Genomic DNA, 288358 nt, shown 5'->3' with positions numbered 1-288358 from the left:
TTTATTTTTTTTTACATAAAAAACGTTAACCTACCACTGCCTGCACTGATATCATGTGAGTGTCTCTGACTACAGGGGTTAGTGTTTCTGTTTTACCCATTGGTGTTTATGTGTGTGTGTGTGTATGTGACTGTGTGTGTATTTATGCATGTAGTATATGTGTTTGTGTATGTTTATGGAACCAGCAAATTACAGACCTTGTTACTACAGCATGGGGGGGGGGGCGTCACTGACTCACTATATACAGTACTGGTGGGTTAAACAGTGTCACTATATACAGTAATAAGGGGTCAGACCATCTCACAGATTGTGTCACTAACTTACTATATACAGTACTGGTGGGTTAAACAGTGTCACTATATACAGTAATAAGGGGTCAGACCATCTCACAGACTGTGTCACTAACTTACTATATACAGTACTGGTGGGTTAAACAGTGTCACTATATACAGTAATAAGGGGTCAGACCATCTCACAGATTGTGTCACTAACTTACTATATACAGTACTGGTGGGTTAAACAGTGTCACTATATACAGTAATAAGGGGTCAGACCATCTCACAGACTGTGTCACTAACTTACTATATACAGTACTGGTGGGTTAAACAGTGTCACTATATACAGTAATAGGGGGTCAGACCATCTCACAGACTGTGGGCACAGGGTACCTCCTTTTGCAGACATGTAATCTGATTCACATTTTTTTCTGTGTTAAATGTAAAAAAAAAATGTATTAAATTCACCTTTTTTTGGAGGGGGGAGGGGTGGTGGGGGGGCCCTTCTTAGATTCTTGCACCTGGGCCCTGTGGTTTCTAGTTACGCCTCTGGATATGATAGTCAAGACTGAAATGCACATGAGTGCCTTTTAGTTTTGAAAAGAAGCATTATTTGCAATGCATTTGCACAAGCAAACATTTTTCTTTTAAATGCTGTCAGTCATGGGTTTTACTCTGCATATGGACACATATACATATGCTCTATACTCCCAAATTAAAACACACCAGGTGGTGACTTGCAATGTGTTGACGATACAAGTTTCAACTGCTTATTAAAAAAAATAAACACATCTTGGTTTTGTGTAAAAACTGTGCTTCTCTCATAGGTTCTGTTAATCGAAAGTGCTGCAAGGCGGTTAGATATATAAATAAAAAGAAAACCCTATTCTAACAAAATATATCTTAAAAAAGCTCTTTAGCTACCCTAAACCAAGAAAAAAAAAATCCTAACACGATACCCCAAAGTTTATGCTCACCCAACTTGAATCCGGCTCCTACGAGATCAGCTCCGGTGGCGCTCTTCTTCATCCATGCAGTGCTCAGTCAGGGCTTTCCTCTTCCATCCGATGCGTCTTATCTTCTGTCAGTCGTCCTCTTGATGCAGTCACAGCCGTACACTGAAGCTTGAATGCAAGATTCCCCCCTTATATAGGCGTGCCCTTGCATTTCTATTGGCTGATTTTTTAATTCATAGTCCAATCAACCAATAGTCATTTGGCCATACAGTTGCTAGAGTGGCCAAATAGAACATTTCTTTAAAATGTTGCAAATTGCCTGAATTGGTTATTAATTTGAAGCATTTTCAAGAAAACCTAGTTTAAATATATATATATATATATATATATATATATATATATATATATATATATATATATATTATCTTTCAAAACAGTGTGGGACATGTACAATTTTTCTCTTTTACTTATGTGGAGGCTGATTTTATGTAGTTACTGATACTTGGTAGGTGTAACATGGTAAAAATATTGCTTCACAAAACCTTACATACTTTTGAATTACGTTTTATCAGCTTGCAAAAAACTTTGCAGGGGATAAGCGCATGGTGCAAATTATCTTTTAGCAGATCCCACTGATTTCAATAAGAGTCGATAATAAGATATTTACGAAGCACCAAATAGGAATACATGTACTATGTAAACGGCAGATTGAGAGAAGTTACTGCCACAAAGTTCATTTAAAAATAATAGGCAGAACAGAAAGCTCCCTCTGTTGTTATTGAAAGGCACCTGCAGTGATATGGCGCATTTACTCAGAGAGGTGACAGTGGTATTGTATTGCCTTGTTAGCTATGCATTACCCTTGCAGAGTAAAAGCTAAATAAAGTGTAAAAGATATGAAGAAAGGAAGTTTTTAATAAGGATTTGGCTTTCATTGAGAGTCGAGGATGATATAGCAATATAAATCTCAATAGAGTATTGTCATTTTTAATACTGGTCGACTCTGGTACTCCCATGCCTCTTTAGAGTTTTCTTAACCTAAATCCCCTGTCTGGTAACACGGTGTGACTCACACTAAATTACAGGCTTAACATGGGTAAGTTGTCCCCTCTCTCATGGCAACTTGTCTAATAGAGAGGAGGTGTAAGGTTGTGTCTGTGGAGTCAAATTATTAATGTGCGAGCGGAAATGATACGATGTAGCGTATCATGTCCTCTGCACATCGATAAATGCAGACAGCATACGCTGTCGGCATTTATCATTGCACCAGCAGATCTTGTGAACTGCTGGTGCAATACCACCCCCTGCAGATTAGCGGCTAATCGGCCGCTAACAGGGGGTGTCAATCAACCAGATCATATTCGATCGGGTTGATTTCTGTCCGCTGCCTCAGAGCAGGCGGACAGGTTATGGAGCAGCGGTATTTAGACATGGGGCATCAAGTTCCATACAGAGCTTGATAAATATGCCCCTCTGTGTTTATATCAGGTGCACTGTGCACATTCATGTCCCCTAGTTTGCAACAGGCCGTGACCTGCCAGACTTCAGTGTGTTTATGCGGCTGAGAGGGGAGTGCTTCACATGTACTGTTATACAGGACACAGACTAGTAATACTGTCCTAATGTATGGACGCCATAAAACCCAGACACTGTGACACACAAGGGTGTTTGTGATACTGCCGCACTTGAATTCAATACCGGTGCTCCAGTCAGTATGCAGGCACATCCCAAGGGCAATGCCATTTTGTGGGTTATTATCATTACTGCAGTCCATCTATTGATATAGGCCGTAGCGGTGGGCAGCGACATAGATTCCCGCCATAGGCAGCACTTCAGCTCCACTGAGCAACAGACCTGTGGGAGAACGGTAGCAACGTGGCTCAGCTTAATAAAAGGGCATTAAGGGGACAGTTGATTTGTGCATCGGAAGTCTGGGGCACCCGCTGTGAGGCTCATGATTGTTGTCAAATTTGTCACTATACACCACGATACTATGGATGACTCTATACTGATTGAGAGTCTGGAATAATCTTCCTCAGTACATTCCATTAGTAATAATAAATATATGCTTTGCAAATTAAAAACAGTGTGCCCTCCAGCACAATTATGCAATTCTTGCATGTCATTCATCCTGCCCAAGCAGGCAGGCTGGTTCCCAAATTTCAGCTGATGCGGACATCCCTGTCCAACAGCCCATGGATGCCACCACGGTCACCACAGACCGCTCTGAAAATAGCAGTACGACTCCGTCTGGGGTATGCCCTTTTCCAACAATCTCACGGCCCGTATACAGTCTGCTGTGACTGCTGCCCTGAGTGCTATACCCGTAGCAGGGAAAAGAAAGAGAAAATCTAAACATTGTTCTCCAGTACGTAGCCCATATGTTCTGGCGGAGGCCACAACGGACAGTTATGGGCAACCTTCTGATGACGATCCCTAAGTCAGCTCTGAGGGAGAACTCTCTTCCTCTGATACCTCTGAAGGAGAGTCAGAGGGATACTCTGAGAAGGTCACGATCAGGTTCAAGGTGGAGCAGCTCAGGCTCTTGCTTAAGAGGGATCTTTCTACCCTGGGGGTTCCGGTGGCTAAACCGCCTGAGGATCAGGTTTACAGACTTGAGTTAGTGTTTAGGCCTAGACCTAGGGCTCCAGAGGTATTTCCTGTACCCCCTATTATAGCAGAGATCATCTGCAAGGAATGGGAGAAGCCAGGGTTTCCCTTTACCCCTCTGCCTCTTTTAAAAAAATGTTTCCTGTTCCCACTCTACATGCAGAGGTATGGAATAGTGTTCCTGAAGTTGATGGCGTCATATCCACTTTGGATAAACACACTACCATCCTGCTAAAAGATAACACGTCCTTTAAGGACCCTCTAGACAGAAAGCTTGAGGAATTCTTGAGAAGGGTGTTCCTGCAGTCGGGCTCCTTGTTTTAGCTGGTGGTCAAAATAGCTGCCATGATGGGGGGGGGCTAAGTTCTGGTGCACATTTTTATCGGACTTTATTACAGTCATAACTCCCCTAGAGGAGATTAAGGAGCATATTTAATCCCTAAGGTTGGATAACGCCTTCTTCAGGGATGCCATTATCCAAATTATCCGTATCAATGCCAAGAGTTCTAGCTTTGCCCTTCTGGCCAGAAGGGTCTTCTGGCTTAATTATTGGTCAGTGGATATTGTTTTTAAAATCAAGGTTACTCTCCTTGTCTTTTAAGGGTAAATCCCTATTTGGACTGTGTTTGAACTCCATTATAGCTACTGTCACCGGTGGAAAGGGAGCGCTCAAGTTGAGAGCTATCTACTATGCGCTTCTAATATGAACCCAGCTGTGTTCTGTCCATTATATCAGATTCCAATAGGTCAACATCACTACTGTGGCCTACATCAACCATCACGGTAGCACAAGGAGCTCTCTGGCGATACAGGAGGTGACTCAAATCCTTCTGTGGGCGGAGAGACATCAATGTCAAATTACAGCTAACCACATCCCAGGTGTGGAGAACTGGGAAGCAGATTTCCTGAGCAGGCAGACTCTCCGCTCTGGTGGTCCCTAAAGCAGGAGGTGTTTCTGGATATCACTTGCTCATGGCGTGCTGCTGAGATAGATCTGATGGCTTCCCGCTTCAATGCCAAGCTCCCGTGATACAGTTCGAGGTCCAGGGATCCTCAGGTGGAGCTAGTGGACACTCTAGCAATCCCGTGAAACTTCAACCTAGTGTATCTGTTTCCATTGATTGTTCTCCTGCCCCAGCCCCCAAGTGGTCACTCGGATCAAACAGGAGGGAATACCAACTATTGTGATAGCTCATGCGTGGCAATGCAGGACCTGGTACGCAGACCTAGTGAACATGTTGTCTGCTCCTTCTTGGCGGTTGCCTCTTCTACAGGACCTGCTAACTCAGGGTCCGTTCTTTTACCAAAACCTAGATACTCTGAGGCTGGCTGCATGGAGATTGAACAGTTGATCTTGGCTCAAAGAGGCTTCTCTGATAAGGTGATTGATACTTTTATCCAGGCTTGCAAGCCTGTCACCAAACCTTCTACTACAAGGTCTGGAAGACTTATCTTTACTGGTGTGACCAGCATGTTTTATCTTGGCATAGATTGGGCTTGGAGAAGGTCCTGTCGGCCAGTTCTATTAAGGGTCAGATCTCTGCCCTTTCTGTTCTATTTCATAAGAAGTTGGCTCATTTGCCAGACGTTAAAGAGTTTGTTTAGGCTCTGGCCAGAATAAGACCTGTTTTCAAACCTGTTGCTCCTCCATAGAGCCTAAATTTAGTTTTTAAGGTTTGAGCCTCTGCATGCTGTAGATATTAAGTTACTCACTTTGAAAGTGATTTTCTTGTTGGCTATTTCCCCTGCTCACAGAGTGTCAGAGTTATCAGCTTTAATGTGTGATCCTCCGTATCTAGTGATCCACCAAGACAAAGCCGTGTTGAGGCCTCAGTTGAACAGATTTTGAACGCTGCAACACCAAGTTCTATAGATTTGATTTTTTTGCCTCGACAGAGGCATCTTTTGGGAGAAGAGTTCTACAAGTGGTGGTGCCTAGTGACTCTGCTTATAAAAGTGAAGCAGTCATTAGATGAGGGTTCAGTATCAGGAGGAGAACTATCAACAGAATATGGAGATAGAGGTAATGAAAAAACCAATGTGGGAACGGACAGATCTCAGGTGGTCAGACCGAAAGAGGGACCTAATAGATTGGTTTCCATATTGAAGAATCAGTTACCAATGGTACACTCTAAATACAGAGAAGAGAACACAGACAACAACTCGTTACAGAAATGAAATGTGATTATTCTCTCGGACTACCCATTGGATGAGATGGGGATCAGAGTCCTGAGCTTAGGCCTTACTTTTGTACCCTCCACTAACTTCAACTTGTTCCAAACAATATTAGATGTAAATAGATTAATATGGAATCTCACACTTAAGAAATGTATTCTTATCAGCTCCAAGAGGGTAGTAATCAGTATGTAGGAAATTCCCAGGCTAGAGAAATTTGAATTTTCAAGAGATTTGTGATGTAACAACTTTGGAATCTCTACAAGATGAAGCAGAACCAATGGGAACATTGGAACCTAATTTAGAATATATATGCTCTCCAGCACCTGTATCAAACGGGTGACCACGCCATCCAGGACTCCACACCAACAAGTCCCAAATACAATGTAGAAAAAAGAGGCAGATGGCAGCACTCCAGGACAAAAGATGTATATTTATTTACATCTACTCCAAACAAACATAGAACAACAAAGTTTTGGGTGTTATCCCTTAATCATGTTGTATCATCATGATTAAGGGATAACACCCGAAACGTTGTTGTTCTATGTTTGTTTGGAGTAGATGTAAATAAATATACATCTTTTATTCTGGAGTGCTGCCATCTGCCTATTTTTTCAACATTGGAACCTAAGCCACCAACATTGAAATCTAAATCAATATTTTACCGCATTCAGAATAGGGGAACCATCTTGGAGACATTCCAAAAAAGAATTGAAAAGGATTTGACTGAATTGTTGTATACAACTAATCAAGGTCAGGGGAATAACATTTCCAAAAGGGAAAGAAAAGCTCTAGAAAATCTTGGTAAAAATAATAAGTTAACCATACGCGCAGCAGACAAAGGAGGAACCATAGTGGTGATAAATAGGTTAGACTTTGAGGCTGAAGCCTTTAGACAACTTAATAATGAGGAAGATTATATCCAACTCAAAAGGGGATTCCACTGAGAAATTCCAAAGTCAATTGGTCTCCCTGATTGACTATGGGGTGGAAGTAGGATATATAGATGAGAATACCAGGGAGTATCTTTTGGTACAATATCCAGTTACTCCAATTTACAATCATTTACCAAAAGTCCATAAATCCCTGATTGAAGTCAAGGGGAGACCAATTGTCAGTGGAATAGGCTCCTTATTGGAGCATTTGTCTGAATGGTTTAACACAATCTTACAACCTCTAGTCACGAATCTATAAAGTCATATCTCATATATGGAAAGAGGAATATACATGGCTTACGGTGGATGTAAAATCTCTGTACTCAACTATACCTCATGACAAGGGCCTACAAGCAATAGAATACTTTCTGAATAAACTGTATTGTGAAGACCAGGTATACATAGCCTATATAGTCAGGGTCACATAGTTTTGCTAACCCATAACTATTTCAGATTTGGAGGTGATTTCTTTCTACAGAGACGTGGAACAGCAATGGGGGCCAAGTTTGCCCCCACCTTTGCCTACCTATTTATGGGTTGGTGGGAGCAGTTCCACATCTTTGGGGATGAAAATCCCTTCAGAAATGAAATAGTTTGGTATAAACGCGTTATTGATGATCTCTTGTTTTTTTTGGAGAGGAGGTAGATCAGATTTGAATGACTTCATAAAGGGTTTAGACAACAATTCAGTTGGTATTAGCTTCACCTCTGAGCTAAATGGATCAGAAATTATTTTTTTAAATCTAACGCTTAGAGAGTTTCCGGGTAAATTGATAGAGACTGAGGTCTACCACAAACCCATTTCAGGGAACTCTCTCTTGCATGCTAAAAGATGCCATCCAAGGAGAGTGTTCAAGGCAGTAGCAAGGGGCCAATTTATACCCCTCAAACAAAACTGCTCAGAGGAGGATGCATACCAGCAACAAGTTAACAACTTAGCCAAAAAAACTAGATGAGAGAGGATACAGTCAGGGTATAATTCAGAAAGCAAAGAACTCAGTGAACAAAACAAAAAGGGAAGATCTAATGTTCAGTAAGAGTAATAAGAATAAAACTAGGAATTCATCAGAACCCAGAGTTACTTTTATAACACAATATTCCAATCAATATGATGACATCTGTAGGATTATACGTAAGCATTTTGGAATGTTAGTAGCAGATGATGATTTAGTGACTATGACAAGAGGGCTGCTAATTTCCCTTTAAAAGGAATAGGACCATTGTGAATATGATTGCACCAACAGGATTAAAAGAAAAGAAACAAATTAACTCATCCTGGCTACGTTTCAACTGCATATATCATTGTAACTATCCAGCATGTGTGGCTTCTAAAAAAGTAGAGGTGGGAGAGAGGTTTATCTCTACAGTGGCAAGAGAAAGCTTTGTGAAGAAATGTTTTCTAAATTGTCGTTATACGTATGTGGTTTATTTAATAACATGTGTACAATGTGATTTACAGTACGTAGGGCTTACTACCAGGGAGGTAAGGACCAGGATAAAAAAACATTTGTCCGATATAAGGACGGGCACTTTAACTACACCTCTAATTAGACACTTTGTGAACATCCATCAAAAGAGTTTGAATAGCTTTAGATGGACAATTATTGAAAGAGTCCTACAAGATAGAAGAGGAGGTAACAGAGATAGATTATTAGCAGAGAGAGAAACATTTTGGATTTTCAGATTGAAAACTAGGGTCCCCTAAACTCTGAATTTGACCTTATAAATTTCTGGTAAATAAATGTATGAGAATAGGATAGATTATGTGAACATTTAATGATAACCATTAATTAATAATTCAACACAGTACCAAAAAATTTGTGTAGATGATCATGATGCATATTACCTATGGAGTATGGTCAAGAGAGGATATTGCAAGAGATCCTACGAGCATTACTTTTCAATTTTTAGAATTTTGGGTAACTTAAATTAGACTTCTATGGCATGGTCCCTGTAAGTAGGTAAATAGTGAATAGGTTTGAGCAATAGCTCATATTGTTGAAATCTGTACACAATGAGTGCATTAGTAAAATTTTGAAGCAGTTAGCATAGCGAGGAGCATGCGGGGTTAAACATTCTGGCAAGAAAGGATTCTGTCCAATGAAAGAAGAGACAGTTCTTTTTAAATGAGTTACCTATGTATTTTAGTTCACGGCTAGGAGTAGGGCGCTAAGCCAAAACGCGTCAGACAATACTAAGTCTGTTTTCATAATTGTTTTATCCCCTTGGATTTGTTGGTACTTTTAGGGATGAATTAAATACAATAAAAGCTAAGTTTTAAACCGCTATGCTGGTGCTCATTGCAACTATGTTGATTGTGTATCTTTGGACCATAAGGTAAGCACGGAGTTAGTGGCACAGCCTACAAGCAATTGATCTGGAAATAGAGAGCAGCAAAGCATTGTCCAATAAGTACTAAGTCACCATGTGGGGTATTGAAGGCGCAACAGAAGCTGGCAGGAGTAATGTCCGTGACGTTCACCTGAAAGAGGATAACGAGCGAAGTGAGCCAATCCGAGGACCGGGTGTGAATGCTTTCCTAGGGATATGGCAGTGTCACAGAGAACACGGTGAAGTTTACCCGTGACGTCTTTTGCTGTGGTCAAATTACTTTTTGATAAGTTTCTTATTTATATACTTATGCTTAGAATATGGCTCAATCTCGTATAATGGAGATAAGGAAATAAGCAAATTCAGTAAAAAAGCAAAGGTTATTGCATTGCAGGTTTATACTGCACAACCGCAACTCCCTCTTTGTGTATCTACTAGTGATTAGGACTGCCTTCCCTACTTTTGCCTCCCGAACATTCGTGAACTCCACAGATTGGGTATTGGTTTCTCATAGGTTATGAATGTTCTTGTGGACTCTCACTGCCAATAGAAGGAAAATAAAAGGTATGAGAGTCCACGACCCCGCCCAAATGCTAAATGTGTAGTGTCAGCAGTCGTTGGCACCTCTATACCCCTTGTATCTCTCTTCACTTTTCCTTATCCTCAGCTTGAACTACTGAAAGTGGGATGGATATCTATTGCTTTGTTTAGGGTGTCTTTGCCTCCTCCTGGTGGCCAGGTCAAGTAATTTCCATAGGTTATGAATGTTCTCCTGAACTTGAACTGCCAAGAAGGAAATTAATTTATCAGGTAAGCATGATTTTTATTTTTTCTGTCATTACTTCAACCTTCCAAGTGCTCTGCTCAATGTTTTTTCTTTTCTAGGCATTTCCTTTCTTGAGTATGTTCCTGTGTGCACGCATTTCACATACTTCCCATTACTTTAACCTGGAAACCAGTGTAAAGGGACAGGACTAGGACAAAGTCTGGATAAACCAGAATGATCCTGATGTAAAGACTGAGTGATCTAGAAATGAAGTGATTTGGGTGGGATTTAGGTGATCCACCTTAGGTTCTAGTGCCGTGGATGGGATTTAGGATCACCTGGATTTGTTTTAGATGAATCAGGACATATATAGAGGAAGGAAGAACTGCCATCCTGCAAACTGTGGAATGATAGAGAGCTTTGCATTCACCCCATCATGGTATACAGCTTATATTAGTCCATACCTTACAGTGCTAATATATGAAATATGGACACCCCCTATTCAAATTCAAATGCTATAGCAGGGGTAACTGTAGTCACATCTGTGATGCATTGTTGTTTAAAGAAAAAATACCATCTGTTTTGTGTATAATGACTATTCAAAAAAAAGCACTGGACATGTCTCCTCAAACACAAATCTGTGCCAAAACACGTGACAGAAGTTCTCCATCGGGTTGCTGGAGAACGCCTTTGTAAGCAATAGAGCAAATAGACAAGGGCACAGCCATGTGTTTTATGGTACTGATTCTTTAGCAGATAACCCCACAACAATTACATATAACCACAGCATAAAATGTGAATATATGACAACTTTCATGTGGGTTTTGTGCAAACATACAAAGTTTTATATGTTTTATGTGCTATTATATGGTTTTAACATGCAGATGCAAAATTCATATGGTTTCCAATTACAGCTACAAACTTGCATATGAGATGATACAAATTATTATGTCTCTTACGCAATGATACACACTTTTTATATGGTTTTCGCTCTGAGATCCAGACTTGTATATGTCTTTTACACAAAGTTTTTTTAGCTCTTGTTGGCAAATCTGTCCATACACCTGAAATATGTGTTTACTTTTTGCATTTCTTTTTTTGAATAGCCAATATAATGCGCACATGGCATGTGCCGTGTAGACCCGTCATAAAATATGGGTCCATTCACTCAATGAACCTTTTTGGGTATTACTCTTTGCTTTTTTAGGAAAATCCTATGGACCTGTATGAAGTTAAAATTATCCTGGTTTCACCTAAGGACCTAGTTCTGTTCACACTATCATTTCCAGTTGTAATAGCCCATAACCCTCTTAATTGTCAATAGTGCATATCTGGCAGCGCCTGTAATCTACCTGTCAACCATAAACTGCTTACTGAAAGGCTGCAGTAAGCTACTAGCATTGCCCTACTAAAAAGCACTCATTTTCAGACCTGGACAGGCACACTGCAAATGTTTCAAGGCTAACCCTGCTACATATATGTCTCTAATTGGCTTAGCAGATAACAGTTGTGAAACAATGCACTTTATATTAACATAATGACAGTTGCTAGACTTGTTGAGGCCGATTTACCAAATGTCTGTGCGGATCAGGTCTGACAGACATTGCAGAATGAGGAGAGCAATATGCTCTCCGTATTCAGCATTGCACCAGCAGCTCTTGCAACGCCGCCCCCTGCAGACTCGCGGCCAATGGGCCACCAGCAGGGAGGTGTCAATCAACCCGATCGTGCTCGATCGGGTTGAATTGTGGCGATTCCTGTCCGCCTCATCAGAGCAGGCGGACAGGGTTATGGAGCAGCGGTCTTTAGACCGCTGCTCCATAACGTGTGTTTCTGGCGAGTCTGAAGACTCGCCAGAAACACGGGCCCTCAAGCTCCGTTCAGAGCTTGATAAATGGGCCTCTGTGTCTGCAGATTCAAGTCCAGATTGTCTCCTCCAAATAAGGCAGGTAGTGCTGTAGACTGACTATGGAAAAACAACTGCAGCAAACACAATGTTAATTTGTTCTAATTTTTTTTATTTGGCTGATATTTTATATCAAGATAGCAGCAATGTCTTGTAAAAACAGGGTTTTAAATGTAAAAAAAACATTTATAACTGTCATTTTTTAGAAAAATATGCATTGCTGCACAGACCAAGGACTGTGGTCAATAAAGTGCAGATATTACCAAGCTCCTCTATATATCAGCCAGTTACTTTGCAGCATGGAGTGTCAGGGTTCTGTAATCCACAGAATACAAACTTTCGGGGGGAGTGGAAACACTACAGTTTATAGTGGTAAGCTACAGGTAAAATAACTAAATTAATGAATTATTAAACTTTTTATGGGAAATGGCATTTTGAGTTTTATGCTTGGTTGGACTGATATTTTGAATGGGATGATAAAATGATGGTGGAGGAATGCTGTGTTTTTATATTATATATATATATATATATATATATATATATCTATATATCTATATATATATATATATATATCTATATGTATATATATATATATATATATATATATATAAAGATATATATATAAAGATGGATAGATAGATAGATAGATAGATAGATAAATAGATAGATATGTCTGTGTGGGTACATGTATTTGTTTGTGGCTCTTTATGTATAAGCCACAGTCATAAGTTTATGTTTGGGAATCTATATTCAAGTATGAATCCATGCATGTGTTTTGATGTTGAAGTGTGTATGTGTGTTTGGATGTACATTTGAGTTGCTATGTGTATAAAAATGTGTGTGTGTATGCGGCTGTGCATTTATGCTGCTCTGTGTATGCAGATATGCATGAGTGTTATGTGTGTGTATGAATGTGAATTTATGTTGATAACTGTATAGGCATGCATGCGTGTGCATATGTGCACTTTTGTTGCTATGTGTATATTCATGCATGCGTGTGCATTTGTGCACTTTTGTTGCTATGTGTATATGAATACATGTGTGTGCATCTGTGCACTTGTGTTGCTATGTGTATATGTATACATGTGTGTGGAGGTGCACTTGTGTTGCTATGTGTATATGTATACATGTGTGTGTGGATGTGCACTTGTGTTGCTATGTGTATATGTATACATGTATGTGTGGATGTGCACTTGTGTTGCTATGTGTATATGTATACATGTGTGTGTGGAGGTGCACTTGTGTTGCTATGTGTATAGGCATGCATGTGTGTGCATTTGTGCACTTGTGTTGCTATGTGTATATGTATACATGTGTGTGTGGATGTGCACTTGTGTTGCTATGTGTATATGTATACATGTATGTGGATGTGCACTTGTGTTGCTATGTGTATATGCATACATGTGTGTGTGGAGGTGCACTTGTGTTGCTATGTGTATAGGCATGCATGTGTGTGCATTTGTGCACTTGTGTTGCTATGTGTATATGTATACATGTATGTGTGGATGTGCACTTGTGTTGCTATGTGTATATGTATACATGTGTGTGGATGTGCACTTGTGTTGCTATGTGTATATGTATACATGTGTGTGGAGGTGCACTTGTGTTGCTATGTGTATAGGCATGCATGTGTGTGCATTTGTGCACTTGTGTTGCTATGTGTATATGCATACATGTGTGTGTGGATGTGCACTTGTGTTGCTATGTGTATATGTATACATGTGTGTGTGGATGTGCACTTGTGTTGCTATGTGTATATGTATACATGTGTGTGGAGGTGCACTTGTGTTGCTATGTGTATATGCATACATGCATGTGTGTGCATTTGTGCACTTGTGTTGCTATGTGTATATGCATACATGTGTGTGTGGATGTGCATTTGTGTTGCTATGTGTATATGTATACATGTGTGTGGAGGTGCACTTGTGTTGCTATGTGTATAGGCATACATGTGTGTGTGGATGTGCACTTGTGTTGCTATGTGTATATGCATACATGTGTGTGTGGATGTGCACTTGTGTTGCTATATATATATGCATACATGTGTGTGTGGATGTGCACTTGTGTTGCTATGTGTATAGGCATGCATGTGTGTGCATTTGTGCACTTGTGTTGCTATGTGTATATGCATACATGTGTGTGGATGTGCACTTGTGTTGCTATGTGTATATGTATACATGTGTGTGTGGATGTGCACTTGTGTTGCTATGTGTATATGTATACATGTGTGTGGAGGTGCACTTGTGTTGCTATGTGTATATGCATACATGTGTGTGTGGATGCGCACTTGTGTTGCTATGTGTATAGGCATACATGTGTGTGTGGATGTGCACTTGTGTTGCTATGTGTATAGGCATGCATGTGTGTGCATTTGTGCACTTGTGTTGCTATGTGTATATGCATACATGCATGTGTGGATGTGCACTTGTGTTGCTATGTGTATATGTATACATGTGTGTGTGGATGTGCACTTGTGTTGCTATATGTATATGCATACATGTGTGTGTGGATGTGCACTTGTGTTGCTATATGTATATGCATACATGTGTGTGTGGATGTGCACTTGTGTTGCTATATATATATGCATACATGTGTGTGTGGATGTGCACTTGTGTTGCTATATGTATATGCATACATGTGTGTGTGGATGTGCACTTGTGTTGCTATATATATATGCATACATGTGTGTGTGGATGTGCACTTGTGTTGCTATATATATATGCATACATGTGTGTGTGGATGTGCACTTGTGTTGCTATGTGTATAGGCATGCATGTGTGTGCATTTGTATATATGTATACATGTATGTGTGGATGTGCACTTGTGTTGCTATGTGTATATGTATACATGTGTGTGGAGGTGCACTTGTGTTGCTATGTGTATATGCATACATGTGTGTGTGGATGTGCACTTATGTTGCTATATGTATATGCATACATGTGTGTGTGGATGTGCACTTGTGTTGCTATGTGTATAGGCATGCATGTGTGTGCATTTGTGCACTTGTGTTGCTATGTGTATATGCATACATGTGTGTGTGGATGTGCACTTGTGTTGCTATGTGTATATGCATACATGTGTGTGTGGATGTGCACTTGTGTTGCTATATATATATGCATACATGTGTGTGTGGATGTGCACTTGTGTTGCTATATGTATATGCATACATGTGTGTGTGGATGTGCACTTGTGTTGCTATGTGTATAGGCATGCATGTGTGTGCATTTGTGCACTTGTGTTGCTATGTGTATATGCATACATGTGTGTGTGGATGTGCACTTGTGTTGCTATGTGTATAGGCATGCATGTGTGTGCATTTGTGCACTTGTGTTGCTATGTGTATATGCATACATGTGTGTGTGGATGTGCACTTGTGTTGCTATGTGTATATGCATACATGTGTGTGTGGATGTGCACTTGTGTTGCTATGTGTATATGTATACATGTGTGTGGAGGTGCACTTGTGTTGCTATGTGTATATGTATACATGTGTGTGTGGATGTGCACTTGTGTTGCTATGTGTATAGGCATGCATGTGTGTGCATTTGTGCACTTGTGTTGCTATGTGTATATGCATACATGTGTGTGTGGATGTGCACTTGTGTTGCTATGTGTATATGCATACATGTGTGTGTGGATGTGCACTTGTGTTGCTATGTGTATATGTATACATGTGTGTGGAGGTGCACTTGTGTTGCTATGTGTATATGTATACATGTGTGTGGAGGTGCACTTGTGTTGCTATGTGTATATTTATACATGTGTGTGTGGATGTGCACTTGTGTTGCTATGTGTATATGTATACATGTGTGTGTGGATGTGCACTTGTGTTGCTATGTGTATATGCATACATGCGTGTGGAGGTGCACTTGTGTTGCCATGTGTATATGCATACATGTGCGTGAATTTGTGTTGCTATGTGTATAGGTCATGCATGCGTGTGTGGATGTGCACTTGTGTTGCTATGTGTATATGCATATATGCGTGTGGAGGTGCACTTGTGTTGCTATGTGTATGGGCATGCATGCGTGTGCATTTGTGCACATTTGTTGCTATGTGTATGGGTATGCATACATGTATGGATGCATGCACGTGTGGCTATGCATTTGTGCAGATGTGCAATTGTTGTCAAGTGTAGTCATGCGTGTGCAGATGTGCATTATTGACGCTGTGTGTAGGTGTACGTGTGCAGATGTGCATTAGTGACGCTGTGTGTAGGTGTATGTGTGCAGATGTGCATTAGTGACGCTGTGTGTAGGTGTACATGTGCAGATGTGCATTAGTGATGCTGTGTGTAGGTGTATGTGTGCAGATGTGCATTAGTGATACTATGGGGGGTAGTTATCAACGTGTCTATTTTACCTGTCTTCGCCGGCCCAATACGCCCGCCTAAGCTCGCCTCACATCGCCGCCGCGGACCTGCAAAAATTCGCCTAAGTTATCAAAAAAGCTGTCAAAAAGCCGCGCACCAAGTACGGGGCGATGAGCAGCGGACTGTGAGAGTTATCACTCATCCGATCTCGCTGCTCTTCGGCTTTTTTACAGCTTTCTTGCTAGCCTGTCACTAAGCACCCACACTAAACTACACTGTTCTACCCCCTATACCGGCACCCCCGGAGCCTCCCGCAACTAAATAAAGTTACTAACCCCTAAACCGCCACTCCTAGACCCCGCCGCAACTCTTATAAATGTATTAACCCCTAAACCGCCGCTCCTAGACCCCGCCGCAACTCTTATAAATGTATTAACCCCTAAACCGCCGCTCCCGGACACCGCTGCCACCTACATTATACCTAGTAACCCCTATCCTGCCGTATCCTGCGGTGGGCTCCGGGAGCGGCGGTTTAGGGGTTAATACATATATTATAGTTGCGGTGGGCTCCAGGAGCGGCGGTTTAGGGGTTAATACATATATTATAGTTGCGGTGGACTCCGGGAGCGGCGGTTTAGGGGTTAATACATATATTATAGTTGCGGTGGGCTCCGGGAGCGGCGGTTTAGGGGTTAATATGTATAGAGTAGCTTGCGGTGGGCTCCGGGAGCGGCGGTTTAGGGGGTAATAACTTTATTTAGTTGCGGCGGTGTAGGGGGGCAGATTAGGGGTGTTTAGACTCGGGGTACATGTTAGGGTGTTAGGTGTAGACAGCTCCCATAGGAATCAATGGGATGTCTGGCAGCAGCGAACTTGTACTTTCGCTATGGTCAGACTCCCATTGATTCCTATGGGATCCGCCGCCTCCAGGGTGGCGGTTTGAAAACCAGGTACGCTGGGCCGGAAAAGTGCAGAGCGTACCTGCTAGTTTTTTGATAACTAGCAAAAGTAGTCAGATTGTGCCACACTTGTGTGCGGAACATCTGGAGTGACGTAAGAATCGATCTGTGTCGGACTGAGTCCGGCGCATCGAAGTTTACGTCACAAAATTCTACTTTTGCCGGTCTCTAGCCTTTGATAACTAAGGCGAATCAGCCTTGCCACAAATACGCTGCTGAATTCCAGCGTATTTGAGGTTGACGGCTTGATAACTAGGCCCCTTTGTGTAGGTGTACGTGTGCAGATGTGCATTAGTGACGCTGTGTGTAGGTGTATGTGTGCAGATGTGCATTAGTGATACTATGTGTAGGTGTACGTGTGCAGATGTGCATTAGTGACACTATGTGTAGGTGTACGTGTGCAGATGTGCATTAGTGACGCTGTGTGTAGGTGTATGTGTGCAGATGTGCATTAGTGACGCTGTGTGTAGGTGTACATGTGCAGATGTGCATTAGTGATGCTGTGTGTAGATGTATGTGTGCAGATGTGCATTAGTGATACTATGGGGGGTAGTTATCAACGTGTCTATTTTACCTGTCTTCGCCGGCCCAATAGGCCCGTCTAAGCTCGCCTCACATCGCCGCCGCGGACCTGCAAAAATTCGCCTAAGTTATCAAAAAAGCTGTCAAAAAGCCGCGCACCAAGTACGGGGCGATGAGCAGCGGACTGTGAGAGTTATCACTCATCCGATCTCGCTGCTCTTCGGCTTTTTTACAGCTTTCTTGCTAGCCTGTCACTAAGCACCCACACTAAACTACACTGTTCTACCCCCTATACCGGCACCCCCGGAGCCTCCCGCAACTAAATAAAGTTACTAACCCCTAAACCGCCACTCCTAGACCCCGCCGCAACTCTTATAAATGTATTAACCCCTAAACCGCCGCTCCTAGACCCCGCCGCAGCTCTTATAAATGTATTAACCCCTAAACCGCCGCTCCCGGACACCGCTGCCACCTACATTATACCTAGTAACCCCTATCCTGCCGTATCCTGCGGTGGGCTCCGGGAGCGGCGGTTTAGGGGTTAATACATATATTATAGTTGCGGTGGGCTCCAGGAGCGGCGGTTTAGGGGTTAATACATATATTATAGTTGCGGTGGACTCCGGGAGCGGCGGTTTAGGGGTTAATACATATATTATAGTTGCGGTGGGCTCCGGGAGCGGCGGTTTAGGGGTTAATATGTATAGAGTAGCTTGCGGTGGGCTCCGGGAGCGGCGGTTTAGGGGGTAATAACTTTATTTAGTTGCGGCGGTGTAGGGGGGCAGATTAGGGGTGTTTAGACTCGGGGTACATGTTAGGGTGTTAGGTGTAGACAGCTCCCATAGGAATCAATGGGATGTCTGGCAGCAGCGAACTTGTACTTTCGCTATGGTCAGACTCCCATTGATTCCTATGGGATCCGCCGCCTCCAGGGTGGCGGTTTGAAAACCAGGTACGCTGGGCCGGAAAAGTGCAGAGCGTACCTGCTAGTTTTTTGATAACTAGCAAAAGTAGTCAGATTGTGCCACACTTGTGTGCGGAACATCTGGAGTGACGTAAGAATCGATCTGTGTCGGACTGAGTCCGGCGCATCGAAGTTTACGTCACAAAATTCTGCTTTTGCCGGTCTCTAGCCTTTGATAACTAAGGCGAATCAGCCTTGCCACAAATACGCTGCTGAATTCCAGCATATTTGAGGTTGACGGCTTGATAACTAGGCCCCTTTGTGTAGGTGTACGTGTGCAGATGTGCATTAGTGACGCTGTGTGTAGGTGTATGTGTGCAGATGTGCATTAGTGATACTATGTGTAGGTGTACGTGTGCAGATGTGCATTAGTGACACTATGTGTAGGTGTACGTGTGCAGATGTGCATTAATGATGCTATGTGTAGGTGTACGTGTGCAGATGTGCATTAGTGATGCTATGTGTAGATGTACGTGTGCAGATGTGCATTAGTGATGCTGTGTGTAAGTGTACGTGTGAAGATGTGCATTAGTGATGCTATGTGTAGGTGTATGTGTGCAGATGTGCATTAGTGATACTATGTGTAGGTGTATGTATGCAGATGTGCATTAGTGATACTATGTGTAGGTGTACGTGTGCAGATGTGCATTAGTGATACTATGTGTAGGTGTACGTGTGCAGATGTGCATTAGTGACGCTATGTGTAGGTATACTTGTGCAGATGTGCATTAGTGACGCTATGTGTAGGTGTACGCGTGCAGATGTTCATTTGTGACGCTATGTGTAGGTGTACGTGTGCAGATGTGCATTAGTGAACCTATGTGTAGGTGTACGTGTGCAGATGTGCATTAGTGACGCTATGTGTAGGTGTACGTGTGCAGATGTGCATTAGTGACACTACAGGGAGTGCAGAATTATTAGGCAAATTAGTATTTTGACCACATCATCCTCTTTATGCATGTTGTCTTACTCCAAGCTGTGTAGGCTCGAAAGCCTACTACCAATTAAGCATATTAGGTGATGCGCATCTCTGTAATGAGAAGGTGTGTGGTCTAATGACATCAACACCCTATATCAGGTGTGCATAATTATTAGGCAACTTCCTTTCCTTTGGCAAAATGGGTCAAAAGAAGGACTTGACAGGCTCAGAAAAGTCAAAAATAGTGAGATATCTTGCAGAGGGATGCAGCACTCTTAAAATTGCAAAGCTTCTGAAGCGTGATCATCGAACAATCAAGCGTTTCATTCAAAATAGTCAACAGGGTCGCAAGAAGCGTGTGGAAAAACCAAGGCGCAAAATAACTGCCCATGAACTGAGAAAAGTAAAGCGTGCAGCTGCCAAGATGCCACTTGCCACCAGTTTGGCCATATTTCAGAGCTGCAACATCACTGGAGTGCCCAAAAGCACAAGGTGTGCAATACTCAGAGACATGGCCAAGGTAAGAAAGGCTGAAAGACGACCACCACTGAACAAGACACACAAGCTGAAACGTCAAGACTGGGCCAAGAAATATCTCAAGACTGATTTTCTAAGGTTTTATGGACTGATGAAATGAGAGTGAGTCTTGATGGGCCAGATGGATGGGCCCGTGGCTGGATTGGTAAAGGGCAGAGAGCTCCAGTCCGACTCAGACGCCAGCAAGGTGGAGGTGGAGTACTGGTTTGGGCTGGTATCATCAAAGATGAGCTTGTGGGGCCTTTTCGGGTTGAGGATGGAGTCAAGCTCAACTCCCAGTCCTACTGCCAGTTTCTGGAAGACACCTTCTTCAAGCAGTGGTACAGGAAGAAGTCTGCATCCTTCAAGAAAAACATGATTTTCATGCAGGACAATGCTCCATCACACGCGTCCAAGTACTCCACAGCGTGGCTGGCAAGAAAGGGTATAAAAGAAGAAAATCTAATGACATGGCCTCCTTGTTCACCTGATCTGAACCCCATTGAGAACCTGTGGTCCATCATCAAATGTGAGATTTACAAGGAGGGAAAACAGTACACCTCTCTGAACAGTGTCTGGGAGGCTGTGGTTGCTGCTGCACGCAATGTTGATGGTGAACAGATCAAAACACTGACAGAATCCATGGATGGCAGGCTTTTGAGTGTCCTTGCAAAGAAAGGTGGCTATATTGGTCACTGATTTGTTTTTGTTTTGTTTTTGAATGTCAGAAATGTATATTTGTGAATGTTGAGATGTTATATTGGTTTCACTGGTAAAAATAAATAATTGAAATGGGTATATATTTGTTTTTTGTTAAGTTGCCTAATAATTATGCACAGTAATAGTCACCTGCACACACAGATATCCCCCTAAAATAGCTAAAACTAAAAACAAACTAAAATCTACTTCCAAAAATATTCAGCTTTGATATTAATGAGTTTTTTGGATTCATTGAGAACATGGTTGTTGTTCAATAATAAAATTAATCCTCAAAAATACAACTTGCCTAATAATTCTGCACTCCCTGTATGTATAGGTGTAAGTGTGCAGATGTGCATTAGTGACGCTGTGTGTAGGTGTACGTGTGCAGATGTGCATTAGTGACGCTGTGTGTAGGTGTACACGTGCAGATGTGCATTAGTGACACTGTGTGTAGGTGTACGTGTGCAGATGTGCATTAGTGATACTATGTGTAGGTGTACGTGTGCAGATGTGCATTAGTGACGCTATGTGTAGGTGTACGTGTGCAGATGTGCATTAGTGACGCTGTGTGTAGGTGTATGTGTGCAGATGTGCATTAGTGATACTATGTGTAGGTGTACGTGTGCAGATGTGCATTAGTGACACTCTGTGTAGGTGTACGTGTGCAGATGTGCATTAGTGATACTATGTGTAACTGTACGTGTGCAGATGTGCATTAGTGACGCTGTGTGTAGGTGTACGTGTGCAGATGTGCATTAGTGATGCTATGTGTAGGTGTACGTGTGCAGATGTGCATTAGTGATACTATGTGTAGGTGTACGTGTGCAGATGTGAATTAGTGATACTATGTGTAGGTGTACGTGTGCAGATGTGCATTAGTGACGTGTGCAGATGTGCATTAGTGACGCTATGTGTAGGTGTACGTGTGCAGATGTGCATTAGTGACGCTATGTGTAGGTGTACGTGTGCAGATGTGCATTAGGGACACTATGTGTAGGTGTACGTGTGCAGATGTGCATTAGTGATACTATGTGTAGGTGTACGTGTGCAGATGTGCATTAGTGATGCTATGTGTAGGTGTACGTGTGCAGATGTGCATTAGTGACGCTATGTGTAGGTGTACGTGTGCAGATGTGCATTAGTGACGCTATGTGTAGGTGTATGTGTGCAGATGTGCATTAGTAACGCTATGTGTAGGTGTACATGTGCAGATGTGCATTAGTGACACTATGTGTAGGTGTACGTGTGCAGATGTGCATTAGTGATACTATGTGTAGGTGTACGTGTGCAGATGTGCATTAGTGACACTAATGGTCTAATGACATCAACACCCTATATCAGGTGTGCATAATTATTAGGCAACTTCCTTTCCTTTGGCAAAATGGGTCAAAAGAAGGACTTGACAGGCTCAGAAAAGTCAAAAATAGTGAGATATCTTGCAGAGGGATGCAGCACTCTTAAAATTGCAAAGCTTCTGAAGCGTGATCATCGAACAATCAAGCGTTTCATTCAAAATAGTCAACAGGGTCGCAAGAAGCGTGTGGAAAAACCAAGGCGCAAAATAACTGCCCATGAACTGAGAAAAGTCAAGCGTGCAGCTGCCAAGATGCCACTTGCCACCAGTTTGGCCATATTTCAGAGCTGCAACATCACTGGAGTGCCCAAAAGCACAAGGTGTGCAATACTCAGAGACATGGCCAAGGTAAGAAAGGCTGAAAGACGACCACCACTGAACAAGACACACAAGCTGAAACGTCAAGACTGGGCCAAGAAATATCTCAAGACTGATTTTCTAAGGTTTTATGGACTGATGAAATGAGAGTGAGTCTTGATGGGCCAGATGGATGGGCCCGTGGCTGGATTGGTAAAGGGCAGAGAGCTCCAGTCCGACTCAGACGCCAGCAAGGTGGAGGTGGAGTACTGGTTTGGGCTGGTATCATCAAAGATGAGCTTGTGGGGCCTTTTCGGGTTGAGGATGGAGTCAAGCTCAACTCCCAGTCCTACTGCCAGTTTCTGGAAGACACCTTCTTCAAGCAGTGGTACAGGAAGAAGTCTGCATCCTTCAAGAAAAACATGATTTTCATGCAGGACAATGCTCCATCACACGCGTCCAAGTACTCCACAGCGTGGCTGGCAAGAAAGGGTATAAAAGAAGAAAATCTAATGACATGGCCTCCTTGTTCACCTGATCTGAACCCCATTGAGAACCTGTGGTCCATCATCAAATGTGAGATTTACAAGGAGGGAAAACAGTACACCTCTCTGAACAGTGTCTGGGAGGCTGTGGTTGCTGCTGCACGCAATGTTGATGGTGAACAGATCAAAACACTGACAGAATCCATGGATGGCAGGCTTTTGAGTGTCCTTGCAAAGAAAGGTGGCTATATTGGTCACTGATTTGTTTTTGTTTTGTTTTTGAATGTCAGAAATGTATATTTGTGAATGTTGAGATGTTATATTGGTTTCACTGGTAAAAATAAATAATTGAAATGGGTATATATTTGTTTTTTGTTAAGTTGCCTAATAATTATGCACAGTAATAGTCACCTGCACACACAGATATCCCCCTAAAATAGCTAAAACTAAAAACAAACTAAAATCTACTTCCAAAAATATTCAGCTTTGATATTAATGAGTTTTTTGGGTTCATTGAGAACATGGTTGTTGTTCAATAATAAAATTAATCCTCAAAAATACAACTTGCCTAATAATTCTGCACTCCCTGTATGTATAGGTGTAAGTGTGCAGATGTGCATTAGTGACGCTGTGTGTAGGTGTACGTGTGCAGATGTGCATTAGTGACGCTGTGTGTAGGTGTACACGTGCAGATGTGCATTAGTGACACTGTGTGTAGGTGTACGTGTGCAGATGTGCATTAGTGATACTATGTGTAGGTGTACGTGTGCAGATGTGCATTAGTGACGCTATGTGTAGGTGTACGTGTGCAGATGTGCATTAGTGACGCTGTGTGTAGGTGTACGTGTGCAGATGTGCATTAGTGATACTATGTGTAGGTGTACGTGTGCAGATGTGCATTAGTGACACTGTGTGTAGGTGTACTTGTGCAGATGTGCATTAGTGATACTATGTGTAACTGTACGTGTGCAGATGTGCATTAGTGACGCTGTGTGTAGGTGTACGTGTGCAGATGTGCATTAGTGATGCTATGTGTAGGTGTACGTGTGCAGATGTGCATTAGTGATACTATGTGTAGGTGTACGTGTGCAGATGTGAATTAGTGATACTATGTGTAGGTGTACGTGTGCAGATGTGCATTAGTGATACTATGTGTAGGTGTACGTGTGCAGCTGTGCATTAGTAACGCTATGTGTAGGTGTACATGTGCAGATGTGCATTACTGACGCTATGTATAGGTGTACGTGTGCAGATGTGCATTAGTGATGCTATGTGTAGGTGTACGTGTGCAGATGACCATTACTGATACTATGTGTAGGTGTATGTGTGCAGATGTGCATTAGTGACGCTGTGTGTAGGTGTACGTGTGCAGATGACCATTACTGATACTATGTGTAGGTGTACGTGTGCAGATGTGCATTAGTGACGCTGTGTGTAGGTGTACGTGTGCAGATGTGTATTAGTGACGCTGTGTGTAGGTGTACGTGTGCAGATGTGCATTAGTGATTCTATGTGTAGGTGTACGTGTGCAGATGTGCATTTGTGATAATATGTGTAGGTGTACGTGTGCAGATGTGCATTAGTGACGCTATGTGTAGGTGTACGTGTGCAGATGTGCATTAGTGATGCTATGTGTAGGTGTGCATGTGCAGATGTGCATTAGTGACACTATGTGTAGGTGAACGTGTGCAGATGTGCATTAGTGACGCTGTGTGTAGGTGTACGTGTGCAGATGTGTATTAGTGACGCTGTGTGTAGGTGTACGTGTGCAGATGTGAATTAGTGATACTATGTGTAGGTGTACATGTGCAGATGTGCATTAGTGATACTATGTGTAGGTGTACATGTGCAGATGTGCATTAGTGACACTATGTGTAGGTGTACGTGTGCAGATGTGCATTAGTGACGCTATGTGTAGGTGTACGTGTGCAGATGTGCATTAGTGACGCTATGTGTAGGTGTACGTGTGCAGATGTGCATTAGTGACGCTATGTGTAGGTGTACGTGTGCAGATGTGCATTAGGGACACTATGTGTAGGTGTACGTGTGCAGATGTGCATTAGTGATACTATGTGTAGGTGTACGTGTGCAGATGTGCATTAGTGACGCTATGTGTAGGTGTACGTGTGCAGATGTGCATTAGTGACGCTATGTGTAGGTGTATGTGTGCAGATGTGCATTAGTGACGCTATGTGTAGGTGTACGTGTGCAGATGTGCATTAGTGATTCTATGTGTAGGTGTACGTGTGCAGATGTGCATTAGTGACACTATGTGTAGGTGTACGTGGGCAGATGTGCATTAGTGACACTATATGTAGGTGTACGTGTGCAGATGTGCATAAGTGACGCTATGTGTAGGTGTACGTGTGCAGATGTGCATTAGTGACACTATGTGTAGGTGTACGTGTGCAGATGTGCATTAGTGACACTATGTGTAGGTGTACGTGTGCAGATGTGCATTAGTGACGCTATGTGTAGGTGTACGTGTGCAGATGTGCATTAGTGACACTATGTGTAGGTGTACGTGTGCAGATGTGCATTAGTGACACTATGTGTAGGTGTATGTGTGCAGGTGTGCATAAGTGACGCTATGTGTAGGTGTACGTGTGCAGATGTGCATTAGTGACACTATGTGTAGGTGTAGGTGTGCAGATGTGCATTAGTGACGCTATGTGTAGGTGTATGTGTGCAGATGTGCATTAGTGACGCTATGTGTAGGTGTATGTGTTCAGATGTGCATTAGTGACACTGTGTGTAACTGTACGTGTGCAGATGTGTATTAGTGACACTATGGGCTAGATTTATTAACGCCCTACGGCTGCAAGTTCTCACAAGCAGTCATTTACCAGACCGCTGCTTCCCTAACCTCTTCGCCGGGCAGGGGGTGGGATTGCATGCGAGCGCAAAATTGCGCTCGTGTGCAATGCCGAATACCTGCGGGTATTTTCGCCCCGCCACAGGCGAGCTGAGGCGTACAGGGGCGCCCCTGTACGCCTCAGCTTTAATAAATCTAGCCCTATGTGCAGTCATGTTTGTGGATGTGCATTTGTGTTGCTATGGGTAGGCATACATGGGTGGATTGGTGACAGTGAATACCACTGATTGTTTTAGCTAATGATGATGTTGTCCCTAATTTTTTATTTTTGAAATTTAGATATAGTGCTAAATAAAGAAAAGTAAGTCCCTACCTACAGTCCTATCAAACTTGAGGACACCTTTTAAATCAGGGATAATCTCAGTATATATACAGTAACTGCCGACAATGCTCAGAATATTATACATTTCATATTGGGTCTCCATACAAGGATACATTGGGCTTTGATAATGGAGTGAATTTAGCAGCAGAATCATATGCTGTAATATAACTGAGTATGCTTTTTTTAGGGTCACAGATATTATATCTTGCCTAGGTTCACTAGTACTTTATTTTGGCTCCCTATTAATACTAGCCAAGTCTTCAGTGTTTCCAGTTGACAGTGCTTCTTTTGATTGATCGCTATTGGTTCTATTACTTCCTCTCCCTTTATTAAATTCTCTGTGTCATCTCAATCTTTCACAGTACTCCCCTCCTTTTCCTCTAATACAAATGTGCTTCAATAACCATTCACCATTCATCCTCTGTTCTTCAAAGTACACCCTCTGACCCCTCCAGTAGTTCTATGTCTCCCCCTCTAAAGGTCCCCCTTTATAACACTTATTCAAAATCAATCTGTCCAACCTGATATATGTGGTTCGAAAGCTGATGTAGGAATATATACACACTTGCAATATTTTACAGTTTAGGCAGCCATATTGGCTTGGAATGCCATTCAAAAACCAAGCGAGATTACAGACATGCTTGTATTCTTGCTACACATCTTGCTGGAGAGCACAATTGAAAGCAATGGAGGAAACGGAGCCAGACAGCACTGTGGAAAAAAAAGTACTTGTATATATGCACAATACATCATTTTATTATTGGTCCAATTAAAGTTGTCATCTTTTTTATGTTTTTAGGCACAAATGAGATACCTTAAAGGGACACTCAAGTCAAAATTAAACTTTCATTATTCAGATAGAGCAGCAATTTTAAACAACTTTCCAATTTACTTCCATTAACAAAATGTGGTCTTTTTATATTTTACAATTTTTGAGTCACCAGCTCCTACTGCGCATGTGCAAGAATTCCGGGAATAAACGTATATGCATTTGTGATTGGCTGATGGCTGTCACATGGTACGTGTATGCATTTGTGATTGGCTGATGGCTGTCACATAATACAGGACAGGAGGAGTGGAAATAGACACAAGCTCTGCATTTTATACTGGACGCCGCCATCTTGTAGCACGTATATTCTTGCATCCTGTGATAGGAGCAGTGCACTTTCACAGATCTGTGATGTTACCAGCTTTCTGATAGCTGTAACTTTCACTTCAGTTTAGCTCACACAATAGAAAGTGGAAGTGCTACTTTTTTGCAGTATTTTGCACAGTTCAAAAGTGGCATAATGAATATAAGCTCCATGATGGTGGCACTGACCCATTGTGAATATGCAGAGCTGCAAGGGATATGAAACACAACATTTTTCTCCTTTATGATTCAGATAGAGCATGCAATTTTAAACAACTTTCTAATTTACTTCCATTATCAATTTGTCTTTGTTCTCTTCATATCTTTTGATGAAAAGCAGGGAATTATGTGTAGGAGCCTGCCAATTTCTGGAGCACTATATGGCAGCAGTTTTGCAAAAATGTCCTGCTATGTAGTGCTCCAGATGCCTACCTAGGTATCTCTGCAACAAAGAATATAATGGGAACTAAGCAAATTTGATAAAAGAAGTAAATTGGAAAAAAATACAAATAAATGGTATGCGCTGTCTAAGTCACAAAAGAAAAATTCTGGGTTTCATATCCCGTACACTCATTGATAATTGTCAGGGGTGAAAATAAGAGAATGACTGCAGGCACAGGAGGAAACACTATAGAATTATCAGTAGTAACCTGCTAATGTAGTTGTACTCAGCAATTTAAAGGGATATTAATCAGTTCTTCTTTGGTAAAACAAATATGTTAAATCTAAGTATACATAACAATAAACTGATTGTAACATAGTAGATGAGGTTGAAAAAAAGACCAAAGTCCATTGAGTTCAACCTATACAAATCTAATATACTTACAAAAAAGCTCCAGTTGAGCTTTAAGGGACACTGAACCCAAATTTTTTATTTCGTGATTCAGATAGAGCATGCAATTTTAATCAACTTTCTAATTTACTCCTATTATTTTTCTTCGTTCTCTTGCTATCTTTATATGAAAAAGAAGGCATCTAGGCTTTTTTTGTTCAGAACTCTGGACAGCACTTTTTTATTGGTGGATGAATTTATCCACCAATCAGATAGAACAACCCAGGTTGTTCACCAAAAATAGGCCGGTATCTAAACTTACATTCTTGCATTTCAAATAAAGATACCAAGAGAATGAAGAAAATTAGATAATTGGAGTAAATTAGAAAGTTGTTTAAAATTGCATGTTCTATCTGAATCACAAAAGAAAAAATGTGGGTTCAGTGTCCCTTTAAGTTAATCCCATTAAAAAGGTGACCCATTTAACACAATCAATCATATCCATAAATTCTGTTTCTAGCCAGAAATGTATCCAAACCATTTTAAAATGTAGCTAAGGCATTGGCATTCACTTCCTCCTTTGGTAATGAGTTCCACAATTTTATTTTTCTTACAGGGAAAAAAAAGTTTCCATTGCAGATGATTCATTCTCATTTTTTTCCAGCCTTAAATTGTGATTGTGCAAAAAAACATAAGTGCTTTCATGCAAAAGAAGCACTTAGAAATTGCCAGTGTAGCCCCTGCCCTATGTGTGATTAGAGAGCTGACATGTTGGCAACTTAGGTTACATTCTGACTGATCTGAACATGTGCAAATCTGACTCTATGTTATTTAGGGCTAGATTTATTATAGCTGAGGCGTGGCGAAATTACCCGCAGGTATTTGGCATTACACACGAGCGCAATTTTGCGCTCACGTTCAATCCCGCCCCCTGCCCGCGCACAGCCAATCACGCGCGGGCAGGAGCTGTCAATCTCCTCTGTCGGACTCGACCGAGGAGATTGAATTTCGCCAGTTTAGAGGCGTAGAGCGTAGGGAAGCAGCGGTCTCGACTGCTGCTTGATAAATCACGGCAAGCAAGTTCTTATGAGAACTTGCTGCCGTAGGGGCTTCATAAATCTAGCCCTTAGTCTATTCACTTTATAGTAAACCAGCTCATGTTATTCTAGAAGTCTTATAACATCTGGCCAGATAAACCTTCCTGCAAAGGTCCCAGCCTACTTGTAGGGCTGTGACAGAAAGCAATGGACACTGCACAAATTTAGTGTAAAAAAAAATAAAAAGAAAGGAAAGTTAAAATCAATTTAAAATCATGAGTAATTAGTGCAATGATTTCTATTAAGTATAAGCCACTGCTTATTACAACAAAAAAACACTGTTTAACAACATCCCTTCAATGTCCCCTTAAGAAAATATTTGCACTTCATTTTTAAAAATAAGCAGCAGATGCTCCCCTAATACTATTACATTTTCTAGTTAAATTGTTTTATTACTTATTTTTCTATGCAGTTTCTAGAATTGCTTACTTATTATGGTTGAAATAAAACAGTCTGTAGATATAGTGGCAACATAAATTCAATACTTTAATTATGACTGCACATCTGTGCACATAGGAACATTAGTAATCTCTTCTTAGTACTCTCTCTGATCCCCACCTGTCTCTGGGATCGCCCACCAGGTACTCCCCCCCCCCCCATACCCATCTTCACTACCTATAATTGCCCGGGGATTATTGAAAACTATCAATTATTTTACCTCGTTGTGTTTTTTGCTAAATAACTCCGAAGATTTGTCAGTGCCTGTATTTCTCATGCAAGCATATTTTAGTGTACACTTCCTCTAGTGATGCTTCAATGAAATCCGTCTCAAGTCTCACCAGGTATTTCATGCAGCAGATACAAAGTAATGGAGGGACAGATGAGCTGCATAGAAAAACACAGTAACTGGTGAACCATGAGAGGCATTCATTTATTTTACCCAGTGGTCCACTCTCACTTTTTCCTTTTCTCACCATGTCCCAGTCTCCGCGCCGTTCTTTACTATCCCAGCTCGTCTTTCATGCACTCCGGGTGTAAATGCGCCCCCTGGCGGTCAGCGCTGTCCATCTATATATATGAGGCATGGCAGGAGCTTAGACACAGACACAGGAGGGACACAGAGGGGAGAGATCACGAGCTACTGGCAGGGTAAGTAGCGTGCGTGAGACCCTTTCAGTGTTAGTGATAGCCCTGGCACTGAGCGAGAACAGATTATATTGTATCTATAAGTGTGTAGTTTTACTAAGTATAATTGTATTTTTATAAACGTTATTTCATAAGCAACGTTATATGTCTTTAATTCGTTGTTTACGTGCAACACGCCGCTATCAGCCATACACACATTTCTGTGTCACAGTTATCTCACCCAACTGATCTCTCGCTAACGTATTTACTATATAGATCTTTATGTCACTCAGAACTTACAGATATCACCTACTTATATATGGTCTGCTCTTAAACACACAATTTGTCACAAACAGGGAATACTGTTGTTTCTGATCATTTATACACAACTATACCTTTATTGTAAATATAGAATTGTTTCTCTCCAACCTTATTTTTACACAAATGCACATATAACTATAATCTTTATATATAAATAGCTAGTTATTAATATATAGTCAGTTCTATAGTACAAAACAAGGCGTATCACTGCTACATATTCAGCTATCTGACTCAGACAACTTTTTTACACATCTCACCAGTACATGTACAGATAAAGTGTCAAACATAAGCAAAAAAAACTGTTTATGATCCCCACAAGGCTATTTCACTCACATACAAATACTAATCTCTTTCCTCTTCTGCTAAAAGTGATAGTTTTATATATACACTGTTCAGCTATCTCTCACACATAAACAGCAGGTACACAGAGACATCCACGGCTAACATATCAACTATCTAAGTGATGTAGGTGGGCAAAGGTAAGTGCAGAATATTTATTTGTGTGTGTGTATATATATATATATATATATATATATATATATATATATGTGTATATATATATATATGTGTATATATATATATATATATGTGTATATATATATATATATATATATATATATATATATATATATATATATATATATATATATAAAAACACACACGTACATAAATGGAAGCACACAGTTGATATCTGCTGCTTTATTAGTGTTGAGATTATAATAATGAAAAACTCATATTCAAATAAGAAAAATACAGTCTAAAGTACTAATCAAACAAAAAGGATTTTGGATACACTGAGTAAGTAAATTGGTACTAAAATTAATTCAAAAGAATGGAAATTTGCATATTGATTAAATAAGCAGTGAATTATTCTAAATCTGTAATAGGGACCAAACAATTATTTCATGATTTAGAAAGAGCATGCAATTTTAACCCCTTAAGGACCAGCGACGTACCCTGTATGTCGCTGGCCTTTTTTGGGACTTGATTGTTTTATAGCGCGGTCTTGCCACCAGCGTTGAGACTGCTCTATTCCACAAAGCCTGCTGGAGGGAGGGCATTAATAGCGTGTTCTTGCTAGACTTGTGCTATTATGTCCTGAAAAACCCCTAACGATCAATGACATACAGGGTACATTGTGGTCATTAAGGGGTTAAACAACTTTTCAATTTGCTACATTCTCTTGATATCCTTTGTTGAAAAAATATCTAAATAGGCTTAGTAGCTGCCGATTGGTGGCTGCACATAGACACCTTGTGTGATTGGCTCACCCATGTGCATTGCTATTTCTTCTACAAAGGATATCTGAAGAATTAAGCAAATTAAGTGATAGAAGTAAATTGGAATGTTGTTTAAAATTGGATTCTCTTGTCTGAATCATAAAATATTTTTTTTTGGTTTCATGTCCTTTTAAAAGAACATTGAATTAATGGTTTCATTGATGACTCAAAACGGGCATTTTCAAATGCATGACATGTTTTTTCAATTTTTTTTTTTATATATATATATAGATGTTTTTGTACTAAAAATATTTATTATATGGTTTTGGGGCGTGTCCCTGGCCATCAAAATAACTATGGGGAGTTGGCATATCAGCCAGTTAGCAATTTGTCCTTTAAGATGAGCTGCAGAGAGAAGCATTTTGTTTTAAAACAAACACAAAACATCTTTGATTATAATGTTCACTAAAAATGTGCCCTTTCATTTGTAGCATATAGGATTTTGGACTTTAATGTCACTTTAAGGAACTTAAAGTAATTGCCATTTATTTAAACAGATAACTAACTATATGGACAAATATGATGCATTTTACTGGTTTAACACATTTCCTGTTGTTTTATTGCACATGGCTGGCAGTTTGCTGTCTAAACTTTTGTAGATGATTTACAAAGCCAGTTTTGTTTTGTGGACAACCTATCTGGCACTGTGCTCTTACTCACTGCTTTCTGTGCACTTACACAGTTTAAGCTAGAAATAAAGTGCCCTATTTATTTTTCAGCATTTTATTATTAACAAATTCCTCATTCATACTATGTATGTTTAACCCTGAAAAAGTGCACTGAATTTGAAGTTCAGAAAATGTCAGTGTTGTATAGAGATAAACCTGAGACCTATTAGCCACTTTTCACAGTATTATAACTGATTGTTTATATATATATGTATGTGTATATATATATATATATATATATATATATATATATACATACATTGTTTTAATCTGCATCATCACAGAGCTACTATAATTTACTCCCTATTGGACAAATTCCTCAAGCCAAGCTTGTGTGTGCATGAATGTGTCTTCATACATTTAAATGTATCCTGATTTGAACCTAAATGCATGAAAATATCTCCTATAACAGGCACAATGTAATCCATCTTCAGGTTTTTACATACAGCAAGGTCGTTTCCTTTATTTAGGCCAATAACATACCATTTGCACGGGCAGATGTGGCATTTTGTACTGCTATGCCAGGTAGAGCAGGTAGATGTTTTTAGTGCTATTAATCTCAGAGTTCAGGTATAAAGATTAATATCAGAGGTTGTGCAATAAAGCCACATCAGTGTTTTGTAAGTTCTTGTCTCTGTTTATACAAGTGCCTGCTATTGATATAATAATTGTAATAAATTCATACTGTTATAGACTGGTTCAACTTGAAAGGGGCAAGTCTTCAACTCTAAATACATGTTGACTTTTGAAGTAGGCCCATAAGTGCTTAATATTATTGCCTGCCTTAGGAAGTTTCTGTTTTATGCATTTGTCAGTTGCAGGATTGCATCACAGTGCCGCTGCCTTCATAAAACCCTGAAAGTCCCTCCTGCTGAGTCTAAGTGGAGACATAACAGGAGGCATAAAAAATAGGAGAGAAGGAAGCTGGTGAAATAAGTTAGGGGGTAGTATGGAATACAGTAGGAACGAGAAGGGAGAGAAATGTTTGAGAGGTGGGAGTCATGGGAGAGAATACGGGAGCTGAAGCATTGCATAGATGGAGAGCTTGGGGCGGCAAGTGCAGAGAGAGAGAAAACAGGCGAATGAGAGACAGCAGGGGGGAGAAAGAGATTAGCAGCTGGGTTTCTGTGAGAGGCAAATGCAGGTTGTCCCCAGGGTACCTTTATTTTCCCAGTTTCTGGGAGTGGCTTTTGTGTATATGGATGTTATGTGCATTTAAAGGGATATGAAACCCAAAAAAATGTTCTTTTGTGATTCAGACAGAGAATAACATTAAGTTTCCAATTTACTTTTATTATCAAATTTACCTCGTTCCCATTGCATTCTGTGTTGAAGAGATTCTTAGGTAGGCATCTGGTGCACTACATGACAGGAAAAAGTGCTGCAATCTAGTGCTCTTGCAAAACTGCTGCCATATAGTGCTCCAGAAATGGACGTGCTCCTAAGCATAAGTCCATGCTTTGCAACAAACAAAGTAAATTAGAAAGTTGTTTAAAAAATCACATGCTCTGTCTGAATAATGAAATAGAACTTTTGGGTTCCATATCCCTTTATGTGACAGAAGAGATATAATGTATGGGATGCAGTAACGATTGTAGTGTTGTTACATGTGAAGTATATTTCTTACCAGGTAATGTCTAATTCAATTCCAGTTTAGTGTGTAAAACAAATACATAGCAGTGATTGTATTCAGTTTCTAGAGCTTACAGACTGAGGAACACAGGCAGTGTCAGTCCGAGGCATAAGTAGCATATCAGTGGAGTGGTGCAGATCTTATTTAAAACCATTGGCCTGGTAAAGATGCCATCTAATCATCTAGACCTATACCAGTTCTATAGAAAACTTGCCAACCTAGTGTACAAGGACCACAGTACATTTTATTTGTCTTCACTTTCTCTAATAACATGAAGTTTTTTTCCTCTACAAGCATTAAACATGTGCTGGGGGAGATATAGGCATATTGTTGTTATTATTATTATTAGTACTTTTAAAATGTGCTGTCCTCCCTAAGAGTGAAGCAAATCTAATGGAACATATGAAATATTTTTGCACCCCTGTTGTGCTATATGTACAATGTATAGATTCATACTGAATATATATATAAATATACCAGGTGGCCCTCATTTTACAACGGTTCAATTTACACCGTTTCAGAATCACAACCTTTTTTTCCAGTCATGTGGCTGCTATTGAAAAGCATTGAGAAGCAATGCATTTATTAAAATAGCCAGTAGGTGGAGCTGTCCGCTTGTGTTGCAGCAAAGCCAAGCAAGCTGAAATTAATCAGTTTAACCAGACCTGAGCTATCGAGCAGATTCCAAAGGAACAAGATCTTCCTGTCTATAAATCAGTCCAGATTGGAATGCATAGAAAGAACTGTTTGCAGAAAAATGCAAGTGAAGTCTGTGTTGTGAGATTATTGTATTAGGTTTATAATGATGTTTAGCAAATGTTTTTGTTCATTTAACTTCGTTTAATTATATATTCTGTGTTGTGTGATAATTTTATTAGGTTTATAATGCTGTTTAGCATTTAAATTCTTCATTTCAAAGCTTTAAAAATAATGTATTAGGTGTTACTTATGACAATTTTGAGAGGGGCCTGGAACCTATCTCCCTCACTTCCCATTGACTTACATTATAAACTGGGTTTCAATTTACAACGGTTTCGATTTACAACCATTCCTTCTGGAACCTAACCCCGGCGTAAAATGAGGGCTACCTGTATATAAAATACCCAGGAGCCTTTGTGCTGTGTATGTCTGTCATTACCAGGAAGTGTTTAATCTGATGGGTACACTTGGGGCAGCTTTTATTACATTTACTCCCTGCCTAATCTAATTTGGATAAACCAGTTTATCTGCCTCTTTTGAAGGGAGGACACAATTTGATCACACTGCTCAGATCACTTTTCTATTGTTCAAAAAACCTATTACAATCCCTAGATGTATTGTTTGTACGTTCCTTGGAGTTGGATTACTGTGGGTTGTATTGTTGCTGCTGACTAATGGAAGCACGCATATAATACTGAATATAACTGTGTGATATCCAGGTGAGTGGTCATTGCTTTCCTGGTCACATGCATCTGTTGTCATATACAAGGAGTGGACAAGGAACGTAATTTGCATGTAGAACTTAAAATCTAATACCACAGTCTGAGTCACAGGAACAAGGCATCTGGCCCACAGCCTGTAGCATAAAAACATGAGGTAATATTTTATAAATGTGCCTGTTTATAATCGGTTCTCCTGATCTCTAGTTTATTTATGACCTCTGGTCTTGGGCACCAGCTAACTGTGACACCTTCTACTTTGTTATAACCAACTCAGATATGAAAGTGCAGAAAAATGTTTTAATGTGATAAAGCATTTTATTATTGCAAATGCAATATTCAGACATCCCAACCTGCAAAAACTCATTTCAGGGAGGTGGGTTCACCCGCTACTGCGCCGCCATCCCCCCACCACCAGTTATATATTAGACTTCTTGAAACCCTAAATAAGATAGAAACTTATCATTAAAGTAGCTTCCCACTAAAGTCACATTAAAAAAGTAGCTTTATTGCACAACCACTTACAACAAACCTATTTTCCAGTGAACGTACGCTTGTTGAATGCTTAAATATTTTAGAATACAAAGTTTAATTATGTGCAGTAAATAAGGTAGTTTAATTTTATTCGAATAAGTGGGGGCTTTTTGTTTACTGGTGCATGCTTTGAGGGTTCTATAACGTCCCAGCAACTAAAGGCATTCCTTAAAGAAACACTTTTCCGGATTTCGGCCACATTGGATCATGGTACTTGGAGTTTCAGGGAGATTACATTCCATTTGCTGGCACCAGGGAGTCGCTATTACAATCAGGGAGACTCCCTGAATTTCAGGGAGAGTTGGGATGTCTGCAATATTGCTGGCAAATAGCTATAGGGTTTATCAGATCCCTGCTTTTTAACAATATAACAAAGTACATTTGATAAATAAGTCATTTAAAAAGTCTCTTTAAATTGCATGTTCTATCTGAACCACAAAAGTTTAATTTTGATTTATATGTCCCTTTATAGGGACAGTAAACACCTAGTGAGTTTATTATCAAATTTTTAATTATAGATAATGGAACAGCTTTGCAATCTATTTATTGTCATTATTTACATTGCCCCCCTTTTCATGTAATTTAGCTCTGAAAATTGAGCATTTTCTAGTACTCAGAACTTGGAATGCACCTGCTGACTTCCCAGTGTAACTCTGCTACACATCTGTCCCTAATTGACTTTATCCGATAACAACTGCAAAACAATTCACTTTATGCTAACTTTATGACTAGCTTGGTAGTCTGTTGACTAAAGCCCAGATTGGCTCCTCCAAATAAGACAAATAGTGGGTGGAGTTTAGCTATTGGAAATGAACTGCAGTAAAAAAGATGTACAGTATTTCTTTTAAAAACATTAAAGGGACACTCAGGTCAAAATTAAACTTTTATGATTCAGATGGAGAATGCAATTTCTAAACAACTTTCCAATTTACTTCCATTAACGCAATGTGCGCAGTCTTTTTATAATTACCCTTTTTAAATCTTTTCATATTTACCCTTTTTGAGTCACCAGCTCCTACTGAGCATGTGCAAGAATTCAAAGAATATACATATATGCATTTGGGAATGGCTGCTGGATGTCACATGGTACATGAGGATTGGAAATAGACATAACTTTGAAATTTGTCAGAAAAAAAATTCTACTTTTCAATTGAAGTTCAGTTGAAGTGCTATTGCCTTGTCTTTTTATCATACATTTGTTTATTATGTAAATCGACTTTATTTACTGGTCCTTTAAGGCTTGGCCGTTATGTTATTCTATAGCAGCACAACAGAAATGTCTTGTAATTAAGGTGTAAGATGTTCACTTTAAAAGCAGGCAAAAGTCACATTTAAGTTTTTACAACTGAGTGTAATTTACTTATTTGTCTTGGAATGACTTTTTAAAACTTAGCTCCTTTTTGTAAAAACATAAATAAGAAGGCTTAGTAGTGTGCATGTGGTTTGCTCTATACGTGCACTCTCCTGAACAAACCTAGGTATGATCTCATGAAGAGGAGCTACATTTAGGCAAAGCTGTGCATTAGAAAGTTTTTTTTGTGTGTTTTTTTTTTTTAAAGAGGCAGTTTAGTCAAAATGAAACTTTCATGATTCAGATAGGGCATTCATTTTTTTAAACAACTTTCCAATTTACTTTTATAATCAAATTTGCTTTGCTCTCTTGGTACTTTTTGTTGAAAGTTAAAACTTGGTAGGCAAATATGCTTATTTCTAAGCCCTTGAAGGCCACCTCTTATCTCAGTGCATTTGACAGTTTTCACAGCTAGGCACTGCTAATTCTTGTGTGCCATATAGATAACATTGTGCTCACTCCCATGGAGTTATTTATGAGTCAGCACTAATTGGATAAAATGCAAGTCTGTCAAAAGAACTGAAAGAATGGGACAGTCTGCAGAGGCTTTGATACAAGGTAATCACAGAGGTAAAACGTGTATTTATATAACTGTGTTGGTTATGCAAAACTGAGGAATGCGTAATAAAGGGATTATCTATCTATTTAAACAATATAAATTCTGGAGAAGACCGTCCCTTTTAATAATTGTACACGCTACCTCTGCATAATATTTAATTGTTGTATGCTTAAACCTTGCTGTCTCCTCAGAACTGACTTTTCCTCATCGAATGTTGCCTTTACCTTTGAAACATTCTCTGAGTAGTAACTTTAAGACATTTTACTTAAATTTTAGTGATCAGACTACAAATATTTGTTTAAAATCAGACTTACAGGGCTTACACCCTAATGTTATAGCCCAAAAGAGCTGACCTATTTAGCTGCCAATCTCACCATTACATTTAAGCTTGGGGTGCAGTTACTAGCTTGTGTAAGGTTGTTGGATGTTGGCATGCTGTGATTTACAGTCTGTGAAGAACACGCTGGTGTTATACTTCACCTGAGCAGATATCCAGCCTCTCATTCAATATAATCAGCTTGTATGGATAGTGATCTTTAAATCCAGGAGTCATTTTTTGAAATTGCCCTTAATGGACAATTGTCTTTGTTTTTCTGTGGGGGTTCTCTCCTGCCATTGTATGTGAGCACAGGTGATCTAACCCTAATCAGATACTTTCAGAATCCTATAGGCCTGTTGATCTCAACAAATATAACCCTTTTATGTCCTAATCCTCCGGACATACATTTGCTAGGTGAGGGAGGTGGGTGGCTTGGATTAAGGTTCAATAGATGTAGGCCACATGCAGACAGTTTATCCTCCTATAAATAACTGTAAAGTAATAGGCTGTGCCAGGCTGAGCTGCACATTTGTAGTTGACAAATGAAGATTTAGAGTGTAAGCTCTTTGGTGCAATGTACAAATTAATGTACAGCAGATAGTTAGTAAACAGGAGACTTTTTTTTCTTTTTTTTAATTTGGCTATAAACATTAGCTGAAAAGGCAGATCGGATTTAATTGTTACAGATATATGCCAGGTACATTCTTACAGGTTCAAAGTCTTAGCATTTATCTTATTGCTGAGTATCACAATCCACTTTAAATGAATCTGCATTCTGTTTCTAACAGTCTAATCCACGAGTGTAGCCTGTGCCCCTCTCTGGAATAGCAGAGGGATCCTGGTTACCTTTAAACAATGGATACTGTCTTCTCTGCTCCTTTCCCCTCAGTGCCTGAGGTGAAGTAGTCAGGGGCTGCAGGGGAGGTGTGTGCAAGGTAGGGGGTTGTTTTTCTCTCATATTGAGCTCTGTTTGAGAGTGGCAGCCATCAGTCACACATAGTCAATACACCACTATAATTTTACAATGTTAAATTATGTAGAACAGTTATTTGAATAAACAAACGTCTGCACGGATTACTGACAGGATGAAGTAGAGGGAAAACACTAAAAAAACTTGGCGCCAACGAGAGAACAGGAGGGGCCCATATAACAAAATATTTAGGACCGAGAAGTGAATTTGTATATGTCTGAGCTTCAGTATTTTTTTTTCCACCAATGCAAACAGGATTTGCTAAACAGGAATACATATTATGTTAAATAATATCATTTAAATTTCAAATGAAGGTAATTAGGAGCCTTCCATTTAGAATAGTTTATTGGATATGTAAGTTTTGATGTAATGTGTATTTACTTTTGTTGATAAAGAAATCTGGACAAAGACTTTAACCCAAAACAGATCTGTTTCTAGTTAAAGAGAATTAACAATGACCTGTATATTGTATTAGGGTGTTTTTTTTCTGACCTCGCTAATCCTTGAGATGTATAATTGTTTGCTAATTACGGGCAGAAGTGTGATTAGTGTAGAGAAGCAGGCAACCCCAGATAAAATAAGCCTACCCTGCTACATACAAGCAAGCCAGGCCTCAAACTGTAATTCAGTGTGATAGCGAGATAAAAGTATACATCTCAAGTATATAGGATTTTCTTTGTATGGTTTTAGGTGATAATGCAAACTGATACTTGAAACTGAAAGTGACTATGAATCTGCCTTATTTTAGGTTTTTCTTTATTTATATTAGTTAAAGGGACAGTATACACCAATTTCATATAGCTTCATGTAACAGACACTACTATAAAGAAGAATATGTACAAATGCTGATCTAAAAATCCAGAGCAGACCCCCCCTGCCCTGTATATGAAAGACAGGTAACATAAACTACACATTATTACAAAAACACTACCAAAAAGGATCATCTACAAAACATGTATGCAAAGAAAAATCTAATGTACAATGTCCCTTTAAAGGGACATTAAATCATTTTTTTCTTTGGTGCATTTGAAAAAAAAAGAGGGAAATTTAAAAAAATCTATTAATGTAGTAACATTTTTGTGTCTGTGTGGAAAATGGATGTTCCTATATTGAGAAGAAAAACAACTAAAACATGTTATGCTTGTGTGGCAATTCACACCAATAAATTAATGGGAGTTTTTCTTGTCAGACAGTGAGCAGTAAGGTCTTCATGATTGGCTGTGCCATGCACTTCCTTTTAGTTTAGAAATCAACAGCTTTATTGTAACTTTCTTCTTGCAAAAATGTTTTGAACATATTTAAATAGAACTCTTTTGTATGCGTGATGCATGTTTTTTTAATTTAATATGCTATATATTAATTTCTCAATGTTTTACAGTTATTTTATTGCTATTTCTGTGTTGAAAAATATAATTTGCTGCTTTTATGTGTCGCATGGCACTATCCACCAATACAGCGGTGGGAGTTGTCCTGCTCATGAAAAATGAGGTAAAAGTGAAAATAGAGAAACAATATCAACGTTCACAGTTTCTAGGCCAATGTTATGATGTGATTCAGCTGTTTTTGCTTATCAAGTGGCTTCTTATAACTGATTGTTCCTGTTTTATTATTACATATGAATGACTTTATACATTTAGATGATAAAATGAATGCAAGTACATTGATTTGAATAGAAAGCATTAGGAAAACAATGTCTGATTCAGGTCATTGTCACAGACACGGACAAACCAGTCACTGCCTGCTGAGTAACAGTTGCACCACTCCAGTGCAGTCCCCTTCATTCCCCGCCTCATCCCTTGTGTGCCACATGTGGTTTGTGTTAGTGGGATGCAGCCCGTACTGATGCACATGTGGTTAAGAGCAATTTAGTCATCAAAGGGCACACGCACAAAGAAAAGCAAGTCTGGGGTCATTTCAGGCTGGCTTCCTGTCCTGTGTGACACGAGGCTGCAGAAAAGAAGCCCCCAGCCCTGTATACATATTGTCTTGTGCACACAACTGCCAGCCTTATGTAAACGTTGTGTAGAATTCTGTACACACATTCTATCTTTTATAAACATTCCTAACCCTGGGCAGTGCTAATTACTGTACATTTTATAAGCCCTGTGTGAATTCTGGGTGTGTTACTGTACACAGCACTGTGCCATCCATTTCTTAGTGTTGTATAGGGTTCTTGATATATTGCCAACCTTTTGTGTTTGCTGCCTTCAGTATTGTATTTGTTGGCAGCTCTGTACTAAAGTGGCATAAAATGCAGAAAGCAAATACTCACACGCATTAGATCATTTTATCATTGCATATAACTATAAGGGGTTAGTCATGTAGTTAAAGTCAGCTCCAGGACAGCAGTGGCTTACTGGGAGCTAGCTAAACACATCTGGTGATCCAATGACAAGAGGCATATGTGTTTAGCCCCCAATCACTTGGCAGCTCTCAGTAGTGCTCTGCAGGGGTTAAACACATAGTTATATGCAGACAGCACTGTAACAATAAAAACAAGACATTAGTGCATATTCTATTTTGTCCCTTTAATTGTTGTACAAACTACATTATATATTTTTGTAAACTTAAAGGGACATTGTACACTAGATTTTTCTTTGCATAAATGTTTTGTAGATGATGCATTTATAAAGCCCGTCTGGTAGTGTTTTTATAAAAATGTCTAGTTTTGCTTATTTTTTAAGAACATAGTGCTGATTTTCAGACTCCTAACCAAGCCCCACAGTGTCAAATGTATACAGGCGTTTACAGACTCATGCAGGCTCTTGTTTATGTTATCTATCTTTTCATATGCGGGGAAGGGGGAGAGCGTCTGCTCTTCTTGTTTTCCCAGCCCCTTTTAGTGGGTGTCCCAGACTAAACTGGGAGCTTCTAAGTACATTTAAAAAAGTTTTATACTGGATTTTTAGTCCAGCATTTGTGCATATTCTTCTTTATAGTAGTGTCTATTACATGCAGTTATAAGACATTGGTTTATATTGTCCCTTTATAGGGACAGTAAAGTTTAAAAATAATGTTACATAATTCTGCACATATTGCAGAATTATGTAACATTATCTTAGTGACAGCTTGAAATATCAAAAGATTTAAGAGATTTTATCCCCCAAAGTTACTTACCTTGTTTCCTCTCCAGGCTCTTCTCATCAGATCTTCTTTTGAAAGCGGTTCACAGGCTCGCTGTCTAATCACAGCGCACCCAATTGCGCTATTGAACTAAATGTAGCTCGTTTCCGCTACCAAACCAGAGTGGGAGCACACTACATTTACTTCAATAGCGCAAACTGGTTTTCAAAAGAAGACCTGATCAGAAGAGCCTGGAAAGGAAACGAGGTATGTGTAACTTTGGGGGATAAAATATCTTAAATCTTTTTAAGAAGTTTTTTTTAAAAAAAAGTTACATTCTCTAATTTGCTAGAGCATGTTATATGACTATCCACCCTGCACTAATGTGTGTTTAACCCCTGCAAAAGGGTTAAACACATAGTAAATGTACTGCTCAGGACCCGCAGAGCACTGCTGGTCTTAATCTGAAACCAATTCTGATCTAGTCAGCAGCATTAGTTGCACATCTCAGATTTGTAACTAGCGCACTGTTGATTAGATCAGCAGTGGTTTCTGCTTGGGACAGCACTGTTCTGCAGGTCCTGAGACATACTTCTACTGTGTGTTTAGTGCAGGGTAGATAAACTTAGAATTATTTGCATGTTCTAACTAATTTTGTTGTTACTGTACTTTGTCAGCCTTGTGTACATGTTGTTGTGAGCACTGTGTACATTGTCAGCCTTGTGTTCATGTTGTGAGCACTGTGTACTTTGTCAGCCATATGTAAGCATTATATCAAGTACTGTGTACTTTGCCAACCTTGTGTACATGTTGTTGTGAGCACTGTGCACATCGTCAGCCTTGTGTTCATCTTGTGAGCACTGATTACATTGTCAGCCTTGTGTTCATGTTGTTAGCACTGGTTACATTGTCAGCCTTGTGTTCATGTTGTGAGCACTGGTTACATTGTCAGCCTTGTGTTCATGTTGTGAGCACTGGTTACATTGTCAGCCTTGTGTTCATGTTGTGAGCACTGGTTACATTGTCAGCCTTGTGTTCATGTTGTTGTGAGCACTGTGCACATCGTCAGCCTTGTGTTCATCTTGTGAGCACTGATTACATTGTCAGCCTTGTGTTCATCTTGTGAGCACTGGTTACATTGTCAGCCTTGTGTTCATGTTGTGAGCACTGGTTACATTGTCAGCCTTGTGTTCATGTTGTGAGCACTGGTTACATTGTCAGCCTTGTGTTCATGTTGTGAGCACTGGTTACATTGTCAGCCTTCTGTTCATGTTGTTAGCACTGGTTACATTGTCAGCCTTGTGTTCATGTTGTGAGCACTGGTTACATTGTCAGCCTTGTGTTCATGTTGTTGTGAGCACTGTGCATATCGTCAGCCTTGTGTTCATCTTGTGAGCACTGATTACATTGTCAGCCTTGTGTTCATGTTGTGAGCACTGGTTACATTGTCAGCCTTGTGTTCATGTTGTGAGCACTGGTTACATTGTCAGCCTTGTGTTCATGTTGTGAGCACTGATTACATTGTCAGCCTTGTGTTCATGTTGTGAGCACTGATTACATTGTCAGCCTTGTGTTCATGTTGTGAGCACTGGTTACATTGTCAGCCTTGTGTTCATGTTGTGAGCACTGGTTACATTGTCAGCCTTCTGTTCATGTTGTGAGCACTTTGTACTTTGTCAGACATGTTTAAGCATTATATCAAGTACTGTGTATTTTGTCAGCGTTGTGTACATGTTGTTGTGAGCACTGTGCACATTGTCAGCCTTGTGTTCATGTTGTGAGCACTGTGTACATTGTTAGCCTTGTGTTCATGTTGTGAGCACTGTGTACATTGTTAGCTTTGTGTTTTATTGGGCACTGTATGCATTCTCACAAGTGCTATTAGTGCTGATATCTGTTATAAGTGTTGTGCACATTGTCAGCACTGTATACATCTTTAATTGGGCACTGTATGCATTCTCACAAGTGCTATTAGTGCTGATATGTTACAAGTGTTGTGCACATTGTCAGCACTGTATACATCTTTAATTGGGCACTGTATGCATTCTCACAAGTGCTATTAGTGCTGATATGTTACAAGTGTTGTGCACATTGTCAGCACTGTATACATCTTTAATTGGGCACTGTATGCATTCTCACAAGTGCTATTAGTGCTGATATATGTTACAAGTGCTGTGCACATTGTCAGCACTGTGTACATCTTTTATTGGGCACTGTATGCATTCTCACAAGTGCTATTAGTGCTGATATCTGTTATAAGTGCTGTGCACATTGTCAGCACTGTGTACATCTTTTATTGGGCACTGTATGCATTCTCACAAGTGCTATTAGTGCTGATATATGTTACAAGCGCTGTGCACATTGTCAGCACTGTGTACAAATTGTCAGCAGGATTCTGATCCCTGACTAGCACTGACAGTTGTAAATTCCTAGTGGCGAGAAGAGGAGGTACTGGCAGCATCTGCTTTTAACATTGTGTCAGATAGGCTTTGATCTCAGTCTGAGGTGAGTGGTCTGAATCTCTGTGTTGGATTATATTGTACCTTTGTTTAGCTGCCATTATATCCCCTTCAGGCAAAGCATATCTCAGTATTTTGTGTACATTGAAGTAACTGCGTTAGTCCAGTAATTCAGGTGCCTAAATAACAAGAGCACAAAGCAGTAATACTTTTTTTCTTGGATGAACACTGCATTTTTAAAGACAGTTTTGTTGTACTTTTCTTATTTTGCCATCTGTGTAGATGAGAAGTAATGGTATCACATTATCAGAGCAGGAGGAATTTTGTTAGAAAAAACAACAATATATAGCTTAATTTTTCAAAATAGTTACTAAATGAGGACATAAACTTATAGGTGGATAATAGAATTTATAATGTCTTTATGCTGAAAACAACAGAGGGAAATTCAGACAATTGATTTATGATTTGATATTTAATTATAGTTAGTTAGGGAAGTAATATAAGAAACTGGAAGAGCCATTGATTTAAATTCAATACAACCTGCTTGTGAAGCTCACAACTCACTGAGAAAAACAACAACATGGAAAGTCAAAAATTGGGAATTAAGAAGAAAGCATAACAAAACCTGTGAGCGACTCCAGTTGTTACGTGTGTGATGTGTGTGTGTGTGATGTGTGTGGTGTGTGATGTGTGATGTATGTGTGATGTGATGTGTGTGTGATGTGTGTGTGTGTGATGTGTGGTTGTGTGGTGTGTGGTGTGTGTGATGTGTGTGTGTGATGTATGTGTGGTTGTGTGTGTGTGTGATGTGGTTGTATGTGTGATGTGTGTGTGTGTGGTGTGTGTGATGTGTGTGTGTGATGTATGTGTGGTTGTGTGTGTGTGTGTGTGATGTGTGTGATGTGAGGTCTGTATTGTTATCGTATGGAAGATTTAATGTATATTTCATATGTTATTGTAGTCTTCATGCAATGTATGTTTGTGTCTCTATCTCTTATGAGTATTTTTTTTTAATTGTTACTGTATCTTTATAAATATATATTTTTTCAGTAGTTGTGTATACATATTGTTGTATCCTACTCCCCTGTGTCTAACAACCCAAGTTCTGTTACTACAAAAGGGTCAATTCTAATCTGTTAGAAGATATGATCTGTGTGATCTGGTTCTTGGTTTTTACAGCTTTTCCAACGTTTTTCTTGTGAAATCTCATCAAATACTCATCAACAATATTTCAATTCACCAGAAACACCTTTTGCATAGGTTTAAAGGGACATTAAACCGAAAATGATTCAGATAGAGCATATCATAGTTTTCTTGGTATCCTTTGTTCAAGAGTATACATAGGAAGGTGGGAGCTAGCTGCTAATTGGTGACTGCTCATATATGCCTCTTTTCATGGGCCTACCAATGTGTTCAGTTAGCTCCCAGTAATGCATTGCTGCTTCTTCAACAAAGGATACCAAGAGAATGAAGCAAAATTGGCAATATAAGTGAATTGAAAAGTTGTTTCAAAATGTATGTTCTATCTGAATCATTAAAGAAAAGTTTGGGTTTCATGTCCCTTTAAATAATTATTTTTTAAGAATTTTAGATGTTGCAGATGATCTATGTTTCCCTTGTCTGTTATATAGTCTGATGGTTGATTATTGTTTAAATTGGGCCATTTTGTATCTAGTGTTATAAAGAGTGGTAAATACACAGAATTCTTCCATCTAGAAGTCTGCATAAATATTGCATTCAAGTTAGGTGCTGTTAAGACTTAAAAATCATTATTGTTTTCCTGATCATGTGTTTTTGTTTTTTTTCTTGCAGGACACTGTTTTCTGACTTTACTTCCCAATGAGTGCCATCGACTTTGCCGCCATGGATTACATGGAGAGCTTAAACTCCAGTGATCCAAACTCAAACTGCTCCAATGGTGACTGCATTTTCCTGGAGTCCATGTCATGCTCCAGTACCATAAATAAGAGTGCCCTGCTGTACACCCTAGCCATTGCCTACATTTTCATCTTTGTAATGGGAATTTTGGCCAATTCAATGGTTATTTGGCTCAACCTCCAGGCCAAAACAACTGGCTATGAGACTCATTTGTACATCTTTAACTTGGCTGTAGCTGATCTATTTGTCCTCCTTACACTGCCTGTGTGGGTCGTATCCTTGGTTCAGCACAACCAGTGGCCAATGGGTGAGATGACCTGCAAAGTAACACATTTGATATTTTCCATCAACCTGTATAGCAGCATATTCTTCCTCATGTGCATGAGCATTGATCGGTATGTGTGTGTGTCACTACGTGGAGCTTCTGGTCAACGGCGGAGGAAGGTGATACGTCAGTTGGTCTGTATCATAGTCTGGCTTGTGGCATTTGCTGTCTCTCTCCCGGACACATATTACCTGAAAACTGTCTCTTCCCCTAGTACCAATGAAACATACTGCCGTTCCATGTACCCAGAGGATACCTTTAAAGAATGGCTTCTGGGAATGGAAATTCTTTCCATTGTGTTAGGATTCATTATTCCTTTCCCAATTATAGCCATCTTTTACTACCTATTGGCCAGAACTCTCCACTGCTCATCTTCGTCTTCTTCTGCTGGGGATAAGGAGCGGAACATAAGTGGAAAGCTGATTGTCTCCTATGTTGTAGTGTTCATGATTTGCTGGCTGCCATATCATGGCATGGTGTTGCTAGATGTGTTCTCATTCCTTCAGATACTGCCATTTAGCTGCCAGCTGGATAATTTTCTGTATGCTGCCCTCCATATTACACAGTGCTTTTCCCTACTCCATTGTTGTATCAACCCAATCTTGTATAGTTTTATCCACAGAAACTATAGATATGAGATCATGAAAGCCTTTATCTTCCGTTACTCCTCAAAGACTGGGCTTACCAAGTTGATTGACTCTTCTAAGGTGTCCGAGGCAGAATATACAGCTGTGGACCAAATTCCAAAGTGAAGGACCCCAAGTTTAGTAGTCGGCCTTCTCATCCTATCTAATGCCTACTGCAAGCATAGACTGGGGTAATTTGGGACCAATGCGGATCATATTTATTCCTGTCTTTTTCCGCAGGTGAGAGAGGAGCAACCAGAAAAAGAATAGCTTCGCTCAATGTTGGCACTTGATCATATATTGGTGACTAGAACATCTCTAGCAAAAGGTATTGAAGCACAAATACTGGCTGCTGGCTGTTTCATAGTAGGGAATTCCCTTGTCTGTCTCCAAAGAAGTGGCAATAAAATATCCTCTGAAAGGAACAGATGCAACACAACATAGCACTGAAACGTATCTATCTCAACCATGTGTCTATAAAATGGCACTGCACATTTCCTTGGTTTTATGTGGAAAATGGGATATGTAACTCAACACAGCATAGTCTTTATGCAAAAAAAAAAGAATGGCAGCTTCACCAAATGAAGATATGGCTATCTCCAAGTAAAGGAGGTTAAGAAAACCATAGCGGGTACTGAGTGTACCCTACAGCCAAACCTATAAATTGTGTTTGCCACTGCATTTGTATTATATGTAATATAAATTACTTTCTTCAAAGCACATATATATTTTTCTATAGCTTATTGTATTTAAAAGCCATATTATTGGCAGTATTCATATTTGAAATTCAAATAGTCATATCTATATATCTATATATGTTATATCTATATTTTGTGTCTATGTGATACATTACATTACCATGTCATTTGTAACTTGTTTTGTACAATAATATTATGTTTTTGCTAATTTTGAAGATCTTTGTTAGCTATTAAAACTTTGAAAACTGTATATAAATCTGATTTTATTGTTCTGTCAACAATAAACAAACCAAAGAAAAAAACATGACAAGAAACATGTCACAAATACAGACAGTTCTTAACAATAGAAATCAGTGGCAGATGATATTTTCACTGGGGTGACCATAGGCCACTGATTTTTCAAACCTGTCCTCAGGCCTCCCCAACAGGCCAGGTTTTTAGAATTACCTTGGATGAGAGTCTGTAAAATAACCATGTTTATAAATCAGCTGCTTATTTCACTTGTGCACCAGTTCAGATATCCTCAACATCTGGCCTGTTAGAGAGGCCTGAGGACAGGTTTGAAAACCAGTGCCATAGACAAAGGAAATGCCATAGACATAGTGATGTGAAGAGGCAAATAAAAAAACTATTTTTGAGAGGATAACATCAGATTAAACTTTCATTGGGTAACTTCCAACTAGAGGATACATCTATTTGGGTTGGGGAGAGGCAGCAAATATCTTTATGGGGGTGTGGGGAATAAACATGAATTAAACTCTGATTGGTAAAGATGGTAACAAGAAATATTGTTTCAGGACAATGGCAGATAATTGCTTTATAAAGGGAGGTTGCTAAAAAAGAATAAACCTGATGGCACTACCCTTGTTGCTTCCCCTTATTTGTTGATCATTTCCAAAACTAATTCAATAATATGGATCTCAATGTGTTTCGGGGAGAGGGGTGCTGTACACAAATCAAATTCAGAAGAGAACAAGTAAAGAGTACTTGTAAAAAGAGTGTAACTAAAAGCACTCGCAACACAGCTAGAATACTAACAAGTGGATCAAAAAATATAAGACACACGGGCCCCCAAGAAAGGGGAAAGAGTTAAAACGTAACTTTTAATAAAAACTACAAATTATTATAAAAGTGGTTGTTAAAACCACAAACCAGACAGTATAGTGCCTACTGCTTGGGTATTGAACCGCAATATTAGAGTAGTGTGATAGACAAAGGTTACAAGGTCCTGGGACCATCAGGTAGGTCCTACAGTAATGGGGTATCTCAGTATTCAAGGTATTCATGACAATGGGTAGTATGTGTCTCACAAAGGAGGAGGGCGCCCCTTACCTTGTCTCAGTTCGTCCCAAATGTGATAATAAAATGCTAATCCTGTTATTTAAAGTGTCATCTTGTCAAACATATATAGGACAGTAATAGTATACATATTTCTGGTCAGGGAGGGATGAGACCAAAGTGATATCTAGATCATTATCTAGGAGATTAGCTATTGGAGTAGGCGCACATTTTGCAGCCGTGGTCACCAAATATAGGGGGTATTGTGTAGCAATATCACCCAGCCAACATACCTCCGTGGGACTGGCTGTCACATAGAGTAAAAAGCAGGCAGCTTTCACTAACCAGAGTGGAAAGAACACTGTAAACTAGTTGGCTATATGAAAAAGAACAAATAAAGCGATAATGCTGAAAAAGATATACAGTTCTAATACATACATTGGTCTTAATGTATACTTAGGGAGCACATCGCGTTACCCTTATTAGGTTCCATAAGCACTATTTCAATGAGTTAAAAATTATCTATATATTATATGGGCTCACAATTAGCAGCCACCATTGGTTAACTAATATTAACAGTGCTATATGGAACAGGCTAAACGTATTTATTGTGTTCCCGTACCATATATTACACAGTGTTGCTGGTATATCTCAATATTAAAATATAGCAGGTTTGCAGCACGCTGCGTCTGTTGAACCATAATCATAAAGACGATACGATTTGTCAGGGGGTGATATTGTATCGTTGGACTTCAATTGAGTTACCCCACTAGTGTACCCAAAAATGAGTGGAGATTAACTATTAGACTTAGCGCACATTTTGCAGCCAAAGTCGCAGAATATAAAACGTATCTTATAATAATATCACCCAGCCGGCGTATCTCAGTGGGACTAGCTGTCACATAAAGAGTTCAAAACGAGCAGCTGTAACTCACCAGTGTGAAAGAAACACTGTTAATTGGTTGGCTTTATGAGAGTGAACAAATAGGGCGATAATAAAGAAACAGATTTTCGGTTCTAATACATATTTGTATTTGGAGAGCACATAGCATTACCCTTGTTTAGCCCCATAAATACTATTTCAGTAAAGTTAAAGTATATATATTTTTATTAGGTGCACAATTTGCAGCCAAAAATTATTAACCAAATTAACACTGCTATATGGAACAAACTCAACGCATTTATAGTGGTCCTGTACCATATATTACATTATTATGCTAATATATCTCGGTATTGAAAGTAACTAAAAAGACCTTGCTAGTTTGCAGCGGGCTGCGTCTATAAACCCCTAATCATAAGGACAAAGTGATACGTCAGAGTGTAGGATACCATTGACTGTTAGTTAACGGTTGCCAATGCTAAATATAGTGGCGGTTAGACATTTACATCTAAGTGAGGCAACAAAGTGGAACTGTCTGGATTGCTGATTAAAAACTAGAGTCAGAGTTCTAACATCCCTGACATGTTTCGCCCTAAGGCTTTTTTAAAGGTGGAGGCGCGGCCTATCTTCTCTCTTTTTATAGGCTGCAGGAAAGATGACATATACAATTATCAGGTAGCTAATAGGTCTAAACAGGGGGAGTGTAGATGATGGAAATTGCATCATCAGAGAATATTTGAATATAGACAAGGACACGTCATGATCAAATTTAGAAATGGAATGTAGGGAATAAACATGAATTAAACTCTGATTGGTAAAGATGGTAACAAGAAATATTGTTTCAGGACAATGGCAGATAATTACTTTATAAAGGGAGGTTAGACAGAGAGAAGAACTTGCTGGGTAACTTAGCACAAGAGGAAATTATCAATAGGAAATGAAAAAGACTTTACCATTTTTGAAGGATGACAAGGACAAAAGAGTCTGTCACTGGGGGATGACAGTGTTAAGTAAAACCTTGTTGGGTAGGATACAAATAGTGGGCACTCACAGCTAGGAAAAGAAGTGACAGAGAGGACCCTGATTGAGGAAGGGCATCCTTTCTGAAGAGAAGGGATTAAATACTCTTTGACCAGCATCATCAAATACATCTGTGGTCCCCAAAGTAAAATACAGATAGCTACAGTATCCTATTAAACGTTGCACATTTCTGCCTTTGATCCCTGGAAACTTAGATATCGTAGAATATAAAGACAAAGAAACTTCTGCCAACAATTACAAAGCCATCTCCTTACTGTGAACTATAACTTACTTTATAGTTTATTTTGGCCTATCAATAGTTTAGTTGATGTAAGTGCTATTATTATGCAATCATAGAGAATTTTTCTGTCAAAAGTGTAAATATCTATAGTATTTATAAAAATATTCTACACATGCTCTCACACATAAAAAAGGATGTAACCACTGTATCAGGTGGCAAATATAAACACATAAGTAAAAATGTTGTTCCCATGCCTTGGACAGAAGATGGCTTGGGACCGTATCATTTCCTCGGGTAAAAAGAATAAAACGGCCTTCAGACCTTTATCCTGCTGTAATGGGCCCAATTCTCTAAAGCTCTGTGGTCTGGAAAGATTCTCATCAGCACCATGAGGCACATCAGAAAATGCTCTAAGGAAATATTTATCTTGAGAACTTTGAATTTCATTAAAGGGACAGTTTACCTAAATTTTTTCTCCCCTTTAATTTGTTCCCAAAGATCCATTTTACCTGCTGGAGTGTATTAACTTGTTTACAAGCATTTAATTTACCCTTATTTTGGGATTTGAAATAGTTTATTCAGCCTGTTGTATCCCTCCACCTAAACTGAAAGTTTCTATACTTAAAGGGACATAAAACCCCAAAATTATCTTTCATAATTCAGAGCGTGTGATTTTAAACAACTTTCCAATTGACTTTAATTACCTAGATAGGCTCAAGAGCAGCAATGCATTACTGTGAGCTAGCAGCTGATTGGTGGCTGCACACAAAAATCTCTATTGGTTATCCACATGTGCTCCTTAAACAAAGGATACCAAGAGGATGAAGCAAATTTGATAATAGAAGTAAATTGGAAACATGCTTAATATAATTTATAACATTCAAACCTCAAAATTTCTACCAGTTCCTAAGCCACTATAGGCAGCCTCTTAATCACATGCTTTTTATTTGCTTTTCACAACAAGAGACTGCTAGTTCAAAAAAAAAAAGCTCAAATCCAGCTTAGCACCCAGGCAGCCAAAGGGTTAATATAACCATGTTGGCTTGCAAAACTGGGGAATGTGTAATAAAGGGATTATCTATATTTTTAAACAATACATTCTTTTGAGTTGACTGTCCCTTTAATGTAACAATGTTGGTTGTGCAAAGCTGAGGGATGGGTAGTAAAGGCATTATCTAACTTTTAAAAAAATAACAATTTTAGTGTTGACTGTCCCTTTAAGTCCAGGCTATTGACAAGCGATGTAAACACAGCCAGCAGAAGAAATTACACTCCCGGTGGGGTTTAGAAGAGATAACTAATAAAAGGATTATTTTCCATTGTTCTCTGTAAGGGCCTGCTATTAAAAACCTCGCCAGCGGGGAGAGAAATCACATACAATTTTTGTGATTTTTTTCTTAGACCTTGTATTGTAATGTAGGAATCTGTGTTTCACATAAAGAACACTACATAGCAACATAAACACTTCTCAAGATAAAATTTGTGTTTCTAAAATTTTTTGAAGGGCCTCACCATACCATCTCGCCTGAGTGAAGAGGTTTTGAATATCAGGCTCTAAGTATTGAGTTTGGTTTACAGACAAATATAGGATAAGGAAGTATGTATGTGTACACAAAGTGATAACATAATGAGATCTGATTTTACCTGCAAGCTCACTCCATTATAATAGGCTGTGTTTTCAAAACAAGCTATTTCATATACACAAATAAACCTGAAAATGCAATTTCTTATACATTTTATAATCTACAGCTGGTATAACAAGTCAATTGAAATACATTAAGATGATAACAATTTTACAGTATACTGTACCTTTAAGGAGAGTTTCTTAATTTTCTGTATGTGAAGAAAATACACTTAAATTACAAATTTTGCTCAATAAAACAAGCTTACAATTTCTCTCACTTTAGAAAACAGTCACATCCATAATTGTAAATAGAGATCAATAGATCGATGACTTCTGTTTGGGGTGGAGCCTGTGGGAGAAGCACGAGCCGGCGTCCTCGTGTTGGAGGCTCTACAGTTTCACCGTGCCCCATATCCACTAGCCTGTTGGCTCTCAAGTGTTTTGGCGAGCTGGTTGGTGGGCACCTGACCTATTAAGATCCAAATAGCTCACAGAGGAAGTCTATACCCTGCTGAGAGGCGTAGTGGCACACGCCACATCGGGAGATTTGTATATGGAACCCGCTCAGAAGACAGTGACCAGAAAAGGATCCCGGTTCAAGTGAGCAAGAGCGGACCCTGACTGTGTTCTGGAAGCTAAGAGGAGAGAGCAGCCAAAGCGGCACATTACTCAGTGCTCCAGGAGGTCAGGTTAGAACAACAAGGCGCCGATTGAGTCAGGTGGGCTGGATACCAGAAGGATTCAAGCTCCCCTGGAGTAAAGGTATTGTTACACTCCTCTCCTGTTACAGGTGGTCCCTTTGGTTGACAAGCGTTCAATTATACCGGGTATCAAAAGAATTAAAAAGGGAAAAGTACAAGTATTGGCAAGTTTTTATGAAAACCTTTTTATCTTTGATGTTTTGACTCTTCTGGAAATTCTGTTATAAGGACCAGATAGCAGTTTGAAGCCTAAAAACAGAGACGCTATCCTGATTCATCAGCTATATGCTTTTTTTCTCTCTGGCAAGTGGTGTATACATCTACATACATTCTACAGCTAAACCTAACCTTTGTGGATGTAAACCCTACTTTATGTTTTGGCTCATTGGCAAGCCCGATCTATAGCTCTATAGGTGATTAAGTTAACCCTTTGTATTGGCAAACAGTATCCGGGTTTTTATGAGAATTTGATCTAAATAAGAAGAAACACTAGGGGACACCCTATTGAACTGAGCTAAAAATCTATATATGCAGCAAAAGTTTGAACTGTTAGTAATAGTTGTATGAGTACGCTGTGAAGACACTCTACATATAGACCTTATTCTTTAACGGGACAATCTTTTTAATTGCTGGTTCCCCCAAAAATATGCTTATAACATCCAGCTTCATGTTTTTTTTTTCTCATCCAGTTCTCTTATACAGAACTGTGCATAATTACCTACTTTAACATTAAGGTGGACATTCTTTTGACATGCTAAGACTACTAATTTTTGTTAATTATCTTTGACCGTCTCTATAGATAAGTTCTGAGTGAAATATTATTTAAGATATATTGGGTGCGGTAAAGGTATGCAATATAGCTTGCTGATTGTACCTAAATGTACCTACCGTAAATGTGTTAAGATAGTCATTGCAAAAGTTCTGTAAAAACCACTGTAAAGGGAAAAAAAAATTCCCTTTTGCACTAATAGAAGTTGGGTTTCTTACATGGTTTATTGTCAACACATAGGATATGTACTAAGTTTTATTATAGGGGTACTTTAGTATTGTTGTGGTCATAAGCAATCCTTGTCAATTTGACTAATCTTTATCCTCATCAGTTAGCTGGGACAGAGGAAAAGAAGGGGAAAAGGGAAGGAGGGAGAAAAGAGGGGAAGGGGAAGGAAGAAAAAAAAGGGGGAGGAAGGAAAAGGGAAAAATAAAATAAAACTCTCTATTAGATTTATTTTTGTAATTCCACCATTTTGGTATTAAACACACATTGAATGGCTTTCCTCACTAGCACTCATAAGTATATACTCTCACGTTATATTCTTATATAACAATAATAATAAAAAAAAATGTATACACCTATCAGGTGACATATATATACTTCACGTTACCAAGCTTCTTTGATCTTTTTCTTTTTTTTTTCTTTTTCACAGTTTGTATGTTTTTATTTTTGTTTTTTTTCTCCCGTGATTTTTTATATCACTACGCTCACTTTGTACACACACCTGTGTACTAGAGATCACATATATTTACACCTATCCCTATATGGAAAGATTTATCACTCAAACAAATATTCGATCACCAATAATGCCACCAAAAGCAAAAGATAAGAAACCCAAAATGATGGATAATAGTATTGAGAATATCCCTGAACCACAAAGTACCCACCCAGACAATTCTTCTTTAATGATGCAATTGTCAGAGTTTTTTTCCCCTCAGCTCGATAGTATTAGAAAAGAACTGGGTGGTATAACAACAGAAATAGCAGCTATAGCTTCTGATTTAAAACAGTTTGCGTCTAGGCTAGCGGAAGCGGAAGGTAGGATCTGCAATATAGAAAATCAGTTCAATATTCAAGAATATATAGTAAATAAACATGATAACAAAATTCTAATATTAACAGCTACAATGGAGGATATTGAGGACAGCGCCAGGCGCAACAATATCAGACTGGTGGGCCTTCCCGAGACCCTGGTCTATGCTGACTTATTACATTTTACCTCCCAGCTCCTTCCACAAATATTAGATTTCCCAAAAGAAAAACTACCCATAGCCATAGAAAGAGTACATAGAGTAGGACCAAAAAGATTTAATCAAGATTAAAGTTTTAATTTTCCAAGATAAGCTAGAATATTTCCAATATTATCGTAAAAATCTACCCTTAATTATTGAAACCATAAAATTTCACTTTTTCAAGACTTTTCAAGCGAAACGCAAATTAAAAGGAATTTTTCCTCAATTGATAGACAAAGCCTATAAAGTGAGGATGATATATCCGGCTAAATTATTAGTGGAGAACAATGGTAATACATGTACACTCAACAATAGTAAAGAAGCTAGAGATTTTCTCACCAAAGAGAAACTGTAAACTATTAATCCTACGAGTTTGGCTCTAATTGCAATGTCTACAATGTGTGATTTATAATTGGTTATTTCTTATTTTTGTTGTCCAGGTTTCGATTTGAAATATTTGTGCGATATATTTGACTACCCAATGTTACTTGTTAGATGTATGTTCTACCCAGGTTTTTTTAAATTAGGTTTTCTTTCTTTTTAAAAAAAATGTATTTATTTATATTCTCTCTCTCTCTCTCGGCTTTCCACGTCCTGGTTTTCCTCTTTATTAGGACCAAATATTGTTTGCTGAGCAAGGTAGTATGACAGGACTACTTAAGATTCTATCGTGGAATGTGGGCGGAATAACGTCTCCTATAAAGCGTAAACAGATTATAGCTCAGTTAGGTAAACATCAATATCAAGTTATTGAAAATGAATGTGACCCTAATAATAGGTTCATAATAATAAATATTTCCATCAGAGGTCTTGAGTACACTTTATGTAACGTCTATGGACCAAATAATTTTTGCTTTTCTGGGACACAATTAAAAAGAAATTATATCCATATTGTAGTTTTAGACTGATATTGGGAGGCGATTTTATCATGGTACTCTGCCCCAGAATTGATAGAATGTTTCCTAATAAAGGACAAGATAATAAAGCAACCAAATACTTAAACATTTTTTGTTTATCCCTTAAACTTAATGATATTTGGAGGATCAAATTTCCAGATACCTCCTCTTTTTCATGCAAGTCCAAATCTCACTCTACGTTTTCTAGAATCAATTATATTTTAATATCAGAACAGCTCCTTTTGTCCAACTCAAGTCTTATGATCCATGACATCATTATCTCAGACCATGCGATAATTTCACTAGACATATACTCAGGTCAAAGAGAGAACACCCAAAATTTTAGTTTCATATTCCCCCGGTATCTAATTAACAATAGTAAATTCATTTATTGGTTAAAATGCAATGGCAGGAATACTATCTAAATAATTCTTCTAATTTTAATAAAAGTGAAGTATTTTGGGAAGCCTTTAAGGCTGTTCTCAGAGGCCAAATTAAGGCATATATGTGCCACTATAAGAAGAAATGTTTAATGAAAGAAAAACAACTATCTAACCAGGTTAAAAATTCTTTTAACTGCTATAAGCTCCACCCTACTCAGAGCAATTGGTTACAGTACTCCCATAGTAGAACCCAAAGAGATATATTTACTAAACAACAATGTTTAGAGGCAGAGTCAAAACTTATGAATTGCTTTAAAGGCCACTATGGTAACTCTGCCAAATATTTGGCACGAGTTACCAAGAATAACAAAAGTAGAAACTTTATATCTGCTATCAAGATATACTGACAACAAAGAGATTAGAGCATTTTTTTTCAACTACTTTCAGAAATTATATGCTGCACAAGAAACAGATACTATTAACAGAGATTTGTTTTGGGCTAAGTTAATAACCCCGCAACTCTCTTCATTAGAACTAGAAACTCTTAATGCCCTAATTTCTAAGGAAGAAATTTTGCTGACGATTAAAAATGCTAGATTGAATAAGGCAGCTGGACCTGATGGGATCCCAATAGAACTTTACAAAATACTCTCTGAAGAGATTAGTAATTTCCTGCAGGTCCTCTTTAATAACTATTATATAACTGCCACTAATATTTCTAATTATTTCTCTGCAGCGATTACGTTAATCCCAAAAAAGGGGAAAGATTCTGAACAGCCTGCCTCTTACAGACCTATATCGATTCTAAATGCGGATTACAAAATACTTCTCTCCATTATTGCTAACAGATTTAAGGGTTCCTTACATAAAATAATCCACATAGACCAAACAGGTTTTATGAACAGTCGCAATGTATCCTCTACCCTTCGAAAAGTTGAAATTTTATTAGATTAGTTTTGGAACCAGGACCCAACTCAGAAAGAGAAGAATGAGAAATTAGGTAAGGATAGAGCCATTTTATCCGTAGATGCAGAAAAGGCTTTTGATTCAATATCTTGGGATCACTTGCTGTATTCATTAGATCATTTTGGTATCAACGGACACTGCTTCAAATTCATCTCTAAGATCTACAAAAACCCTTATTCTTCACTTCTTATAAACTATAATCTTTCTGATAAAAAATGTTTAGGATGCGGCACGCAACAAGGATGCCCACTGTCCCCTTTGCTATTCAACATCTCAATTGAATCGTTGACCATATGGCTACATCAAGAACTTGTTGGAATAAGAGTTGGCACAATGGCTTTTAAAATCTCGCTCTATGCGGATGATCTGCTTATCTTCTTAGAAGACTCAAATAAATCTATCCCAAGAATCCTATATATCCTAGCGTTCTTTAGTTCCTTTTCGGGATTTAAGATTAATCTTCAAAAAAGTGAACTTCTGTGGATTCAAAAACTTAAGAAGAGCTACTCTGATCATCCTTTTAAAAATATCTCCCTTTTCCCTAAAAGCTATACTTCACTGCTCATTTAAAAAACTTCCTATAAATATATCCAATCTATTATCATTCAAAAATATTATTATTGCCTGGCAAAAAAGCTGTAATATACTGGATATAGACAGGGCCGGTGCTAGACTATTTTGTGCCCTAGGCAAGACCAGCTACTTGCGCCCCCTCCAAAAAAAAACTCCCCCCCCCCTGCATATGACCCATTATACAAACAGAAGCAGTCCGAAGTCTGTATACAGTATATTGGTATACAACTAAAACTTTGGGGCTTAGTTAGGAGTCTGAAAATCAGCATAATGTTATTTAAAAATAAGCAAAACTATACATTTTTACAAAAACACACCCAGATGGGCAATATAAATGGATCATCTACAAAACATTTATGCAAAGAAAAATCTAGTGTATAATGTCCCTTTAACATAATGATTAATCATGTGGAGTAAATAAATATTTGTATACATGGTTTTGTTCAGGCTGTATTGGACAATAACAATATATACTGTACATAAAGAGGCAAATATATAGAGAGGGATCTATACATAACCTTATATATAAGCCACCATTGCCTGCCTAATTACACAATGTTATACAGTCACCATAATTACACATAGTTATACAAAGGGGGAAGAGAGACAGAGAAGGGGAGAGACAGAGAGGGGGAGAGAGAGACAGAGAGAGGGAGAGAGAGACAGAGAGGGGGGAGAGAGAGAGAGACGGGAGAGAGAGAGACAGAGAGGGGGTAGAGAGAAAGACAGAGAGTGGGGAGAGAGACAGAGAGAGGGGAAGAGAGAGAGAGACACAGAGAGAGGGGGGAGAGAGAGACAGAGAGGGGGGAGAGAGACAGAGAGGGGTGGGAGAGAGACAGAGAGGGGGAGAGAGAGACAGAGAGGGGAAGAGAGAGACAGAGGGGGAGAGAGAGAGAGACAGAGGGGGAGAGATAGACAGAGGGGGGGGGGGGAGAGAGACAGAGGGGGGAGAGAGACAGAGAGGGGAGAGAGACAGAGGGGGGGAGAGAAAGACAGAGGGGGGAGAGAGAGACAAATCAGGGAGAGAGACAGAGGGGGTAGAGAGAGACAGAGAGGGGAATGAGAGACAAAGAGGGGAATGAGAGACAGAGGGGAGAGAGAGCGACAGAGGGGAGAGAGAGAGACAAAGGGGAGAGAGAGAGACAGAGGGGAGAGAGAGAGACATGGGGGGAGAGAGAGGCAGAGAGGGGAGAGATAGAGACAGAGAGGGGTAGAGAGAGAGACAGAGAGGGGGAGAGAGAGAGACAGAGATGAGAGAGAGACAGGGGGGGAGAGAAAGAGATACAGAGAGGGGAGAAGAGAGTGAGAGACAGAGAGGGGAAGAGAGTAAGAGGCAGAGAGGGGGGAAGAGAGAGAGAGGCAAATAAATATTTGTATACATGGTTTTGTTCAGGCTGTATTGGACAATAACAATCTATATACTGTACATAAAGAGGCAAATATGTAGAGAGGGATCTATACATAACCTTATATATAAGCCACCATTGCCTGCCTAATTACACAATGTTATACAGTCACCATAATTACACATAGTCATACAAAGGGGGAAGAGAGACAGAGAAGGGGAGAGAGAGACAGAGAGGGGAAGAGAGAGACAGAGAGGGGGGGAGAGGGGAAGAGAGATAGAGACAGAGAGAGGGAGAGAAGGGGGAGAGAGAGAAAGACAGAGAGGTGGGAGAGAGAGACAGAAGGGGGACGAGAAAGAGAGAGAGAGACAGACAGAGGGGGAGAGAGAGAGAGACAGGGGGAGAGAGAGAGAGAGAGAGACAGAGGGGGAGAGAAAGACAGAGGGGGGAGAGAGACAGAGGGGGAGAGAAAGACAGAGGGGGGAGAGAGACAGAGGGGGGAGAGAGAGACAGAGGGGGGAGAGAGAGACAAATGAGGGAGAGAGACAAAGGGGGTAGAGAGAGACAGAGAGGGGAATGAGAGACAAAGAGGGGAATGAGAGACAGAGGGGAGAGAGAGCGACAGAGGGGAGAGAGACAGAGGGGAAGAGAGTAAGAGGCAGAGAGGGGGGAAGAGAGAGAGAGAGGCAAATACATATTTGTATACATGGTTTTGTTCAGGCTGTATTGGACAATAACAATCTATATACTGTACATAAATAGGCAAATATATAGAGAGGGATCTATACATAACCTTATATATAAGCCACCATTGCCTGCCTAATTACACAATGTTATACAGTCACCATAATTACACATAGTCATACAAAGGGGGAAGAGAGACAGAGAAGGGGAGATAGAGAGGGGGAGAGAGAGACAGAGAGAGGGGGAGAGAGAGAGAGAGGGAGAGAGGGGGGAGAGAGAGACAGAAGGGGGACGAGAGAGACAGAGGGGGAGAGAGAGAGAGGGGGGAAAGAGAGACAGAGGGGGGAGAGAGAGACAAATGAGGGAGAGAGACAAAGGGGGTAGAGAGAGACAGAGAGGGGAATGAGAGACAAAGAGGGGAATGAGAGACAGAGGGGAGAGAGAGCAACAGAGAGGAGAGAGAGAGAGACATGGGGGGAGAGAGGCAGAGAGGGGACAGATAGGGGAGAGGGGGAGAGAGAGGGGAGAGAGAGAGGGGGAGAGGAGAGAGACAGAGGGGGGGGGAGAGAAAGAGATACAGAGAGGGGGAAGAGAGAGAGACAGAGAAGGGGAAGAGAGAGAGATAGAGAGGGGGAAGAGAGAGAGACAGAGAGAGGGAAGAGAGACAGGGAGAGAGTGAGAGAGAGAGTGGGGAGAGAGAGACAGAGAGGGAGAGAGAGAGTCAGGGGAGAGGGAAAGAGAGAGGGGAGGGGGAGAGAGAGGGAGGGGAGAGACAGAGGGGGGAAAGAAAGACAGCAATTTTGATGTTATAGAGTCTCTCCATACTACTTTGCACTTATACAGCTCTGTCCGTGTCTTACCTTGTGTGTCTTGAATTAAACTTACCACTACTAAGTCCCTCTATTGAAGTCCCACTTCTCCCCTTTCCCCACTCTTTGATAACAATGAAACTCAGTAATTACAGGGAGTGCAGAATTATTAGGCAAATGAGTATTTTGACCACATCATCCTCTTTATGCATGTTGTCTTACTCCAAGCTGTATAGGCTTGAAAGCCTACTACCAATTAAGCATATTAGGTGATGTGCATCTCTGTAATGAGAAGGGGTGTGGTCTAATGACATCAACACCCTATATCAGGTGTGCATAATTATTAGGCAACTTCCTTTCCTTTGGCAAAATGGGTCAAAAGAAGGACTTGACAGGCTCAGAAAAGTCAAAAATAGTGAGATATCTTGCAGAGGGATGCAGCACTCTTAAAATTGCAAAGCTTCTGAAGCGTGATCATCGAACAATCAAGCGTTTCATTCAAAATAGTCAACAGGGTCGCAAGAAGCGTGTGGAAAAAACCAAGGCGCAAAATAACTGCCCATGAACTGAGAAAAGTCAAGCGTGCAGCTGCCAAGATGCCACTTGCCACCAGTTTGGCCATATTTCAGAGCTGCAACATCACTGGAGTGCCCAAAAGCACAAGGTGTGCAATACTCAGAGACATGGCCAAGGTAAGAAAGGCTGAAAGACGACCACCACTGAACAAGACACACAAGCTGAAATGTCAAGACTGGGCCAAGAAATATCTCAAGACTGATTTTTCTAAGGTTTTATGGACTGATGAAATGAGAGTGAGTCTTGATGGGCCAGATGGATGGGCCCGTGGCTGGATTGGTAAAGGGCAGAGAGCTCCAGTCCGACTCAGACGCCAGCAAGGTGGAGGTGGAGTACTGGTTTGGGCTGGTATCATCAAAGATGAGCTTGTGGGGCCTTTTCGGGTTGAGGATGGAGTCAAGCTCAACTCCCAGTCCTACTGCCAGTTTCTGGAAGACACCTTCTTCAAGCAGTGGTACAGGAAGAAGTCTGCATCCTTTAAGAAAAACATGATTTTCATGCAGGACAATGCTCCATCACACGCGTCCAAGTACTCCACAGCGTGGCTGGCAAGAAAGGGTATAAAAGAAGAAAATCTAATGACATGGCCTCCTTGTTCACCTGATCTGAACCCCATTGAGAACCTGTGGTCCATCATCAAATGTGAGATTTACAAGGAGGGAAAACAGTACACCTCTCTGAACAGTGTCTGGGAGGCTGTGGTTGCTGCTGCACGCAATGTTGATGGTGAACAGATCAAAACACTGACAGAATCCATGGATGGCAGGCTTTTGAGTGTCCTTGCAAAGAAAGGTGGCTATATTGGTCACTGATTTGTTTTTGTTTTGTTTTTGAATGTCAGAAATGTATATTTGTGAATGTTGAGATGTTATATTGGTTTCACTGGTAAAAATAAATAATTGAAATGGGTATATATTTGTTTTTTGTTAAGTTGCCTAATAATTATGCACAGTAATAGTCACCTGCACACACAGATATCCCCCTAAAATAGCTAAAACTAAAAACAAACTAAAAACTACTTCCAAAAATATTCAGCTTTGATATTAATGAGTTTTTTGGGTTCATTGAGAACATGGTTGTTGTTCAATAATAAAATTAATCCTCAAAAATACAACTTGCCTAATAATTCTGCACTCCCTGTATAGCAGGAGAAGCTTAGCTTGTGTCACCTGATGATGATCAGATCAGGGATTCCACCTCCTCAGGTCCCCGCTGTCAATTCCATGTAATGTGATACTTGGTAATTCCCAGGACATCGTCGCTGTGAATGATGTTACTTAGGAGGAGGAGCTGCGGACAGTGCACAATCTGATGGCTTTTGCACAGGGAGCGAGGGCTCTAACCTAACCATGCATCCTGCGTCTTGACAGCACACAGCATCTCTGCGCAGGGGCCCTCAAAGCACGCAAACACCTCCGCTCCCTCCACTTCCTATTTGCAGGCCATTGCTGCACGGTATTGTGGAACTTGAAGTTCCAGCCGTGTGGCCTATAAAAGGGCCGAGCTGCACCACCGCACTAAATTTTCAGAGTAGCACTCAGAGGCTGACCCCACAGAAACCCCAAACCAAGATGCCTAGGCTTTGCCAGTACCCCGTCAAGGCCCGGGCCCCTCTACTCACCGGCATAACTTATAGGACTGGGACTGGCTGCGCCCTAGGCGGCTGCCTAGAAGCCTAGTGGGAGTGCCGGCCCTGGATATAGACTATAGATCCTCTGTTTTTCTACTGATCCAAGGGAACCCAGAGTTTACACCTGGAATGCATTGTTCAGTATATCGGATCTGGGCCCAAAAAAGACTTAAATATATTCAACAACTATTTTCTTCCTCTGGACAAATTCTTCCTTTTAACAACTTAATAAATATGTTTGAACTTCCTAGACATAGTTTATATGCGTACTTCCAAGTACGTCATTACATTAAATCCTAAGACTGTGGCTATGATGGTGGTTATCAATGGTCTGAGATCAATGAGTGTATCAAAAAGTTTGCTGCAGGCAAGTTTACAATTTCTCTTTTATATAATAGTATGCTAGATAAACAGGGACAAATGCTTTTTCACAAATTGGTCATTTTTTGGTTACAGTTTTTTCCCGGTTTTGAGTCCGCCTATATTAATTACAGTTTTGCTGCACTAGAAAAATTAAATATTTCAGTTAGTTGGAAAGAATCACATACTAAGCTATTACAGAACGCATATCTAACCCCTTTTAGATTATCTAAATTTTCTTTAGCAATTAAACAGTGCTGCCCTAAATGTCGCTTGGCAAACGCAGATATTTTACATATGGTATCACTGGTATGGAAAGCTCTATCAAGATAGTTTCAAAATTCAAGCCTATCATGTAATTTTTTTTATTCACCCTAACCTAGTAATGGTTAAACCAAATAATATTAGATACTATAATTATGGTGACTAAACTTTTGATTTCCAACTTCCGTAATTTGCTTCTTCAACAATTAGTTTTTGAATCATATAATACTCTCTTTTATTTTAAGGACAGGGCTGAGGAACTCTTTAAAATCTGGAGCCCTATAATTATTGTATATCCTTGTAAAATACAGGGACAAATCCTGGCTCCTCTGGGTTATTCAGAAGCCTATCGTAAGTTTTTTGGGAGTAGTTTATGTCAAATTTTTGATTTTACAAGGGGCATGTTCAGGTTTTAAACAACTACCAAGGTGAGAGGTGGGGAGTAGAGAGAGGAGCATTTTTTTTTTTTTTTTTTTTTATTTAGTTGTTTGTTGATTTAGTATAAAAAGCTTCCAACAAGTGTACTGTTATTTCTTTTTTTTATCTCAAGGTGTACTATGATGTTCGTTATCGACCTACGATTTTTATTATAGTTTTTGTTCTATTTCTCAGTGAGATATTGTCTCAGTATATGATATACCCTGCAAGGTGCAATGGTAAAGCAAATGTGCTTAATTTATTTTGTGTACTTTGTTGGATAATAAATATATTTAAAAAAAAAAGAAGAGATCAATAGATCATGTGCTCTCTCTCTCTCTCTCTCTCTCTCTCTCTATATATATATATATATATATATATATATATATATATATATCCCTACAAGAAAAACAAGGTTGTGTATAATACAATAAAAACCTTTTAAATATACGTTATTATTTTGTCCACTTTTCCTTTAATTTATCTAAATATTGTGGATTTTCAAAGACGATTGGGGATTACTTAACAATTCACAAACCCCACAACATTTCTTGGTTCTAGTATGAGACTGGGAAGCTTAGTCTGAGACAGGGAGACCTGTTGTTGGAGTACTTGTTGTTCAGTGGGCAGTCATGAAAGTGGGTGGAGTCATGGGAGATCTGTAGGTGGTGTGGTAGTCAGGGTTGACATAATGTGGGCGAATAAGGTGCTTAGCAAAGCTGGACCTTATTTCCCTTACAGTGCAATACATGATTTAGAAACCGGGGATCACACATGTAAATACAGTATGTATTAAATGCAATAGAAATAATACTAGCAGTTTATATATGCAGCTTATCTTGGGAATGTTAAAGGGACAGTAAAGACAGGAACTTTCATGATTAAGTATGCAATTTTAAAAATCTTTCCATTTTACTTCTATTATCTAATTTTGCTTCATTCTCTTGGTAGGCTTTGTTGAAAAGCATACTTAGGTAGGCTCAAGCAGCAATGCACAACTGGGAGCTAGCTGCTGACTGGTGGCTGCACATATACCTCTCACAGAATGTGTTCAGCTAGCTCCCTGTAGTGGATTGTAGCTCCTTCAACAAAGAATACAGTGAGAATGAAGCAAATGTAATAATAGTAAGTAAATTGGAAAGTTGTTTAAAATTGTATTGTCTATCCTTAGTGTTTCATATCACTTACATTTATTTGTAATCACCATAATAAATACTCTAGTTTTCACAAGAGGGGGCTACCGGCACTTTTTTTTTTCTTCTTAAAAAAAGCACTGCATACATCTATCAATACAATTGAATATAAGTTAGATCGTAAGATGACAATTTATTATTTAACAAAATATAATGCTATAGTAATGAAATCATTTAACACATTGACATTTTTAAATATTTCCTTAATCGACTTGAGCTCTTTTGGAGCCTCCTATTCAAAACCTCGCTGCTTAGGTGAGATGATCTAAGAAGTCTTGGTAAAAAAATTTAGAAGCACAAATTTTATCTTTAGAAATGTTAATGTTGCTGTGTAGTGCTCTTTATGTAAAACACAGACTCCCACATTACAATACAAGGTCTAAAAATAATCCCCAAATGTTGTGTGATTTTTCTCCATGCCGACGACTCAGCGAGGTTTGAATATCAGGCCCTTGAAGTGATCACATAGTTAGAGAGGTTTAGAGTGTCCCACCTTTTTTTAAAAAAAAACTTTTTTGCTGGTGGCAATTGATCTTTTTTCATTAAATTAAATGTTAACAGGTTTTGCTGTATATACTACGAAAGGCCACATAATCATACCCCTGGGAAAATTAACTTCATTTTACACTCCATTATAAGTTAGTTTACATTATCATAGTTTATTATGTTAACATTTCAATTTCTTTTCCACATTCATTTTAATGATAAATAATGTTCATGTCTCCATCGCTAACTTGTTAAGCTGCTTGCACACTTTAGAAAATAACAGCACTGTAGGAGTTTTGGAATCTAATGAAATGTACCATCTAATGCTGACAGTGTGTAAAAAGGAAGAGACAGGGAATACTATTTTTAACCCTGCTAAGTAATACAATGATAAAAATGTAAAATACATTGAATTAAAATATATTTTTCCTTCAAGATTCTGATAAAGTATACAATTTTTACAACTTTTTAATTTACGTCTATCAAATTTGTTTAATTCCCTTGGAATCCTTTAATGAAGAATCAGCAATGCACTACTGAGAGCTAGCTGAACACATCAGGTACGCCACTGATAGGAGGCATATATGTGCAGCCACCTGAGCCTACTTAGGTATGAGTTTCAACAAAGGATATCAAGAGAAAGAAGCATAATTGAATGGTCTATCTGAATCATGAAAGATTAATTATGATTTTACAGCCCCTTTAAGAAGTATAAATGTAGGCATTTTTACACAATCGATTACGAGTTTTGCATTATACTGAAAAAGCAGCATTAGGTTATAACGCTGTTTTTTCACTACTGCTGGTATTGCAGATTTAGGGGCACCGCACACTTTTTTGGCCTTACCGCAAATCAACTTACGCAATTTGCGTATAGTCTTTTTTCAATGGAACTCATATAGCGATGGTATTATGAGTTTGTCCTTTGGAGGCAAAAAAGTGAGCGGTACACCCTATCCCGTCAAGATTCGTACCTCATTCTAAAGTCAGTAGTTATCAGTTTTACACTACAAAGCTGTAGCATAAAACTCATAACTAAAGTGTTAAAAAGTAAACTAACACCCATAAACTACCTATTAACCCCTCCCGCATCGGAAACACTAAAATAAAAATATTAACCCCTAATCCGCCTCTCCGGACATCACCGCCATACTCCCGCCTCGCAAACACTAGTTAAATATTATTAACCCCTAATCTGCTGTCCCTAACATCGTCGCCACCTACCTACATTTATTAACCCCTAATCTGCCGCCCCCAACGTCGCCGCCACTATATTAAATTTATTAACTCTAAATCTAAGTCTAACCCTAACACCCCCTAACTTAAGTATAATTTAAATAAATCTAAATAAAACCTACTATTATCACCTAAATTATTCCTATTTAAAACTAAATACCTATAAAAAAAAAACTAAATACCTATAAAAAAAAACTAAATACCTATAAAAAAAAAACTAAACTAGCTACGATATAACTAATAGTTACATTGTATCTAGCTTAGGTTTTATTTTTATTTTACAGGCAAGTTTGTATTTATTTTAGCTAGGTAGAATAGTTATTACTGTTGTTTTTTTTTTGGGTCATACTATCCATTCTATGTGAGCGATCCAGGGGATATTGTGTAATTAGATTTAAATCACCTGCTATAATCAAACCTTCATCTAAATAGTTTGTTAGTCTCCTTGTTAGGTTCTTCCAAAATTCTTTATCACTGGTGTTTGGAGCATAGATATTACATAGCGTATATTTATGATTGGCTATAACTACCTGTATTATAATCAGTCTACCTTCTTCGTCAATAAATTTATGTGTTATTTTGTAGTCTAAATTTTTATGGAACAATATTGCTACTCCCCTCTTTCTTTTAGTGCCCGAAGTCGCCACTACTTCACCGACCCAGCCTGACTTAAGTTTAAGAGCTTCATTAGCTACCACATATGTTTCTTGTAAAAAAGCAATTTGCGCCCTGCACCCCTTTAGGTGTTTCAAAATGGCTTTTCGCTTAATAGGTGTTGTTATTCCGCGAACGTTCCATGAAACCAGGTTAATCACTGTCTCACTCATATTTTATTGCTGGACCAAACACAACAAATTGGACAGCGGCTTTTCAAGAAAGGTGTGAGGAGGGCCAGGGAGAGGAAAAAAAAAAAAAAAAAAAAAAAAAAAAAAAGGGAGAGAGGAAAGAAATAAAAAGAAAAAAAAAAAAAAAAAAAAAAAAAAAAAAAGGGGGAAGAAAAAAAAAAGAAAAATGAAAAAGGGGGATGAACCCTCTTTTGGAATAAATGACCCTTCCATTGTGACTTTTCGATGATGCCATTACTTACAACAAAGGATTTATCTACGAACAGTTATATTTAACTCTTATTCGGTTATCTCTAGTTGTTCCTAAATATTATCCAGAAAGGAATTAGCTTCCGATTTGTTAGACAAAACATGCCATTCTCCAGACTTCAGCACTTTGATCCTAGCTGGATATAAAAGAAAAGCATTGAAACCTTTTTCTATGAGTTTAGAACAAAACGGAGCCATTTCCTTTCTGCGATTAGAGGTCTCAGTAGAATAATCTTGAAAAAGAAAGATTTTTTTGTCATTTACAAGAACTGTGGCTTTCTTTTTCCTATAATAACTCATGATGGCAACTTTATCTTGAAAATGCGAAAATTTCACAATTATGGGTCTATTTAGTACAGTACCGTCTGGTCTTTTTTTTCGGGACCTATTCTATGAATTCTTTCAATCAATATTTTAGTTCGGCTAGTAGGCATCTCTAATAAATTTGGTAGTATTACATCCATAAAATTTTTAAGATCAGCATATTCTTGGGTTTCAGGAACACCTACTATTCTTAGATTATTGCGTCTGGAACGATCTTCTAGATCGTCCAGTCTATCCTGTAATTTTTTGATTGTATAATCATAATGCTTAGAGTCTTGCTCTCGTGAGTTCAACCTATCCTCAATTTCGGAGATTCTAGCCTCTGCTTCATCTAACCTGTTGTTGAACTGCCTTACTTCCAATGATAATGCTGCTACATCCTGTCTGATCAACTCTAGGTGGGGTAACATTGATAGTGAAAACTGTTCTACCAATTGTTGAACATCTAGATTTGTCTGAAAAGTAGCAGGTTCCTCTGTTATACTATCTTGGGATAACGAGGTCTGAGATTTAGCTTTGTGTTTGTCTTTTCTTGGTGGCATCGTGGGTGATTTATTTTTAGCTATATGTACAAATTTCTCCATATAGAGTGCAGAAAAAGTGCTAAAAAGGTGAAGAATGTGGTGAGGTGAAAAAGAAAAGAGGGAGAGAAAAAAAAAAAAAAAAAAGGTGGTATGTGAAGTGAAGTATAGGCTGTGTCTTACTTAAAAGTGAGAGAAAAAAAAGAAAAGAAAAAAAAGGGTGAAAATAAGAGGTGTGAATATGAAGTGCAATATAAGAGGACGATCCTCAAATGAGAATTAGTGCTTTTATGAGAATGTGTATAAAATGTGAGAAAAGAAAAATCTGTAGACTAAACTAGACGGAAAAAAAAAAAAAAAAAGAATAAGAAAATTCTGCTTTAATTAATTTCCTTGCTCCTTTATTGTTTCCTTCTTCCTCTCTTGCCTCAATAATCTATAGTTTAAACCAGAGTGTTTATGTAGAAGATTAGCAGTTCATTTTAGATGTCAGCCAGAGAACACACAAAAAAAAAAAAAAAAAAAAGGTAGTCTCTTTAACTCAAGGAATTCTTAGATATTACAATTACCCGACTAAAGAACTAGTAGACAGAGGGACACAATTTTAACTGGCTCCTAAGCATCAAGAAAAGAAAGTTAGCTCTGGGTATGCCCACCAGAGTGAGTGACACGAGTCTGTCTTTATCTAACCAGTAGCAGTATTCTCTGAATAACTGTCGACCCTTAGTTCACACAAATTACTTTACAGTTAATTGGGCTGAAATAATATACTATAATGTAGAACATCACAGTTTTAAAAAACATTCAGTTCCAACTGGCAGATATTACATTATGGTCATTGCTGCAAAAACAGAACATACAGGCAAAAAAAAAAAAAAAAAAAGGGAGAAAACAAAATGAAATTAGATACATTGGCTAGTACATTGCTCTGCGCAACCGTTTGTCCAATACAAAATCCTTCCTTCCCCCTTTCTTCTTTTATCCAAAAGCACTCCTGCAAGATTAAGGCTAGCTTCACTGGGATGCCATTTACCCTGAGGGGGGACTTAAGTCCATAAGTTCATGCCGCTTCCTGTCTTCCTGAACCAGGTCAGGGGCCTTTGATTCGCGGATGATTTATATCTAAATACAGAAATGTTCATTAACCTTCACCCGCCTTCTCTAGGGCCCAGACTAGATTAGCCTTTTATATCGTGTGAGGGGGGGAGACATAAGTGCCCACTTCTACTACTACGAAATGCCAGGTGTTAGAGGGAATGTGAGCTTTATTGGGTTGCTATTAGAGCACAGTCCAGCAAAATCCTGAATAACCTGACTGACTTCACTGGGATGTGTAGATTTTGGGGGTAGGGCTTTGTAATAGCACAGTTAATCTATTCCCAGATTGTAAAAGTTTATATTGCAAATTTTTATCCTTCCCTTATTTACTCTCTCCTTTTTCTTTTCCTTGTTCTTTGCCAGCTCTTTTAAGGGAGTGCACACTGACTTCACCTACCCTCTTACACACCCAGACTTACACTCCAGGGGGACATAAATTGTTGAATATTACGTCTGATAAAGAAAAAAGTACTCCCCAGATTACACTTTTACTGGTATGGAAAAGTCCTCCAAAAATGCTGTTTGACCCAAATCCTGTACTACAACATACTGACAGGCACTAGTTAGAAGAGGGCCAATACTATGTTTAAAAAACAGGGATCCTGTTTAGCAGTCAGCAACAAACAGTCCTTGGCCAGGGGACTTATTCAGGGCCAATTTAGGGTTACCGGATCAAGCACACGGCAGCGTGCTTTGAACGACTTCCTCGCCGCTTCTCCACTCCTTACTCCCGCGGCCTCACTCAGGCGGGACCAGGCCGCCACGAGCTGTGTCGCCTTCGCGGGACTGAGGTGCAGGGGTGAGCCGGCCAGTGATGCTTGAATCGTGTCAGCGCTGAACTTCCGCCCGACTGGGTACTCCTCCTGCCGTATAGTAGCTAACCCGGCGGGCTGCTGGCACTGGCAAGCTACACTGCGATGAACTCCTGGAGGCTCGTGGGCCTACACACCGCACTCACTGCTCACGCACGTCAGGCGCGCACGTCAGGACTGCTGACGTCAGATCCGGACCGCCACAGGGGGTCTCTGCTGCTAGATCCCTGTTACTAGCACCAGGTACATGGTAGAATAGTTATTAAATAGTTATTAACTATTTAATAACTACCTAGCTAAAATAAATACAATCCAAAAAAGGTAGGAAATCAGCACCACTGTAAGTGCACGGTATAGGGGGGTAACTGCAATGCCCCAAATCAATATCAAGTGAACGTAGATACCAGCACTATATGGTAAAAAAGTATAATCTTTATTTTAGACCCATGTTTTAAAAGTACCAACGTTTCGGGGTTAACCCCTTAGTCATGCCATCATGATCATGATGGCATGACTAAGGGGTTAACCCTGAAACTTTGCTACTTTTAAAACATGGGTCTAAAATAAAGATTATACTTTTTTACCATATAGTGCTGGTAACTATGTTCACTAGCTAAAATAAATACAAATTTACCTGTAAAATAAAACCTAACCTAAGTTACACTAACACCTAACCTAACCCTACAATTAAATAAATTACCTAAATTAAATACAATTAAATAAATTAAATAAAATTAGCTCAATTACAAACCCCCCCCACTAAATTACAGAAAATAAAAAACAATTTACAATATCTTTAAATTAATTACACCTAATGTAAGAGCCTTATCAAAATAAAAAAGCCCACCCAAAAAACAAAACAAAAAACCTAGCCTAAACTAAACTATCAATAGTCCTTAAAAAGTAAAACCCACCACCCACACAACCACCCACACAACCAACCCCCCAAATAAAAGCTTAACTAAAAGAAAACTAAGCTCCCCATTGCCCTGAAAAGGGCATTTGGATGGGCATTGCCCTTAAAAGGGCATTTAGCTCTATTGCTGCTCTGACCTAAAAATAAAACCCACCCATTACACCCTTAAAAAATCCTAACACTAACCCCCGAAGATTCACTTACCGGGAGAAGTCTTCATCCAAGCGGCAAGATGTCCTCAACGAAGCCGGCAGAAGTGGTCCTACAGACGGGCAGAAGTGGTCCTCCAGATGGGCATAAGTCTTCATCCAGACGGCATCTTCTATCTTTATCCATCTGGTGCGGAGGGGGTCCATCTTCAAGACATCCGACGCGGAGCATCCTCTTCTCCCGACGGACTAACGACGAATGAAGGTTCCTTTAAATGACGTCATCCAAGATGGCGTCCCTTAGATTCCGATTGGCTGATAGAATTCTATCAGCCAATCGGAATTAGAGCTGAAAAAATCCTATTGGCTGATTGGCTAGGTTTTTTTTTTAGCTAATTGTATTTAATTTATTTAATTGTATTTAATTTAGGTAATTTATTTAATTTTAGGGTTAGGTTAGGTGCTAGTGTAATTTAGGTTAGGTTTTATTTTACAAGTATATTTGTATTTAGCTAGGTAGTTATTAAATAGTTAATAACTATTTATTAACTATTCTACCAAGTTAAAATAAATACAAACTTGCTTGTAAAATAAAAATAAAACCTAAGCTAGATACAATGTAACTATTAGTTATATTGTAGCTAGCTAACGCCTAGATTTAGAGTTCTGCGGCCAAAGGGGTGCGTTAGCTACGCGTGCTTTTTTTCCCCCGCACCTTTTAAATACCGCTGGTATTTAGAGTTCACAGAATGGCTGGGTTTTCAGTGCGTTAGGCTCCAAAAAGGGAGCGTAGAGCATAATTTAATGCCACTGCAACTCTAGATACCAGCGGTGCTTATGGACGCGGCCAGCTTCAAAAACGTGCTCGTGCACGATTCCCCCATAGAAAACAATGGGGCCATTTGAGCTGAAAAAAACCCTAACACCTGCAAAAAAGCCGCGTTCAGCTCCTAACGCAGCCCCATTGTTTTCTATGGGGAAACACTTCCTACGTCTGCACCTAACACTCTAACATGTACCCCGAGTCTAAACACCCCTAACCTTACACTTATTAACCCCTATTCTGCCGCCCCGCTATCGCTGACACCTGCATATTATTATTAACCCCTAATCTGCCGCTCCGTACACCACCGCCACCTACATTATAGCTATGTACCCCTAATCTGCTGCCCCTAACACCGCCGACCCCTATATTATATTTATTAACCCCTAATCTGCCCCCCTCAACGTCGCCTCCACCTGCCTACACTTATTAACCCCTAATCTGCCGAGCGGACTGCACCGCTACTATAATAAAGTTATTAACCCCTAATCCGCCTCACTCCCGCCTCAATAACCCTATAATAAATAGTATTTACTATAATAAAGTTATTAACCCCTAATCCGCCTCACTCCCGCCTCAATAACCCTATAATAAATAGTATTAACCCCTAATCTGCCCTCCCTAACATCGCCAACACCTAACTTCAATTATTAACCCCTAATCTGCCGACCGAATCTCGCCGCTACTGTAATAAATGGATTAACCCCTAAAGCTAAGTCTAACCCTAACACTAACACCCCCCTAAGTTAAATATAATTTAAATCTAACAAAATAAATTAACTCTTATTAAATAAATTATTCCTATTTAAAGCTAAATACTTACCTGTAAAATAAACCCTAATATAGCTACAATATAAATTATAATTATATTATAGCTATTTTAGGATTTATATTTATTTTACAGGTAACTTTGTATTTATTTTAACCAGGTACAATAGCTATTAAATAGTTAAGAACTATTTAATAGCTAAAATAGTTAAAATAATTACAAAATTACCTGTAAAATAAATCCTAACCTAAGTTACAATTAAACCTAACACTGCACTATCAATAAATTAATTAAATAAAATACCTACAATTACCTACAATTAATCCTAACACTACACTATCAATAAATTAATTAAATACAATATCTACACATAAATACAATGAAATAAACTAACTAAAGTGCAAAAAATAAAAAAGAACTAAGTTACAAACATCATAAAAATATTACAACAATTTAAACTAATTACACCTACTCTAAGCCCCCTAATAAAATAACAAAGCCCCCCAAAATAAAAAAATGCCCTACCCTATTCTAAATTAAAAAAGTTCAAAGCTCTTTTACCTTACCAGCCCTGAACAGGGCCCTTTGCGGGGCATGCCCCAAAGAATTCAGCTCTTTTGCCTGTAAAAAAAACACATACAATACCCCCCCCCCCCAACATTACAACCCACCACCCACATACCCCTAATCTAACCCAAACCCCCCTTAAATAAACCTAACACTAAGCCCCTGAAGATCTTCCTACCTTATCTTCACCATACCAGGTTCACTGATCCGTCCTCGGAAGTCTTGATCCAAGCCTCGGAAGTGTTGATCCAAGCCCAAGCGGGGGGCTGAAGAGTGACGTCCATCCTCGGGCTGAAGTCTGGATCCAAGCGGCGACTGAAGAAATCCATCATTGGGCTGAAGTCGGAAGTCCATCATCGGGATGAAGTCTTCTATCAAGCAGCATCTTCAATCTTCTTTCTTCCGGAGCGGAGCAGAGCGGAGCCATCTTGTTCCCAGCCGACGCGGATCCATCCTCTTCTAACGACGCCTACTAGCCGAATGACGGTTCCTTTAAATGACGTCATCCAAGATGGCGTCCGTCAAATTCCGATTGGCTGATAGGATTCTATCAGCCAATCGGAATTAAGGTAGGAAAATTCTGATTGGCTGATGGAATCAGCCAATCAGATTGAGCTCGCATTCTATTGGCTGATCGGAACAGCCAATAGAATGCGAGCTCAATCTGATTGGCTGATCAGATCAGCCAATCGGATTGAACTTGAATCTGATTGGCTGATTCCATCAGCCAATCAGAATTTTCCTACCTTAATTCCGATTGGCTGATAGAATCCTATCAGCCAATCGGAATTCGACGGACGCCATCTTGGATGACGTCATTTAAAGGAACTGTCATTCGGCTAGTAGGCGTCGTTAGAAGAGGATGGATCCGCGTCGGCTGGGAACAAGATGGCTCCGCTCTGCTCCGCTCCGGAAGAAAGAAGATTGAAGATGCTGCTTGATAGAAGACTTCATCCCGATGATGGACTTCCGACTTCAGCCCGATGATGGATTTCTTCAGTCGCCGCTTGGATCCAGACTTCAGCCTGAGGATGGACGTCACTCTTCAGCCCCCCGCTTGGGCTTGGATCAACACTTCCGAGGCTTGGATCAAGACTTCCGAGGACGGATCGGTGAACCTGGTATGGTGAAGATAAGGTAGGAAGATCTTCAGGGGCTTAGTGTTAGGTTTATTTAAGGGGGGTTTGGGTTAGATTAGGGGTATGTGGGTGGTGGGTTGTAATGTTGGGGGGTGGTATTGTATGTGTTTTTTTTACAGGCAAAAGAGCTGAATTCTTTGGGGCATGCCCCGCAAAGGGCCCTGTTCAGGGCTGGTAAGGTAAAAAAGCTTTGAACTTTTTTAATTTAGAATAGGGTAGGGCATTTTTTTATTTTGGGGGGCTTTGTTATTTTATTAGGGGGCTTAGAGTAGGTGTAATTAGTTTAAAATTGTTGTAATATTTTTCTAATGCTTGTAAATATTTTTTTATTTTTTGTAACTTAGTTGTTTTTTATTTTTTGTACTTTAGTTAGTTTATTTCATTGTATTTATTTGTAGGAATTGTATTTAATTTATTTATTGATAGTGTAGTGTTAGGTTTAATTGTAGATAATTGTAGGTATTTTATTTAATTAATTTATTGATAGTGTAGTGTTAGGTTTAATTGTAACTTAGGTTAGGATTTATTTTACAGGTAATTTTGTAATTATTTTAACTATTTTAGCTATTAAATATTTCTTAACTATTTAATAGCTATTGTACCTGGTTAAAATAAATACAAAGTTACCTGTAAAATAAATATAAATCCTAAAATAGCTATAATATAATTATAATTTATATTGTAGCTATATTAGGGTTTATTTTACAGGTAAGTATTTAGCTTTAAATAGGAATAATTTATTTAATAAGAGTTAATTTATTTTGTTAGATTTAAATTATATTGTTAGTGTTAGGGTTAGACTAAGCTTTAGGGGTTAATCCATTTATTACAGTAGCGGCGAGATTCGGTCGGCAGATTAGGGGTTAATAATTGAAGTTAGGTGTCGGCGATGTTAGGGAGGGCAGATTAGGGGTTAATACTATTTATTATAGGGTTATTGAGGCGGGAGTGAGGCGGATTAGGGGTTAATAACTTTATTATAGTAGCGGTGCGGTCCGCTCGGCAGATTAAGGGTTAATAAGTGTAGGCAGGTGGAGGCGACGTTGAGGGGGGCAGATTAGGGGTTAATAAATATAATATAGGGGTCGTCGGTGTTAGGGGCAGCAGATTAGGGGTACATAGCTATAATGTAGGTGGCGGTGGTGTACGGAGCGGCAGATTAGGGGTTAATAATAATATGCAGGGGTCAGCGATAGCGGGGACGGCAGATTAGGGTTTAATAAATATAATATAGGGGTCGGCGGTGTTAGGGGCAGCAGATTAGGGGTTCATAGGGATAATGTAGGTGGCAGCGGTGTGCGGTCGGCATATTAGGGGTTAAAAAATTTTAATAGAGTGGCGGCGATGTGGGGGGACCTCGGTTTAGGGGTACATAGGTAGTTTATGGGTGTTAGTGTACTTTAGAGCACAGTAGTTAAGAGCTTTATAAACCGGCGTTAGCCCAGAAAGCTCTTAACTACTAACTTTTTTCTGCGCCTGGAGTTTTGTCGTTAGATTTCTAACGCTCACTTCAGCCAAGACTCTAAATACCGGCGTTAGAAAGATCCCATTGAAAAGATAGGATACGCAATTGACGTAAGGGGATCTGCGGTATGGAAAAGTCGCGGCTGGAAAGTTAGCGTTAGACCCTTTAATGACTGGCTCCAAATACCAGAGGGCGGTAAAAACCAGCGTTAGGAGCCTCTAACGCTGGTTTTCACGGCTACCGCCCAACTCTAAATCTAGCCGTTAGGGTTTATTTTATAGGTAAGTATTTAGTTTTAAATAGGAATAATTTAGGTGATAATAGTAGGTTTTATTTAGATTTATTTAAATTATATTTAAGTTAGGGGGTGTTAGGTTTAGGGGTTAATACATTTAGTGGCAGCGACGTTGGGGGCGGCAGATTAGGGTTTAAAAAAATGTAGATAGGTTGCGGCGATGTTAGGGATAGCAGATTAGGGGTTAATAATATTTGACTAATGTTTGCGAGGCGGGAGTGCGGTGGATTTGGGGTTAATAAGTGTAAGATTAGGGGTGTTTGGACTCGGGGTTCATGTTAGGGTGTTAGGTGTAAACATAAATGTAGTTTCCCCATAGGAATACCAGCGCTGCAGGTAAGTGAGCGGTGAGAATAACGTGCAAGTTAGCAACGCATCCCTGTTACCGCAAAACTCGTAATCTGGCCGAATGTTTGTCACTAATGGAAATATGAAACCTAACCTCTGCCCTGTTTTCCTATACATGCACATATATTCATACCTGATACACAGCTGGTAGAGAGATATCACTATAGTTTGGGACTGGGACAATCAATGGAGGTGGAGTCTTGGCAGTCTGGGGGCCCATAGGCAGAATCAGGGAGTACTTTGCATACAGCTGAGCTGAGGTGGTCAAAGGCATGAGTGAGCAGTTAGGAGTGTTTAGATGGTCCTCGGGTTCCCTATTTATAGGGAAGGGAAGAGCAGTGAGAGGGAGCTCCCAACCCTAGTTTATGGGACATTATTTCTAGTAAGTGTGTTACAGATTTATAGTTTGTTTTTAATGTGTTTTTTTTTACTAGTGAGGCATGTGTGTTATAGATTTATATAGTTTTTTCCCTAGTTTAAGGGACATTTATTTCTAGTTAGTCTGTTACTGATTGATATAGTTTGTTTTTAATGTTTTTTTTTTTTTTACTAGTGAGGCATGTTTCTGTCCACCAGTACAGCTACTAAGTCATTTCTGCAAACATTATCACCCCCTTAAAGGGACAGTCTACGCCAGAATTGTTATTGTTTAAAAAGATAGATATTCCCTTTATTACCCATTTCCCAGTTTTGCATAACCAACACGGTTATATAAATATACTTTTTACCTCTGTGATTACATTGTATATTAGCCTCTGCAGACTGCCCCTTTATTTCAGTTCTTTTGACAGACTTCCATTTTTGCCACTCCACTCGCGTGAGCACAATGTTATCTATATTACACATGAACTATGCCCTGTAGCTGTGAGAAACTGTCAAATGCATTCAGATAAGAGGCAGCCTTCAAGAGATAAGGAATTAGCATATGAGCCTACTTAGGTTTAGCTTTTAACTAAGAATAACAAGAGAACAAAGCAAATTTGATGATAAAAGTAAATTGGAAAGTTGTTTAAATTACATGCCCTATCTGAATCATAAAAGTTTAATTTTGACTAGACTGTCTCTTTAACCCCTTCGTGACCAGAGCACGTTTCCGTTTGTTGACCGTCTGAGACCAAGGCTATTTTTGCATTTCTGCGGTGTTTGTGTTTAGCTGTCATTTTCCTCTTACTCATTTACTGTACCCACACATATTATATACCATTTTCCTCACCTTTAAATTGAATTTCTAAAGATACCATTATTTTCTTCATATCTTATAATTACTATAATATTTTTTATAAAATATGAGGAAAAAATGGAAAAAAACACACTTTTTCTAACTTTGACCCCCAAAATCTGTTCCACATCTACAACCACCAAAAAAAAACAACTCCTATGCTAAATAGTTTCTAAACTTTGTCCTGAGTTTAGAAATACCCAATGTTTACATGTTCTTTGCTTTTTTTGCAAGTTATAGGGCCATAAATACAAGTAGCACTTTGCTATTTCCAAACCATTTTTTTTTCAAAATTAGCGCTAGTTACATTAGAACACTGATATCTTTCAGGAATCTCTGAATATCCATCGACATGTATATATATTTTTTTAGTAGACAACCCAAAGTATTGATCTAGACCCATTTTGGTATATTTCATGCCACCATTTCACCGCCAAATGTGATCAAATAAAAAAAAAAACTTTCACTTTTTCACAAACTTTTCCACAAACTTTAGGTTTCTCACTGAAATTATTTACAAACAGCTTGTGTAATTATGGCATAAATGGTTATAAATGCTTCTCTGGGATCCCCTTTGTTCAGAAATAGCAGACATATATGGCTTTGGTGTTGCTTTTTGGTAATTAGAAGGCCGCTAAATGCCGCTGCGCATCACACGTGTATTATGGCTAGCAGTGAAGGGGTTAATCAGGGAGCATGTAGGGAGCTTTTAGGGTTAATTTTAGCTGTAGAGTAGTGTAGTAGACACCCCCAAGTATTGATCTTGGCCCATTTTGGTATATTGCATGCCACCATTTCATCGCCAAATGCGATCAAATAAACAAAAATCGTTAAATTTTTCACAATTTTAGGTTTCTCACTGAAATGATTTAAAAACAGTTTGTGGAATTTTGGCACAAATGGTTGTAAATGCTTCTCTGGAATCCCCTTTATTCAAAAATAGCAGACATATATGGCTTTAGTTTTACTTTTTGGTAATTAGAAGGCCGCTAAATGCCACTGCACACCACACGAGTATTATGCCCAGCAGTGAAGGGGTTAATTAGGGAGCTTGTAGGGCGCTTGTGGGGATAATTTTAGCTTTAGTGTAGTGTAGTAGAAAACCCAAAGTATTGATCTAGGCCCATTTTGGTATTTCATGCCACCATTTCTCACTGAAATAGTTTACAAACAGTTTGTGCAGTTATGGCACAAATGGTTGTAAATGCTTCTCTGGGGTCCCCTTTGCTCAGAAATAGCAGACATATATGGCTTTGGCGTTGCTTTTTGGTAATTAGAAGGCCGCTAAATGATGCTGCGCACCACACGTGAATTATGCCCAGCAGTGAAGGGGTTAATTAGGCAGCTTGTAAGGAGCTTGCTGGGTTAATTTTTGCTTTAGTGTAGAGATCAGCCTCCCACCTGACACATCCCACCCCTAATCCCTCCCAAACAGGTCTCTTCCCTCCCCCACTCCACAATTGTCCCCGCCATCTTAAGTAGTGGTAGAAAGTCTGACAGTCCTAAAATAAAAGGTATCTTTTTTTTTTTTTTTTTTGTGTGTGCATATTTACATATTCTGCTGTGTAGGATCCCCCCTTAGCCCCCAACCTCCCTAATCCCCCCATACAGCTCTCTAACCCTCCCCCCTATACCTATTTGCTGCCATCTTGGGTACTGGCAGCTGTCTGCCAGTACCCAATTTGTCCCAAAAAATGTGTTTATTTATTTTTAAAATTAAAAAATTATATTTTCTGTGGTGTAGCTGCCCCCCCCTCAATACCCTACCCACCCTCCCAGATCCCTTCCCCAGCACGTTTGATCGTACCCTCCCTCTCCCTCCTTTCTATTACTTAAAATGTTATGGCCGGTAAATGCGCACGGCGCCCCCCCCCTCCACTGCAACCTCGTGAGTTACGTAACCGGTTCGGAGACATCATGGACGGATGTCATCATCGATGGGACGCCCACCCGCCTCCCGACTGCAGCTCTCACCCACCAACGATAGGCCCCATTGTTGGCCGATGCAAAGAGGGCCACAGAGTGGCTCTCTCTGCATCAGTGGGGTAAAAATGGTATTGCAGTGATGTCTGACTATCGAGGCATCACTACAATACCCTGGAAGCTGTGGAAGCAATCAGGATCGCTTCCAGAGCTTCAAACCGCAGAGGACGTGCCAGGAACGTCCTTGGTCGTTAAGGGTGTTTTTTGTAGGACGTTCCTGGCACGTCCTTGGTCGTTAAGGGGTTAACTTAAATTATTTAAACATGTTTTGTTTTTTTTAGCTAGTGCACTTTTATATAGACATTTTTTTTCAGTTTTATATTTGTTAAATATAGGTAAATTCTTACTTGTCCAAGCAGTGGCATATTTATGTTTTGTGCTGCCCTAGGCATTTAAAATTTTGCACCCCCCCCGAAAGGTTTTAGGCCTTCTTTTCCATTAATATTTTTTTGGGTCAGTGTGTAAAATGAAGGGGAGGGGAAAAAGGGAGGGAAAGAAAAGTAGGAAGGGAGGAAAAGAGAGAGAGAAGAGAAAAGTGGCGAGGGAAAAAAAGGAGTGAAAGAAGGGAGGGAGTTGAGAGAAAGAAGAAAGGGAGGGAAAGAAGGGAGTGAGTTGAGGGAGGAAGGGAGGGAGAAAGGGAAAGAAGGTAGAGAGAAAAGCAGGGAAAGAAGAATACACTTTGAAACAATCACTGCCCTTTACATGCAACAACATACAGTAATTACCATCATTCAAGTAATAAAACTTTTTAAGTGTCCATTTACTATTTACTCTGTGGGTTCCTGAATGCATAGAAAGCTATTAGTAGCTAACATACATTAGTACTGAGAGTTTATGATTGGACATCACAAGCTGATCTAAGCAGTGCACAGACGCATCCAGTCTGTTAGTTACTAAGACCTGCAATAAGCACTGTGCTCGCACACCCACTACAGCTGATAAGGGGAGGCAGCATATCGGCACAAGGTCTTCTCCTGCAGCCTCACCTTGTAAGCATATCCCCAGTCAAGTTTCTTACCAAGAACGCTTCCACTGCAAAAATGTCGGCGGCTCTAAGTGAAACAACGGTTTAAAGGAGCTCTGCCTGTAAAGAGCGACCTTAATCAGCGCACGTGCCTTGTCTTCTCTGTAAAAGCCTGCACTTTATCGCTCACTGTACTGTGTGCTGGTTTTTAGAGAGAGGATAGGACAGATGTGCTGCCCCTCCCAAATCTGCTGCCCTAGGCACTGGCCTTGTTGGTCTAGGCCATAATATGCCCTGTGTCAAAGGCATTACTTTACCAGTCACAAACAAGTGGAAATTATTATAGATATATTTACTTTGTATGTTTTGGCATTTTGAGTATAATAAACATTTGCAGTAACATAAGTTATAACTTGATATAGTGATTAGTACAAGATGCTGATCCATGTGAGAAATATTTGTGTGTTGGCGCATTATAGTGTTACTGAATGTATGTAAAATAAATGTACTGAGCTTTTTATTGCAAGACTTAATGGAAATATCACATTAGTAGAGGGAACTATCCCATTAGTAAATAGTTTTTTTAAAGCTCCTAAGTGCAGAAGTTCTGTTTTCTGTTGGAGGATAGCCTGAGCGCAGTAATTACTCACAAACAGAAACTAAAAGCAGTGTGGAATAATTTCAGGGAGTGTGTCTTATTTATGTTTCTGACAAGACATGTATCAGATTAAATAAAACCACCTTAACTAAATGAATCCATCCCTCTGACCTCTGGGACTCCTCACCCCTTGCATGTGGTGACTGATACACACAAACACATGCACACACACACTCACAGACACAAACATAACACATGCAGACACACACATACAAACACTCACATAAACATACACACACAGATATACATAAGGGATTAAATGCCCTAGCAATCTTAACTAACTTAAAGGGACAGTCTAGTCAAAATTAAACTTTCATGATTCAGATAAAGTGTAAATTTGCTTTGTTCTCTTGGTATTCTTAGTTGAAAATTAAACCTTGGTAGGCTCATATGCTAATGTTTAAGCTCTTGAAGGCCGCCTCTTATCTGATTGCATTTGACAGTTTTTCACAGATAGAGGGTGGTTTTTCATGTGTTCCATATAGATAACATTGTGCTCACACCCGTCAAATTATTTATGAGAGGGCACTGATTGGCTAAAATATAAGTCTGTAAAAATAACTTAAATAAGGGGGCAGTCTGTAGAGGCTTAGATACATGATAATTAAAGAGGTAAAAAGTATATTAATATAACCTTGTTGGTTTTGTAAAACTGGTGAATGGGTAATAAAGGGATTATCTATCTTTTCAAACAATAGACTGTCCCCTTAACACCTGTGAAACAACATAACATATTAAAGACCCAGAGACAGAATGTGGTATAAAACCTGTAGGTCGCATTTATTGAGGAACACAAGAAAGTGGCAGAAAATATAACTATAACCAAGAAACCAGTGATTGCAATTGGGTCCCAAGTAAAAGAACCCCTGACAGAGAATGGTCATGGACCCAAGCAGCTCACAAACGGAGCTCGGCTCGATGCGTCAGGTAACAATAGAGAGGTGTTTCGTCCCACTGCAACCCAGTAAGAACACCCTGAAGCTCGAGCCTCCAGAAGTCACCTTTACTGCAATGCCCGTCACTTGACCTCGCAGCCAGCTGTCATAGACAGGACCAACCACCAGAAGAGGGCAGACTCTTGCCGCCACCACACTACAAACTTAGCAGTAGAGCATTCTTCAGATTGTTAAGAAATAAATCAACGCGATAAAATCTCTTATCCAATGGTCTGTTCTTGTGCTCCACAACAAAACAATCGAGTTACTGAACTATCTTTCTCCTATCCCTGTTAATCTTTTTTCGCACCTGAAAGGCTGCATATGTCTCCAATGGATAAAATTCGACCACCCGATTCTCACTCCAGGAAACCAAACCCTGATCTTGTGCAGATCTTCCTGCATAATAGGGATCAGGGCTAAAGTGGATATGGCTACCACATCATGGCTGCCCATATGAATGATCAAAATATGAAGCTTCTCCCACCTCCTGGCAGCGTCATGTAATAGTGCAGGCAGATTGGCCCAACAGAGGACCCTATGATCTAACCACCAAATAACTGCCTGGGTTCTGGAAAACCCCAGCTGACTTCCCCCTGGCACAGCTAAAGCCCAAATGGCCAATCAATGCACGAAGGAGTGACCAACCACCTAGACAAGGACTGGACCTAGCTGAGGCCCTGAAAGAAAAATAATACAATTACCAGCTGGCTTAAAACAAGCAACATATAACCAAACAAGTGCGCATTAAGGTTCAACTAAACTGATGCAGAGGACGGACGTACAATCAATATCTCTGCGGGCGCCAGTGACCAAGAGCCCAAATCCGTTCAGTTGACCAGCCCAGTTCGGCCGCCGCTGTAGCTGCCCGACCCTAAAGGAATGGGGGGCTATGTGCAATGAATTAAGACCTGCATACACCACAGCTCGACTTAGTACTGTATGGAACTAAAAACACGTCAGTGGAGAACCATCTGTGTGAATCAAAAGACTTGAGGATGCAGCAGGATGCATCCCCAGATAAATTGACACTAACCCAATGGGACACGAACGAGCCTCATGATTAGGGGGAAGAAAAAGCCAAACCCCCCGAACCTCTTGGTCTGTCTTGAAATGAGCAACATGCACAGCATCTCCGGTCAGACACACATGGTCCCACATAACCCCACCAGATTGAGCCACCCGCAATGGAGGAGGCAACTCCACCCGCAATGCTCCGTGAAAGGCTAAGCCAAAGGCTGCTCCAAACAATACCATTTTGAGATCTCACGGGCAAACCATTGGAAAAACTTGCAATAAGGAAAGTAGCCGGTCCACCGTAATAGGTTCACGAGAATCCCGCCGTCTTACTTCAGTGCAACCCCAACCCCACACAATTTGACAAACTAAAAAAGTTCAGGATGGCTCCCGAAGGTCGAAAACCTTACAAAAGAAAGAAACTGCAGCCAAACTTGATGTGATGGCATATTTCCTTACTTGCTTACTCCTCAGGTCCTCCAACCAGTCCAACAGGACAGATTGTTCACCTGCTAATGAAGGGTCCCTCTAGTATCACAGGGTTAGTCATGCAGTGTGAACTGGGAGCAGCAGCCCTAAACAGGTCCCACTGGAAGCGAGACGACGCACCTGCCACTACATTCTGAACCCCAGTCACATGATGGGCTCTGAAATCGATGTTTAGCTGTAGGCATCTCAACACCAAGTGTCTCAAGTAGTTAACCACAGGACAAACAGGACAAACTGTTAATTGCAAAAACCACACTGAGATTATCCATCCAGAATATCCCAGCACGGTCGAGTATCTGTTGACTCCAAAGCTCTACGGCAAATACTATTGGTAACAACTCAAGCAAACACAAATAATAAGCCCCATAACTATGGAACCCTGCAGCATTGGTAAACAGATGCAACACAAGGTTTGACACAGACTCCTGCCGCAAAACACAGACACCATTGAAATGCAGTAAAATCTGTTCCCAGACCCAAAGATCTGTCACAATTTCAGACGGTATCTAAGGGGAGGTCAAGCCACACAGCTGACGCTCCCATTTCTTTTAGAAAATCCTGCCTAAAGGAATGACCTGGCCTGCAAAATTCAGCAGACCTAGCAGAGACTGCACATGCTTCCAGAAGCACAACAGAGCTGAAGCAGCCGCTCAAACCACCTCTAGCATCCTGCTTACCTCAGCCTAGGGTCTTGTCATCAGCCAGCCCGACCCCAAATAGCGGCATCACCGCCCTCATCACGGTCATCAAACTTAAGCATTTATCCATAGCCGGACTACCTACTAACAGGAAATGGTACAGATAATGAGCTGTCATCCCCCACCTCTGAGGCAACAGCCCAATGCGAAAAGGTATTGAAAGCCTCAAAGCATGCACAGGATATAGAACAGCCAACATAATAGGAATCTGCAAACCAACACCCCATAAGCCGAAAAGATGAGGAGTGAATGGGGAGTAGCCGAAAACCTTACTCCATGTCCAGCTTAGCTTTCAGAGCACCGTTACCTACCGTCCACACCAATCGAAGGACTTCATCAAAGGATTGGTAATGCACTGTGCTAAGCACAGGGTCAATGGCATTATTGACAGAATGACCTTTTGGAAAAGAAAGATGTTGGATCAAACCAACCTTATCTGGTTCCTTTTTTGGAACCACCCCCAATGGGGATATTACCAACCACAGAATCAACATTTCTCTGAAGGGGCTCTGAAAAAATGAGCAATTTCTAATACCCAAAACCCTGAAATGCACCCTTCTGACTTTTAAAAATGCACTCTGCTGACTGTCCCTATTTGGCTTTAACTGAAAACAACTGCAAATAAATGCATTTATTGAAAAATAATTGCAGATAAAAAGGATGTTCATTTGTTTTAAAAATGTTAAGACTGATATGCTATTCTATAGCAGCAAACAGAAATGGCCTTGTAATTACGGTGTTTACTGTCTCTTTAACCCGCTGATTGTCCTGTGTGTGGTGATCAAGGGGTTAATTAACATTTATAAGCATATCTATCAGGGCTGCTATCAGGGGGTGACAGGGGTGACTATGGTCAGGGGCCCGGTGGGCCGGGGGAGTGCTTTGGCCCTGACTTACAGAGAGCTCTTGCTTGCAATTAGGAGCCGGAGGTCACAAGTCAGTGACTAACTTAAGGAAATGTGCTGGGGTGGGTCATCATGCACTCTGATCCACTTGGCCCAACCCACTCTCCCACTTCTGCAGTACAGACTCATTCACTCAAAGTTTGTTTTTTACTGTACAGCAGTAAAAATCAATCTTTGCTATATCTAACACACAAGACTGCCCAGGCTGTTGACTAAGAAAGTCTAACAGAGGCAACTCAATTTTGATTGGTGAGGGGGCGGGGAGGTGGGTGGGACAATATAGTGCACAGGAAGTGACTGGCCCTATTATTGAGGGCATGATGGAATTAGCAGTTGCACACTGGACTGGAGAATGGAGGGATGTCTGCTGCTACTGCCTGCTTCCATAAGGATAAATGTAGGCCAAGACCCCACTTTAAGAAAAACATAAGATAGTTTATTTGAGTACAGGAACATACATAAAAGGCATTCTAGTATTTTTTCTCCTAGCATCTGGATGTATACTTTGTTCCCTAAATCTAATTTTGGATAATTAATGGTAACTATAATATCACTGGGTTGCCTTAACCAATCAGAATCTGGAGATAAAGTAACATTATACAATTTTTTTATTTTTTTTTAACATTGATAGCCATAAACATTTTTTATAAAAATGCAGCTGAATTTACAGACACATGGCTATCTGAAAGGTAAATTATTGACATAGCAGAAAAACCATAAACTTTCTAATGTCCAGCTTGCTTTCATTTGATGCTATTTTATCTTCTCAGTATCAATTCTTATTTATAACTACATGGTTTTGTTTGAGTGTATGTGTTTCTGTGGGTGTTTGTGTGTGGGTGTTTTCTGTGAGTGTGTGTGAATGTTTCTTTGGTTCTCTGTTTGAGTGTGTGTGTCTGAGTGCCTGTGTGTGTATATCCAGTGTCTGTTTCTTTTTAGGCAGTTTGACCTTATTGCTAAATAGAAATAATTGCACATAATTTGAGACTAATGAGACCTTTATGGACATCACCAACCCATTACTCAACCACTTACCCTTAAAATTAGTGTTTATGCAGTTCTGGTGCCTCACATTCAGCCACTGCATACTGTTGGCATCATATAATTGCAAATATTCTTGCTATAAAGCTAATGACTCCATATTTTTTTGTTAAAAATGTAGTCTAACTCATAATCGATGTTTAGCTGTAGGCATCTCAACACCAAGTGTCTCAAGTAGTTAACCACAGGACAAACAGGACAAACTGTTAATTGCAAAAACCACACTGAGATTATCCATCCAGAATATCCCAGCACGGTCGAGTATCTGTTGACTCCAAAGCTCTACGGCAAATACTATTGGTAACAACTCAAGCAAACACAAATAATAAGCCCCATAACTATGGAACCCTGCAGCATTGGTAAACAGATGCAACACAAGGTTTGACACAGATTCCTGCCGCAAAACACAGACACCATTGAAATGCAGTAAGATCTGTTCCCAGACCCAAAGATCTGTCTCAATTTCAGACGGTATCTAAGGGGAGGTCAAGCCACACAGCTGACGCTCCCATTTATTTTAGAAAATCCTGCCTAAAGGAATGACCTGGCCTGCAAAATTCAGCAGACCTAGCAGAGACTGCACATGCTTCCGGAAGCACAACAGAGCTGAAGCAGCCGCTCAAACCACCTCTAGCATCCTGCTTACCTCAGCCTAGGGTCTTGTCCTCAGCCAGCCCGACCCCAAATAGCGGCATCACCGCCCTCATCACGGTCATCAAATATGTAACAGAGGAAATCCCTATACTCAGAAACTCCATACAAGACAACTCTACATACATCTGCATACTCGAAGAACAGATTGAAGATCTGGAAAACAGATCTCGCAGATCTAACTTGAGAATTCGAAATCTCCCAGAGACTTTTAAAAATCTAGAAGAAACCGTTACTGATCTATTTACACAACTAATCCCAGACATTGAACCGAATATGTTATTGATGGATAGGGTCCACAGGGCTCTCACAAGACCACAACCAAATTCTGCTAGAGACATTATTCTAAAACTACACTACTACCATGTTAAAGAAAGAATACTGAAAGCAGCCAGAGACAAAAAATGCATAGAATATGAAGGACATAATCTGCAAATCTACTCAGATCTCGCTCCAATAACACTCCGGAAAAGGAGGGATATGAAACCCATTACCACAGCTCTTACAAAAGAGCATATAAAATATAGATGGAACTTCCCCTTCAAACGGAATTACACCTGTGCTACTCTGGAAGAAGGAAAGGCTATACTAGATTGTCTACAAGTTCAAATGGACGCTCCTATTACACCTGCAAGCTCATCGTCTACTAGGAAAACTTTTCAGAAAGAATGGATCCCGATTGGGAGAAATGGAAAGGCAAAGAAACAGAGGACCAACCCCAGCAAGGATACTGATGGAGAAGATTCTGATGACACAGTAGATCCCCCATCTTGAGAACAAGGCTAATCTAGAGTCTTCAACTACTCCAGGACTAATTCAAAAGCTGGGAGGACTGACCCAACTTGATGGGACAAGGCCTGTATAGTGACATTCTATTGTTTGAGGTTCAATTTTAATGTGTCCTTGTTTTATGGTTATTTTTAGGTTGCAATGTTTACAAGTTAAAGCCCTTAGGCATTGCTCACTTCGGAGAGGTATAGCTCCCGCTTAGACAACATGTCACCTTCAGCTGAGTAATAGCCTATGCTGGCTCTTCAACTAACAGATAGCATAAGAGATATTGTTAGCCCCTACCGCCTCTATGTACTTAACTACCCTATTTAAGGCTTTGGGGACACATAGTCTGCAATTCTCAGTAAAAATTATACTCAAAATGTTTGTTAGTAGTTTATAAAAGAGTAATAAATATTCCCAGGATCTCTCCCACCCCCTCCCCTCCCCACCCTCCCATTTTCTCCTCCCCTCACCCTCTATCTCTAACCCGTGTTCATGCTAAATTTTTGATCAGGTAAATGTGATGTAAACACTATGTTCCACATCACACATTTATTATCATTTCTAGAATTTATTTGTATTTCATTTTTACTTAACTTTTGGTCACTAATTTTTAGGTCATTCCACACATTCACTGCGACAGTTCATATGGTTATCATTGTTTATGTACTGCCTATTGCAATATTATATGTTGTGCTAATCCTTTCCTCCATTCATTATGAAGGCTTGATCATAACTTTCCTGCAGAAGCCAAGCTTGGCCTGGTCCATGGAGCCCCCCCTCCATAACAGAGAGACCGCGATCCATTCATCAGAGGCTCTAAGGTACCTTACTATAGTCATTCTTTCTAAAGACATATCATGTCAATAAAGATAATATCACACAATGTTAGGGGTTTAAACTCTGATATCAAGCGGAAAAAGGCAATATCAGAATACAAGGCGCTAAAGGCCAAGATAGTAATGTTACAAGAAACACATTTCACATCAGCATATACACCCACATACTGGGATAAGGCGCTCTCCACACAATATCATGCTATAGGCCCGAAAAAGAAATGCGGGGTCTCAGTGCTAATCCACTCATCCCTAAATTTCCATGAGGAATCTGTTACAAGAGACAGAGAGGGTAGATATTTAATAATACAAGGTTCAATACAAAACACCCCAATCCTATTAGTCAACGTGAATGCACCTAATGAGCTACAAGCCAATTTTATTTCTAAACTTAGTAAGCACCTAACGATGTGGAAAAGATATAAAACTATAGTGGGAGGGGACTTCAACCTTGCTATGAATAACAGAATTGATAGATCCTCACAAGCAAAGCCACTTGTTAATACACTCACCAAACCAAGCAGGATCTTGCTTGACTTCTCACTAGATCATAACCTGATAGACGGCTGGCGAGCTCTAAACCACGGTACTAGAGATTACACATATTATTCCCCTATGCATTCATCTCAATCTAGAATAGATTATATTTTTGTGAGTCAAATTCTAGTACCTTTACTCTCCATAGCATCAATCACAAACTGCTCCTGGTCAGACCACTCCATAGTGGAAATTACTCTGACAGGACTGATTAACCCAAACAGGACTAAATCCTGGACTCTAAATGCATCACTACTTAGAGAAGGCCCGGAACTAACGCAACTAAAACAGCAAATTACTGAATTCATTAACATTAGCAATAACTCCACACAGAACCCTATCCTAGAATGGGGAGCACTAAAGGCTTACACGCGAGGTTTACTTATGGCTGAATCCGGTAGACAAAATAAACTCAGGGAAACTAAATTAATAAACCTAAAAGCAGAGACAAACAGACTTCGATCACAAATAGGGCTTAACCCTTCACGTAATTTAACTAACCAACTCAAGGCCAAAAATGCAGAATTAGACTCACTCCTAAATAAGGAAGCAGCAAGATCAATAAAAATAGTGGACACTCAGTACTATATCTATGGCAATAAGCCGGACCGAATGTTAGCTAATAAACTGAAAGAAATAGTGAAAACCACAACAGTCCCTCAGGTACAATCCCCAAATAACAAGGTCACCAATGACCCCCAGGACATTGCCAACCTATTTGCAGACTACTATGATAAACTGTACAACATATCATTAGCAAATAAAGGTAGAGACAAAGCCCCAGATCTATCCAACTATAACAACAGAGGAGCTAGAATCCCTAAATAGTCCCATAACCCAAGAGGAAATAAAATTGAATATTAAAAATCTTAAACGATCTAAAGCCCCATAACCTGATGGCTACCCTGCCATCTTTTATAAAATACTACATCCTATTCTGATACCTCAATTAGTCAAAGTATTTAACGCCATGATGCAGGGTAAAGACGTACCTAGAGAAATGCTGACGGCCAGAATTACAGTGATCCCAAAACCAGGGAAAAATAAACAACATTGCCACAACTATCGACCCATATCCTTAATCAATCAGGACATTAAATTATTTACTAAAATTTTAGCGAACCGCCTAAACCCACTCCTTATTAAACTAATTCACCCAGACCAAGTAGGATTTATATCACAAAGAGAGGCCCCAGACAACACGAGAAAAAATATTGATCTGATTAATGTAGCCACGGTGGGAAGAATGCCTTCTCTGTTCCTCTCTCTGGACGCAGAGAAGGCATTCGATAGAATTAACTGGGACTTTATGTTTGCGGTTCTGGAGAGGGTGGGTATTTCAGGGTCATTTTATGACGCCATCAAATCACTATATTCATTCCCAACAGCTTTTGTTAAATTGGCAGGATACCAGTCTAAAACCATACATATCAACAATGGAACTAGACAGGGATGCCCACTATCCCCGCTGCTATTTGCTTTGAGCATAGAACCATTGGCTATTAAAATTAGAGAAAATCGAGACATCTCTGGAATTCAGGTAGGCCAAACAGAACATAAGATATCCCTGTTCGCAGACGATGTGATCTTAACATTAACTAAACCCTTACTATCCCTCCCCCCGTTATACAAGCTAATACAACACTTTGGGTTCCTATCGGGTTATAAAATAAATGAGGAGAAATGTGAAGCCCTGGGAATCGGGATGCCAAATCATACTAAAAAACTTATGGAACTTAATTTCGCATTTAAATGGCCAAAGAAGTCCATTAAATATCTAGGAATTAATCTATCTAATAATATACACTCCCTATATCAATTAAACTACCTTCCCATGTTTAAAAATATTAGAGCCTTAATAACAAAATGGACGAAACTCAAAATCTCTCTATATGGACGAATTATCTCTACCAAGATGTCCCTGTTACCCAAGTTGCTATATTTATTCCGCTCCCTGCCTATATCTCTTCCCCTATCAGACCTGCATAAACTCCAAAAAGATATCTCAAAGTTTGTATGGCAGGGAAAAAGAGCAAGAATCAATAAAAATCTCATGTGTACTTCAAAAAGAGAGGGAGGGGTGGGTCTTCCAAACCTTATCCCATATTATTACTCAGCCCGTATGGCCCAGACCTTACATTGGTTCAAACCTCATGATAACTCGCAATGGGTAAAAATTGAATCTAACATTATGAACACCTCACCACTATCTAATCTCTTATGGACCCCTAACACCGGTATCACTCATAAAAAATGTGAATTTATTGCAATTCAGCACACCCTACACATTTGGAAAACTTTGAACTCCAAATTCCCCCTACTCAATAGGAGGTCGATGATCACACCCTTGACACCCAATAACACCCCACTTGATAAAATCACACAACAGAAATGGCACAATAAAGGGCTTTATAGAATAGCAGACATATACAAAGAAGGCAAGTTGATTTCATACGAACAGTATCAAGCCTTAGATAGCGAAGACAGAAATATTTGGTATCATTACCTTCAATTAAAATCCAGAGCACAACAAATTATGGGGGGGGGGAGAGGGTTCCTATAAGTACCACATTAGAAAGGCTTTGCCTTTCTGATCAGCATACTAGAGGTGGGATTTCTACCTTATATGCATTATTCAACAGTACTCCTCAAGATAGCAAACCACCCATAATGCTAAAATGGGAAAATGACACAGGGAAAACCTGGTCTATAGAGACGTGGAGGGAGACTTTAGCCAGCGGGTTATCTTTCTCACAAAATGCGGCTCTTAAGGAAAATTTCATTAAGGTAGCCTTCAGATGGTATTTATTCCCAACTAGGTCGGGAGGAGGGGGAGACCCACTTACCAAACTTTGCTATAGAAGGTGTGGCGAACCTGGGACATACTCACACATGTGGTGGGACTGTAGTTTCGTTAAGGAAATTTGGAATCATGCCTCCTCCCTTGTGAGTGAGATTTTCCAAAAAACAATAACGTTGACAATGGAGCAGGCTCTCCTACACTTCCCGATCCCAGGAATCTCTAAACATAATAATAAGTTAGCTAGATGGATTTGCACTATTGTCAGACTGTGCATAGCCCAATTTTGGAAGGGAACCCCCCCTAGTTTTGATATGATAAAACAAAAGATGATATATCATTTTGATATGGCAAGCGCCACAGCAGAATATTTAGATGATAAAAAGACATTTCTTCAACAGTGGGAACCCTTCATACATTACTATGAAGCCTCAAGGAGGAGTGGGGGGGGGCAGGAATGGACTAGGCCAAGCAAAACCTATATAGAATAGCACCACGAAACATCTTAGGAGAGTGGAGACACATATGAATCCGTATGTCAAAATGTATTTCTTTGTAGTGAATTTGATTTGTACCGAGTGACCTGCGAATGTTGGAACTTATGACCATTGTTTATTGTATTTGTAAAAACGTATGAATAAAAAATATTTTCACCATAAATGCAGATTTAAAATTAAGTATACCTAATGTTCACACATCTTTAGACACAGCATATATAAATGATAAAGTTTCACTATTTAATACAAATAACAGACGCTAAAACTTTTTAAATTTTTTTGGAAACCAGTTCCTTCATTCTCATTAGGTATTTATGTGTAGTGTGATAGGAGCGCTTAAAGGTGGATTCCTGCTGCTAAAAAAGTTCTTCCCTCAAAGAGAACTAAATGGTGGATAAGAAGAAAAAATGGGGTTTATTTAGCAGCGCTAAAAAAAGCTAGGAAATGATGATACCAATCTAATTTGTGTTTTATACAATCTAGTTTATTTAAAAATTCTTATAACACATAAAAACAACAGCAAATGCTTTTCCTAATTAATAAAGGGACGTCTCCCTTATACAACACTTATAAAAACAGACTAGAACCATATATTGATAAACCCTAGAATTCCAGGTATAAAGGAATTAATTCTATAGATAACATATGGCAAGCAACAAATTTCTAAGATAAATGGTGAATTGAATGTTTAAAAGGCACAAATGTATCAATCCTAACAGCACCAGCACCATCAGAAGCACCAGGAACAAACAGTCTGTGAATCCCTCACAGTGAAGAATATCAGCGGTTGCAACCAGGACAGATTAAGGTACCTCTACACTAATTTGCACTACGTTTTTTAAAACACGCAAAATGAACTTTAAAGACATCAAGGTATTCATCTGTTAAATTAACCATTTCCATTAACCACGATTGCTTTGGCACCTAAATCAGAATAACGGCTGTTTTTTGCCTTTTTAACTACCCAGCACACCTGAGCCAATTATATGTCCAAGGAAAGTAACTGTGTAACTTTATAACTGTATTTGTTACTGAAGAATAGTGATGTCCCGAACTGTTCGCCCGCGAACAGTTCACATCGAACATAGGTTGTTCGCGTTCGCGTTTGTGGGCGAACACATCGATCCGCCCCTATGTTTCATCATTGTGGAAACTTTGACCCTTTATGTCACAGCCGCCTGACACATTAGAGCCAATCAACATCAGACACTCCCTCACAGACACTCCCAGCTACTCGGAATCTGCCATTTTAGACTCATAACGACCTTGCTTTTTTAATGAGAGGACGTGTTGTGTTTTTGCTCCTGACATTAATAGGAAAAACATAGCTAGGCTAGTGTATTTACAGTCCAGAAGGACTCCACTCATCTCTGCTGCAAGCACAGCACCCCAAAAAGCCCTTTTTAGGGCTATATTTCGTGCCGTTTTTTTTTTTTTTTCGTTTTTTTTTTATTAGCATTTGTAATTTTTTTTCATTTTCTATCAGGCCAGTGTCACACAGCATATACTCTGGTTCATTGCTCTGTGCCAGCCAGCAGCCACCAGTGTTAATATCCGTTTATAACATTATTTTTAATTTAAAAAAAAAACACAAAAAAATATTTTTCTAGTGTAATCTAATTACATTTACTATCATGCCTGTGTCTGTCAGGCTCACTCAGCATTAATATACCTCTTTTTTTTCAGTCTTTTGGTTAATTGGTCTGTGCCAGGCAGCCACCCAGCACTCATATCTATTTTTCTTTCACCTTAATTTTAATATAAAAAAAAAAAAGTTTAAATTTGTTTGCTAGTGTAATGTAATATAATTTTCTATCCGGTCTGTGTGTTTTGCTGACATAGGCCTAGATTTGGAGTTTGGCGTTAGCCGTGAAAACCAGCGTTAGAGGCTCCTAACGCTGGTTTTAGGCTACCTCCGGTATTTGGAGTCACTCAAAATAGGGTCTAACGCTCACTTTTCAGCCGCGACTTTTCCATACCACAGATCCCCTTACGTCAATTGCGTATCCTATCTTTTCAATGGGATCTTTATAACTCTGGTATTTAGTGTCATGTCTGAAGTGAGCGTTAGACATCTAACGACAAAACTCCAGCAGCAGGAAAAAAGTCAGTAGTTAAGAGCTTTCTGGGCTAACGCCGGTTTATAAAGCTCTTAACTACTGTACTCTAAAGTACACTAACACCCATAAACTACCTATGTACCCCTAAACCGAGGTCCCCCCACATCGCCGACACTCGATTAATTTTTTTTAACCCCTAATCTGCCGACCGCCACCTACGTTATACTTATGTACCCCTAATCTGCTGCTCCTAACACCGCCAACCCCTATATTATATTTATTAACCCCTAACCTGCCCCCCACAACGTCGCAGCCAGCTACCTACAATAATTAACCCCTAATCTGCCAACCGCAAAGCGCCGCCACCTACGTTATACTTATGTACCCCTAATCTGCTGCCCCTAACACCGCCGACCCCTATATTATATTTATTAACCCCTAATCTGCCCCCCTCAACGTCGCCTCCACCTGCCTACACTTATTAACCCCTAATCTGCCGACCGGACCTGAGCGCTACTATAATAAAGTTATTAACCCCTAATCCGCCTCACTAACCCTATAATAAATAGTATTAACCCCTAATCTGCCCTCCCTAACATCGCCGACACCTAACTTCAATTATTAACCCCTAATCTGCCGACTGGAGCTCACCGCTATTCTAATAAATGTATTAACCCCTAAAGCTAAGTCTAACCCTAACACTAACACCCCCCTAAGTTAAATATAATTTAAATCTAACGAAATTAATTAACTCTTATTAAATAACTTATTCCTATTTAAAGCTAAATACTTACCTGTAAAATAAATCCTAATATAGCTACAATATAAATTATAATTATATTATAGCTATTTTAGGATTAATATTTATTTTACAGGTAACTTTGTATTTATTTTAACCAGGTACAATAGCTATTAAATAGTTAAGAACTATTTAATAGCTAAAATAGCTAAAATAATTACAAAATTACCTGTAAAATAAATCCTAACCTAAGTTACAATTAAACCTAACACTACACTATCAATAAATTAATTAGATAAAATACCTACAATTACCTACAATTAACGTAACACTACACTATCAATAAATTAATTAAATACAATTCCTACAAATAAATACAATTAAATAAACTAGCTAAAGTACAAAAAATAAAAAAGAACTAAGTTACAAAAAATAAAAAAATATTTACAAACATAAGAAAAAAAATACAACAATTTTAAACTAATTACACCTACTCTAAGCCCCCTAATAAAATAACAAAGCCCCCCAAAATAAAAAAATGCCCTACCCTATTCTAAATTACTAAAGTTCAAAGCTCTTTTACCTTACCAGCCCTGAACAGGGCCCTTTGCGGGGCATGCCCCAAGAAATTCAGCTCTTTTGCCTGTAAAAAAAAACATACAATACCCCCCCAACATTACAACCCACCACCCACATACCCCTAATCTAACCCAAACCCCCTTAAATAAACCTAACACTAAGCCCCTGAAGATCATCCTACCTTGTCTTCACCTCACCGGGTATCACACCGATCCGTCCAGAAGAGCTCCTCCGATGTCCTGATCCAAGCCTAAGCGGGGTGCTTAAGAGGTCCATGATCCGGCTGAAGTCTTCATCCAAGCGGGGCAGAAGAGGTCTTCCATCCGATTGAAGTCTTCATCCAAGCGGCATCCATCCGGAGCGAAGCGGCAGCATCCTGAAGACCTCCGACGTGGAACATCCATCCTGGCCGACGACTGAATGACGAATGACGGTTCCTTTAAATGACGTCATCCAAGATGGCGTCCCTCGAATTCCGATTGGCTGATAGGATTCTATCAGCCAATCGGAATTAAGGTAGGAATATTCTGATTGGCTGATGGAGTCAGCCAATCAGAAACAAGTTCAATCCGATTGGCTGATCCGATCAGCCAATCAGATTGAGCTCGCATTCTATTGGCTGATTGGCTTTTTTGGAGCCTAACGCAGCCTTTATGTGGACTCTCAATACCAGAGTTATTTTTATGGTGCGGCCAGAAAAAAGCCGGCGTTAGATTTTCGGGTCGTTACCGACAAAACTCCAAATCTAGCCGCAAGAGAGCCTACTGTGTTTACTTGCTGCCCTCCCTAGTCTATGAGCCACGACTCATATGTGTTTAACCTTTTTTTAATTCCCCCCCAAAAAAAATAATTTCAATCATTTTTCTAGTGTAATCTAATAGTATTTTCTATCAGGCGTGTGTGTATCCGACATACAGAGCCTACTGTTTTTAATAGCTGCCCTTCCAAGGCTATCAGCCACGATTCATATGTATGTGCTTAACCTTTTTCTTAAAATTTCCAAAAAAAGTCTTTAAATCATTATGCTAGTGTAATCTAATTGTATTTTCTATCAGGCCTGTGTCTAACTGTCTATCTGACTTACACAGCATACTGTTGTTATAATTGCTGCCCTACGTAGCAGCCAGCCAGTGCGACCACTCATAGAGTCATATGTGCATTGCACTTCTTAACATAATTTTAATATTAAAATCTAAAATTTTAAAATATTTTGCTAGTGTAATGTAACTTAATTTTCTATCAGTCCTGTGTTTTTGTCACTTACACAGCATACTGTGTTAAATTGCTGCCCTACCTACCATCCACGACTCATATCTGCCAGCCTGTCTGCCAGGCCCAAGTAGCCAATTAGTGGCACCAATCACAATTCTTGTAACGTAATAAAAAAAAAATAATAATAATTTTTTGGACTGCAAATATTCAGTCTCCTAGTGCCATTGAATTTCATTTACCTCCTGCCTGCCACTGCCAGCCTTTTGTGCCAGGCCGTATAGCCAACTATTTACACCAATCATAATTGTTGTCACAGTCAGACAGTATAGTTATTAATTTAAATAAAAAAAATTTTTAGTGTTGATCTTAATCCTCAGTTTGCTCGTGCCATTGAATTGCACTTTTCTACAGCCTTCCAAGCCTGTGTGCCAGGCCTACTTAAAAAATATTTACACCAATCATATTTGTTGTGACAGTATTCTAATAATTAAAAATTAAAATTTTTGGTAATAGTTGCTGTGATTTGAATCCTCAGTTTGCTGGTGCCATTGAATAGCACTTTCCTCCTGCCTTGCAGCCTGCTGTGAGCCAGGCCCCCACCTAGCCAATTGTTGTCAGCAATCATATTTCTGTTAACAGTATTGCAAAAATTGTCGATCATCACTGTTTAGACTGTCAGTAATCAGTCTCCTAGTTTCCTTGAATTGCATCTCCCTCCTGCCTTCCATCCTTTTGTGCCAGGCCGTCTTGCCAACTATTTACACCAATCCAAATTTTTTGTCACAGTATAGTTACTAATTAAAATTAAAAAAATCTTTATTGTTGATGATCTTAACCCTCAGTTTGCTCGTGCCTTTGAATTTCACTTTTCTACAGCCTTCCAAGCCTGTGTGCCAGGCCTACTTAAAAAATATTTACACCAATCATATTTGTTGTGACAGTATTCTAATAATTAAAAATTAAATTTTTTGGTAATAGTTGCTGTGATTTGAATCCTCAGTTTGCTGGTGCCATTGAATAGCACTTTCCTCCTGCCTTGCAGCCTGCTGTGAGCCAGGCCCCCACCTAGCCAATTGTTGTCAGCAATCATATTTCTGTTAACAGTATTTCAAAAATAAGTGTCACGGCTGTGTAATCAATGTTTTTTTCTAATTTCACGGTTGCAAATAATGATCTGTGGGTTTCTAAAATCAATGCCTTTACTGTAATCTTTTATTCAAAAGGATGACAGTACTACCAAAATACAGCCAATGAAGGGCCTTAGGAAGACTGAGCCAAGGTTGGATTGTAGTATTTGGTTAGGCTAATCATGATGGCCATGTAGACCACCACCACCGAGAGTCCTGGAAGTAACAGGGATGATGAGATGAAAGAGCTAAGAATAGTAGAACTTGAAACAACAGAGTTAGCCATGGGTGTTAGTGCAAAACCGCTTGGGTTTTTTTTGGCTTTGGGTGCGGCTATTCATGCAGGCCATATAGAGCTGAAAACATTCGGTGTCGTATCAGCTATTAAACTAATAAGAACAGTACTACCAAAATACAGCCAATGAAGGGCCTTAGGAAGACTGGGCCAAGGTTGGATTGTAGTATTTGGTTAGGCTAATCTTGATGGCCATGTAGACCACCACCACCGAGAGTCCTGGAAGTAACAGGGATGATGAGATGAAAGAGCTAAGAATAGTAGAACTTGAAATAACAGAGTTAGCCATGGGTGTTAGTGCAAAACCGCTTGGGTTTTTTTTGGCTTTGGGTGCGGCTATTCATGCAGGCCATATAGAGCTGACAACATTCGGTGTCGTATCAGCTATTAAACTAATAAGAACAGTACTACCAAAATACAGCCAATGAAGGGCCTTAGGAAGACTGGGCCAAGGTTGGATTGTAGTATTTGGTTAGGCTAATCCTGATGGCCATGTAGACCACCACCACCGAGAGTCCTGGAAGTAACAGGGATGATGAGATGAAAGAGCTAAGAATAGTAGAACTTGAAACAACAGAGTTAGCCATGGGTGTTAGTGCAAAACCGCTTGGCTTTTTTTTGGCTTTGGGTGCGGCTATTCATGCAGGCCATATAGAGCTGAAAACATTCGGTGTCGTATCAGCTATTAAACTAATAAGAACAGTACTACCAAAATACAGCCAATGAAGGGCCTTAGGAAGACTGGGCCAAGGTTGGATTGTAGTATTTGGTTAGGCTAATCATGATGGCCATGTAGACCACCACCACCGAGAGTCCTGGAAGTAACAGGGATGATGAGATGAAAGAGCTAAGAATATTAGAACTTGAAACAACAGAGTTAGCCATGGGTGTTAGTGCAAAACCGCTTGGCTTTTTTTTGGCTTTGGGTGCGGCTATTCATGCAGGCCATATAGAGCTGACAACATTCGGTGTTGTATCAGCTATTAAACTAATAAGAACAGTACTACCAAAATACAGCCAATGAAGGGCCTTAGGAAGACTGAGCCAAGGTTGGATTGTAGTATTTGGTTAGGCTAATCATGATGGCCATGTAGACCACCATGTAGTAATAAGAACAGTACTACCAAAATACAGCCAATGAAGGGCCTTAGGAAGACTGAGCCAAGGTTGGATTGTAGTATTTGGTTAGGCTAATCATGATGGCCATGTAGACCACCACCACCGAGAGTCCTGGAAGTAACAGGGATGATGACATGAAAGTGCTAAGAATAGTACTACTTGAAACAACAGAGTTAGCCATGGGTGTTAATCCAAGACCGCTTGGATTTATTTTTGTATTGGGTGCAGCTAATCATGCAGGCCATATAGAGCTGACAACATTCGGTGTTGTATCATCTATAAAAATAATAAGAACTGTACTATCAAAATACAGACAATGAAGGGCCTATAAAGACTGAGCAAAGGTTGGATTGTAGTATTTTGTTCGGCTAATCATGATGGCCATGTAGACCGCTCCCGTAACAGGGATGAAAGTGCTAAGAATAGTACTAATTGAAACAACAGAGTTAGCCATGGGTGTTAGTCTAAGACCACTCGGCTTTTTTTGGGTTTGGGTGCAGCTAATCATGAAGGCCAGATAGACCTGCCACCATTTGGTGTTGTAACAGGTATGAAAATGCAAAGAACAGTACTACTTAACACAACCTACTTACCATGGGTCCCAGAGCATATGTTTGGTTGTTATATTTTGTAAGGGTAATCATGCAGGCCATATAGACCTCCACCGATAGGGTGAGTATGAGTAACAGCTATTAAAATGCGAAGGACATTACTAATTAACACAACATAGTTACCATGGGTCGCAGACCAAGAGCAGATGTCTTATTATTATATTTTGTATGGGTAATCATCCAGGCCGTATAGACCTCACCAAATAGGGGGAGTTACAGAGATTAAAGTGCTAAGAATGGTAGTACTTAAAACACAACCTCGTTAAAATAGGTAGCAGACCACATGTCTTATTATTATAATTTTTCAGGGTAATCTGGCAGGCCATATAGAACTCCCCCGATAGGGGGGGGGGGGGAACAGGGATTAAAGTGCTAAGAAAAGTACTAATTGACACAAGCTAGTTGGGTCCAAGAACGCATGTTTGATTATTAGAATTTATTAGGGTAATTATATATCTAACAAATCTATCTATTTCTCTTCTATCGATTCTATCTAACTATCAATCTATGTATATCTATCTATCCTATCTATCACTATCAATCTATCTTCTGTCCGGGATGTTTTGAGACAGCAACTTTGGGAATGTTAGTTGATTTAGACCCATTATGGCTTAAAAGCAGACTCTGCATCAACTATGTAATTTTCCATGGGAGTTTTGCCAGGGATCCCCCTCCAGCATGCAACAGTCCAGGTGTTAGTACCCTTGAAACAACTTTTCCATCACTATTGTGGCCAGAAAGAGTCCTTGTAGGTTTTAAAGTTCGCCTGCCTATTGAATTCACTACCGGAAGTTCGAGTCCGCGGTTCGCGAACCGAATATTTTAGGTTCGCGACATCACTACTGAAGAACTGTAAAGCTGTTAGGATTGATACATTTGTGCCTTTTAAACATTCAATTCACCATTTATCTTAGAAATTTGTTGCTTGCCATATGTTATCTATAGAATTAATTCCTTTATACCTGGAATTCTAGGGTTTATCAATATATGGTTCTAGTCTGTTTTTATAAGTGTTGTATAAGGGAGACGTCCCTTTATTAATTAGTTGTTTTTATGTGTTATAACGGCTAGATTTAGAGTTTGGCGGCCAAAGGGGTGCGTTAGCTACGCATGCTTTTTTTCCCCCGCACCTTTTAAATACCGCTGGTATTTAGAGTTCACAGAATGGCTGGGTTTTCAGTGCGTTAGGCTCCAAAAAGGGAGCGTAGAGCATAATTTAACGCCACTGCAACTCTCGATACCAGCGGTGCTTACGGACGCGGCCAGCTTCAAAAACGTGCTCGTGCACGATTCCCCCATAGAAAACAATGGGGCTGTTTGAGCTGAAAAAAAACCTAACACCTGCAAAAAAGCCGCGTTCAGCTCCTAACGCAGCCCCATTATTTTCTATGGGGAAACACTTCCTACGTCTGCACCTAACACTCTAACATGTACCCCGAGTCTAAACACCCCTAACCTTACACTTATTAACCCCTATTCTGCCGCCCCTGCTATCGCTGACACCTGCATATTTTTTTTAACCCCTAATCTGCCGCTCCGTAAACCGCCACTACTTACATTATCCCTATGTACCCCTAATCTGCTGCCCCTAACACCGCCGACCCCTATATTATATTAATTAACCCCGAATCTGCCCCCCACAACATCGCCTCCACCTGCCTACACTTATTAACCCCTAATCTGCCGACCGGACCGCGCCGCTATTATAATAAAGTTATTAACCCCTAATCCACCTCACTCCCGCCTCAATAACCCTATAATAAATAGTATGAACCCCTAATCTGCCCTCCCTAACATCGCCGACACCTAACTTCAAACATTAACCCCTAATCTGCCGACTGGAGCTCACCGCTATTCTAATAAATGTATTAACCCCTAAAGCTAATTCTAACCCTAACCCTAACACCCCCCTAAGTTAAATATAATTTTTATCTAACGAAATAAATTAACTATTATTAAATAACTTATTCCTATTTAACGCTAAATACTTACCTGTAAAATAAACCCTAATATAGCTACAATATAAATTATAATTATATTGTAGCTATTTTAGGATTAATATTTATTTTACAGGCAACTTTGTAATTATATTAACCAGGTACAATAGCTATTAAATAGTTAATAACTATTTAATAGTTACCTAGTTAAAATAATTACAAAATTACCTGTAAAATAAATCCTAACCTAAGTTACAATTAAACCTAACACTACACTATCAATAAATTAATTAAATAAAATACCTACAATTATCTACAATTAAACCTAAAACTACACTATCAATAAATTATTTAAATACAATATCTACAAATAAATACAATTAAATAAACTAACTAAAGTACAAAAAATAAAAAAGAACTAAGTTACAAAAAATAAAAAAATATTTACAAACATTAGAAAAATATTACAACAATTTTAAACTAATTACACCTACTCTAAGCCCCCTAATAAAATAACAAAGACCCCCAAAATAAAAAAATGCCCTACCCTATTCTAAATTAAAAAAGTTCAAAGCTCTTTTACCTTACCAGCCCTGAAAAGGGCCATTTGCGGGGCATGCCCCAAAGAATTCAGCTCTTTTGCCTGTAAAAAAAAACACATACAATACCCCCCCAACATTACAACCCACCACCCACATACCCCTAATCTAACCCAAACCCCCCTTAAATAAACCTAACACTAAGCCCCTGAAGATCTCCCTACCTTGTCTTCACCTCACCGGGTCCCGATCTGTCCAGAAGAGCCTCCGATGTCTTGATCCAAGCCCAAGCGGGGGGCTGAAGAGTGACGTCCATCCTCGGGCTGAAGTCTGGATCCAAGCAGCGGCTGAAGAAATCCATCATTGGGCTGAAGTCGGAAGTCCATCATCGGGATGAAGTCTTCTATCAAGCCGCATCTTCAATCTTCTTTCTTCTGGAGCGGAGCGGAGCCATCTTCTTCCCAACCGACGCGGATCCAACCTCTTCAAGCGACGCCTACTAGCCGAATGATGGTTCCTTTAAATGACATCATCCAAGATGACGTCCCTCGAATTCCAATTGGCTGATAGGATTCTATCAGCCAATCGGAATTAAGGTAGGAAAATTCTGATTGGCTGATGGAATCAGCCAATCAGAATCAAGTTCAATCCGATTGGCTGATCCAATCAGCCAATCAGATTGAGCTCACATTCTATTGGCTGTTCCGATCCGATAGAGTGGCGGCGATGTGGGGGGACCTCGGTTTAGGGGTACATAGGTAGTTTATGGGTGTTAGTGTACTTTAGAGCACAGTAGTTAAGAGCTTTATAAACCGGCGTTAGTGCAGAAAGCTCTTAACTACTGACTTTTTTCTGCGGCTGGAGTTTTGTCGTTAGATTTCTAACGCTCACTTCAGCCACGACTCTAAATACCAGCGTTAGAAAGATCCCATTGAAAAGATAGGATACGCAATTGACGTAAGGGGATCTGCGGTATGGAAAAGTCGCGGCTGGAAAGTGAGCGTTAGACCCTTTCCTGACTGACTCCAAATACCAGAGGGCGGTAAAAACCAGCGTTAGGAGCCTCTAACGCTGGTTTTGACGGCTACCGCCCAACTCTAAATCTAGTCGTAAGAATTTTTAAATAAACTAGATTGTATAAAACACAAATTAGATTGGTATCATCATTTCCTAGCTTTTTTTAGCGCTGCTAAATAAACCCCATTTTTTCTTCTTATCCTTCATTCTCACTACCCATGGAATGTAAAATATTCCTAGCTCACTTCGGGTTTAACACAGTTGGTCTAACTTGTGTGAGGTTAGCTCGTTAGGGATAAATGTAAGTTTTTTTTACATTGCACCCCATAGAAGTTTAGGGGAGAAGCAGTTAATGCGGTCATGGTTTCCAGAGTTCTGAAGTTAGTGCACAAAAGAAAGACCAATGCAGATTCATTTGCAGTTAAAATGATTGACTTCCTGTCCCTGCATTTAAACTTTGTCCCTTGTTCAAGTTCAGGGCCGATTCTTTGTTGTGGGGCCCAAGAGTCCTAAAAAAAAAAAAAAAAAAAAGCAGACTGCTGATGTCATGTGACATGGGGGGCGCACACAGTCAGTCCTAATACTGTCACAGTTAGACCGTGCCGGTGTCATGTGCCATGCTAGTACCATGTGCTGTTTTAGGTGTGCACTGTGCAACACTGAATGCTAAGCCCTAACTCTGTATCCATCTAATCTGACTGCATCAGAAAAGGTCCTACTGGGGTTACCACTATTACCAGGCAACTGCTCTTTTGGTGGGGATTGTTCAGGGTAGGGCTAACTGTAGGATCATGCAGCAGAAAGCTGGAGTGGCAGGCACGTGAGGATTTGAACATCTGTGCAGCTGCAGACACTGCTCTCTTCAGTCTTGAGGCTGTGTGACTCATCTCCTACTGTATCCTTGCAGTCTTAGACAGATAGCATCCAGTCTGCTTGTCCCCTTAGCCCTGCTCTTTCTGCTGTGGCCCTCAGATCAACTAACTGAAGTTTGTTAGGGGAACTGTGCTTTGTAGAAAGGTGCCAATGAGAAGAAATGTCTAGTGAGTCATGGTGTCATGGTGAGAGGGAACTTGTTCCTAACAGAGACGTGACATGTGCGGCTGTGGCTGATGTATAGTGTTATGCTGATACTTCACACATTAAGGTAAGGTTTATTTTTAAAGATTTTTTCTCTCTGTCTCAGATTTTACAGCTTCCCATAGTATTTCTGCTGTTCCAGTCAGTAAACTTATATTTGTCTGCACCTCCATGCTTCCTCCTCAGTCTTTATCTTGCTTTGCTCCTGTTGGCTGTCTTAAATCTCTTTAACCAGCCCTAAATCTCTTTAACCAGCCCTAAATCAGCTAACCTCACACCAGAATCACATTCAAAAGCATCAGCTTGATTGATTACCTGATCGATAGCTGATCTTGTTCTCCCCAAATGTCAGGATTCCCCCTTACAGGTCAGACACACCTCAGTATACTGCACAGTGCACACATACTTTGTATTTTTAATATTGGCCCCAGTACAGATTACTAGAGCCTTTTCCACTTTCATTAGAAATTAATTCTGTGAGATGCCATTTAGTTGATATTTATTTAATGTGTGCTGTTTGTTATGCCAAGTGTGTTTATATTGTTATTTATGCTGTAAAGTATGTGTGTGTGTAAGAGGGAACATGTGTGCATGTAGTATTTGTATATGTACATGTATATGATTATATAGAGTGTATACATACATTTGTGTGTGCTCTGTAGTGTGTGTTTGTGTGTACATGTATATGTGTACATGTGTATGCTCTGGAGAGTGTGTGTGTGCGTATGCATATGTGTATGCTCTGGAGAGTGTGTGTCTATATGGGTTAGGGGAGTTTGTTATGTTAGGCATTCCCTTGGTATTCATGAAAGTGGTAATTTTGCTGTACAGTGACTGTCTAAACAATACATTTGTAGTGAATATCCTAAAACTGGTGAGATGCTTTTAGGGGGGCCCAAAATAAATTCTTGCACTGGGGCCCTGTAGACATTAGGTCTGCCACTGATTTTTACTATGCGATGCCGTGCATCACAATAAATTTTATGTACACTATACTGTATAATATATAAATAAATTAAAAACCAACATTTAATTCATTAATTAGGAAATAAATATATTAAATTAATCCACAGTGGAGGAATATATATATTTATTTACTTATTAGCAGAGCCGGCCTTAGGGCAAGGCGACAAGGAGGCCGCCTAGGTGGCCACGTTTAGAGGGGACCCACGCTGGTGCCAATTAATGCTGCAAAATTATTTTTTATTTATTTACATATATGTTTTGTGGTAGTTTGACATACTGCACCTATTTCTATAAATTATTGCTGTGTCAGAGCTCAGTAAGGGTTACTCAGAATTTATCATAGATTTAAAAGCAGAAATTGTTGCCCGAGTTTACAGATGATGCACAGAGGTGAGCAGTGTGTGAATAAAGCACAGAAAGTCACTTATGCTCAGTTTAAAGTCTTACAAAATGTTAATTTTATTGCTAGAGAGACTGGGAAATATTGTTGTCATTAATATCCTCTGTCTACAGAGAAGGACAACACTTCACAAAAAAAAACTTCATTACCAAACTACCCAAAAGAGATTTTTCTTTGCCAAAAACCCCCCAAAACATTCTCTAGACACATGAATATCTTAAATACTGGTGGTGCCATTCAATAACAGCTGCCTTATTTACATGCCCAGTGCTCTGTGCCGAGCAATGAGAGGGGTAACTGAGGAAGAAAAGCTAGTAATAAGTAGTAGGCTGATGTTGCTAACATGTACCACCTAAACACTTGATATTTCATTTTTCGGTCAATGTTTTGCACCCCTTGTTTTCTGTGACCCATAACCTCCACTGATCTAGACCCTGTTCCCAAACTAAAGTTTCTAGTCAGCTGGTCCTGTTGTAAGGTGAAATAGCCTCCAAGTGACTTCTAATCTTACCATCCTGATGTAAGGTGCCCATTGCTCTGGCCTCCACAAAATAGGATCCTTAGCCAACATGCAGCATAGGAGATATCAGCTCCCCAAGTGCCTCTATACTGGTCAGTTCCACTCCGCTCTTAGCAAATATTGCAAGTAAAGATCGTGCTGTGCCTCAGTAAGCTTCCATGACGTGTGGGAATATCTAGTGCAGATGTCCAGCCTGATCTAAGAACCCTGCAGTAATAAGTACAATCTAGGTGAGCAAGTAAAAAACAGTCAATCATAGCCCCACATAATATTGGTAATCATGTGCCTTTTTTCACCACTTAAATAATTAATGTGCTAATGCAGCCCTGAAGCTGTTTTATATGCTGAATACTAAAGGGCTTATTGTCACGGACACCAGACCCCCAAGGCTAACCCCCACCCCCTTATTACCTCACCCCTGTTGTTTCTCAGCGGTTTTGGGCTCCTCAGAGCAACGGCAAACACTGCAAGCTTTTAATTGCTTGTTTTTGTCACCAGTGCTTTGTCAGAGAAGAGCTGGCCTCTGACCAGAAAAATCCTCTTAGGCTGGCCGTGCTCCTGGAACTCCCACTCGGCCGCCTCACAACGGACACCCGCCTAACTGCTCTCAGGCTGGCCGAGCTCCTGGAACTTCCGGTCATCCACAGAACAGCAGGACACCCACTACCTTTAACCCTGGTTGCTCCAGTGGCCCTTTGTACCAGAGCTCCGCTCTTCTGGGGATGGGTAGCTCCTAGGGAGGACAAGAGGTGGTAAAATTGCCGGAGGGCAGCTACGTTGGGAACTGGGGGTTTTGGACACCCCTACCCCCCAATCTTTACTGGGCTTTTTGGACTGTGGCATCTGGGGACCAAGAGCTTTCAAATGACACCCTGGAAGTGCCACCGCTCCCCCGGGATCACCCCGAAACCATCACCCCTGGGTCCTGGGATTCTGTGGGACTATGGCTCCTATGGAGGTGCTGGTCTGTCTGGAGGGGCGGGAATGGCGGGAAAATTGTGGGATTGTCCAGTGTCTAATCAAGATGAGCTTTGTGTATAAAAGAGTGTGTGTTTTCCAATAAAGTTAGTATGTCTAGTTATTTGGGTGGGCTCCAGCTAAAATCACTTTCCTGGGCTACATAGCAGCCTGTTCCATGCAGGGGAAGAACCCTCTGTCAGAGCTACCTAGTCTGGGTAGCTGGAGTCTGCCACAGGGTGGGACCCTAAATACTGGTGCTGTGGGGCATCAGGGGTGGCTACAGGCTGTGGTCACTTGCCAGCTACATAGCTGCAGTCAGCAGGGAGGAAGCAGGACCCGTTTGTCGGAGCTACCCAGTTGGGGTAGCTGGGGTATCCATCACAATGGCTGGCAGCGGTGGGATCTGCTTCTTTCACACAGTTTCTTTCACACAGTTTCTTTCACACAGTACAGGAGGCATTGGCCCAGCTGAACGGTCTTAGTTTGTATTGGGACTTGCTGGCCCAAAGGGACCTTGTCCGCCGGCGAATCTGGAGGGATGCTCTTTAACAAGAGCAAGGCTATCGAGTAACAACCCTCCTCCCTGATGACGAAGATTATTGGCTCCAGTGGAAGTTATGAGTACCTTGCCTGGGAGGACAGCCCAGGGAGGAATGGCTGTCTGAATTGGATAGACTGGTCCAGGATGAGATGGTGCTGGATGACAGCTACAGGGCCCTCTGAAGGTATGCTATGCAAGTGTGGCCATGGCTGGGTGATGGTGTCCCCACAGAGGGCTTTGGCTACGGTGGACCTGGATTACTATTTGAACTAATGGCAGAGGACCCAGATTTTGGGAGTCAGGCCGAGTGGAGACTTAAGGACATTTGTGAGTACCAAGGGAGCCTGCTGAGTCTCTCAGGGGTAACCTGGCTGCAAGACGATTTGGATTATATATGTGGCCAGGAATTGGATATAGAACAAAGATACAAAACACTGCTAGATTGCTTTAAAAACAGCATACCAAGATACAAGATCCGCAGCCTGGCCCCGAGCTTATGGACTTGGACAAGGAAGCCACCCCAGCAGAAGTGCTGGCAACAGTGTGTGGGGGTCTGTGTGTGTTTGTGTGTGTGGGCTGTGTGTGTGTGGGGGCTGTGTGTGTTTGTGTGTGTATGGTGTGTGTGTGTGGGCTGTGTGAATGTGTCTGAGCTGTGTGTGTGGGCTGTGTGTGTGTGGAGGGGGGCTGTGTGTGTGGGGGGGCTGTAGGTGTGGGCTGTGTGTGTGGGCTGTCTGTGTGTGTGTATGGGCTGTCTGTGTGTGTGTGTGGTTCAGTGCATTGCCCCATTTCTTTAAGTATTTTTTGTTCTGGGTAGAGGCCACCGCGCTGTCATTCTGCCTAAGGACCTGCACTTGATAGGGCCGGCCCTGGCGTCTCTGTAATGTTCTTGTTATCATAAGAAAACACATAAAAATAAGGCCCAGTTCAACCCAACTGTCCCTACTTGTCAGCATACATAAACAGTTGTTCCAATAGTACAAATGGTTTTTTGCAATATATACAGGTAGTCGTCCTCCCTCCGACTAAGCAGAACCCCTTCTTGGGAGAGGAGACAGTTGGTCTCTCTCCCCAGCGGCGGAGCCAGGAGCAGGGAGAGGAGACAGTCGGTCTCTCTCCCAAGTGGCAGAGCCATCCCCTGGGAACGGAAGTAGTCGTCTTCCCTCCCTATAAGCAGAACCCCTTCCTGGGAGAGGAGATAGTCAGTCTCTCTCCTCAGTGGCAGAGCCAGGTACAGGGAGAGGAGACAGTCAGTCTTTCTCCCCAGCGGCAGAGCCATCCCCTGGGAGTGGACATAGTCGTCCTCTCTCCCCGTAAGTAGAACCCCTTCCTGGGAGATTAGACAGTCTGTCTCTCTCCTCAGCAGCAGAGCCAGGTACAGAGAGAGGAGACAGTAATTCTCTCTCCCCAGCGGCAGAGCCATCCCCTGCGAGCGGAGGTAGTCGTCCACCCTCCTCTTACACATAACCCCTTCCTGGGAGAGGAGACAGTCGGTCTCTCTCCCCAGCGGCAGAGATAGGAGCGGGGAGAGGAGACAGTCGGTGTGTGTATGGGCTGTGTGTGTGTGTGTGTATGTGGGCTGTGTGTGTGTGTGTGGGCTGTGTGTGTGTTTCTGCTGACAGAGGAGACGTGCCACAGTAGCCGGTAACTATGGGAACTAAGCTCCTAAGGAGAGTACAGGAGGCGCTGGCCCAGCTGGACGGTCCTAGTTCGTATTGGGACTTACTGGCCCAAAGGGACCTTGTCTGTTGGCGACTCTGGAGGGAGGCTCTTTAACAAGAGCAGGGCTATCAAGTAACAACCCTCCCCCTGTTGACAAAGATTATTGGCTCCAGTGGAAGTTACGAGTACCTTGCCTGGGAGGACAGCCTAGGGAGGAATAGCTGTCTGAATTGGATGGACTGGTCCAGGATAAGATGGTGCTGGATAACAGCTACAGGGCCCTCTGATGGTATGCTATGCAAGTGTGGCCATGGCTGGGTGATGGTGTCCCCACAGAGGGCTTTGGCTACGGTGGCCCTGGATTACTATTTGAACTAATGGCAGAGGACCCAGATTTTGGGAGTCAGGCCGAGTGGAGACTTAAGGACATTTGTGAGTACCGAGGGAGCCTGCTGAGTCTCTCAGGGGTAACCTGGCTGCAAGACGATTTGGATTATATATATGGCCAGAAATTGGAGATAGAACAAAGATACAAAAGACTGCTAGATTGCGTTAAAAACAGCATACCACAGAGCCTGCATGGAGCTATGATACAGCAGTCTGGGAATCATGGAGGTTGGCCTCCGAGGAGTGGCAACAGAGCATAAGCGACAAGGAGCTGCAAGATACAGATCAGTAGCCTGGCCCCAAGCTTATGGACTTGGACAAGGAAGCCACCCCAGCAGAAGCACTGGCAACAGGGCAGAGAGCCGCCGGCCTCTGCCCAGCCCCTGCAGCAGCTCCGGGAATCCAGGGAGAGGAGGTAGTAATCCTGCCTCCCCTTACACAAAACCTCTTCCCGGGAGAGGAGACAGTTGGTCTCTCTCTCCCCAGCTGCAGAGCCAGGTACAGGGAGAAGAGACAGTTGGTATCTCTCCCCAGCGGCAGAGCCATCCCCTGGGAGCAGAGGTAGTCATCTTCCCTCCCCATGAGCAGAACCCCTTCTTGGGAGAGGAGACAGTTGGTCTCTCCCCCCAGCGGTGGAGCCAGGAGCAGGGAGAGGAGACAGTCAGTCTCTCTCCCAAGCGGCAGAGCCATCCCCTGGGAGCGGAAGTAGTCGTCCTCCCTCCCTGTAAGCAGAACCCCTTCCTGGGAGAGGAGATAGTCAGTCTCTCTCCCCAGCGGCAGAGCCAGGTACAGGGAGAGGAGACAGTTGGTCTCTCTCCCCAGCGGTAGAGCTATCCCCTGGGAGAGGAGGTAGTCGTCCTCTCTCCCCGTAAGCAGAACCCCTTCCTGTGAGAGTAGACAGTCGGTCTCTCTCACCAGCGGCAGAGCCAGGTACAGGGTGAGGAGACAGTCAGTCTCTCTCCCCAGCGGCAAAGCCATCCCCTGCAAGTGGAGGTAGTCATCAACCCTCGCCTTACACAGAACCCCTTCCTGGGAGAGGAGACAGTCGTTCTCTCTCCCCAGCGGCAGAGATAGGAGCAGGGAGAGGAGACAGTCGGTGTGTGTATAGGCTGTGTGTGTGTGTGGGGGGCTGTGTGTGTGTGTGGGCTGTGTGTGTTGGGGGTCTGTGTGTGTTTGTGTGTGTGGGCTGTGTGTGTGGGGGGGCTGTGTGTGTTTGTGTGTGTGGGTTGTGTGTGTGTGGGCTGTGTGCATGTGTCTGAGCTGTGTGTGTGGGCTGTGTGTTTGTGGAGGGAGGCTGTGTGTGTCTGGGCTGTGTATGTGTGAGGGCTGTGTGTGTGGGCTGTCTGTGTGTGTATGGGCTGTCTGTGTGTGTGGGGGGGCTGTGTGGTTCAGTGCATTGCCCCATTTCTTTAAGTATTTTTTGTTCTGGGTGGAGGCCATTCTGCCTAAGGACCTGCACTTGATAGGGCCAGCCCTGGCGTAATGTTCTTGTTATCTTAAGAAAACACATAAAAATAAGGCCAAATTCAACCCAACTGTCCCTACTTGTCAGCATACATAAACAGTTGTTCCTATAGTAAGTACAAATGGTTTATTGCAATATATACAGGTAGTCGTCCTCCCTCTCCATAAGCAGAACCCCTTCTTGGGAGAGGAGACAGTCGGCCTCTCTCCCCAGCGGCGGAGCCAGGAGCAGGGAGAGGAGAAAGTCGGTCTCTCTCCCAAGCGGCAGAGCCATCGCCTGGGAACGGAAGCAGTCGTCCTCCCTCCCTGTAAGCAGAACCCCTTCCTGGGAGAGGAGATAGTCGGTCTCTCTCCCCAGTGGCAGAGCCAGGTACAGGGAGAGGAGACAGTCGGTCTCTCTCCCCAGCGGCAGAGCCATCCCCTGGGAGCGGAGGTAGTCGTCCTCTCTCACCGTAAGCAGAACCCCTTCCTGGGAGATTAGACAGTCGGTCTCTCTCCCCAGCGGCAGAGCCAGGTACAGGGAGAGGAGACAGTAAGTCTCTCTCCCCAGCGGCAGATCCATCCCCTGCGAGCGGAGGTAGTCGTCCACCCTCCCCTTACACAGAACCCCTTCCTGGGAGAGGAGACAGTCGGTCTCTCTCCCCAGTGGCAGAGATAGGAGCAGGGAGAGGAGACAGTCAGTGTGTGTTTGGGCTGTGTGTGTGTGTGTATGTGGGCTGTGTGTGTGTGTGTGTGTGGGCTGTGTGTGTGTGTGGGCTGTGTGTGAGGGGGGCTGTGTGTGTTTGTGTGTGTGGGCTGTGTGTGTTTGTGTGTGTGTGGTGTGGGCTGTGTGTGTGTGGGCTGTGTGCATGTGTCTGAGCTGTCTGTGTGGGCTGTATGTGTGTGGGGGGCTGTGTGTGTGTGTGTGGGCTGTGTGTGTGTGGGGGCTGTGGGAGTGGGCTGTGTGTGTGGGCTGTCTGTGTGTGTGTATGCTTAAAATGGATAGAAATGGATACAGCACCCACTACTCTCTAGTGCACGGAGAGGGCTGACCAAGCCCAAACAATTCAAGTAAAAGAAGGTAGTCTCCAGCAGTGAGCAAAGTGACTTTTATTTTTAAACACAGGTCAAATACAGCAGCGTTTCGGGCTAACAATAAGCCCTTTCTCAAGCCTCGGGCTGTTCCGATCAGCCAATAGAATGCGAGCTCAATCTGATTGGCTGATTCAATCAGCCAATCAGATTTTTCCTACCTTAATTCCGATTGGCTGATAGAATCCTATCAGCCAATTGGAATTGAAGGGACGCCATCTTGGATGACATCCCTTAAAGGAGCCTTCATTCGTCGGTAGTCCGTCGGGAAAGAAGGAAGTTCCGCGTTGGCGGGATGAAGATGGATCCTGAAGAAAGAAGATTGAAGACCCCGCTTGGAAGATGACATCGCCCAGATGGAAAACTTCTTCAGCGCCGCTTGGAAGATGACATCGCCCGGATGGAAGACTTCTTCAGCGCCGCCTGGATGATGACTTCATCGGATAGAAGACTTCTTCAGCGCCCCTTGGAGGATCACTTCTGCCGCTCCGGATCTCCTCTTCAGTTCCATCGGTGGGTCGGCTGACTGAAGACAACTCAAGGTAGGATGATCTTCAGGGGGGTAATGTTAGGTTTATTTAAGGGGGTTTGGGTTAGATTAGGGGTATGTGGGTAGTGGGTTTTAATGTTGGGGGGGGTTGTATTTTTCTTTTACAGGCAAAAGAGCAGTTTTCTTTGGGGCATGCCCCGCAAAAGGCCCTTTTAAGGGCTGGTAAGGTAAAAAAGCTTTGAACTTTTTTAATTTAGAATAGGGTAGGGAATTTTTTTATTTTGGGAGGGGGGGGCTTTGTTATTTTATTAGGGGGCTTAGATTAGGTGTAATTAGCTTAAAATTGTTGTAATATTTTTTAAATGTTTGTAACTTATTTTTTTTATTTTTTGTAACTTAGCTTTTTTATTTTTTGTACTTTAGTTTATGTAATTGTATTTAATTGTAGTTATTTGTAGTTAATTTATTTAATTAATGTAATGATAGTGTAGTGTTAGGTTTAATTGTAACTTAGGATAGGATTTATTTTACAGGTAATTTTGCATTTCTTTTAGCTAGGTAGTTATTAAATAGTTAATAACTATTTAATAACTATTCTAACTAGCTAAAATAAATACAAAGTTACCTGTAAAATAAATATAAATCCTAAAATAGCTACAATGTAATTATTAATTACATTGTAGCTATCTTAGGGTTTATTTTACAGGTAAGTATTTAGTTTTAAATAGGATTAATTTAGTTAATAATAGAAATATTATTTAGATTTATTTAATTCATATTTAAGTTGGGGGGTTTTAGGGTTAGTGTTATACTTATTTTTAGGGGTTAATAATTTTATGACAGTGGCGGCGGTGTAGGGGGGCAGGATAGGGGTTAATAAATGTATTATAGGTGTGGGGGGGCAGATTAGGGGTTAATAAGTTTAATATAGGTTGCGGCGGGGTCCGGGAGCAGCAGTTTAGGGGTTAAACTATTTATTTAGTTGCGGCGAGGTGCGGGATCAGCAGGATAGGGGTTAATAACTTTATTATAGAGGGCGGCGGTATGGGGGGGGCAGAATAGGGGTTAATAGGTATCATGTAGGTGGCGGCGGGGTCTGGGAGCGGTGGTTTAGGGGTTAATACATATATTATAGTTGCGGCGGGGTCAGGGAGCGGCGGTTTAGGGGTTAATATGTATAGAGTAGCTTGCGGTGGGCTCCGGGAGCGGCGGTTTAGGGGGTAATAACTTTATTTAGTTGCGGCGTTGTAGGGGGGGGCAGATTAGGGGTGTTTAGACTCGGGGTACATGTTAGGGTGTTAGGTGTAGACAGCTCCCATAGAAATCAATGGGATGTCTGGCAGCAGCGAACTTGTACTTTCGCTATGGTCAGACTCCCATTGATTCCTATGGAATCCGCCGCCTCCAGGGCGGCGGATTGAAAACCAGGTACGCTGGGCCGGAAAAGTGCCTGCTAGTTTTTTAATAACTAGCAAAAGTAGTCAGATTGTGCCGCACTTGTGTGCGGAACATCTGGAGTGACGTAAGAATCGATCTGTGTCGGACTGAGTCTGGCGGATCGAAGCTTACGCCACTAAATTCTACTTTTGCTAGTCTCTAGCCTTTGATAACTAAGGCGAATCAGCCTCGCCACAAATACGCTGCGGAATTCCAGCGTATTTGAGGTTGACGGCTTGATAACTACCCCCCAGCATCATAAGCATGTACACAATAATACACACATTATTATAAGCATGTACACAATAACACACACATTATCATAAGCATGTACACAATAACACACACATTGGTATTAGCATGTACACAATAACACACACATTATCATAAGCATGTACACAATAATACACACATTATCATAAGCATGTACACAATAACACACACATTATCATAAGCATGTACACAATAACACACACATTATTATAAGCATGTACACAATAACACCCACATTATTATTAGCATGTACACAATAACACACACATTATCATAAGCATATACACAATAACACACACATTATTATAAGCATGTACACAATAACACACACATTATCATTAGCATGTACACAATAACACACACATTATCATAAGCATGTACACAATAACACACACATTATTATTAGCATGTACACAATAACACACACATTATCATAAGCATGTACACAATAACACACACATTATCATAAGCATGTACACAATAACACCCACATCATTATTAGCATGTGCACAATAACACACACATTATCATAAGCATGTACACAATACACACATTATCATAAGCATGTACACAATAACACACACATTATTATAAGCATGTACACAATAACACCCACATTATTATTAGCATGTACACAATAACAACCCCATTATTTTTAGCATGTACACAATAACAACCCCATTATTTTTAGCATGTACACAATAACAAACACATTATTATAAGCATGTACACAATAACACACACATTATTATTAGCATGTTCACAATATCACACACATTATCATAAGCATGTACACAATAACACACACATTATCATAAGAATGTACACAATAACACACACATTATTAGCATGTACACAATAACACACACATTATCATAAGCATGTACACAATAACACACACATTATCATAAGCATGTAGACAATAACACACACATTATCATAAGCATGTACACAATAACACACATTATTATAAGCAAGTACACAATAACACACACACACATACACTACTACACCATGCCTTGGCTGTAATGTTGGCTTTCCCTCCTGACCTCACAGCACCTTGTTCATTACAGGCTTGTTGGAACAAGACACTCTCTCAGACCTCTCCCCACCCCCAGATATAATGAATTCCAGACAGGCAGAGGGAGACAGAAGTGTGAGAGGGGGGGTCATCACACACCTCTCCCCCCATGGCACACAGCTCTGTTACATTGAGAGAGGTCCTATGTGCTTCATTGTTTGGCAACATCACAAAAACCTTGTTGCTATACCGAACACCATGAAATGTATAATTATCAGCATGGAGTTTCAGGTGCTTCTGTATGAGGGTGCAATTTCAAGGTGCTGCATTTGATTGTGCAGGCTTTCCGGATGCTTTGTTCGTTGGTACACATTTATTCACCAATATTTTTCATTTGCCAGTAGCCATATTATTACCAGCCCCAGGAATGGCATGAGTAAGAGAGGTGAGGTAGGCTACAGGATTATGTACAGCAGAGGCGTAACTAGAAACCACAGGGCCCAGGTGCAAGAATCTAAGAAGGGGCCCCCACCGCCCCTCCCCCCTCCAAAAAAAGGTGAATTTAATACATTTTTTTTTTTTTAATATTTAACACAGAAAGAAAATGTGAATCAGATTACATGTCTGCAAAAGGAGGTACCCTGTGCCCACAGTCTGTGAGATGGTCTGACCCCCTATTACTGTGTATATATATATATATATATATATATATATATATATATATATATATATATATATATATATATATATATATATATATATATATATATATATATATATATATAGTGACACTATTTAACCCCCCAGTACTGTATATAGTAAGTTAGTGACACAGTCTGTAATCTGCCGGTGAGATGGCTGGCCTGACCCTACCTGCCCAGTACTTTATAAAGTGACCACAGTAGTCAGTGACATGGTCCACCCCCCCCATACTGTATATAGTGGTACTGTATAGTGACACTGTTTACCCCCTGCCCCCACATGCTGTAGTAACAAGGTCTGTAATTTGCTGGTTCCACAAACATACACAAACACACATACATGCATAAATACACACACAGTCACATACATACATAAACACCAATGGGTAAAACAGAAACACTAACCCCTGTAGTCATGTCACACTCACATGATATCAGTGCAGGAAGTGGTAGGTTAACGTTTTTTATTAAAAAAAAAATCTAAAATCTTTTTTTTTTTTTTAAGCTGGGCCCCCACCCTCTGCACCCCCTGTAGTTTCGCCCCTGATGTATAGCAAGGAGGATTGTGAATGGGACAGGAAGAGAACTGAGAATGAATAGAAGGAAGAATGGGAGACATAAAATACAAATCTGGTATAGAAGCATAATATTACCTGTATTATTATTAGTATTATTCTGTGTTCCTTGCCTGTTTAGAAAGGATCCACCTGTGCAAGTGCCTAATATTAAGGGACAGTAAAGTCAAAATAACATTTTCATGATTCAGATAGAGCAACGAATATTAAACAACTTTCCTTTTTACTCGTATTATCTAATTTGCTTCATTCATTTTGTATCTATTGTATCTAAAGTACTTAGCACCTAGGTAAGCTCAGGAGAAGCAGTCCAATACTAGAGCTAGCTGCTGATTGGTGGCTGCACATATATACACCCTGACATTGGCTAACTTGATGTGTTCGATTAGCTCCCAGTGGTACATTGCTTCTCCTTCAACAAAGGATATTAAAATGATATGCTCTGTCTGAATCACAAAATAACATTTTTGGATTTCATGTCCCTTAAAGGAAATTATACTGGTTAGGAATACTTCAAATTCCTATATTCTTAACTTAGAAGAAAATATTATTTTTATATATATATGTAACATGTGTTTTAATATATATTTATATCTATACATCTATATCAATAGGAAGCGAAGTGTTTTCCCCGAAACGTCACTACTTAAATAAAACCACTTTTGTATTAAAAATGTATATATTTGAGGGTAATACTTTATTTGAATGTGTTTTGTGAAAGTGTTTTTTAGCTCTTTACTTCTGGTCTCAGGTTGCACTAATTCTTCTAGCGCTATTTTGGCTTTTGCTAGAGCGCAACCCATAACTTTTAACTAATAACTTTCAAGTAATATTTAGCTGATTGCAATATCCACTGAAAGCAATGGGTATACTAAAGCAATGTCGGCCGTGCTAAACCTTCTCTGGTAAATCTATTCAACCATGAACTTGTAATATTAAGTTGGGCTCTAATTTTAGCGTAGCCCAGCAATACTGATTATCTCGTACCCTGCTATCTTGTAATCTGGACCTTTGAGTTAAAGGGACAGTATACTGTAAAAATGTCTCTCCTATAATTTGTTCCCAATTATCCATTTTACAGACTGGAGTGTATTACATTGTTTACATATAGCTAATTTCCCTTTATTTTTACATTTAAAATGGCTGTTTTTGCCTGTGGTATCCCCACCTATACTGAAAAATGCAATACTTAAGTATTGGTATAGAAAAACCATGTAAACATAGCCAGAAAATTAAATTTTTCTCTCAATGAAAGGTAGGAGAGACAAGTCATAAAATGTTAGTTTTCAATTGTTAAACTTTAGTATACAGACAGAGATAAGATAAGAAAGCATGTGTGTGTAAAGAAGGTGATAAATAAGGAGATCTTATTTACCTGCAAGCTTAGACCATTTTAATGGGTTGTGGTGTCAAAGAGCAAAACCAACTATTTTAGATACAAAAATAAAACCTAAAGGCAGGGCTCGACAAACCCAGGAGCCTGGTAGCCACTGGCTCATAGAATTTTACCCCTGGCTCCTAAATTTTTGGGTTATTCTCCATATATCTATATACAAATTCAATGGTCTGGCTCCTAAAAATATGCCTGGCTCCTAAATATTCTTACTGGCTCCTAATTTTTAAACACATTTGTCAAGCACTGCCTAAAGGTATTTCTCATACATTTTATACTGTTGCTGGTATAACAAGTTATTGGAAATGTATTAAGGGGAAACCAACATTACAGTACATTGTCTCTTTAAGGCTATACTACTGGCTGAGAGGAAACTCTACCACTGATTATGTTTGATGGGATAGGAAACTGTGTATGGAGCTCCAGGGGATTGTGTTACTATAGCATTTCATTTTTTTTTTTATTGGATAATTAACAGCTAGATAAAAAAACTCCACTGAAGTGATCCTGTATTGTACAACATAGCAGATCTATATACATTTGGTTGTTATTCAAAGAGAAATGCAACCAAAGCACAGCAGCAGCAGGTAGATGGTAGTCTTCACATTGAAGCGCTCCCAGCAGCTGACAGGTGGGAAACCCCTGCATCCTTTTTCCTAGTGACAGACAAAGGGGAAACCCCACTCCTTCTACTGGCTGACATGGATGAAACGCCTGCTATGTGCAGCTGACAAGGGGGAAACCCTGTTTTGAGGTCTTTTGCTCTCTGTAGGAAATCTGCTCCTTCCTATATCCTGTTCTCCAGCAAAAGACTGGAGAATATTTACACCTGGATATAGTTGTGCAGGAGACACTTAGGGGTCTATTTATCAAAGCATGAACTGAAAATACGCTTTAATTTCTTCGTCGTATTTGTCACAAGATTGATCCTCCGTAGTTATCAAAGCGTCAAGATCGGCAAATGTTGAAATTTGTGACGTAATATACGATCCTGCAATCTCAATCCGACTCAGATCGATGCTTGCGTCATTACAGATGTTTCTAATTCAGATTCAACTCTATTTGAACCTTTTCCAAATTTATCAAACATTTAACAGGTACATTTGCGTCTATTCCGACGCAACGTACCTAGTTTTCAATCCGCCACCCTTCAGGTCGCGGATGCCATAGAAGCAGGGCCGGATTTCCCATTAGGCACAGTAGGCATGTGCCTACAGGCGCCTTGCAGTGAGGGGCGCCTGCCTGTCAATAATAAAAAAAAAAAAAAAAAAAAAAAAATTTTTTTTTTTTTTTTTTTTTTTTTTTATGAGGGCATTTATTTTAGTAAGAATTGTGCTGCCAGGTGCCTACAAAGTCGAGTGTTTCATTGGGAATATGTTACAGCAGTTGAGGGAGCCATGAAGGAGAGAGGGGCAAAGATTAAAACTAAACCCCTCCCATTGAATTTCTAAATTCTAATTTTAAACACATTTGTTGACCCCTGGATTACATATAATCTACAACATTCCATGTTTTCCTTTGAGAGCAACATCATATGATATTTATATTTCAGAACAAAATAAATGTAACATCTGTGTGTGTTTGTACCAAAAATATCAGAGTTTACAAGATTTTTTTCCCTACATTTTATATTTTCTTCCACTGGCTGCACAGGTTGTTGATGGTGATGAGCTTGCATGCTGCTAGTTTTAATATTGCTATTGTTTACACAAAACTGTGTTTGACTCCAACAAAATGTTAAGCACATAGTCAAAGTCATCTCCAGAAAAGCAATACACTAATGGCTTGTCAATAAACATGTCCTATGAGCCCATCTGGGTCTGCACAGATGTGTATTGCTGTCTCAGAACTGACATTGACTATGTGTTTAACTCTTTTGCAAGAGGCTAACACACTTCTCTGCAAGCACTAGTGCAATAATAAAATGCCCAGCAAACTGTCACATTTGATGTCCCTTTAAATAGAGTTTTCTTTAGAATATTTTGCATTAAAAGTTTAACATGATTTGTTTTTGTTATACATAATAGAAATTGTATGGCCATTTGAGTCAAGTGAATATTGATTTTTGGTGTAGCTTCCATTACAACAAATATTGCAATTGGTGTGTGTATTTGTGTATCTCCATAAAAGGGAAAATGTAATTTTACATCTAATATTTATTTTTAGTTGTCCTAAATAATAATAAAAAAAAGTCCTCATTTTTTCCACTTTTTTCTAGGGGGGTGGGGGGGTGGGGGGGGCGCTTCAGGTTTTTGTGCCTACAGGCACCTGAGATGTAAATCCGGCCCTGCATAGAAGTCAATGGGAGTCTGAAAACACAGAAAGCTTATGTTCGATGCTGCAAGAGAGTGAAGTATATTACATAATAAAAGTAAATTAGAAACTCTATTAAAATTGTATACCCTTTCTAAATCAAACAATATTATTTCTCCACATTTGGTGCACTAGTAGATATAGGGATAAAAATGAAAAATACACTAATACTTATGGATTATGCTACAAATGTGTCTCTCATTACAAAGCAAGGGGACAATATGATTTCTACAAATTTGTTGAAAAGTTTTGCCCCAAATTTGTCGCACTAATAGACATAGAGATAAAAATGAAATAAAACACAACATAATATAGCTAACTTCCTTTTTATTTTTTTGTGAAAAATCTATGTGCACCATGTTTAAGCCATATAATACAAGTCACACTCTCCACTTCGCACCAATTTTGGCACAACACTTTTCGCACCAGTTATGACGCAAACTCCTAAACAACCCACACACTAGTGAATTTTTCAATCACTTTTGATTTGAATATGCATAATCACATGATTTAGGACATCAGCCAATCTGATTAAAATATAGATTATAAACTATCACTAACAAATCAAAATACTCGATACTTGTGTCATTAATCACTCATCAGAACTTGAAAGTGCCATTTGTTACGTTGTGTATTATACTTTAAAAGTATGTATATGTGAATTTAGAATTAAATATAAACATTGATGCTGACATTAGGACACACAGTGTAATATTTTAGACAAGGATTTTAAAATTCGAATTGATGTTTGATTCAATATAATCTTAAGCTGATAGCTCAAAGGGATAACCCACCTAACATTAAACTGTCATGATTCAAATACAGCAGAAATTAAAATCACCTCTTTACTTTCATGCTTTTTTCAGTGTACTTCTTCCTTCTATTGAATTTCTTTTTCAGTGAGAAATGTCATCTTATTTGCTAGCTCATTTTATAACACCTGTGAAGAGGTGGTTTTTAAAACTAGATTGCAATCAATGGGGGTTACACAGGTACAGAGAGAAAACTGTCCCAGCTCTTAAAATATCCATTGATTGCAAATAAATACATATGATACTCTGATTACATGATCTATTTGCAATTATTTCTGCTCAGAATAATAATAAATATACACTATATACATAAAGTGGTATAAATAAACACAGAGATATGAAAGACAACATTGTTTAGAACAAAAAAGGAATTTAGGGAAAAGTAAAAAAAGATTTCTGACATAACACACACACACACACACACACACACATATATATATATATATATATATATATATATATATATATATATATATATATATATATATATATACACACAAGTATGTGCAAAGATATATGTACAAATTCTAGCATTAATAATAATTTATAAAAAAAAATGAGATAAAAGCATATAATGACTTCTTATTTTTTTAAAAGTATATATATATATATATTTAATAATAAAAGATTTATAATCCTAATTGGTATTGTCTGTTCCTCCGCCCCCCTTCATTTCCTCTTCTGGCTGGGCTGTGATGTATAGAGCAGTCAAATCCACTCTCTACATAGGCTTTCTAAGGGCTTTAAATGGGCTGGACTTCAAGATGACACACACGTTGATTGGATGTTCACTGGATTTGTCATTAAAAAAAAATATTTCATCCAAGTGGGCCGGCATAACACTGCAATAGAAGCATTATTGTATGAACTAATTTAACTTATTCGCAGATGGATTAAAAACAAAAAAAGGTACACATATAATTTTTTAATGGCAAAAAAATAATTTTTACCATCACTTTAAACTTTCATGATTCAGATAGAGCATGCAATTTTAAACAACTTTCCACTTTACCTCCATTAACAAAATACCACTACTACTACTGAGTAAGTGCAAGAATTCACAGACTATAAGTATATGCATTTGGGATTGGCTGATGACTGTCACATGTTACAGGGGGAATGGAAATAGACATAACTAAAATTTGTCAAAAAAATCTACTAGTCATTTGAAGTTTAGACTAAGTGCAATTGCATTGCCTTTTTACCACACATTGGTTGATTATGCAAATCTACGGTATTTGCTGGTCCTTTAATGTACACAAATTTATGTATCTAGAGTTGCCACCTCGGCTATGTTTTCCTGGACACTTATGAGTTATACATATTGCAGGTTGTGCAGAGAGGAATATGAATAGTGCCTTTCAATGTCACTATTTGTGTGCTGTCCAGGGTTGATATTCATGTTCCTTCCTGCACACACAGCTGTAGTTGTGTATTCTGGTGCAAGATATCAGGTGGCTTTATATAACAGTACAGGGTCAGGCTGCTCTGTCTGACTGTGAAGGGAATCAGGCAACTTTACATAATATCTGCAGTTAAACGATGCTTATTGATCAAACTCTTTTGCACGTGTAGTGTAAATGTGTCTAAGCAGAACACCACATCTCCTGCTGCAGAGTCTGGCATAGCAGGGACTGCTCTTTATGCTGTTTAACCTCACTCATCGCCCTCTAACCCAGAACTAATGGGTGCAAGAAATCAATCATTATTAAGGGAGGGGTAGTGACTGTTTTTAGCATAAGAGCACTGTGTGTGACAACTATCCTAAAGCAGGACAAATTATGGCCAGAGGTCCCACATGTTTACAGACTAGGGAATCTTAAGTGGGTGGCTGGATTGCACTCTGTTGAGGCCATACACTCCGGATAGACCAGAACAGAAGCATCCTCAGACCCACATTCACACAAAAACACACAAAGGCACAATCAACAACCACAGAGACATAATGAGACTAGTGCAGTTATACAAACACTCAGACTGAAGAGTGTGGAACCTCTAGCAAAACCAGCCGACATATTGTGTCTCAGATACCCATTAGTCATATATGCCCAAAGTACAGGGGAGTGGGACATACCCCATAGTCTCCTGGCACCCCAACAGAAAGGAACCATTGTTACAGAAACATTTGAAAGCTATTACTTGGAAGGTGGTGTTATTTATCTAATTGAGGGGAGGTGAGAGGACAATTACCAGAGTACCAGGGGAGTTGAAAAGACCAAGGTCTAGATTGCAATCTTGTTTTGTTTGCAATGCGAAAATATAAATCTCAGATTGGCTGTTTTCTTGGCATTCTTGCAATGGCGTTCCAAACCATATGAATAATGTTTGAGTTAGCCTGCCTGAGTTATATATGCTCAAATTCAGAACAATTTGCATTTCCTTCACTCAGACTCCACAAACATGCAAAACAACCTATAGGGAACAGTTGTTTACACAGAGTTTTTTCAGACTGACACCAAAGTAAAAACATATACAGGTAATGGGAAAGGAAAATATTGTGCATGATTGTTTCATAATTATTGCCAACAGGTTCATGGAATATGCAATTAATGATTTCCTATCATTGTTGTATACATTTAAATTAATATTTTTATAATGACCAAAAACTTAAAAGAATATAAAACAGTCAGATGTAATACAAAAGCACTAAGTAGTGGGTTACACTTAAAGGGACAGTCTTCTACAGAGTTTATTGTTTAAAAAGATAGATAATCCCTTTATTACTAGACATGTGCAACGCTAAAAAAATTGTTTCGTAAATAAATAATTTAGTTTTTGGCAGTTTAGTTAAGTTTAAAAAGAAAAAATAGTTTCTGCAAATTAGTTATGTTAAAGGGACACTGAACCCAATTTTTTTCTTTTGTGATTCAGATGGAGCATGCAATTTTAAGCAACTTTATAATTTACTCCTATTATTCTTCATTCTCTTGGTATGTTTATTTGAAAAGCAAGAATGTAAGTTTAGATGCCGGCCCATTTTTGGTGAACAACCTGGGTTGTCCTTGCTGATTGGACAGCACCAACAATAAAAAAAATCCCATTACAAAAAATAACAAACGAAATTATCCAAAATAATAAAAACTATTCCTATTCTAATACCCCGTTTAAAAAAAAAAAAAACACTCCAAAAAAAAACAAAAAACTAATCTATAATAAACTACCAATGGCCCTTAAAAGTTCAGGCGAAGGTCCATCGGTCCGACGTGGAGGTCCTCTTCATGCGATCGTCTGCCGCACACTGAGGATTCAATGCATGGTACCCCTTTTATATTGGGGTACCATTGCATTCCAATTGGCTGAAAAAATTAAATCAGCCAATAGGATTTAAGCAGCTCTCATTCCTATTGGCTGATTCAAATCAGCCAATAGGAATGAGAGCTGCTTAAATCCTATTGGCTGTTTAAATCGGTCAATAGGATTTAAGCAGCTCTCATTTCTATTGGCTGATTTACATTTTTCAACCAATAGAAATGCAACAGTACCCCAATACAAAAGGGGTACCTTGCATTGAATCCTCCGTGTGTGGCAGACGATTACATGAAGAGGACCTCCACATCAGACTGTTGGACCTCCACCTGGACCTCTGCCTGGGCCTCCGCCTGGACCTTCACCTCCGCGCATCCACCGACCAATACGCTGGGATGAAGATAGAAGGTGCCGGTCCTGCGATGGCTATAGATGGAGCTGCCTGGATGAAGATGCTTTGCTGCTGGGATGAAGATCTTTCGCTGGACTTCAGCAACTGTGAGTACTGATTTTGGGGTTAGTGTTAGGTATTTTTTTTGGGGGGGTGTTTTTTTTTTAGACTAGGGCTTTTTTATTTTAATTGCCTTTTCAGGGCAATGGGTAGATTATATTATTTTTTTTAGTTAGTTTTTTTTAATTGTATGGGTTTGTGGGGGGGGGTGAGGGTTTGTAATGTTAGGGGGTGTTTGTTTTTATTTGTTTGCAAAAGAGCTGTTAACTTTAGAGCAATGCCCTACAAAAGGCCATTTTAAGGGCCCTTGGTAGTTTATTATAGATTAGGGTTTTTTATTTATTTTTATTTTTTTATATACGGGATATTTCATTTTTATTATTTTGGATAATTTTGTTTGTTATTTTTTGTAATGGTAGTTTTTTTGCTGCTGAGATTGTATATAAAGTATACAATAAAATGATAGTTCCAGTTAAAAGGGGTTTATTTAAAAGCCCACTGTATGAAAACTGATGAAACAGTTGTATATCCACTGAGAAACGCGTTGTTTTTAAATAAACCCCTTTTAACTGGAACTATCATTTTATTGTATACTTTCTATACAATCTCAGCAGCACTTTTGATCACCTTTTATTGCCTAATTGACAAACTGGGTGCTCTGTTGCACTGCCTTCCAGCCTGTCTGGCTAAACTGTTTGCACATTCAGCTAATTGAGCTGACACCCTGCAGGAATCCTTTCTACAGAACTGTGTTGATGCTGTGTTCGGGATCTGTTTCCACTCAAGCTTCCTGAAATAAGCAGGGTTTGTCTCGCTGGGGGGACCAGTGTGCCCCAGCTCACCTTTCATGCACCACTGGTGATACTTGCAAACACGTGAGTTGCCATTTGTCTGTTTCTTGCAGCATTTCACTTGTCCTAACATACTCACCCTATGAAGTGCCTCCATTTCTCCTTTCTTATATATTCCCTGAACAAAAAGGTCTTTAGGGAACTTTACAGTAGGAGAGGTTAGGGGAGAGTCTGACAGCTAGAGGAAGTGGGTTCCAGAGGGTTGGTGCCGCACAAGAGAAGTCCTGTAGTCTAGCATGAGAGGAGGTGATGGTAGAGGATGCAAGGAGCAGGTCATTGTTGGATTTAGAGGGCGGGCTATATTTGTTGATGAGTGAGGACAGGTAGGGTGGGGCAATATTGGTGAGGGCTTTGTAGTTCAGGGTGAGAATTTTGAATTTAATTCTGCTGTGAATGGGGAGCCAGTGAAGGTACTCACAGAGAGATGCAGCAGAAACGGAGCATCGAGAGAGGTGGATTAGCTTGGCAGATGCATTTAGGATTGATTGAAGGGGAGAGAGGCGGGAGAGAGGGAGGTCAGTTAGCAAGTTATTACAGTAGTCAAGTCAGAAAATTACCAGGGAGTGGATTAGCAGTTTAGTAGTGATTCAATGATAATGTTTATTGTATGCCCCGGCTGTCTTGTTGTTTGAGCACAGTTCCTGGCTTGGATTTTTGAATTGCGACACAGGAGTCGCTAATACTCCCTGCTAGAGTCTGGATATTATTGACCATAGTTACACTACAAAAACTCTTCCTATACCTGGCATTGGGACAATTCAACAGTAATATGCTAAGGAATCAGAAAACATGTTTTTGGCAGGTTGTCAAATGATTTTTGCAGTGTTTAAATTGGACCTGTTGAAAACACATTTTGACAATTGCAAGAATTTAATTTTACGAGCATTTTTACGTTCTTGCACCTGCTCAAAAGGAATAATCTGCACAAAATAACACTCTTGGAAATTATGGTGAGATTTTTGCGCTTGTATTAAGTCATTCATGAATTAAAAAATCTCCATACTGTGTATAGTCCATGCCTTTTACATGTTTAAGATTACATTTTTTGTGCATGCTCTGTACAAACTAAGGTAGATTTGAATGATTCATGGTTAAGAATTAAAACTATTAAAACTATTTGGATGTTGTAAACATGCACACATGAATTTGATAAACAACAGGTAAATACGAAATTATATTTAAACAAATTCAATTTAAACAAATTGTTTTTAATTCTAGGTATTGAAATGGTTAGTTGCGAAGTGTCACCCATACTCTATAGGACACTATAAAATATAAGATGCACCATCCAATGATGATGACCGCTCATTTTGTCAAGGCTTAGGGGCCTATCTATCAAGCTGTCAACCGAAAATATGCCAGAATTCTGCAGCGTATTTGTTGCGAACTTGATCCAACCTAGTTATCTACAGATCAGCAAATGTTGAAATTTGTGACGTAACATACGATTCGCCGGTCTCAATCCGACGCAGATCGATGCTTACATCATTACAGATGTTCTGAATACACATTCGGCTCTATTTGACACTTTTTCCCAGTTATCAAACTTTTAACAGGTACGCTCGTGGCTATTCCGGCCCAGCGTACCTGGTTTTCAATCCGCCACCCTGGAGGCTGCAGATGCCATAGAAATCAATGGGAGTCAGAAAGCACCAAAAGCTTATGTTCGATGCTGCCAGATATGCCATTGATTTCTATGGTTGAAAACAAGTTATGTTTACACCTAACACCCTAGCATAAACCCAGAGTCTAAACACCCCTAATCTGCCGCCACGACATCGCCACAACCTAAATAAAGTTATTAACCCCTATTCCGCCGCTCCCCGACACCGCCACCACTAAATAAATTTATTAACCCCTAAACTTCTGGCCTTCCACATCACTACCCCTAACTAAACCTATTAACCCCTAAACCGTCAGCCCCCCACATCGCTAAAAAAAAATTAAGCTATTAACCCCTAACCCTAACAACCCGCTAACTTTAAATTACAATTACAACATCCCTATCTTCAAATAAATGTAAACTTACCTGTAGAATTAAAATAAACTATATTGAACTATTAAATAACCTACCCTAACTAGTATCCTACAATTAAATTAAACTACCAATTAAATAAAATAAATTACATATTAAAAAACCTAACCCTACTCAAATTAATTAAATATACAATTAAACATTATTAAAAGTACTAAATTACAGAAAAAAAAACAAACACTAAGTTACAAAAACAAGCACACACTAAATTACGAAAAATAAAAAACCACATTATCAAAAATATAAAAGAATTACACCTAATCTAATAGCCCTATCAAAATAAAAAAGCCCCCCCCCCAAAATAAATAAAACCCTAGCCTACAATAAACTACCAATTGCCATTACATGGGCCTTTTGTGGGGCATTGCCCCAAAGAAATCAGCTTGTTTACCTGTAAAAAAAAATACACCCCCAACAGTAAAACCCACCACCCAACCCCCCAAAAATAAAAAACTATCTAAAATAACCTAAGCTCCTTATTGCCCTTTTTGCATTTAGCTCTTTTTCATGACCAAACCCTAATCTAAAAATAAAACCCACCCAAAAAAAACCTTAAATAAACCTAACACTAACCCCCGACTATCCACTTACAGTTATTGAAGTCCCGCTTGAAGGATCCATCCAGCCGGCAAGAAGTGTTCATCCAGGCGGCCTCTTCGATCTTCATCCAGCTGGCGAAGTCCTCATCCAGGCGGCAAGAAGACTTTAGCCAGACGGCATCTTTTATATTAATGTATTTATAATTCAACAGTGTAAACAAGTTAAACAATCACATTTGCCATTTTCAGTGCACCTCACAGGGTATCTTGGCTAATACAAATCATGGCATATTTACAGCATTATAAACTAAAATTGTACAAATCACCCAAATCCTTCTTTAACTGTAATATACAGTATATACAATATCAATCAAATCAATACTTTCTTGGTTAAGATGCACAGAAGAAAAACGGGCACTTTAAATTATATGTATTAATGAAGCCTTTTACTCCTTAAATCCCGCATCGCAAACACTAGTTAAATATTATTAACCCCTAATCTGCCGCCCCTAACATCGCCGCCACCTACCTACATTTATTAACCCCTAATCTGCCGCCCCCAACGTCGCCGCCACTATACTAAATTTATTAACCCCTAAACCTAAGTCTAACCCTAACCCTAACACCCCCTAACTTAAATATAATTAAAATAAATCTAAATAAAACCTACTATCATTACCTAAATAATTCCCATTTTAAGCTATATACTTACCTGTAAAATAAACCCTAAGCTAGCTACAATATAACTAATAGTTACATTGTAGCTAGTTTAGGGTTTATTTTTATTTTACAGGTAAGTTTGTATTTATTTTAACTATGTAGAATAGTTACTAAATAGCTATTAACTATTTATTAACTACCTAGCTAAAATAAATACAAATTTACCTGTAAAATAAAACCTAACCTGTCTTACACTAACAACTAACCTTACACTACAATTAAATCAATTACCTAAATTAAATACAATTACCTAAATTACAAAAAACCCCCACTAAATTACACAAAATAAAAAAAGAAATTATCAGATATTTAAACTAATTACACTTTATCTAATAGCCCTATCAAAATAAAAAAAGACCACCCAAAATAAAAAAAAAACCTAGCCTAAACTAAACTATCAATAGACCTTAAAAGGACCTTTTGCGGGGCATTGCCCCAAAGAAATCAGCTCTTTTACCTGTAAAAAAAATACAAACAACCCCCAACAGTAAAACCCACCACCCAAACAACCAACCCCCCAAATAAAATCCTAACTAAAAAAAACTAAGCTCCCCATTGCCCTGAAAAGGGCATTTGGATGTGCATTGCCCTTAAAAGGACATTTAGCTCTTTTTCAAGTGCCAAACCCCTAAGCTAAAATTAAAACCCACCCAATAAACCCTTAAAAAACCTAACACTAACCCCAGAAGATCCACTTACAGTTTTTGAAGACCCGACATCCATCCTCATCGAAGCGGCAGAAGTCCTCATCGAAGCCGACAGAAGTCTTCATCCAAGCGGCTGAAGTCTTCATCCAACCGGGCAGAAGTCTTCATCCAGACGGCATCTTCTATCTTCATCCATCCAGTGCGGAGCGGCTCCATCTTCAAGACATCCGGCGTGTGATTGGAACAGCCAATAGAATGCAAGCTCAATCCTATTGGCTGATTGGATCAGCCAGTAGGATTGAAGCTCAATCCTATTGGCTGATTGCATCAGCCAATAGGATTTTTTCACCTTTAATTCCGATTGGCTTATAGAATTCTATCAGCCAATCAGAATTCAAGGGATGCCATCTTGGATGACGTCATTTAAAGGAACCTTCATTCTGCAAGAAGACTTTGATTGAAGAGAATGCTCCGCGCCGGATGTCTTGAAGATGGAGCAGCTCCGTGCCGGATGGATGAAGATAGAAAATGCCATCTGGATGAAGACTTCTGCGGGCTTGGATGAAGACTTCGGCCGCTTGGATGAAGACTTCTGCCGGCTTAGATGAGGACTTCTGCTTCGTTGAGGATAGATGTCGGGTCTTCAAAAACTGTAAGTGGATCTTCGGGGGTTAGTGTTAGGCTTTTTTAAGGGTTTATTGGGTGGGCTTTATTTTTAGATTAGGGGTTTGGGCACTTGAAAAAGAGCTAAATGCCCTTTTAAGGGCAATGCCCATCCCAATGCCCTTTACAGGGCAATGGGGAGCTTAGGTTTTTTTAGTTAGGATTTTATTTGGGGTTGGTTGTGTGGGTGGTGGGTTTTACTGTTGGGGCTGTTTGTATTTTTTTTTACAGGTAAAAGAGCTGATTTCTTTGGGGCAATGATTTAATTCTAGTGTAAGGTTAGGTGTTAGTGTAAGACAGGTTAGGTTTTATTTTACAGGTAAAATTGTATTTATTTTAGCTAGGTAGTTAGTAAATAGTTAATAACTATTTAGTAACTATTCTACCTAGTTAAAATAAATACAAACTTACCTGTAAAATAAAAATAAAACCTAAGCTAGCTACAATGTAACTATTAGTTACATTGTAGCTATCTTAGGGTTTATTTTACAGGTAAGTATTTAGTTTTAAATAGAAATTATTTAGGTAATGATAGTAGGTTTTATTTAGATTTATTTTAATTATATTTAAGTTAGGGTGTGTTAGGGTTAGACTTAGGTTTAGGGTTTAATAAATTTAGTATAGTGTTGGCGACGTTGGGGGCGGCAGATTAGAGGTTAATAAATGTAGGTAGGTGGCGGCGATGTTAGGGTGGTAGATTAGGGGTTAATAATATTTAACTAGTAATAACCAAAAAAGTGACCGCACCACTTAATAGATATCAAATGCTCAGGCACGGGATAGAGTCTGGTCCATGACTCAATAATAATATAATAATAAATGCTCCCAGCCAATGAGACTTAGCAATTTTACAGCAAAGTATTTTAATAGTTTCACACTATGTCATAATCAATCTGACATTAATAAGAAAACTGTTGGAGAGGACCAAAGACACACTCATACAGATCCACACAATCCTCATCCACCAAAAAGCACACATCCGTACCATATAAATCCTAAAATAAAAGTAAAAAAAAAAAATGAAAAAGACAATGGAAAAAACAATCACATAAATACACCCCCAGGGCGTCCCCAGGGAGTGAAGGACAGCAGCACCTGTCTCATAACCTGTAAGAAATCTTATAGTAATTCCATTTCAGGAAGGTAAAGAAATAGTTCTCTTCACAACAAATATATTGTATCCAATATGTTGAAAAAGTTAATACCACATCATCACTTCATTTAAATCCGGATATTTTGTAACATGCTAGTATCCAGTCCGGTTATTTTGTAGCATGTGGTGTCCTTTAATAGACCCCGGATACTTGTAGATACTTGAAATTACTAATGGTAATATAATCCGTGTTAAATTATGTCACACAGGAAAATACAGGCTGTCATATGAGCGGCCCCATTGCTAATATGCAAACGGCTATTTATAAGCGAGGTAAACTCTGGCTGCAGATCCAACCTCACACACATAATATTTTCACTCACGTTAAGTACACTGATATGGCCTGTAAGATCACAAGTGTTCACTGTGTAACCCAAACCAAGGGGTTCACTATAGATATCAGTTGAGGTACCTTTATGTGTATCTGGTAAACTCTTCACCGCAAGCCAAGAAAATAGCAGTAGATGATATTACCTGTATCGATCAATTCTGGTATATGCAGTACTACCGTGAGACTTGTCAGCAGCGTGTTTATTCAGTGTGGCAATGGATCGCATTCAGGATACTCCCATCTCGTTATCTCCGTTTTAGAAGCCGTTAGCTATCAGCATGCAGGGTGGCTCCAACCGCATAGGTAAGGTCAGGTGCAAGCGTGTGAGGTTGGATCTGCAGCCGGAGTTTACCTCGCTTATAAATAGCCGTTTGCATATTAGCAATGGGGCCGCTCATATGACAGCCTGTATTTTCCTGTGTGACATAATTTAACACAGATTATATTACCATTAGTAATTTCAAGTATCTACAAGTATCCGGGTCTATTAAAGGACACCACATGCTACAAAATAACCGGACTGGATACTAGCATGTTACATAATATCCGGATTTAAATGAAGTGATGATGTGGTATTAACTTTTTCAACATATTGGATACAATTTATTTGTTGTGAAGAGAACTATTTCTTTACCTTCCTGAAATGGAATTACTATAAGATTTCTTACAGGTTATGAGACAGGTGCTGCTGTCCTTCACTCCCTGGGGACACCCTGGGGGTGTATTTATGTGATTGTTTTTTCCATTGTCTTTTTCATTTATTTTTTTGACTTTTATTTTAGGATTTATATGGTACGGATGTGTGCTTTTTGGTGGATGGGGATTGTGTGGATCTGTATGAGTGTGTCTTTGGTCCTCTCCAACAGTTTTCTTATTAATGTCAGATTGATTATGACATAGTGTGAAACTATTAAAATACTTTGCTGTAAAATTGCTAAGTCTCATTGGCTGGGAGCATCTATTATTATAATATTTAACTAGTGTTTGAGATGCGGGAGGTGTGCGGTGCAGCTAAACCTGCAAGACCAGCGGTAGTGAAAAAGAGCCTAAACGCTGCTTTTTTTCAATCATATCGCAAAACTCGTAATCTAGCCGTCTATTAGTTATCTTTAGTCAGGAGGGTTTACCTGTCTTATTCTTTAAAACAGGGATATATTACAATTGTCTGTAGTTCAACAAAGGACAAAACAAAAATAGAACAAAACAAGACAGAATAATAGAAAGCAAAACTGAACAGAAACAAAAACAGCAACAATAAATAAAAAGAAAACCACCCTGCCCCACCATCGCTTATATCTTATACCTCTCTATAAAGAGATATCCAGTCAGGCGGAAAAAAGTTTAACAAAACTAGCTCAGCAAAGGAATCTGAGCTCAAGAAAAGGGACAATATCTGTTTTTGAATATTAATTGGGTACGATTTAATTATTGGTAGCCAACCATTTAAAAAAAGTTGAAGATAGGGATGTTGTAATTTTAATTTAAAGTTAGCGGGTTGTTAGGTGTAGCGGTTAATAGCTTAATTTATTTTTTGGTGATGTTGGGGGCTGACGGTTTAGGGGTTAATAGGTTTAGTTAGTGGTAGTGATGTGGGAGGCCAGAGATTTAGGGGTTAATACATTTATTTAGGTTGCAGCAAGGTCGGGGAGCGGCGGGATAGGGGTTAATACGTTTATTTATGTTGTGGCGGGATAGGGGTTAATAACTTTATTTAGGTTGCGGCGGGGTTGGGGAGCGGTGGGATAGGGGTTAAACATTTTAGTATAGTTGCAGCGTTTAGTGACAGGGTATAAGTAAAGTTTGGAAAATGCAGAATAGACGCAAGATCGATGACTGCTAGTTAACAACAGTCCGATGCTCATCGCCCGTACTTGGTGCTGGTCTTTTTGACGGCTTTTTTCATAACTAAGGAGAGCATATTAAGATACGCGGCCGAGATGTTAGACGAGCGTATTTATGCTGGCGAATGCAACACAGTTGACAGCTTGATAGATATCCCCCTTAGGTCCTGATTTATCATAGTGCAAGCGGACATGATCCACTGTAGCGGATCATGTCCGCCGCACATCAATAAATGCCAACAGCAAATTCGCGGCCGCTAGCAGGGGGCTTCAATCAACCCGATCGCTGTCCTCAGCCTCTGAGGTGGTGGATGAGTTAAGGAGCAGCAGTCTTCTTAACTCCTGTTTCCTGTGAGCCTGAAGTCACGCGAATAAACAGGTGAATACGGGGGTTGATAAATCGGCCCCCATGTCTTTAGGAGGGGCACTGCCAGTGAGAGTGTTAGTACTTGTGAGGTGTCAAATTAGAGGGACACATCCTATTGCAAGGGTTTTGGTTGAAATAATCAGAAAAGTGAGTGTGGTAGAGCTTCATACTGGGGAGAAGTAGGCCAGGGCTAGCCAGAGGCAGAGACCGAGAGGGCTGAGATGGGACAGGCCTATGAGAGCAGCAGGGGCAGGTGTGAAAGATGGAGGGCTAAGAAAGGGTGATGCTATAGAAAGTCTCATAAGGCCTAGAATCATTAATACTGTGTCAAAGGTTTATGGCTAAAGGACAAATAAATGTGGCAATTGTAAAAACATTTAGGTTGGTCTATCTAAATCTCTTTAATGTGTATGATCTACTAAAGGATGAGCCAATATCTTAGGCTAAAAGGGTTTTAGCTGAGTTGGCAAGGATGTTGGCTTGCATTCATTATCTGGCCTCTGGAGGTTTTCTGTCAACCAAATAAATTGTCAGAGGAATGGCACAGTCTACTTTCTCAAAATATCTATGTAGTTTCTTGGTGGCATTATTGGTGAATTGCCAGAGATTTATTTATTTTCTCTCTACTCTTCAGGAGTTGCATAGTGTAAGGAGGGGCTTGTCCTGTTAGCTATAGACTGCATCCATGAAGGGCAAAATGCATTTTCTAAATATGTTTCTGATATAGAAAATATCTTTTAATTCTTTAAAAAAAATTTCTATAGCAGCAGAATATCTCTAAATGGCCTCCATAACATTGGTTGAAGCACATTCGGGGTGATATTTTCTTACATATTACTTTTTTTTTGTTTGTAGTATACATTTCAAGTGTACTCCAGTTTGTTGACCATAAAATGAAATTATGTCTAACAAGAATTCCAATCACTTTGAATATCCTTCCCATTTAAGAATATTTGCTCTTCACATTTTGTTGCTAAAACAGCAGACCTTAGGGGTTCTTTGTGACTGCATGAGAAGCATTGTACTGGTACAATTTGGTCTCTAAATTCAGACAAGGTTGTTTTAAGGCCAAGGTTACAAAAAACACAGAATTTTCTTTTCACCCTGATAGTAATAATTGCACGATGGGTGCAATTATTAAGTATTTTCTTAGCTATTGGATGTTCTGAGACCTAGAAACTTAGAGTCATTTTAAGTTAAAGGGACATTAAACACTAAACAAATGCTAGATAGAATGATGCATTCAAAGAAAAAAATAGTCTGAGAATAACATGTATATGTATTTTTTTAAAGTTTCATTAGCTGTTTAAATATTGACAAAATAAGTGTAAAGTTTTACAGTCTATAAAACAATGGGAATTGCCATATTGTAACTTAGGTTACCTTCTCAGCTGTGACCAATTAGGGACCGTTATAAATTGGTCACTAGAGGGCCCAGCCAATGGCTGTGTGGAATTTAACAGTGTTTTGTACTTCCATTTCTAACAGGAACTGAAAAGCTCACAATTTTAGAATGGAATTTCAGGAAAAGGGGACAAAATAAATAATGAAAGTATATTGCAGACTTTTAGATATATATACAATTTATAATTTTGTATTACCATCTCAAAGTTTTTAATGTCCCTTTAAGGCTAATACTAAAACTACTTTACCAAGTGACTATGTGCACTAAATTCTAATGTCAGATTTTTGTTTTGGCACATTCTTGATGTGAGGAGGAACACAAAATAAAATGAATGTTATAATTTGGAAATTAAATGAGTTACTCCTGGAACATGGATTACCTTGTATTTTTTCTTCTGGAAAATGAAGCAGCAGAACCCTGAACATAGTACATAACATGCTCAGTCTTTATTAGATTAACCAATCAGGGCAGGGTTCCATTTTTAGAGAGCATTTACCTATCCACTGTAAATATTTATTTTGTGGAATATGGGAAGGAACCCTATGCAAAATCAGAATGTGGAAAGAATGAAGATAATCTATTTCTAAAAAATGAATATTCTTAAACCAAATGTCAGATGAAGTAGGATTGTTTTAATTTAGGAATTTTGTTTTTAAATCCTTTAAAATTTTGTGTTAGGTAGAAAACAACAATGTAATCAAACCTGAAACTTTTGTTCTGTTGATAAAGATTAGCTGAAATATGGCTGTGTGGTTTCCCTTTTTGACTGTTTTTTAACAAATCTAACAGCCAGTACATAGGCATGTTTGTGTGTTTACTGCACAAAATGGATGTATCGGCCAGGAAGATAGGATAACCTGGTAAGTAACTTCATTATGTTTTTTTTTTTTTTTTTTATAACAAGCTTTATTGAATGAACAAAGAGTACAGCAAAATACACATGTTTTGTGATCATCCAGTATAAATTATCAATTTTACATCAATCGTATTATAATGACAGTTTAGTAACAATATGTCTTCCGCTTTTCTCCTCCTTTAATCAATTTGTTCATTGTGTTTATGTAACAGCTTGAAGTTATACAGTGTATTTCACACATAACCGCTTTATTAATAGCTATAATCTGCTTAGATATTAAGTCATATCCAGCATATGTGAAATAGGGAGAAGGAAGAGAAAAGAAGGATCTCAAGGTAAAGAGAGAGAAGAAGGGGGGGGGGGAGGAAGAGAAAAAAAAAAAAAAAAAAAAGGGGGGCATTTCTAGGGAAGGGGGAGGGGAAATGGTGCGTGTGCAGTGAGATATCAATTTCAAAAGACAAGGGGGGTGCAGGGGAGGGGGAGGTGTCTCGCAGGATGACCCAGTCTGCGCAAACATAAAGGAGGGAGGAGACTGGGGGAGTGGATCAGTGTATCTCTTTGCGCAATCTATATAAAGGCCGAAGGCCAATAAGGTCGTTTCAATACTGCTTCATCAGCATTCCATGTCCCCATCCTCCCCCAACCCCCTCCAGTGGTGTGCCCACCCAGGAGACACCCTAGCAGGTAGATAGAATCAATTTCCATCAAATGAGAATGTTATAAGTCCTTTCCCTCCCATATCAGCTTCATGTATTCATGTGTTTCTAATTTCCCTGTTCTGAGGTAATGGTACCTCTCCAGACCGAGCAGATCTCCCACTCCGTGCTTCCACTCACTCAGACTTGGTACATTCAATGATTTCCAATATTTTGGGATCAAGCCCTTGGCGCAGTTCAACATCAGCAGAAAAAGTTTATTTTTCGCCTCCATAACTATTTTAGGAAGGGAATGATATAACAGATAATGTGGGTTTGGGGGGAGAATGATACAGAGGAGTCTGCCTATCTCCAAAAACACATCTCTCCAGAAATTTGTAATGCATTTCTTGGAGTCTCATAGAGATCGAGGCTCTTTTGGCTTTATTGAAGATCATATGCCAATCTTTTACAGTGATCTCAGAGCCCAACTCTGCCCGCCATGCGTCCACATAGGAGGGCAGAGTCCCCTCTCCGCTCGTTAGCAGCAACTTATATAGGCGGGAAATCAAGTGTCCCGGTGGTTGTGCCATCGTGCAAATAGATTCAAAGGGTGTTTTGTCCCTCGTGAAGGGAGCAGCGCCTCCACATTTGGTAACATAGTGGCGGAACTGTGCCACTCTAAACCATGAGGAGAACAGCCAGTGGTCCCATTTTTTAAGGTTCTCTTGGGTCTGAATCTCTCCCCCATGAAAAGCGTTACTTATAGCTGTTTCTGTCAAGGTGTATATTTGTCTAGGGGACTGCGCCCTAAATGCCAGGCCATTATCCGGATTCTCAAAGACCGGTGTGACTGGGGAATTTGTGGATGAAAAACTTTCGTCTTGTTTGATCAATGCATCCCAAATCCTGAAGACGTCCTCCAGCAAAGGATAATGACCGATCATTGGGTTCCGGTTTTGCGCCGAAACCCATGCAAGCGATCCTACATTTCCTCTCTGCAGGATTTCACGATCTAGCTCAATCCAGGCTCTGTCAGCTCCATTGTGACACCATTGGACCAAACGTTGGATGATTATCGCCTTAAAATATACTTTCAGTAGTGGGACCCCTGCTCCTCCCCCGTCTCTGGGTAGGTACAGTGTTTTTTTCCGAACTCTCGGCCTCATCCCATTCCAAATATATGCTTCAATCTCTGATTGAATCTGATGTATGAAATGCATTGCAGCCATGAGAGGGATTGTCTGCATCACATACAGTACTCTCGGCAGAATATTCATCTTGACTACATGGATTCGGCCCATCCACGTAATGGATTTATTTTTCCATTTAGCCATGTCACTCCCCACTGCATCCCCAATGTGCTTGTAATTTATATCAACGGTGTCTTTTACCGAGGATGTCAAAGAGATTCCAAGGTATTTCAAATGGTGTTCAGCTACTTTAAGTGGACAGCGGGAACATGCCTCCCGAAAGTCCCCTTCAGAAATGGATAAGTTCAAAATCTCGGATTTGGATAGGTTGAGTGAAAAGTTTGAGACTTTCCCATAATCCACAAATTCTGATATCAGTGCAGTTAGTGAGGTTGAGGTATCTGATAGTATAACCAAGATATCATCAGCATACATAGCTAATTTGTGCTCTTTTGGACCAACTCTCAAGCCTGCGATGTTAGGGTTACTGCGTATCTTACATGCCAAGGTCTCAATCACCAGGGCAAACAACAAGGGGGAGAGTGGACACCCCTGTCTAGTGCAATTAGCGATCAGAAAAGGCCTAGAGAATACACCGTTAACTCGCACCTTAGCGCTAGGTGTAGAGTATAAAGAGAAGATCGTGCGTATCAAGCCCTCTCCAAACCCCAGTTTAGCCAAGGTATGGCGCATGAAAAGCCAGCTAACCCGGTCAAAGGCTTTTTCTGCATCCGTGGAAACTAAGGCCAAAGGAGCAGAATTATTGTGCGCATAAGATATCAGTTGGATTACTCTGAGGGTATTGTCCCGGGCCTCCCTACCCGGCACAAAACCCACTTGGTCGGTAGAGATTAGCTGAGGCAAGTGCTTGGAGAGTCGGCAAGCTATGACGTCAGCTAAGATCTTCACATCGGAGTTAAGGAGTGCGATCGGCCTATAACTGCTTGGTAAATTTTCGGGTTTTCCAGGCTTATGTATTACTGAAATATACGCTTCAAGCATTGAGCTCGACAAGTGTGACGTTTCAGATAATTGGTTGAACATCTGGAGCAAGCGAGGCGCCAATTTGGCGGAGAAAGTTTTGTAATAGCGCATACCAAACCCATCTGGCCCAGGGCTTTTACCCCCTGGGAGAAGTTTAATGGCACGCTGAATTTCTGTTAAAGTAAGCGGTGAATCGAGTTGATCCGCTTCAGTTTGGGACAGTCTTGGCATCTCCATCCCTTCCAGATACTCTAGGATCGCTCTTTCCTGATCAGCTTCAGGTTGTCGTCCCAGTTGCTCCTGGTCTGGAGGATGTATGTTATAAAGAGCTTCATAGAAGCTACAAAAGGTATTTGCTATAGCTGGACCATCGCAGTGCCTATTGCCTTCCCGATCCACCATATCGTACACGTATGTCTTCAATCTCTGTCGCGCTATTGCCCGAGCAAGAAGTTTCCCTACCTTATTGCTCTGTTCGAAATAATATTGCCTAAGCCGAAGTGCTTTCTTCTGATGCTCTGACTGTAAGTAGCTCAGCAGATTAGACCTTTCGCGAGCTAATTCTTCTTGTTTCTCCACATTGGTGGGTTGCTCCTTATGTGCAGCTTCCGCTTGTGCCACCTTCACTAGAAGGGTGTCATAATGTGTTCTTTGTTCACGACGTAGGGCCAACATATGTTTAATCAGGACCCCTCTCAAAACGCACTTGTGAGCTTCCCACACTGTGGTGTCAGCTACAGTGCCATCCGCGTTTAAGCGAAAGTATTCCTCAATTGTACTATCCATTTTCTGTCTCAGTTCCCGGTTATCTAATAAAGACTCGTCCAGCCGCCATATATAAGGAATGACGGGCACTCCAGGCCATTCTATGGTGCATCTCACTGGGGCGTGGTCCGACCATGTGATTTGACCTATATGGCTACTGGTCGTGACGGACAATCCAGCCGAATCTGTGAAGATGTGATCGATTCTTGTGTATTTCCCATGTGGATGGGAGAAAAACGTATACTTTTTGGAAGCAGGATGTAGCGTACGCCATACATCATGGAGAACCAGTTCTCTCATAGTTTTAGCAATATGTTTTACTACCCGGCAGGAGGTGCTGGACAAGCCATCTGATGTGTCTAAGTTTGGGCAAAAGGACACATTGTAATCTCCGCCCATAAAAAGGATCCCCTTTTGGGTTTCTAGTATTTTGGTGGCCAGTTTCTTAAAAAAGATATCCTGCGCTGTATTAGGTGAGTAAAGATTGACAAAAGTAACTGGCTTGCCATGTAGGTTTCCAACTATTATCAAGTACCTGCCATCAGGGTCTCTTAAGATCTGCTCCATCCGGAAGGGAACCCCAGCTCCAAACAAGACACCCACTCCATTTTTTTTGGTGGGTCCAGAGGCAAAATATGCCACTGGGTATCTCTGATTATACCATTTAGGCTCTTTGTGTTTAGAAAAATGCGTCTCCTGGATGTACACAATATCCCCACCCATTCTATGGAGGTCTCTAGTGACAATTGATCTTTTCCCAGGGCTATTGAAGCCATTAACATTGATTGTGACAAGATCAATAGACAGGTCTCTGGGGCCCCTCATCACGCCTGCCATTGTTAAAGGAATATAATCGGGTCAGTTATGTAAGCTAATGGTCGGGGGGGAGGAGGTGGATGGGGGGAAGAGAAAAAAAAAAAAAAGGGAGGGGGAAGGGGGGAAAAGGTGAAGAGAGGAGTGAAAGTGGTGAAAGAGATAGGAAAGTAAAGGAGGGACTGGAACTTAAGAAGCAGGAAATTCAAGGTCTGGGAGAGAGGCCAGTGGCCAGAGGTGTGAGCAGGAAGCCGAAGAGTAGACTCCTAACTCTAAGGAGAGTATAATGGGTAGAAGTAAATTAAAGAAGCAGTAGAGAGAAAACCAAAAGAAAAAGAAAGTATAGAGTCTTACTCTAATATGCAAGAGAGTATAAGTAAAACAAGGGGGGTAGTAACCCTTATACTCTCAGCAGCTGAATTCTAAAATTAGTTATATAATCTGTAGGTAAAAGCAATCAATAAAAGGTTAAACAATTTTCATTAACATTTATCTGGAAACAAAGTGATACACATTTCGGTAAACTATATTATTAATCCACCTATACATCCAAACAAGACATAGATCTGCCAAGGCAATGCAGGCATTTATCAATCCCAGGATACTATGCTAGGCCCACTAGCACATTCCCCTTGCTTCTCTGCGTTCCATTCGTATGTCATATTGCTGTTCCCACTTTACAAGCGTGTTTCTACGTGTGCTTAATGAGGTCACTGTCCAGAATACCAGGCCCTCAATATGATTTAGTTACACTCATAATAGTAGCTCTATATCTGCTAATGACTTAATGTAGTTGGAGTGTTTACGTGTTGTACTCTGGGACGATGTCACTATCAGTGTCTAGTTCCCACATGCTTTATAATGCTATTGAGGTCTGCTCTGAAAAAACTAAGGCGTTATGAATGGTACGCAGTCAGATAGAGTGCTGCTCTTCCACATATTATATTGCCTAGTAAGCCTTGTGTCTACTATTTATTACCTGAGGGGCTATCATCACGTTCCACTATGCCTCTGCAGCAGCCTGAATGTTATCCTGGGTAGCATGTGTGCCCATTTTAAACAGTAACATCCTAGTTGGGGTAAGTTAAACAGCTTTTAATACATTTTAAAACATAACTGAAATATCATGCATATTCTGTAACAGTAACATTAGCAATATCCGGTATATCGTCATCCCCATAACTGCTGATAATCAGCTAAATGTCCATATACTACCCAATGTGGCATAGATGGTCTCAGCTTGACTAGTGTATGTCTCTTCACATATGTCCATGTCTCCTCACACTAACTTGGGACATGGAGTATATTAACTAAAGTAAATGTCAACATACTTATCTTCAGAGTGGGTGGATTGTAGTCTCCAAAACAGCGGCAATCTTAAGGGCCATCAAGCAACTACTTAGCAATAGTGTACCAGCACACATTGTGCTTACTGAGTGATAGGGCCTCAAAGCGGTCGTCCGCTGGGTAGAATTCCTTCCTCCGCCAGATTGTCCCTTTGCTGGGCAGGATCTGCAGCAGGGCCAGGAGGCCTGATCTGTGTGCCCATGGCCTGGTTGAAAGCAGGAAGGTCCGATGGTGTCCGGTACGTAGCTGCGATTCCATCTTTGGAAGCGATTAAGCAGGTTGGGAAACCCCACCTGTATGGGATTCTTTGCTCTCTAAGACAGGATGTAATAAAGCGCATCTCTCTCCGTTTTTGCAGAGTCGCAGGGCATAGGTCTGTATATATCTGGATCTCTGCTCCCTCATATGTCAGGGATTGCCTGTTTCTGGAGTGTCGCAGTATGTCTTCCCTGTCTCTATATGAGAGGAGCTTGGCGATGATATCTCTAGGTGGTGCTCGAATGGGCGGTTTAGGCCGCAAAGCTCTGTGGGCTCTTTCTACATGTATATCCTCAGCTCCTGGGTGATTTTTAATGTGTTTAAAGAGCCTTTGTATATATTGACTGATCTCTGCTGGAGCCACTACCTCTGGAACCCCTCTTATCCTTAGATTGTTCCGCCGACTTCTATTTTCTAGATCTTCTATCCTGTCAGTGAGATTCAGAACAATCATTTCCTGTGACTGCATGCAGCTGGTGTTATGCTGAAGGTCAGAACGTAGTGACTCTTGTGACTCCTCCACGGACGTGACCCTCCTGTCTATAGTGGCAATGTCCCTTTTCAGCTCCCCAAACATGTGTTTCATTTCCAGCATGGCCTCTTTGATATCATTTTTAGATGATAAGTGTCTAATATCGTCTTTTGTAACATAGTCACTTTGTCTAGGCTCTATGCTGTGCTGGGGGACTGAAGCTGGTATCCCTGCAGGTTCTGAAATTTCTCTGTGGGGGCCTTGGGCTGAATCACTTGAGATCAGATAATTTTCCATGTTTGATGAGTGCAGGCTCTTATGTGGCTTAGGGCCTTTTCTACTTGACATGGCTAGCGTGTCTAGGAGTTATTGTCTACTATAGTCAAAATAGATAACAGTCCTTGTGAGACTATACTGTTCTCCCAGATATGACTCTACTATGCTTTAAGCAGGCTCTGTCAGTATTGCAGCTCCGTCTAAGTAGGCCTTGCAGTTTGTGTTGTGTCACTCCTTATAATCACTAAGGTTATCCCCGGCCTCTACTGTAATATGCTGCTATGCTTGTTACACTGGGCTTTCTGCCAATTAACTTATGATGGCTCTACTTCCTTTTTACTACGTGCACCTTGTCACTGTTTGTTCTATATAGTGCCTAGCCCCTGTGTAAATTGTGGCCTTAAGGAGCGTGTGATACAGGACCGCTACTCACCCTTCCCTGCCCCCAGGGCCAGAGGTGTGATCTCGCTGCCGTCACTAGTGCCCTTTTTATTTATGACCGTTGACTCTTTGAAGTACTCAGGCGCCGCTACTGTACTTTTTCAGTGCCTCCGTTGTCTGCCGCGCTCCCGCGCTTAGGCCCCGGCCGCAACGGCTACTGCGTATGGATATGGAAGCTATATCACGGCGCTCCGTACCAGCATCAGACTCCGGGTGACTCCAGGCTTAACTACAGTTGCGTACCAGTCTGAACGCTATGGCGGCCCGCCGCTACCCCCTGTTGCTACTGAAGGTCCTTCTTCTCATTGATGCCGCTACAGCTGCGTGTCCGGTTCAAAATGAGCACAGCCCAAGTATATAGGTACTCCACTGTTATATGTGGTCCATTTGAGCTATTTTAGTGCCATTGATTGCTTTCCACTTAATGCTGAGAGTAACTGGGTATCGGAGCGCTCTCAGTGTGCGGCCATCTACAGTCGTGGCCAGACTCCGCCCCCACTTCATTATGGTTTTTATGCAGTTCTGTAGTTGATGGCATTATTTAATGATTAAAAATATGTCTAATATAATATACAACTATATAAATACTGTAGGGGTGCCAATAAAAGCAACATACAAATAGATATTCCAAAAATAAGTCAAAGAATTCTCTCAACCAAATGAATCCAAAGGGAATCCTCTCACCAGATGGAAACAAAGGGAAGGCATTTCTTCTTTTTTGCCAGGCCAGACACATAATGTATCCTATAAAACAAGTGCAAGTAGCTGCCGCCTAGGGTAGACAGTCTATTCAAGAAGTTTAAGGTATACAATATAGAAATAAACCCACAACTGTATGTGCCGTAAAAGTGCAAAAAACAGCAGACCCGGCAACATCGGATAGCTCTGCATGTGGGGGAAAAGCACGAGAGAAGTGGAAAAGTCTCCACAAATGAAATGGAAACACAGTAGCTTAAAAGCATTTGTAAAACATGTTACAAAGTGTCATGTGACACGTTTCTCAGCGTTATGCGCTCTGCTTCCTCAGGATTTTGATAAACATAAAATTGTTCTATCATATATAGCAGAAAGTTGCAATCAAAAAGCTAGACCGGCCCAACCCCACCGCCATATTAGCTATCTATGGTAAACAATCAATGCCCTCTGATAGAACACGCAATAAAATAAGATCAAGCAGTTGTAAAAAAGTTTAAAAAAATCTGCCTAGAAAGATTTCTTTGCCTGAAGAATTCTAATACTGTGGTCACATTCTCTGAGTGCACACAATTGGTAGAAGTTAAGGCCCAATGATCTAAAGCTCCTGTCATGCTATGGGATTGTTTACCTCGTTGCCTCATTGTTTGCTGGCCTTTCGTTTCACATCATTTTTCTCTGCATTTCATTATTGAAGATGGAACAATGTTTGCTTTTCTGACACGAGATATCATGTGCTGCCTTTAACTTTCCTTTGGGTGCTCTTGCATTTTTGCCCTCTTGTTGCTGACCTTGTTCTTGTTTGTGACTTTGGGGCATATTTATCAAGCTCCGTATGGAGCTTTATGCCCCGTGTTTCAAAAGACTACTGCTCCATAACCTGTCTGTCTGCTCTGATGCGGTGGACAGAAATTAACCCGATTGAATATGATTGGGTTGATTGACACCCCCTGCTAGCGGTGGATTGGCTGCAAATTTACAGGGGGCGGCATTGCACCAGCAGTTCACAAGAAGTCCATATAAAGATAGCAAATAGTGATGTCCAATGATAGGCAGCTCTTTGGTATGAAGGTGGTCAGCCTCCCAAGGGTAAAAGCTCTGAAAAATAACAAAACACAAAGGTGACAAATAGGGTAGTACAGTCATAGCTTTGATAAGGACTTCAGTATCGGGCATCCTGTTCTGCCACCTGAGTTTTAGAGGCTTTCACAGACAGGACATGTGGGAGTAATTGAGCTGCCGCACATAAGTCCGATAAACAGTCCACGTCTTGCAGGCGTACAGCAGAGTTGAAAGCACCACTGCTTAATAGACCTTCAGCTTCATTGATAAACTAATTCCTCAACGTTCCCTGACGTTGGAGCACAATTGGCCAAAGACATATCTGGCTTTAGCAATTCTGCCATTTACTTCTGCATCAATGGACACTGTTAAGGAAAGAGTGCTGCCTTGGTACGTGAAGAGGTACCCTGCCTGAAGCTTCTGTCCATTTACAGTAATGGATAGTTTTGAGTACCGGTATGTGGGGAGCTGGCTGGTACTTGACCTCAGTCTTCTTGATGTTAATGGTGAGACTGAAGTTTTTACATGCATGCTTTGTTCTAATGACATTGTTGAAGAGATACCTAGGTAGGCATCTGGAGTACTACATGGCAGGAAATGCTGCTGTCATCTTGTGCTCTGGCAAATGGATAACATTCTTGCAAAATTTCTCCCATGTAGTGCTCCAGAAACGGGCTGGCTCCTATGTATTCGTCCCTGCTTTTCAACAAAAGATACCAAGAGAATAAATACAATTTGATAATAGAAGTAAATTAGAAAGTTGTTTAAAATCTCATGCACTATCTGAATCAGACATATATGTGTTTTTATGTGATATATATATATATATATGTGTATATACTATACTATATATGTTTGCATGCTGTGTATATATGTTGTCTAAAAAGGAAAGTTTTAATATAAACTGCCAATACATTAACTGTTTGATTAATTATTTGTGCATGGGATCATGAAACATTTACAATCCCTCACAGTATCTATGTGTACAGTGCATATTTCAGTATAAAAACATTCTTTAAATGTGAGTGAAGAACTCTACTATTTAAACTTCTGCTTAGCGCTTGATCAATAGCTGCCATGGGTTTCTCAGTGTGCCCCCATAGAAGTCTATTATATGAGTTATTTTTTTAAATAATAAATTTTTATTGAGGTTCTTTTCAAAACAAACAATCATTAATTGTCAACACATAATAAAAAGAAGAATAAATTGTTACAGAGTAAGCTGCCAAAACAAGGTCGTATAGGTATATAAAACAGTTAAATGACAAATTACCCATTAGATATAAGCAATAAACTCTGCTCAAACATTATACCTACTATAAGATAAAGGCGGCCATTTGTAGACCGCAAAGGTACGGTAACATAGTAGAAAGCAGGTAAGCAGTGATGTGACAGGGCCACACGTGGGCCCCTGTTGGAGAACCTCTATTTTATGTTTTTTTAACACTATATTTAGGATATATTTAAATAAAGCTCACAGGAAAATAGCTTCAAGGAAAAGTAAAAGTTAAAATATATGAGCAGCAAAGTAAGTTGAGAATATTAGATACAAGCTAGAGGAAAAATATGTAGCAACATATGCTAAGCCTATGGTAAGATCTGTTAAGGATATGTTTTTTTTCCCTTTTTTTCATCCCTTTTTCTTTAAATAAAAAAAAAAAAAAAAATAAAGTTTTCATAAATAAAAGAAAGAAAAAAAAAAATAAATAAAAAAAAATCAAGATAGACATTCATAGTTTGTCTATTAACATACACTAGAAGATATGCTACTATTCTATAAATCTTACATCAAAAAGAAACAAGACTTAAACCTCTCATTTTCTATTATATTTCTATTTCCTTCTGGTTATTTAACGATTGTACATCCTAATTGATTTGACCGTGGGGCAGGGAGTGGGGGCCCAGGCGAGAGAAAAAGAGGGAAAAAAAGAGGAGAAAGAGGGGGGAGAGAGAAAAAAAAAAAAAAAAAAAAAAAAAAAATAAGGGGGAAGGTTCTTTCCTCCTCCTATGAGTAGGGTGGAATATGCAATTATAGGGTAGTAGCAGAGAGATAGAAACTTCTGTTACCAGCATCCTAATAAAACTAATTCTGAATGTCTAAAAGGATAAATTAATTGAGCCACTTCTCCTGGTGGGAAGATCTTAATAAATGCTGACCATTTTTTAAAGAATAAAGTCACCTCTCTCTCAGAAGTTAAAGATACATTCGTTTGTTCATAGATGCATTGCTTTTTCATATGGTTTTTAATTTCTTGAATCTTAGGTGTCGAGGGGTCTCTCCATCTTCCAAAAATCAAATTTCTTGTTACCAAAATTGCCATGTCTCTAGTCTTTTTAAATTCAGAGTTTGTAGGGAATTCTCTAAGAAAAACCACCTCTATCAATGAAAGAGAGAGCCTGGGAAGCTTTAATACATTAGTCATCCAATATTCTAGTTTCCGCCAAAGCTGTTTAACTCGTGGACATGACCATATCATATGAACTAGATCAGCTGCTAGATAGGAGCATCTAGGACATGTGTTGAATCCATAGTTGTGCCATTTGTATCCTTTAAGTGGAGTATAATAGGTTCTATATAGTAGTTTGATGTGTGATTCTCTCCAGCTAGAGGATGATGTAGTTTGGGCTACAATCTCTATGGATTTTTTTACTTGCTCTAGTTCGATATCAGCTTCTGAAGCTAAGAGGTTCCATTTCTGCGTTATCTGCTGAAGATTATTGTCTCCTCCTTGAGAGATCAATAAATCATACCAAATTGATATAGACGTTAAGTCATTTTTAGCTAGTGTGGGCCAGCTATCCAGTTTCCCCCACGACCAATTCCATCCAAATTTCTCTGCTAGTGTGAAAAGATAATGTCTGGCCTGGAGATAAGCAAAAAAATCTCTATTGCTCATGTCAAATTCCTGTTTCAGTTTTTCGAATGTTTTAACCGATAAAGTATTTTGATCTATAAGCTGAGATACAGCAGAGAGACCCTTTTCTTGCCATATCTGAAAAACTCGTGACTGAGTGCCTTCTTGGAATTCTGGATTGCCACATAAGACTTGGAATTTTGGGATGGTTAAATCGATATTTAATTTCTGTCCAAGTTTTTTCCATGCTTGGATTACCACGTAAATTGAATGGAATTGTTTCACTTTTTTTGGGATTAGATAAGCTGGGCAATGTATAAGAGCTATAAGGTTAAAAGGGGATATAATGTTCCTCTCTAAATTGTTATTAGTGAAATAGTCCTTACTCACTATCCAGTCTATTGCGATGCGAGATAAAAAGACCAGGCTGTATTTACTAAGATCTGGGAGAGCCATACCCCCGTATTTTCTTGGAAGATAAAGTTTATTCAGGGAAATTCGCGGCCTTTTACATTTCCATATAAAATACCGAAGAGCCCTATTCAAACTTTTCCAGTCTTTGACTTTCAAGCTCACTGGGATATTTTGTAAGGGATATAAAATTTTAGGAAGAAGGGTCATTTTAAATAAAGCAATTCGTCCTGAGAGAGATAACGGGAAATTCTGCCAACTGATCATGTAATCTTTTATTTTAGAGAGGATAGGAGAAATATTGAGGCTATACCATTCTTTTGGATTAGCTGAAATATTGATACCTAGGTATTTGAAATGAGTCAAAACCTCTTTAAAGGGTATCTTGGTATGCGAAGCCTCGCTTTTCTTGACCCATAATAATTCCGACTTAGAAACATTAAGTTTATAGCCTGTAAAGGTTCCATATGAATTAGTTATCGAGATCAATTTTGGGATGTTGACCGATGTATTAGACATGTAGGGGCCCATTTATCAAAGGGCTTGCGGACCTGATCCGACACTGCGGATCAGGTCCGCAAGACCTCGCTAAATGCGGAGAGCAATACGCTCTCCACATTTAACATTGCACCAGCAGCTCACAAGAGCTGCTGGTGCAACGCCGCCCCCTGCTGACTCGCGGCCAATCGGCCGCCAGCAGGGAGCTGTCAATCAACCCGATCGTATTCGATCGGGTTGATTTCCGGCGGTTCCTGTCCGCCTGCTCAGAGCAGGCGGACAGGGTTATGAAGCAGCGGTCTTTAGACCGCTGCTTCATAACTTGTGTTTCTGGCGAGTCTGAAGACTCGCCAGAAACACGGCCCTTCAAGTTCCATACGGAGCTTGATAAATGGGCCTGGTAGATTAGTACGTCGTCCGCATATAGTGCTATTTTTTGCTCCAGTGAGCCAATTTTTATCCCCTGTAGAGCCTGTCGAATTTTAAGGGCTAAAGGTTCGATCGCTAAGTTAAATAGTAGCGGTGAGAGTGGGCACCCTTGTCTTGTACCCCTCTGGAGATTAATTAGATTAGATTCAAATTTATTAACAATTAATTTGGTTGAGGAATTTCTGCAAAGATTAGAGATGAAAGAGATAAAATTATCCTTAAACCCGAATTGAAGCAAAGAATTCAGTATATGTTGGTGGTAAACTGAATCAAACGCTTTTTCAGCATCAAGGGCGATAATCGCTATGTCTGTTTGATCTTGAGAAGAGTCTTCAGGAGAGTTATAGAAATACTCAAGCACTAAAAACAGTTCTCTAATCTTTGCTGCCAGATTACGTCTGCGGAGAAAACCTGCCTGGTCTTTATTAATGAGATCACCTATGACTTTTTGAAGTCTTTTAGCTAAGATGGATGTTAATAACTTATAATCAGAATTAAGTAGTGCGATGGGTCTGTAAGACTCTTTTTTCAGTGGGTCTTTCCCTGGTTTCAGTATTAATGATGTGTTGGAAGCTGCAAAAGACCTAGAAACAGACTTTTTATTTATATAGAAATAATTAAACATTTCTTTTAAATAAGGGGTTATGATCGGGGTAAGAATCTTATAAAACTCGTTAGGGAGGGAGTCAGGACCCGGGGCTTTGTCAAGGGGGAGCTCTTTGATTGTTGAAGTAATCTCTTGATCAGAGATAGAAGCACTTATGTCAATTGCTGCTTCTTCGCTCAAAACTGGATGTTCAAGCCCTTTCCAAAAAAGCTCAGAGGCCTCTTCATCAGAATCTTTTTTATCATAAAGATCTTTATAATAAGAAAAAAAGGCTTCAGTAATCTCTTCTGTATTTTGTAGTAGCGTTCCTTGTTCCAGAAGAGAGTCAATTGAGGAGTTTCCTTGTACATTTTTAACTAGATTTGCAAGCAGTTTCCCTGCCTTATCTCCGTATCTATAAAACTTAGATTTAATTTTGAGATCAGCTTGGACCGAGTTACGTAGTAGGAGAGTATCTCTTTCTCTCTTCGCCGAAATATATTTCTTCCAATTTGATGATGTTGGTTGGGTTAGATATTTATTATAGCTATTAGTGATAGATCTCAGTGTTTCGCTTTCTCTCGAGGCTGCCTTTCGCTTAAGGTCTGCCATATAGGAAATAATGTGTCCCCTCATGACCGCCTTGCCAGCTTCCCAGAGTATGCTTGGGTCATTAACAGAACCGGCATTTAACTCAAAATAATCAATCATTCTGGTTGTCAGCCAGTTCTTAAATTTTAAGTCTTTCAACAGAAATTTGGGGAAAAAAAATCGACGTGCAGTGAATATGTTATCTCTTATTGGGATTTTCAATACTATTGGGGCGTGATCTGAAATAGTCACTTGTAATATTCTTGCTGTGGGACCAAATTTTAATAAATTCTCATTGACTAGAAACAGGTCAATTCTGGAGAGAGACCTCACATTCTTAGCCTTGCATGTGAATTCTCTTTGATCCGGATTCTGGATCCTCCATATATCTTTAAGAGCTAAATTCTTGGCTAAGGTTTTAAACATTTTGCCTTCTAATTTATCCCTCTTGGACATACCAGTTTTTGGAGTTTGCCTAAGTCTATATAAGGAAGTCTGTGGAACCATATTGAAGTCCCCTGCAACAATTATACTCCCTTCACCTATTTGTAATATTTTTGTTTGAAGTGATTCCCAGAAATTCCTCTCAAATTTATTAGGGGCATAGAGATTACAAAGTGTGAAAATCGAATTTGCTAATCTAATCTTTAAGATTAAGAGTCTACTATTAGGGTCTTTATATTCTGATAAGACTTCATATGGGTTTTTCTTCCCTAGGAGGATGGCTACACCTCTTTTCCTCTCAGTACTTGATGTAAAAAACACCTCATTTACCCAAGAAGATTTCAATTTCGCGGATTCTTGAGCGTTTAAGTGTGTCTCCTGGACAAATGCGATGTCTGAATTGAGTTTCCTCAGATGTGAGATTATCAATTTGCGTTTAATTGGGGTTGATATTCCTCCGACATTCCAAGAAGAAAAGATTAAAGTTTTTACACTAGTCATCAGTTAAAAAAAGGGAGGGATGGAAAGAAAGAAAAGGAAGAAGAGGGAAAAAAAAAAAAAAAAGGGAAAAATAAATAAAAAAGGGACCCCCCCGCCCGGCGCCCCCCCCCCCACTCCACCGCCTCTGTTCATCGCTAAAACCCGAAGGAACACTGAAAAGCACAAAAAAGAAAAAAAAGGAGCATGTCAACCATTTGCGTCTCCTGTACATTAATGACGCCATAAACTAAGTTAAACCATCAGATTGTAAAAATTAATAATTTGTATCATGTTACTTTACACATTTTTCATCATAAAATTTTTCTGCCTTTGAGACATCATCAAAAAAATATACCTGATCTTGGATTTTAACTTTGAGCCTAGCTGGGTATACCACTGTGGCTAAGAATCCTTCTTTAATCATCTTACCGCAAATTGGAGAGAGCTCCTTCCTTTTTAGAGAGGTTTCATATGCAAAGTCCTGGAATACCAGGACCCTGTGCCCATCTAGTAAAATGGGTGTATTTTTGCGTGAAAATTGCATTATCTTAGTCTTATCCTGAAAATTCAGGTATCTCACTATAATGGGTCTAGATCTCATATTGTCCCCATCTGAAGGGGGAGGTCTCCCCAATCTGTGAGCTCTCTCTAACGCCAGGGGTAGATCTTCTTTAGGAATATTCAACAGTTGTGGAAAAGTCTCAGCTGTAAATTTCACAAGATCAGTAAATTGTGTATTTTCAGGGACCCCAATTATTCTAACATTATTTCTTCTGGACCGATTTTCTAAGTCCTCGATCTTATTCTGGAGTTGTTTCAAAGTTAAGGAATGTGCCTGCAATTTAGTGATCTGTGTAGCTGAATTATCCTCAAGGTCAGACACTCTTTGTTCGACCTCTTGGATCCTGGTTGCAAACTGTTTAACCTCCAAGGATAGGGCATGTAGGTCTTGTTTTATTTCTGTTCTAAGGGACTCAAACTTAGGGTTCAGAGCTTCTATAATGTCATTAACAATTGTTTGCGAATTAGTAATTTCTTTTGATTTTATAGCCGATCCTGCTTCAGAATATACCTCCGCTGTAGTTTCGGTTATGGTTTTATTCCTCTTGTCTCTGGGTTTAGAAGCCATGGTTGGTGAAAAATTTTTAGGGTGATTTGGTGAATTTAAAAATTTATCCATAAGTGACGTGTCATATACTTAAAGGAGATTGTTCAGTGCGAGAGAAGAAAGAGTCCCACGCTGTGAAAAATTTATATATGTGAGTAAAAAAGTAAGGAAAAGGGGAACCCAAGGGGAAGGGGGAAGGGGAGTGATAGTGAGGTGAAATGTGAAGGTGGGGGGAAAAAAAAAAAAAAAAATGTGAGAGTGATGACTAGGATTAATAAAAGTGATTATTCAGAATATGCTATATTGATATGGTGCAGTGGTTTATGCCACGGGTTCTTAAACCCAAGAGGCAGGATATTATCTTCTTATCTACTAATGCCTACCGTAAGAAGATTATAAAACCGGTATGGGGGCGGTCAAAGATATCTGTTTTTAGTAAGTAGATAGGTTCCTCTATTTACAATTATTTTATAATACGCGATGCAGTAATTCCTAAAAAAGTATCCAGGTAGAGAAGAGAGCCCAAGATAAATCAATTAGCATTTATATGCAGAGCATGCCTGAGTAGAGAAGAAAATACAGCAATGGGCCAAAATACCTAAAGAAAGATAAAAATTGTAGTTTGGCAATTTTTAACCAGTGCAGTAATTCAGTGCCACTCAAGAATTGCAGTAATTTAACCTCCTATATTATAGGAGTCTCTGCCATACCTTATTATCCCAGGTTTTTTAATATGGGGAGTAGCCTAACTCGAGTTTATAAAGATACTCCCTTATAACTTAAGAGCCAGAAAAAAAAACTTGTTTCATACAAAGAAAGAACCCCGGGTACCTATGAAGAGAGTCACTAAATTAAGAAACACGAATATCTGTGTTCTGCTAATAAACAGGTTACTCTATATAAAAAAATATGAGCTATCAAAAATCTATTATTAGCAACAAGGATATTAAGTTCAAAGAGGGAGCTAGGGTTTTTTTTTTTTTTTTTTTTTTTTGTTTTGGTTTTTTTTTTCCCTTTTTTTTTCCTTTGGTTTGGTTTTTTTCTTGGTTTTTTTCCCTCTTTCTTTCCCTTCTTTATTTTTTTGTGTAAGATAACCCTAAGTAAAGAAAATGCAGCAGTAGTTGTAAATAGCTAAAGACAATGTAACTTTTGGATACAGCAATAATTTTTGAAGATCTTAACAAATTAACCTCCTAAAAGAGTTAAAGCTTAATAACAATTGCTTTTAACATGTAAGGTACTTAGTTCAATTAGGTTCAAGCATAAAGAGAAACTTTCTTCATAGAGTGTAATTTTCGTGCCTTCTTAACTTAATCAATTTTAGTAGATCCTTTTTCTTTAAATGTATGTATTATATGAGTCTTTTTTCCTTTCTCTCTTTCCTCTACCTTTCTCAGGTTATCTTTGCCTTTCTTCCTTCTTATCCAAACAGTGGAGGTGTATTGGCGTTTAATTTAATATGCCTTTAGAGATTTATGTTGTTGAGTGGCTATATCCCTCCTATTGTCTGGAAGATTTTTGCAGTGTCCTCACTGTATATTCCCTTGCTGGTTCTCCCCTCCTGTCGGGCAACTCAATTCTGCTGCTTCCCCTCCAGCATACATGTATTTACAGTCATTGAGAAAAACTCACCTCTTCCTCTGCCAGATACCGAGATGTAATTACCGTCAGTAAACGACCAGCGGCACCCCTCGCAGTGACAGCCAGCAGTCTCAATAGGAGTAAGTAGACCCGCCGCTGACATCCGCACTCCAATGCTCCAGGCACTCCGTCAGACCCGTCTCCTCCCGCGCAGCATCGGTGGGAGAGGAGGGAGATGGAGCAAATCAAGATCCCCCGGTGTCAGAGTTCTCCGCCTTCGCGATCTTCCAATCCTTCAGAAGACCGGCACCAATGCTCGCCCTCTCCTGCAGAACACCGGGGAGAAAGTGGAAAGGCCGATGCCTGAAAGCAAGAACCATTCAAATGGGGCCACGGTAAGAGCGCTCCTCACTCCTCACAGCTCCTGTCCCACTGGAGGTAAAGGGAGCCCCTTTGATGATTAGTTTCTTCCAGACAGGTGAAGATCAGTTCCAGCACCCGTCCCCTCTCACGCAGCACCGTGATGGGAGAGGGGATAGGCTAGCGTTTAGCAGGTAAAGTTGTCTCAGAAGAATCACGGAGGAGGCGTAGTCAGCAGCGGCAGGTAAAGACCATTGTTCAGGCAGAGGGAACTTCGGCTGGTGTGTTAAAGACTCAGGGGAGTGAGAGCCTGCGGCAAGACCAAGGTCAGGAGGTTGAGTTTGTCCCTGTTAAGGTGTGAGGGAAGCAGAAGAGTTTTTTCGGTTTGAGATATAGTTTTTATATTTCTTGCGACTCCTCTCCCACTTCTACCATGGGGGGTAAAGGATGCCCGGCCGGCAGCGGATCTTTTTCCAATCAGATTATATTATTTTCTGCAAGTGTCCGTTCCCCTATTAAAAAGTTTTATTTTTTTCCGTTGTTTTTTTCTTTTTGTCGGGTTAAGGGATCTTCTAACTTGATTTAGTTGTTGTAACAGCGGGATGTAATGCCGCTGTTGATTCCGGCAGCGTTGATTTTAGCCATCCAGGTAGCTACCCCTGACATTGGGGTATGGCGCGAGAAAAACCGCCAGCAGCTTAGGACTGGAGCAAGGAGCTCAGGTACACAGGTTTGCTCCTCCTCCACCGGAATCCATTATATGAGTTATTTAGCGCATCCGTGCTATCCATCATACAGATATCAGCACGTTGCGTTAAACTTGTAGTATGAGCGGAAAAATTAAAACACTACTAATTTAACTTGACACAATAGCGCTAATATTTTTGAAATCTTGGCCTATTTTATTTATCTGGTCCTTCTCTTTTCTCCAAATTCATATTTTTTATATCTCAACTACTGAGGAATTTGTGATCATATAATATCTGTATTTCAGGCAAACTGATGGAGCTTTAGATAGTAGAAACCTGAGGAAGATGCTGTGTGTGTGTCAGTGTGATTATGTACAATAACACAGGTACATCATTATTTAAAGCAGATTGACATTTCTGCAACCCAAAAAAAGAAAGATATAACTAAATATTTATTGAAGATTTTTTTATTTAAATGTATTAAGCCTAGTATACTGTATATTGTTTACTTTTTTATATATTTGTTTTTTATAAGTAGAATTTTCTGAATCTGCTCACTGGCCTTCAGAATGTGAAAAACATCTTATTGTTATCCCTTATATGAGATTATTGGACCACCCTGGTATAGAACGGCTTGTCTCCCTGAGTTTTATACAGGGCCTCTGTCTTACCCATTTCCCCTTCCCCCCCTTTCTCTGCCTGAGGGCTCCCAGATCTCTCTGTTACTCAGTAACTCACAGATAATGGGACAGGATTCTGGCAGAAGCGCTATTATTAATGTTCTTTACACGTTATAATATAAAGCACGTGCCTCTTCCTCTGGCTCATTCTAGCCCTTCCGGCTACAGGAACTGTCCAAGGCAAATTAAAGAAATTGTGTCTAAGGCCCACACAGTCCAACGTTAATATAAATAACACTGCTTGACAGACACAAATAAAAAAAAATCATATAATATATATATATATATATATATATATATATATATATATATATATATATATATATATATATATATATATATATAGAGAGAGAGAGAGAGAGAGAGAGAGAGAATGAGAGAGAGAGAAAGAGAGAGAGAGAGAGAGAGAGAGTGTGTGAGAAAGAGAGAGTAAGAGAGAGAGAAAGAGAGTGAGAGAGTGTAAGAGAGAGAGAGAGAAAAAGAGAGAGAGAGAGAGAGAGAGAGAGAGAGAGAAAGAGAGTGTGTGAGAGTGAAAGAGAGAGAGAGAGAGAGAAAGAGAGAGATAATGAGAAAGAATGAGTGAGAGAATGAAAGAGAGAGAATGAATGAAAGAAAGAGAATGAATGCGAGAGATAGAATGAGAGAGAAAACAAGAGGGAATGAGAGAGGGGAAGAGAGAGAGAGAAACAAGAGAGAACGAGAGAGGGGAAGAGAGAGAAAAGGTGACAGAGGAGAAGAGAGAAAAAAACAGGAGTTGTGTCATAGTAAATTAGAACTACCGGCCATTATAACCATTTATGCACACTGAATTTAGCAGGATTGAATTCCATAGATATAAATGGTAGACAGCGAGCCACCATTTACATCTGGGGATTTTCAGGCTAATCCATGACATTTTCCAAAAGATTAGGCACAGGCTGACATCTAACTTGCAGGGATGTTGGAGGATTGTGCTGTACCGTCTGTACGCATGAGGATTTATGAGCTCAGAGGCCTCAATCCCCCAAACCTTGCTGTCTCCTCCCAGTTGCTACCCAAACAAACTGAAGCAAGTTAGCTATAAAGCTGAAACGATCAGTTACTAATTCTTCATGAAGTCGCATATAGATTCCACATGATACAAAGCTGCTATCTGATATCAACCTCACACCAGAATTTTCTTTTATGTATTGTGTGGCTTTCCATACTAACAACACTTTTCAGAACTGAAAGCAAAATATAGATTTATGTTTGTAAAACCCATACTGCACCACACTATACCAGCATAAATGTTAGTAAGTTAAGACTGTATTATATGTTGGCTCTGCACATAGCTAATTGTTTACATAAGTTTATTCATCTTACAAAGTATTGTTCTTTTTAAATTGACTTTATTATTTTACATTTTTTAATGTTTTTTTTATTTTTTATTAATTTTTTATTGATATGATAAAAAATTAGCAATTACATGATTCAGCATTAACATGAGAAAAGTACCAAATATTACATTGACATGAAACGGTTGTATGACATTATTTAAACATATTCATTATTAACCTTTTCAGTGTTCCTTACAACAATGGAGATATTATATTAACCCCTTAATGACCGGACCATTTTTCAATTTTCTTACCCTTAATGACAATGGCTATTTTTACATTTCTGTGGTGTTTGTGTTCAGCTGTAATTTTCCTCTTACTCATTTACTGTACCCACACATATTATATACCGTTTTTCTCGCCATTAAATGGACTTTCTAAAGATACCATTATTTTCATTATATCTTATAATTTACTATAAAAAAATTTATAAAATATGAGGAAAAAATTTAAAAAAACACACTTTTTCTAACTTTGACCCCCAAAATCTGTTACACATCTACAACCACTAAAAAACACCCATGCTAAATAGTTTCTAAATTTTGTCCTAAGTTTAGAAATACCCAATGTTTACATGTTCTTTGCTTTTTTTGTAAGTTATAGGGCCATAAATACAAGTAGCACTTCGCTATTTCCAAACCACTTTTTTTTCAAAATTAGCGCTAGTTACATTGGAACACTGATATCTGTAAGGAATACCTGAATATCCATTGACATGTATATATTTTTTTTTAGAAGACATCCCAAAGTATTGATCTAGGCCCATTTTGGTATATTTCATGCCACCGTTTCACCGCCAAATGCGATCAAATTAAAAAAAATGTTCACTTTTTCACACATTTTGTCACAAACTTTAGGTTTCCCACTGAAATTATTTACAAACAGCTTCTGCAATTATGGCACAAATGGTTGTAAATGCTTCTCTGGGATCGCCTTTGTTCAGAAATAGCAGACTTATATGGCTTTGGGGTTGCTTTTTGGTAATTAGAAGGCCGCTAAATGCCGCTGCGCACCACACGTGTTTTATGCCCAGCAGTGAAGGGGTTAATTAGGGAGCATGTAGGGAGCTTGTAGGGTTAATTTTAGCTTTAGTTTAGTGTAGTAGACAACTCCAAGTATTGATCTAGGCCAATTTTGGTATATTTCATGCCACCATTTCACCACCAAATGCGAGCAAATAAAAAAAACCTTTAAATTTTTCACAATTTTAGGTTTCTCACTGAAATTATTTACAAACAGTTTGTGCAATTATGGCACAAATGGTTGTAAAAGCTTCTCTGGGATCCCCTTTGTTCAGAAATAGCAGACATATATGGCTTTGGCGTTGCTTTTTGTTAATTAGAAGGCCGCTAAATGCTGCTGCGCACAACACGTGAATTATGCCCAGCAGTGAAGGAGTTAATTAGGTAGCTTGTAGGGCGCTGGCAGGGTTAATTTTAGCTTTAGTGTAGAGATCAGCCTCCCACCTGACACATCCCACCCCCTGATCCCTCCCAAACAGCTCTCTTCCCTCCCCCACCCCACAATTGTCCCCGCCATCTTAAATACTGGCAGAAAGTCTGCCAGTACTAAATAAAAGGAGTTTTTTTTATTTTATTTTTAAAAAAAATGTATTCTGCTGTAATGGAGCCCTGCCTTAGCCCCCAACCTCCCTGATCCCCCACCAAACAGCTCTATAACCCTCCCTGCTACTTAATTGCCGCCATCTTGGGTACTGGCAGCTGTCTGCCAGTACCCAATTTGCCCCCAAAAATATTTATAAATTTTGCCCCCAAAAATATTTATAAACTTTTCTGTAGTGTAGCAGCCCCCCCCCTCAATACCCCCAACCCCCCCCAGATCCTTTTATATATATATATATATATATATTTTTTTATGTTTTGAACTTTTTTTTTTTCATTGGTGTCAGTGGCTAATATGCACGCGCGCCCCACGTGCACGCGCGCCCCCCACGTGCATGCGCGCGCCCCACGTGCCCGCGCGTGCCCGCACGCTGCCGCCTCTTTGCTTCCCTTCCCCCCGGAACACTGCACCATTGATACCGGTGCAGAGAGGGCCACAGAGTGGCTCTCTCTGCATCGGAGGCTTGTTAAAAGGTATTGCAGGATGCCTCCATATCGAGGCATCACTGCAATACCCTGAGAGCTGCTGGAAGCAATTGCGATCGCTTCCAGCACTCTCTTAAACAACTGACGTACCAGGTACGTCCATTGTCACTAACTGCTAGTTTTTGCAGGACGTACCTGGTACGTCAGTTGTCATTAAGGGGTTAAATCATGGAGTGTCTTTCTTACCTAATTAAATCACGGAGTGTCTTTCTTACCTAATTCGAACTAAATATGACATTAGATAAACTTTATCTCCGCTCTCCCCAACAAATGTAGCACTCTATTTATTTATTTGAACCTATAGAATTGAGACTATATAAGAGTGGCATAAGAAGGCATGATTTAACACATCTTTTTTTCACCCCAAAGAAAAAACAAACACAAAAAAAATGCACAGAAATTATCCCCTTTATATCTTAAGCTTATGGTGCTTATTATTGATTTTTCTCACTCTTACTCCTCTACCCCAACTAGGTACTCTGACGCTTAACATATGCTGTTTAAAAGAATAATTTTAATATTTCGCCTGGACCTATATATAAGGGGCTAATGGAGCTAAGATTCTGTTTTTTACATGGGGTTTTAATACACTAATAAAGTCTCCCCATTTTTTTAAAAAACTCTTTGGCATCTACTTATCAAGCCGTCAACTTACTTGCATTCGACGGCACAAAAATACGCTCGCCTAAGATCACCTAACATCACTGCCGCGGACCTGAATACGTTCGCCAAAATTATCAAAAAAGCTGTCAAAAAGCCACGCACCAAGTACGGGGCAATGAGCAGCGGACTGTTGTTAACTAACAGTCATTGATCTTGCTGCTCTTCGGCTTTTTCCCAGCTTTATTGGTACCCTGTCACTAAACACGGATTTTTCTCTTCGGCTTTTTCCCAGCTTTATTGGTACCCTGTCACTAAACACCCACACTATACTATACTGTTAACCCCTATACCGCTGCTCCCGGATCCCACCGCAACTCTAATAAATGTATTAACCCATAAACCGCCACTCCCGGAGCCCACCGCAACTCTAATAAATGTATTAACCCATAAACCGCCGCTCATTGACCCCGGCGCAACTAAATAAAGTGTTTAACCCCTAAACCGCCGCTCCCGGAGCCCACCGCCACCTACATTATATTTATTAACCCCTAATCTGCCGCCCCCTACACCGCCGCCACCTACATTATACTTATTAACCCTTAATCTGCCCCCTCTACACTGCCGCCACCTACATTATACTTATTAACCCCTAATCTGCCCCCCTACACCGCCGCCACCTACATTATATTTATTAACCCCTAATCTGCCCCCTACACTGCCACCACTATATTAAATTTATTAACCCCTAAACCTAAGTCCAACCCTAACCCTAATACCCACTAACTTAAATATAATTTAAATAAATCTAAATAAATATTCCTATCATTAAATAAATTATTCCTATTTAAAACTAAATACTTACCTATAAAATAAACCCTAAGCTAGCTACAATATAACTAATAGTTACATTGTAGCTAGCTTAGGGTTTATTTTTATTTTACAGGCAAGTTTGTATTTATTTTAACTAGGTACAATAGTTATTAAATAGTTATTAACTATTTAATAGGAGAGAGGGGGATCCGGAACACGGTCAAAACCACAGGTCAATGCAGGTACGTAAAAAGTACTAAAGTAAGCTGCTTACTTACACACTTGGAGTGCCGTAGTAGGAAGGGAGATCAGACCCAGGAGTAAAATAGATAATGCACAGAGCAACAGGCACTGCTAGGTTAATGAAAAAATATAAAAATCCATTTATTTAGAATAAAGCATGGTGCACTCAGACAAAATACAGGACACAGAAGAGATGTCTTACGCGTTTCGCGTCCCCTGGTGGGGCTTAATCATAGACTGCAGGACTGGGAAAAGGGGACCAATATATACCTAAGGTAATAATTGATTAACCCATACCTTGCTACTACAAATGTTAAAAACATGTATAGAATAATTAAAAAAAGCTAAATAGCTCTACAAAATTTAAGAGCACAGTGAAAAGATGCATACATAATATCAATTACACATATGAACAAATGCATATCCTATTATATAACTTGCAATGAAAATCTAATTCAAAGTTTTAGCAAAAATCAATATCTGCAAATGATGAATTTAAAACAACATTGCAATTATATATGACAAGCTAATGTTAAAGCTAGATGGTGTTGGAGTAGAAAACCCTATAATGTTAAGAATATCACAAATATTCTTTCCTTCCTGTATATGAAAAAATAAATAAACATATACTGACCTATAATGAACAATATAGTATATTAATTGTCAATAAAATAACTAATGTCAAATTCTTTGTTGATACCTAATGGAATTTTGGTTTTAAGTATAAGAATCCAAAATAACTCTCTCTTGTCTAAAATTTTATTTTTGTTCCCTCCTCTTTTGGGTACACGTGCTAAATCAATATCTTGAACTGTCATATTGGCTGCATTAGTAAAGTGAATGCCATTAAAATGATTAGCAACGGCAGACTCTTTGACATAATTTTTTACATCCCTTTAATGTTCACCTACCCTTTTTCTCAACTCTCTTGAGGTTTGACCCACATATTGGCTTTTACACAAGTTGCAAGTTAGTAAATAAACAACCCAATGGGTACCGCAATTTGCGTAAAAGTCAATATTGAATTTTTGATTAGTAATACTAGAGGCAAACAAATCTCCTTTCAAGATAAGAGCACATGTAAGGCAGTTCCTAGCACCACATCTGAAATTACCTTTATGGGTCAGCCATTTAGGCTCCAGCTTTTGAAAATTGCTTTTAACTATGCTAGGGGCTAGTGATTGACCCAAAGTTTTAGGTTTCTTAGGCACAAATTTGCAATTTCCTACACAGGATTTTAGTATATCATCGCCAAGGAGGAGATGCATGTGTTATTGCAAAATTTTTACAAATTCATATTGAGAAGTATATTCTGTGGTGAAAATTACAGAGTTTGAAAAATTATTGTCATTAAATGTTTTGTTCTTGAATCCCTGAGGTGGGTTGCATTGTAGTGTTTTAACTTGTTGGCGACACTTAGTTAAAGTGTCTCTGTTGTACCCTCTTTGTACTAACCTATTTTCTAGTTCCAAAGCTTGAGTTTCGTATACTGTGTCAGATTGTGTGTTTCTTCTGAGTCTTATAAATTGCCCCTTTGGTTTTGCTTTAAACGGATGTTTAGGATGCTGGGATGTGGCGTGCAAAATGGTATTGCCAGCAATTGCTTTCCTAAATGTTTTAGTCAGGGGCGAAACTACAGGGGGTGCAGAGGTCGCAGGTGCGTACTTTTTTTTTAAAAATAAAAAACGTTAACATACCACTGCCTGCACTGATATCATGTGAATGTGACATGACTACAGGGGTTAGTGTTTCTGTTATACCCATTGGTGTTTATGTGTGTGTGTATGGTGTGTGTGTGTGTATGTATGTGACTGTGTGTGTATTTATACATGTATGTGTGTTTGTGTATGTTTGTGGAACCAGCAAATTACAGACCTTGTTACTACAGCATGGGGGGGGGCAGGGGGTAAACAGTGTCACTATACAGTACCACTATATAAAGTATGGGGGGTGGACCATGTAACTGACTACTATGGTCACTTTATAAAGTACTGGGCGGGTAGGGTCAGGCCAGCCATCTCACCGGCAGATTACAGACTGTGTCACTAACTTACTATATACAGTACTGGGGGGTTAAATAGTGTCACTATATATATACAGTAATAGGGGGTCAGACCATCTCACAGACTGTGGGCACAGGCTACCTCCTTTTGCAGACATGTAATCTGATTCACATTTTTTTCTGTGTTAAATGTAAAAAAAAAAAAATGTATTAAATTCACCTTTTTTTTGGAGGGGGGAGGGTTAGGGTTGGTGGTGGGGGGGCCCTTCTTAGATTCTTGCACCTGGGCCCTGTGGTTTCTAGTTACGCCTCTGGTTTTAGTACATATTTGGCCATCTTCAATGTATAAAATAAGATCTAAAAAGTTTACCTCAGTTCCACTGTAATTGCCTGTGAATTTTAACCCCATCTGAATGGAGTTAAGATAAAGCATACATTTTTGAAAAGAGCGATCATCAAGTGGTGTTTTGACTATAAACAATAAGTCATCAATGTAGCGAACAAATAAAATAATATCTTCATTCCAGGGATTTTGCTGACTATACATATAGGTAAGTTCCCACCATGCTACATATAAGTTGGCAAACGATGGGGCGAATTCTTTCCCACAATTTCTTTTTATTTAATCAAGAATTTTTTCAGCAAATATGTGGCACAGTGATGGGGCGAAATTCGCCCCATCGTTTGCCAACTTATATGTAGCATGGTGGGAACTTACCTATATGTATAGTCAGCAAAATCCCTGGAATGAAGATATTATTTTATTTGTTCGCTACATTGATGACTTATTGTATATAGTCAAAACACCACTTGATGATCGCTCTTTTAAAAAATGTATGCTTTATCTTAACTCCAATCAGATGGGGTTAAAATTCACAGGCAATTACAGTGGAACTGAGGTAAACTTTTTAGATCTTACTTTATACATTGAAGACGGTCAATTATGTACTAAAACATTTAGGAAAGCAATTGCTGGCAATACCATTTTTGCACGCCACATCCCAGCATCCTAAACATCTAGTTAAAGCAATACCAAAGGGGCAATTTATAAGACTCAGAAGAAACACACAATCTGACACAGTATACGAAACTCAAGCTTTGGAACTAGAAAATATGTTAGTACAAAGAGGGTACAACAGAGACACTTTAACTAAGTGTTGCCAACAAGTTAAAACACTACAATGCAACCCACCTCAGGGATTCAAGAACAAAACATTAATGACAATAATTTTTCAAACTCTGTAATTTTCACCACAGAATATACTTCTCAATATGACTCCATTGTAAACATTTTGCAAAAACACATGCATCTAATCCTTGGCGATGATATACTAAAATCCTGTGTTGGAAATTGCAAATTTGTGCCTAAGAAACCTAAAACTTTGGGTCAATCACTAGCCCCTTGCATGGTTAAAAGCAATTTTCAAGAACTGGCCTAAATGGCTGACCCATAAAGGTAATTTCAGATGTGGTGCTAGGAACTGCCTTACATGTGCTCTTATCTTGAAAGGAGATTTGTTTGCCTCTAGTGTTACTAATCAAAAATTCAATATTGACTTTTACGCAAATTGCGGTACCCATTGGGTTGTTTATTTACTAACTTGCAACTTGTGTAAAAGCCAATATGTGGGTCAAACCTCAAGAGAGTTGAGAAAAAGGGTAGGTGAACATTCCAGGGATGCAAAAAAAAAAGAGTCTGTCGTTGCTAATCATTTTAATGGCATTCACTTTACTAATGCAGCCAATATGACAGTTCAAGCTATTGATTTAGCACGTGTACCCATAAGAGGAGGGAACAAAAATAAAATTTTAGACAAGAGAGAGTTATTTTGGATTCTTAAACTTAAAACCAAAATTCCATTAGGTATCAACAAAGAATTTGACATTAGTTATTTTATTGACAATTAATATACTACAGTATATTGTTCATTATAGGTCAGTATATGTTTATTTATTTATTTTTTCATATACAGGAAGGAAAGAATATTTGTGATATTCTTAACATTATAGGGTTTTCTACTCCAACACCATCTAGCTTTAACATTAGCTTGTCATATATAATTGCAATGTTGTTTTAAATTCATTACTTCTTTATTATTGTCATTGTATTTGCCCATATGATTTTTTGCAGATATTGATTTTTGCTAAAACTTTGAATTAGATTTTCATTGCAAGTTATATAATAGGATATGCATTTGTTCATATGTGTAATTGATATTATGTATGCATCTTTTCACTGTGCTCTTAAATTTTGTAGAGCTATTTTGCTTTTTTAATTATTCGATACATGTTTTTAACATTTGTGGTGGCAAGGTATGGGTTAATCAATTATTATCTTAGATATATATTGGTCCCCTTTTCCCAGTCCTGCAGTCTATGATTAAGCGCCACCTGGGGGTGTGAAAAGCGTAAGACATCTCTTCTGTGTCCCGTATTTTGTCTGAGTGCACCATGCTTTATTCTAAATAAATGGATTTTTATATTTTTTCATTAACCTAGCAGTGCCGGTTACTCTGTGCATTATCTAGTAACTATTTAATAACTTCCTAGGTAAAAAAAATACAAATATACCTGTAAAATAAAACCTAACCTAAGTTACAATTACACCTAACACTACACTATAATTAAATACATTCCCTAAACTAAATACAATTAAATACAATTAAATAAAATTATCTAAAGTACAAAAAAAAACACACTAAATTACAGAAAATAATAAACAAATTGCAAGATTTTTAAACTAATTACACCTAATCTAATCCCCCTAACAAAATAAAAAGCCCCCAAAATAAAAAAAAACCCTACCCTACACTAAATTACAAATAGCCCTTAAAAGGGCCTTTTGCGGGGCATTGCCCCAAAGTAATTAGCTCTTTTACCTGTAAAAAAAAATTACAACCCCCCCAACATTAAAACCCACCACCCACACAACCAACCCTACTCTAAAACCCACCCAATACTCCCTTAAAAAAACCTAACACTAACCCCTTGAAGATCACCTTACCATGAGAAGTTCACCCAACCGGGCCAAGGTCCTCAACAAATCTGGCAGAAGTGGTCCTCCAGACAGGCAGAAGTGGTCATGCAGACGAGCAAAAGTTTTCATCCAGACAACATCTTCTATCTTCATCCATCCGGCGCTGAGCGGGTCCATCTTCAAGACATCCGATGCGGAGCATCCTCTTCTGACGAAGTCTTCTTGTTAAATGAAGGTACCTTTAAGTGACATCATTCAAAATGGCGTCCCTTCAATTCCGATTGGCTGATAGAATTCTATCAGCCAATCGGAATTAAGGTAGAAAAAATCCTATTGGCTGATGCAATCAACCAATAGGATTTAAGTTCAATCCTACTGGCTGATCCAATCAGCCAGTAGGATTGAGCTAGCATTCTATTGACTGATTGGAACAGCCAATAGAATGCAAGCTCAATCCTATTGGCTGATTGGATCAGCCAATAGGATTGAACTTAAATCATATTTAATATATGTCAGTATATTTATTAAAAATATTCAGTAGTGCTCTCCAAATAATATATTAGTCTATGGCAGGGTTATAACACAATATATTTAAATAATTATCCTTTAAAATAAACCCTCAATCAATATGCATCTAATAGAAACCATAACATTAATATAAATATCTGAATTCTTTTATTTAGTTAATATCTATGAGCATATTGGAATATATTTGTAATACCAGAACATGAAACAGTATTATATGCGCTTAAAACTATTAAGATATGCTATACTTCTTACAAAGAAAAGTTTACCTTTAAAAACCAGCCTTATTTACAAATAGCCTTTCATTCAGTTAACACAATAAGATTCTAAGATATTTAGCTGCTAACATTCAAGCAATACACTCAGTTATTTAACCACAATTTACTCTAACACAATTCTAATTAGGATACTAACAATAGATATATTTTTACTGTGAACAATTGCTTTGAATAAATTTCTTAGCATACAAAAGATAAACTTGATCCTACACAGGGCTATGAATATAAGCAAAATATAGACTGTTCTCTTTAAATCTATTTATTATAACTAGACTATGTTCTTACCAATAATCTTTTATATATATATATATATATATATATATATATATATATATATATATATATATATATATATATATATATATATATATATATATATATATATATATATATATATATACTTTACCAGATGATATTCAGCTTCAAGACTTGCCCCACCTCATATAAAATAAGTGTAATTGCAATGGATATGGAAAAGTATGGCCTACTTTGTTTTATAGTTTGACTGTCTCCCATGCAACAGTTCAGTCAGTTACAAAATCAGCAGCCAGTGTGTCGTCCCCTATCCTGCATACAACTTATATTCTTAATCATAGGTGTGGAATATGGGGGGCCTTCGAAACCTTGTCCCTGCTATTGGGTATCTGGAATATCTAATCGGATTGGCCCTTAACGGAGCTGAACATGTTCACCATGGAAATGCATCTTTTGAACAATTAATTCCCTTAACTGTCCTACTGTATTCTGGCCACTCGGGGGCATTAGACATACAACACAGCAATACATTTAACCAACATTTTTAAAACAATTCAGTATTCCTATGAAATGGTTATTCATTAGACTATAACTCTCTACAACAATTATTCACAATATTTGTTTTAGATAGGGTAGTATCTTATGAATTTTCTGATCGTTTTGATATGAAATATCATGTGTTATATTAAAACAATTTATATTGCTAACTATCCAAGATTAATGGCATTTATATATCTGTTATATATGTATTCACACAATTACTGCATGTTTTACATTTTTAACAAATTCTGCATGCACAAATTATTATATGTCTGAGAAATATAGAGACACAGCGGTTATTATTCCATACAGACAATCTTGTATTTAATATCTTTTAGCCCCATCTGGAACACAGAAAACAACATGTTATATATCATCCAAACATGGGACTATCAAAATTGCTATTCAATCTATACAGATTTAAATCTATCTCCCAGATATATATTCAATATAGTCTGGGGCATACATTTGATATGTTTATCTGCAATATTATCAATGTAGTTATTATTCAATACAGCAATTACCTCCTTAATATAATATGTCCAGGCTCAATATATATACATATATGGGTTATTTGAATTATTTCAAACATACACATGAAACTATTGGCATTATTTCTTTTTCAAAATGTATTTATCTTTATCTATGCCACACAGGTAATTGCAAATGCCAATTTGTCTGTTTCTTGTATATGGAGACTTCATAAACAGCATAGGTCATTTTACGAGTAGTTGTAAAAGTCAGAATACAACATATTTTCTGTTTAGCTAGCAATACAGAAGTGTATTTGATGTTTAGGGGCAATTAACACCTCTATTCTAATCACTGTGTATTCAGAATTTTTAACCTGTTTATCCAGTTCATAGATCCAGAATGTGTCTCCCTGCACAGCATGAATCATTTTACAAATCTGTGTTAATTTTCAGTTCCTTTGAAAGATGTTTGTAGCTTCATCTAGGGAGCAAATGCTTCCCTTTTGTTTCTTGGGACATCCTGTCTGCAATTTTAGTCTTGAGATATGTTTATTCAAACTTGTGGGGGTTTTGTGAATCAAATCCTGACATCAGAATTTCAACCCTATTTCAGTAATATCTGATAAAAATATGGTTTCATACATAAACACATTTCCCTATCCTATTGACATATATATATATATATATATATATATATATATATATATATATATATATATATATCATTTACCTGTACCCTGACATAAGTCCCCCTTTCAGTTTCAAATATATGTAGGACACATGTATTTGAATTGGATCAAAGTCAGTGGTACTTGGTGAGGATGTCGATTGTATGCATTAAAGACAGTCTCTTAAGTAGAAAGTCCGTCATTTTTGAGCCTTCATGTTCATCAGCTAGGCATCTTTAAGCTACATTATGTCTTTATTTCATTTGGGGATATGACACTTCATTCTCCCTCTATGACTTGTAGTTGGGACCTAGGATGACATGCCCGCAATTGATTGATATGGACCCATTTATCTATGAAACTTTCATTTTTGGGGATCCGTATTTTATAGGCCACTGGAGATATATTGTCAGTAATGACAAAAGGACCTTTCCATGAGGGAAGAAATTTCTTCTCCCTAACCTGTTCTCTTCCAAAGTTATAAAGATAAACTTTATCATTTATTTCATATTCCTTTTTGGACGTTTTGAGATCATAATAGGTTTTAGTGGCAGTTGTGGCTCTTTCTAAATTCCTTTGAGCAAATGCAAAGGCATATTGCAGGTGCTTTCTTAGGTTCTCCCCATATTGATGTGTATTGGCAGCGTTTATCAAGTTTTGGTCTGATGTATGGTACAGCAGATGCTGAGGTAGAACCATTCTTCTACCAGTCATCAGTTAAAAAGGTGACATCTTGGTAGCACTACTTGGAGTTGCTCTTAATGCCATTAAGACTAGAGGTAGTTTTACATCCCAGTCTTTATCCGTTTCACTCACAAACTTTTTGAGGATTTTAACAATGGACTGGTTGTAACGCTCTACACCACCACTTGAGGCAGCTCTATAAGCAATATGGAGCTTTCTTTTAAACCTTAGTATTTTCCACATTTTTGTCATCACTTCGCTAGTGAAGAGGGTTCCCCGATCTGATTCGATTCTTTGGGGTAAACCAAATCTCGAGAATACGTGGTTGATGAGCAATGCTGCACATGTTTCAGCACTATTGTTAGGTGCACTAATGCACTCTACCCATTTAGTGAACAGACATGTCACGGTTAACATGTATTTGTTACCTCTTGATGACCTTGTTACCGGACCAATAAAATCAATTTGTATATCTGACCATGGCATTACCATCCCCCTTTTCTGCAATGGCGATCTATGCATTGGCGCAGTGGGTTGGAACTGTGGACAGATTAAACAACCTTGACAGTAGGTTTGAACATCTTTCAACATGTGTGGCCAAAAAGCATAATCACGCAATATTTCATACGTGAGTTTTGCACCATGATGACCAGATGTGGGAGCATCATGGGAATGTTGAAGCATTAGACCTCTGAACTTAGTGGGTACTACCAATTGCTGAATGCCAGTTTTGGAGGTTAATAAACATCCTGTAACTTGAATTGTGATCTGGATTTCATGAAGATTCTAAGATCTTCTTTGCCAATACAATCATCTTTTGAGATTGGGTTGCTTTCAGGATCTTCTATGTGTTTATAGAAGATGCCTACAATGGGGTGTTCTTTTTGACTAGTGATCAAGTCCCCACTAGGAGAATCCTGACTCCATTGTACCAAGTGAGGCTCACTCTGTTGTTTTGCCTGGTTTCTGGTAATGGCTTCTACCTGAATTGCACCCATTAAGTGTTCAATATTAAGGGGTTCTCCAGTTATGCCTCCTTGTTTGGCTAATGAATCCGCAAGATCATTGCCTGGGCCTAGAACCCTGGAATCACCCTTGGTCTTTTTCCAGTGTATGGTTAAATCATTGGATACCACCAGATTATCAATCTCGCAGAACAACTTGCCATGCTTGACGGGTTTGTTATTGCTTTTCTGCATACCATTTCTTTTCCAAGTTGGAAGGTATTCAACAAAACTGTCACGCACATAATTTGAGTCAGTTATGATCACAAATTCGTGAATGCTATGTTCAATAGCCATTTCAATGATTTTTAGAACAGCAGTTAGTTCTGCAACTTGACTGGATCTTGGTCCAATGTTGAAACCTATAGATATATTTGGGCATCTATTTGCCCAAGTTATACCAATGCCAGCGACTAATCTGCACTCATTATCAATAGTGGCATGGTAAGAACAACCATCAACGTATACCCAAGGTAATGTTTGACAATGGTCCTCATTGTACATTTTATATGGGGAAAGCAGTTGTTCCTCCAGGAAATCATCTTCTGATAATTCTTCCCCAGGATCTCTAGCAGTACAGTCGTGGAGTTCAGCAAGCCCCTGTGCGACTGGATTCTTTTTATTCTGCTTGTAGCAAATTTCTAAAGGCCAGCCTTGTAAGGAAAGAGTCCACGCTGTTATGCGGCTATTAGACAAATTCCCGTCACTTATTCTCTCACTTTGCAGATAGAGCAAAGGCTGGTGGGCCGTTTCTACAATAATTTTCTTGCCCTGTATATAGCTGCGGAAATTTTGTAGAGCCCATACAGTAGATAAGAGGGCTTTTTCGCAATCGCTACATTTTATTTCTACTGGGGATAGAGTTTTGCTCGCATAAGCAATGGCTTTGCTTAAATTATCAAGCTTCTGGTATAAAACAGCACTTATGCTTACATCCGTGTTACCTGTCTCTAAGAAGAAAGGTTTACCACCTTCAGGGTACGCTAAGCAAGGTGCTTGAGTGAGTTTTCTTTTCAGGTCTTTTATGGCTGTCTCTTGAGACTCACTCCAGTGCCATTTCACATCCTTCTTTAGAAGAAGTAGTAGTGGTTTAGCTAATTCTGCATAATTATCAATTAATTTGCTAGAATAATTTGTCATACCCAGGAAGGATCTCAATTCCTTTAAGTTAGTTGGGTTTTTAGAATTTACTATAGCTTCCACCTTTTTCTTCTGAGGATTTAATCCTTCAGAAGTAACTTCATGTCCCAAGAAGTTTACACAAGTGGGACACCATTGAGCTTTCTGTAGGGATAATTTGACACCTGCCCTTTTAAGTTGGCTGAGGATGTGTTTAAGCTCTGCAATGTGTTTTTCAAATTCTGTGCTTTTGATTAAAACATCATGAACATAAGATAAAGTCCCCCTCTCCAGTGCATCAGGCATAGCCTTATGCATGAATACAGCAAATTCATGTCCAGAATTTATGTATCCAAAAGGAAGTCTCTGAAATGCATACTGGATCTTTTGGAATGAGAATGCCAGCTTATACTGATCCTCCTCATGTACCTTTATGGTCCAATATCCCTGCGCACAATCAATGGAAGTGAATATTTTGGATCCCTGCATTTGCACTAGGCACTGGTCAATGTATGGTACAGGCCAGCCAGACATGTACACTCGTTTGTTAAGCTGTCTTAAATCAGCACACAAATGCCATTGTCCATTGGGCTTAAGAACACCTAGAATAGGATTATTATAAGAGCCGTGCACCTGTAGTATGATACCCCTTTCTTCCAAGTTCCTTATGATTTCTGCTAGAGAATCATATGAGGCTAAAGGAAGTCTGTATTGTTTAACAAAGACAGGTGGTGCATCGGGATCTGTTTGTATTCTTGCAATGTGCAAGTCTGTAGTACCACAGTCATAAGAATCCTTAGCAAAAATATCCTTGTACTCATTCAGGAGTTCTCACAGCAGTTGGCGTTCATCATTGCTGGAACAGCCATTAGCTAAGGATATTTGCTCTTCGGCTATTTGCTGAAATCCTGGAAAGATTTCAGGCTGTCCTATTTCATAGGCTTCTTCCAACCTAGAGGTGAGTTCCCCTTGATTATAGTTTACATTGCCCCCATGACTCTGGGAATTGGGGTAATCTTGCTGTTTGATCAGCTGATCAAATACTAGAGAGGCTTCTTCAATTTTACAGATGCCTTCCTCTGAGCTGAAGGGATAAATAGACTGAATATTAAATAGACCCTCTGGCATAAAAGCAAAGGATTGTTCTATTAATTGTTCTTCAGTTAAGTATCCTTCAGGTATTAGCCCAATTACATTATTCTGGAATCCAAAAGTGTAATAACTTGATTCCAGTGCATATCCTATGGTAGTTCCCTTGGATAATGTTATATCCTGTGGGGTTATGTTATGCACGGTAATATGTATTGGAACAGTTCCAATATTCACCATAGGAGTGTAGGTCACTGTGACACCCAGATTTTGTATTCTATGGGAGAGGCAAATTAGTGTTTCAGAAATTTTTAATTTCTGACCTCTCTTTACCTGTAAGGGTAAAAGAAATTTATCAGCCTCAACAGGAATTATAACATCGTTAGACACCTGCATATTTACAGCATATGGTAATTGCTGGTTTGATTTCAGGGCTGCATTTTCATCCTGAAATACTTCAGGGTCCCCCTTTAACCTGCTCCAGAGGCAAGAGTTAATCAAATCTATTTGTATGGCATATCTATGTAAGATATCATTGCCAATGTATATTTGATTATGGGGAGTGTTTAAAACTAAAAACAGGTGCTTCACTGATTTATTACCTATAGATACAGATAATAAGCATTTAGCTGTGATGTTATAGCTTTCAAGCCTGTTATCCAGGTTGTGGACACAGTGGTCTTGGGGAGAAAGATATTTGATCACTTTAGGTTCAGCTATCTGCGCTAATAAGCCTTCGCTTATATAGCTAGCTTCCTGTTTTAAGTTTAATTTAGCATACTTGGTTTTACCAAGGTCGTGTACTTGTATAGGGATAAATAGATCCTCTTTAACTCTCTCAATCCCTGTAAGGTATTGAGTGTGGCCTCCCCCTTAGGGATTCTATGATCCCCCTTGTGGAGAGATATGGTTAATACATCGCCATCTAGGGAAATATTCGCAATCTTTCCAGGCGAAATTTTAAAAGTATTACCATCAGAGCCACTTAAAGGAGCCTGATGATCTATCTGTAAAATAGTGATTTCAGGTACAGAGTTATTCCTGAAATGAATCTCCACAGCATCTGGTTTCTCTTCCAGTATGTGACAGTTATGTCGGGGGCGAGATATACCAGATTTTTCATAATTGATAGGTCTTTTAACTTGTGACCAAATTACATTATTTATGCAATCAATTATGGTGCTTAGTCGCTTCAGGAGATCACTACCAATAATTAAACGATCAGTAGGCAGATCCACTATAATGACAGGGTGTCTTATGACCCTGTTCCCCAGTTTAAATTTCAACCAGGCCGTACCGTAGACTTTTAGAGAGTCACCCCCAACTCCTATTAGAGAACCATCAAATTCTTTTATTTTAGGTTTGTGGGGTGTTAGCTCATTTAGCTGTGTGTAGTACCTGTGGGATAAAATAGTTGCCTGAGACCAGTATCAATTAATCCCATGATAGGGTTGGAGACTGAATCTTGCAGCTCAGTTAATACATAATATCTCCCTGCATTTTCTACCATTTCACACATAAAGTTGGCGTTATCATACATCTGTGGGCTTCGCCATGTGTTACTTGAATTCGTCATGTTTTCCCGTGCAGAGGAAGCTTCATACCTACCGGTCTCCTCTATGACACAGTCAGCTGGATTCTTGTGTACTGCATCTGTGGAAATAAGGTTAAGAGAACACTGCAAAGGGAAAAAATGGTTAATGCTTTCAGGTCGAGGTTGCTCGTCATCACAGCTAAATTGTCCATTTCCGGTCTGTGTGGAGAGAACATGATTAGTATCATTGATATTTATTATTACATGTTGTATATCTCTCCCCTCCCTCTCAGGTGATATTGCAGTATTTATGACTGTGCCTGTGGTCCACTGCTGACCACTGGCTGTACCCCTAAAAAAGTATTGTTCGGTTGCTGAGCCGTAGAGAGTTGACTCATATTAGCGAATTGTTCGCTCAACCGATTTAACTGGGTAAAAAGCATATCTACCTGATTGTACAAGTTACCTCTACTCCTGGGTCTATCTCTTGGTGCCCCATAATAGGGATTCCTGGACCATTGGGTTCCCTCAGGATCACGGCCGCTATTTCTATTCTAGCGTGGTTGCCCCCGGGGTTCAGCTTGTTCAGCGTTATGATTTTGGGGAGCAGTATATATTTGGAGTGTCTGGTTACCCTGAGAATATCTTCGCCGTCTATTTTATCTACCTTTGCGTGGGTACCAATTATTTGGTGAGTATTCTCTTTGTGAGTAATTATTCACCTGATTATGTCCCCCACTTTGGTTATAGTCTTTCTGCACCTCAGCCCGTATAGGGGAAGGGGCAGAGTTAAACCTCTGTGGAGATGGCCTGTTTTGACTGGCCACCTCCGTGTAGGTTTTCTTTTTAGACTCCAAATTGAGGGGGCTTGGTGACACCCTAGTTTCTGCTACAATTTTGGGGTTTGATTCCTTTTTAACCCCCTGCTTACTGGACTGCTGAATAGAGTTTAATTTTGTACTCTCTTTGATCAGCCATTCCAATGAGCAGTCCTCATCAAAATCTCTAGCTAAGTTAATTTTGATGGGTGTAGGCAGTGCTTCAAAAAATACATTTACAAATTCTGAGCAATCAAATCTGGGATTATCTTCAGCCATACTGTACGCATTTTTCAATTCAGAAAGGAACTCAATTGGACTTTGATTCGCACTACATTTTAAACCATATACCGCTATTTTCGCGGCAGTTTTAGTGCGATGTTGCCCGGATTCTTTTCTGCATTGTTGTTTGATTTCACACCAGGAATGAATATTCATATCCTTTAGTGAAGTAAAGAATTTGTGATGTTTACTGTCAAATACCCAGGGCAGAAATTCAATTTTTAATTTCTCACTTGTTACATTCATTATAGCTAATGCGTTTTCAAAAGCGATCAATTACAGATTTTGTTCCCTTATTGGAGAATATAGGTACTGCACCCTGTATGAAAATAACTATTTTATGGGAATCATATACCTTATTAGACTTATTTTGGGATTCTCTATTAGAGGTTCCCTCACCCGCACCAGTGGAGTTACAGCAGTTCTCTGGATTTACATCATGAGGTGATTGTCTATTTGGGAAATCTATTTCTGACCCATTAGGGGTCATTTGTCTATACTCTTCCATATATTTTTGCACCTCGTCCCTGACGCGTTCTCTAAGGGAGTTAGCATTATCTGCATTATTCTCACTGTTAATATAGGGGTTTTCATTATGGCGATATGACCTTTTAAAATCACTTAATTCTCTCTGGCTTTGCGCAAGCTGTTTATTTAATTCTTGTATCTGTGCGAGTAAGTCTATATTATGCTTATCTAAGGCGGCTAGGTTTTGGGCAAATTCATCCATTTTATTTTTGGCTATTTTTAAATCCTCTTCGCATCTGGAAGGAACGAATACTACTTTCTATCTCCTGTATCTGCAATCTTTTGTCTATGACACAAAGCAACATTTCGTCAATAATGACGATATCAAAAGGGGCCAAGATTTTAGTATTAGTTCGTCTCGCTTTTTTAGAGTCTTGCATTGATTAATCATTAATAATTCTTGGAAAAATCCATTTTTTTCATTCCACATATTATTATTAACAGTAATATTTTTAGCCCTAATTTCAAGCATATCCATAAAATCATTTAATTCACCCGCAATATTAAACTTCTCTTTAATGTGACTTATGACATCTTTCTTAAGGATCTGACCTTTTGTAAGGGGTATTGTGATGGGACCATTTTCAATGCTATGTATAGAATTAAATGAGTCACTTCTGGCTACAGACATTATTATATTGACTTAGTATTTAGTTAAATTAAAGCACTAATACAATTTTTACCAATAAAAAGAGAGAAGAAAAAAACTTCATATTTTAAAAAAAATAATAATATTAATTTTGAAATATTAAAAAAATAATAATATTTTTATGAATTTTGAAATATGAAAAAAATATATTTTTTATGAATCTTGAAATATGAAAAATTTATATTTTTGATTAATTTTGAAGTATGAAAAATCAATATTTTTTATCAATTTTTCAATATTAATCTTTCACAATATTTCAAAATATCAATATCAATATCAATCTCGAAATATGAGCATCAATATTTCAATCTTCAAAAAAAAAATTTTATTTTCAAAATATTAATTTCGAAATATGATTTTTTTTCTCTCCTTTATAATAATTTCTATTTACTACAAATATATGATATCAATATGATAAATATTAATAAATCTCAGCAAGTGCCTCCATACAATATGTCAGTATATTTATTAAAAATCTTCAGTAGCGCTCTCCAAATAATATATTAGTCTATGGCAGGGTTATAACACAATATATTTAAATAATTATCCTTTAAAATAAACCCTCAATCAATATGCATCTACTAGAAACCATAAAATTAATATAAATATCTGAATTCTTTTATTTAGTTAATATCTATGAGCATATTGGAATATATTTGTAATACCAGAACATGAAACAATATTATATGCACTTAAAACTATTAAGATATGCTATACTTCTTACAAAGCCCAGAAAAGTTTACCTTTAAAAACCAGCCTTATTTACAAATAGCCTTTCATTCAGTTAACACAATGAGATTCTAAGATATTTAGCTGCTAACATTCAAGCAATACACTCAGTTATTTAACCACAATTTACTCTAACACAATTCTAATTAGGATACTAAAAATACATATATTCTTACTGTGAACAATTGCTTTAAATGAATTTCTTAGCATACAAAATATAAACTTGATCCTACACAGGGCTATGAATATAAGCAAAATATAGACTGTTCTCTTTAAATCTATTTATGATAACTGGACTATGTTCTTACCAATAATCTTATATATATATATATATATATATATATATATATATACTTTACCAGATGATATTCAGCTTCAAGACTTGTCCCACCTCATATAAAATAAGTGTAATTGCAATGGATAAAGATAAGTATGGCCCACTTTGTTTTATAGTTTGACTGTCTCCCACACAACAGTTCAGTCAGTTACAAAATCAGCAGCCAGTGTGTCTTCCCCTATCCTGCATACAACTTATATTCTTAATCATAGGTGTGGAATATGGGCAGCCCTTTGAAACCTTGTCCCTGCTATTGGGTATCTGGAATATCTAATCGGATTGGCCCTTAACGGAGCTGAACATGTTCACCATGGAAACGCATCTTTTGAACAGTTAATTCCCTTAACTGTCCTACTGGATTCTGGCCACTCGGGGGCATTAGACATACAAAACAGCAATACATTTAACCAACATTTTTAAAACAATTCAGTATTCCTATGAAATAGTTATTCATTAGACTATAACTCTCTACAACAATTATTCACAATATTTGTTTTAGATAGGGTAGTATCTTATGAATTTTCTGATTGTTTTGATATGAAATATCATGTGTTATATTAAAACAATTTATATTGCTAACTATTCAAGATTAATGGCATTTATATATCTGTTATATATGTATTCACACAATTACAGCATGTTTTATATTTTTAACAAATTCTGCATGCACGAATTATTATATGTCTGAGAAATATAGAGACACAGCGGTTATTATTCCATACAGACTATCTTGTATTTAGTATCTTTTAGCCCCATCTGGAACACAGAAAATAACATGTTATATATCATCCAAACATGGGACTATCACAATTGCTATTCAATCTATACAGATTTAAATCTATCTTCCAGATATATATTCAATATTGTCTGGGGCATACATTTGATATGTTTATCTGCAATATTATAAATGTAGTTATTATTCAATACAGCAATTACCCCCTTAATATAATATGTCCAGGCTCAATATATATACATATATGGGTTATTTGAATTATTTCAAACATACACATGAAACTATTGGCATTATTTCTTTTTCAAAATGTATTTATCTTTATCTATGCCACACAGGGAATTGCAAATGCCAATTTGTCTGTTTCTTGTATATGGAGACTTCATAAACAGCATAGGTCATTTTACAAGTAGTTGTAAAAGTCAGAATACAACATATTTTCTGTTTAGCTAGCAATACAGACGTGTATTTGATGTTTAGAGGCAATTAACACCTCTATGCTAATCACTGTGTATTCAGAATTTTTACCTGTTTATCCAGTTCATAGATCCAAAATGTGTCTCCCTGCACAGCATGAATCATTTTACAAATCTGTGTTAATTTTCAGTTCCTTTGAAAGATGTTTGTAGCTTCATCTAGGGAGCAAATGCTTCCCTTTTGTTTCTTGGGACATCCTTTCTGCAATTTTAGTCTTGAGATATGTTTTCAACCCTATTTCAGTAATATCTGATAAAAATATATTTTCATACATAAACACATTTCCCTGTCCTATTGACATATATATATATATATATATATATATATATATATATATATATATATATATATATATAGGTAGCAAGAATTGAACGGCACTCACTGGGTCTTGATATAGAATATTTAATAATATATAACGTTTCGGGGTCTCCACCTTTCTCAAATAAACAAAACACCAACAGTGAACAAACTTACCCAACACAATACAGACATTGAATAGTGTGAGCGCGGTGCTGCCGGCAGCATCCGGAAGTGACTCCTCCCCCTGTGTGGTTGCGCTACGCAACTTCCGTAGTCATAGCAACCAGACGCGTGTGCGGCAGCGTCTACAAGTGAATACAAACAATATGGCATAGCAACAGGGTATATGGTATAACACATTACATTTATACAGACTCTCAACCTGACTTAAATGCTATAGCAATTATAGCGCAGTGTATATCGCAAATGTAAGTGCAATAATCGGGCCAATATGCACAGGCTAACTCAAGAAATACACTTTCAAAAAGGCATAATTTAAACCTGATTCACATAGTGTTACTCATAGGCACTTATAGCGGTTAATAGAACAGCAGATGGCAGTACTAGTAAATAGGAGCATACCTTAGTATTGAGATAAGCATATATAGGAAAATTCATAATTCTATATAAATATTCTAGAATGCAAAGAATACATATATAGGTTTTTGGGAAAAATGGATTAATTATTCTAGAACCTAAAACTACAGGGAATAAATTGATCATACAAAAATAGACTATACAAAATATATGGGTAATTTCTGGATACTAAAAATTGACCTAGAGAAAAATTAATCAAAAAATGATCCAGGAAAAATTCAATCCCCAAAAAATTGATCCAAAGAGAACTTAACCAAAAAAAAATATAAGTCTGCTAGTGTAATCTAATTGTAATCTATCAAATGTATCTATTGCATCTATTGATCTATCTATCTAATCTATGTATCTATCTATCTATCAAATCTATCTCGTGGCCGGACTGTTATCTGACATCCACTTGTGTTTCGTCCAAATGTCCATCGGCCAAATGTCCGTCGGCCAAATGTCCGTCTGCCAAATGTCCGTCGGCTAAAAGTCCGGCCACAATTGCACACGCAGTGCCCCAAATTTGAAGTAGGAGAACCGACCAAACATCTTTTTCCATCTCCCGGTTCCTAAAATCTATGCCATATACACGTCCCCTGATACGGGACGTAACAGGGATTAAACTGATAGGAATAGTACTACTTAACACACCTTATAATAACGCAGAGAGAGGCAATGCAGAGAGAGGAGTCTGAAGAAGAGGAGTCAGAGGAGGAAGGTGGCATTGAGGAGGTGGAGGACCAAACACAGCAGGCGTCCCAGGGGGCTTGTTGTCACCTTTCGGGGACCCTTGGTGTTGTACGTGGCTAGGTGGAGGAAGAGACCTTCAATGACATCAGTGAGGACAAGGAACGGGACATGGCTAGCTTGGTATCCAACCTTGTGCAAATGGGGAGTTTGAGGTTGTGCAAATGGACTGTTTGTGGGTGTTTGCGGTGCATTAAACGGGGAGTTTGGTCTGTCACTGTGAAGCGGGCGTAACCCTTACACTACCTGATCGATACAACATCATACCTGATGTTTTAAAGCACGTTATTCCAAACAATTTAGGAATGTTAGGTGATTTCTGCCCTTTATGGATTAAAACCAGACTCTGCATCAACTATGTCATTTTTCGTGGGAGTTTTGCCATGGATCCCCCTCCGGCATGCCACAGTCCAGGTGTTAGTACCCTTGAAACAACTTTTCCATCACTATTGTTGCCAGAAAGAGTCCCTGTGGGTTTTAAAGTTCGCCTGCCTATTGAAGTCTATGGCGGTTCGCCCCGGTTCGCCCGTTCGCGAACATTTGCGGACGTTCGTCGGTCGCGAACGGAAAATTTTAAGTTCGCGACATCACTATTCAGGATAAGGAATACCCCTACAATAGGGAGAAATAATCCTGGGGTTTGCACTAAATGGTGTAACATTTTAAATAAATGTTCTCTGGACCTATTACTTTTAGTAATAGAAGAGGTAACACGATTACTGGAAATTAATAAATCAGAAGTACAAAAATTTGAAGAATTACACCTTGACAAACTACGGGCTGAACAGAATAAAAACTGGATCACCAAACTGAAAGAGGAAGTGGACAAGTATGAATCAGAACTTATTGCCTTCAAAAATAAAAAAGTTGAAGATGTCACCGATTACAAGAATAAAACTCTATATAGATGGCTACTGAGTCCTGAGGAAAGGATACAGTATTGTGCGAATAGGCCATGGAGACAGAGGTATAACAGAAGAAAACCTACTGGCACCGTAGATACCTCGGGGAATAGCTCTGATTATGACAATGTGCACACAACCTCCAACTCCGGCAGACCCCCAAGAATGTTTCGGAGGGGGAACAGAACACGGACCTGATTATAAATCTCAGTGACCACATTCATACCAAAGATGAGACCAATATTCTAAACAAAGGACTTTCCTTTGTGCCTTCTACAAGGGCGAATGACTTTGACTTATATGTGGACACTCAGAAATTCACAAGAAAACTCAGACTAAAAGAATTTTTCAGAGAAGAAACTGAACTTAATGAAGATAGAGGTCTTAGGAAACAGGGATCTTTTGATCCCCAGAGTAATAATGCCTCAATCAAAACCTTCAATCGTTTGATGACACAAAAATCTACTGAGGTAACATCCTATAACGTACCCTACAGAAACAACCTGTCTAAAGGTGAAAGGGCAGCACTAAAATCCATAAAAGACAACAACAGTATTGTCTTGCGTGAAGCCGATAAAGGGGGTGCTGTGGTTCTACTGAATTATAGAGACTATAGAGAGGAGGTGATGCGCCAACTTGGTGACTTGACTACATATAGAAGACTGCAAGGGGATCCGTTGTTACAATTCAAGAAACGGGTAGACGAACTAACCAGTGACCTACTTACAAGTAACTGTATCGATAAAAACTATGAGAATACATGGTCACGGATTTTCCTAGAACACCTGTACTGTACATGCTCCCCAAGGTGCACAAAAGCCTGGAGAAACCACCTGGTCGACCCATAGTCTCTGCCATCAATTCAGTCCTACAACCCATAGCAACCTATTTGGACAAGATCTTACAACCTTTGGTACGCAACACGGAATCATTCCTTCTAGACTCCACAAGTATGATACATCTTCTACTCCAACAACCAGAGGTAGATTAAAATCTTATACTAGTGACCCTGTATGTCACATCTCTATATACGGTGATTCCCCATGATGAAGGAATAAGGGCGGTGAAAACCCACCTACAGGAACATCCATATATAGGACCATATATTGAAGCCTTGATTGAGCTTCTTAAAGTCTGCCTGGAACTCAACTACTTTTGTTTCGAAAGAGATTTCTACCTCCAAATTGCAGGAACAGCCATGGGGTCCAATGTGGCCCCATGTTATGCAAATTTTTTATGGCAGAGTTGGAAACAAAGAGAACAAATCTCTTCAGGGACGCAAGAATAACCTTATTTCGCAGATACATAGATGATCTGTTTTTTCTATGGCACGGATCAGAGGTGGATTTATTACACTGGACCGAGGAACTAAATAGAGTGCACCCTACTGTAAAATTCAAACTAACATATAACAAGAACACAGTGGATTTCTTGGATCTACGGATTTACAAGCATGAAGGAATAATCTGCACAACACTCTATTCTAAAAGTACAGACAAGAACTCGGTACTCCATGCAACCAGCTGCCACCCACCGAGCCTAAAAAAAGCACTGCAAGTATCACAGTTCAAAAGAACTATAAGGAACAATACAGATCCACAGCTCAGAATCAAACAACTGATGGAAATGGAAGAACAATTCAGATTGAGGGGTTATCAAAAAGGCCTACTAAAAGAATGCAAATTTTAAGTTCGCGACATCACTATTCAGGATAAGGAATACCCCTACAATAGGGAGAAATAATCCTAGGTTTTGCACTAAATGGTGTAACATTTTAAATAAATGTTCTCTGGACCTATTACTTTTAGTAATAGAAGAGGCAACAAGATTACTGGAAATTAATAAATCAGAAGTACAAAAATTTGAAGAATTACACCTTGATAAACTACGGGCTGAACAGGATAAAAACTGGATCACCAAACTGAAAGAGGAAGTGGACAAGTATGAATCAGAACTTATTGCCTTCAAAAATAAAAAACTTGAAGATGTCATCGATTACAAGATTAAAACTGTATATAGATGGCTACTGAGTCCTGAGGAAAGGATACAGTATCGTGCGAATAGGCCATGGAGACAGAGGTATAACAGAAGAAAACCTACTGGCACCGTAGATACCTCGGAGAATAGCTCTGATTACGACAATGTGCACACAACCTCCAACTCACAGGAAAGCAACCGACAAGGAATGGTGACCCGTTCAAAAAACGGGGAAGGTCAAGGCAGTGTACCAGGAGGGGGCGGTTCCAGCAGACCCCCAAGAATGTTTCGGAGGGGGAACAGAACACGGACCTGATTATAAATCTCAGTGACCACATTCTTACCAAAGATGAGACCAATATTCTAAACAAAGGACTTTCCTTTGTGCCTTCTACAAGGGCAAATGACTTTGACTTATATGTGAACACTCAGAAATTCACAAGAAAACTCAGACTAAAAGAATTTTTCAGAGAAGAAACTGAACTTAATGAAGATAGAGGTTTTAGGAAACAGGGATCTTTTGATCCCCAGAGTAATAATGCCTCAATCAAAACCTTCAATCATTTGAGGACACAAAAATCTACTGAGGTAACATCCTATAACGTACCCTACAGAAACAACCTGTCTAAAGGTGAAAGGGCAGCAATAAAATCCATACAAGAAGACAACAGTATTGTCTTGCGTGAAGCCGATAAAGGGGGTGCTGTGGTTCTACTGAATTATAGAGACTATAGAGAGGAGGTGATGCGCCAACTTGGTGACTTGACTACATACAGAAGACTCCAAGGGGATCCGATGTTACAATTCAAGAAATGGGTAGACGAACTAACCAGTGACCTACTTACAAGTAACTGTATCGATAAAAAACTACGAGAATACATGGTCATGGATTTTCCTAGAACACCTGTACTGTACATGCTCCCCAAGGTGCACAAAAGCCTGGAGAAACCACCTGGTCGACCCATAGTCTCTGCCATCAATTCAGTCCTACAACCCATAGCAACCTATTTGGACAAGATCTTACAACCTTTGGTACGCAACACGGAATCATTCCTTCTAGACTCCACAAGTATGATACATCTTCTACTCCAACAACCAGAGGTAGATTAAAATCTTATACTAGTGACCCTGGATTTCACATCTCTATATACGGTGATTCCCCATGATGAAGGAATAAGAGCGGTGAAAACCCACCTACAGGAACATCCATATATAGGACCAAATATTGATGCCTTGATTGAGCTTCTTAAAGTCTGCCTGGAACTCAACAACTTTCGTTTCAAAAGAGATTTCTACCTCCAACTTGCAGGAACAGCCATGGGGTCCAATGTGGCACCATGTTATGCAAATTTATTTATGGCAGAGTTGGAAACAAAGAGAACAAATCTGTTCAGGGACGCAAGAATAACCTTATTTCGCAGATACATAGATGATCTGTTTTTTCTATGGCACGGATCAGAGGTGGATTTATTACACTGGACCGAGGAACTAAATAGAGTGCACCCTACTATAAAATTCAAACTAACATATAACAAGAACAAAGTGGATTTCTTGGATCTACGGATTTACAAGCATGAAGGAAAAATCTGCACAACTCTCTATTCTAAAAGTACAGGCAAGAACTCGGTACTCCATGCGACCAGCTGCGACCCACCGAGCCTAAAAAAAGCACTGCCAGTATCACAGTTCAAAAGAACTATAAGGAACAATACAGATCCACAGCTCAGAATCAAACAACTGATGGAAATTGAAGAAAAATTCAGATTGAGGGGTTATCAAAAAGGCCTACTAAAAGAATGGAAAGACAAAGTTTTCCATCTGACCCAACAAGAGGCACTAAAAACCAAAAGAATACACTAAAGAAGAAGAAAAAAATTACCTTTATCACTACATTCACATTAGGCAAAAATGACTTTGTACAGGAATTGAGAAATAACTGGTCATTATTGTCATCAGATAAAGATCTACCATTCCAGACCATGGATCCTCCTAGAGTGGGATATCAGAAAGTGCATTCCCTAAGAGACAAACTGATAAAAACGGATCCCAGGAGTTGCTACATAAAGGATACTTGGTTGCAGAATAAACCAGGCTGCTATAGATGTTTAAGCTGCACAACCTGTAATGGCTTAACAACAGGCAGCACATTTAACCATCCATAGAGGACAAAGAAATTTCCTATTAAATTCAGAGTAACCTGCAGCACTAAATATGTCATCTATCTTTTGCATTGTATGTGTGGCCTTTTTTACGTCGGGAAGACGGTAGATGATCTCAGAACCAGAATGGCCAATCACCGGTCTGCAATTAAAAAAGCCATAGAAACCGGGGATTCAGACCAGCCGGTTGCAAGACATTTTGCACAGGCTAGACATACCATTAAAGATTTGAAATATGTCATAATTGACCATATACCGCCATTAACACGGGGAGGAGATAGAGCCAAACTACTGCTTCAATGGGAATCAAGATGGATATATACCTTGGGTACAATGACCCCCAAGGACTCAATATTAACTTGGATTGGCACTGCTTCTTGTGAACCACGACTGATCTATGCCATCGGGGAACCTTGTGATGTATGACCAAGGATAACAGTGCTTTTCTTTTTTTAACCAGAGTTTTTTCTTGGAGTTTTTTTCTTGGATTTATCTTGGATTTCTTCCTTGGATTAATATCATGCTTATGGATTAATTTTTATTAATTTTTATTATTTCTTTTCAGATTATTATTTTTTCTATTGGATTAAATTTTTTCATTGGATTATTATTTTTTACAGTGGATCTATACTTTTACATTGGACTAATTTTTCTTTTGGACTTAAATTTTTTCTTGGTTAAGTTTTCTTTGGATCAATTTTTTTGGGATTGAATTTTCCCTGTATCATTTTTTTTATTAATTTTTCTCTAGGTCAATTTTTAGTATCCAGAAATTACCCATATATTTTGTATAGTCTATTTTTGTATGATCAATTTATTCCCTGTACTTTTAGGTTCTAGAATAATTAATCAATTTTTCCCAAAAACCTATATATGTATTCTTTGCATTCTAGAATATTTATATAGAATGATGAATTTTCCTATATATGCTTATCTCTTGATGCCTATATATATATATATATATATATATATATATATATATATATATATATATATATATATATATATATATATATGTCATTTACCTGTACCCTGACAAATAGGATTTTTTCTACCTTAATTCCGATTGACTGATAGAATTCTATCAGCCAATCGGAATTGAAGGGACTCCATCTTGGATGACATTACTTAAAGGTACCTTCATTCAACAAGAAGACGTCATCAGAAGAGGATTCTCCGCGTCGGATGTCTTGAAGATGGACCCGCTCCTCGCCGGATGGCTGAAGATAGAAGATACCGTCTGGATGAAGACTTCTGCCCGTCTGGAGGACCACTTCTGCCAGATTCGTTGAGGACTTCGGCCCGGTTGAGAGAAGACTTCTCACGGTAAGGTGATCTTCAAGGGGTTAGTGTTAGGTTTTTTAAAGGGGGTATTGGGTGGGTTTTAGAGTAGGGTTGGTTGTGTGGGTGGTGGGTTTTGATGTTGGGTGGGGTTGTAATTTTTTTTACTGGTAAAAGAGCTGATTACTTTGGGGCAATGCCCCGCAAAAGTCCCTTTTAAGGGCTATTTGTAATTTAGTGTAGGGTAGGGCCTTTTTATTTTGGAGTTTTTTTTATTTTGTTAGGGGGATTAGATTAAGTGTAATTAGTTTAAAAATCTTGTAATTTGTTTATTATTTTTTGTAATTTAGTGTTTTTTTTCTTTGTACTTTAGATAATTTTATTTAATTGTATTTAATTGTATTTAGTTTAGGGAATTTATTTAATTATAGTGTAGTGTTAGGTGTAATTTTAACTTAGGTTAGGTTTTATTTTACAGGTATATTTGTATTTATTTTAAATAGGAAGGTATTAAATAGTTAATAACTATTTGATACCTATTGTACCTAGTTAAAATAAATACAAACTTGCCTGTAAAATAAAAATAAACGCTCAGCTAGATACAATGTAACTATTAGTTATATTGTAGCTAGCTTTGGGTTTATTTTATAGGTAAGTATTTAGTTTTAAATAGGAATCATTTATTTAATGATAGGAATATTTATTTAGATTTATTTAAATTATATTTAAGTTAGAGGGTGTTAGGGTTAGGATTAGACTTAGTCTTAGGGGTTAATAAATTTAATATAGTGGCGGCGGTGTAGGGGGTGGCAGATTAGGGGTTAATAAGTATAATGTAGGTGGCGGTGATGTAGGGGGGCAGATTAGGGGTTAATAACTTTATGTAAGTGGCGGTGGTGTGCGGGGCGGCATATTAGGGGTTAATAACTATAATGTAGGTGTAGGAGTTAATAAGTATAATGTAGGTGGCGGCGGTGTAGGGGGGCAGATTAGGGGTTAATAAGTATAATGTAGGTAGCGGTGGTGTAGGGGGTGGCAGATTAGGGGTGTTTAGACTCGAGGTACATGTTAGGGTGTTAGGTGTAAACGTTACCATAGGAATCAATGGGATATCGGGCAGCAGCAAACATGAGCTTTCGCTGATTTCAGACTCCCATTGATTCCTATGGCATCCGCCGCCTCCAGGGCAGCGGATTTAAAACCAGGTACGCTGGGCCGGAATAGTGGCGAGCGTACCTGGTAGAAATTTGATAGCTAGCAAAAGTAGTCAGATTGTGCCAAATTTGCATTCGGAACATCTGTAATGACGTAAGCATCGATCTGTGTCGGACTTTGCACGGCGGATCGTATGTTACGTCACAAAATTCTACTTTTGCCGGTCTGTAGGGTTTGATAACTAAGGGGAATCAGGCTCGCCACAAATACGCTGCGGAATTTCAGCGTATTTGCGGTTGACGACTTGATAAGTAGATGCCTATGAGTCTTATTTCTTTATCATATAATACATTGAATATTTCTGTATTCATTTGATCTATAAGGGCAGACTGAAGTTCCCACATAGTGGGGTCTATTTAAGAAGCAGCGGATGCTGCCTCCGACCCACTCCGCTTCAGTTCCGGCTGCAGCGGAAGTTAAGAAGCAGCAGTCCTACGACCGCTGCTCCTTAACTCGTCCGCCAACTCTGAGGTGGCGGACAGCAATCCGCAATCGAATACGATCGGGCTGATTGACACCCCCTGCTAGCGGACGATTGGCCGCAAATTTGCAGGGGGTGGTATTGCACTGCTGGTGCAATGATAAATGCTGACAGTCTAACATTCTCGTGTTTAATTTGTCTATTTTCGGCAAGTAACCATATTCAAAAAGCTTAGATTAACCTTCATTTTAAACACCTTTGATGTCCAGAAGCTAACTTTTGCCCAGTTTTGTATAATTTTAGGGCATTCCCAAAGGAGATGTTTCAAATTAGGATCATATAAATTACATTTAATACATCTCCTTTCACAATTGGACCACCTTGCCGCTACTTTAGGTGTTACATAAAATCTATGTAGCATTTTAATCTGCCACTCCCTAAAGTATGAGTCTTGTGTGGTTGTCATTACATTTTTTAGACTTAAGCATCCAAATATATCAATGCTTCTTGTTGCCACCCGTCAGTAATTTTCCCCCTTATCCCACTTGACCTTGAGTCCAATAGAGCCCTGTAGAGAGTAGAGTAAGAGAATATTCCTTTCTGAAAACCTTCTATCATGCCCTGTATTGGATGAGGATCCCATAAAGAAGAATTTGGATTCCTTCTGATTGATAAGTAGACTGAACCTTTAGTTGGACATTTTAGCATCCTATTGATCTTGAACCATGCTTTCAAAATTCCTTTATACATAATGTTATTTCTAACTGAGGAGTTAAACTCTTTCATTTCTGTATTTAATACAAATGCCCTGTTTATTCCCTTTAAAGATGTTTTTTCATAAGAGTTCACATAGAAATGCTCTGATCCCACTAACCAATCTATAGCCGTTCTTGTTAATGATGCAATGTTATACAGATAAATATCTGGAACCCCCATACCACCTCCCAATGTTGGTTGTTTCAATTTGTCTAAGCTTTTACAAATCCCACCCCACCCAAAGAAACCTATTGAAGATCTTATTCAATCTTTCAATATCTTTCCTTGGGATCATTAAAGGTAACATATTTAAGGGATATAGAATTTTGGGTAAAATCATCATTTTAATTAAGTGTACTTTCGCCATCTATGATATGGGCAAATATTCCATCGTTTAAAGACTTGCTCTAATCTCTAAAGATAAGTATATTTATCATAGATATGAAAAAGCATATGGTATTCAGCATATTTTGCATAAAAAAAAGGTGATTAAAATTATTCTGAAACTTAAGGAAGTTTATGTTTGTGTAGAATTTGTCCTTAAGGACAGAATGCTGACTGGCTCTTAAAGGAACATAAAACCTGCAGAATATCTTCATGATTCAAACAGAACATGCAATTTTAAAGGGACATAATACTCATATGCTAAATCACTTGAAACTGATGAAGTATAACTGTAAAAAGCTGACAGGAAAATATCACCTGAGCATCTCTATGTAAAAAAGGAAGATATTTTACCTCACAATCTCCTCAGCTCAGCAGAGTTAGTTCTGTGTAAAAAGTTATACTTCACCTGCTCCCAGCTGCAGGTAAAAATAAAAAAAAATGAAGAAATGAACAGCAGCCAATCAGCATCAGCAGTGCTGAGGTCATGAACTCTTACTGTGATCTCATGAGATTTGACTTAACTCTCATGAGATTTCATAGTAAGCCTCCTTTACCTGATTGGTGAAATAATATGAGAGTTCACGAGGCTCATCCTTTCAGCTGTCCCAGGACAGACACACTAAAATGCTGCTTAGAAATCCTTTACAATGGGAGATGGCTACTGAGGAACTTTTGAGGTAAAATATCTTTATTTTTTACATAGAGATGTTCAGGAGATATTTTCTAGTCAGCTTTTTACAGCTATGCTGCATCACTTTCAAGTGTTTAAACATTTGGGTATTATGGCCCTTTAAACTACTTTCCAATGTATTTCTCCTATCTAATTTTCTTTGTTGTCTTGTTATAATTTATTGAAAAACAGATCTCGTTAGACTAAGGAGCAACAATGCACTACTGGGAGCTAGCTGTTGATTGGTGGCTCCAAATATATGTTTCTTGTCATTGGCTCATCAGATGTGCACAGCTAGCTCTGAGTAGTACATTGCTGCTCTTTAGTCTACTTAGGTATGCTTTTCAACCAAAGTATGCCAAAAGAAAAAAGCAAGTTAGATAGTAGAAAAAAACTGGAAAGTTGTGTAAGCTCTTCGCTACCGGGCATTTCAGAGAAAAACTTGCCAAAGTACCAGAGAATTTTTAGCATTTTTGCCATCACTCTATTTAAACAGAAATAGGTCCTTTGTTTTTTGCTTTACCTATGAAAACGATATATATATTTAAAGTAGACAACCCAAGGTATTGATCTAGGCCCATTTTGGTATATTTGATGTCACTATTTGGCCCCCAAATTACAATCATGTTAAAAAAAATGTTTTACTTTTTTGCAAACGTATTTATTTATGCATTTTTGTAGCTTAGGGATCCCAACTCACCCTCCCACCTCCCTGATCCCCCCAACAGCTCTCTTACCCCCCCATCCTACTGCCTGCTGCCATATTGGTTATTGTCAGCTAGTCCGCCAATAACAAATAGCACTCTTTTAATTTAATTTATAATTATTATTTTATTTTATTTTTTATAAATTTTATTTTATTGAGGTTCAATAAAGGTTTACAGACCAAACATGTCAGTGAGATCTATACATTGAAATTCTTTCCATATATATAAATAAAAGACATTGTACAGCATATACAAACATGGACAGCTGACAGTTTCAAGGATTATAAGAAAACACACAATTAGCCTTTGAAGCTATAAACCCTCTATTTGACCCATGAGGTCACTTTTGGACCTCTCATCAGTATCAACAAATGAAGATACAGAGGGCTATTATGATCACTGTGAGACTACTCTTGAGTCTCAAGAAAAAAAATCTTTTTTTTCCGTTTATATATCTATAACTTTAAATTACTAACATATCAAACCATATTTGTTCTCTCACATTAATAAAGTCACAAAGTGGACCACTTTTGGGTCCCAAATGAAAACATCTGGCTAATATAAAAACACACTTAACCCCTTAATGACCGGACCATTTTTCAATTTTCTTACCCTTAATGACAATGGCTATTTTTACATTTCTGCAGTGTTTGTGTTTAGCTGTAATTTCCCTCTTACTCATTTACTGTACCCACACATATTATATACCGTTTTTCTTGCCATTAAATGGACTTTCTAAGGATACCATTATTTTCATCATATCTTATAATTTCCTATAAAAAAAAAAAAAATATGAGGAAAAAATTGAAAAAAACACACTTTTTCTAACTTTGACCCCCAAAATCTGTTACACATCTACAATCACCAAAAAACACCTATGCTAAATAGTTTCTAAATTTTGTCCTGAGTTTAGAAATACCCAATGTTTACATGTTCTTTACTTTTTTTGCAAGTTATAGGGCCATAAATACAAGTAGCACTTTGCTATTTCCAAACCACTTTTTTTCAAAATTAGCGCTAGTTACATTGGAACCCTGATATCTGTCAGGAATACCTGAATATCCCTTGACATGTATATATTTTTTTTTAGAAGACAACCCAAAGTATTGATCTAGGCCCATTTTGGTATATTTCATGCCACCATTTCACCGCCAAATGTCATCAAATAAAAAAAAAAGTTCACTTTTTCACAAATTTTGTCACAAACTTTAGGTTTCCCACTGAAATTATTTACAAACAGCTTCTGCAATTAAGGCACAAATGGTTGTAAATGCTTCTTTGGGATCCCCTTTGTTCAGAAATAGCAGACTTATATGGCTTTGGGGTTGCTTTTTGGTAAGTAGAAGGCCGCTAAATGCTGCTGCGCACCACACGTAAATTATGCCCAGCAGTTAAGGGGTTAATTAGGTAGGTTGTAGGGAGCTTGCATGGTTAATTTTAGCTTTAGGGTAGTGTAGTAGACAACCCCAAGTATTGATCTAGGCCCATTTTGATATATTTTATGCCACTATTTCACCGCCAAATGCGAGCAAACAATTAAAAAAAAATTCATTTTTCACAATTTTAGGTTTCTCACTGAAAGTATTTACAAACAGCTTGTGCTATTATGGCACAAATTGTTGTAAAAGCTTCTTTGGGATCCCCTTTGTTCAGAAATAGCAGGCATATATGGCTTTGGCATTGCTTTTTGGTAATTAGAAGGCCACTAAATGCTGCTGCGCACCACACGTAAATTATGCCCAGCAGTGAAGGGTTTAATTAGGTAGGTTGTAGGGAGCTTGCAGGGTTAATTTTAGCTTTAGGGTAGAGATCAGCCTCCCACCTGACACATCCCACCCCCTGATCCCTCCCAAACAGTTCTCTTCCCTCCCCCACCCCACAATTGTCCCCGCCATCTTAAGTACTGGCAGAAAGTCTGCCAGTACTAAATAAAAGGAGTTTTTCTTTTTTTTAATAAAAAAAATTAAAATGTTTTAGCTGTGATGGACCCCTGCCTTAGCCCCAACCTCCATGATCCCCCCCCCCCAGCTCTCTAACCCTCTCCCCTACCTAATTGCCGCCATCTTGGGTACTGGCAGCTGTCTGCCAGTACCCAATTTGCCCCAAAAACAAGTGTTTTTTTATCTTTTTTGCAATTTTTAATGTTTTCTGTAGTGTAGCAGCCCCCCACAATACCCCAACCCCCTCCCCCTCCCAGATCCTTATATATTTATTTTTTTTAATTCTTTTTTCCCCCCTCTTCCCTCCTCATTGGTGTCAGTAGCCAGCTAATCGCGCGCGCGCACGCGCGCCCCCGGCACCCTGCGTGCACATTGCACTTACAGGAACCGGATGCCGGGTAGCGATGGGCCGCCCACCCGCCTCCCTGTTATGCTCCCACCCACCAACGAACCGGCACCATCGCTACCGGTGCAGAGAGGGCCACAGAGTGGCTCTCTCTGCATCGGAGTCTTCTGAAAAGGTATTGCAGGATGCCTCCATATGGAGGCATCACTGCAATACCCTGAGAGCTGCTGGAAGCGATTGCGATCGCTTCCAGCACTCTCTTAGACAACTGACGTACCAGGTACGTCTATTGTCATTAACTGGTTGTTAATGAATGACGTACCTGGTACGTCAGTTGTCATTAAGGGGTTAAAGGGACATGAAACCCAAATTTTTTTCTTTCCTGATTTAGAAAGAGCATACAATTATAAACAACTTTGTAATTTACTTCTATTATCTATTTTGCTTCATTCTCTTGATATTGTTTGCTGAAAAGCATATCTAGATATGCTTAGTAGCTGCTGATTGGTAGCTGCACATAGATGCCTCCTGTAATTGGTTCACTGTGTGCATTGCTATTTTTTCATTAAAGTACATCTAAAGAATAAAGCAAATTAAGTAATAGAAGTAAATTGGAATGCTGTTTAAAATTATATTCTCTACCTTAATCATGAAAGAAAATGTTTGGGTATAGTCCATTCAAACATTTTCTCCCATTTAAATTGTCCCCAATGTTCCATTTTGCCTGCAGGAGTGTATTCAATTGTTTACTAGTAGCTCCTTTACCCCTATTTTGGCCTTTGAAATAGCTGATTTAGCTTGTGGTTTCCCAACCTATACTGAAAGTTTTGATACTGGGGTATAGGCTATTGAATAGCCTAAGTAAACACAGCCAGCAGAAGAGATTACACTCACAGTGGGATGCAGGATAGTTAAGTAAAAAAATCATAATTTTCCATTGTTCTCTCTTTGTATAGAGCTTTAGTTTTCCAGACAAATATAAGATAAATAAGCAAGTCTGTGTACACAAAGTGATAACATAATGAGATCTGATATTACCTGAAGCTCAACCCATTGTAATAGGCTGTGGTTTAAAAGCACAAAACCAGCTACTTCATATACACAAATAAACCTGAAAATGCAATTTCTCATAAATTTTATACTCTGCAGCTGGTATAACAAGTCATTGGAAATACATTAATATAAAAACAGTTTTACAGTGTACTGTCCCTTTGATGTAGGTTTGGTATACCTTGAGAACAGTTGATTAAACACAAAACATCATAGCATGAGTGTCCTACAATGCTTATACGTTGTGAGGAACTTTTGGTAAAGCTAAACATAGGCATCAAACATAACAACCACATGGAGCTATTGAGCTATTAGGCACACGATTCTAGGATGTTGGGCTATGAAACCCTGAAGCGTAGAGTTGGCAATGTTTTTATCCTCTGCGTCTGCTGGAGAATAATTATATGCATGGAAAATATGGAAACTAACCTGGAGCTCTAGACTGGGGAACGAGAAGGGGGTGCACTTGTCAGTAGTAATTAGGAAGAATTGGACATTTGGGAGTTAGTCTGCTCTGGGCATGGTGAAGCAACAAAGTTACCCATCTGAGCAAGACAAAATGAGGGGATGAGACAAAAGTAGCCAGGCAAACTATGTACTATATAAAGGGTATTAAATTTGAACAGCTAAATAATAAGCCCTGAGGAGCAAAGTGTCCTATCTTACTAACTTAGGGTATATCTAGGCATAGATCTCACAGTTAATATTATCTGGTGTCTCTAGGTGGGTAGTGTACTGTCCTTCCGGCACTTCTACAACAGTTTTATCAAACTAATTTGTTTCCCCATTATAAGTGGCATGAACTCAACCCCAATAAAGGTAAACAAGCTAGCCATTGTACACAACTTACACATAAAACATCAGATACACGCAGAGATAGCCATGTATATAGAGACAACAAAGGGATTCATACACATAATACTGTCTTTTACTTAGGCAAAGTCTTGATCCAGCCTTTCTCTATAGTCTCACACATAACAAGCATTTAACTTCCTCCTAGCCTATGAAATGGCCCCTTAGGCAAGATCGGTCTCAACGGCTCAGCGGTGCTGTAGTGGGCCATCAGCCGATGCCTGCTAGATCCATAGGTGGCTGATGGGGTATGTCTTTCAGTTTCCCCATGGCTGGAGCACCTCCATTAGTCTCAGGCCCAATCAAAGTTGGAACGTAGTACCGGGAGGATGAGAAGGGCCTCTCAGCAACTATCTGTGGCATCTTATCACCCAGCTGCACGGGACAGGCTTTCTCACTGCCGCTTGCCGTGTTCTCTGTGTCACCGCTCAGAAGCCTCTTCTGCAAAGGTCTGTTAGCCGGCGTTGTTTGTAGATTGGCGCCTCCCTGGTATGTCAAGGCTAGTGTCGCTATGTTGCTCGCCCCCTCGGGAGCGATCCGATCCCCACTCTGCATGTATCTAATAGCGTGGGACAGCCTCCCCAAAATTCAGCAACGATGGGGCCTCTGTGACATCCGGAAAGCCTATAGTCTCCACTACTGTAACCCCTAAAGTCCCGGTGTGGCCTCCAGCAAAGTTCTCATCTTCCAGCGTTGTATCAAGGGGGATCTCTGTCGCCTTAGTGAACTGCACCCCTTCCCGAGGCAGACCAGCGTGTGTCAGCGTTTTCAGATTAGTGGTGCCCCCAAAGCCCCTTTGAATTAATAGACGAAGGTTATGAAAATGTTCCTCAAACGGGCATAGAAGGGTTTTCTCAGGTATCTGCAACTCCATTGCTGTAATGAATACTGTGGGGTTGGAACACAGCTGTAGATTTAAGTTTGGTTTGTTTCACTAGTACCTCTGTATACCTAATGGAGATAGGATATACAGTATTTGGCAGAGAGTGATTTTAGTTGAGGATGCAGATAACAACTAAGAAACAGAATTACTGCTATAGTTGCAGAGAGAATGTCATAAACCTTTCAATAGAGAATACTGAGACAGTAAGCAGATCACTATAGCAAGATCTTTTTAATTGTATGTCCCTTTAAGGATTAGTTAGGAGAATGTTGGTACCTTTAACAGATTTGGCTAAATTAAGGTTAGACTCTATCCTCTAAAGCAGAGCTGCAAGTGAAAGTGACGTTGTTGAGAACCGCAATAAGTATAAACAGTTCAGTAAAGCGGTTTACTATTTTAACAGGAGAACTGCTTCTAGCCGTGTGATACGTTCGGCTTCCCTGCAACTCAGTGAGATCTGAAGGAACAGCTGTTCACAGTGTCGGATGAGAGTTGCGGTCATGTGACCTAGAACACACAGCTCAGATATTCCGTTCCAAGAGAATGCTGTGTGGTATGAACACGGCTGCAAACAGCTTGTCAGCTTTTGAGGAGGTCAGTTTGCGGTTCAGTTAGCTGCTGTAGATTAGTGCTGTGTGATAGGAATCAGTTGAGGGAATATGCAGCAGTCCTGGAATCGTAAGCTAGACCCAGATATATCGTAGGTAGCAGCTTGCTACAAAGTGTAATAATTAGAGATGGAACGTTGTTTAGAAATAAATGCTCCAGTAGAGAATCTTTCATGGAAATACTGCTGCAATTGTCATCCACAAGTTTTGAGGAAGAGTATACACAAGCGTGCTCAGGCTCAGCTTCTGCTGGGTTAACAAACAAATTACTAAGCACTTGTTTGCAGCTGAGTGAGTCCCTATAAAGGTAAAGGGGGAGGGGCCAGAGGAAATCCTGACATGACCCCCCCATCAAGCAAGCTGTCCCACAGCTTGAGGCCTCGGGCGATCAGGATAACGGCGGTGGTAGACAGCCACCAATCTGGGTGCATGTATATTCGTTGAGGGTTCCTATGAATCATCTTGGCTAGTATAACCTTTCCAGCGTACTAGATACTGCAGCTGATTTCTGTGGTATCTGGTATCCAGCAAGCTCTCCACTTCATATTTGTCAGGCAAATCAGGGATAGGAGTAGGGGGTTCCAATATGTTGGTGTCCCTCATGTTTCTTGCTGGTTTTAGTAGAGATACATGAAAGGTAGGATGTATGTGTAAATTGGGAGGTAAGTCCAAGGTGACCGCGTTTTCGTTTACGATTTTTGAAATGGAGTAAGGTCCGATGTACTTTCTAGCCAATTTCTTACTTGGTAGATGAGGTTGGAACCTTATGATGTGGGACAAAATGGGCCATCTTTGTCAGGTGATCTACTACAACTAAAACTGTGTTTTGATTCTGCGATAAAGGAAGGTCTACTATGAAGTCCATGCCCACTTGGTACCATGGTCTCTCAGGAATGTCCAGTGGCATAAGAAGCCCATAAGGATGATGGTTTTCAGTTTTACAGGTGGTACAAATAGTACAGGTATGTATATATTCCTTCACTGAGGACACCAAAACTTCTTGAAACTTTTTCCATTGTACGTTTTACACCTTGATGTCCCGACAAAGGGTTATCGTGTAGAAGATGTAGAATCTGTGGTCTAATGGGACCGGGTATGTATAGCCTATCATCGTGGTAGTAGAATCCGTCATTTTTTAAGGTTACTGCCTTGAGTGGTATGTCAGTATCTTGCTGCAAAGATCTGGACAACTCGTGAGTCAAATCAGTGGTTACTCCCAAAAATCTTTCTAGTGGTATGATGGATTGTTTTAGCCCCGGATAGTTGGGTATAGGGTCCTTACAGGATAAGGCATCCGCCTTACCATTTTTATTGGCTGGTCTGTTGATAATGTTGAAATTAATCCTTGCGAAGACCAAGCTCCACCTCACCTATCTGGCGGATAAGGTTTTATTATTCTGAAGGTACTCCAGGTTTTAATGATCAGTGTAGATGATTATTGGGAGGACGGTCCCTTCTAACAGATGTATCCAATGTTCCAGGGAACGCTTTATTGCCAGCAGTTCTTTATCTCCTATAGGATAATTCCTTTCAGCTGGAGAAAGAATCTTTGACAGGAATGCTACTGGATGGAGAGGTGTGGCAGGAGTCAGGCGTTGTGACAAAACAGCTCCTATGGCATAATCTGAGGAGTCAACTTCCAATATATATTGCAGGGCAGGATTAGGGAAGTGTCGAATTGGAGCAGTTGTGAAACAGATCTTCAAGTCTGTGAAGGCTTTATCTGCGAGCTCACTCCAATGAAATGGAACTGATCCAGTGAGACTGGTGAGAGGTTTTACTACCTTGGAGAAATCTTTGATGAACTTGCGGTAGTAATTTGAAAACCCGAGGAAGCGTTGAAGTTCCTTTTTATTTGAAGGTTGTTTCCAATCCGTGATGGCTTGTACCTTGGTGTCCTCCATCTGTATACCGGCTGGACTAATGTGATACCCTAGGAACGATATTTTATCCGTGTGGAATACACACTTCTCTGGTTTAGCGTATAGGTGATGGTTATGCAGTCTAGAGAGTACTGATCTCACATGTTTGATATGTTCTGGTAGGTTCTTGGAATAAATCAGGATGTCATCGAGGTATATGACAATACAGATGTCCAGAAGGTCTCTAAAGACATCATTAATAAAGTACTGAAAGGTTGCAGGGGCATTACATAGCCCAAAGGGCATTACCAAATACTCATACAACCCGTACCTTGTGCGGAAAGCAGTAAGCCACTCATCACCTTGGCAGATTCTAACTAGATTGTAGGCCCCACGTAAATCAAGTTTTGTAAAAACTTTTGCTTCCTGAAGTCTTTCTATTAATTCTGGTATAAGAGGAAGTGGGTATCTGTTTTTTTATTGTTTTCTTATTCAGTTCCCTGTAATCAATAATGGGTCTGAGTGTGGAATCCTTGTTTCTCACGAAAAACATCCCTGCTCCTGCTGGGGATGTGGAGGGTCTAATGAATCCCTTGAGCAGATTTTCGTAAAGATAGGTCTTGAGATGTTGTAGTTCAGGTTGATTTAGAGGGTAAAGATGACCAAAAGGCACTACAGCCCCTGGTTGTAGGTCTATAGGGCAGTCGTATATGCGATGTGGAGGTAATGTTTCCGCTTCTTTTTTACTAAACACATCACAGAAATCACTGTATTCTTTTGGGAGAGTGAACTCTGTGTCGGTGATTTGCAGAATATGTTTTTGTGGGTAACAAGTTTTCTTGCAATAATGGGACTGAAGGTCTACGGTTAAACTCCTCCAGTCTATCAATGGTTGATGGAGCTGAAGCCAACTAAGGCCTAACACTACAGGAAAGAGTGGTGAGGGCAGAACATCAAATTCAATAAATTCGCTATGACCACTGGGTGTTAGTACCTTCAAAGGTGTTGTCTGATGAGTAATTGGACCTGTGTGAATGGTGGAGCCGTCAATAACATGAATGGACACTGCTTGTTGCTTACACACCAAAGGAATTTTATTGTTAATTACATCTTTATCTATATAATTGCCATATGCCCCAGAGTCCACTATGGCGTCAGTCTTCAGTCTGCCTCAATCCCACTGTAAAGTTAAAGAAAGGTGACAATGAGTGAGTTTTCCATGTATAGGGTAGGTTGTATGAATATGTGTTTTTATTCTTCTGAAGGATTGGGCACTCTTTCACAGTATGCTTTGGGTTAGCACAGTACATGCACAGTAACTGTTGTCTCCTGCGATTCCATTTTTCCGATGACAGAGGTCCTCGTATCACACCAATCTCCATAAGCTTTGAGGAATTCTTAGGTGGAATATTGATTCGAGTGGAGGTAGATGGCCTGAAGTTAAATTCTGGGGTACCACGTTCTGACCTCCTCTCCCGTAGTCTTCGGTCTATCTGAATGACCAGTCTCATGAGAGCCTCCAGAGTGTCTGGAAGGTCAATCCGGGCTAGCTCGTCTTTAATAGATTTCGACAGTCCTATTCTGAACTGGTTTTTAAGTGCAATGGCATTCCACAGAGAGTCTGTGGAATACTGTTTAAACTCTGCAATGTAATCCTCCACAGGACGGCGTCCTTGTCTGAGGCTTCTCATGTTGCTTTCGGCGGTTAATTGTAAGTTGGTATCCTGATAGAGCTCATCCATAGTGGTAATAAATTGGTCCAAGGAGCTCAGTATTGGATCGTTAGTTTCGTAGAGGGTATCTGCCCATACTCGGGGTTCTCCTCTTAAGAAAGAGATCATTGTTAATACCTTGGTCCTGTCTGAACTGTATGTCTTTGGTTTCAGTTGGAATAATAGACTACAAGAATTCTTGAAATGTCTGTACATCTTGCGGTTACCAGAGAAGTCTCAGGGAGTGATACCTGCGGTTCTGGGAACTCAGTATGAGTACTCTTCTTAGTGATAGTATCCTTTATAATGTCACGTAAAGTCTGATTCTCCAGTTGGAGTTCCCTAAGGCCTTGTCTCAGCTGGTCGACACACTGTGAAAGGCTGTAGACCACTTGGGGTAGATCTACTGGTTCCATTTGTATAGGCTTAGTAATATGTAATGAATACTGTGGGGTTGGAACACAGCTGTAGATTTAAGTTTGTTTTGTTTCACTAGTACCTCTGTATACCTGAAGATAGGATATACAGTATTTGGCAGAGAGTGATTTTAGTTGAGGATGCAGATAACAACTAACAGAATTACTGCTATAGTTGCAGAGAGAATGTCATAAACCTTTCAATAGAGAATACTGAGACAGTAAGCAGATCACTATAGCAAGATCATTTTAATTGTATGTCCCTTTAAGGATTAGTTAGGAGAGTGTTGGTACCTTTAATGGATTCGGCTAAATTGAGGTTAGACTCTATCCTCTAAAGCAGAGCTGCAAGTGAAAGTGACGTTGTTGAGATCCGCAATAAGTATAAACAGTTCAGTAAAGCGGTTTACTATTTTAACAGGAGAACTGCTTCTAGCCGTGTGATACTTTCGGCTTCCCTGCAACTCAGTGAGATCTGAAGGAACAGCTGTTCACAGTGTCAGATGAGAGTTGCGGTCATGTGACCGAGAACACACAGCTCAGATATTCCGTTCCAAGAGAATGCTGTGCGGTATGAACACGGCTGCAAACAGCTTGTCAGCTTGTGAGGAGGTCAGTTTGCGGTTCAGTTAGCTGCTGTAGATTAGTGCTGTGTGATAGGAATCAGTTGAGGGAATATGCAGCAGTCCTGGAATCGTAAGCTAGACCCAGACGTTGTTTAGAAATAAATGCTCCAGTAGAGATTCTTGCAAGGAAAAACTGCTGCAATTGTCATCCACAAGTTTTGAGGAAGAGTATACACAAACGTGTTCAGGCTCAGCTTCTGCTGTGTTAACAAACAAATTACTAAGCACTTGTTTGCAGCTGAGTGAGTCCCTATAAAGGTAAAGGGGGAGGGGCCAGAGGAAATCCTGACAATTGCAGAAGGGGATAACTCAGCTCCAGGTGGTTGCGTTAGTGAGAATAGCTCACTCTATACCTGCGTGAATGGGGTGGGTGTTGAGGCCTTCCCTATTCAGGCCGCCCAAGTCTCAACGGTCTGGACTAGGCTGCAGGCAATACAGAAGCAGAGGCATCAAACGATGCAGTGATCTTCATAGAATCTAAGCAATGTAGAATATGTAAAGATTGTCAGATAATCCTCTTAATACACGGCGGATTGTATTATTCCAATGCTCAGCAGCTAGTATTGCGACTGATCATGGCCGCTGCCCGGACATGCCCCCTTATAATTATTTTTATTCTGCAGTTTAGTGGCCCCTCTCCTAGATATTGTTTCCCCCATAGCGTAATGTCCTCCCCCCCTCCAGTATTATGTACCATAGTGTAGGGCCCCATCCCTCCATCTCCCAGGCCTCACATTTTTTTCTGTAGCATAGAGAACCCCCATACCTCCCACCACCCTTGATCACCACCCACCACCTCAATAACAACCCACTGTAAAGTAGCTATTATTGGTTGTAGTGGTGTGAGGCAGCTAACCTCTGTGGAAGTACTGGATCTCAACTGCAGATTGATACTAAAGGAACAGATTCTATCCGGAATAAACTGTAGTTTGCTTTGACTACTAATTGGTTACAGGAGGAGGATCCTGCAAGCTCCTGCGATACAGAGAATCGAACTATTGATGCAAGGATGAAGTTAGTATTAGCATCTGCTATGATACTTGGTGAAATACAGTGTCTCTGGTAACAGGCGAGTTGAGTTGTAGCAGATTTGCCTGCTTGCTAATAGGTAGGAGGAGTCAGTCATTCACAATGTAATGTGAGTTCTCTGTAACCTGCGATGACGTAGTCTTGGGGGTGTGTACGCATCAACCAATGTGATGCGAGGATTTGCTGACAGTCTGTGGACGCAGTATCGGTGACCGCGGATTGCGGTTTAAGTGGGGAGAAAAGCCGTGAGAGTGATAAATAAGTTGGAGCGATTTCAGCTCACTATGAATCCGACTTTGAGGTGGTATACAAGTTTGAGGCTCAGACGTCCGCAACTGCGGGGAGGAGTTTATTCAGTCAACTGTAGTGCTGAAATAGAGTCAGCGTTTGTATGCCAGGCAAAGTTAAGTCCAATAAAGTTATAGGTCCTTTGGTAATCGCAGGAGTAGTGGTATGACTTGCGATGGTAGGAAGTTACTCCGTAAGTTATTCCAATCTTTGATGATAAACAGATCAGAGAAGATAGAGCCAGGAGAGTTTTTCTGGAACAGCTAGTTCAGACAAACCTTACCCTACTCAGGCAAACAATAATTGGCAAGTTGGGAAGAGGATCATGGGAATTTAAAGGAACGTTCTTAAAGGGATATGCTTCATAAGGTACCATAAGGTATAACCATGACACCCACCCACCCTGATCCCAGCCCTCTACCCACGGCAAGTCTGTTTTCAGCATAGGAACATTAGAAAATGTATAAATATATTTAGATATAATTTATTTCTAAATAATGTCCTTTATATTCAGAAAAATGACTTTAATGACTTTAATGTCCTTCTTCAAAGAGAAATTATTTGATGAGTTCACAAAAGCATGAATGCTACATAGAAATTAACTCACTAAAAACAAACTATGAAACTAGTTGAAAACGCAAAACAATAGAGAAAATAGCAGAAAAACAGAACCAAGAAATAGATTTAGATAAAAAAATTAAATAAATGCATTTAATATACATTGTATTAGTTTTATATATACTGTATATAGCACAGAGCTATAGAACGCATAACAGAGCACATAGAAGGTAGACAATGCTCCATACCACTTCACGCCTCTCTTTTTTTTTTTTTATTATTAAATTTGTGATGGAAAAACTCATTCAAATAAAACCATCTAATTAATTTCTATCCTGAAGTGTCTCTGTCTTTACCTGACATCTGATAATGCGCTTAATACTGCATATTTTTTACTGGAGATTGCATGAATCCTTAAACTGGTCTGTTTTTCTTCTTTTAACGTTCTCTCTCTGTGTTTCTCATCTCATCACATTGATTCATCTTCTGCCAGCTGTTCCCAGACAAATAAAACCCATATTTTTATTTAATATGTAGAATCTGGTCAGAGAATACAGAAGCTGCCGGTAGCTTCATCGAAACCAGCTGAACAAAATTCTATAGTTAAAGAGCTCCTTTCAGATGGAGAAATAATTTCTGGGTTAGATTAAGGGAATATTGCCAAATACTGTGGGGAATCAGGAAAGTGGTTGGACAAGAACTTAATTAGGTTCACACTGAATTTCAGAGAATCAGGACAGTAGATGGAATTTGATCAGCTTCATAGAAGAATTAGGGCAGAAATAATTTTAAATCCAAAGTCTAACATAGGTTTTATGAGAAAGTGTGCTAGAGATAAGATCAGCTTTATATGATAATAGGTGGGTTTTGGGAGGGAGAGAGAACAATCATCAGATTGGAGAAGTCCAGACAGAGCTCAATTAGAGTAAGAAAGAAACCACAGAAGAGGCAGCAGGGTCTTTAAAAAAAAATAAAAAGCAAAAATGAAATAAAAGCCAAATTATTATTATTATTTATTTATAAAGCGCAAACAGATTCTGCAACGCTGTCCATGGGTACAACGATAAAAGTACAGTACAATACAATATAAAAGACACCAAAGTTTACAAACAAATTCAGGGGGAATTGAGGGCCCTGTTCCTGTGGGAACTTGCAATCTAGATGGGTAGGAGGGTAAGAAACAGGAGGTGGGGACTGCAAAGGTGGGAATGATGTTAGTGTGGAGTTAGATGAGGGCAGCTATTAGGCAAGTGGAATTAATTTGTTACTGATTTGGAGATAGGCTTCTCTGAACAAAAAGATATTTAGGGAGCATTTAAAGGAGGAAAGGTTAGGGGAAAGTCTGACAGCTCGAGGAAGTGCGTTCCAGATGGTAGGTGCCACACAAGAGAAATCCTGTAGTCTAGCATGGGAGGAAGTGATGGTAGAAGATGCAAGGAGCAGGTCATTGTTGGATCTTAGGGGGCGAGCTGGAGTATATTTCTTGATGAGTGAGGACAGGTAGGGTGGGGCAGCATTGGTGAGGGCTTTGTACATCAGGGTGAGAATTTTGAATTTAATTCTGCTGTGAATGGGGAGCTAGTGAAGGGACTCGCAGAGAGGTGCAGCAGATACAGAGCGTCGGGAAAGGTGGATTAGCCGAGGCATTTAGGATGGATTGAAGAGGGGAGAGGTGGGAGAGAGGGAGGCCAGTTAGTAGGTTATTACAGTAGTCAAGTCGGGAAATTACCAGGGAGTAGATTAGCTGTTTAGTAGTTTCAGCACTCAGAAACTGACAAATTTTGGAGATATTGCATAGGTGGTTGTGACAGGATGTAGAGAGCAATTGGATGTGGGGTATGAAGGACAGATTTGAGTCAAGTGTAACTCCTAGGAAGCAGACTTGGGGTGAAGGGGAGATAGTGGTGTCACCAACAGTGATTGAAAAGTTAGAAATCGGGATAGAATTAGAGGGGGGATTAGAAGGAGCTCAGTCTTGGACATGTTGATTTTTAGGTGGTGAGAGGCCATCCAAGAGGAAATTCCAGATAAGCAGACACTGATGTGAGAAAGGACACAAGGAGGGAGTGCAGGGGTGGATAGGTAGCTTGGAGTATCATCAGCATAGAGGTGATAGTTGAAGCCATAGCTACTGATAAGTTTACCCAGTGAGGAAGCATAAATAGATGCTTGGTTCCTTCCAGCACACAGGGGTCACAGTGGGTTACATTGCTGCCCTCCAATCTCTTACTCCGTGCTCCTTGGATGGATGGTGACGTCCCACTCAAGTTATCAAGCTATAGAATGGCACTGGTGTCCCAGCTGTGCAGCGCTTCCAGTCCCACCCAGTGAAGTTCCTCCCTGCTACAGCCCCATCACGCTGCAGGGGGCTGTCTGCCAGACTATCAACGACATGGCCACAGCCACTTAAAGAAAATATTACTATGGAGGTAAGTCCTCTTGGGGCTATACATATTAATTGTTATGCAGCACAACCACTGCCTGATTTGCTATGCAGCACAACCACTATCTGATTTGTTATGCAGCACAACCACTGTCTGATTTGCTATGCAGCACAACCACTGTCTGATTTGTTATGCAGCACAACCACTGTAGGACTTGTTATGCAGCACAACCACTGTCTGATTTGTTATGCAGCACAACCACTGTATGGCTTGTTATGCAGCACAACCACTGCCTTTTTGCTATGCAGCACAACCACTGTCTGATTTGCTATGCAGCACAACCTCTGACTGATTTGTTATGCAGCAAAACCACTGTCTGATTTGCTATGCCGCACAACCACTGTATGATTTGTTATTCATCACAACTACTGTTGATTTGTTATGCAGCACAACCACTGTCTGATTTGCTATGCAGCACTACCACTGTCTGATTTGCTATGCAGTACAATCACTGTCTGATTTGTTATGCAGCACAACCACTGTCTGATTTGTTATGCAGCACATCCACTGTCTGATTTGCTATGCAGTACAGCCACTGTTTGATTTGTTATGCAACACAGCTACTGTCTGATTTGTTAGGCAGCACAACCAACCACTCTCTGATTAGTTATGCAGCACAACCACTGTCTGATTTGCTATGCAGCACAACCACTGTCTGATTTGTTATGCAGCACAACAACTGTCTGATGTGTAATGCAGCACAACCACTGTCTGATGTGTAATGCAGCACAACCACTGTCTGATTTGTTGTGCAGCACTACCACAGTTTGATTTGCTTTGCAGCGCTACCACTGTCTGATTTGCAATGCTGCCCTACCATTGTTTGATTTCCAATGCTGCACTACCACTGTTTGATTTGAATTTAGCTACTATCAGCAAGTGCAGCTCCTAAGCCTACATCCCTGCTTTTCAAATACAGATACCAAGAGAATGAAGACAAATTGATAATAGGAGTTAATTAGAAAGTTGCTTAAAATGTCATGCTCTATCTGAATCATGATAGAACAAAATTTGGGTTTAATTTCCCTTTAACTAGCAATGGGATGGTATGTAATCGGGGTGGGAGAGGGGCGGCAAAATGTATCCTGGCCAAAAATCCTAGCACCGGCCCTGTTGGTAAGGGCAGTCTCAGTTGAGTGTTGGGGATGGAAGCCAGATTGCAACGGGTCAAACAATGAGTTAGAGGGAAAGAAGTGGGTTAGGTGTTCGAAAACTAGTTTTTCCAGGACTTTTGAAGCTAGCGGAAGCAGTGATATGGGGCGGTAGTTTGCAGGAGAATTGGGGTCGAGCGAGGGTTTTTTGAGGATGGGAATGACCTTTGCATGATTGAAGGAAGATAGGAATGAACCGTTAGTAAGGGATAGGTTGAATATGTGAGTAAGAGCTGGAGTGAGGGTAGAAGACAGAGAAGGTATTAGATGTGAAGGGATTGGGTCAAGTGGGCAGGTAGTGAGGTATGAGGAAGACAATAGGGAACTCACTTCATTCTCAGTGGTTGGGGGGAAGGTGCTGAGAGTGGTGGAGGGGGTGGCCCGGGCAGAGATGGAAGGTTGCAGTCTTGTGTTGGGATATTAATTTGGATGGTGTTTTGTTGAAAAAGTAGTCTGCCAGGTCTTGAGCACTAAAGGCATAAAGGCAGATGAAGGGGTGGTACAGTTGGATAGAGGAGAAATTTGAAAATGGAGAAGAGATGTTTAGGGTTTGAGGAGTGAGTAGATATAAGAGAAGAGAAGTAGATTTGCTTGGCTAAGTGAAGGGCAGAGGAGTAAGAATAAAGAATTAACTTATAATAGAGGAAATCTGGTTCAGAGCGAGATTTCCTCCAGGCACGTTCAGCAGCACAGGAGCATTTTTTTCAGGTAGAATGTTTCCAGGGTTGAAGCTGACGACAGGGGTTTTTGCGTCTTTGGGGGTGAGCAAAAGTTTCAAGTGCAGAGGAGAGAGTATTGTTATAGTGGGTTGTAGCAGTTGTAGCAAGGTCAGGTCAGGATATCGTGGGGAGGCGTTTTTGAATAAGGCTGGAAAGTTGGAGAGGATCCACAGTGTGCAGGTTTCTACAGGTGTGGGGGCGAGGGGGAGAAGTAGGTTTAGCCTGTATATCAAGAATATAGGTTAGCAGATGGTGGTCTGAGATGGGAAATGGGCGACAGGTGACATCAGAAGAGAGCAGAGGTTGGAGAATACCAGATCAATAGAGTGTCCATCGCGGTGAGTAGGGAATAGGGTGGATTGTGAGAGGTCAAAGGATTTTCTGAGTGAGAGAAGCTTAGAGGCAACATGGGCAGATGGGTTATCAATGGGGATGTTGAAGTCCCCCAGGATTAGAACAGGTGTATTTGTAGAGAGAAAGTGAGAAAGCCAGGCAGCAAAGTTATCAAGGAATTGGGAGGTTTGTCCAGGGGGGGGCGATAGATAACTGCCACCCTGAGGGAGAGGGGGGAGAACATGCGGATGCAGGGGACTTCAAAGGAGGAAAAGGAGAGAGATGGATGAGGATGCATGTGCTGATAGGAGCAGGAAGGGGAGAGTAAGATACCAACACCACCACTGTGTCTCTCACCTGGCCTAGGTGTGTGGCTAAAGTGGAGACCACCATGCGTGAGAGCAGCAATGGAAGCAGTGTCAGAAGATAACCAGGTTTCAGTAATTGCTAGAAGATTGAAAGCATTAGAAACAAACAGGCTGTGAACAGTTGTAAGTTTGTTACATACAGAGCATGCATTCCAAAGAGCACAAGAAAAGAGAGGGGATAAGCGCAAATTGGTTTTAAGATAAATTCCACGGGGTAGATTTATTATTAATGGTCTAGCGGACATGATACGCTGTTGGCATTTAACATAGCACAATCATTTCTGGTGAAATGCTTGTGCAATGCCGCCCCCTGCTCACTGGCGGACCAATCGGGTGCTAGCAGGGGCCGTCAATCTTCCTGATCGGATTGGGATGATTTCAGTACGCCACCTAAAAGGTCTTATGACCTCTGCTTCATAACTTCCATTTCAGGCGGACCTGAATGGATGGGGCATCGAAGCATCATCCTCTGCTTAATAACTCGACCCCCATATCTAGATTTTTTTTTATCTATCCAATAACTGCACCTACTGCTAAATGTGTCTGTAGTTGTGAGGTATTTTTGTGAGCCTCAACTGCAGATCTTTCATTGGTGAAGTATGAAAAGTGCAAACACCTCAAGAAGGAATCTTTGTGGCTTCAAAACCACATTTGAAAAAAATCTAATTTTTGGTGCAGTGTGTCCCTGATGGGGCTACAGATTGGGTAGGTAGAAAAAAATCATGAGTGAAAAGGCATTTATTTATGTCACTTAACTAAAGCAGTCTGGGTTTTGGAAATTTGCAAAATATTCGTCTACTACTGAACTATGATCTGTGCTGCCAAAAGCAGCCGGCGCAGATCAACATCACTCGCTGAGGGTATTAATCAAAAGATTCCTGAACAAATATAGGCCGGAGTAAGGAACATTTCCTCACACATTTGGTGAACAGAAAAGCAAAGTATAATTACAGTCTAACACTCCTATATTCTCCACTTGAATGATATAAATACATTCTTTATATTTACATTTAGATCAAGTGTTTGACTGTGTTACTTCATTTATTTTTTTAAGTTAATAAACCTGAACTTGCTTATCTGGAATGTTGTAGCAGTGTCTAAACATTCAACCCCATTGCAAGTCATCAGAATTCCCATGTGAAAACATTGTATGGCAGCTAGAGTAATTGTCCCAATCTATTACATACCATATGTGGCCAAACAATGCCCACTTGATTTTATATTCATAATGACTTCATAATGTATTTGAATGTAGGTTTTTTTACTTAAAGGGACATGAAACCATATTCTTTCATAATTCAGATAGAGCATGCAATTTTATACAACTTTCTAATTATCAATTTTTCTTTGTCTTTTTGTATCTTTTGTTGCAAAGCAGGGTCATAAGCGCAGTAGTGTGCACGTGTCTGAAACACTATATGGCAATGTTATCCATTTTCAAGAGCACTAGATGGCAGCACTATTTCCTGCCATGTAGTGCTCCAGACACCTACCTAGGTAGTTATTCAACAAATAATACCATGAGAACAAAGTTCATTTAATAACAGAAGTAAATTTGGAATATATTGTGGATTTATATCCCCTTAACTGATGATATTTACATTTTCATATGATTTTGAGTAATTTTATCATTTAAAATCATCAATATAACTCGAATTGTTTTTCACGTCCGCCCTTGCAGGAGCGCGGGCCTTGCGGCGGCACATAATATGGGGATTAGCTGCTCTGCAACTGGTGGGGAGTCAGACCCAGGAAACTACAGGGCAGGCGCCAGGCAGGGCTAACATTCGCGGCAGCCAACTTGTGTGGAGGGGGGGGTGACACCAGACACACCATCAAGCAGGTGAACGATAAAAGCTGAGATGCACAGAGACCTTCTGGACTGAGTCTGACAGGGGATCTTCTTACCGGTAAGTTAATAAAGCTTACTAGTGCACACTCATCCACTCACAGAGCAGACACAGTCACACTGAATCATCTGATACTCATACTGTAGACTAGTGTATTCATGGTCCATTACAGCCTCCCCCCTTAGGAGTACTAGCAGACATTTCTGGCTGTTGGACTAAAGCTTCTAAAACACAGAAATAAATCAATTACAACAGATACAAGATCCCTTTTTGTATCTTTTTTATAAAATCTAAAATAATGGTGTTATGTAGTGAGATCTGAAGCACTTAGTACCAAATAAAATTGCTGCTAAATTGCACCTACTTGCAGGGGCGTATTTAGGTTTTGTGCTGCCCTAGGCACTCAAAATTCTGCTGCCCCCCCCACCCCACCCCAGGTTTAAGGCCTTTTTTTTTAGACATAATATTTTTGGGGCAGGGTGTAAAAAAATAAAAAAAAGATGGAGAAAAAAAAGATGTTCACCAGGGCTTGCATTCACTCTGGTCACACACACACATATACATATATATATATATATATATATATATATATATATATATACACATATATATATACATACATATATATACATACATATATATATATATATATATATATATATATATATATATATTAAGACATTATATTTTATTAAGTCAGATAATTAAAGTGTTTATATCAGAAAAAAATATCCTTCACTGTGTGATAGTTTGTCAGTAGGTAGTTGTTTAACCTTAAACATCTTCTTTGGTGATTGACAGTTATTTAAGAAAAATATCTGCTTGGATAAATATGTAATGAATATACAAACTGGCCTTTAAAAGTACTTAAAAAATACAACAGTAGTTATGATAGGTTTAGGAATTGTATCCTAGGGGATAAAGTCACATGATACAATCATAATAAAGTATATACTTGTATTGTTTCTGAATGTATTAAATGCATACAACATATTTTCAGTTGTGTTTTAAGTCACATAGTTGTATAGATTCAGCAATAAATACTTATTCTTTGCATGTATGACAGATAGACAAACAGTAAATGTACAAGTATTTAGTGACTAATCCGTTTAAGTATGTTAATGCCTAATGAAGATGTATTGAAGGGAGAAAGGCATATGCTGTTTCACAGTGGTCACATTGTAGTGCACACTGCACTGTGTAGTCTGTGTGAGTCTCAATCACGCGGTGGAGCAAGGAAGAATACCGCATTCCCTCTCAGTCCAGGCCAGGCTGCGCAAGTGATCTCCAACTCCACTGTCACCGCGTCATGCGCACCCACATACAATCCCATAGGATAGCAATAGCCGGGCCAGCCATTTAAGTCATTAGTAATTGGTTGATTTAGCCACCCGGCCCCGAGTTCAGTAGAGTGGCCCTAGGGACTCAAAATTCTGCTGCCCCTTAAAAATCTGCTGCCCTAGGCACCGGCCTTGTTGGCCTATGCCTTAATACGCCCCTGCCTACTTGGAAAAAAGAGTGTGTGTGTCTGTAGTATGGCTTGCAGGAACTACTATCTACTGAAAATGTATTAATGATTTTATTTTGGAGAATATGGCTGGGTGGGAAGGGGTGTGGCTTGGCAGGAGGGGCGTGGCTGAACTGGAGGAGGCGGCACTGGGACGGTCTAAACAAATTTCCAGGGCCGGTCTGATTTCCCAGTCTGGCCCTGCACCCACCAACAATCGACACCACCGGTGCAGAGAGGGCTACAGAGTTGCCCTCTCTGCATCGTTAACTCTGCAAATCTATTTCTGCAGTGCCCCACTTGTGGGGCATGCAGAAAATAGGGTGATCTTGTTATTTTGAGCGAGATCGCGCTAGAGAGAAGCCCTGGGTACAGCGCTGGTCGTTAAGGGGTTACATTTGCATGCTCAATCTGAATTATGAAATAAAAAAATTGGGTTTCATGTCCCTTTAACTCAAGCTGTATTGACTCATATTTAAAAGGTGTCAAGGTGTCTACAGGGAGCTAGAGAGCTGCAGTATAGGTACATTAATATTAAAAATATACAACTGTAATGTGTGCATATAACTGTAACTCAGTGATGCATTATGGGCCAGATTACGAGTCGAGTGCTATTTAGCTCTTTAGCTAGAGGGATAATTGCACTAGAAGTAAACTTTTTGTGCGCAACGGGTTGTGCTGGTATTACGAGCTAAAAGTAAAAAGTTATTGTGCTTGCGCTATCCAGACGAGTGCAAAAAGTCGATAACCTATTCCCCCATAGAAGTCAAAGGAGAAAAAAGTGGAAAACATATTCTCAACTGCGCTAACCCGACATGAAAATATGAATATTTCACATTCCAATGTTCTTTACATAGCAAAATATGTTCTTTATAAATACATATATAGGAATATCTTATAAATACTTAGAACATATTCTGTGTAGAACATTGGAATGTTAAACATTTACAGTAAATACACAGTATAACACTTTATTAAATATGAATATTGCATAAATATTAATTTTATTTTTTTCACTGCAAAGGGCTCTAATGCACACACAGACACACACACACATATATATATATATATATATATATATATATATATACATATATAAATCTTTAGACATGTATATGTATGTATCTCTTTTATTAGATGGTGTTATTATAAGTTTGCTTTATAATGTACTAGTCCTAAAGCCCGTGTACACGGGCCATTTTTTGCAGTACAGCGGTCCCACCCCTTGCTCTCTCTCTCTATCCCCCCTCTCTTTTGCTCTCTCTTTCTCCCCTCTCTTTTGCTCTCTCTTTTTCCCCTCTCTTTTACTCTCTCTCTCCACCCTCTCTTTTGCTCTCTCTCTCCCCCCTCTATTTTGCTCTCTCTCTTCCCCCTCTCTTTTGCTCTCTCCCCCCTCCCTTTTGCTCTCTCTCTCCCCCTCTCTTTGCTCTCTCTCCCCACTCTCTTTTGCTCTCTCTCCCACTCTTTTGCTGTCTCTCTCTCTCTTTTGTTCTCTCTCTCCCCCTCTTTTGCTGTCTCTCTCCCCCTCTTTTGCTGTCTCTCTCCCCCTCTTTTGCTGTCTCTCTCCCTCTCTTTTGCGCTCTCTCTTCCCCTCGCTCATTTGCTCTCTCTCTCTCTCTCCTCTCGTTTGCTCTCTCTCCTCTCTTTTGCTGTCTCTCTCCCTCTCTTTTGCGCTCTCCCCCTCTCTTTTGCGCTCTCTCCCACTCTCTTTTGAACACTCTCCCCCCTCTCTTTTGCGCTCTCTCCCCCTCTCTTTTGTGCTCTCTCCCCCCCCCTCTCTTTTGTGCTCTCTCTCCCCTCTCTTTTGTGCTCTCCCCCCTCTCTCTCCTCTCGTTTGCTCTATCTCCACTCATTTGCTGTCTCTTTCCCTATCGTTTGCTCTCTCTCTCCTCTTGTTTGCTCTCTCTCCTCTCTTTTGCTGTCTCTCTTTCTCTCTTTTGCGCTCTCTCCCCCTCTCTTTTGTGCTCTCTCCCCCCTCTCTTTTGTGCTCTCTCCCCCTCTCTTTTGTGCTCTCTCCCCCTTCTCTTTTGCTCTCACTTTCTACCCTCTCTTTTGCTCTCTCTTTCTCCCCTCTCTTTTACTCTCTCTCTCCCCCTATCTTTTACTGTCTCTCTCCCCCTCTCTTTTCCTCTCTCCCCCTCTCTTTTGCTCTCTCTCTTCCCCCTCTCTTTTGTGCTCTCTCCCCCTCTCTCTCCTCTCATTTGCTCTATCTCCACTCTTTTGCTGTCTCTTTCCCTCTCTTTTGCGCTCTCTTCCCCTCTCTTATGCACTCTCTCCCCCTCTCTTTTGCGCTCTCTCCCCCTCTCTTTTGCGCTCTCTCCCCCTCTCTTTTGTGCTCTCTCACCCTCTCTTCTGTGCTCTCTCCCCCTCTCTTTTGTGCTCTCTCCCCCTCTCTTTTGTGCTCTCTCCCCCTCTCTTTTGTGCTCTCTCCCCCTCTCTTCTGTGCTCTCTCCCCCTCTCTTTTGTTCTCTCTCCCCCTCTCTTTTGTGCTCTCTCCCCCCTCTCTTTTGTGCTCTCCCCCCTCTCTTTTGTGCTCTCTCCCCCCTCTCTTTTGTGCTCTCTCCCCCTTCTCTTTTGCTCTCACTTTCTCCCCTCTCTTTTGCTCTCTCTTTCTCCCCTCTCTTTTACGCTCTCTCTCCCCCCACTCTTTTACTCTCTCTCTCTCCCCCCTTTCTTTTGCTGTCTCTCTACCCCTCTCTTTCCTCTCTCTCTCCCCCCTCTCTTTTGCTCTCTCTCTTCCCCCTCTCTTTTGCTCTATCTCTCCCCCTCTCTTTGCTCTCTCTCTCCCCTCTCTTTTGCTCTCTCTCCCCCTCTTTTGCTGTCTCTCACCCTCTCTTTTGCTCTCTCTCTCCCCCTCTTTTGCTGTCTCTCTCCCCCTCTTTTGCTGTCTCTCTCCTTCTCTTTTCCTCTCTCTCTTCCTCCCTCTCGTTTGCTCTCTCTCCTCTTGTTTGCTCTCTCTCCTCTCTTTTGCTGTCTCTCTCCCTCTCTTTTGTGCTCTCTCCCCCTCTCTTTTGCGCTCTCTCCCCCTCTCTATTGCGCTCTCCCCCCTTTCTTTTGCTCTCTCTCTCCCCCTCTCTTTCCTCTCTCTCTCCCCTCTCTTTTGCTCTCTCTCCCCCTCTTTTGCTTTCTCTCACCCTCTCTTTTGCTCTCTCTCTCCCCCTCTTTTGCTGTCTCTCTCCCCCTCTTTTGCTGTCTCTCTCCCTCTCTTTTGCTCTCTCTCTTCCTCCCTCTCGTTTGCTCTCTCTCTCCTCTTGTTTGCTCTCTCTCCTCTCTTTTGCTATCTCTCTCCCTCTCTTTTGCGCTCTCTCCCCCTCTCTTTTGGGCTCTCTCCCCCTCTCTTTTGTGCTCTCACCCCCTCTCTTTTGTGCTCTCTCCCCCCTCTCTCTCCTCTCATTTGCTCTATCTCCACTCTTTTGCTGTCTCTTTCCCTCTCTTTTGCGCTCTCTTCCCCTCTCTTATGCGCTCTCTCCCCCTCTCTTTTGTGTTCTCTCCCCCTCTCTTTTGCGCTCTCTCCCCCTCTCTTTTGTGCTCTCTCCCCCTCTCTTCTGTGCTCTCAACCCCCTCTCTTTTGTGCTCTCTCCCCATCTCTTTTGTGCTCTCTCCCCCTCTCTTTTGCGCTCTCTCCCCCTCTCTTTTGGGCTCTCTCCCCTCTCTTTTGTGCTCTCACCCCCCTCTCTTTTGTGCTCTCTCCCCCCTCTCTCTCCTCTCCTTTGCTCTATCTCCACTCTTTTGCTGTCTCTTTCCCTCTCTTTTGTGCTCTCTTCCCCTCTCTTATGCGCTCTCTCCCCCTCTCTTTTGTGTTCTCTCCCCCTCTCTTTTGCGCTCTCTCCCCCTCTCTTTTGTGCTCTCTCCCCCTCTCTTCTGTGCTCTCACCCCCTCTCTTTTGTGCTCTCTCCCCATCTCTTTTGTGCTCTCTCCCCCCTCTCTTTTGTGCTCTCTCCCCCTCTCTTTTGTGCTCTCTCCCACCTCTCTTTTGTGCTCTCTCCCCCTTCTCTTTTGCTCTCACTTTCTCCCCTCTCTTTTGCTCTCTCTTTCTCCCCTCTCTTTTACTCTCTCTCTCCCCCCTCTCTTTTACTCTCTCTCCCCCTCTCTTTTGCTGTCTCTCTCCCCCTCTCTTTTCCTCTCTCTCCCCCCTCTCTTTTGCTCTCTCTCTTCCCCCTCTCTTTTGTGCTCTCTCCCCCCTCTGTTTTTGTGCTCTCTCCCCCTCTCTCTCCTCTCATTTGCACTATCTCCACTCTTTTGCTGTCTCTTTCCCTCTCTTTTGTGCTCTCTTCCCCTCTCTTATGCGCTCTCTCCCCCTCTCTTTTGAGCTCTCTCCCCCTCTTTTGCGCTCTCTCCCCCTCTCTTTTGTGCTCTCTCCCCCTCACTTCTGTGCTCTCTCCCCCTCTCTTTTGTGCTCTCTCCCCCTCTCTTTTGTGCTCTCTCCCCCCTCTCTTTTGTGCTCTCTCCCCCTCTCTTTTGTGCGCTCTCCCCCCCTCTCTTTTGTGCTCTCTCCCCCTTCTCTTTTGCTCTCACTTTCTCCCCTCTTTTTTGCTCTCTCTTTCTCCCCTCTCTTTTACTCTCTCTCTCCCCCCGCTCTTTTACTCTCTCTCCCCCCTCTCTTTTGCTGTCACTCTCCCCCTCTCTTTTCCTCTCTCTCCCCCCCTCTCTTTTGCTCTCTCTCTTCCCCCTCTCTTTTGTGCTCTCTCCCCCTCTCTTTTGTGCTCTCTCCCCCCCTCTCTCCTCTCATTTGCTCTATCTCCACTCTTTTGCTGTCTCTTTCCCTCTCTTTTGTGCTCTCTTCCCCTCTCTTATGCGCTCTCTCCCCCTCTCTTTTGTGCTCTCTCCCCCTCTCTTTTGCGCTCTCTCCCCCTCTCTTTTGTGCTCTTTCCCCCTTCTCTTTTGCTCTCACTTTCTCCCCTCTCTTTTGCTCTCTCTTTCTCCCCTCTCTTTTACTCTCTCTCTCCCCCTCTCTTTTACTCTCTCTCTCCCCTCTCTTTTGCTGTCTCTCTCCCCCTCTCTTTTCCTCTCTCTCCCCCTCTCTTTTGCTCTCTCTTTTCCCCCTCTCTTTTGTGCTCTCTCACCCTCTCTTTTGTGCTCTCTCCCACCTCTCTCCTCTCATTTGCTCTATCTCCACTCTTTTGCTGTCTCTTTCCCTCTCTTTTGTGCTCTCTTCCCCTCTCTTATGCGCTCTCTCCCCCTCTCTTTTGTGCTCTCTCCCCCTCTCTTTTGCGCTCTCTCCCCCTCTCTTTTGTGCTCTCTCCCCCCTCTCTTCTGTGCTCTCTCCCCCTCTCTTTTGTGCTCTCTCCCCCTCTCTTTTGTGCTCTCTCCCACCTCTCTTTTGTGCTCTCTCCCCCTCTCTTTTGTGCTCTCTCCCCCCTTCTCTTTTGCTCTCACTTTCTCCCCTCTCTTTTGCTCTCTCTTTCTCCCCTCTCTTTTGCTCTCTCTCCCCCTCTTTTGCTGTCTCTCACCCTCTCGTTTGCTCTCTCTCTCCCCCTCTTTTGCTGTCTCTCTCCCCCTCTTTTGCTGTCTCTCTCCCTCTCTTTTACTCTCTCTCTTCCTCTCTCTCGTTTGCTCTCTCTCTCCTCTTGTTTGCTCTCTCTCCTCTCTTTTGCTGTCTCTCTCCCTCTCTTTTGTGCTCTATCCCCCTCTCTTTTGCGCTCTCTCCCCCTCTCTATTGCACTCTCTCCTCCTCTCTTTTGTACTCTCTCCCCCCCTCTCTTTGTGCTCTCTCCCCCCTATCTTTTGTGCTCTCTCCTCCCTCTCTTTTGTGCTCCCCCTCTCTTTTGTGCTCTCTCCCCCTCTCTTTTGTGCTCTCTCCCCCTCACTTTTTTGCTCTCTCCCCCCTCTATTTTGTGCTCTACCCCCTCTCTTTTGTGCTCTCTCCCCCCTCTCTTTTGTGCTCTCTCCCCCCTCTTTTGTGCTTTCTACCCCTCTCTTTTGCGCTCTCTCCCCCTCTCTTTTGCGCTGTCTCCCCCTCTCTTTTGCACTCTCTCCCCCTCTCTTTTGTGCTCTCTCCCCCTCACTTTTTTGCTCTCTCCCCCTCTCTTTTGTGCTCTCTTCCCCTCTCTTTTGTGCTCTCTCCCCCCTCTCTGTTGTGCTCTCTCCCCACTCTCTTTTATGCTCTCTCCCCCCTCTCTTTTGTGCTCTCTCCCCCCTCTCTTTTGTGCTCTCGCTCCCTCTCTTTTGTGCTCTCCCCCCTCTCTTTTGTGCTCTCTCCCCCCCTCTCTTTTGTGCTCTCCCCCTCTCTTTTGTGCTTTCTACCCTTCTCTTTTGCGCTCTCTCCCCCTCTCTTTTGCGATCTCGCCCCCTCTCTTTTGCGCTCTCTCCCCCTCTCTTTTGGGCTCTCTCCCCCCTCTCTTTTGGGCTCTCTTCCCCCTCTCTTTTGTGCTCTCTCCCCCTCTCTTTTGTGCTCTCTCACCCCTCTCATTTGTGCTCTCTCCCCACTCTCTTTTATGCTCTCTCCCACCTCTCTTTTGTGCTCTCTCCACCCTCTCTTTTGTGCTCTCTCCCCCTCTCTTTTGTGCTCTCTCCCTCTTTTGTGATCTCCCCCCTCTCTTTTGTGCTCTCTCCCCCCTCTCTTTTGTGCTCTCTCCCCCCTTTCTTTTGTACTTTCTACCCCTCTCTTTTGTGCTCTCTCCCCTCTCTCTTTTGGGCTCTCTCCCCTCTCTTTTGTGCTCTCTCCCCCCTCTCTTTTGTGCTCTCTCCCCCTCTCTTTTGTGCTCTCCCCCTTCTCTTTTGTGCTCTCTCCCCCTCTCTTTTGTGCTCTCTCTCCCCTTTCTTTTGTGCTTTCTACCCCTCCCTTTTGTGCTCTCTCCCCTCTCTCTTTTTCGCTCTCTCCCCTCTCTTTTGCGCTCTCTGCCCCTCTCTTTTGAGCTCTCTCCCCCCTCTCTTTGCTCTCTCTCTCCCCTGTCTTTTGCTCTCTCTCCCCCTCTTTTGCTGTCTCTCACCCTCTCTTTTGCTGTCTCTCTCCCCCTCTTTTGCTGTCTCTCTCCCCCTCTTTTGCTGTCTCTCTCCCTCTCTTTTGCTCTCTCTCTTCCTCCCTCTCGTTTGCTCTCTCTCTCCTCTTGTTTGCTCTCTCTCCTCTCTTTTGCTGTCTCTCTCCCTCTCTTTTGCGCTCTCTCCCCCTCTCTTTTGGGCTCTCTCCCCCTCTCTTTTGTGCTCTCACCCCCTTCTCTTTTGTGCTCTCTCCCCCCTCTCTCTCCTCTCATTTGCTCTATCTCCACTCTTTTGCTGTCTCTTTCCTTCTCTTTTGCGCTCTCTTCCCCTCTCTTATGTGCTCTCTCCCCCTCTCTTTTGTGTTCTCTCCCCTCTCTTTTGCGCTCTCTCCCCCTCTCTTTTGTGCTCTCTCCCCCTCTCTTCTGTGCTCTCACCCCCTCTCTTTTGTGCTCTCTCCCCCCTCTCTTTTGTGCTCTCCCCCCCCCTCTCTTTTGTGCTCTCTCCCCCTCTCTTTTGTGCTCTCTCCCACCTCTCTTTTGTGCTCTCTCCCCCTTCTCTTTTGCTCTCACTTTCTCCCCTCTCTTTTGCTCTCTCTTTCTCCCCTCTCTTTTACTCTCTCTCTCCCCTCTCTTTTGCTGTCTCTCTCCCCCTCTCTTTTCCTCTCTCTCCCCCTCTCTTTTGCTCTCTCTTTTCCCCCTCTCTTTTGTGCTCTCTCACCCTCTCTTTTGTGCTCTCTCCCACCTCTCTCCTCTCATTTGCTCTATCTCCACTCTTTTGCTGTCTCTTTCCCTCTCTTTTGTGCTCTCTTCCCCTCTCTTATGCGCTCTCTCCCCCTCTCTTTTGTGCTCTCTCCCCCTCTCTTTTGCGCTCTCTCCCCCTCTCTTTTGTGCTCTCTCCCCCTCTCTTCTGTGCTCTCTCCCCCTCTCTTTTGTGCTCTCTCCCCCTCTCTTTTGTGCTCTCTCCCACCTCTCTTTTGTGCTCTCTCCCCCTCTCTTTTGTGCTCTCTCCCCCTTCTCTTTTGCTCTCACTTTCTCCCCTCTCTTTTGCTCTCTCTTTCTCCCCTCTCTTTTGCTCTCTCTCCCCCTCTTTTGCTGTCTCTCACCCTCTCGTTTGCTCTCTCTCTCCCCCTCTTTTGCTGTCTCTCTCCCCCTCTTTTGCTGTCTCTCTCCCTCTCTTTTACTCTCTCTCTTCCTCTCTCTCGTTTGCTCTCTCTCCTCTCTTTTGCTGTCTCTCTCCCTCTCTTTTGTGCTCTCTCCCCCTCTCTTTTGTGCTCTCTCCCCCTCTCTATTGCACTCTCTCCTCCTCTCTTTTGTACTCTCTCCCCCCTCTCTTTGCGCTCTCTCCCCCTCTCTTTTGTGCTCTCTCCCCCTCTCTTCTGTGCTCTCACCCCCTCTCTTTTGTGCTCTCTCCCCCCTCTCTTTTGTGCTCTCTCCCCCCCTCTCTTTTGTGCTCTCTCCCCCTCTCTTTTGTGCTCTCTCCCACCTCTCTTTTGTGCTCTCTCCCCCTTTCTCCCCTCTCTTTTGCTCTCTCTTTCTCCCCTCTCTTTTACTCTCTCTCTCCCCTCTCTTTTGCTGTCTCTCTCCCCCTCTCTTTTCCTCTCTCTCCCCCTCTCTTTTGCTCTCTCTTTTCCCCCTCTCTTTTGTGTCTTCTCACCCTCTCTTTTGTGCTCTCTCCCACCTCTCTCCTCTCATTTGCTCTATCTCCACTCTTTTGCTGTCTCTTTCCCTCTCTTTTGTGCTCTCTTCCCCTCTCTTATGCGCTCTCTCCCCCTCTCTTTTGTGCTCTCTCCCCCTCTCTTTTGCGCTCTCTCCCCCTCTCTTTTGTGCTCTCTCCCCCTCTCTTCTGTGCTCTCTCCCCCTCTCTTTTGTGCTCTCTCCCCCTCTCTTTTGTGCTCTCTCCCACCTCTCTTTTGTGCTCTCTCCCCCTCTCTTTTGTGCTCTCTCCCCCCTTCTCTTTTGCTCTCACTTTCTCCCCTCTCTTTTGCTCTCTCTTTCTCCCCTCTCTTTTGCTCTCTTTCTCCCCCCTCTTTTGCTGTCTCTCACCCTCTCGTTTGCTCTCTCTCTCCCCCTCTTTTGCTGTCTCTCTCCCCCTCTTTTGCTGTCTCTCTCCCTCTCTTTTACTCTCTCTCTTCCTCTCTCTCGTTTGCTCTCTCTCCTCTCTTTTGCTGTCTCTCTCCCTCTCTTTTGTGCTCTCTCCCCCTCTCTTTTGCGCTCTCTCCCCCCTCTCTATTGCACTCTCTCCTCCTCTCTTTTGTACTCTCTCCCCCCTCTCTTTGTGCTCTCTCCCCCCTCTCTTTTGTGCTCTCTCCCCCTATCTTTTGTGCTCTCTCCTCCCTCTCTTTTGTGCTCCCCCTCTCTTTTGTGCGCTCTCCCCCTCTCTTTTGTGCTCTCTCCCCCTCACTTTTTTGCTCTCTCCCTCCTCTCTTTTGTGCTCTCTCCCCCCTCTCTTTTGTGCTCTCTCCCCCCCTCTTTTGTGCTTTCTACCCCTCTCTTTTGCGCTCTCTCCCCCTCTCTTTTGCGGTGTCTCCCCCTCTCTTTTGCACTCTCTCCCCCTCTCTTTTGTGCTCTCTCCCCCTCACTTTTTTGCTCTCTCCCCCCCTCTCTTTTGTGCTCTCTCCCCCTCTCTGTTGTGCTCTCTCCCCCCCTCTCTGTTGTGCTCTCTCCCCACTCTCTTTTATGCTCTCTCCCCCCTCTCTTTTGTGCTCTCTCCCCCCTCTCTTTTGTGCTCTCGCCCCCTCTCTTTTGTGCTCTCCCCCCTCTCTTTTTTGCTCTCTCTCCCCTCTCTTTTGTGCTCTCCCCCCCTCTCTTTTGTGCTTTCTACCCCTCTCTTTTGCGCTCTCTCCCCCTCTCTTTTGCGATCTCGCCCCCTCTCTTTTGCGCTCTCTCCCCCTCTCTTTTGGGCTCTCTCCCCCCTCTCTTTTGGGCTCTCTTCCCCCGATCTTTTGTGCTCTCTCCCCCTCTCTTTTGTGCTCTCTCACCCCTCTCTTTTGTGCTCTCTCCCCACTCTCTTTTATGCTCTCTCCCACCTCTCTTTTGTGCTCTCTCCACCCTCTCTTTAGTGCTCTCTCCCCCTCTCTTTTGTGCTCTCTCCCTCTTTTGTGATCTCCCCCCTCTCTTTTGTGCTCTCTCCCCCCTCTCTTTTGTGCTCTCTCCCCCCTTTCTTTTGTACTTTCTACCCCTCTCTTTTGTGCTCTCTCCCCTCTCTCTTTTGTGCTCTCTCCCCCTCTCTTTTGTGCTCTCCCCCTTCCCTTTTGTGCTCTCTCCCCCCTCTCTTTTGTGCTCTCTCCCCCCTTTCTTTTGTGCTCTCTCGCCTCTCTCTTTTTCGCTCTCTCCCCTCTCTTTTGCGCTCTCTGCCCCTCTCTTTTGAGCTCTCTCCCCCTCTCTTTTGCGCTCTCTTTTCCTCTCTTTTGTGCTCTCTCCCCCTCTCATTTGTGCTCTCCCCCTCTCTTTTGTGCTCCCTCCCCCCTCTCTTTTGTGCTCTCTCCCCCTCTCTTTTGTGCTTTCTCCCCCCTCTATTTTGTGCTCTCTCCCCCACTCTTTTGTGCTCTCTCCTCCCTCTCTTTTGTGCTATCTCCCCCTCTCTTTTGTGCTCTCTCCCCCTCTCTTTTATGCTCTCTTCCCCTTTCTTTTGTGCTCTCTCCCCCTCTCTTTTGTGCTCCCTCCCCCTCTCTTTTGCGCTCTCTCCCCCTCTCTTTTGTGCTCTCTCCCCCTCTCTTTTGCGTTCTATCCCCCCTCTCTTTTGCGCTCTCTCCCCCTCTCTTTTGTGCTCTCTCCCCCTCTCTTTTGCGCTCTCTTCCCCCTCTCTTTTGCGCTCTCTCCCCCTCTCTTCTGTTCTCTCTCCCCCCTCTCTTTTGTGCTCTCCCCCTCTATTTTGTGCTCTCCCCCTCTCTTTTGTGCTCTCTCCCCCTCTCTTTTGCACTCTCTCCCCCTCTCTTTTGTGCTCTCTCCCCCTCACTTTTGTGCTCTCTCCCCCTCTCTTTTGTGCTCTCCCCCCTCTCTTTTGTGCTCTCTCCCCCTCTCTTTTGTGCACTCTCCCCATCTCTTTTGCTGTCTCTCTCCCTCTCTTTATCCCCCCTCTTCTGCTCTCTCTATCCCCCCTCTTTAGAGCTCTCTGTCTCAGCAGTCAGCCCCAGCATCTGGCCCGGCCCGTCCGTGTCACGCCCGGCCACGCCCGCATTACGCTCGACTCCGTCCGTGCCACATCCGGCCCCGCCCACGTTGCACCTGCTCAGCCACGCCCACTCGCCAGATCAGTTGGAAGGCCAGGTGTGTTTGTCCTCGCACGCAGTCTCTACTGCACATGACAGCTTTGGATAAACACACTTGGCCTTTTATTTTATAGGATTATCGATGTGTTTTGTGACACTTTTTTGTTTCGCGAAACAGTTAACCACAGCTCTGAGGACACGCTAACCCAACGAGCGTTAACTTGAATTGCATTCAAGCGATCGCATTTACTTTCAACTTGTACTACTAGCGCAATTTAACCTGCGTGCAAACGATTGCAAAAACCCAATATCTCTTGTGTGCAAATGTTTGCCCTCCACTCGTAATCTGACCCTAAATGTAATGCATTAATTTCATGTCCCTTTAACGGACCAGTCAACACATTAGATTTGCATAATCAACAAATGCAAGATAACAAGACAATGCAATAGCACTTAGTCTGAACTTCAAATAAGTAGTAGATTTGTTTTATAACAAATTTCAAAGTTATGTATATTTCCACTCCCCTTGTACCATGTGATAGCAATCAGCCAATCACAAATGCATATACGTATAGTCTGTGAATTCTTACACATGCTCAGTAGGATCTGGTGACTCAAAAAGTGTAAATATAAAAGACTGTGCACATTTTTTTTAATGGAAGTAAATTGGAAAGTTGTTTAAACTTACATGCTGTAGCTGAATCATGAAAAATTAATTTAACCTGAGTGTCCCTTTAAGGTATAGGTTGTCCACTATGCTTAAAAGGATAGTAAATATATCCAGGGACCTTCTTTATTAGCCCATGCATTTTTACAGTCTACCAGGCTCTTAGAATATTTTCTCCCTTAATTTTTACAAAATATAAAATCTTCATTTCAGATACCCCTTAAGTAATTTGGATGTAGGTACTATGTCATAGAGTACTTTGCCCAGTGTACCCTGTTGATGTAGTACCTATGTCTAACCATCTGATTCATGCTGTTGTCCCCGCTGTCAGCATCTGCCTTCATATGGTGAGGAAGAACTTATTGTTCTTCCTTTACCATATGAATGTAAAAAATTTTTTTAGTGAAGCGCTAACAAAAAGCACTAGGGGTTAAAATCAAATGGAGTCACACAACATATGATAATAAGGAAACGAAAAAGATCTAAATCTCAGATCTATTGTTACGTAGAGGTGATGAGGATAAATATTTGAATATACCAAGGTAGAATAATATCATATGCAATCTATTAAACTGTATGATTGAAACTTTATATTTCTTATCTTAGCACAGAAGAAGCTCTTAAATAGATTTTACAACTTTTATATCACAGATCTGTTAATATGCAGAGTTGATGAAGGTAAATATTTAAAGGTAAACATTTGACTACACAGAGGTAGAATAATATAATATATAATTTATTAAACCATATGCTTAGAACTTTATACTTCGTATCTTAGCACAGAAGAAGCTCTCAAATAAATGATAAAACTTTGATGAATAAATGTTGCAACACTATAAAAAAGCTGTTTGCAAAAAATAGGGTTGAGAGGACAAAACAGCATAAAAAATTACAAAATGCATGAAAAAAATCAAATCAAATCTTAAAAGATGCAGTAAACTGCGACAAAAAATGTTCATCTCTAATGGAAGCTTGACGTCATAGACTATAAATGTGAAACCATCTCAAAAGACTAATGTAAGCGTATTTTAACGTATAATAAATGTCCGGATATTTTGGTAAGTAAAAGTCCATTGGTTAAATTGTAACTTTTTTTGTTGGTGATTAGAAGTGTAATTGTATTGTTTCAATGTCTCTATTCAATTGGTGAACTGGATCCAGATTATGTTGTGATCGGTACCTTTTACACTTTGGTATTGTAATATGCAGCTTGTATGCAGTCATGCCTAAATCTAAGAATAAATGTAAATATATTAGTCTAGACACCGTCAAAGGTTATATGCATTTAAAGGGACAGTCTCCACCAAATAGATATTTACTTTATTCGCCATTCCACATTTTGGCATGCTCGACCCTGTTAAATTAATATACATTTGACCTGTGTGAGGACCTTGTATGTAGACCTTTGTAAACTGGCCACTTATCTCCCTCCTTTGACGGAGCTTTTTAATGACTTTTAAAGGGACAGTATACTATAATATTTTTCTCCCTTAATGTGTTTCAAATTCCTTTTTTTAACAACAGCAAAGTATAAAATGTATGAGATTTGCTTTTTAATGTTTATTTGTGTATATGAATTAGCTGATTTTGTGTTTTGAAGCCACAAACAAATAAAATGGTTTGAGCTTGTAGATATAATCTGATCTCATTACTTTATCACATTGTGTACATATACATGCTTTTTTTATCTTATATCTGTCTGTAAAACAATCACCAATACTTGACAATTAACATTTTATTACCTTATTTCTTCTATACCTCACTGGGAGTGTAATTTCTTATGATGGTTGTGTTTACACAGCTTGGCCTTCAGGCCAAAAACTTTCTGAATAGGTGGAGATACCACAGGCTAAATCAACTATTTTAAATGCAAAATTAAGGGTAATGGAAATACTTGTAAAAAATGTAATACACTCCAACAAGTAAAGTGGATAATTGTGAACAAATTGAATTTGAGAAAAATATTGAGTTAACTGTCCCTTTAAATGACTCCACTAGAGTGAACACTCTCATCAATATGGCATACAAAAACTAGTTCTGTCTAAATGTGAAAATAAACTTAGCTATAATGTTTTCTTTAAAGATCGTTTAATCTACCTATGTTATCTTGCAACTAACAATAACATAATAACTAAGCTATATTTATTTTAAAAATATATTCCAATTTTCTACAAAAGTGAATGATAGATATTAGAATGAAAATAGCAAATTAAGCTAGACTGTCACTTTAATCTAGCAAGTTCACCCTGCACATTTATTAAAAGGGACATAACAAAAGTTGTTATGTCTTTCAACATATAATAATATGTACAGATATTAGTTTAAATTCTAAATTATCGCCATTAAGCCTTATTTAACATTTTCTGAATTGTACATCTCTAAATCACACAACCAAAATTCATTATATGGCTGTATATAGCTCCACCTTCGCGTTGTTAAAATACAAGACTTTGACACTCATTATCTGCTGGAGCTGTGTTGATATTTTAAAGGCAATTTAAAACAAGTTAACTGTATTATATATAATAGCATGCATGTGCTTGTAAAATAGATCATTTAACAACCAGTTATGCAACTACTCTTTTCTTTCCGTGTCTTACTTGGATGGATAGAATATATATATTTTTATATATATATATATATATATATATATATATATATATATATATATATATATATATATATATATATAAAAATCTGATTTTAAAATATGTATTTAAAAAAATATATGTAGTATGTAAAGATATTTATTTTAAAAATAAAATACACTAACAATAACTACAAATCCTTTTGTGAATTCAGCAAACTTGAAAATCTGTAAGTAAAAAAGATTAAAATAATTAGAATATGAAAGCAAGTATGTTATTTCATAGCACATTAAAAACATTTTTTATCTGTAAGTATAATCATTCTAAAGTCTCCTTCTGTCTATGCTATAAACTTTAGTGTTTGTTCTGATATTAAAGCCAGGTTCACACTGGATATCTATATATACATAATTTGAAAGAAATCACATTAAATTTGCTAATCTAGAGTTGACTTACATGTTAACGTTTAAAATTAGACAAATTAATGTCTAATATACTATTTTGTGCAAATATTAATTAATTATTCAATTGTGGGACATAATTGAATGCAATATTTCATGTCCCTTCCAAAACTAAAATGCCTATATGTCACCTATGAAGTTATTTCAGATGAAATGTATCTCTTTATCTGTATGATCTGTCACAATCTGAGTCCTCTATAGCACAAAGTAGGGGGAATGTATATGAAATAAATATTAATAAAATAGCACATTGTGAAAACTAATTTTTAGACACGTTCAATTTATTTCTCAATAATTCCACCATTATTCCTCTTATTATTCTTCTCAATAGCATGCATTGTGCAAACTAACCTCATGTATGATCTTTAAAAGTCGATTCTAGTCCGAATATCAGTTTATCTGCATTATGTGTCACATTTCTTTCTTTCCGAATAGAGGATTGTTTCTGAAATACCATCTAAAAAAAATGAGAGGAAACGTATTTCCCATAGGATGTATCCTGCCTCCCCCAGTCTTGTTCCAGACATTGTGTACACTTACCATGTGAAGATGCCTTTAGATGTTGTTGTCCATGAAGATATTTCTCACAGATCAGCGGCGCAGGAAGCTTGCGTCCAGCTGTCTAGCCCTTCAGTCCAACTCAAGCCCTTTGGTGGCTCAATGTATGGAGTTGATAGGTCTCATCGTGTCATGTCATCCCATTCGCCAGGTTCCACCTAAGACCTCTTCAATTGTGCATGTTGAGACAGTGGAACAGTGATCATTCAGATCTGTCACAGCTGATATCCCTGGATGCTTGGACTCGGAACTCCCTCTTTTGGTGGATTCGTCCGGAGCAACTGTCCATTGGGACATCCTTCTTGAGATGGTCCTGGGAGATTGTGACCACGGACACCAGTCTGTCAGGTTGGGGAGCTGTTTGGGGGGCCAGGATGACACAAGGACAGTGGTCCAGGGAGGAGTCTCTCCTTCCGATCAACATCCTAGAACTACGAGCAATCTAGAATGCTCTGAAGGCTTGGCCTTCTCTGGGGTCAGTCAGTTTCGTTAGATTCCAGACCGACAACAATACCTCGGTGGCTTACATCAATCATCAGGGGAGTACAAGGAGTCCCCTCGTGATGAGGGAGGTGTCTTGGATCCTGGAGTGGGCGGAGTCCCATGGCTGTTCACTCTCAGTGATTCACATTCCGGGCGTGGACAACTGGGAAGCGGACTTTCTCAGCAGACAGTCCTTCCATCCGGGGGAATGATCTCTTCACCCTGAGGTGTTTGCAGAGATTTGTCACAGATGGGGAACGCCGGAGATAGATCTCATGGCGTCCAGACTCAATTGCAAACTGGCTCGATATGAGTCAAGGTCCAGGGATCCCCAGGCAGAGCTGAAAGATGCCTTAGCGGTTCCTTGAGGATTCAGCTTAGCTTACATTTTTCCTCCATTACCACTTCTACCTCCCATAGTGGCACGGGAGGTAAAAGTGAGTGGGTCTCAGCCATACTGATTGCTCCTTCATGGCCACGGAGGACATGGTTTGCGGATTTGGTGGGGATGTCATCCTCTCCACTGTGGAGGTTACCCTGTCGCAGGGATCTGCTGTCACAGGGCCCCTTTCAGCATCAAAATCTGGATTCTCTGAGGCTGACTGCGTGGAGATTGAATTCCTAGTCTTGGACAAGAGAGGCTTTTCAGAAAGTGTGATTGATACTCTAATTCAGGCAAGGAAGCAAGTCACTCATCGCATCTTCTATAAGGTGTGGAGGACTTACTTGTCCTGGTGTGAGAAGCATGGATATCCTTGGCATAAGGTGAAGGTATCCAGGATTCTGTCCTTTCTCCAAGATGGTTTGGAGAAGGGTCTTGCCGCTAGTTCCTTAAAGGGACAGATTTTGGCTTTATCAGTTTTGTTGCATAGGAAACTCACTGAGCTCCCTGACATTCAATCTTTTGTTCCGGCTCTGTAGAATCAGGCCTGTCTTTAGACAGTCGGCTCCACCTTGGAGCTTAAACTAAGTCCTTAAGGTTTTGCAGAGGGTTCCATTTGAACCTATGCATTCCGTAGACATTAAGATTCTGTCCTGGAAGGTTCTCTTCCTGTTGGCTATTGAATCGGCACGCAGAGTATCTGATTTAACTGCCTTGCAATGTGATCCTTCTTATCTGGTGTTTCATGTGGATAAGGCTGTACTTCGAACTGGGTTGGGTTTCTCCCCAAGGTGGTGTCTAACCGTAACATCAATCAAGAAATAGTTGTTCCTTCTTTGTGTCCTAACCCTTCTTGAAAGCAAAGGTTACTTCATAACCTGGATGTGGTTCATGCCTTGAAGTTCTATCTTCAGGCTACATCTCTTTTTGTAGTGTATTCAGGGAAGCGCATGGGGCAAAGGGCCTCTGCTACTTCTTTGTCTTTTTCGTTGAGGAGCTTGATTCGCTTGGCTTATGAGACAGCGGGACATAAGCCTCCTCAGAGGATCACGGCTCATTCAACTAGAGCTGTGGCTTCGTCTTGGGCCTTCAAGAATGAGGCCTCTATGGAGCAAATTTGTAAGGCAGCTACCTGGTCCTCCTTACACACTTTTACAAAGTTTTACAAATTTGACATTTTTGTTTCTGCGGAAGCTGTTTTGTGAGAAAGGTTTTTCAGACTCTGGTGCCCTCAGATTAGGGTCCGCCTTTTACCATCCCGGTTTCATTCAGTGTCCTCTAGAGCTTGGGTATATGTTCCCATTAGTAATGAATGAAGCCATGGACTCTTCTCTCCTTTAGATGGAAAACATACATTATGCTTACCTGATAATTTCATTTCCATCAAGGGGAGGAGAGTCCACGGCTCCCGCCCATGTCTCCGTTGGGCGGCCCTAAATTTATTCATCTTCTGGCACCTTTTTAACCCTGATATTTCTCCTGGTTCCCTCAGCAGAATGACTGGGGGATGAGGGAAGTGGGGGAGGTATTTAAGCCTTTGGCTGGGGTGTCTTTGTCTCCTCCTGGTGACCAGGTTCTAAATTCCCAATAGTAATGAATGAAGCCATGGACCCTCCTCCCCTCGATGGAAATGAAATTATCAGGTAAGCATAATTTATGTTTTTAAAATATTTTATTCAAAATTAATTTATTGTACAGTGTTTGTATGAGTGTAAGTGTACTTTGTATAATATTTTTGAAGTGATTAGTGAAGGTTTTTGGTTGCGATATATCAATAACTACTGATCTTGGAAAGCGTTATTGATTTGTGCGTAGATGGGGATTTTTGTTGTGCTATGGAGGATTTTTCAAACTTGGCTGCGTTATGGAAATTGATGCGTTATGGGCCATAATGCTACAATTTGAGTCATAACGCACAACTTGTAATCTAGCTACTACTGAGCACTAAATTAAAAATAGAATTCACAGATTTGCAGAAAGTTGTATGTATTAAAGGGACATTAAACACTTTGAGATGGTAATATAAAATGATAAATTGTATATATAAAACAACTCTGCAATATACTTTCATTATTTATTTTGTCCTCTTTGCCTTTAATTCCATTCTGAAATTGTGAGCTTTTCAGTTCCTGTTAGAAATGGAAGTGCAGTACACTGTTAAATCCAGCACAACCATTGGCTGCACACTCTAGTGACCTATTTATAACAGTCCCTAATTGGCCACAGCAGAGAAGGTAACACAAGTTACAACATGGCAGCTCCCAGTGTTTTATAGACACTAAAACTTTACACTTATTTTGTCACTTTTTAAACAACTAATGAAACTTTAAAAAAATACATCTACATGTTAGTCATGGACTAATCTTTTGTTTGAATGCATCATTCTATCTAGCATGCATTTAGTGTTTAATGTCCCTTTAAGCTAGACTGTGTGAATGAAGATGATTTGTATAAATTGTGTTTTACCAAGTTGTATCAAATTGTAAAATAAAGTTATTTTTTCAGTAACTACTTTATAATTTGATTTCCTACGTGAAATTTGTCAATTCCTAAGTCTACCTCATTTTCTATTAAAAAAAAGTTGTCAACCCTAATAAATACCCTGTAATTGTTGCATTCTACTATAGTCTTGTATTAGACTAGCATCAGAGTTTGAACATTTTCAGAACAGATTACCCCAATTTTTGGTCAAAGTCTAACCACCACTTTTCTTATTTGGAGGAGCCAATCTCAACTTGTTATTGGAGTAGCAGAAATGGCCACTGCCCTTTAGTTAAAAAAAATCTGGCGCACGCATATAATTTTATCTTCTATGCTGAAGCCAGTTAGGGAGAGATATGTGCAAGGTTAGGCGTATGGAGTCTGTTGTGTGCACTTTGAGTTTTCATGACATGAAAATCCACAAATTTCAGACTTAAATAACAAGAAAAGGTGACACAATAAACAATGTATACTACTTTGTTGTTTTACTGTGCATAATTAAACATTTTTTATTACAGTTACAAAGTGTTCACTGTCTGTAAGAGATTCTCATTCTTTATTTGTTGCAGAGTACAGTTTTGTATCATATCTGCAGACCATGGGGGAAATCAGAAGGATACATGTATATAATGTATATGTCTCTGTAGCTCTGATTCCATTGTTTCTATTGCAAAGTCACTCTTTTTCTTTGAATACCTGTGTTTCAATCCATTTAGGCTCAATTTATCAAGCGTCGGCGAACAGGGGCGTACATATGAGCCGCAGCTCTCCTCTAGCGGGCAGATCTCCGTTGGCGGAATTCAGCATTGCACAAGAGTGAGGAAATTGAAATTCTCCCCCTAAAAGGCGGAGAAGAGTTAGGGAACCAGCTCTTCTGAGTTATAGCAGTGATAATCCCCTAACTTTTGGATTTTTTTTAACAATCATATTGGGTAAAACCTACAAGTTTCAGGAGTTTATTGCAGCCCAACATAGAAAATATAAAAAAACAAAAATGTCTTCTCACAAGCTCAATTCTAGACATATGAGCAGTTAATCCCTGTCAAAAAAAGTTACAATGTGCCCACCTGTTTCGCCTTCGTGTGACAAGATGAGGGCTCACATGTGCGCTACGCAGTTGTGACACAGAAATGTAAACAGTGAACCACATCAATATTTCTTTCTTTTTTTTGGTGATGGGTGATGGTATTGACTCTATTTACAAGAATTTCAATGTCTATTAATTAAGTTTTTTTTAAAGATTTTTATTTATAAACGAAAAATGAAGGCATATACATAGAAGGCAGGCATAACAACATAATATAAGAGAATAATGATAAATTAATAAGGGAGAAAAAAAACCCCGTCTCTCTCTCACCACTCACCCACACCTCTCATCCATCCAAAATTTGGGAAAATGACCAGCATGAATATTTAATTGTACAAAGGGGGATTTGAGCATAGGTTTGACCAATGTCCTTTGTACTGATTCTTGCAATGATAATATAAAGAGTTCCCATTTTTTAAAAAAAGGGAATTAATTGGGTTCAGCAGGTTATATTGTTCTATCATACATTGTGTAATCAAAGCATTTTTAAGTTGTGAAATTTTGGGTGCTGAGCATGATTTCCAGGATCTAAGGATAAGATTACGACCAATTAATATGATAGTATTTATAAGTTTAAAGTTTTTGGGGACACCTTGGAATTTGGCGAGAAAGAAAATCTCAATTGGTTTAATATAATAATCTAAGTATAAGACTACGTTCAACCAATGTAAGACTTTTTGCCAAAACTGCAAAATTTTTGGGCATTCCCAAAAGCAGTGAAATAAATCTCTGTGGGTTGCCTTACATCTAGAGCAAAGAGCATTTAATTTATACCATCTGGATATGGTTTCAGGGGTAAGATAAATCCTAAAACTAATCTTAATCTGAGATTCTCTCCATGGTGTCAAAACCCATGCTTGTTCAGTTATTTTAAAACTGTCCACTATGATCGGATCGCTGATTTCAGGGAAATTTTTAGACCATTTAGCCACTATATCATTAATTTGTGTGGATGAGGATTTTTGAATTAATAACACGTAAAGAGGGGAAATTGCATATATCCCAGATTGGTATCCGGTTATTCTGCTGAGTAGCTCACCTAAGGACCAATCTGAACCGTATTTTTGAATTAATTCATTGGCGAAATGTCTTAATTGTAAATAGGCATAGAACTCTTGTTTTGGGAGACCAAAATTATTGACTAAGTTAGCGAAACCAACTGGGCGACCGTCAGGTCCTAATATTTAACTAATCAACTTTAATCCTTAATTTTCTTCTATTATCAAATTTGCTTCATTACTTTGGTATCCTTTGTTGAAGGAGCAGCAATGCAATACTGGAAGGTAGATGAAGGCATCAAGTGAGCCAATTAGAAGAGTCAAATATGTGCAACCATCAATCAGCAGCTAGTCCCCAGCCTACCTAGGTACCTAGGTATAAAGTTGATTAAAATGATATGCTCTGTCTGAATTATGAAAGAAAGATTTCCATGTCCCTTTAAGAAAGGTTTCATGTCCCATAAGAACCAAGAAAGCAATAACAAGCAAGTGAAGCTAGGTATTTTTAACCATAGTTTATAAAAAAAACAGCATTTGTGAATGACAGGTGTTATAGACAGATTTTGTGAGAGGCAAATAGTTCAACCTATTATTCCGAACATATGAAAAGTAATACCAGATATATTGCATTGTTTCTTTCTGTTTCACAGTTAGTTTGTGGATACTAATCTGACAATTAGTTTATGGATAACAATCTGAAGATAAAGAAATGTAATCCATAGTACAGTAGATGGCAAAGCTCTCTCCAAAAAGTTAATTATAGTCTGGGTTCTGAGATAGCTTGATGAGGTGCACCATGGAGAATTAAGATCTCTTGAATAAATAGGAGAGCAGTTTCATTAGCTGATGGAAGGTGTTTGTCAGCGATAACATGAGAAATCTTACTAAACTTGCCCACAACAATTACAATAGTCATGAATCCTTAGATAGCATGAGTATATCCATGGAGACAGAAGACCAAGGTCTGTTTGGAATTAGTGCTGGATTCAGAAACCCTGCTGGAGGGGGACGTTTGGTGTGAGTACAAAGCAAACAAGAGGAGCATCATGAACCCTTCCTTAAAATAAGGAGGAGCAAATGGATAATGACTGTGATAATAAAGCTATCCCTACTTTTTAGTAAGGTTTTAAAGGGCAGGTAGAGTTGATCAGCAGCAGAAGTCTGAAGTGGTCATTCAACGGTTGAGAGGTAACCTTCCCATTCTTAGAACTAAATCTATAAATTATATGTAAGCTGAATCTGAAGAACTTGAGCCTACTAGATTGGCATGGATATAGTCTATAAATGGGACAGAGAAACTCAAGATTTGTATGGTCTATTACTCTGAGGCTATCTAAATAGCAAGAGGCTCTCAATCTGCCACACTATAATTCACTTCAACTGAAGCCATCATGAAAAAATAGGCTACCTAGCTGAGCAAATGATTAGTAGACCAATACTGGGAAGGAACAGCTCCAACTGCATTTCAGAATCATCCACTTGTAACAGTAAAATATATAGAGCCATAGGGGCCTATCTATCAAACTCTGAAAGGAGCTTGATGGCCCGTGTTTCTGGCGAGTCTTCAGACTCGCTAGAAACAGCAGTTATGAAGCAGCGGTCACATAGACCGCTGCTCCATAACCCTGTCCGCCTGCTCTGAGCAGGCGGACAGGAATCGCAACAATTCAAGCCGATCGAGTACGATCGGGTTGATTGACAGCTCCCTGCTGGCGGCCCATTGACCGCGAGCCTGCAGGGGGCGGCGTTGCACCAGCAGCTCTTGTGAGCTGCTGGTGCAATGTTAAATGCGGAGAGCGTATTGCTCTCCACATTCAGCGATGTCTTGCGGACCTGATCCGCACTGTCGGATCAGGTCCACAAGACATTTCTTAAATATGCCTCATAGGGTGAGAATAGGCCAGAAAAAAAATGCAAATAAGACTGTAGTAAAGGTTAGTAAGCCTCACTAAATGCTGATTAGCAAAATGATGATGGGACCATGAATGGGAGAAAACGTGGTCACATGTTGGGGCCAATATTTGTGTAAACTGGAAAAAAAGAAGAAGTTAGCAGAGTAGAATCCATTAAAAGGATGTAAAACCATTCTGTTTCATTGTTGTAATAAAAATCCCCAGGAAGTGGGTTATACGTAGTAGAAATAAATGAAACGTGTATTATTCATCATTTTAAAAGAATGTTTTATTTATTTTTTAACTTCATTTGTGCAGGGTCCATTACTTCCTGCCACAACCCAACAAGGGGGCTGGGGTCTCTATCGGAAGCCAAACAATCAGATTCCTTTGAAGTGTTGCTCGGAAACACCATAAATTTGCTGCAGTCAGTTTATTGCCAATGCTCAGTAGAGGAATTTTGCTGCAAAATCATGTGACAATTGAACTTAGGTGTTGTAACGGTGGTACCCATATCTAACTGAAGGCAGGGCTACACTTAGAATTTAGCTAGAAAACAAATGTTGTTTGCTGGTTTTTTAACATATTCTGTTTATTTTTATGTTTACTTTGATTTGTCTTTTTTTTTTTTTTTTACTAAAATAACACTTTCATATTCATTTAAGAAGCTCTGAGATTAAAATGAGTGTATATCTAAATTTAATAGTGATATAGTTTATGTGATGGTACTAAATATAGGGCTGGAGGATTCTTCTTTAAAAAAAAAATCCAGAATTTTGGGCTCAACAAACAGGTGAAAAGACTTGTAGCAATCTCAAACCCAGGTCTCAGATATACACAAAATCAGCCAATGAAAAACTGGTTAATAAGCATCTAATCATAGAGACTTAAGAATATCTCCAAAGAAAATTGCTGTATTACAACATAACCATAAAACAAAAATTAAATATATTGTAACCAAATATAAAAATAGTGATAGTGGTGCTCATTTAGTACCTGAATAATTTGTTAATGTTAATTGATGAATGATTGAAAATTCAATGTTATGAGCTATAATAAGATTATGCTACTGTAAAAAATAGAAGTTTGGATATTTGGTACTAAGGAACCCATAGTTCATTTAGTGGTTTTTATTTTTAACAGCAGGTGTCTTATTTTGTTACTGGGGGAATCTAACAAGAAAGATATATCAGATAAGTTAATAAAACATGTTAATAAACTTCCTTTATTATTTAAAGAGATAGTCAATTAAAAATTAAACTTTTATGATTCTGACTGTGGATGCAATTTGAAACAGCTTTCCAATTTACTTTTATCATTAAATTTGCTTTGTTCTCTTTGTATTTTTTTAAAAGCTAAACCTAGGTAGGCTCCAACTGATTTCTAAACCATTGAAAACTGCCTCTTATCTCAGTGCATTTTGACATTTTGTCCCAGTTAGACAGTGCTAGTTAATGTGTGTCATATAGTTAGCATTGTGCTCACTCCCATGGAGTTATTTAGGAGTCAGCACTGATTGGCTAAAATGCAAGTCTGTCAAAAGCACTGAGATAAGGGGGCAGTCTGCTAGATACAAGGTAATCACAGAGGTAAAAAGTATATTTCTATAACAGTGTTGGTTATGCAAAAGTGGGGAATGGTAAATAGAGGGATTATCTATATTTTTAAACAATAAAAAAATGTAAGTAGACTGTCCCTTTAAGGCTATAACTACTATTCCTGGGATTGTCTATGGCCTCCCTATCATTGCTATTATTTTATGTGCATGCATCACATTTTATGTTGTTTTTAAGCTTCCACTCTTGCTTCAAGAATTATTGGATAAACACTGTTTTATTGTACAACAAAGGGAGATAGGAATCACAAGATTACATTTCTGTTCTATTTTTTTTATTTTGTTTTATTGGGTGATTCCCCATTGATTCATAAAAGTAACAAAAAGGTGCATTTATAAAATACTCTAATATGGTAAAGCATTTTCCTATTACGCCATACCCCCCACAGCAAAAAGTGTGATATGTGGTAGGAAGGAGCGGGGATGGGGCTTAAAAAAATCTTAAGACCAAAGTAATATAAATAAAATTCTAAATAAAGTCATATCTTTTAATACTCTTAGGCCTAGATTTGGAGTTTTGTCGGTAACGACCCGCGTAGCTAACGCCGGCTTTTTTCTGGCCGCACCATAAAAATAACTCTGGTATTGAGAGTCCACATAAAGGCTGCGTTAGGCTCCAAAAAAGGAGCGTAGAGCATTTTTAACGCAACTTCAACTCTCGATACCAGAGTTGCTTACGCAAGCGGCCAGCCTCAAAAACGTGCTCGTGCACGATTCTCCCATAGAAAACAATGGGGCTGTTTGAGCTGAAAAAAACCTAACACCTGCAAAAAAGCCGCGTTCAGCTCCTAACGCAGCCCCATTGTTTGCTATGGGGAAACACTTCCTACGTCTGCACCTAACACCCTAACATGTACCCCGAGTCTAAACACCCCTAACCTTACACTTATTAACCCCTAATCTGCCGCCCCCGCTATCGCTGACCCCTGCATATTATTATTAACCCCTAATCTGCCGCTCCGTAAACCGCCGCTACTTACATTATCCCTATGTACCCCTAATCTGCTGCCCTAACATCGCCGACCCCTATATTATATTTATTAACCCCTAATCTGCCCCCCACAACGTCGCCTCCACCTGCCTACACTTATTAACCCCTAATCTGCCGAGCGGACCTGAGCGCTACTATAATAAAGTTATTAACCCCTAATCCGCCTCACTAACCCTATAATAAATAGTATTAACCCCTAATCTGCCCTCCCTAACATCGCCGACACCTAACTTCAATTATTAACCCCTAATCTGCCGACCGGAGCTCACCGCTATTCTAATAAATGTATTAACCCCTAAAGCTAAGTCTAACCGTAACACTAACACCCCCCTAAATTAAATATAATTTACATCTAACGAAATTAATTAACTCTTATTAAATAAATTATTCCTATTTAAAGCTAAATACTTACCTGTAAAATAAATCCTAATATAGCTACAATATAAATTATAATTACATTGTAGCTATTTTAGGATTAATATTTATTTTACAGGCAACTTTGTAATTATTTTAACCAGGTACAATAGCTATTAAATAGTTAAGAACTATTTAATAGATACCTAGTTAAAATAATTACAAAATTACCTGTCAAATAAATCCTAACCTAAGTTACAATTAAACCTAACACTATACTATCATTAAATTAATTAAATAAAATACCTACAATTACCTACAATTAAACCGAACACTACACTATCAATACATTAATTAAATACAATACCTACAAATAACTACAATGAAATAAACTAACTAAAGTACAAAAAATAAAAAAGAACTGTTACAAAAAATAAAAAAATATCTACAAACATAAAAAAATATTACAACAATTTTAAACTAATTACACCTACTCTAAGCCCCCTAATAAAACAACAAAGCCCCCCAAAATAAAAATGCCCTACCCTATTCTAAATTACTAAAGTTAAAAGCTCTTTTACCTTACCAGCCCTGAACAGGGCCCTTTGCGGGGCATGCCCCAAGAAGTTCAGCTCTTTTGCCTGTAAAAAAAACATACAATACCCCCCCCCAACATTACAACCCACCACCCACATACCCCTAATCTAACCCAAACCCCCCTTAAATAAACCTAACACTAAGCCCCTGAAGATCTTCCTACCTTGTCTTCACCATACCAGGTTCACCGATCGGTCCTGAAGAGCTCCTCCGATGTCCTGATCCAAGCCCAAGCGGGGGGCTGAAGATGTCCATGATCCGGTAGAAGTCTTCATCCAAGCGGGGCAGAAGAGGTCTTCCATCCGATTGAAGTCTTCATCCAGGCGGCATCTTCTATCGACATCCATCTGGAACGGAGCGGCAGCATCCTGAAGACCTCCGACGCGGAACATCCATCCTGGCCGACGACTGAACGACGAATGACGGTTCCTTTAAATGACGTCATCCAAGATGGCGTCCCTCGAATTCCGATTGGCTGATAGGATTCTATCAGCCAATCGGAATTAAGGTAGGAATATTCTGATTGGCTGATGGAATCAGCCAATCAGAATCAAGTTCAATCCGATTGGCTGATCCAATCAGCCAATCAGATTGAGCTTGCATTCTATTGGCTGTTCCGATCAGCCAATAGAATGCGAGCTAAATCTGATTGGCTGATTCCATCAGCCAATCAGAATATTCCTACCTTAATTCCGATTGGCTGATAGAATCCTATCAGCCAATCGGAATTCGAGGGACGCCATCTTGGTTGACGTCATTTAAAGGAACCGTCATTCGTCGTTCAGTCGTCGGCCAGGATGGATGTTCCGCGTCGGAGGTCTTCAGGATGCTGCCGCTCCGTTCCAGATGGATGTCGATAGAAGATGCCGCCTGGATGAAGACTTCAATCGGATGGAAGACCTCTTCTGCCCCGCTTGGATGAAGACTTCTACCGGATCATGGACATCTTCAGCCCCCCGCTTGGGCTTGGATCAGGACATCGGAGGAGCTCTTCAGGACCGATCGGTGAACCTGGTATGGTGAAGACAAGGTAGGAAGATCTTCAGGGGCTTAGTGTTAGGTTTATTTAAGGGGGGTTTGGGTTAGATTAGGGGTATGTGGGTGGTGGGTTGTAATGTTGGGGGGGGTATTGTATGTTTTTTTTTACAGGCAAAAGAGCTGAACTTCTTGGGGCATGCCCCGCAAAGGGCCCTGTTCAGGGCTGGTAAGGTAAAAGAGCTTTTAACTTTAGTAATTTAGAATAGGGTAGGGCATTTTTTATTTTGGGGGGCTTTGTTGTTTTATTAGGGGGCTTAGAGTAGGTGTAATTAGTTTAAAATTGTTGTAATATTTTTCTTATGTTTGTAGATATTTTTTTATTTTTTTGTAACTTAGTTCTTTTTTATTTTTTGTACTTTAGTTAGTTTATTTCATTGTAGTTATTTGTAGGTATTGTATTTAATTAATGTATTGATAGTGTAGTGTTAGGTTTAATTGTAGGTAATTGTAGGTATTTTATTTAATTAATTTAATGATAGTATAGTGTTAGGTTTAATTGTAACTTAGGTTAGGATTTATTTGACAGGTAATTTTGTAATTATTTTAACTAGGTAACTATTAAATAGTTCTTAACTATTTAATAGCTATTGTACCTGGTTAAAATAATTACAAAGTTGCCTGCAAAATAAATATTAATCCTAAAATAGCTACAATGTAATTATAATTTATATTGTAGCTATATTAGGATTTATTTTACAGGTAAGTATTTAGCTTTAAATAGGAATAATTTATTTAATAAGAGTTAATTAATTTCGTTAGATGTAAATTATATTTAACTTAGGGGGGTGTTAGTGCTAGGGTTAGACTTAGCTTTAGGGGTTAATACATTTATTAGAATAGCGGTGAGCTCCGGTCGGCAGATTAGGGGTTAATAATTGAAGTTAGGTGTCGGCGATGTTAGGGAGGGCAGATTAGGGGTTAATACTATTTATTATAGGGTTAGTGAGGCGGATTAGGGGTTAATAACTTTATTATAGTAGCGCTCAGGTCCGCTCGGCAGATTAGGGGTTAATAAGTGTAGGCAGGTGGAGGCGACGTTGTGGGGGGCAGATTAGGGGTTAATAAATATAATATAGGGGTCAGCGGTGTTAGGGGCAGCAGATTAGGGGTACATAAGGATAACGTAGGTGGCGGCGCTTTGCGGTCGGCAGATTAGGGGTTAATAAGTGTAGGTAGCTGGCGGCGACGTTGTGGGGGGCAGGTTAGGGGTTACTAAATATAATATAGGGGTCGGCGGTGTTAGGGGCAGCAGATTAGGGGTACATAAGGATAACGTAGGTGGCGGTCGGCAGATTAGGGGTTAAAAATTTTAATCAAGTGGCGGCGATGTGGGGGGACCTCGGTTTAGGGGTACATAGGTAGTTTATGGGTGTTAGTGTACTTTAGAGCACAGTAGTTAAGAGCTTTATAAACCGGCGTTAGCCCAGAAAGCTCTTAACTACTGACTTTTTTCCTGCGGCTGGAGTTTTGTCGTTAGATGTCTAACGCTCACTTCAGACACGACTCTAAATACCGGAGTTAGAAAGATCCCATTGAAAAGATAGGATACGCAATTTACGTAAGGGGATCTGCGGTATGGAAAAGTCGCAGCTGAAAAGTGAGCGTTAGACCCTATTTTGAGTGACTCCAAATACCGCAAGTAGCCTAAAACCAGCGTTAGGAGCCTCTAACGCTGGTTTTCACGGCTAACGCCAAACTCCAAATCTAGGCCTTAGGCAGCAAATCAAACACAAGCTCAAACCACTGGTATGGTTATGTGAGCTCTGTATTTAAAGGGACAGTCAACACCAGAAATTTTGTTTTTTAAAAAGGTAGATAATCCCTTTATTACCCATTCCCCAGTTTTGCATAACCAACACAGTTATATAAATACACTTTTTACCTCTGTAATTACCTTGTATCTAAGCCTCTGCAAACTACCCCCTTATTTCAATTCTTTTGACAGACTTGTCTTTTTAGCCAATCAGTTCTCACTCCTAGGAGCTTCACTTGCCTGAGCTCAGTTATCTATATGAAACACATGAACTAACGCCCTCTAGTGGTGAAAAACTGTCAAAATGCTTTCAGATTAGAGGCGGCCTTCAAGGCATATGAATCTCCTAGGTTTAGCTTTCAACTAAGAATACCAAGAGAACAAAGCAAAATTGGTAATAAAAGTAAATTGGAAAGTTGTTTAAAAAAATTACATGCCCTATCTGAATCATGAAAATTTTTACTTTACTGTCCCTCTAATTAGCCTTTGCAGAGACAGTGCTAAATATTTTGATCTTAATCAGACATTTAATAATTGATTCTTTAAAACTGCTCTCTGCATTTCCCATTAATATTCTAGATTCTGGCCTTTAAAGTCAGCAAAAATGCACAGTAACACAAGCTACACATATACATGTACACACACTCACATACACAGAAATACGCACTACATAGCATACACTTAGCATACACATGCAGATACACACACTACATAGCATACACTTATACATGCCGATACACACACTACATAACATACACTTATACATGCCGATACACACACTACATAGCATACACTTATACATGCAGATACACACACACTACATAGCATACACTTAGCATACACATGCAGATACACACACACACACACTACATAGCATACACTTATACATGCCGATACACACACTACATAGCATACACTTATACATGCAGATACACACACACTACATAGCATACACTTATACATGCAGATACACACACTACATAGCATAAACATATACATGTCGATACACACACTACATAGCATACACTTATACATGCAGATACACACACTACATAGCATACACTTATACATGCCGATACACACACTACATAGCATACACTTATACATGCCGATACACACACTACATAGCATACACTTATACATGCAGATACACACACTACATAGCATACACTTATACATGCAGATACACACACTACATAGCATACACTTTTACATGCAGATACACACACACACACACACTACATAGCATACACTTTTACATGCAGATACACACACTACATAGCATACACTTTTACATGCAGATACACACACTACATAGCATACACTTAAACATGCAGATACACGCACACTACATAGCATACACTAATACATGCAGATACACACACTACATAGCTTACACTTATACAGGCAGATACACACACTACATAGCTTACACTTATACAGGCAGATACACACACTACATAGCATACACTTATACATGCAGATACACACACTACATAGCATACACTTATACATGCAGATACACACACACACACTACATAGCTTACACTTATACATGCAGATAAACACAGTACATAGCATTCACTTATACATGCAGATATATACACTTATACATGCAAATACACACACACACACACTACATAGCTTACACTTATATATGCAGATACACACACTACATAGCATACACTTATACATGCAGATACACACACACACACTACATCATATTTGGGTTTCTGTAATTCATTTTATGGGGTCCTGGGGTTGGCAAGCACATTAGCTGCCAGTCTGAGGCTGCCTCTGTTCGTTACCCTGGTGTTAGCACTGCTTATTGTATAAAACTGAAGACATGCTAGTATTATCACCAGGGATTAGACGTCATCACTACCAGAGGTTAGAGGTCATCATTACTTGAGATCAGAGGGCATACTGCTTTCTTACTCCTGATTAACCCACACACCATTCCTTTTCCACACAGAATCTAACAGGTATATAACCCTGGGAGATAAAAACCAGCTGCTTCATAATATGTGCCCAATAGAATTTAAAAAAAAAATGAAAGAAAAATTTAAAAAAAAATGCATGGGGCAATTTGGGACAGATGGCAAGCAACCGGGACAGTAGGACAGACCCCTAAAATCAGGTCTGTCCTGCGAAAATCGGGACAGTTGGGGGTAAAAATTGTCTTCATAACAAGGGTGTTAAAATCATACTTAGGGGCCAATTTATCAATGTCTGGCGGACATGATACGCTGTAGCGTATCATGTCCTCCAGACATCACTGAATGCCGACAGCATACGCTGTCTGTATTTATCATTGCACAAGCAATTCTGGTGAACTGCTTGTGCAATGCTGCCCCCTGCAGATTCACAGCCAATTGGCCGCTAGCAGGGGGTGTCAATCAACCCAATCGTACACGATTGGGCGGATTGATGTTCGCAGCCTCAGAACAGGCGGACCAGTAAAGGAGCAGCGGAAACAGGCGCATCAGGGGCCATTCGGCCCTTGATAAATCGGCCCCTTAAAGTGAATGTCAACTTTCATGATAGCCCATGAGTGCCCGTTTTTTTTAAAAAAAATATTAAAAACAGGGGCACTTTCATTAATGAAAGTTTACATTGCACCGGATTTTACAAATACTTACCTTCTTCTCCTGAAAAGCTTGATCGCGGATCCTACGCCTGCAGTTCCTCTGTACTTTGTCAGCAATGACGAAACTGTCTCTCTCTGATCATGGCTTACCCCCTAGGAGCGTTTATCTGGTGAGGCCACTCCGTGATTAGAGGAAGCCGGTTTTGTCATTGCTTTGTCATAGAGGAAGCCGTTTTTGTCATTGCTGTACAGCAGGAAGAAGCAGGCAGGGGGATTGGCGATCCGGTGTTTCAGGAGAAGAAGGTACAATGTAAACTTTCAAGAATAAAAGTGCCCCTGTTTATAGTAGTTTTTTTTTTTTTTTTTTTTTTAAATCCGGGTACTTTATCATGAAAGTTGACATTCACTTTAAAGGGACAGTAAAGTCCAAATTAAACTTTCATGATTCAGATAGGGCATGCCATTTTAAACCCTTTTCCAATTTACTTTTATCATAAAATTTGCTTTGTTCACTTGGTATTCTTAGTTGAAAGCTAAACCTCATATGCTAATTTCTAAGTCCTTGAAGGCCGTCTCTTATCTAAATGCATTTGACAGTTTTTCACAGCTAGAGGGCGTTAGTTCATGTGTGTCATATAGATAACACTGTGCTCATGCCCATGGAGTTATTTAAGAGTCAGCACTAATTGCCTGAAATGCAAGTTAGTTAGAAGATCTGCAGAAGCTTAGATACAATGTAATCACAGAGATTAAAAGTATCTATACTATAATTGCGTTTGTAACGCGTCCGTCGCTGTCGGCAGTTGCGCACGCATCCTCAATGGAATGTTGGCAGCGCGCGGCAGCCAACAGAATGTTGGCTGCGCGCGCAGCCAAAAGAATTCAGATTCCTGCCATTTTTGGAATCCACCGGGATGCAGTGAAGGCAAACGGAGCATTAAAAAAAAAAAGCCCCACAATAAATATTAAAAAAAAATTAACCGACCGCAATAAGTATTTAAAAAAAAAAAAAACTAAGCACCAGCAATAAATATTTTTTTAAAAAACCTACCCGCCCGTACAAAGTATTAAGAAAAAATAAACTAACCGCCCGCAAAAAAACATCTACCTAATAAAATTATTAACCCCTCTAATCTGCAAACCCCAACATTGCAAACTACCTAATATATCTATAAACCCCTAAACCGCCAACCCCCCACAATGCATTAAACCTAATTGACCTATTAACTCCTACACCGCCAACCCCCACAACGCAAAAATTTAATTACTAAGTCCCCTAACCTAACACCCCCTAAATTAACCCCTTAATTACAATAACAATAAATTACTACATTACAATAAAAAATACAAAAAAATTACACCATATTAATCTAATTACAGAAAATAAAAAAAACGCTAACATTACAAAAAATAATAAACAACAATATCTAAAATAAAAAAATTAAACCTAATCGCTGTGAAAATAAAAAAGCCCCCCAAAATAAAAACACCACCTAATCTAATGCTAAACTACCAATAGCCATTAAAAGTTTTTTTCTAGGGCATTGCCCTAGGTTTAACAGCTCTTTTACATTACAAATAAACAAAGTCCCCCCTAACAGTAAAACCCCCCCACCCACCAAACCCCCTAAAATTAAAAGAAACCTAACACTAATAAACCTAAACTACCCATTGCCCCTAAAGGGGCATTTGTATGGGCATTGCCCTTAAAAGGGCATTCAGCTCTTTTTCACTGCCTTTAAAAGGGTATTTAGCTCTTTTGAAATTTGCCCAAAAAAACCCTAATCTAAAAAAATAACCCCCCCACATTTTTAAAAAAAACCTAACACTAAAGCCCCAAATAGGTACTCACAGTTTCAGAAGTCTGGCGGAGAAGGTCTTCTTCCAGACAGGTCCATCATCTTCAGCAACAGCAAAGGTGGCATGGAGCGGAGGTTCCGGAGCGGTCTTCCCAGAAGTGTTGATCCTCAGCAGCAGTCATAGGCGTAGGTGGCGCTCCTTAGCGGCGGTGGCCGCGGTCCTCGGTGAAGGCGTGGAGGTTCCTCTTCATGTGATCGTCCACCGCACACTGAAGATTGAATTCAAGGTACCCCATATTTATTGGGGTACCTTGAATTCCTATTGGCTGAAATTTTCAAAATCAGCCAATAGAATGAGAGCTACTGAAATCTTATTGGCTGATTTGAACAGCCAATAGGATTTTAGTAGCTCTAATCCTATTGGCTGTTTAGAAAAATTCAGCCAATAGGAATGCAAGGTACCCCAAATTGATTTCGGTACCTTGCATTCAATATTCAGCATACCATGGATGAAGAGGAGCCTCCATGTCACCTAGGGCCGCCACCGAGGACCGCTGCTGAGGACTGCCGACGCTGCCACAGATGACCACCGCCGAGGATCACCACATCTAGGAAGACCGTTCCGGACCGTTCCGGACCTCCGCTCTGCACGGCCTTCGCTGTGGATGACTTCTGAAACCGTGAGTACCTATTTGGGGCTTTAGTAAAAGGTTTTTTAAAACAATTTTTTGGGGGTTTTGTTTTTTTAGATTAGGGTTTTTTTGTGAAAATTTCAAGAGCTGAATGCCCTTTTAAGGGCAGTGAAAAAGAGCTGAATGCCCTTTTAAGAGCAATGCCCATACAAATGCCCCTTTAGGGGCAATAGGTAGTTTAGGTTTATTAGTGTTAGTGTTTTTATTTTGGGGGGTTTGGTGGGTGGGGAGTTTTACTTTTAGGGGGGACTTTATTTTTAATGTAAAAGAGCTGCTAAACTTAGGGCAATGCCCTACAAAAAGCCCTTTTAAGGGCTATTGGTAATTTAGTATTAGATTAGGGGGTGTTTTTATTTTGGGGGGATTTTTTATTTTTATAGGGGTATTAGTTTAGGTTTAATTTTATTATTTTTGATAGCTTTGTTTATTTTTTTTCAGTATTTTTATTTTTTTCAGTATTTTTAATTTTTATTTTTTGTAGCTTGGCGGTTTGTATTTTCAAAACATAGACTGCCCTTTGTCAGGCTTATCAACTAGTATTAATATAACAGTGTTGGTTATGCAAAACTGGTAAATAAAGGGATTATCTATATTTTTAAACAATAACATTTGTGGTGTTTACTATCCCTTTAAAGTCAGCGCTAGGTGATTAGTTGCTATGCACATATGCCATTTGTGATTGGCTCACCTGCACATGTACAGCACAGGATCTGCAGTGTTTTTGCAGGGGGCCAGATGAGCTAATAAATGTTTTACAGAATCCATAAAGTGATTTAGTACATTATACGTGTCCAAATAAAAATAAGACACTGTTCAATAGACATGTGCGATTCGTTTCGGATCGATTCTGAAATTCTGCCGAATTCGTTAAATTCGGAGATTCGGATTGATTCGAATTTCCGAATTGAAATCGTGCCGAATCTACCGAATAAATCCAAATTAGTTCGGATTTATTCGGTAGATTCGGATGGCCAAGGATTACACTAGTATTGTACAGTATATTAGGTTATATCACTCTGCTATGGGTTACACCTAATATACAGTACATAATACTAGTCTAATACACAGCATATCCCACCTAACACATACCGAATTTCCGAATTTCCCAACCGAATCGAACTGAATCAGCTGAATTTATTCGAATCCGAATGAATCTGAAACACATCCGAAAGGAATTCATTCAAATTTTTATGAATTCGAATCAATCCGAACTAAATTTGAAAAAATCCGAATCGATCCGAACTGAACCGAAACAAATTTTTCGATCATGCACAAGTCTACTGTTCAATAGCTCTATTCTCTAGAGCTGGGGCCATGTGCATAGTTTACTTTCTTAATTTGTAAATATAATTAGGTGGCCAGCAACAAAGTTGCAGGACAACCTATTGTTATTGTCAGGATTATTGTTATTTGTATTATTATAATTATTATTCCGCCAAACTTATTCTATTGCCCATAACTCTTGAACTGCTAATGCAAAGCTCTTGAAATCAGGTATGCTGATACAGCCTATTGCTCTGTTACATCTCATGCAACATTGAACTCATAGGTCATAAGGTTAGGCAGCCATGTTGCTTTTCGCGACAAATTTCGAGAAACGCTTAAAATTTTTTATCTCTGGAACTGCTTATGTTACAACTTTGAAACTTACTGTGCTCAGTGCTGCTATGAACTAGATTTGTGAGTGCAAAAGAATATTGGTTACTGCGCTAAGAAACCCTATAAAGCCTATGATAAATATGAGGATACCCCAACCTCTGATGAATAAATAAATTAAGAAAAAGACTGGATGTAAGAAACCAGAAAAAATCTTCTAATCATAAGCGCTATTAAAAGCTTAAAATAGGTGAGAGTGATGCATAAAAAACTATGTGAAAAACAACACAATTTAGTGAACTTACAAACTAATAAACCTTAAAAATTGTGAATTGAGTGAAGCCTACAACCGGCTAAAAGAAACAACAAAATAGGATAAAGTGCAAAATCTGCATAAATTTAATACAAATATATTAAAACATTAGGGCAAATATAATAAGTTAACAGAACTCTACTTGCGTTGATCAAGCACAAATAAAGTGTAGCATACAAATTTTTGGAACAACTCGCAACTATATATTAAAGCTATGTTACAAAATTAATTACAATATATCAATGTGAAGTGCTAGCAATAGGAACAATCAAACGAAGGTACAGATGATTTCCAGAGGAATGTGAGGATAAATTCAGACGACAAGCCAGACGTTTTGTCACGGAGTGAAGCTGAAATGAAATAAAGAACCAGATCACACGGCAGAAAAGACACTAATCAAAGGTATTCACTTTTACTTACACCGGACACGGTGAAAGGATGTATGGATCTCCCTTCTGTGGCAAACTGCTCCCTACAGCATACACTTCAATGCGGCAATCCAATATGGCGATCAGCTGGAACGGAATATTCGTCCGAATCACTCTTTTGCCGGAGGGTAGCTGAGGACAATATCTACGGAAGCCTTAGAGGGATAAAACACTTCAAAGTACAAGAGCAACACGTTTTAACCCGCAGTGGGTCTTTTTCAAGCTTTTTCAAGCCACTTTTCATTGCCTTACTTTTTGAACCACAGAGCATATATAATACTCCATTCTTAAGTGACACTTCTAGAGTTAAAAGACAGCATGTATCTTCATACTAGCTAGATTAGGTTAACATTAGTAGACACTTTATACTGAGTATTATCTGGGACTTATCACACAGTGCTCTTCACATCTATATCCCTGAGATTTGTATTCCAATTGAGATATTATGTATCTTAATGCCTTTTGCATCTGTAGTTTACCCAGCTTTTAATAAAATTAGCATCTCATCATAGATATATTAGATCCTTTTTCTATTTCTTATTTGTCCCAATAGTTGTTTTTTATACTTAATGATATGCATATGTCTTTTATACTTAATTATATGCCCATTTTTAGTCTATTGCAATGTATTCCCTTTGACCTACATAGGCATGCCAGCTTAGGTTATACTGTAATGACATAACTTTTTATCTCAATGCTCCATAAGCATGTCTTTTATATAGGCATAGTAATATACCGATTTCATAACATAATTTTTATGACGATATAATCATATAAATTCGTTTTAATTAAATATCCCAGTTAGCCAATCTTTTCGCACTGTTCACACACTAGGACCGATCATTTTATATAACCATACAGACTTAACACACAAGTAACTGTTTTTTACGAGGACGTCACTGTTTCCATAACAACCGGAAGCAAACATTTTGACACTGCCGATAGTCTACATAGCAACCACTATAACGAAACCGGAAGTAAACAATCTGACACTTCCGGTAGTAAGTTAGGAGGTGGAAACACACGGATCAACTAGATCAGATAAAATAACCATGCTTTAATATTAATGTAAGTTAATCGCCTTTGAAAAAAGAGGAGGTGATTTGATTAAGCCTCAGAGATCTAAATAATAACATTTTTTGCACCTAACCCGAAACCGGAAGTTAGGTCATTTACAACTACGGTATTCAAGTCTAACACGAAACCGGAAGTTGGGTTATCTAAAACTCCGGAGGCATCCAAAGAGGAGTCGGGTCATTTCAAATCTAGAGTGGCACACTAGAAGTTCAATTTTATCACCATACAAGATAACATAAATATAAAAACACAATTCTAATCACATAATTATATAATCATATGATTTCAAACAAACAATTCAGTTCTGGTTTATATTAATCAATTCCGGTCTGTACTAACCACTTCCGGTTCAAAGGCAACAATTTTGGCGCCAAAAACATTACATTACGATTGGCTAACTTTAGATATTTAAGAAGCCTACACCATACCATACTATAGTCTTGAGAAAGGCCCATGTAAAGGGCCGAAACGCGTTGACTTCTTATGGTGAGCTTCATTTAAATTATTTTATGCTTATTTAAACTTTATTGCACTATGTTATTGTTCTTTACTTTTAGGTTATAAAGAATTATTTTTGGATCTTTTGGATAAGTCCGGATACTAATATACCATACAGCATGTGATTTTTATTTTATCATACTTTTTTCACTGATGAATTAATTGAAGAATTTTTTTCTGCAATCAATGTTACAGTTTCTCTCTTTCACTGAACTTTGTTTGGATTAACACATTTTTTATCACATATATATATATATATATATATATATATATATATATATATATATATATATATATATATACACACCATTTGGATTTTTTGTTTTTTTGGACATTTCATATCACATATTTTTCACTTCATTTTTTTTATCACATTTTTAAACATTTTTCTGCACTCCGTTTTTCCACTCACAGGATTATTCACTTGATGAACTTTCTCATACAATCTTGAACTCTTATGTGATCTTATAACATTCACATTATTGGTTATCTATTATTATTTATTATTTTTTATGACCACGTCCTTTGTACATATCTATAAGTATCTGATTTTACCATAAGTATCTGACTTAACGATTTTACTGTATTTTTTATAATATTGCATTCTTTTATTTTATGAGATTGTATTTGTTACATGGATCCATGTTTTAATTGAAATACTACCATTCTGTATATTTTATCCACTATATTATTGTTATATTGTTTGATTATTGTTATATTAAATTTCAACCTTTGCCTAGACATTCACTTAGGCGCTCCTTGGCAATTTCTTATTCTCTAATTGCTTTTCCTGAGGGTCAGCTGGGATCCTTTTTGCGTTTAGGAGCTATAGGTTGCCTATCCAAGCGCTGATAAATACACCTTTGTACTAACCTTATATTGTGACCTAGAGTCACAGTTGTTCATGTTGAAGGAATTGGTCACAAGCTGTGGCAGCCATATTGGTTTACGTGAATATTTCAAAAATGTGTTTTCTTTGCAACCGCTTATGTTAAAGCTGTGAAATTAGCTGCATAACCATATATTTTACATAGAGTTACATCTGCTCATGTTGAAAGTACTGGTCATATGGTATGGCAGCCATCTTGAAAAACGCAAACATTTCGAAAATGTGTTTTCTTTACAACCGCTTATGTTAAAGCTGTTAAATTTGCTGTATAACCATATATTTTGACCTAGAGTTAGATCTGTTCATGCAGAAAGTATTAGTCATATTGTGTGGCAGCCATCTTGAAAAATGCAAAATTTTCAAAAATATGTTTTCTTACCAACTGCTTATGTTAGAACTGTAAAAACTTAGTTTAAAGCTTTATATTGTGACTTAGCTGCTTGTATGCCATTGCAAAGGCGATGCGCTTGGCCACCTCTATTGCTGCTTGCAGCTATATTTGTAAATATTTTTGTTTATCAGATGTTTGTCTCCTGCTCATTTGCATTTTATGACCCAGAGTACAAAGCTCTCACTGTAACATTTAGAGGGGAACGAGCTGTCAAGCTATGAAACTGAATCCTCACTGCTCAACACCACGAGGAGTAAGCAATATGTCCCTATAGTCAGGGTCCTGAGTCATGATGTCTAGAATAGCAGCATTCAAATCTGGTCAACCTGTCATCTCAATGACATTTTGCACAACTTCCCTTTTTGTTTAAAAGAAAACACTATCCTGGCACAAGTTATAGTCTCTCTCCTGTTTCTTATTTCCCCTCTCTACAACCAGCACTTAACAAAAATCAGACTTTAACTGACACTTCTGATTAGTATTTAAATGAATAGTGTGCTATAGAATTTCTTCCCCAAAATATGTTTCCAATGACTTGCTATAGCAGCTGCAGAGTAATTAATGTATGGGAAGCTGCTCATTTTGGTTTATTTTTGTATCTAAAACAGTTGGTTTTGGGAATTGAAACTACAATTAAGGAGTGAAAAACAAAATGACAGTACACAGATCCTAGATCATAGAATTATGCTGTCTTGAGGAGCAATCTGATTTAGAAATTCATAGTCAATCTTGAAAATAAGTCAGTTGTTATTTTTATGTGAGAGATGCAAACATGCAGATAATCCTTTTGGAAACATGCACATATGGATTAAAAGCAGTGTTTTAGTAGCCAATTCTAATTATGGGATAGACTATGAGTGGCGCGCTAACTGTTGCGTGCCAGCGATATCGGGTTTATGGTGGCTCTTTAAGCGTGTTGGAAGTAATGTGTATTACAAGTTAAAAGTAAACATGTTTGCTTGAGCACAACTGAATTTAACGTGCGTCTGGATAGTGCGACTTCAGAGCTCCAGTTAACTGTTACTCTCGAATAAAAAGTGTCACAAAACACAACAAAATTACATTTAAAAGTACAGCTACACTCATAATAACACTGTCTAATAAAAATTATTATTAAAAAAAATATTGCATACAAAAGGTTAGATAAATACACTCAGATGAAGGTAATGTGGGAGATATACGTTGGCAACATAACACAACAGCATAGACCGAATCCTACACCTGAATAAATTTAATAAAAATGAGTGGAATTGCTATTATATTTCCCATGGCTGTAACAGATGTGCGTTAGTTCTTTATAATAACAACAATTGAGGCTTTCTGACAAGATGTAATATTTTATTAATGGTTTATTGATGTTTATATTATATATGTAACAGCATTATTTTGCATATGCATTTGGATCCTTTGTTGTATCGGATCGTCTTTACTGTCATACTCCAGATGTAAATTTGCATTTTCATACTCAATAAAGCTGTTTTGGAAAAAAAAAAAAAAATATTGCATAAAAAAGTTGTAAGGGCTCAAAGATATGAGGTCTCATGTGTGGACTAGAAAGTGCTTTAACATCTAGATACATGTCTAAATACGTGTGTATATATATATATATACTGTATATGTTTATGTGTATATATGTATTTACATGCATATATACACATATAAACACATTATGTACACATATGTAAACATGTATATAAGTGCATTGGAGCCCTTTGCTGTCAAATAGCTGAGAACATGAAAAAGCATATATACTGTAAATATTTCACATTCCAATGTTCTTCACATAGGGGAATATATTTTTATTGCTCACTTTATATATATATATATATATATATATATATATAAAGTGAGCAATTGGAGTCCAGCACTATGGTATTATAGATCATTTCCAAACTGTGTGCTCGTCACTATGGAGTATCAGCAAAACTCCAATGTATACAGTCCATGCACAAAGTGTGACAGCACCACAGTACAAAAAAGCGACGTTTCGGACCTACATGGTCCTTAATCATGCATGATTAAGGACCATGTAGGTCCGAAACGTTGCTTTTTAAGGTTGTGATATACAAATAAAGAGAATTTTTCACCTTTAAAGAAAAGGTTTGTACTGTGGTGCTGTCACACTTTGTGCATGGTATATATATATTTATATATATATATATTGGACCAAAATACCATCAGATATATATCGATATATATATATTTTTTAATAAATAGAACATATTCTTCTATGTGAAGAACATTGTAATGTGAAATATTTAAATTTTAAGTCGAGTTGGCACACTTGAGAATATGTGATCAGGTTTGCGCGCAAGTAAGGGTGCTAGTTTTTTTCCCACTTTTGCGATATTTGAAGTTTGACTTTTTGCACACGTCGGGTTAGCAGGCATAATACGCACTCTTCCCGACGCGCGTGAAAAACATACTTCTAGTGGAGTCAATGCACGAGTGGGAGTGATAAATACTCCACACATAATCTAGCTCATTATTTGCACTATACAGATATAATGCATGAAGAATAGTTTGAAAGGCAGTAAACGTATACATTGAATAATGATCTGCAAATGTGCATTTATCTTAAAGAGACATGCACATTAATGCATTTCAGTTTTGAATAGAAGCATTTTGTAGGAATTTACGACTGTTTCATAGGCATACATACATATGCTGAGTGTGCCCCATGTACTCACATTCAAACTTTGAGACAGCTGGTAGAGTTGTGTATTGTGTCAACAATTAGACAAATTCCGGTTTAAAAACCCAAATGGCTCTCGGAGTAGAGTCACTGTTTAGAGCAATTTAATTTGTCTTGCCAAGCAATTAAATAACAATATATATCATTTTAACCATCATAACATTCTGCTTATATATAAATACAAGATGTATCAATATGCCCATCTCTGTTTGCATTAGATATGTTCTATACAACACACTAACACAACCAATGTATTTTTTTTAGAATGCATCACATACCTGAATGTATCGGAGTAGGGCTTATCAAAGGGGTTGGCTTGGTGTGGGTGGTTAAACTTACAATATGATACCACACCCTCTAGGATAATTGTTCACTCTTGCTACAGAATTTATATTAGATCATTACATGAATCACTTTAAATGTCCATCATTCTGAAGAGCTCGCCATCAGCGCAGTTGCCACAATGTGATTAGCAGCACTTTTGCTGGGTTGACTATATCCTGAGGTGTAGCTGGTCTAGACATACTATGGTGGTGTCTCAGGTTATCTAATGCGAGGTTAAAGGGCATAGAATAGCAACATCACTCTACTTCTCACAGTATCACAAAGGAGCATCTCTGTCTGGACTTGTAGCCATTCCATTCCCAAAGTGACAAGAAGATGAAATAACAGCAGACAAACTGCACACCTTTCTGTCAATCAAAGAGTTAAAGTTGTTTTGTGTTTCCCCTACCTTCTGGAACCTTCTCTGTGCATGGCACACAGTGATCTGTGTAGGATAATGTGGTCTTCACAGAACAAAATAGATAGCAATGAATAACGTGAATATGACTTAAAATTTCAAAGAAACCCAATTTTCCTTTTGGCTCTCCTCATGACAAAGGCCCCTAAAGCTGCACAATCTATTTAATCAATGTGGGTGGTCTGTGGGCTGTTCTGATAGCCCAGCTCCCTGCAGTCTGGCTGAGAGTATTCCCAAGTCTATTGTCAGTTGGCCCAGTAAGGGAGAGGGGTGCTTATTAGGCAGCCACAGGCCCCGCCAGAGCAGACAAGGACACATACCAGGACAATTTACTCTGACTTGACATCTCAATGCTGTCTAGTGAACAGCTGGTTAGGAAGAGCCACAGAATAACTAAGCATTTTCCTCTGCATGGGAACCTCCCTATCCAATGCTACACACCTCCATATTGACATCCATCTCCAGCATGAAAGGCTATAATAAAATAGAAATAAACCTAAACATACCCAGTTCTGTGTAATACACAACACACATCACTGTGCTGCTGTTCAGCTGCATTACGGACTGTTCTGATTTTAAACTTTCCTGGTGAAAGAATACAATTTGGTGAAAGAAACTGAAGAAAACACAAGTCAGTGTGTGTGTGTACACATATATTTAACCCTTGGTTTCCAGAGAGGACAATGCATTGTTTGAAAGGACATCAATCTCAAAACATTTCAATTTTTTTTTTATAAAGGGACAGTATACACCAATGTTCATATAACTGCATGTAACAGACACTACTATAAAGAAGAATACAGATACTGATCTAAAAATCCAGTGTAAAAACGTTCTCCCAGTTTAGCACTGTTGATTAAGTTAGGCTGGATCACCCACTGAAAGGGACGGAGAAAGCAGGAAGAGCAGACACTTCCCCCCTTTCCTTTATATTAAAAGACCCATTAGACAAACAGCAGCAAGCAGGAATCTGTAGACTTCAGTCTACTACTAAAACGTTGGGGCTTGGTTAGGGGTCACTAGATGGGCAATATAAATGGATCATCTACAAAACATTTATGCAAAGAAAAATCTAGTGTACAATGTCCCTTTAATTCTGCTAAACAGATAATGAACTAGAAGACAATGCATGTTCATGCACAACTGTATTCATTAGCTGATAAGGATCATTATTTAAAGGGACACAATCCCCACATTTTTCTTTCATGATTCAGATGGAACATACAATTTTAAACAACTTTCCAATATACTGCTATTATCACATTTTCTTGTTATCCTTTGTTGAAAAGCAGGGATGTAAGCTCAGGAGGTGCACGTGTCTGCAGAACTATATGGCAGCAGTCTTGCAACAATATTATACATCAGCAAGAGCACTAGATGGCAACACTATTTCCTGCCTTGTAGTGCTTCAGGAATGTGCACGCTACCTACCTAGGTATCTCTTCAACAAAGAATAACATAAGAACAAAGCAATAATTGTAAAGGGACATTACAGAGAAAATTGGAATCCACATGGAAACATTTCAGATTTGAATAGAAACATTTTTGTAATATATATGAATTAGCAAAAATGCTCCTAATAAAAGCTATAACTGTTTCAAAAGTGTATTTAAATATGCAATGCAACAGCATTTTAAACACAGCACTTGTTTAGAGAGCCTAACATATTTTTACCATCTGGTAATGACTCAATTTGTTAATTGCTGTCTTGATACAGGCCCCACTGGCACTCTGAGCAGCTGCAGTTTTTTAAATGCTGCTGCACTTAGAATATCTAGTTATGTCTCACATGCACGTGCAGAGAAAAATGTAATTTCTCTATGTGCATTTACATTTTGACCGGAATGTCCCTTTAAAAACTGAAGTAAATTGGAAATAATAAATAATGAAAGGAAAAAAATTGGGTTTTATGTCCCTTTAAGTATATACCTCCAGAAGCATGAAAGCAAAAATTATCTTTGTTAATCATGTGAACACCCAAGCCGTGTATAAAAATGTAATACATGTTATATTAACCTAATTTATATAAAAGAAAACTGAATGTAAAGGGTTAATAAACAGGAAAAAAAATACTAGATATAATTATAAATTCACAGCAAAGATTAGCCTGAGAACAGTATGTATACATTGTTTAAAATTATATAAGTACTTTATTTATTTATATACTGTATATGTTTTTCCCTTAGTTCTCTCTTCTGCTTAGGACAATTAGAAACAAATGTAAAATAGGCAATAAAAGAGAGTATGCAAACGAGGCTGTGTATAATACTATCTAACAGGGGTTTCCACACAGTCTTGTTGCACACTCTTTTATTACATGTTTTATATCTGTCGCTAATTGTCCACAGCAGAAAATATAAAGGGAAACCTAGGTTTTAACATGGTATTGCCCATTGCTTTATAGAAACTCAAAGGAGAAGATCAACAATTTTCAAAGTTAACTTTAAAGGGACATGAAACCCAACATAATTATTTCATTATTCAGATAGAGCATAACTTTTTTATATGACTTTCCAATTTACTTCTATTAGCAAGCTTGCTTCATTCTTTTGATATCCTTTACTGAAGAAGCAGCAATGCACTACTTGGAGCTAGCTGAACACATTGATAAACCAATGAGAAGAAGCATATATGTGCAGCCACCAATCAGCAGCTAGCTCCCAGCTCCTTAGACTACCTAGGTATGCTATTCAACAATGGATTCCAATAGAATTAAACAAATTAGATAATAGAAGTAAAACATTCTATGCTTTATTTGAATCATGAAAGGAAAATGTTGGGTTTCATGTCCCTTTAAGGAAAAGGAGCCAAAATAAATAACAACACTATATTGCAAAGTTATTTTTCCTACATATAATTAAACATTTTATATGTCCTTCTAACGTTTAATGTTCCTTTAAAAAGTCTCTCTAGGCATCTGCGACTTCTTATCAAGGCAGGAGTTTTTAATAAAATGTAACTTTTTTCCTAAGGATCTCTCTATAACAAGTTTAATTCCGCTTGCTCTCTTATCTGCAGCTGAGGCTAATGTAGTTTGCCACCCAGTGTACCATATTCATCATATGTTTCTGAAGAGCAGTTGTGCTGCTTATGGATTCGAATTGAAATACTTTGTAAATATTTAAAGTGATTGTAAAGTTGAATGACTTCAAGCTCAGTATTTTAAAATACTTTTAAAAACATGGGCACTTTAAGTCAATAAAATTTACAATTACGCTTCATTTTAAAAATACTTACCTTTTTGTTATTGTAAACTTACCTCTGATCCTCCTCCCGCATCTCCTTCAGTATTTAGCATATCAATGACGATATGGCTGTGTGCCTCATGAGCTGGATGCCAGAGGGGGCACACAACGATTGGAGGAAGCCGGATGTTTTTAAGAGTATTTTTAATTATTACGCTTCATTTTAAAAATACTTACCTTTTTGTTACTGTAAAATTACCTCTGATCCTCCTCCCGCATCTCCTTCAGTATTTAGCATATCGATGACGATATGGCTGTGTGCCTCATGAGCTGGATGCCAGAGGGGGGACACAACGATTGGAGGAAGCCGGATGTTTTTAAGAGTATTTTTAATTATTGGGCTTTAAGTCACTTCATTGGCTTCCTCTAACCTCCGGAATAAAACATAAAATCCTAACTTTTAAAGCTCTCAGTAACACTGCTCCACCCTATTGGGCCTATTTATCAAATGTCTGTCTGACATGATCTGATCAACGGATCATGTCCGACAGACATCGCTGAATGAGGACAACATTACGCTCTCCACATTCAGCATTGCACCTGCAGTTCTGGTGAACTGCTGGTGCAACGCCGCCCCCTGCAGATTTGCGGCCAATCGGCTACTAGTAGGGGGTATCAATCAACCCGATCGAATAAGATTTCTGGCGAACGCTGTCTGCCTCCTCAGAGCAGACGGACAGGTTATGCAGCAGCGGTCTTTAGGCTCGTCAGAAACACAGGGCTTCAAGCTCCATACGGAGCTTGATAAATATGCCCCATTATCTCTAACCTCGTCTCCAGATACTCGCCCTCCCATTCCCTTCGCTCTGCTCATGACCTCATTTTCTCCTCCTCTCTTGTTACCTCCTCACATTCCCCTCTACAAGACTTCTCCAGACTGGCCCCTATTTTGTGGAACTCTCTGCCTCGCTCTACAAGACTCTCCCCTAGTTTTCCAACTTTCAAGTGCTCGTTAAAGACTCTACTGTTAAGGGATGCATATAATATACACTAACATTTTCCTACCTTAGTCCCTCTCCTCCTTTAGCTATCCCCTTGAACCCCCTTAGCATGTAAGTTATGAGCCCAGCTGCTTTGTAGATCACCTTCATGAGAGATGATTTGCAAAAGTGAAACTCTTGGCAGGGTCCTCTATCCTTTGTTATCTTGCATATTAGACCCATGTCTTTAGCACTGCTGAACCTGTTGGTGCTCTACAAATAACTGAGAATAACAATGTCTTAATATATAGTTTCTTCAAACTGACACATTATGGATGGAGTTGTGCTAATAGGTGGATTTACTCTAAAAATGTATAAGTAATTTCAGCAGTCGCAATATAGAATTTACAACATTAAATGTGTGGTTGACTGACCCACATCTATCTTTCACTATTACTGTAGGTGACAATAATGTTAACCCCTTATATGCCAAAGAGGGTGCATAGACATATATACAAGTGCATTGGAGCCCTTTGTAGTTAAGTAGATGAAAACATTTTTAAGCATATTTATGCAATATTCCTTTTTAATAAAGGTTTTAACTATGTATTTACTATAAATATTTGACATTCCATTGTTCTGCACATAGCAGAACATGTTCTATGTATTTCTAAATAGATATTCCTATCTATATCTTTATATATCTATAGCTATATATAATCATAGGAAGGGAGGAAAGCATAATTGTAATAGAGGTCACAATTTAAGGTTGGAGGAAAGGAGATTTAATCTCCTGCAACGGAAACGTTTTTTCACTGTAAGAGCAATAACATTGTGGAACTTATTACCAAAGGAGGTAGTGAATGCCAATACCCTAGATACATTTAAAAATTATTTGCAAACATTTCTGTCTATAAACAAAATTCATGGATATGATTGCTAGTTTTAAATGGGTCACCTTTTAGTGGGATTATTTAAGCTTAACTAGAGCTTTTTGTATATATTTTAGATTTGTATAGGTTGAACTCGATGGACTTCGGTCTTTATTCAACCTCATCTACTATGTTACTATGTTACTATATATATATATATATATATATATATATATATATATAATTTTATTAAAAAAACATCAAATATATGTAGAAATATTTATTCAGGAATAAATAGAACATTGACTTCTTGGGGAGAATATGTGAACGCGCACTCAATATTCTAACTTGCTTTTTGCACTTACCGGGTTAGCGCAAGAGAAAAAACAGCTTACTTTTAACTCATAATATGAGCACAACCCGACAAGTGCAAAAAGCTTACTTCTAGTGCAATTAATGCTCGAGCTGAAGCATTGATTTGCGCACCACCCATAATCTGGCCCTGTATAGGTTAATGTTTAATGACCGTTTAAGAAGCATAGTGCACTTTGACAAAAAAACATACTCCAGCTCCAATACATCTACAAGCTCATCCATCATACTTACGGTTCCTCACTCAATCACCCCTCTACTAAAGGTTACACTTGAATCAGAAGAAAACATTGACAATGGTTGTTTTGTGCTTCAGTTCCACTACAGAAACAACCTAATGTTATTACAAGATCTTACAAACTAAGGGCTAGATTACGAGTGAAGCACTAAGTGTAGCGCACAAGCTATAAAGAGTATTTCACAGCTCTTTGTGCTTGTTGGAAATACTACGTGTATTACGAGTTGAAAGTAAAGTGCTTGCTTGAGCGCAGTCAAATTTAACATGCGTCTGGTTAGCAAAACTTCAGAGCTCTGGTTTACTGATACACAAGACAAAAAAGTGGCATAAAAATACATTTAAAAATACAGTTACACTCATAATAACATTGTCTGAAAAAAAATATTTACAAAAAGTATTGCATTAAGAGAGATACGTACATACAAATGTCTAAATATGTATATGTTTGTGTATGTATGTTTGTGTGTGTGTACATATGTATTTATGTGTTTTACTGTATATTTAGTGTACATATCTCACATTCCAATGTTTTACACTTACAGGATAATGTAAATATTTATATATATATATATATATATATATATATATATATATATATATATATATATATATATATATATATATACTGTGTATAGATATATAGGTATAGATATGTATTTTACATGAACAGTAAAAAGTACATCATTTTCTGTGTTAAGAATATTCACCAAGTTATGCGCTAAACCCGGTGTGTAAATAACGCAAATAAATTAGCGGCATCACACTCTCTATAGCGCTGCCATTACAAGTTTCAAAAAACCTTCTTTTGTTGTGCGTTATTATTATTATTCTTTATTTATTAAGCGCCAACAGATTCCGCAGCGCTGTCCATGGGTACAAAGATAAAAGTACAGTACAATCCTATAATATAAAAGGCCAAGTGTGTTTGTCCAAAACTGTTATGCGCAGTAGAGACTGCGCAAGGACAAACACACCTGGCCTTTAAAAGACTGACCTGGCATCTGGGGCCAACAGGGTTTGACGGGGCGGGGCCAGCAGGGCATGATGCAGACAGGGCCGGGCGTGACAGTGGCGGGGCCAGTCATGAAGTGGGCGGAGCCAGACGGGGCCGTGCGGACGTGAGAGGGAGAGAGCTCAAAAGAGGGGGGATAGAGGGAGAGCAAAAGAGGGGGGATAGAGAGAGCAAAACTTGGGGATAAAGAAAACAAAAGAGAGGGAGAGAGACAGCAAAAGAGAGGGGGGAGGGAGAGCAAAAGAAAGGGTAGAGAGAGAGCAAAAGAGGGGGGATAGAGAGGGCAAAAGGGAGGGGAGGAAAGGGGAGAGAGAGAGCAAAAGAGAGGGGAGAGAGAGCAAAAGAGAGGGGGAGAGCACAAAAAAAGGGAGGAAAGAGAGAGGGGGAAGAGAGGGGGAGAGAGAGAGCAAAAGAGAGGGGAGAGAGAGAGTAAAAGAGAGGGGAGAGAGCAAAAAAGTGGGGGAGAGCGCAAAAGAGAGGGTAGAGAGAGAGGGAGGAAGAGAGGGGGAGAGAGAGAGAGAGCAAAAGAGAGGGGGGAGAGAGAGAGCAAAAGAGAGGGGGAAAGAGACCATAAGAGAGGGGTAAGAGAGAGAGCAAAAGAGAGGGCGAGAGAGACAGCAAAAGAGAGGGGGAAGAGAGCAAAAGAAAGGAGAGAGAGCAGAAGAGGGGGGATAGAGAGAGCACAAGAGGGGGATAGAGAGAGTAAAATAGAGGGGGAGAGAGAGAGCAAAAGAGAGCGGGAGAAAGAGAGAGCAAAAGAGAGGGGAGAGAGAGAGAGCAAAAGAGGGTGGAGAGAGAGCAAAAGAGTGGGGTGTATAGAGAGAGCAAAAGAGTGGGAGAGAGACAGCCAAAGAGGTGAGAGAGAGAGCAAAAGAGGGGGGATAGAGAGAGCAAAAGAAAGGGGGAGCAAAAGAGAGGGTTGATAGAGAGAGCAAAAGAGAGGAGAGGTAGCAAAAGAAGGGGGGTTGGAAAGAGAGCAAAAGTGCGGGGGAGAGAGCAAAAGAGAGGGGAAGAGAGACAACAAAAGAGAGGGGGGAAAGAGAGCAAAAGAAAGGGGAGAGAGAGCGCAAGTAGGGGGGATAAAGAGAGCAAAAGAGGGGGGATAGAGAGAGCAAAAGAGAGGGAGAGAGACAGCAAACGAGAGGGGGAGAGAGCAAAAGAAGGGGGGAGAGCAAAAGAGGGGGGATAAAGAGAGCAAAAGAGAGAGAGACAGCAAAAGAGAGGAGAAGAGACAGCAGAAGAGAGGGGGGAGAGAGAGCAAAAGAGAGGGGGGCACAAAAGAGAGGGAGGAAAAGAGAGGGGGAGAGAGAGAGAGCAAAAGAGAGAGGGGAGAGAGAGCAAAAGAGAGGGGGGAGAGAGAGAGCAAAAGAGAGAGGGGAGAGAGAGCAAAAGAGAGGGGGGAGAGAGCAAAATAGAGAGAGGGGGAGAGAGAGAGCAGAAGAGAGGGGGGAGAGAGAGAGCAAAAGAGAGGGGGGAGAGAGAGCAAAAGAGAGGATAGATAGCAAGGGGTGGAACCGCTGTACTGCAAAAAATGGCCCATGTACACCAGCTTTAGGACTAGTACAATATAAAGAACACCAGACAAAGTTTATCAAACAAATACATGGGGAATTGAGGGCCCTGTTACCGTGGGAACTTACTATCTAGATGGGAAGGATGGTGAGAAACAGGAGGTGGGGACTGCAAAGGTGAGAATGATGTTAGTGTGGAGTTAGATGAGGGCAGCTTTTAGGCAAGTTAAATTAATTTGTTACTGATTTGGAGTTAGGCTTCCCTGAACAAAAAGGTCTTTAGGGAGTGTTTAAAGTTGGAAAGGTTAGGGAACAGTCTGACAGCTTGATGAAGTGCATTCCAGATGGTTAGTTCCGCATGAGAGAAGTCATGTAGTTTAGCATGGAAGGAGGTGATGGTAGAATATGCAAGGAGTAGGTCATTGTTGGATCTTAGGGGGCAGGCTGGAGTATATTTGTTGATGAATGAGGACAGGTGGGGGGGGCTGCATTGGTAAGGGCTTTGTAGGTCAGGGTTACAATTTTGAATTTAATTCTGCTGTGAATGGGGAGTCAGTGAAGGGACTCGCAGAGAGGTGCAGCAGATACATAGCATCAGGAGTGGTGGATTAGCCTAGCAGAGGCATTTAGCATGGATTGAAGAGGGGAGAGGTGGGAGAGAGGGAGGCCAGTTAGTAGGTTATTACAGTAGTCAAGTCGGGAAATTACCAGGGAGTGGGTTGGCTGTTTAGTAGTTTCAATACTCAGAAACGGATGAATTTTGGAGAAATTGCATAGGTGGTTGTGACAGGATGAAGAGAGCAGTTGGATGTGGGGTATGAAAGACAGATTGGAGTCAAGTGTAACTCCTAGGCAGCGGACATGGGGTGATGGGGAGATAGTGGTGTCACCAACAGTGATTGAGAAGTTACAAGCCGGGCAGAATTAGAGGGGGGATTAGAAGGACATATTGATTTTTAGGTGGTAAGAGGCCATCCAAGAAGAAATGCCAGATAAGCAGACACTGATGTGAGAAAGGACAGAAGGAGAGAGTGCAGGGTTGGATAGGTAGATCTGAGTATCATCAGCATAGAGGTGATAGTTAAAGCCATAGCTACTGATAAGTTTACCCAGTGAGGAAGTATAAATAGATAAGAGTAGAGGACCCAGGACAGAGCCTTGAGGTACTCCAATAGACAATGGATCCAGGAGAGGGCAGTGTCAGAGAGCCCAAGGGAGCTGAGAGTCCGTAGGAGAAGGGGATGGTCAACGGTGTCAAAGGCGGCAGACAGGTCAAGTAAGATAAGTATTGAGTAGTGGCCGTTGATTTTAGCAGAAAGAAGATCGTTAGTAACCTTGGTGAGGGCAGTCTCAGTTGAGTGTTAGGGACGGAAGCCAAATTGCAAGGGGTCAAGCAATGAGTTGGAGGACAAAAAGTGGGTTAGGCAATTGAAAACTAGTTTTTCCAGTACTTTTGAAGCTAGCGGAAGCAATGACATGGGGCGGTAGTTTGCAGGAGAATTGGGGTTGAGGGAGGGTTTTTTGAGGATGGGGGTGACCTTTGCATGTTTGAAGGAAGATGGGAATTAACCGGTAGTAAGGGATAGGTTGAATATGTGAGTAAGAGCTGGAGTGAGGGTAGAAGACAGAGAAGGTATTAGATGTGAAGGGATAGGGTCAAGTGGGCAGGTAGTGAGGTATGAGGAAGACAATAGGGAACTCATTTCATTCTCAGTGGTTGGGGGGAAAGTGCTGACAGTGATGGAGGGGGTGGCCGGGGGCAGAGATGGAAGCCTGCAGTCTTGTGTTGGGATATTACTTTGGATGGTAAGTGTTTTGTTGAAAAAGTAGTCTGCCAGGTCTTGAGCACTAAAGGCAGATGAAGGAGGTGGAGGAGAGAGCTGAAAATGTAGAAGAGACGTTTAGAGTTTGAGGAGTAATTAGATATAAGAGACGAGAAGTAGGTTTGCTTGGCTAAGTGAAGGGCAGAGGAATAAGTGAATTAACTTATAGTGGAGGAAATCTGGTTCAGAGCGAGATTTCCTCCAGGCACGTTCAGCAGCATGTGCATTTTTGCAGGTAGCATGTTTGCTTATGGATAAGGTGCGTTAAGCTCCATACAGCACAAAAGCCAAGGCCTGACTTGACGTACTCATGCACGTTTCCCCCATAGACATCAATGGAGAGAAAGTGTTAGAAAAAAACTAACACATGCGATCGCGGAATGGTGATCGCTATAATGCAATCTCCATTGATGTCTATGAGGATAAGAAGATTATGTAAAAACCAAACACCCTAACATAAACCCCTAGTCTAAATACCCATAATTTGCCACCCCCCGACATCGCCAACACTAAATAAAGTAAATAACCCCTGATCCGCCGCCCACCTGCATTGCTAACACCTAAATAAAGTTATTAAAAAACTAAACCGCCGCCCCCCGACATCGCCAACACTAAATAAAACTATTAACCCCTAATCCACCGACCCCAACATCTCCGACACTAAAACTATTAACCCCTAAACCGCTGCCCCATATCGCTAAAACATAAATAAACCTATTAAACCCTAAACCGCCGGCCCCCCACATTGCAACTACTATAGTAGACCTATTAACCTCTTAACCGCCGTCCCCCTACATCACAACACACTAAATTAAACTATTAACCCCTAAACCTAACACCCCCTAACTTTAGATTAATCTTACAATATAACTACCTTAAAATTAATAAAAACTTACCTGTGAAGTAAAAAACCCTAAGATTAAAATAAATTAACCTAACATTTCTATTTAGAAAAAATAAAATATAATAAAAAAAAATAAAAAAAATTACAATATTAAAAATCCTAACACTATGAAAAAATAATAAACCTAACATTAAAAAACACACACTAAAATAACGAAATATGTAAAAACCTAACATTACCAAAAAACAAACTAAAATTACAAAAAATAAAAAAACACTAAGATTACAAAAAATAATAAACAAAATTATCCAAAATAATAAAAATTAAACCTAATCTAATACCCCTATAAAAACAAAAAAGCCACCACAAAATAAAAACACCCCCTAAGCTAACAATAAACTACCAATAGCCCTTAATAGGGCATTGCCCTGAAGCAATCAGCTCTTTTACCTAAAAAAAAAATACAAAGTACCCCCTAACAGTAAAATCCCCCATTCAAACAACCGCCCAAAATAAAAAAATCTAACTCTAAAAAAACCCTAAGATACCCATTGTCCCTAAAGGGGCATTTGTATGGGCATTGCCCTTAGAAGGGCAATCAGCTTGTTTGCGCCCATAAAAAAAAGCCCTAATCTAAAAATAAACACACCCAAAAAATAAATCTTAATGTTTTTTAATTTTTTTTAATTTTAGTGGGGTTTTGTTTTTTTTGTAGTGTTAGGATTTTTTTAATATTGTTATTTATTTATTTATTTTTTTAAATAGTAATGTTATTTAACAGGTAAGTTTTTATTTATTTGAAGGTAGCTATATTGTAATATCATAGAAGAAAAAACAGAGAGCGCATCCGGATTCAAGTGAGTTTATTCAACAACGATAATACTGACACACAAATAGGATAACACTTACAAGATTCCAGATAAAATAGGCAGATAGATAGATGTATAATTCGATGCTGACCGGACCACTCGCCACAAGCCCTCCAAGTGGTAGCTGGACCCCCACAGCAAACGACTTATTACAGGTAAATTCACAATTTCACCTATGCGGTGTATATTTCAACCTCAACGCGTTTCCCCCGTTTAACGAACGGGCTTTTTCAAGAGGACAGGTGAGTCTAACCTGTAATGTTGTTCTATATAAGGTTTAAATTAGCCAATCAGAATTTTCCTCATATTAAAGGATAGCACACCCCTTCCTGTGTGCTATCCAGATTAAACCATTTGGCTTCTGATCAATACATTGAAAGATACATAAAATTGCAAGATAAAAATTCCTTAAAAACATACACATAGAATGATTACCATTTCATCATATTAAAAAGTTAATGTATATAAAACTTAAAATCATATGAACAATATGGAAAATAATTAACTAAAACCAAGTGTCAATTGACCTATACATGGAATAAAATAATGAACCATATTTGTAAAAAGCATAAGATTATTTACTAAAAGCTGCTATTTATATAAAACTGAATACAGATTTCTAATTTGAATATGCTAGCATCCTAATTATTACAAATGCACAGGGATATTATATGTAAACCAAGCATTGTTCTTACATATGTGCTGCCACATCTATATCAATGTTCATCCCCAATGGAGTTAAACATTTCATCTTATAAATCCAAAGGGTTTCTAATTTACGTAACTTGAGGAGTCTATTTCCCTCATTGGGGGGTACCCAGTCTATGACCTGTACACGTAAACTACTAGGGTCACAATTGTGTGCATCCATAAAATGTCTGGGCACACTATGCTTGGGATATTTCTCTTTGATATTATTTACATGCTCATATATTCTCCTCTTTATTTTTCTTTTCGTGCGGCCTATATAATACAGGCCACACCCACACTCAAGGAGATACACTACGTAAGTGGAATGACAATTACTCCTAATCTTGATATTAAACTGTTGTGAATGATCAGAGTTCATAAATGAAGTAGAATTATTTATATGTTGACACATAATGCAGCTGGCATTTTAAATACTGATGAGTTCAGATTTGTATCCAATCCTTTTCCTACCACTTCTTTGTTTTATCATTTACCCAAGGTCCACAAAGATGTAGTCAACCCGCCGGGAAGACCTATTGTGTCCGGGATTGGCTCACTTTGTGATAACTTGTCTAAATATGTGGACTTTTATTTACAGCCTTTAGTGAGTAAAACAAAAGCCTTTCTGAAAGACACTCAGGAAGTGATAAGTAAATTTGAAGGGTTGGAGTGGGAACAGAACATGTTTTGGATAACGTGTGATGTTTCTGCCCTGTACACTTGTATTCCCCACGATTTGGGTGTTGAAGCAATTGAATTGGAACTCACTAGATCCAATTTTCTGCCTGAACATGCTAAATTTATGAGTGATAGCATTGGATTCATATTGTCCCACAATTATTTTAAGTTTGAAGATTTAATTTATTTGCAAACAAACGGAACCGCGATGGGGACGACTTTCGCGCCCTCATATGCAAATCTTTATATGAATCACTTTGAAAATAAGTACATCTGGGCTAAAAATGCCTTTGATAGGAATATTATACAATATAGTCGTTTTATCGATGATATCATCATTTTATGGCAGGGCCATGAATTAGAGATCCAGGACTTCTATGGTTACATTAATAATAATGAATTTAATTTGAAATTCACTGGGAATCATTCAAGTGTGTCCATTGAATTCCTGGATTTAATTTTGTATAAAGATGAATTCAACAAAATTGCAGTTACCAACTTTAGAAAGAAAACTGAAAGAAATAGTTTTATAGATTACTCCAGCGCACATAAAAAGAGCTGGAAACAAAACATCCCTTATAGCCAGTTCCTCCGTATGCGTAGGAACTGTACTCATGAAAATAATTTCCGGTTAGAATCAGAAATATTAGAAAATAAACTGATTAGAAAAGGCTACGACAAGAAATTGTTGGGAGATGCAAAAGTAAGAGCTTCACAAAAAGATAGGAAAGATTTATTGATAAATAAGAAAAATTAAAATAGTAGTAACATACACTCAAAAAAGAAGCAAGGGGAGACAACTATAAGATTCATAACAACATATAATGAGGGAGCAAAACAAATCAGAAAGATCCTCAATAAACATTGGTCTATCTTAAAGGCTGACCCCATTCTAGGCAGCCAATTAGGAAACAACCCAGAGTTAACATTTAAGAAAGGGAAAAATCTGAAAAATATTTTAGCCCCCAGCAGATTGAAAAAAACAAAAGAAAACAGTAGTATCAACAACACCAGTTGGCTAACGGGTAAGAAAGGAACTTTTAAGCGTGGAAAGAAAAAATGCATTATGTGTCAACATATAAATAATTCTACTTCATTTATGAACTCTGATCATTCACAACAGTTTAATATCAAGATTAGGAGTAATTGTCATTCCACTTACGTAGTGTATCTCCTTGAGTGTGGGTGTGGCCTGTATTATATAGGCCGCACAAAAAGAAAAATAAAGAGGAGAATATATGAGCATGTAAATAATATCAAAGAGAAATATCCCAAACATAGTGTGCCCAGACATTTTATGGATGCACACAATTGTGACCCTAGTAGTTTACGTGTACAGGTCATAGACTGGGTACCCCCCAATGAGGTAAATAGACTCCTCAAGTTACGTAAATTAGAAACCCTTTGGATTTATAAGATGAAATGTTTAACTCCATTGGGGATGAACATTGATATAGATGTGGCAGCACATATGTAAGAACAATGCTTGGTTTACATATAATATCCCTGTGCATTTGTAATAATTAATAATATTGCTAGCATATTCAAATTAGAAATCGGTATTCAGTTTTATATAAATAGCAGCTTTTAGTAAATAATCTTATGCTTTTTACAAATATGGTTCATTATTTTATTCCATGTATAGGTCAATTGACACTTGGTTTTAGTTAATTATTTTCCATACTGTTCATATGATTTTAAGTTTTATATACATGCTGTGGGGGTCCAGCTACCACTTGGAGGGCTTGTGGCGAGTGGTCCGGTCAGCATCGAATTATACATCTATCTATCTGCCTATTTTATCTGGAATCTTGTAAGTGTTATCCTATTTGTGTGTCAGTATTATCGTTGTTGAATAAACTCACTTGAATCCGGATGCGCTCTCTGTTTTTTCTTCTATGATATTGTCGTTCCTGGTGGAGTGCCTAAAATCTCCACATCTATAGAGCTGCATAGGATTGTGCCGCACATAGCGAGACTGTGACGTCATCATTAGGCGCAATAGAGGAACACGCCAGGCGAGGACGCCGACAACAGAGCAGAGCCTCACGGAGCCTACAGCTGGAAAAAACTTGGCCGCTCTATTGAAAATCCTCAGCAACAGCCATCGGATTGGGTCGGATACACACCTCTGAGATTAGTGACTGCAAACGGAGGTATTTGAGTGTCAGTATAGAACTTGTATCTCATCTTATTGTGACTGTACCGCCATCAGCGGTTTTGATACATAAGGACTGGGGATTATTGTCTATCATCTGGGGGGTAACACATTAATAGCGCAGAGTGTTTTCTTTTGTTTCTGCATAGCTATATTGTAAGTTTAATTTAAAGTTAGGGGGGTGTTAGGTTTAAAGGTTAATAGTTTAATTTAGTGTGTTGCGATGTGGGGGTCGGCAGTTTAGTGGTTAATAGGTTTATTATAGTAGTAGCGATGTGCCTGGGTGGCGGTATTATTTGTGATGCGGGGGATGGCGGTTTAGGGGTTAATACTTTACTTTAGTGTTGGCGATGTGGGTGGGCGGCGGATTAGGGGTTAATATTTTAATTTAGTGTTGGCGATGTGGGTGAGCAGTGGATTAGGGGTTAATATGTTTATTATAGTATTTGTGTTAATAGTGTAGTTTATGGGTGTTAGTGTACTTTGTAACATTTTTGTTATGAGTTTTGTGAAACAGTTTTGCTTCGCAAAATCCATAACTACTAGTCTCAGATCGCGGAATGGATCATGGCGGTATAATCTATAACGCTAGCATTATAGCCGGACAGCACAACCTGTAATACGGGCGCAATAAAAATTCCACACTCAAAAGTCATTTTTTGAGTTCGGAGTGGAGAGTTGCTTAAAGGTTAAAATGCTAGCGGTATAGCTGTACCGCCGGGACCTGCAAATTCTGCGTGCAGTGGCCGTAGCCATACCGCAACACTTGTAATCTTGCTTATTGGAATGTAAAATATGTGTTTGCGCTTTAGATTTTATCGCGGTTGGGATTTTATTGTGGTTGGGTTAGCGTGCATGAAAACGTAGTAATCTTAAGGCGCGTTATTGAAATATTACATATAAAATATTTGTAAACATTAATAAGAAATATTAAAAATTATTAAATATTAAAAAAAAAAAAAAATTAACCTACTATTAGAGAAAATATATATTTATACAGGGGTATATTTATATAGGGGAAAATCAGTCAATAAGAATGGTACCCCTATATAAAGTGTGCGGCTGGTAACCACATGAAGAGAACGTTGGTGACAGACGATAAGAACATGGATGAAGATAAGAAGGTCAATGCCAAGATGAAGATAGAAGACCGCTGTCGAGATGAAGATAGACCACAGCCAGAATGAAGATGAAGGCTCGCTGGGATGAAGATGGATCGCACAAATTCAACTTTGATGAGTACTATTTTTGGATTGTAGTTTTTTTTTTTTTTACATTTTTTTTTTATTTTGGGCAGCAAAAGAGCTAAATGCCCTTCTAAGGGCAAAGCCCAGCGAAATGCCATTTTCAGGGCAATTTTTAAAGTATCTTTTTTGTAGCCTTTTTTGGTGGGTGGTGGGTTACTTGTAGATTGGTGAGTGTATACAAAGAAAGCGGGTCTCAAGCGAAATTTGAAATCCAATGCACCTTTATTGTGAGCAAAATAGAAAGTAAAATAATAGGACATAAAAACTACATGCAGACTAAGTGGTCAGACGCGTTTCGGCTCACGCCTTCATCTGTGACCTGTACATTATACTCTGCTAAGCATGTATATACCCTAAAGGCATTGCTGATTGGTTAATTGGTGTACAGAACAATCAGTTAATTACGGTTGAGAGAACACCCTCTTAAAGTTTAACCCCTTGAAAAATGCATATAACAGAAAATGCATGTTGTAAACAAACAGATTATCAAATGTTAAAAGCTTATGTGCAACAGAGACTAATAGTAATGAAACACAATACAGTAATACACACTACAATGATAGTAAAGACTGCTGAAAAATGTATATGTACAGACGTGCCTGCTAAAAACATCGCTCAGACATGTAAAATTTAATTTCACTAATCAAATGTTATATTTAATCAATATTGACTAATTTTACCTTTAATTTTTATTTAAATTTTATTTTTTATTTTTTATTTAATTTTTATTTAATTTTCGTTATGTTAATTGCAGGCTCTCAACGTGTAAACCTATAATAGTGAGCTCAAAAAGAAGAAAAGAAAAAAGAAGAAAAAAGGAAAAAGAGACAATAAAAATAGAGATAGAATTTGACTGGGGGGAAAGGTTTCCTGGACTATTAACATATTTTGTCACATAAATTTAAGGACATTTTTAACTGTAAAAGTTGTCACTTGAACCATCGTCCCTTTGCCAAATCAAAGCTCTTCTTAATCAAAAACTTTATCACTAAATCTTAGGCTTTATACCACATTGAGAGAACTGCAAAAAGCCATAGATTCTCATAGCAAGTGTTTTTCAGCAGTGATGGGTCTAGAACATATATTATATGTACTATAGTATTGAGCTTATATAGAGGTTTTAATATTTATGTGCCCCTAATGACCCCTATTATAGCAAACCCCACTCTAATCACCAACCCTCCCCGGAGGGAAAGTATGATAATAAAGTAAGGTACTTAAAGACACGGAATTATCTCCTATGGTGTCCATAGCGCCTAGATGAACTAAGTACTAAGGGTCCAGATAGCGTGGGTACCTCTTAATTCTTCCTACCAGGATATCCACTCTGTTGGGTGGTTCCATAAGCCCTGCTCTAACATTGTATTATGATAAATCTGTACTACCAGGGTTATTTTAAGTTCCTATTTCCAGACATTTATGATGTCTGAATCAATATTGAAGCCAAGTGGTACTCTTGTTCTCAGAACAAAAATCCAAAACGCTTCTCTCTTGGAGAGGATCTCATCCAAATTTCCCCCCCTTTGGGGGCGACGAATTTGTTCTATCACAAGCCACTTGAATGTGTTCACTTTACAGTCATGTTTGACTATAAAGTGCTCTGCCAGTGCTGAACATGGAGAGATATTAGAGATATCATTAAGATGTTCTCTAATCCTTTCACGGGCTTCCCTTGTAGTCTTACTTGTAGATTGGTGTTGGGTTTTTTAATTGAAAAAAGAGCTATGTCCCTTTACGGTAATGCCCTACAAAAAGCCCTTTTAAGGGCTATGCTGTAGGTACGTGTTAGTATTGTTTTTTTTATTTATTTATTCATTTATTTAAGAGGGGTTTTAGAATAGGCATAACTGTTTTTTTATTTTTGGTCATTTGTTTTTTTTTAATGGTAGTTTTTGTAATAGTAGTTTTTTAAAAAAAATTCTGTAATGGTAGTTGTTTTCTGTAATGTTAGGTTATTTTAATTTTCAGTAAAGGTTAGGTTTCTTATTTTTAAGGTAAGGCTAGGTATTTTATATTTAAAGGTATTAATAGTTTTTTTAAGGTAATGGTAGTTTTTTTTATTTTTAAAGGTATTTTTAGTTGGTTTTTTTTTACAGGTAAGGTTATTTTTTGGGGGGGTAACTTAGGAGGTGTTAGGTTATGTAAGTTAGCTGGTTGGGGGTTTAGATGTTAGTGGGTATTTTGCGGTGATGGGGGTTGTGTTAGTTTAAGGGTTAATAGAGTAGTGGGGTATATTGAGATGTGGAGGTGTGGCAGTTTAGGGGTTAATAGTGTAGTGGGGACTTTGCGGTGGGCTATGCGGCAGGTTAGAGGTTAATATTGTAGTGGGGATACTATGTGTATTAGAGTAGGGGGCTTATGGCAATTCGGGTTAGCGTGCAAGTATCTTTTTATTTATCTTTTGTATCCTTTGCTCACTTGGAGATATGGACAAATACTGCAGCTACATTGGCTAACAGGGACAACAACCTATTAAGAAATAGTAGGTTAATCTCAGAAAATTTATTTAAAAATCTAATAATATTAAAATCACAGAAAACTATAATAAAAAAATTATTTTCCGCAAATTATAATTATACCTTAGTATATCTTTTTGAATTCAGGACATATTACACAGTAGTCTCATAACACTAATGGGATTGTATTAATTACATTCTAGAGGGTGATACAACTAATCACATTGCATTTCAGATTATTCAAAGTGTACTGGCAAGAAATAACCTGAATATTAGCCCAGGATATGTCATTGGTGTGTTACATTTGATATACAAAGCTAAAACCTCTTGATAGTAATATCTGTCTGATCAAATCCTGGCTCCAGCATGGATTCACATGGATTCTACAACTTCATACCTTGCTTTATATGGGAATGTCCAGTCAGACCTGACAGTACCCAAAATAACTGAAAAGACAGCTTTGCCTGAGGCCAGAATAGCACATTCTCATCTGCTGAAAATCCCACAGATAATCAGGCAAAGACAGAAGGTTTATCATCAGTGCAGATGAGATATCAATATGGCTACTTAGGGAACTATTCCATTTTAAGCCCCAGGGCACACAGATCAACTTTGCACTCTTGAATTTACTATTTCCATAACAGTGCTGAAAAATATCAAAATACAGAACAGCAGAGATGGAGGAAGAAGAGAGATACATACTGACATGGGAGAAGGGAGGGCTGAAAATCACTTGTGAGAGAGCTCTCCCATCTTACATTCCTCATATTGATCTGGGAGGTTTTGAGGGAAGCAAGTGATCTATGCTGTCTATATTTATCAGATGTTCTCTGCTACAAAACAGGCAAAATAAACTCCACCTAGCAAGGCTTTACGAATGTTTAATCTCAAGAATGTAAATGACCTAATGTTAGTATAAATGGTGTGACACTGGTGCCAATTGTCTATATTGTTCTAATGAATTATGCTCCTAAATGTGCATAGAACAAAAGAGAGGGGGAGAGAGCCAAAGAGGGATAGAGAACAAAAGAGAAGGGGGGAGAGAGCGCAAAAGAAAGGGGGGGAGATAGCCAAAGAGGGGGAGAGATAGCAAAAGAGATTGGGAGAGAGAGCAAACGAGAGGGAGAGAAAGAGCAAAAGAGAGGAGAGAGATAGAGCAAAAAAGAGGGGGGAGAGAGAGAGCAAAAAAGAGGGGGGGAGAGAGAGCAAAAAAGAGGTGGGAGAGAGATAGCAAAAGAGAGGGGGGGATAGAGAGCAAAAGAGAGGGGAGTGAGAAAAAAATAGAGGGGGGAGCGAGAGAGAGAGAGAGCAAAAGAGGGGGGAGAGAGCAAAAGAGAGGGGAGAGAGAGAGCAAAAGAGAGGGGGGAGAGAGAGAGCAAAAAAGGGGGGGAGAGAGATAGCAAAAGAGATGGGGGAGAGAGATAGCAAAAAAAGGGGGGGAGAGAAAGCAAAAGGGTGGGGAGAGAGAGAAAAATAGAGGGGGGGAGAGAGAGAGAGAGCAAAAGAGGGGGGAGAGACGAAAAGAGAGGGGACAGGGAGAGCAAAAGAGAGGGGGGAGAGCGCAAAAGAGAGGTGGAAAAAGAGCAAAAGAGAAGGGAGAGAGAGAGCAAAAGGGAAGAGAGCAAAAGAGAGGGGAGGAGAGAGCAAAAGAGAGGGGATGAGAGAGCAAAAGAGAGGGGGAGAAAGAGCAAAAGAGAGGGGAGAGAGAGCAAAAAAGAGGGGGGAGAGCAAAACAGAGGGGAGAGAGAGAAAAATAGAGGGGGGGGGGAGAGAGAGAGAGAGAGTTAGCAAAAGAGGGGGGAGAGAGCAAAAGAGGGGGGAGAGAGCAAAAGAGAGGGGGAGAGAGCAAAAGAGAGGTAGAGAGAGAGCAAAAGAGAGATGGAGAGAGAGCAAAAGAGAAGGGCGAGAGAGATCAAAAGGGGAGAGAGAGAGCAAAAGAGAGGGGGAGAGAGAGCAAAAGAGAGGGGGAGAAATAGCAAAAGAGAGGGGAGAGAGAGAGAGCAAAAAAGAGGGGGGAGAGAGAGAGCAAAAAATAGGGGGGAGAGAGAGAGCAAAAAAGAGGAGGGAGAGAGAGAGCAAGAGAGAGGGGGAGAGAGAGCAAAAGAGAGGGGAGTGAGAGAGCAAAAGTGGGGGGGAGAGAGAGAGCGAGAGAGAGGGGGGAGAGAGAGCAAAATAAAGGGGGGAGAGAGAGAGCAAGGGGTGGGACCACTGTACTGCAAAAATGGCCAGTGTACACGGGCTTTAGTACTAGTTTTATGATAAAAAGACAATTACGTTTTGTTTTTTGTACTTATAAGTGCAAATGTCAAAGTTTTTTTGCACATCTAGTGTACTTAAATGAATTACACTGTGCATATTTGATACAATTTATTCCTAATTAATTTATATACTAATTTTATGTTTTTGATAAAATACGATTTTTGGTGAACAAGTTGGTTACGATTTTTGCTGAACGGTAACAATACAATTTTTTTTCTTCTGTATTTTTGTGTAAATGGTTCAATTATTTGTTTTGTATGATTTTCAAATTATGATTTAATTGTGCACTTTTCTATTTATATATCTCCTTCTCAAAAATGCAGTATACACTCCTTAGTGAGACACCCTGTTTTCAGCGTATAAAGTGTCTTTAAATAATTCCACCAGGGAAATAGAAGTACTGGCCAGCATTGTTAAAGATTCTCTCGAGACCAGAGACCTCTGGATCATAAAGCCCTGTATGTTTAATACCAGCACACCTTGAGCACCAGGTGAACACATGCTCCTAAGCAGGACACGGTTAATGATTGGTAAATACATTCCTTGCTCCTGATTGGCTTACCTCCCATATGCTGCATTGTGTGTGGAACTATGTGTTTATTCCCTTTGCAGGTCTTACACACAAGATTTGTCTCCTCTGATCACAGGTAAATTAATCTCAGTATTGATCAACTCAAGCATGGAAATATGGGCCATTCGGGTACTTGAATACTTGGCTCAGTGATGATTCAAGGGGTTTATTATTGTAGATCCAGACTGATGCTGCAGTAAAGCTTAACTTAGGTCTGTCCTTCACTTCATGGGACTAGAATGAATAAGTAAATATAGAAAAAAAGAGACAACAGCAATTTGGAGCTTTTCAATATAAGAGAGGTTATTTCTTGATAGCATTCCCAGAGTTGTGTAATGCTTGTGGGATATTCCACTATCAGACCAAACTTGGCCAGTATTCTTCTTATCCCAGCGTCAAGCTGAAATGATAGGGAATATCCCAGAGCAGAGAAAGTTCGCAAAATAAGGTGAGCGGTACTCACAATAGGCAGGGTAGTCTTTGGCAGCAACAGGTAGGGAATCCAGCGGTATTGCAGTTCAAGGGTAAACCAATAGAAGGACCGGAAACAGGCAGGCAACGGCAACAAAGGGAATCCAATAATTACAGTTCATGAATAAACCAATAGAATTGTCAGGCAGGCAGAGTTCGGTAACAGTATAGCAATCCAATGATTCAAGGGTTAAACAGAAAGAGTGATCAGACAGGCAGAGTTCAGCAACTGTATGGCAATCCAGTATTTTAGGGTGAAGCAAGCAGAGTAGTCAGACAGGCAGAGTTCAATAACAGTATGTCAATCCAGTACTTTAGGGGTTAAGCAAGCAGAGAAGTCAGATAGGCAGAGTTCAATAACATTATGGCAATCCAGTACTTTAAGGGTTAAGCAAGCAGAGTAGTCAGACAGGCAGAGTTCAATAACATTATGGCAATCCAGTACTTTAGGGGTTAAGCAAGCAGAGTAGTCAGACAGGCAGAGTTCAATAACATTATGGCAATCCAGTATACAGAAAAAATCCAGGATCACACTAAGTAACACCTACTGTATACTTGGGCAGTGATAGGTAGAAAGCGAGCAACTTACATAGGCGCAGGATTCGCGCCACTGGAAATCCTAACCAGCTTCAGAATGGAAGGAGCGTGCAGCGATGAAGTCACCGCCGCATGCACACAGGAGCCGACTCTCCCCTAGGCAACGAGCATAACCGCAGGCGCCGTGTCCCTGGCAACAGCTAGAGCAGCACGGTATGACAAGTTGTCCAATGTGTATCCATAAGGAATGGAGCCAAGCAAGATTTATGGAATACCCCTTTGTGAGAGCTACTGTGTGATGTATCATTGCTCACATGTGGGTATAGTCTGTCTCCATCTCTTGATGAGAAGCTTTGAATGTCTCTGATATGGAACTATTCCTAACAGAAGCCTAAAAAGAAAAGACCTGAGAAGTCCTGAAATTTTAAGTAAACGAGAACTGTGATCTATGAATGATATGTTATTGCTGCTTATTGTGATTTTATTATATTATGAATTTATTGGTTTGGCCATTTTTTTGTTCTAGACACATGGAAAATCACTTAGAATTTCAAATGATTGGTAGATTTTATTCTGACGATTTTTAAAGTTCATTAAATGTTCCTTCCTTCTGCACTATGTGACAACCATCAGCCAATCATAAAATGCATGTACATATATTCTGTGAATTATTGCACATGCTCAGTAGGAGCTTGTGCCTCAGAAAGTGTAAATATAAATGTGCACATTCAGAATTGAAGTAAATTTGAAAGTTGTTTAAAATCGTATGCTTTATCTGAATCATGAAAGTTTAATTTTGACTTAAGTGTCCCTTTAACTATATATTTAGCATCTTATGTCCTCCTGTCAGTTTTAATAATACATAAGTATTCTCATCACTTAAACAGTGCTGTGTGTACATTGTTTCTCCTGTCCAACAAACCATCTTTTTTCATTTTATAATGACTCCTTTGTGGGCCTCTATTCACTATCTCCTAGATTACGAGTTGTGCGTTCGTGTTTTAACACTACTATAAAAATTACAAAATATCTAATTACAAAAAATAAAAAATACTGTACTAATATACAAAAAGTAACAAACACTAAATTATGAAAAATAACAAACGAAATTATCAAAAATAAAAAAGAATTACACCTAATTTAATAGCCCTATAAAAATAAAAAAGCCCACCCAAAATAAAAAAAAACCTAGCCTACAATAAACTACCAATATCCCTTAAAAGGGGCATTGCCCTAAGTTAAACAGTTCTTTTACCTGTAAAAAAACACAAAGACCCCCCCCAACAGAATGAGAGTGGTTTTAAATCCTATTGGCTGATTTGAACAGCCAATAGGATTTTAGCAGCCCTATTTCCTATTGGCTGATTCAAACTTTTCAGCCAATAGGAATGCAATGGTACCCCCAAAATAAAAGGAGTACCTTGCATTTCAATCCTCAGTGTGCGGCGGACAATCGCATAAAGTGGACCTCCATGTCGGATCGTTGGACCTCTGCCTGGAGCTCCTCCCGGACTTCGACCTTGACCTCCGCCTCTGCGCATCGCCGCTCTGCAGGGATGAAGAAGATGTCGGTCCCACTATGGATGAAGATGGAGCTGCCTGGATGAAGATGCTGTCTGGATGAAGGTGGAGCCGCCGGGATGAAGATCATTCAAGCGGGACTTCAACAACTGTAGGTACCTAAAGAGGGGTTAGTGTTAGGTTTTTTTAAGGTTTTTTGGGGTGGTTTTTAAAGATTAGGGTGGGCACTCTTTAAAGAGTTGAATGTCCTTTTAAGGGCAGCAAAAAAGCTAAATGCCCTTTGCAGGGCAATGTCCATACAAATGCCCTTTTCAGGGCAATGGGTAGATTAGGTTTTTTAGATAGTTTTTTTATTTTGTGGGTTTGGGGGGGGGGGGATTTTTAATGTTAGTGGGTCTTTGTATTTCTTTCAGAAAAAGAGCTGATATCTTTAGGGCAATGCCCTACAAAAGGCCCTTTTAAGGGCTATTGGTAGTTTATTATAGATTAGGTTTCTTTTATTTTGGGGTGTTTTTTTAATGGGTATTAGAATAGGAATAATTTTTATTATTTTGGATAATTTGTTTGTTATTTTGTGTAATTTTTTTGTTTTGGGGTGGGTTTTTATTTTTAGATTAGGGGTTGGGCATTTCATAAAAGAGCTGAATGCCCTTTTAAGGACAGGAAAAAGAGCTGAATGCCCTTTTAAGGGAAATGCCCATACAAATGCCCTTTTCAGGGCAATGTGTAGATTAGGTTTTACTTTATTTTTATATTGTGTGTTTGGGGGGTGGGGGTTTGTATACTGTTAGGGGCTGTTTGTTTTTCTTTTGTAGGAAAAGAGCTGTTATCTTTAAGGCAATGCCCTACAAAAGGCCCCTTTAAGGGCCCACAAAAAGGCCCTTTTAAGGGCCCTGGGTAGTTTATTATAGATTAGGGTTTTTTATTTTGGGGTGTTTTTTTTTATTTTTTAAAAAGGTATTAGAATAGGAATAATTTTTATTGTTTTGGATAATTTTGTTTGTTATTTTCTGTAATGGTAGGTTTTTTTATTTTTTGTAATTTTAGTGGTTTTTATTTTTTGTAATTTTAGTGGTTTTTATTTTTTGTAATGGTAGTTTTTTTATTTTTTGTAATGTTAAGTTTTAGTGTAAGGCAGCTTAGGTTTTATTTCACAGGTAAGTTTGAACTTATTTTAACTAGGTAGTTAGTAAATAGTTAATAACTATTTACTAACTAGTCTACCTAGTTAAAATAAATACTAATTTACCTGTGGAATAAAAATAAATCCAAAGCTAGCTACAATATAACTATTAGTTATATTGTAGCTAGTTTAGGTTTTATTTCACAGGTATGTATTTATTTTTAAATAGGTATTATTTAGTTAATAATTTTAACTTTAATTTAGCTCTATTTTAATTATGTTAAAGTTAGGGGGTGTTAGGTTTAGGGTTAGGTTTAGGGGTTAATAGTTTAATTTCGGTTATTGGGATGTGGGGGGCTGGCGGTTTAGGAGTTAATAGGTTTATTTAGTGGTAGTAATGTGGGAGACCAGAGGTTTAGGGGTTAATAACTTTATTTAGTGGCGGCGATGTCAGGGAGCGGCGGAATAGGGGTTAATAGATTTATTATAGCATGGGCGATGTTGGGGTACAGGGGAATAGGGGTTAATAACTTTAGTATATTGGTGGCGATATCGGGAGCGGCAGATTAGGGGTTAATAGCTTTATTTAGGTGGCAGCGATATCTGGAGTGGCAGATTAGGGATTAAAAACATTATGTAGGTGTCGGCGATGTCGGGGGCAGCAGATTAAGGGTGTTTAGACTTAGGGTTTATGCTAGATTGTTAGGTTTAAACGTTACTTTTTTCCCCATAGACATCAATGGGGCTGCGTTACGGAGCTTTTCATTCCGTGATCGCAGGTGTTAGGTTTTTTTCTAACCTGCTCTCCCCATTGATGTCTATGGGGAAAGCGTGCACAAGCACTTCAAAACAGCTCTTGTATTTTGTGCGGTATGGAGATCAACACAACCTTATCGCACGCACAAGCCGGCTGTTTCAAAACTTGTAATGGCTGTGCTATAGAGGTTAAATTAACGCAATTTTTGTTGTGTTCGTTAATTTCCCTATAGCGTGCATAACTTGTAATCTACCTGTAAGTTACTATTATGTACTATGTGATCCTTTTCTTTCCTCACGTTTTTCCCAAGCTCTTTCTTCAAGTTCAAATGCTCCAAGCAAAAATATTTTTTAAACCAACAAATTTGCCGGTTTACGAGCATGCAATACATTAGTGCTCCACTTGTAATCTAGTTAACTGTCGGAATTAACATCTTAAACTACGCATGCGCGCATGGACATCTCTGCTTTAAGATTGAATAGGAGACTAATATTCATCTCTGTTGAGATTAGCTACCTAGGTATGTTCACATGCTTATAATTACATAATTGCATTACAAAGATTCTTTTGAAACTTCTGTGGAATGCAATTACGTAATTGTGAGCATGCGCTCGCCGAGATAGCTAATCTCAACAAGGTAGCTATTTTCAACAGAACACTGGCTCTTTCCATTGCTGTTATTATATTTGGAGCAGATTTAAAAAGCCTGTTTGTTCCTTCACCGGTGCCCAATTATCGTTTATCGTTTTTGCTTCCTGGATGAGTTTGTATTCTGCTCTTTGTTGAATTTGGACTCTCTAACTGTTGCTGAATCCTGCCTATCATATACTCTGCTTTTTCCTGTGTCCATTGTACCTTTGCTGGATCTGGACTGTATAACTGTTGCTGAACCCTGCCTGTTATATACTCTACATTTGCCTGTGTTTACTGTACCTTAGCTTATTGAACTTCCTTCAGTCAGCATCCTTAACTGGTACGCTTGAAACCTGCTAGCTCGTACAATGGCACTTGTGCCCTAGTAAGAAAAAAGGAATAGATGTTCATGTATAAATCTCCTTTAGGGGGCGGTCTATAGGAAATAAAATATACACAAAAAATAAAAAAAGCACACATAGGGGCCGATTTATCAAGGCCCGAACGGCCCCTAATGCCTTCAGGCTCGCCGGAGACAGCAGTTATGAAGCAGCAGTCTTAAGACCGCTGCTTCACAACTGATCCGCTGCCTCTGATGCTGCGGTCTGCAATCCGCCCGATCCTATACAATTGGGTTGATTGACACCCCCTGCTACTAGCGGCCGATTGGCCGCAAATCTGCAGGGGGCGGCATTGCACAAGCAGTTCACCAGAACTGCTTGTGCAATGTTAAATGCTGTCAGCGTATGCTGTCGGCATTCAGCGATGTCTGTCGGACATGATACGATACAGGGTATCATGTCGGGCAGACAATGATAAATCAGCCCCAATATACACTTGCTGCTTCTTTTGGACCCTGTTTTTCCATTCATTTGTGGATTGGAGTGTGACCTGTTCAGTACCGGAGATCAGTCTGCTGGGCGGCTGAGAAGCTCCAGCCTGTCCATATTGCACCTGGAGGTGCTTTGGATGTTGTAAGTGTGACCTTGAATATCACATTTTATTTGTATCAAGCTGTACTGGGCTATGGTGGTTCCTTTTTATCCCTATATAGGAAGACTTTGGGAACTGTCTGGAAGCATCCTGACTCCTGGAGCTGTTTGCTGATATACAGTTAGCTGGACAACTGAGAAGTACCAGCCTGCTCCACTAGCACCATTGGGTGCACCACGTTTGTGAGTAGCCATTCATCACTTGCGCCCTAGTGCCACTGCACCTGCTGCACCAAAGGTAGTTCCGCCCCTGCTTTATTAAAAACACAAGATAGCAAAACGTATCTCTGATAACAGCATATGTACTGTGAATGCAATATTACATTCAAATACAGATTCACTGCACCCTCAGGCACATTCAGCTAGATTACGAGTTTGGCGTTATGAGTGAAAAAGCATTGTTGTGCTTCATAATGCTGCTTTTTTTCCCTAACGCCGCTATTACAAGTCTTGTAGGTAGGTGTACCGCACACCTTTTTGGCCGTCACGCAACGTCAGTACCGCACTTTTTAAAAAGTCATTTTTCAATGGAACTTCCATAGCGCCGGTATTACGAGTTTGCCTGGGAGGCCAAAAAGTGAGCGGTACAACCTATACTGACAAGATCCGTACCGCCATCTAAAGTCAGTAGTTATGAGATTTACGTTACAAAGCTGTAGCATAAAACTCCTAACTAAACTGTTACAAAGTACACTAACACCCATAAACTACCTATTAACCCATAAACCGAGGCCCTCCCGCATGGGTAATAAAGGGATTATCTATCTTTTTAAACAAGAAAAATGCTGGTGTAGACTGTCCCTTTAAGATCCCATTAACAAAAATAGACATTTCTAAAATTGTTCAAGTGATCCAGATTGTGTGTGTGTAACTGTGTGTATATATATATTTATATGGGACAAATGTAACAAAAAAAAGATTTTGTAAAATGCAGACTGTATTTGAGTACAGGCCACACTGGAGGCGCTAAAAATGACACTAGTTTGAAAAGCTGCTGGAGTGTACCTGCGAGGCGTGTGCACACTACCCCTATAAGTGTACACGCCTAATAATAGGAGTGAAAGAGAAGAATTGGTTCACTACACAGCGCTAATCACAAGTGCATAATTAATGAAGTGGAAATATATAAAATTGTGTACAACAGAAGATAAATGTGCGTATATGCAAAATAAATGTGAATCACAAACAATCCCAAACTTTAGAACAATTGGGGTATATTATACCAATCTCATTTCATAGGAACGAACTAATGTGAAAGCATATGGAATGCTAGAAGTTGGCCTTCTCCAGTAGAAAATGACACAAAATATATGCTGGTTACGAAAATGAATATAAAATTAATATAAAATTGTAAATTCTAATGTTCAAAAACGATGAATATATGCAGTGAATACTTGGCTATATATATGCTGCACTCTAAACGTCTCTCAGTGAGAATGCTTAACAATCAGAACAGCGTTCAGGAAGCTCTGAAATTTCTTCACTGCTGTTAAGACCAGTCTGGTTTATTGTATACAGATCTGAAAGCAACTGATAGGTGGTATAGGTTGGCACACTTCTATACAATCCTTATAGAGGCTCACAGCCTACTTACATTCGCTGACCTCAATCTCATGAGGTAAGAATTGGGCGCTGTATTAGGTAATCCACTGTGAGCGATCCTCCTGCGGCTCTTTGAAATGCTTGTGCTGTGTCTTGTGGATCTCAGGTTTAGTCAGGACCGGGCCGTGCTGTGTACTCTGCTTGTTTCACTCCCTGGGTCACGCTTTGCCAATAGGGATAATGGTAGCTTCTCAAAGATCGCTCGGTCGTTATAAAATTAGAGAAACAACAGACATAGCATAATACTGTTTGGTAAAATAAAACACTTTTATTGCTAGTCGCAGGAAAAAAGGTACTCACAAACAGAACCTCAATTGTTATGAGGTATCAATAATGCCCGTAGTAAAACAGTGCAGGATATCAATGCAGGATAAACAAATCCACCATAAGCTTTGAGTGGAATTCAGTACATATTAATACTTGTTCAAATAGACTCTTATGAACATGTGACAAAATAAAATAAAAGGTTCCAGATATTGGCAAACGTTACCACTGTCCGTAGTTTGCTAAATCTGAACCAAGTTAAAAGAGAGCAGCCAGATTCAACACTTAGAAAACAGCCTGACGCGTTTCAAAGTGTAAACACTTCTTCCTCAGAGGCAATGTTCATTTGTTTATCCTGCATTGATATCCTGCACTGTTTTACTACCGGCATTATTGATACCTCATAACAATTGAGGTTCTGTTTGTGAGTACCTTTTTTCCTGCGACTAGCAATAAAAGTGTTTTATTTTACCAAACAGTATTATGCTATGTCTGTTGTTTCTCTAATTTTATAACAACAGAGCGATCTTTGAGAAGCTACCATTATCCCTACTGACGGAGCGTGACCCAGGGAGTGAAACAAGCAGAGTACACAGCATGGCCCGGTCCTGACTAAACCTGAGATCCACAAGACACGGCACAAGCATTTCAAAGAGCCGCAGGAGGATCGCTCACAGTGGATTACCTAATACAGCGCCCAATTCTTACCTCATGAGATTGAGGTCAGCGAGCCTCTATAAGGATTGTATAGAAGTGTGCCAACCTATACCACCTATCAGTTGCTTTCAGATCTGTATACAATAAACCAGACTGGTCTTAACAGCAGTGAAGAAATTTCAGAGCTTCCTGAACGCTGTTCTGATTGTTAAGCATTCTCACTGAGAGACGTTTAGAGTGCAGCATATATATAGCCAAGTATTCACTGCATATATTCATCGTTTTTGAACATTAGAATTTACAATTTTATATTAATTTTATATTCATTTTCGTAACCAGTATATATTTTGTGTCATTTTCTACCGGAGAAGGCCAACTTCTAGCATCCTATATCTTTTCACATTAGTTCGTTCCTATGAAATTAGATTGGTATAATATACCCCAATTGTTCTAAAGTTTGGGATTGTTTGTGATTCACATTTATTTTGCATATACGCACATTTATCTTCTGTTGTACACAATTTTATATATTTCCACTTCATTAATTATGCACTTGTGATTAGCGCTGTGTAGTGAACCAATTCTTCTCTTTAACTCATATATATACATATACTTTATATATATATAGTTTTTCTTTTTTTTACAAAGATTGTTCTATGTGTTACCTCACACTCTCAAGAGAGCAGTTAGGTCAGCACATAAAGAATGTTGGGATATGTCTGATATCCAGAGCCTGTTGGTTGGACACAATGGATAATTATATAACTACCTGCTGGGGCCCTCCTGACCCTCAGATCCTTGTGATGTGTGTAGCGTGGGAGCTATTAGTGACGGCTCATCTTGAAACTGAGCTGCCTTACAGCCAAAAGTAAAACTCATTGCTTTATGTATAGCTTCTCCTAAGGTTTTTATCCATGAACATAATGATACCTAATAGACTCCGCCATGGCAAAAACCTGTGACCCTATGTGTGAACAGTCACTGGAGCTGCATAACTAATTTAGCCATCTGGTCATAGTTGCTTAACTATTTGTCTCACTTTAATTTTTTTTTTTTATTATTTCTTTTCTTACCAGACACAAGACATGCTAGACCTTGCATTCAATATACACACATTTTTTTTCTGCAACGTTTTCTTGAACAGATGATTTATTATGACTCTTGTGTGCTCCAGCACTGAAAGGTAAAATAGCTCTGCTGTCTTGTATGACTATCAGGTGTTCAATTGCTTGTTTGTTGCTAAAAGGATGACTGGGTTTTTTTCTGTATATGCTACAGTTGTCAGATAAATAGAGAATCTCTGTTATCTAAGAGTTAAGTAGCCTTGGTGAGACAACCATGGAAAATACCTGATATGATGAAACATTAAATAAACAGTGCAAGTATCCTGTTTAGTACCTGCCAGATAGTCTGTAACATACTCAGCAACTGTATATATCTTGCCACATGTGATGGGTTTTGGTATTTGTCTCCCCACACCGAATGCCTGCTCCCTCTTA

The 288358-nt window shown here is 39.6% G+C and overlaps 1 protein-coding gene across 1 annotated transcript; it reads left to right on the top strand.

Moving 5' to 3' along the window:
• The first annotated feature begins 30221 nt into the window (after positions 1–30221).
• ACKR3 (atypical chemokine receptor 3) lies at positions 30222–48605 on the top strand. The gene is made up of 2 exons (XM_053691002.1): positions 30222–30271; positions 46635–48605. The coding sequence occupies exon 2, from the start codon at positions 46662–46664 to the stop codon at positions 47775–47777; it is 1116 nt and encodes a 371-aa protein (XP_053546977.1). The 5' UTR covers positions 30222–30271; positions 46635–46661; the 3' UTR covers positions 47778–48605.
• Positions 48606–288358: the final 239753 nt, after the last annotated feature.

The sequence above is a fragment of the Bombina bombina genome, chromosome 1 (genome assembly GCF_027579735.1).
Source record: "Bombina bombina isolate aBomBom1 chromosome 1, aBomBom1.pri, whole genome shotgun sequence".
In the NCBI taxonomy this organism is placed as follows: Eukaryota; Metazoa; Chordata; class Amphibia; order Anura; family Bombinatoridae; genus Bombina; species Bombina bombina.
The sequence above is the reverse complement of the archived record's forward strand: the minus strand, read 5'-3'. Positions and strand labels throughout refer to the sequence as shown.

What these genes read in the sequence shown, in the direction of transcription:
- ACKR3 (XM_053691002.1), top strand. Translation starts at nt 46,662, where the DNA reads ATGAGTGCCATCGACTTTGCCGCCATGGATTACATGGAGAGCTTAAAC.